The 272,500-nt window shown below is 37.3% G+C and overlaps 10 protein-coding genes across 30 annotated transcripts in view; 8 read left to right on the top strand and 2 right to left on the bottom strand.

Annotated features, from left to right (window-relative positions):
• nfatc2a (nuclear factor of activated T cells 2a) overlaps positions 1-31,482 on the top strand; it is a 32,039-nt gene extending 557 nt beyond the window's left edge. Inside the window, exons 1-10 of the mRNA XM_079588516.1 lie at positions 1-38; positions 1,935-2,862; positions 4,647-4,815; positions 9,886-10,088; positions 10,170-10,342; positions 14,350-14,490; positions 21,427-21,482; positions 21,599-21,731; positions 21,901-22,629; positions 29,242-31,482. The exon at positions 1-38 is cut by the window's left edge and continues 557 nt beyond it. Coding sequence (XP_079444642.1) covers positions 1-38; positions 1,935-2,862; positions 4,647-4,815; positions 9,886-10,088; positions 10,170-10,342; positions 14,350-14,490; positions 21,427-21,482; positions 21,599-21,731; positions 21,901-22,629; positions 29,242-29,297 — 2,626 coding nt within the window. The 3' untranslated portion in view covers positions 29,298-31,482. The remainder of the gene's footprint in view (positions 39-1,934; positions 2,863-4,646; positions 4,816-9,885; positions 10,089-10,169; positions 10,343-14,349; positions 14,491-21,426; positions 21,483-21,598; positions 21,732-21,900; positions 22,630-29,241) is intronic.
• A 3,805-nt stretch (positions 31,483-35,287) lies between these two features.
• On the top strand, positions 35,288-94,745 carry kcng1 (potassium voltage-gated channel, subfamily G, member 1). Of its 2 annotated transcripts, XM_079588263.1 has the most exons (5): positions 35,288-35,393; positions 50,122-50,171; positions 50,475-50,537; positions 87,651-88,495; positions 93,349-94,745. In XM_079588263.1, the coding sequence occupies exons 4-5, from the start codon at positions 87,722-87,724 to the stop codon at positions 94,126-94,128; spliced, it is 1,554 nt and encodes a 517-aa protein (XP_079444389.1). In that variant the 5' UTR covers positions 35,288-35,393; positions 50,122-50,171; positions 50,475-50,537; positions 87,651-87,721; the 3' UTR covers positions 94,129-94,745. The 2 variants fall into 2 exon arrangements, with proteins under 2 accessions (XP_079444389.1, XP_079444390.1); XM_079588264.1 differs by lacking the exons at positions 35,288-35,393; positions 50,122-50,171; positions 50,475-50,537 and adding an exon at positions 72,436-72,538.
• A 4,404-nt stretch (positions 94,746-99,149) lies between these two features.
• src (v-src avian sarcoma (Schmidt-Ruppin A-2) viral oncogene homolog) lies at positions 99,150-151,004 on the top strand. Of its 5 annotated transcripts, XM_079588257.1 has the most exons (14): positions 99,282-99,604; positions 131,039-131,282; positions 132,420-132,519; positions 134,461-134,478; positions 136,810-136,908; positions 138,617-138,643; positions 139,507-139,610; positions 143,310-143,459; positions 144,402-144,557; positions 144,722-144,901; positions 145,061-145,137; positions 146,133-146,286; positions 146,462-146,593; positions 148,110-151,004. In XM_079588257.1, the coding sequence occupies exons 2-14, from the start codon at positions 131,048-131,050 to the stop codon at positions 148,316-148,318; spliced, it is 1,641 nt and encodes a 546-aa protein (XP_079444383.1). In that variant the 5' UTR covers positions 99,282-99,604; positions 131,039-131,047; the 3' UTR covers positions 148,319-151,004. The 5 variants fall into 5 exon arrangements, with proteins under 5 accessions (XP_079444387.1, XP_079444386.1, XP_079444383.1 ...); XM_079588261.1 differs by lacking the exon at positions 134,461-134,478 and having other exon boundaries at positions 99,150-99,604; positions 132,420-132,532; XM_079588258.1 differs by lacking the exon at positions 134,461-134,478.
• A 1,620-nt stretch (positions 151,005-152,624) lies between these two features.
• Positions 152,625-184,741, top strand: mical1 (microtubule associated monooxygenase, calponin and LIM domain containing 1). Of its 2 annotated transcripts, none has more exons than XM_079588255.1 (24): positions 152,625-152,746; positions 164,799-165,093; positions 165,192-165,399; positions 166,069-166,176; positions 166,327-166,422; positions 166,940-167,095; positions 167,646-167,746; positions 168,444-168,701; positions 168,903-169,018; positions 169,186-169,312; positions 169,436-169,520; positions 169,880-170,027; positions 170,651-170,847; positions 172,536-172,642; positions 173,048-173,128; positions 173,729-173,921; positions 174,933-175,003; positions 177,479-178,256; positions 178,342-178,457; positions 179,095-179,202; positions 179,345-179,438; positions 180,870-180,960; positions 181,385-181,458; positions 182,432-184,741. In XM_079588255.1, the coding sequence occupies exons 2-24, from the start codon at positions 164,833-164,835 to the stop codon at positions 182,566-182,568; spliced, it is 3,711 nt and encodes a 1,236-aa protein (XP_079444381.1). In that variant the 5' UTR covers positions 152,625-152,746; positions 164,799-164,832; the 3' UTR covers positions 182,569-184,741. The 2 variants fall into 2 exon arrangements, with proteins under 2 accessions (XP_079444381.1, XP_079444382.1); XM_079588256.1 differs by lacking the exon at positions 152,625-152,746 and adding an exon at positions 157,111-157,341.
• A 10,764-nt stretch (positions 184,742-195,505) lies between these two features.
• Positions 195,506-199,081, bottom strand: LOC306986102 (uncharacterized protein). Its single transcript, XM_079588990.1, has 4 exons — positions 199,064-199,081; positions 198,554-198,838; positions 198,239-198,414; positions 195,506-196,468 (listed from the first exon to the last, which is right to left on the bottom strand). The coding sequence occupies exons 2-4, from the start codon at positions 198,828-198,830 to the stop codon at positions 196,370-196,372; spliced, it is 552 nt and encodes a 183-aa protein (XP_079445116.1). The 5' UTR covers positions 198,831-198,838; positions 199,064-199,081; the 3' UTR covers positions 195,506-196,369.
• A 4,022-nt stretch (positions 199,082-203,103) lies between these two features.
• camk1gb (calcium/calmodulin-dependent protein kinase IGb) lies at positions 203,104-226,357 on the top strand. 13 transcript variants are annotated; one of them, XM_079587306.1, is made up of 14 exons: positions 206,836-206,943; positions 207,318-207,361; positions 209,538-209,649; positions 218,218-218,343; positions 218,993-219,067; positions 219,147-219,285; positions 219,380-219,503; positions 220,410-220,485; positions 221,006-221,118; positions 221,252-221,330; positions 222,315-222,402; positions 224,056-224,393; positions 225,281-225,381; positions 225,470-226,357. In XM_079587306.1, the coding sequence occupies exons 3-13, from the start codon at positions 209,564-209,566 to the stop codon at positions 225,345-225,347; spliced, it is 1,311 nt and encodes a 436-aa protein (XP_079443432.1). In that variant the 5' UTR covers positions 206,836-206,943; positions 207,318-207,361; positions 209,538-209,563; the 3' UTR covers positions 225,348-225,381; positions 225,470-226,357. The 13 variants fall into 13 exon arrangements, with proteins under 13 accessions (XP_079443436.1, XP_079443440.1, XP_079443431.1 ...); XM_079587305.1 differs by lacking the exon at positions 207,318-207,361 and having other exon boundaries at positions 206,700-206,849; positions 225,514-226,357; XM_079587304.1 differs by lacking the exon at positions 207,318-207,361 and having other exon boundaries at positions 206,725-206,849.
• A 4,839-nt stretch (positions 226,358-231,196) lies between these two features.
• On the top strand, positions 231,197-233,841 carry g0s2 (G0/G1 switch 2). Its single transcript, XM_079587302.1, has 2 exons — positions 231,197-231,348; positions 232,675-233,841. Exon 2 carries the CDS (start codon positions 232,692-232,694, stop codon positions 233,028-233,030), a length of 339 nt encoding a protein of 112 aa, XP_079443428.1. The 5' UTR covers positions 231,197-231,348; positions 232,675-232,691; the 3' UTR covers positions 233,031-233,841.
• An 846-nt stretch (positions 233,842-234,687) lies between these two features.
• otud3 (OTU deubiquitinase 3) lies at positions 234,688-239,288 on the top strand. Of its 3 annotated transcripts, none has more exons than XM_079587571.1 (9): positions 234,700-234,825; positions 235,041-235,117; positions 235,564-235,833; positions 235,926-236,074; positions 237,265-237,377; positions 237,456-237,578; positions 238,172-238,289; positions 238,371-238,564; positions 238,648-239,288. In XM_079587571.1, exons 3-9 carry the CDS (start codon positions 235,628-235,630, stop codon positions 238,810-238,812), a joined length of 1,068 nt encoding a protein of 355 aa, XP_079443697.1. In that variant the 5' UTR covers positions 234,700-234,825; positions 235,041-235,117; positions 235,564-235,627; the 3' UTR covers positions 238,813-239,288. The 3 variants fall into 3 exon arrangements, with proteins under 3 accessions (XP_079443698.1, XP_079443697.1, XP_079443696.1); XM_079587570.1 differs by having other exon boundaries at positions 234,707-234,825; positions 234,993-235,117; XM_079587572.1 differs by lacking the exon at positions 235,041-235,117 and having other exon boundaries at positions 234,688-234,825.
• A 466-nt stretch (positions 239,289-239,754) lies between these two features.
• Positions 239,755-260,966, bottom strand: vwa1 (von Willebrand factor A domain containing 1). Its single transcript, XM_079587553.1, has 6 exons — positions 260,505-260,966; positions 254,216-254,773; positions 246,352-246,675; positions 245,145-245,438; positions 243,109-243,371; positions 239,755-241,198 (listed from the first exon to the last, which is right to left on the bottom strand). The coding sequence occupies exons 1-5, from the start codon at positions 260,587-260,589 to the stop codon at positions 243,118-243,120; spliced, it is 1,515 nt and encodes a 504-aa protein (XP_079443679.1). The 5' UTR covers positions 260,590-260,966; the 3' UTR covers positions 239,755-241,198; positions 243,109-243,117.
• An 8,780-nt stretch (positions 260,967-269,746) lies between these two features.
• tmco4 (transmembrane and coiled-coil domains 4) overlaps positions 269,747-272,500 on the top strand; it is a 19,973-nt gene continuing 17,219 nt past the window's right edge. The window contains exons 1-4 of the mRNA XM_079587552.1: positions 269,747-270,156; positions 271,788-271,923; positions 272,220-272,394; positions 272,492-272,500. The exon at positions 272,492-272,500 is cut by the window's right edge and continues 19 nt beyond it. Coding sequence (XP_079443678.1) covers positions 270,111-270,156; positions 271,788-271,923; positions 272,220-272,394; positions 272,492-272,500 — 366 coding nt within the window. The 5' untranslated portion in view covers positions 269,747-270,110. The remainder of the gene's footprint in view (positions 270,157-271,787; positions 271,924-272,219; positions 272,395-272,491) is intronic.

Here is a 272,500-nt window from a genome sequence, read left to right as displayed (position 1 = left end):
CTATCTTTTTGAGTATGGGACCTCCACGGGACTTCAAGGTTTGTTTCACTGAACTTCTGTATCATGCATAATGAGGTCTGGCTGTTTAAACTACTGCAAAAGAAGACATAAGCATGAAATACTGTTTGTATGTAGGCTATGTGTGAATTTGAGCTACCTTAAAAATATACATGGGGACAGAAACGCTCCCCTGTGATGATTTAAAAATAGTGTATAGGCCTATTTAGTAGGCTAATGTAAAGGATAAAATATTACAATGTAATATTTTAATATCTATTTTTTTATTAGGCTATGTATTATTCTAATTATTGTTAAATGTATTTATTTAATCTTTTTAAAATTCTTTTGGGATTTATATGAAATCAGTATTTTAATAACAAACAATCACTGTCCACAATACTGTCATTACCATCACACCAGACATTTTAGACAGCATTTCTAACAAAAACACTTCACATTTGGTTATGATGGAAATGACAGGAGTGCTCATCTCGTCCAGGACAGTTTGGAAATGTAATTCATTTCTTAGATTAACTTACTTTATTGGAAGTAGCAGTAGTTGACGGTGTCATCAATTTCTTAATGTTTTTTTTTATATAAGTTAATTGACAGCTAGCTAACTTGATGTGAAGTTTTGACGTTGTGTGTGATGGTAATGACACTTGAAATTGAACTTGGTAACACAACATCACAAGTTTTACCAAAAAAGGGCATGTGATAAATAACAGAATGCAAATTTTCTAAAATGAATGACTACATTTCTCAAAATGTGTATGCAACAAAGCACACAATGTAGAAAACCATATCTCACAATGTAATGCGACGAAATGAACCAGAACAAGGTTGCTAGTTTACTGGACTGCCAAAAGTGTAAAAATCAGGGTTGGAAGTAAAAATCCTATAAATTTTCTAATAGGGGAATTGATTTTTAACAATAACGTATAACCCTTTAAAGATAGGCCTACTATGAGCTACAAAGTGTGTTAATCGATGCTATATGTTTCAGCCAGCATTATTTCATGTTTAACGGCAGAATTCTTGGTGAAAAACAACCTGCATAAATTACAGAAATCCTCACCGATCAGAGAATTGCGACAAGTAAATTGCGTCAATTAGCACTTCCAATAAAGCAGTGTAAATTATTTATTTGTATGCATGATTTGCAATAAATTAAAAATATATAATTTCATAATCAACATCTTTAAATCAATAGTTTCATATTTATCTTTTGTTTTTAATTTGATTGTCATTCTCAATGCTTTATGGGATTGTAGTTATTCTATATGTCACATGGGTCCATTTTTTAAATTGAGATTTATACATCACATGTAAGCTATATTGGAAGGAACGAACATGTCGGAATATTCCCAATTTAAATAATTCCCGCCCAAAGCATACGTAAGTTAAGGGGAGGGGACGAGGCCTTGTTGAGTTGCATTAGTAGTGTGTTGAATCTCACGGTTATGGTAAGGGGTGGGACATATCCCAAACATGTTCGAAGCAGTTGACCAATCACAACACACTGATCCAGCCGACCAATCAGAGCACATTGTGCTTTTTGGGAAAAGGGTCTTTATAGAGACAGGAACTAAACAGGAGTGCGTTTCCCAAAGCCAACTATCGTCGCAAGTTCTGTCGTTACCAATAGAGTTCAATGGATATTGCGACCATAGTTGGCCAACGATACTTTTAGGAAACGCACCCCAGAGCGTTACTGACAAACTGCGGGAAGAGAGGAACTGCAACAATGTCAAATATGTGAAAAAGAATGTGTTTTTGAATATTCAAGCATGAAAACCTCTTCTAGCAGACCCCAAAAACAAAATCAAGACTTTGTAAAAGGGCATAATAGGTCCCCTTTAAATAGTAGACACAGACAGCAGTGTTTGAGATTTTGGACACTCTTAACAACTTTCTTTCTTTTGCCGTTATAGATGAGCAAAGCATCTCCTCCGAAAAAGATCTCATCTCTCCTCCCAGCCTGTCCTATCCTCTGGTGGAAGCTTCATCATACGGCATCAAGCCGTGTGCGTCTTCCTACGCGGAGGTCAGCACTGAAGGTCTCTCTGGCTACGAGCAACTGGAGGCAAAGAACTACCTGGAGTACGCCAGACCCAACAGCCAGGCACTCAGCCCCCGAATTGAGATTACTCCCTCCCGCGAGCACTATAGTCATGGTCGAGACTCCCTCCAGAACCATCTCGTGAACACCAGCGCCAGTCCTGGGCTCACCGTTCCCGGGCACGATCCTCTGGCCTACCGGGAGCCGCAGTGCCTGAGTCCGGCCAGCAGCAACTCATCCACCTCCTGGCACTCGGAAAACCTCTCGCCCTGGGCCTCGCCCTGCGTTTCGCCCAGCAACAGCCAGGCGACTGGAGATCTCTGCCCACGACTTCAGGGCGTCCACACGGGCTCCCCTCGAACCAGTCCGGGCACTTCTCCACAAACCAGCCTGGCCGAGGACGGCTGTGTTGGGCCGCGCTCTCCTTCCCCCCGGCCCGGCTCGCGCTCCACCTCCCCTCTATGCAAACGCACCTACGAGATGTACAGGAACCCCAACCTGGTGCCAGTGGCCCGATCACGCAGCCCGTCACCCCACGGCGGCCATGAAGAGCATCACGCCGGCCATTATGGCTCAAATAACCTCTCAGGGTCTATGAACGGGTTCGGCGTTGGCCAGGCTACTTCCATTCCAACCAAGATCGTGAAGCCTAACCAGCAGGCCTACCCACTCTACACAGACAACCACACTGAGAGTTACCTGGTGTCATGTGACCAGGATATGAAGACCAAACCTGGCCCAGAATCTTTCTTCGTAATCCCTCAAATCTGGCCTAAACAACTGGTGCCCGGCATATGCAGGTAACATTTTAAATTTTCTTTCTATGCAGGGTTTGCTTGTAGAGTGACACAACTTTGATAGGAATTTTGTCCTATCTACAAAAGATTTTGTCGCCACTACAGATTGGTAAATTATGTCTATATTAAAGTCTTTTCATTGTACTTTTAACCCTGTGTGTTGATACCAATACCAGTCTAGAAAGTTGGGTAAACTATGACAGATATGCATGTGTACATCCTCAAACAAAACATTATAGCTTGAAATTTTGTAATAAATCCTGCACACTACTCAAACATGCATCATTAAAAAAAAATATTTGCAACGTTTTGGTTAATCGACCTTCTTCAGGCTTATGCTTTCTAAAGACGATTTTAGAAAACCTATAAAATCATTACAAATCACACATGGATCTAATAAACTTGGGTACGATATGTATGTAGACTACATTGATGACACCTATTGAATCGTAGGCTACGACGCAAGTGTCTTCAGCGTGCGCTAGTGGTAAACAAATAGGGCAAGATAAAAGATTGCACTTTAGCAATTGTGGTTTTTATGTGCGCTGAAAAAAAGAGGAGGAATTGAAAGAGGAAAATATGGATGTGGTCTAGGAAAAAGAGGCCAACAATTTTGCAAATGAAGCTTGAGGTAAGTAGTTTTAAGTTTTAGCGGCATGTCGCTCTGATCAATACGCCATTTCATGTTGCGTTTTCATTGGCTAGTCAGTAGACGCAGGTCGTAGAAGCAAACACACTGTGAGATGATCATGCTGGATTTCTGACACTTAGAAAACTGTCTTAGGCTATCTGTGGTCGCCAGACCATGACAACAGCCGTCACTGAACCTTTCTCACTGTATGACGTAGGACCACGGTTTCGGAGCCTTGACCACAGATATCGCCACGATTGGTCATCTTTCGTCTGGGACAGCCCAAAATCCGGGCATTACTCAGTGTTCCTTAGTAGTGTGCAGAATTTATTCATGTTTATTTTGGACTTTTATCCGACGCACCTACAAATGATTTGTGTGCGAAAGGTACTATATTTTCTATTTAAAGTATTTATATTTATAAAATGTGTAATATTTTTGGTCCATTATCTGTTCAGCTGAGCAAGCATGGTTATTGGCCGGTGCAGATAATCTTAAAAAACATTAGAAAACTTCTTAAAATTGTACAGTACTGTTCAAAAGTCTCTTATGCTCACCAAAACTGTATTTATTTGATTAAAAATACAGTAAAAACAGTAATATTATTACAATTTAAATAACTATTTTCTATTTGAATATATTATAAAATGTAATTTATTCCTGTGAATTTTCAGCACTATTACTCCCGTCTTCAGTGTCACGCGATCACTAAAATCATTAAAATATTATGGTTTGCTGCAAGAAAAGTTTCTTCTTATTATTATTATTATCAGTGTTGAAAACAATTGTGCTGCTTCATATTTTTTTTAGCTTTCTTTGAAAGTCGAAAAGAACAATTGATTTGAAATGGAAATCTTCTGTTACGGTATAAATGCCAATTTTAATTAATTGAATGTGTCCTTGCAGGATCAAATTATTATTCTTATTTTATTAATTTTTTTTAAGAAAAGGAAATCTTACTGACTCCAAACTTGTTTTGAACTTAAATCCAAGTACAAAAACATGCATTAGTTGTTTGTAGTTTGATCTGCTATCAGTCACACACTCTTATAACATACACAATCCGTAAAACCCTCATGCACCTGCTGATCTATTCATGCAACAAATCGGATATGTGAAGCAAATGAGCATGACTATCATCTTTCATCTCTCCCAGCATCCCCGTGGCCTCCCTGCCCCCCCTGGAGTGGCCCCTACCGAGCCGCAGCGACCAGTTCGAGCTCCACGTGGAGGTGCAGCCCAAACCCCACCACAGAGCCCACTATGAGACCGAGGGCAGCCGAGGGGCGGTCAAAGCCCCCACTGGAGGTCACCCTGTGGTCCAGGTGGGTGTTCATTCTGTCTTCCAGACGTGCGTGTGAAGGTATTTCCTAGTCATTATGCAGCGTGAAGTGATTTTGCCCCAGGGTCAGGCCTATGAAAATGGCCCTCTGCTCTTCTGTGTTGTCCGATCGTTTATCCACCCTCACAAGTGAATGCACTCTTTCATTACTTGTGCATGCTATAAGATGAGCTTACAGTCGTGCTTACAGATAAATCTCGAATCCGAATAATTCAAACGTCAGCTCGTAACTCGTTCAGCACTGTTTATGCCTCAAATAATGTGGATTTTTAAGCCATGAGTATGGACTAGAATATCATTAGAGACTTGGTGATTCAATTACTAACTACCTAGCAAGCACCCAGAACAATAATTAATTTTATTTAAAAATATATTATTAAATTCAATTTTATTTTTATTAGTTAACAATAACTAGTTTAATTTTATTATTTTTATTTATGTTATATGTATTTTATTTTTTACAATTTTCTTTTATTAATAGCATTTTATTTTTTTATTTGCATTACTTTTACATTTTTATTTTAGTTATTGTAAATTGATTTATTTTATCATATATATATATATTTTTTTTTTTGTTACTTTTTTTTTGTTGTATTTTAATTAAATTTTTTGTTAATATTCATGGTGGTTATTTTTATTTTTAGATTTTTATCATAGAGACTTTGGGGTTTTAGAGCAGAATTTATTTGTATTTACTGTTGCTTGAAACTCTTCAGGAAGTTGTGTTTGTCCAGAGGTTTTACAGACGCAGTAATGGCAGCTGTATCCTGCAGACACATGATATTGCTCAGTTTGTTTACCACTTAAAGTTTGATGTTGCTCTGGCAACAGTTTATGTGAAAGCCCTCTTGTTGCTTTTTGCTCTCTCAGTGTAAACCATCTTTAATGGTCTTGTTAGCGGAGCGGCCAGCATCCTTCCGATGTCAGCGCTCTGGTAAAGATTGCAGACTGCCTTGGCAAAGCCAAAATGTTTAATGCTTTCCATTCCCTGGCGCTCGCTGTGGTCAGTGCAGCCCGTCGCTGGCCAATCACGTGGCGGGGAGTTACTCAGGACTGCTCCTTCCTCTACTTTACTTTTCCGACCTCACGACTGACTCACCGCTCGCCAGCTGCCATGGCAACCAGGTTCTCAGATGGCCCATGGAAACGGCCGTGTTTACCCACTTCATGAGGCCCAGCTCTCGTACCAGACCCACTCACCTGTGTCCTGAAGAGACACATTCAGACGTTTCGTGCAGAATGACAGACATTATTTATGGAATTCAGTCTTAATCAATTAAACATGTTATTACTAAAAAGTTTTTCTAAATTATTAATATTAGTTTAATATTCATAAATTGTTATTACTAAAACTATTAACATTATTAATAATATACTATTACAGTCATAGGTTGTTTAAAAATATATTATAAACTAATATTTTAAGAATTTTGTTTATTTGTTTTTATGCATGTTTTAATTATTGGTTTTATTTATTTATGTTTTATTTGTTTCTGTGTTAATTAATTAGCTTTTTATTTATTTTATTTATTTGTTTGTTTATGGTTTATGTATTTATTTAGGTTTTTGATTGTTTATTTATTTACGTTTTGTTTATGTACAATAATTTTATTTATTTAAATTGTATGTTATTATTTATTTAATGCTAGCTTTGTTTATTTGTTTATTGATTTATTTTATATTATTTTTATATATATTTATGTGTTTATTTTGAGATAAAATATGACTCAGATATGTTCAGTCTTAGAAAAAATATATAACATTTATTTGGATGGCATATTTTAAATAATTTTGATGTTAAATCTACTATTGTTTCATATATAATTGTTCTAGAGCCTCTACATATTTAATGAAATTACATCCGAAACTGCTATAACTAAAATTCCAGAAAAATTAAGAGTACGGTAATCCTTTACTTTACTTTTTCAAGGGACAAGTAATTCAATTACAGTAATTAATTACTTAGCAATGCATTCCACCAAACACTGGAAATGACGTTTGTCCTCCATTTAATCTCATTGCTGCCTAGAAGAAATAGAGATATTAGAGACATCTAATTTACGATTTGTCTTTCTCAGATGTTGCGTTTAATCTGGACTTGTAAAGAGCCAATTAGAGATCAGTTTACTGTACTGTTACTAGTACTGTCTGCAATGCTCCAAACACACACATTTCATCCCCCTTATCTGATGCAGCATTGTTTTTAGCCCACTTTTGTCCATCAAACATGCATTTGTAATGTTGACACATGCCCTGCTCACTGTGCTTTTGATATCCAGAGTAAATTTAGCTGCATCTTCATGCTCTGTGGTTTCTGCACACTTCCTTCCGATGTAGACGCGTTTTTTTAAAGAGTGCACATCAAATGTGTTACCTGCTTTTTTGTGTCATCTGCTTTCAGTATTCACATGACTCTGCTTGTGCAATGTTGTCATGGTGATTGAAATGTTTTCAGTAAATTGCTAAATGAGGCCGTAGTAACAAGTTACTCTACAATCAGTCACTTGCAGAGGAAGTGATGAAGAAGTGTATTTTTTGGATAGTGCTTGTGCTTTCATTTATCACACAATTGGTCATATGTGGTTTTGACATTAACTTAGTTAGCTTAGTTAGTTAGTTATTTATCAAAAGTGAGACATTCGATATGTCATGCTCTAAACTGTCTATTTCAGAAAGAAACATATCAACACAGAAAAGAAAACTGAGGTTGGGGTTTTCATATGAACTGCCATTTACAAGGGTTGCAGGTTCAATATCAAGTAAAAGTGGCTTCTGGCTTGAAAACTTCAGTGTTTGCAGTGATCATCATTGCTTTGTCATCAAAGTGCCCTCGAGCAATGCATTTATCTTTAATTGTAGGGATTGTGCCTACAATTAGTTAACCTCAAGTTGTTTCAATAGAAAAGTTAAGCTCAATAAATGATCAAGTAGCTTTTTCGCCCTCAAATTATATCAAAACTGGTCCTTTATCCTTAAATCCCCCCTTAAATTATGTCCTCTTTGTGAGATGCATGTAGTTAAAAGAGAAACCCTGTTTTGTTGTGCACATTATCTAACTCATCTACAACAAAATGACAAGGCCAGAGTTGTTTTTCTCATTGGACATGCCATGTTTTGCATATGAAAATGTGACCCATTTGCCTCTGTGTCGAACAGGATTTGAAAGCCCTTCTGAATTATTAACCTTCAGTGCAGGAATTCAGACACAAACTAAGATGCATCTGTGCAATTTCACATTCATCTGCATATGCATAAACCATTTTGGCACTCCGCCACTGTGGACATCCCTGAGGGTTTAATACTGTATGATTTCCAGAATGCCATACCAAGACTCATTCAGTTTTAGATTTGAATTTAAGAATTTATCTTCCACAATCAGTCAACTGACACTGGAAGGACCCAGGTCACAAACGTTGCCACAGTCAGAGCTTGCGATTGACTCACGGGTTTCCTGTAGAGTTTGAAGGAGATGAATCGGTGAAGGGAAGACGTTTGCAGACACACACACACACACACACACACCCTTCTGGCTTGTGTTCAAGGTTTCCGGAGATGCTAATGTTTCCAGCAGGCCTGTGCTTCCCATAACCAGGAGAGCAGACCTTCGCTAAAATAGTTGCTCCGGCTACACTATTATATATATATATATGTACAGGTGAAACCCGAAAAATTAGAATATGGTGCAAAAGTTCATTTATTTCAATAATTCAACTTAAAAGGTGAAACTAATATATTATATAGACTCATTACATGCACAGTGAGATATTTCAAGCCTTTATTTGTTATAATTTTGATGATTATGGCTTATGAAAACCCCAAATTCAAAATTAGAATTAGAAGCTGTAAGCCATAATCATCAAAATTATAACAAATAAAGGCTTGTAATATCTCACTGTGCATGTAATGAGTCTATATAATATATTAGTTTCACCTTTTAAGTTGAATTACTGAAATAAATGAACTTTTGCATGATATTCTAATTTCTCGAGTTTCACCTGTATATGTATGAGGCCTAAAACTAAATTTTTGCCATAAATATGTTTTACCAGGCATAGGCAGTAATGACACCAACATTTTCAATAGCAGTGAAAATTCACAATTTTCTATTCCAAATTCGATACTACAGCTAAAACTGCTAGCCAAACTAATATAAATGTAAACCATTAAAGACAAGCAAACAGTCAGTAGTACAATAAAGGGTTAGTACAAATAAATACAATACAACAAAGATAAAGTGAAATAAAGCACATGCAAAATAACACTGCATAGTATTCATTTTATAAATGAAACATCCTGATTTATTAATCCTTATCAAAGTTACAAATGTTATTCAATCAAAAGTAGTGAGTGATTAACATTAAAGCACAGACAGCAGGAATATTAGGCTACTATCACTTTAAGACCTGACACACAGATCTAATACACTGATACTGATACATGTGTTTACTTTCTCAACTGTTTACATTCACTTAAGACATAACCGACTATGTTTACTAGGATACTCGCTATTTTTTGACAATTTTGTGTGAATTTGTCCGCTCAAGTGAAAGGGAGCTCTGTTTATTATTTGCAACTTAGTAACGAAATGAGCTCCCTTTTGCGTCATCTTGAATATTGTCGAGGCTTAAACTTTGGTGACGATGCAGCGCTGGCCCGAGCATCGTTTACGTTTGTTCACGTTCATGTATTGTTAGAATTAATAAAAATGTTACCGGCCAACTGGCGAGTGACACCGTTTCATACACTCGCTAACGCCGATTTTTAGTCGCATTTGGTGCTAGGTGAGTGTTAATGTGTATGTGTTATTCATCAAAAATTTAAAAATCTTTCATGGTTTCCACAGAGATATAAAGCAGCACAACTGTTTTCAATAATAATAAGAAATGTTTCTTGAGCATCAAATCATCATATTAAAATGATTTCTGAAGGATCATGTGACACTGAAGACTGGAGTAAATAATGCTGAAAATTTAGCTTTGCGTCACAGGAATAAATTAAATTTTTAAATACATTCAAATCGGAAATGAGACTTTTTGCACTTTTCTGTGTGCAGTTACGTGGATACAGGGGCAAGGAGCCGCTTGGTTTGCAGATCTTTATTGGCACGGCGGACGAGCGAATCCTGAAGCCTCACGCTTTCTATCAGGTCCATCGCATTACCGGCAAAACCGTCACCACCACCAGCTACGAGAAGATCATCAACGGCACCAAAGTCTTGGAAATCCCTCTTGAGCCAAAGAATAATATGAAAGCAATGTGAGTACATGATGGTTTCCACTTTTTGGGTTTTAAATGTGCATAGTAACATGGTATAAATTGCTTTTTAATGCTTCTCAGAATTGATTGTGCCGGGATTCTCAAGCTCCGGAATGCAGACATCGAGCTGCGGAAAGGCGAGACGGACATTGGGCGTAAAAACACGCGTGTTCGACTGGTATTTCGTATTCATATTCCCCAGCAAGGAGGTCAACATATGTCTCTGCAAGTTGCTTCGCATCCCATTGAATGCTGTGAGTAAATGTGGACTTTAAGGAGTCCTATTATGCCCTTTTACAAAGAATAGGTTCTGCTAGAGTAGGTATCTACTAGAAGAGGTTTCCATGCTTGAATGTTAAAGAAACACATTTTTCCCCCATATTTGACATGGTTGCAGCACCTCTCTTCCCAGTCTGTCAGTAACGCTCTGGGGTGCGTTTCCCGTACAACTACGTAACTCGCTGCTTCACTACCATAGTATTATGCATTGTTGGAGAAATCAACTAGCTAGTCACGACTGTTTCCCGAAACCATGCTGTCGCAAAGTGGTCGTTCAACCACCTTGATTTATGACGTCACGCACGTGGTGCAGTAATAACTTCTTTAATGAAACTGTTTAGAGATCGAATTAACGCTAAATGTTTTGATATAAATTACAGGCATGGCATCTGAGGACTATTACTCATTTATCTCAGTTTATTTTGCTTTATTTCCAGATTCAATCATGGCTCGTTCTTACAGTAGAACACGTTTGCACATGCGCACTCTTCAAAAAACTATGCTTTTGGGAATCTCTTGACAAACTAAAAGACGTAAATTACATTTGTATGTATTCTAAATAAAAAAAACACGAGTTGTATTGAATGTCAGCTTGCTTATTTGGCTCAAGATAAGGATTTATTAAGTCCACATGTCATGTAAACTAGAAACTTGCTTTTAACCACAGGTCGAGTGCTGTGGTTTCGGGAAACACCGACTCGTTGAACTATTCTGATAACGATGGAACTTGTGAACATAGTTGGCTAACGATGCTTTTGGGAAACGCACCCCTGTTTAGTCTCAATGAAGCCACTCCTTCTGAAAAGCACAATGTTCTCTGATTGGTCGGCTGGATCAGTGTGTTGTGATTGGTCAACTGCTTTGAGCGTGTTTGGGAAAGGTCCCGCCCCTTACTATAAGCATGTGTTTCAACTCAATAGAGCATCACAGTCCCGTCCACAGCCGGTGCCGGAAGTAAGAATTCAATACAATTTCTCCATTGACAGTTGGGGTATAAGCCATAAAAACGTAACCATACATGGTAGACTTAAAACCAGCAACGGCTGTACTAAGCGATTGTATATGCTCATATAAACGCCAAAAGTTCATGGGGCACTAACCTTGTTTTGAGATAAATGCCTTTTATTCGCGATGTCTTCGATAAGTACTTCATTATCCACAATCCTAAACAATCCCACAATTCCACAGTGATGCATCTGATTGGTGGAAGTCGTGTAAACCCCGCGAAGGTCCGTGAAAAAACAGAGCGTTGCCATGGAAGCAGGATTCTAACCGTAGAGACGGAACGGACTGTTTTCTTTAGCGGAAGCCATATAAATAGTTTTTAAATCAATAAATTCCTTTTTAAATAAATATTTTGTGTCAAATTATTTATTTATTTGGTAAGGCTCTTTCGCAGTTATGGCTTCAGTCGACTTCAGTGAGGCGCGGTGGTTTATGGGATGAGTAGTTCCTTCGCTCGGAAATGAAAATATGTTTTTTAATTTTTTTAGTTTTTTCACTCGAAATGATATGTTGTATGCTTATGAGTTCAGCCATAGCTGGTTATCCTCAGACATGCTCTAAAACTCTTTAGATACGGATTTTTCCAAAAGTCAATGGGAGAAATGAATGGGAAATTTACTTCCGGCACCAAAGCTCTCTCGGGCTGTGGGCGGGACTGTGATGCTCTATAGAGCTGGTAAGTCCCGCCCCCTCCGTAAAACCCCGCTGGACCTCAAAGTTGAAAAACCGTCAATGCAAGTGAATGGGAGAAAATAATTATTTTCTGGTCCCGTTTGAATTGTGCCATGAATGTGAACATATGTTGTCTGTGAATTTTTTATATAATCTTTCATGTTACAAGTTTGACAGTATATGGTATGATTCGTCGGCTAGCAGTTGTGGAAAAGAAATAACGAGAAAGACTACATGTCGCCTATGTGACGTCACCGCATAAAGTTGACTTACCCGTGGTTTTCGCCAACCTCAGCGATTTTGTCCTCTCCCTGAAAGAAGGCGGTGAAGTGCACCAAAGACACAGCCATGTCTAGCGGGATCCGTGAGCTAGAGCCGTGAGCTAGTGGTGTTGACGTTTCAAACGCGTCGAAAGCAGCGAAGAGTTGTAGTCCACAAAGTGCTCTCACACAAAGTCTACCCGTATCAAACTTCTACCCGCTAAATTGTAGCATTCTTCACACGAAAGATTATATAAAAAATTCACAGACAACATATGTTCACATTCATGGCACAATTCAAACGGGACCAGAAAATAATTATTTTCTCCCATTCACTTGCATTGACGTTTTTTCAACTTTGAGGTCCAGCGGGGTTTTCGGAAGGGGCGGGACTTACCAGCTCTATACTAACTAACTCAACCAGGCCCCGCCCCTTTATTTGCATGTGCCTTGAGAGGGAATTATTTAAATGAGGAATATTGTGACGTGTTCGTTCCCGGAAGAAAACTAAAGGCTCGAGTCATTTCAGGGAGTTCAGAAACCGTTACTGATATAGAGAATAACTCCCGCTTGAGGGACTTTGTGCTTTGTAACTTTGCAGACCTTTTTCGTGCTCAAACAGCAACATTACACACTAAAGAAAGCTGAAAATATACAAAAGCATTATAGGTACATGTTAGGTAGTTGAGTGTACTTAATCAACATGAAATAAAAATGGGCCTTATTTACTTTCTTCTTTATTTTCTGGATGGCTTAAACCTGACGGGTTCAGCGACTGAATGTTGTAACATTGGTAACATTAGGTTGAAGTGTATCTGATATCTGAATATTTGTCATGCTCTTATCAGATATCAGGTGGCTTTGTCTGACATGTAATTCTGTCGCTGTCTGGTTGCTCTGCTTCCTCCTCGGCTAGGTTTCGTTTGATGCAAACCAAGTTGAACGGAGCAAAAGAGGAATGAATTTAAACTGATCCTGATAAACTCCCCAACCCCCTTTTTCTGTATTAGGAAGTTAAATCTTTTCTGTCAGGCACTGAGATATAGCATTGCTCTATTTGTAGACGTACCCCCGTCCTCAGGTAGCAAGCTGTCTCATTTAAGAGGAGAGCGTACGCTTCATTAATTCAGATTACGGCGCGCCACACACATCTGTCTAAAGGTCACTCGTATTTGTTTTAATCAAAGTTGCTGTAGCGGATATTATATCATAGATAAGTTTCATGAGTGCATGTCCTTAATATTGTGACAACAAACTTCATCATCTTGTAAAACAGGATTTAATAATCCTTCAGCCTAGAATAAATAAAGAGGGCATTTAATATGCTGGATCGTACTGCCTTTTTGTTTACATGGCTTAATGTCAATTTGGCTGAAGCAAATTTAGCTAATTGTCCTAGTTAAAAGCCTCTTAATTCCAATGCAAATAAAAAATGCATGACTTCCGGGAGATTTTGATATCTTGATGTGATATCTTCATAATCTGTTGTATGACTTGCATACTAACATCATAGTTTATTAATTATTATTGTTATTATTTATTATGGCTTGTATAATTTAGTAGGCAATTTAAATGTAGGGCATCCCAAGCAAAAATCACAGCATTATATATATATATATATATATATATATATATATATATATATATATATATATATATATATATATATATATATATTAAAACAGGGTTATTATATAACACGTTTGATTTTATATATATACTGGTATATATATATATATATATATTTTTTTTTTGTATTTAAAAAAAATATATTTTATTTGATCCTTTTATTAATAACCTGAGGTTAAGTGCCTTTTTGGGAAACATTTTATCGGTCATTTAGCTGACAGTTTTTCATCCAAAGCGACTTATTGATCGCAGAATCAATATTTCGTAGCCCAAGCAGGGGTTAAGTGACTCGCTCAAGGGGACAACTGTAATAGGGGTCTCAGTAACTCTTAGTTCGTGGGCCACTCTTACTAGGCTTCAAACCTGTTCAGTCCAGACATCTAAATGCTGTATGTTCTCCCTGTTTGACTCTATAGCACAGAGGTCTGCCCACGAGCTGCCCATGGTAGAGAAGCAGGACATGGATGGCTGTTCGGTTCATGGAGGCCAGCAGATGATTCTCACCGGCCAGAACTTCAGCGCAGATTCAAAGGTGATCTTCATGGAGAAGACTCATGGTAAGTGCTAAAAGATTGATGTTCTGCCTAGTATATTTGCAGGTACATGTTAATTTTTTTTATTTTTTTACATTTTCGGTGTAGATTATGAGGTATAATCTAGGATATTCCTTCCTTCTCAATTTCCTTCCTGTGTTAACATATTATGTTTTGAAACGGGAAGTTAGAGCTGAAGATACTGAATTTATTATAGACGGTGAAGAAACAAGGTCATTTTAACTATCTAATGGCTCTTTTATTAAGTACTGCTGTCATAGTACTTTTACAATTTCTATGATATAATATATACATTAGTGTGCAAAAGTCTAGGCCACCACCAGTTTTGTTGTTTTAGCAATGTTTTAATGATCATCCATATTTATTTTCCGGTCTATTTATTAAGATACAGACAGAAAACACAGGAAATATGTACACAAAATGTAAAAAAATTTAAATTCAGAACAAAATGGCTGTTTTTAAGCAAGAATCTGTATTAAGTGTGACGTCCAGGTTCTTCCAGCTTCTCAAAGAAGAAATTCTGAGAAACTTCTCATCATATTTAGAAAGTTTTCTTGGCCTTCCAGTCCTTTTCCATTCCATTTAGGTTTAAGTCACTAAATACCTTTTTTTTCTGTTTCTTTTTCTTCTTCTGTTTTTTAATACTGCATACAAATTTCCTGTATTTTCTGATTTTGTGTGCGTGTGCGTGTGCGTGTGCGTGTGTGTGTGTGTGTGTGTGTGTGTGTGTGTGTGTGTGTGTGTGTGTGTGTGTGTGTGTGTGTGTGTGTGTGTGTGTGTGTGTGTGTGTGTGTGTGTGTGTGTGTGTGTGTGTGTGTATAGCACTGTGCAAAAGTATATATGAATATATTAGCTCACAAGTCAGAAGTGAATTATGTGCTAATTTTATGTGCACTACTGTCATTACTAAAAGTGTTATCAAATCAGGCAATCATTTTCATTATCAGACAAGCTAAAATATGGCTAATAGTCTTTAGTTTACGTCACCGCCCAGTGAAATGACGCTTAATGCTTTGTACTTGGACTTTTAATTCCAGTCAATTTTGTTGCATCCTGTTAAATTATTTTTTTTGTCTTGCTGGTCTTATTATTTTTTATGGGGAGGGATTTTTTTTTATTATTGAACAAAAACTTGTATGTGATTCAATTGAAGTGAATTTTGTCAATGTTTGGGAATAAACTAGGATATACCGGCGGTAGACTACAGTACCTATAAAAGTCTGAAAGACAAGGTTTTTGATATCAGGCCTTAACATTTTCTTTTCATTCTACCCACATGTTGTTTTCATGTCTTCTATCGCTTTTATACGTCACCTGTTTTTGTGCTTATTGTTTGTTGACTCACACTGATAGGCAAACTAGGGCGACAATTTACCATCAACAAATTAGCATTATTTTGGAGATAAGAGGAAAAGCTTCACTGTCCTTTCTTTGTTATTTTTTCAGTGTGCGGGTGCGCTTTTGTTGACGAGTGTGTCGCCTTTTGTGTTCAAACATATGTAGATGCTCTTTTGTCTCGCATATTTGATCAAATATTATGCATACAGGAAAAAAAGTGTAACATGAAATGGCTGTTTTCTCATTCTATTTCCATATTCATGAGTCATTGTTTTATCTGAAATTAACATAATAAAGTAGTTGAACTAAACGGCTGATAAAACTATGTAATTGCAGACACACTCAAACTCATCAGTGAACTTTATGAATGACAGTGGTCTGCAAAAGACCTTTTCATTTGAATTGTGACCTTTTCTAATCTGTTTCACTCACATTTGCATGCAGTTTTAGATTTCGGATCTGAATACAGTGTCAGCTTTATGTACAAACACAGCAGCTCATCTACGTAGATTCTCCAGTTTCACTGTCATTATCAGCTTGATTCACCTGTCTTTCTCTATTTTCATTATTATTTTTACTTAACATCTACATTAAGGTACACATGAATTTAAAATGTGTTTCTTTTGGCTGTTAGTTCATGTCTTTAAGTTTTGAGGCCATTAATATACCAGTGTACTCCTAAAAGTTGACAAAACAAACATTTTGCAGATATAAGCATTTAAATACAAATATTTAAATATGTTTAAATATGAAGTCTTTCTCTTCCTGGGAAATGAACCAACAGTAACGAGTAGGGATGCACAATAGGATTTTTCTTTGGCCGATATCGATTTTAACAAACAATCACTGGCCGATTTCGATATGTGTCACTTGCTCTCTTATTTGAACTTTTGTCCAAAAATTAAATTTGTGTTTTCATCATGTTGTAAATGAGCAAATTTCAAAAACACATGCGTTAAGGTACACTAGTTAGTTTATTGCTGCATCGTAAAATAATTTCTATTGACCTTGTATTGGGTCCTTTTAACATTCAACAGGCCAACATAAATACAACAGAACAAAGATGCATATGAAATAACCAGTGCTTTTCAGGTCGATCGAACAGTAGTTTTTAGGTACGGAAATAAAGTAATCAAATAAGTGACCCTGGACCACAAAACCAGTCGCATACTGTAGGTTACAATTTATAAATTGAGATGTATACATCATATGAAAGCTGAATAAATAAGCTTTCCATTGATGTATGGTTTGTTAGGATAGGGCACTATTTGGCCGAGATACAACTATATGAACATCTGGAATCTGAAGGTGCCAAAAATTTAGAAAAATTGAGAAAGTTTTCCATTTATGTTTGTTCAAAATAAGTTTCGTACTACATTTTTTTCTTTCCCCAGTTTTTAGTGTTTCCTCACTGAATATCCTGTTGCGTTGGGAAATGCATCATATTATGGAAGTAAAATGGGTTGCAAAAGCCGTTCTATATTGATTTTTATCTATATTGATGTCTGTAAAGTCATCAGACTTACAAGAAGTGCGTTTAGTGAATCAAATGAGTCTTTAGAGGTTGCTGTGGTGTTGGTGGCAGAGGCTTTTGCCTACAGGTGTCATTGTTATGGCACTCCCACACACTGTGCTCTTTCATGCATGCTAAGCGGCAGATGGATTGTGTGTGTGTGTGTGTGTGCTATGACTACTTGCTCTTATTGATGCTGCTTTTTGCCTCGGACAGGTGGCACTCGGCAGTTTTGCTTGCAAATAAAATCCAGTCACAGCTGTGTGATTAGAAAGTGCTCCTTCAACCTTCAAAGTTCCTGTTGCTGCTTTTTTTTTTACTTTGTTTTTTTTCCCACCCATTGTGTCCTCTACTGCTGTTCACATTGTTTTATTGATGTACGCAATGTGTCGTCTAGGTTTTGTTCATTTTGGTAGAATGCAAAGTTCTGTTTATTGATCTATTGGTTGAGGCTAATGTGTTTAGTCTATCAGAAAAGAGCTGTGACTCATCAAGTCCTTTTTAGGCTTTTTTTATTTTTGTTGAAAATTCAGTGTTTGTTTCTGTCTAACCCCCTCGATATCTCTGTAACTAACACATTCCTTTTTTTCTAAATATACAGTGTGCTCTCAAGCAAAGTATTTAAACACTTAAAGGTAATATGTGACCCTGGACCACAAAACCAGTCACATGGGTCAATTTTTTGAAATTGAGATTTATACATAATCTGAAAGCTGAATAAATAAGCTTTACATTGTGAAAATGGTGAGCATTCACTCACAAAAATAAATATTTTATATATTTACGGTAGGAAATTGACTAAATATGTTCATGGAACATGATCTTTACTTAATATCCTAATGATTTTTGGCATAAAAGAAAAATCAATAATTTTGACCCACACAATGTAATGTTGGCTGTTGCCACAAATAAACGTGTGCAACTTGTGACTGGTTTTGTGATCCAGGGTCACATATGTAATTGTTTTAATGTTACAATCATACATGATTTAAACTATATGAGTGTAATTTAGTAAGATGAGTTACTAATATGAGTAATATGATGAGTAATTTATCACATATAATTTTCAATATTCCCCCTCTGTTTATTTTAATCTGTTTGACTAATGGTAGACAGAGGAGTGTTCAGTAAAACTCATTGGCAGTGTTCAAAATAGCATACTATCTTACTATTTTTTACACAAATAAAACATTATATAACACTTAATTGTAGCATTTACTCTTTTGAGTGTCATGGCAAAGCATGCTGGGAAATATAAATCCCAGCCCAGTTTAAGTTAAATTTAAGTTTGTCTAAATTAAAAGAAACAAGTTCATAGAACTTAAAACAATGAAACAATTCAACTTACTTAAAATGTGTCCGTTTTGTGAACTCAAAAGAAATAGAAAGTTCAAAATACTCATAAAAGTTAATTTGATGGAACTAACTTGTATAATTTAAGTTGGCCCTACTCAAACCAGTTAATTATTTTAGCATTAGGGTTTACAGTGTTTCCATTAGATCATTGCAATATTTAAGTGTAAAACCAAAAAGGTTGTGCAAGCACACTGACTTTTTCAATCAAAATATTTAATAAAAGGAAATGGCCTTGAATTATAACAATATTCAAAATGAAAAATATTCCCCATGAAGCCTTTGTTTTTTATATGCAATGCAATGCCATTCATATATTCATTTTAATTAATTGAATTAAATAATTTTTGCGGCCACTGTATGTAATAGCCTACTGCATTTTTACTCTAAAAGGAAGAAACAGAAGAACATAAACGAGCATTGATTTTGTTGTGGAGAGTTTTTTTACCCTGATGGAGCGTTCTGGAGCATTGTGACTGTGAAATCTTTGAAATGGGAGACAGCTGTCTTTGGTTGGAGTTTTGCTGGCTCTTGATTTTGCTCTGTATGCCTTGCTGGGCTTCCACTCTCAAAGCTTCTACGGCTAATTATAAGAAAAAGTAAAAAGCAAACCCATGGGATCCTGAACAAGGAGCTTTGGAACAAACTCCAAACAAGCGGAACGGCCAAGGAAGAAGCACTCCTCACCTGTCGTGGGTGAAACGTAGCAGTTTGATCATAAAGCAATATTAAGACATTATCCTGGCAGTGCATGTGGAATCCCCCTTGCTAGTGCTGACTCATTTGAGCCACACGTCTCTCATTTGCGGCCCAACGAGGGGTTTCCCACATTCTGCTGTGATACAGAGCAAAATCGTTCCTGGTTTAATGACTAATTCAGTAGGAATGCTATTTTCTGTTCTGGTTTAAAGATATGTTTTGCTATGTGTTGTTTACTTATATTACTATGGTTTTTGGATTTCTGTATAAAGTCAAGTCAAGCCAAGCCACCTTTATTTATATAGCGCTTTTTATAGTACAGATTGTTTCAAAGCAGCTTTAAAGTGATAACAGGAAATAATACAAAAAAGTTTGTTTCGGCTGTACAGCAGATCTAGAAGAAAATAGTGTCAAAGTTCAGTGATGGTTAATTTTTTGTTCAGCTCAGTTCAGTTCTCATATAATGGTGTCAATGCAGGCAGATCAATAGTATTACATTTTAAGTGTCTCCAACTAAGCAAGCCAAAAGCCGAAGGTGACAGTGGCAACGAACCGAAACTCCATCAGGTGACAGAACGGAGAAAAAAACCTTGGGAGAAACCAGGCTCAGTCGGGGGCCAGTTCTCCTCTGGCCAATGAACGAACAGTGTATGATTATTATTCAGGCAGCATTACAGGTCAGAAGTCAGATTGGATCGGACAATTCAGGATATTTATCCAGTTCCATCTTGATTGAAGATCGGAGGGGAGAGTCTCGTTGACACACTCTCTGCTGACACTTCAGGGATGCGCTGTGATCGTGTCTAGACAGGTCCTCCATCTGATCTGGATACGGCCCGGCTGACTCCCGCTAAAATCTCGGGATAAACAGAGAGACTAATATTAGTGTATGGCGTTCTTCTTATGATGTAACGTGTACATTGGGTGTTATAGGAAGTGTTTCCAGTTCCAGCTGACCTAGTTTATGCAGCCTAGCAAACATTTAACTGATTTAAATAATAGAAATGTATAATGTTCTCTGTGTATGCCAGGTTATAGGGATGTGTTTTTAGTCTATATTTAAACTGACAGGGTGTGTCTGCTTCTCGAAAAATGCTAGGAAGATTGTTCCAGAGTTTAGGTGCTAAATAGGAAAAGTTGATTTTGATATTCTAGGTATTATCAACTGGCCAGAATTTTGAGATCGCAATAGACGTGAAGGACTATAATACGTTAAGAGCTTGCTCAAGTACTGAGGAGCTAAACCATTTAGTGCTTTGTAAGTAATCAGCAAGACTTTTACATTTATACGATGTTGAATATGGAGCCAATGCAGTGTTGACAAATTCAAACGGAAGACAGAATGCAATGTAAACTGTTATGTAAAGATACTTGGGATTAGGAATGAACAATTCAGATCATTTGGCCGTAGATAAAGTTGATGAGAGAGAGGTTTGAGTTCATACTGACATCTCTGACTTTTTGCAGACTTAGTCAAAATACACTACATGCTTAGATTGGCAGTCATGAGGTCAGCAGTGTCTGAGGAAGCGTGTCTGATAGAACTGTGGGTAGAAATGTGATTGATTTGTGCCACATGCAATCTCTGCAGTATGGGAACCAGTCTGTAGGCGAGGAATTATGTCAGTACCCTATGACCTATAGATATGACAGATGAACCCAGAACTCATCACCCACTTTACCTCTCAAAACAAAGTTGAGTCATTATGAACAAGGGGAGGAAGCAGTGTGAGAACGGTTGGCCAATCCTGTATTTCCCCAAACAACCGAGGGAAGAACTTTGACTTTAAGCATGAGTGTGATGCAAGACGGTTTGTTTAATAAATAAAATTATATATATATATTAAGGAACAAAGATTACACTCTTCCAGTGGTCTTAAATTAGACATTAGGAAGCCTACATCAATTATTTACTGATAAATGAGAGCTTTGGCATGGGTATTACATAATGGTTGTGCAGTTAAACTTAACTAATCTCAACTTTACTTAGGCAACCCACATTTAATTAAACTTTTTTTTCATCTTTCTATTTCCAGATGGACAGCAGATTTGGGAATTGGAAGCCACAGTTGACAAAGACAAAAGTCAGGCAGTAAGTCCAGCGTCTGCATTACATAAATGACTGAACTTCCTGAAGGTCTATTTTCAGCCCTCTTCTTGTAAACTGTCTATATAGATACAGCAATAAAACTATTCTCTCATTCACAGAGCATGCTGTTCATTGAGGTGCCTCCATATAGAGACCCATCCATTTGCCATCCAGCCAAAGTCAACTTCTACGTAATCAATGGGAAACGAAAGCGCAGTCAGCCTCAACATTTCACCTACACACCTCTACCAGGTAGCTATATGCCTATTAGCGGTATTATTTGATACTGCACCATTAAGATTTTTATGTGTGCATGACCTCAGTTTGCATATAGTATATTGATTGAGTATTATTTATCTTTTCCATGATATGTGCACTTTGAATACTCCATCATAGATATTCTCTCATTTTACTTCCCCAGTTCCGTCTATTAAGACAGAGCCGGTGGATGAATATGAATCTGGTCGGATGGGTTATTCCATGTCGCAAATGCTGGGGGTGTCTCCCCAGCCGTACTATAACCATCGGGGGGTCATCAACCCAGACAGTGGCCTGATGCCTGGCCTCGTCCCCTGTCAGCAGGCTCGCCTGGGTGTCTCCCCTCCGGACCACCGATTTCAGCAGCAGAGCCAAGCCATATTGTACGCCCGTCCTGGAAAAAGCATGTCAAGCAGTCCTATTTACTCTCAGACGGGAGCCACTATGATGCCAGACTCCCATCGTTCAGTTCTGGTCCACACGGGTTCCCCAGCCCAGTCCCCTCACCTGGGTGGCCAACATCCCTCCAACCAGCATCCCTCAATTATCCAGTTCTCACCCACCAACCACCACCTGCTCAGAGGAGGAGATCCCCCTGCGCCACCACCCCCAGAACATCAGCACATCATTTATTGTGACGGCTATAACCAGCATAGTCCCCAAGCTACAGGGGCAAACCGTTCACCAGAACCAGCCCAGGCACCCCAGCACCCTCAGAATTACCCCACTGTCATCCAACAGCAGCCCTTCCTCCAGAGAGTGGCCAAAGACAGGTCACCTCCTGTCCAAGTAGAGGCCCAGAGATGTTCCTCTGCAGAAGAACCGAGAACCAGTGTTCCTGGACGAGTCACGGTCAAGGAGGAGAACTTGGATCAGGCCTACCTTGATGATGGTGAGTAGTTCGCTGTTGTAATGGTTAGGCATTCGTAATTAAGTAAAAATGTAGTTGAAGACTTTTTTGAAATCAGAAAGAGCCTTATTGCCAAGTATGCTTACACATACAGGGAATTTGTCTTGGTGACACAAGCTTCCACAGCACTGACAGAATAACAGGTTTTCTTCACTGTTTTAAGCATACTGATTGGGAAACATAAAAAAAAATGCTTCTTACACTGTGTGTCATCTACACTGTGGTTAAAAAGTATCTATCAATCCATATGCATGTGAAGTGACACATGCTTTCAAACTCCCCGTAAAAATATGTGGCCGTAGGAATGTACCAAATGTATTGAAGAGCCGTTCAGTCACATTCTTTGACTGACAATGTGTTAATGCACCATTAGAAATGTCCCCGAGCACATTTTCTCTGCTTTCAGACAATAGCAGGAAGAGTGCTTGTCAAGTCCGTCTCATTGTCTTATCTTCTTAACATTTTCGGGGGGGTTTCTCACACATACTGTATGACCCAAGGACAACGAGACACTAGAAATGTTGTATTATATAAAGTGGAATGAACTAAAAATCTATTTTGTACCCCTTGCTTTGAGTATATACTTTCCATTACTCAGGAAGAGTGAAACCATAATGAATTAGATGGATATGGCTACATGTTTCCTTACACACACCCTCTGTTTTGTTTTTCAATTGTGTCAAAAAACCAGTCAAGTTATAATGACTTTTTATAATGAAAATGGCCAAACCACGATGCAGCAGAATACTGGCAAGGGAAGGTGTAAGATTCCAGTGTCACTACTGTAAGGCAGTTTGGGAGTTCAGGGGGTCAGAGTTTCTCTTGTGGTTTATTATTTTGCGTGCAGGGGGTTCTCTATGCCCTGTATCTGACAAGGAAATGGGTGCTTTTTCGACCTTGCGAATAAAAAAAAGGAAAAGAAAACCAAACAGCTCCAAAACTTCTTGGACATGTTGACAGTGTTATGATTCACAAAACAAGTGCCATGGCAACCCATTGTCAAACAGTGGAATGGGCTGCCTGGGAGAGCTGGGGAAAGCCTCTTTGTTTGTTATACTTGGCCAGGGCTTCCCCTTGGCCTCGCGCCCCCCAATACTGTGGGGGGAACCTGCGAGAGGATTTGCTTTTTTTCCACAGGTCGCACTCTTGCCAATCTGGAGCACAGAACTCCTATTTGCAGCTGCTGCACTTATCCAGAAAGGCAGCCTGATCTGAACAAGATAGTGATGAGTGGGAGTCCGCAGGAAAGGGAAAGGGCCATGTTGGATGGAAAAACTGAAGCGAGTGGGACCGAGAGCCAAAGATGGATTTTCTTCTGCATACTCAAATAGGGTTTCCCTGAGTTAATAGCAACACCACAACTGTAGACCTGTTACTAGAGAGTTACTATGAGATTTCCGGGACCTAGAACCTTTGATGTTTTCGTAAAAATATGCTGGTTTATGATCTTTCTATGGAATCCCTGTAGCCCCCCCATTTTTATGTACAAGAATTTCTGGTAGCCCCATTAGAGTTTAACACCACTCTGGTAAACTCATAAAACTGCTAGTGAATTCCCTCATTAAGGCCCCTTAAAGTAAAACAGAAAATGCTGATATTTGTAAACACTGAAGGAAATAACTGTGACCACACACAACACACTTTGCTTGCAACAATTCAGGACTGGAGTGGTAAAGGGACTAAAGCTCAAGCTCGATAATGAGGAGGTTACTACTTTACCACTCTGACTCAAAATTGTTGCAAACACAGTCTGTTCTGTTGGGCCACAGTTATTCACTGAGGGGTTTTTGCCATTGTACCGCTGAGCAAGACACTTAACCTCAAGTTCCAGCTGTGGGATTGACCCTGCAACAAGTCGCTTTACCTTAGTGGATTCGTGATTGTTCTTTATAATGAAGCTGGATGACCTCATTGTAAATCAATCTTATTGGTTAATCTAGTTAAGAAGCATAGTGGCTCTAGTTTTACTTTTTAAGAAGTGATACCGGTAGTAACCCAAGAGCAGATGGGGTGCAAAGTCCAGGTAATTGAGAGCAGGAAGAAGGACGACCACAAAAAGTCCCAGTTGCTTTTGCTTGCAGAGGTGTCAATGTGTAGCGATCCACCCACTAACATCTCATCGTTTGATGTCCTCCAAGACCTTCACACACAACCAGTTGTAATATGACTCATGCAGATATGTCTATTTCACTCAGAATTTTGATGGTGGCGTTTTGAAGGGGGCATCAAGGTTTCTGTGGTTGGCTTTCTGTAAAGAAACTGTACCTTCATCTATTTCATTATGAACATGCATGTTTTGCATTTCTCAATAGCAAGAAAAGGAAGTTAAGTACATCTTTGTGTAAATACTAGACCTTTTGTAATCAACAGCTTCTTGAAAAGCTTAACCAGCTAGACTTGTTTGACCAGCTCCGTCAGCAAAGTTTTACCAATGGTGGTCTAACTAGATTGACCAACTAGATTGGTACGTACCAGTCTAGGATAACATGCAAATGAATACTAGTCCAAACTGGCGTTTTTTTACTTTTAAGACTAAGACTACTTTTAGAAAGATCACCTTTTGATTTTATGTCATCTCCGCATCGGCCCTTAACAAGTGTTACCCTGAGATAAACAGCCCAACTGGCTTTGTGTTTTGAGGGTACAACATTGGCCAATCTTCCAGTGCTCATCTGGCTCAACTTTGTTCGCCTTAGGCTTCGGTTCCAGCCTAGGAAGCCTGAGTTGAAGTTCTTCCAGCTGGAGAGAGCAGCAGGAATAATTTAGATAGAGCACGTAAGCCGTGCACATTAGTTTCAGATCACTTGCATCCAGTTTTGGACCGTGTGTGTGCCAAGCCATTGGGTATTTGGCTGTGAAAATGGTGTCCTGATAAGATGTAGCTTTGTTCTTTAAAACTGTGGTTCGAAATAAGAAGCATCTGTAGATTGTAGAGTTTAACATGATCTGAAGGCAGAGTAAAAAGGGAAGGAGGTCTCAATAGTTTATTTTTGGTTTGGCCTTTTTAAACTAGTCTGTTTTGGAGGGCAAACAGTCAGACCTGCGGTGTAGACTCTTCCTGTCCTTTACACTTGCTCTGTGGCTTTATTATCACTCAGTTCTAGCCGTTACCCAACACACACACACACACACACACACACACACACACACACACACACACACACACACACACACACACACACACACACACACACACACACACTAACCAGTAGGTCAAGTGCTGTATGAGTTTTCTTAATGTTTACACTATTTTACAGCATATATGATCCACATATACACGCTTGCTACCTTGCAATCTAAATGAGGACACACCATAGACTCATATTGTTTTTATATAAAGCTAATAATAATGATTACAGCCTAAAAGGCAACTTTTAACATTTTTGTACATTAAAGACATTGCTTATTCACCCAGACATATGTAAAAGTGGCTTTGACAGATTTTGCCATCTTTTTTTGTCTTGAAGTAAGTACATGCACAGTTCGCACACATAGTTGAGGTTCGGACTGAGTCATCTACTATGCTCTGTCTTGCTTTCCACCATTAGTTTGTAAACAAGCTTTCTGATTGGTCAAGGTCTCTCCAGCCAGACACTCATCTATTATACCGCCCAGTCTGTACACTTCCTTTACAGCTAAAACCAGCAGTGTGTGCCAGCCCTTCATTACTTTCCCTATAAGCTCTCTGTCCTGTACATTGCATGGTTTTCTATGTATAAGCAAGTTTTGCACAGCGAAGCACCACTCATATTTTCTTCAGAAGTTGTACAGAACTCGTTTCTACATGTCCAGTTTCCCTGCTGTTGAGTTTATTTTAAGCTGTTGGGTGTTGGAAGGAGCTCCATCAGTGGATCTAAAGTCTGCAGGGCCTCGTATTTCGTTTTTTTCTTCTTCTCGCTGATAAAGCACCTCAGAATCCCGCCACTACCAGTTTATTCCTCTCTCATCTGCTCTTCATTAGTCTCTGTGGGAAAAACAGATGTCATCCACATAGAGCTTCCATACTTAGTGTTGTATGATTAAAACCGCAAGGCTTTCTTGATTGCGCTATTATAGATTCTACTGGAAATACGTTTTTTTTTTTTTTTTGCCTTATCATAATCACAAATTTCTTGAATAATAAGGTATTTAGTATTATAGAACATTGTTTATACAAATATTTAATTTCAACAATATATTGTTTTACTTTTTGTTATTTTTTTAAAGATGAAAAAAATACAAGGGTTATTTATTTATTCAAGATGATTCGTTAACCTTCAATTATCGTATCTGAGCTGGTATAAACATTTCAGGCTATAAGATCCATCAAGCTTTTTGGTTTTGTGCCATTGTGCTCCTTACACTATCAAAGCTTCAAATAGGGAGGTCTTCTCCTCGAACGCAAGCTTTTACCACGACAAACACTGTTTGTGAAATACTTTCAGTGTGGTTAATCTAATTTTTGGTTGGCCAATTAGCACTGATGTTTACTTGTGCATACATTTTACCATGCTCTACTTCACTTTGCAAAACTTTTTTACCTTTTGACATTGTCATTGCGCTTTAAATACAATTGGTTGCAGCTGATTGGTTGCCTGTTTGCCAAACCATAAAATTGCATTTTCCTTAGCTAGTAGTTTAATGCAGGTTGGTTTTATAATTATTATTGTTATCTTAAATATTCAGACTGAACATCAATAATTCAGTCAGCACCGTGGCAGAGACATATGCCTCAAGCCCTTACGCCATCTGTACGCTACACCTGTTATTCCAGCTCATCCATCATAGCAAACAAACAGCATGGCACTGTGTATTGAGGTAGTGATGACTTGTGCTCTGGGTTTCCAGGTCGAAGGGTCTTGTCTTAATAGTAAATGGCACTGAGGATGCTGCCGATCAGGTCAGACCACATTATCTTTATGCCGTTTGAGTTTTCAAGCCAAAGTACAGTATGCGTAATGGCAGAGTGCAGTTCAGTGGCTGAAGAGATGCACACACACACAATGGTGGATATATAATAAATGGGATCTCTTGTCCTAAACCAACATGTTTTAATTATAGCATTACTTGTCTCTTTGGCTAATGATACTATGATAAAACTATATATCCTGTTCTTTGAAGTACCCTTGTCTACCATGTAACTGTACCATCAATCAGTGACTTTGTCAACATTTTGATCCATACTTATCTCAAACAGCATTGCAGGTGTTTTCCCACATTCAAATAATTTGATCTTACCTGTGACCTTTGTTCATCACGTGTGAGTCGTGGCTAGACGAGTGTGTGGCGGTGTTGTGATTGAGTGAACAGCCCCATGCGCCCTGCTGCTATTCTTAGAATGAAGAGGCAGTAAAAGTTTCCATTTATGCCCCCCTGTAAAACAACAGGAAGTGATGGCCAATACAAGGGCTGAGCCCGTTCTGTCAAATCATTCCCTTCCACCTAGTGGCCGGTCACTGTCACTGCAGCTTATGATACTTCAGCCAGTCAAAAACAGCAGGATTCTCAATATTATTACCCGGTTTCATAGTCAAGGCTGAAGCCTAGTCCCAGACAAAAATGCATGTTTGAGCTGTTTTAACTGAAAGTAACTATGATGTATCTTACAATATGTCAGAGACATTGTTTTGCCTCAAGATTTTCTAAGGCACGTTTATAAAAACTTAAATGTCCCAACTGAGCGAAGGCCTAATCCTGGCTTAATCTCTGAAATATGTATTAGTGCTGTCAAATCGCTTAATGGCGTAAATACGTGTGTACTGTGCGTGTGTGTGTGTGTGTATATACATATAAATAAAAAAACATTGATAATAATAATAAATGTTTCTTGAGTAGCAAATCATCATATTAGAATGATTTCTGAAGGATCATGTGACACTGAAGACTGAGATAATGATGCTCAAAATTCAGCTTTGTGTCACAGGAATAAATTACATTTTAAAATGTATTAAAATAGAAAACCGTTTTTTTGTATTTTTAATCAAATAAATGGAGCCTTGGTGAGCAGAAGAGACTTCTTTTTAAAATAATTTGTAAAACAATCGTACAGATCCTATATATATATATATATATATATATATATATATATATATATATATATATATAGAGAGAGAGAGAGAGAGAGAGAATGCATTTGTGTGATATATACAAAATAATTGTACACAGTACACTTCAATTTATAATGTAAACACAAACTTTTATTTTGGATGCGATTAGTCAATTATTTTTTGCTCAGCACTAGACACACACACACATTTACAAACTTTTTGTTACATGCGATTAATTGCGATTGTTCGATTTCACAGTACTAATAATTATATAAAAATGTTACAAAAAAGTGTATGTGTGTGTGTGTATACTGTATATATATATATATATATATATATATATATATATATAAAATCAGGAAATACATTTGTAAGTAAAATTATGATGCAGGATTGTGAAGAATTTTTTTAATTCCACACTATTTATTGCAACAACAAAAAAATCTAAAATATTATTCTTTTTTTACTTGTGGTTTCGACTTTTCAAAATTGCAGTTCTGAAGAGTTCTGAACAGATGTTCTTTCCTTTAATTTTTACGCACGTTCCTCTTTGCTGTCTTTTCTACAGTGAATGAGATCATAAGGAAGGATCTGACAGGAGTGCATGGCAGGGGTCAGACATAGAGGAAACCCCTGATCGGGAAGCGAGCAGGACCCCTGGGGTGTATCGGCGTCCCCCTGCCTTCAGCGGGACACGTGAGAGCAGCAGCGATGGCCCGGTCAAGTGTCACCTCTGACAAAAACTGGACCATGGACCTCATTTAACCAAACATCCATCTCAGTCAAGCCCAGGAACAGCAGCGTGTTGATGTGCAAGCGGTGTTGAATTTCCCTGCTATTATTTGACTTTTGAAAGTCGTCCAATGTTGATCTCATATGTCAAAGTTGTCAGAGACTTGAGCCTTCATAAACAGTTTGGATTTTCCTTTTTTTTATTTAATTTTTTTTATTCCATAGCCTTTTGACTAACTCACTTTAGATTAGTGTATTTCGAGCAATAACCTCATCATCGGTGAGACTAAACCATTACTGTCCGTCATATTCCCCAAAACAAGTGGTTTGCATATACTTCTGAAGGGAAAGTGGATGAATGCATCACACCACTGCAAATGTTTGATATATTTGTTTCAGAATAGTTGTTCTTTTTGTATTCGATGAACCGCATGTACATCCGTCCAAATAAAAAAAAAATTAAATGCCTTGTACTTAATATTTTAAGTAAATGCACTGGTCATGAAGGGAATTCTTAAAAACAGTATGCACTTCTTGTCAGTGAATTATATTTTATTTAAAGTTTTTCAGAAAGAAAAAAATGGATTTGTTTGTAATTATACAGCTAAGAAAACCAATGAAGTGCCATTTTCTTCTTTGTGATGTAAATATAAAACTGAATATTGTGCCTTTTCCTGCGGTGCTGTAATACCTCCAAAACATAGAACCAGCAAACCAAAAATGAATGGAAACACATGTACCTTGTGTCAAGTCAGAGCCCATGATGCCCTGCACTACTTTTAGGTTCTCAAAACATCTTCGTCCCATATCATAACTGAATGGTTATCATATTTTATTATTGCGTATTTATGTGCTCGTGACCTTACCAGTTCCATCTGTCCTACTTATGAATATACACTTGAACTGTTCAAGTTTTTTGTCTTGTGTTAAAATTTAGGATGCATCTTTACAGATCTTTTTAAACAATAACAGCTTTGCTTTTATGATATGCATATATATATGTTATGTGTGTGTGTTAATGTATAACATTCAAAACATGGAAATATGTTTCTGTATTTATACTTACAGTAGATTCCCTCTGCATATCTCTCAAATGTATTAAGAAGCATCAGCTTGTGTTCAAAGGCTTCTTTTTGAAAATATTGTTGAAAGCAATCCATCCCACTTTAAAAAAAAAACATAAGGATATTTGTATATGTCTTTACAATTTTGGCTGAATTATTATTGGGTATAAAGTAATCTGTGTTCCTTTGTAACACAATGTAAAAAAATAATAATGATGCTATGGTTTCAAATGAGCTGTTTTTTGCAGTGTACAGTGGGCAAAACAAAACAACTATATTCAGAATGTAAACCTTTTCTTTTTACTGTAAATAGACTGCTTCACAAGTGTATAGACTATTTCTATAATTGTTATTTTTTAGAATCAAATTTTCAGTCAGAATTGGAAGAGAAATATTTATATGAACTGAATCAGTTGTTCTCTTGCCATTTAATATCTTATAACCAAGGCTCTGGGAATATATGAACTGCCAAAGCTTTTGCTGCATATTGATGAATTGCATTTTTTATATATATATTAATATAAGATTGTCAATGCCTAAAGAGAATCCAATTATATTTTTTATTTCATTAGCTTGTCATAATCATATTCATGTTTTGGCTTATGTCTAACCTATATGTTAGACGTGTTCATGTTTGTCGAATAAAGGCTATAGCTGAGGACATGAGCAATAAAACGGGAAAGCTTTAAAGAGTTTCTTTTTGTTTTCGAGTCTTTCTAAAACCTGTTGCATTTACTCGCTGGGCTGCCTCATTTCCAAGACACTTCTTTCACCATATGTCTTTGTATATTCAAATAAAGTCTAAGGTTCTCTGATATTTCTGCCTTTTGAAGACAGTGAGTATCCCATCAAACACAGAACGTCCCCCTAAAGTTAGTGTTTGATTCCCTTTTTTACAGTCTAGAAACGTTCTTTTTTAGGTTTTATTTTTTGCAACTATAAAATAACGTTCCCAGAACTTTGCATCAAAAGTATCTTCATTTGTGTTTCGAAGTGTATTTCTGAAATGTAGTCAAGAGTGAATGAGGGGAGGAGTGAAAAAAGTGCAGGCAAGACGGACAGATCTCTCTTACATTGTGTGTGTATATATATATACACACACACACACAATGACATCACATAACCCGAGATCACACTGTCAGAAAGTATGGGAATATTCGCTCATAACACACAATAAAAAAAACATATCAGAGTTTTGAAACCAAACATTTTAAAAGAGAACAATACATCACGGTTGTTTAAACCAATGAGCATTATGCTGCGTCGTCAGCAAGTCGTTTCCCTATACCGTCTATGGTCGTTTCCCATCATGCTTTTGATCAGCGCAGTCAGTGGAGAGAGCAACTGCGCTCGACTGCAGAATCCGACACGTGCGCCTTGAGCTCGCGCGAGAGTTTTTTGACGTACGTCAGCATGACATCAGAGCCACCCGGACCGCAGTCGAACACATCTGATAATCTGATCAGATATTCCTGCCGTCAGTGCCGTGTGTGGTGTGTTAAGACTGCTCTCGTCTGCTCGGAAGGACGTCAGGACCGCTCCCGATCTCAAATCGGGGATATCCAACATGTTGGATTTTTTGGGCCCGATTTCTCCCATAGACCGTATATAAACTGGACACAGCGACCGCGACCCCATAGTTCCCTTTCAAGGCAGTCACTTCGACATTACGTCGTGTGACGTATATGGGAACTCCTCCCCTCCTCCTGAAATCTTGTGGGCTAATGCCAGCTGAATAATATCACGAGTGGGCGGGTACGAGTAATGAGTTGTCGTCGATAAAGATGGATAAAGTAAAAAAGCTGTCGGGGCTAAAAATAGAAAAAGAAAGAGAAAAAGGAGATGGCATGTCAATTGATGCGCCAGCAGCTAAACGAGTGGATGGTGAAAGGCAACAGGTAGGATTTAAAGTGTGACGTCCACACATAGCCTACTGGCCATCGGGGCTATCGGGGGATTCCCGGTGATTTTTGGGCCGATACATCTAATATATATATTTTTTTTATTTTTTTTGTCTTAATAGCCCATAAAACTCGTAAATCGTTGACCCGTTAGTTTTTTTTATTTGTATTAATTGGCGATGCTGGGTTAGTGCCGGTGTAATCCATTGGTCAAAAAAAAAGTCAGTGTTAGCAGAGCCCGTCTACGGAGAGCCTGTTCACTCCCTATTAAGTCCTATTGTACCGAATTTTGGTTGTAGTTCCACCAGAGTTCCACTGGGGGCGATCACCCCCGAGTGCAAAATGAATGGGAGTCTATGGGGCTAGACGGCTAAATTTGTCCCTTTCAGCTGATTGCCGTTGAGAAATCTCAGATTTGATTGTAGGTTTGGCAAGTTCAACATGGGTTATAGGTCGAAAATTGAATGAACGAGTACTTATGTCCTTTCGATTACTTACAGGTTGAGTTGTTGTTGCCCATAACACGCTAGCATTCTGCTAATGAACGCTGATTGGTCAGTGAAGGACTGGTTACGACCAGAGATACCGCTTGATGGCATCATGGCATCCGAAGCGGGAACAGAATGTATTCAAGCAGAAACTCTTCTAGCACGTGTGTTTACCTGTGTCAGCTGTGCTGGCGATGCCTCGAGAGAAAATAAAGTGCAGAGCGCGAAAGCACCACAGTGACTGAAGGATTGCCGTAAAGTAGTATCTCTGGTCGTACGATGTGTATGACGTCATTGACATTTTGAAAGACTTTTTAAAGCAAATAAGTGACTCTAAAAAATCTAACACCCAGCAATGTGCAATTTCTTTGCATCTCCTTTCGAATACAACATTCAAATTACTAGACAAAAAATTATATCTTGAGAAAAGTGGATTTTGAGGGGTATAGCTCCATAGACCTCGATTCATTCTGCACTCGTCCTGTGAGCGCCCTCATATGGAATCAGAGTGGAACTGCAACCAGTCAGAAGCCGGAAGTATAGCGAGAGTGAACCTTCTCCCCTTATTAGACATTCTCTGGTGTTAGTTATTTTTTCTGACATTTTTCGTGAAACACGTAGATCAGCGGCCCATTGGTTCTTTCCTTGATTGACACTGGGGTGGCCCAATCACATCTTTAATGTAAAGTATAGAAATTCCTACAAAAATAATTATGAAAGTTTCCTTTATTTTTCAGTGCATTTGTTTTACATTATATGGCTATTACTATCATGGGATTAATATTATAACTATTATTATGTAGTAGGCCTAGTGTAATGTAGACAGACACAACTAAAATAGGTTCGCATTTTTCTTTGTTTAATTTGCACACTGAATATGGGTTGGAGCTTTTAATTTTGAACTCTCAAAGTGCACCAGATTGATGAATTTAACATTAAAAAGCTCAAAAATTTCTTACGGGGGGGCATGCCCCCGAACCCCCCTAGAGGGACAGAGTTCAATTTTATTCAGAAATGCCAATTTTGTAGCCTACTTATTTCATCTGTTAACTCTCACTCGTTCCTCACTCATTATATTGGACACTTTTTTTTTTTGTTGTTGTTGTTGTTGTTTGTTTGGGGGTGGGGGGCGCCTAATTTGTTGCTGCATACCCCTCTGACACTGGGTAGTTGCGCCCCTGTAGCCAACTCTCAAATTTAGGATTAGATCTTTTAAACACAGCTCTTTGTTCCTCACGAGTCTGTCGGAAATGCTGCAACTTAATTTCAAGATTACAGCATGACATGTAAATATTTAAGGACTGGAAAAGAAAGGAGACACTGGCCTGTCAAAAGGTAGCCAGTTTGAGCTTGACCAATAAAAGAGACCGAGATACACCATCTAAAACTCCAAGGACCATAAAAAAGCAGAGGAAGTCCATGGAGTTGCGATCACGGAGCAGTGTCACCGAGGTGAGTTAATCACTACAACTACCTGTTTACAAATCTACATTTTGCATCCCGTGTCTCGTTTCCCATTTCCGCGGTCGTTTCGGTTTTCGATTTCTCTAGTAAAACTCGGCGCTTAGCGTCTACGTCACGGCTCTCAGCCCGCCCTCTGTTCGTTGATTGAACGTGAGATGACGTTTCACGGCCAAATCAAATAACCAATCGGAGGAGAGCCCTTCTAGCCAATCAGAGGCCAAAACGGCGGGACCTTCCCCTACCATCCTGGGGGAAAAAATATCGCGGCCCGCTATTTGGCTATTCTCATAGCTAGCTAGCACTTATTGTTTAATTACCATGTTGATTTCAGTTAGCTGTGGTATGTGTAGATAAGATCATGGACCGGTAAATCTCATCATCACCATGGAAGTTCGTAATAAAAAAATTCTAATTTATTCATACAGCAATGCATGATGGGAGCCATGGATGGCACTGCAACATGCTTTATTATTGTCACCATTGTTGAGATTCACAGGCAGATTATTGATGTCTGTGTTTCTAAATAAAATAATTTAAAAGTCTTTTGATCAGAACAAGTTTATTAAATATTTTGGATTATATAAAAAATACTGAAAATCATATGCTGTAGAATCACAGAGCTGCTGTGATTAACAAGGTAAAATAAACTATCCCAATAAGTTTTTTTTCAGACAGTTTCAGACAATTACATTTTCACAACATGATTATGTCAAACCCAACACCATCAGATCACATTTTTTCTTCGTTCATCTGACTGTCATAAATCAGTAACAGCAGACAGGCAAAATCTAAAGTAAACATAATGGTGACTTACAATTTGTGATTTTCTCCTTCAGTGATTCTGCTTGTTAACATCAGGTGTTCATCACACTAATGCTCAATCATCACTCAATTAATCACTTAATTATCTCATTAACTTTAACACTCTTCAGTGTTCATTTAACACTCATATTTTAACACTTTACACTCTTGAGTGTGGACTCATATAAACTCCTAGGAGTGTTAATTTAACACTGGAGTTTTTGCTGTGTACCGCTAGATCCGGAGATCGGCTGAATGGATTCGAAAATGGTAAAACTCAACTGTTTAATTCTGGGGAAGTTGTAAAATGAGCCTATTTCCAAAAATAGTGGAGTGTTCCTTTAAAGCAGTTAACCATCGATAGGCTTAGTGAGCTTGATACAGCAGATGCTTGCTGCCGTTATTTTGGTCATTAAATCTGAGCTGAAATGAACAGAACGTTGCGCTTTTGATGGCATCGGCCCTATGTGGCCCTTTGTGACTAAACAGCTCTTTGCCTCTCAGACAAATAAGCATCTTGTAGCGTTTCCTCGATTGCTAGGCAACGGCTTGTTTGGGCCCCAACTGGGGTGGTTGGCGTGAATGAACCCAGTGTTCAGGAAGTCGCTTGGTATGAAATCACTAGCTTTGAGCAAAATAAATAAATAAAGCAGCACGTGGGTCGCGACAGAACACAGACACATTTCCCCCCATTGCAGATATGCTGTGAGTCATATGCCCTTTATCTCGGATTAGATAATCAAATCACATCTCATGCACAATAACCACGAAGGGCCAGAAGACAAGAAACGTGCATGTTTTCACTGGTTGGGAATTTCATTCAACACTGTGTCACTGTAGAGTCTTTTCAAACCAGTTTTTCTTGTCATATTGGAGTAAGATTGTGTAAAACTGGAAAGGAGCCCAGCGAATGACTTAACCCGAGTGTTTGATCTACAGCACAGCATGTAGTTTGGTAGTAGTGACATCATACTGCAATAATAGGCGATGAAGGTCAATTTTAATAAGTTCCTCGTATAATGAAACATCGATGAACGTTGACAGCAAATTACTATGACCTCAGACTCAAACGTGACACGTACATTGTGCAGGATTGATCGGGTAATCTTGCTTTCAAGCGGATTTCATGAATTAGGCTTGTGGAGAAGGCCACCCGTTGTATTGCGTCCTGTGGGGCGACAGACTGCCTGCAGACCTACGGCTCGTGTTAAGAAGGCCTTATTCAAATAGAAATAACATGTCACACCCCTGACCAACAGTAAATACTTGTTTTGATTGAATAATGCTGCGTTTGTACACTAGCCGGGACTACTGCATCATAGAGCGGGAGATGTTAGTCACCTTCCCAGGGTTCATGTGGACTGCTTATTACCTCATCAAAAAGCTAAAAACATTTAGTAACTCAATCAAACTGAGTAACACTCATCAACGGACTTTTTCTGTTACCAAGATCCTAGTAAACAACACGCGTCTGAAATTTGTCTTCCAATGGATTATGCAGGCATAGTTTACTTTTACACTTAGTAGTTTATTCTGTCATAAATTGCGATAAAGGCCTAGAAAGTTAAAGCAATGTATGCGTTGAATAAACACTAACGTTCAAAAGTTTGGGGTCAGTAAGATTTTTTTTAAAGAAATGAATTCTTGTATTGTGGAAGGATGCATTTAGTTGATCTAAAGAGACAGTACATATTTTTATTTATCATTTTAAAAAAATTGTGTTCTTTTGAACTTTCTATTCTTCAAAGAATCCTGGAAAAAAATAATTTCCACAAAAATATCATGCATGTTAAAAATATCAACTCTTTTTAAATACAAAGTCCCATCATGAAACTCTAGATGGCGGAGGCTGATAGTCCTTAACTCATGCTTGCATTCACATCATTCTCTATAGGACAGCTGATTGGTTCCTGCTGTATCAGCAGCCAATGAACTCGCTGCTCAACCTTTAATACTGGTCAGCATTTGCTGTAGCAGTTGCAGTGTGCGTTCAGAAACCCTCCACCTTCCCCAGCTCCACCTGTACAGATCTGATACGGGTAATTCATGTATGCTGTATTGTACAGCAGCAGCGTGTCTGTGTTGGCAGTAGCAAGTCTGGTACTTTCTCTGCAGCAGCAGTGTAGCAGATCTACTCCCCCAAGACCAAATATATCAAAATGATCATATCCATTACACTGAGAGTTGTCATGACTCTCTGAATGCTGACAATTCAGCTTTGATCACAGGAATAAATAACAATTACAGTATATTAAAATAGAAAATCATAAAAGCCATTACGTCATTTTAAATTATTACTGTATTTTTGACCAAATAGCCTAAATGAAGCATTGGTGAGCAGAAGAGACAAAAACAAAAACATTTAAATCTTACTGACCCCAAATTTTGAATGGAAGTCTACTTCATTAATTAATATTTAATTGTTTGTTTGTTTATTGCTCTATAAGAGCATGAAGTGTAGGCTACACTTTTAGATTTCATAGAAGTTTTTCGCCATTTTTAATCAGCCTTTTCTTTCTGGTTCATGTAAATAGTCCGGGGGTGTGGCAAATGATTTTTAAAAAATATATTATTGTCTATCAGGTAATATGAGCTCATAAGAATGCATGTATTACATTTGATAAAACAATAAATACAATGTTTTAGAGTGTGCATAACTATTACATAGATTCAATTAAACAATTCAAGTGTTGTAAAGTACAAAAAAATCTAATATCTCTCTTGAGGTAATAGTCATTAATGATGAATGGAATTGTTTTGCGCTTTCGCCCTCTGGTGGCAAAAACTGCTGTGTTCATATTCTCGATTGAATCTTCAGATGTAATATTTGATATTAGCTGATATAAGCCTGCGGCTGTACTTGTTCTCTTCAGTATAATCTAACACTTCTCCTCCATGTGGTAAATGATTCACGAATTACAGCTGAGATGTACCTGTTGCTGTCATTAACAGAATAGTTCAATCAGAATGAAAAGTATGTAATTAGTTCCTCACTCTCATGTTGTTTCAAACCAGCATGCTGTTATTTCCCCCATTTGAACACAAAGTTTTAAATACTTGCATTTGGCAGATGCTTTTATCTAAAGTGACTTGCATTGCATTTCAAGGTACACAACACATTTTTACATTCTTATCAGTTTTTGCTTTCCCTGGGAATCGAACCCATGACCTTGACGTTGCAAGTGCCAACGCTACAGTTATGAAAAATAGTTATTTATCTGAACTATTAGGCCTACTTAATGCATTTATTTTCTCTGTTAGTTCTTGATTGTCTGTTTTTATAGGATTCATTCTGTTTTTCCTTTCCAAATATGAATAGTATGTTTAATAGTTGTACTTATACTCTCAAGACTGGAAACAGAATAACATTTAACATCTCTTGGTTAATTATAAATACAGAACGTATTTCATACTACAAGTGGTAGATGTTGAACAAAGGTGTGCATGTTCCTCTCACAGCCTGTAGAGGGATGTCTAGTCATAGAGAATATGAGACAAATAATATGGCATCATATAGGATCACTGGGAGTCTGGGACACTTGTTAAAAGTGACAGTTCACCCCCCCAAAAAATACAGTTCTCACCCTCACCTCGTTCCAAACCCGTCATACGTTCGTTCATCTTCGGGAACACAAATGAAGATCTTTTTGATGAAATCTGAGAGATTTCTGTCCCTCCATTGACAGCTACGCAACTACCACCACTTTCAAACCCGAGAAAGGTATAAAGACCGGAGTCACATGGATTACTTTTGTGATGTCTTGAAAGTGGTAGTTGAACTTTCATTTTTGAGCGAACTAACCCTTTAATGCAGGACATTAATTTGACCTAACATGTAAATAACTGGAAAATCCTGAGTGTTTCATCAAGATTGATTTTTGATGCGACTCCAGGACACAGTCCTGTAGATTCAGATCTGTCTGTAACCTGCGGGCCTGGTGAAGCAGACCATCAAGAAGCTCCTCAAATCAGGCTGATTGTACCAAAGGAGAGAGCAGCTTAAGGGAACGATGCACATTTCATTGGGAGGTGCTTCTCTGCCCTCTTCATGCCCTCTGCAGGTCATTATTTCCAACATTAAGCCTGTGAGGCTGTAGTTTTCATCAGCTTTGAAGTAGTTCTATAGCCGCGCTCATTATCGACAGGCCGAACTCCCACCGCACATGCGCCTCCACCCACCCGTGTGTGCGCTTTACTTCTCTCCTGCCTGTTTACTTTACATAATGTGTATCTCTACAGGCCACGAATGTGAATATCATATAAAATTACAGCATGCTCTTCTGGAGATTTTACAAACAGTGGTTTATATAACAAGTAACCTTGTTTAAATGACTTTTGTCAGTTTGTCATAATGAAGTAGAAAATGACATGTATACATAAGCATTGTTGTGAGATTTTTCCACCCATGCATCTAGAGACCAGTATTCAGATTAATCCCAGAATACAATTTTTTTGCAGGGCTTGTACTGTATTTCCACTTTTTTTTTTTTTGCAGTGAATATTGATTACTTTAAGGACTTGTAACATGCTTGTGATATTTTTTACATCTTCAGGACAGGTAAAACTGGGTTTGCAGGGATGTTTGGGGCTAGTTGAGACATTTTTATTCCAGTGAAGTTAATTGAACATTGAAAGAAAGAAAGCTATTAATCATTAAATTCATTATTTTTACTTGTAATAGTATATGGGGTTAGTTGTCACAATGGGAACCTGGTATTTAATGACACAGATATGAGAGGTACATTTTTGGCCATAGGAATGCCATCTAAAATTCAAAAAGTTTATATAGATTTGCTTGTAGCACAAATCTAAACAGTTGTAATACAAGTCAGGCAAGTTTGTAGAAAACCCAAGTGCAATTTATTTACAAATCGTGATCAAGACATGGACATTACAGGAAACAATACTTGACAAGGACACACACACACACACACACACACACACACACACACACACACACACACACACAGCAAAGTCGATTGCTTTTCTGTTATAAATAGTTAACCAACGTTCCAAAGTAATTATAAAACGTGCTAGAGATGTTCAAATGCTTTTTGCATAGTTCATTACACATTTTGTGGAATGAAGTTTATTTCTTGGCTTAAATAAATTGCATGTCACTCAGATACTGGCATGTTTGGCTTGTCAAAAATGTTACATTCTGCTGTCACAAATTTTATACAAACCTGTGAAAATGCAGATCCTGTTGTAAATAGTAGTGAAAAATCACTTGTTGTTCCATTATTATTCCATAGCAGATTTTGACTTTGATATTTTCAATTAAAATAGTTTTATTAAATAAGTAAACTGCTAAATATAAGCTCTTGCTCTTCCATTAGTGCTCTCAAACTTGTGGACCCCATTGAGTGTGACATATAGACTCTTTGACTTATAACAAGTATTGAGCTACAGTGCTAATCCAGTTCACTGTCTGCTAGTCAGATTCCCCCTCGCTGTCATTATGTAGACAGAGATGTCCAATTAGACCCTGTGTGAGAGAAAGCCGACAAAGACATGTAACCGCCTTCAGTTCAGCCCGTGATATCTGTAAGTCTCCAGCTCAGTGATTCATGGTCTTTTCATTGCCTTTGCCGCTGGTTTGTGATGGTGTGTGTTGTGCATTGATCTGAACATTTCCTGTGATTCGTCCACTCTCTGACTTAAACTGGTTTTGTATGCAGACCGCCTGCTTTTTGTTTCTGAAATATATTGATTTGTTTAGCACAGCGAAGGAAATTAAATAGGAAGGTTTGTCCTTGTATCCTTTCTGACAAGACCTACCAGCATGAATTTCCATGCTGGTTTGGTGAGGGTCTAGCATGGAGTTGTTCACCAACATTTTAGCTCTATGAAGAGTATTTGGAAATCCTTCTTTTCTTCTCTAGACAATTCAGTCTGTTAATTTAAGAGACTTGAAGCAGCGACGTATTTAAAAGACTCTGCGCTATATAAACTACAGTGCAAACATTTCCAACATTTGGAGGGAAAGACCGGATGATCTCTACACACTTATATGTTGTGCAGTGCCAGAGCCATCTGTGCTGCCATCCATCCATCCACCCTCAGAGTCTTACACATCTAACACAGATGATCGGATTGGTGTTCATCGATTATGATACCACAGCCCAAGGGTCTTATATACAAATTTATACGATAAACATGCTTTAAATGTGCCATCTGCTACATTTAGAAGTAAAATGTAAGTGTACGATGTACTCATATTCAAGTGTTTGAGGTGTTTCTAGCATCTAAATTAGATTTTAGTTTGTGTTTTCTCTATAAAAATATGAAAAATAAAGTTTGCTATAAGTCTATAGATTTGTTTCATTTGATGAACTGTATGCACATTTCGTTTTTCGCACATACGTTTTTATAGATTATAGGTCCAGTGTCGTTTTCATTATTTTGCAAATGTAAGTTTTCATAGATTTTCATCATAGTTGCAGTGTCATTTTTTTGTTTTTGCAAATGTAGGCCTAAGGTTTTATAGATTTGCATCATAATTGCAGTGCCATTTTTTTTTTTTTTTTTTTTTTTGCAAATGTAAGTTTTTATAGAATTTAGATTTTCATCATAGTTGCTGTCATTTTTCATTCTTTTGCAAATGTAAGTTTTTATATAATTTAGATTTTCATCATAGTTGCAATGCATTTTCCATTCTTTTGCAAATGTAAGTTTTTATAGATTTTTAAATTCTTTCACTAGTTTTACACAATAGTTTTCATTTGCGATAATGACTTTGCTTCCACCAACGTTGGCTTCAGTCTCTTGTTGTTCTGCTCTGGAGGCATCATCGCAAACATTCCTTCGAGATTCCTATCGCCACGTGCATCAACGGATCATACAGCTGCACACTGACGGATCTGCCAAGTCCAAATCACATGTTTTCCCACTGTTCAAAATGTCATCCATTGCATTCATGGGGTCTCTTGACACACACACACATACAGACATTAAAGTGAAGTGAGTGGGAAGCTTAATTATACAGGCTCTTATCTGTTTTTTTTTTTAACACGGCCTTTTAATGTGTGTAATTAGTGGCATCCCAAATCATTTCAAGCAATCAGCTGTCCCTCCAACAGCGTATAGTCATTATGCTCTAATAAGAAAAAAAGCATGGCTTTGAGAGAAGGGAAATTGATAAGAAGTTTGGGAAGTTCTGCCTTACTGTTTATAAAGAGTTAAATATGAATCACCATTATAATAAACAACTCATTATGAGCAAAGTGAATCCAACAAAGTAGCTTATTCATTTAATTCTCTTTATTACATGGTGCTTTATTATTATTATGGTTATTTTCAATCTTTTGCATGTTCCAGAGAAGAAAATTATTCAAATGAGTATTATAGCACATAGAAAATAGTCATAGTAATGGAGCATGATCATGAACAGCTTTTCTCTTTGAGGACACTACACATGAAGCCAGATTAATGGCACGTTGTCCAGTGCAGATTATTGTGAACTTTTCATGAAGATCTGCTTCTGTGAACAGTCACTGGATGTCCATCACAACTTCAATGCTCCTATGTAACGTGTCCTCCACGGCCGTGACCTTTTCTTCTCATTTTAATGAATCAGTCAGTCAGGCCTGACTCTTAGTGGCCTTGTTGTTTGTGATCCCGACTTTATTAGAACGAAGAGAGCATCTATCTGCCGTAGCAGGCGAGCCATCAATGGCCGACTTCTTTTCATGACTAAAAAACCTAGTAAGCTTAGTGTGTGTTGCATCATGTGTAAAGGTTACATGCAATGCTATAATATCTTTTTGCATTAGCCATTGCTTTGGGAGTGTGTTAAAGCGGTGGTAAAATTACATTTTCACAAGATGTAAAATAAATCTCTGATGTCCCCAGAGTGTGTGTGTGAAGTTTTAGCACAAAATACCCCACATATATTTTTTATATAGCATGTTAAAGTTGTCACTTTTTGAGGGTTTGCAAAAACGCACCGTTTTGTGCCTGGCCCTTTAAATGCAAATGAGCTGCTGCAGAGGGCGGGGTTTCATGAGCTCACGCACGTGTGTTAGCAGCTGCGATTACCTCAGGCAGACACACTAAAATGACAGAAACTGTTCCGCCTTTAATGTTAAAACGGAGTCAGACAAAGACGGAGAGACTCAAGAAGAAGTGACAACATGTAGAAGCAACAGGACGTCTGGTCAGGTTAGTTGATTAATTTATGTTGCGGATGTGGAGTTAACTATCTTCAATCTTAGGATATTCTGTCATGATAATCTATAAATCGCTCGTATAGGAACTGTTGTGAGTGAGATGCACTAGTGTTGGGTCCGAGTCCACCTTTGTCGAGTCCGAGTCGAGTCCAAGTCCTTAACAACCGAGTACAAGTCCAAGTCCGAGTCCAAAGAGGGTCGAGTCGGACTTGAGTCCGAGTCCTTAACATCCGAGTCCGAGTCGAGTCCGGCCGAGTCCACAAAGATTTAAATGACTTGAAATTGACCTTTCACAAAGACCCGCCCCTCTTGGTTACTGTTGCTACGTCCGACAAGCCATTCCTCTCTCACTCCACATGTTCTCGGTCGGAGCAAAGAGGACACTAACAATGTGCCAACAGACAGAGCAGGGTACTTTTGGTTTGAAATAAAGTCTCAGCTTTCAATTTTTTTAATTTTTATGAAATTCAAACGATAAATACTGTTTTGTGGTGCTTTAATGTGTAGGCCTCAGTTCAAGCAGCACGTGAACTGATAATCTCTCTTCTAGTTATAGCACAAATTTCTAAAAAAGAAATCAATACACACTATTTTTCAAGTTCAAGTCCACTGCCTTTAATCTACTAAATGATTTGGTTTGTTTGTCGAACAAAAATGGCGTGTATCTGCATTATAATTGGTCAGATCACCTGTCAATCAAATCCCGGCGAAAGGTCTCAACACTGAGCTCTTAAATTAATATTTTAAACCTTACAAAATGATTGCAATGTATAGTTACAGTCATACGTTTACCTATTGTACATCTTTTAGAATCTGCAAGGTAATGCTTAATAATGCAACACGATGCATTAAGAGCCAGGGGTAAACTTTTGAGCAAGATGATGATGTTTAAATTTTTCTTATTGTGTTGTACATGCTAATATCTTATTTAGCCTCTGAAGGGTTGGACTAAATTAATGAATGCATTTTTATACAAATAAGACCAATTTACACCAATGATCCAGTTCAAAAGTTTACACCTCTTGACTCTTAATGGATGCTTCCTTCTTGTGCATCACTAAATGTTTGCAGGGTTTGTAATAGTTGTGTATGAGTCCCTCAGTTGTCACCAGTGTGAAAGTATGGATCTTACAATCATAGTCACTGCTAGTAAGGAGTCAAATATGCAAAAGATTCTGGAAAAGCAAAGAATGTGCAGGAGCTGGATTTTTCCTCAACCATTAAAAAAAAAAAAAAAAAAAAAAAGTTCTGGATCATTCAGGTAATGACACAATATTAAAATCGAGCCTATGTAATTTGTCTTTATTTTGTGTTTGTATTTTATTTAGGCTATTAAACATCTGTTATGTGAAAAAGCTTTTTCAGGGCAGTACTAAATAGAAACAATGTGTATGATCCGTATTAAAAAACATATAAAAATAACATTTTGGAGATTCTGCAAGGAGTATGTAAACTTATGACTAAAGTATAAATGCAACAAAAATGATAACATTATTAGACGCCAAAATGTTGCTATGGGTATCACGTTCTTATGTTGCTATGTGTCAAATCATCGCAATTTCATGACTCAAAGGACAAAAATTAAGTGGATTCAATCCCACATTTAAATGCAGTTATCACTATTTATAATTTACAGTGTGAATGTAACCACTGGTCCTCTAGAAGTATGAAAAACAAAACTATTTAGATTGTCAATAGAGCATCACAGTCCCGCCCACAGCCCGAGAGAGCTCTGGTGCCGGAAGTAAATTTCCCATTCATTTCTCCCATTGACTTTTGGAAAAATCCGTATCTAAAGAGTTTTAGAGCATGTCTGAGGATAACCAGCTATGGCTGAACTCATAAGCATACAACATATCATTTCGAGTAAAAAAACGAAGAGAAAATCCAAAAAAAGGCAAAGGTACAAGACTGTGTACATATTTTCATTTCCGAGCGAAGGAACTACTCATCCCATAAACCACCGCGCCTCACTGAAGTCGACTGAAGCCAACCGCGAATGAGCCTTTTGAGTGAATTTTATATAGTAAATGTGTAGTTAATAGCAGTTCTTTCAGTAATAATCGTGTAAATAAAAATAATAATATATTGTGTGCGTGTGTGAAAGCGGTTAACGATAGCGTTAGCAACATGGTGCAGCTCAGTCATCAACACACGTGTGTTCAGTCAGTGTGTAACGTTAGTTTGTGTGTTTATTTCAAAGCCCTTTATGACACAGGACACTCTGCTGACAGGACAGGTTGAGGTCCATGCTCATTTTCATGATGTTATAGTTCATCCTTAATTGTAATAACATTTAATGTATTTTCTTAATATCCACAACAAGTGAAAATTAAAAAGTGATGGTCAGCAAACCAGAAAGTGCACAGCGCCGCCGGTCTGATGCATGGACCGGTGCATGGTCTGCTCTTGGACCGTCATATTCAGTTTATTAACTTGCCATGAATTATTACACAAATGTTCAGTAAATGCATGAAGAGGTTTGCCTAGGCTTAATATTGTTTTGACAGTGGCATCATAAAATGCTTGATTTGACTCATACCATATGAAGGCTACAGTAGCCTATCTAAAGTGAACGACTACTTTTTTATGTTTTCTAAACTATATTCTATGCAAAGAAAGGGATAATGTAACGTTAAAGGTTGTTATAGCGAATACAACTCGCGAAAGGCTGATTATGAGCCCGAAGCGGAGCCTGAAGGGAGTTGTATTCGCTATAACAACCAACTCGCTATACATTATCCCGCTTTTACATGGCTACCTACCAAATAAATAAATAATTTGACACAAAATATTAATTTAAAAAGGAATGTATTGATTTAAAAACTATTTATATGGCTTCCGCTAAAGAAAACAGTCCGTTCAAGTCTCTACCAGAGAATGTAGACGGGCTCTGGTCTCTACTGTTAGAATCCTGCTTCCATGGCAACGCTCTGACCTTCGCGGGGTTTACACGACATCCACCAATCAGATGCATCACTGTGGGATTGTGGGATTGTTTAGGATTGTGGGTAATGAAGTACTTATCCAAGACATCGCGAATAAAAGGCATTTATCTCAAATCAAGGTTAGTGCCCCATGAACTTTTGGCGTTTATATGAGCATATACAATCGCTTAGTACAGCCGTTGCTGGTTTTAAGTCTACCATGTATGGTTACGTTTTTATGGCTTATACCCCAAATGTCTATGGAGAAATTGTATTGAATTTTTACTTCCGGCACCGGCTGTGGGCGGGACTGTGATGCTCTATAGCGCTCCCTTTAAGCCATCACTTACCGCGTTCGGCACTCTCCCTAATACTCTCGTCATAAACACTGACTGAAGTTGTCCGCACTGCACAGTGAATATCTTATTTATATTGCGTCTAGAGAGACTTTGTTGTTTATGAGGGGATTTGCGAAAGGATAAAGCTCGTGCTGATTCTAAACATACATTTTGAGCGAATTATTCGCATGCGGACTCTAAAACGCCTCTGATTTGCCACTGATTTTATGCACTTAACTGTGATTGGCTACAATGCTCAACGCTGAAACAACGTTGTTTCGTTTCGTTTTTAAATAAAAAAAATTCACAAAATTTCGTTTTGTGTCATCCAGTGCCCGGACTCGACTGGACTCTGACATTTTTCCGAGTCTAAAATGTCCCGAGTCCGTGTCAAGTCCGAGTACAAATTCATTCGAGTGCGTGACAAGTCCGAGTCCATTCAAAATTGGACTCGAGACCGGACTCGAGTCCGAGTTCGAGTACCCCAACTCTAAGATGCACACAGAGTGACTTTCTATTGCATGTGAAAAGATTGATGCTAAAGTTTGAGCTGACTCACAAATGTACTCTTATACAACAACTCTTCCTCTTCTCAACATGGACTGCGTGTTCCCGGGGGCGGGGCTTATGTAGGACATTTTAGGGTTGGTGATGTCACTAACCCGGGAGGAATGTCGTGTAGTCCCTACCAGCCGTGTGTTGTAGTCCTTTTCTTTAAAAGCAAATATCTTCCTTTGCTTTGAACTTTGAGTGTTGTAACTTTGCAGATGTTGTTTATGCTCAAACAGTAACATTACACACTAACTAAAGTTAGAAAAGTCAAATCATAATCAACCACCCCTTTAAAAGGCTGTCTATAGGAAAGAAGCACACAAGATTTTGGAACAGATTCAGTATTTACTATTTAGATTCATACAGTCCGTTCAAGATGTGTATTTTTCCTGCAAAGCCTTGTTATTATTCATGTTAAAAAGTAAAAAAACAACAACACAAAAAACATCAACTTTTAATTACGAGCTCCAAGCTGTTCCCATTTGTTTGAAACATCTTTGGTAGTTTGGTCTCCATTGTAGAGCTGTCCATCACCACAAATAAATGGCCAAAGCCTGCTATTTCTACAGCAGGGATTGACATGGATTCTCTTAATGGCGTGGTGTTCTCTTCAGAGACGTGTGTTTGGCAGGGTTTCGTGACAGGTCACGTTGCGTCGTCTTTGTATGTGCTGTAATGATCATGTTAAATAGAGGAAAGTATGGATCACAAGACCCTAATCTAAAAGAGAAATCTGGATGCAGAAAATCGCCTTAAAAAGCCTATACTGTCACATATTGCCACGAAAAAAGAGATGTTTGCGTTCTCTCGAATGGAGAGCATGAGTGGATCTGAGCTACTTGGTATTCTGGATGGAGTTTGTGTCCAGACTGGCAGGGATGAGAGACTTTCTGCAGCAAATTATCAAAATAATTCCTCTCTGTCTCTCCATTTTGTTCTGTTTGTCTTGGAGTAATCCGTGCAGACTGCTTGTAAACCGCATGCACGGGCCCTGATTTACTTTTACATTCGTGCTTTTACCAGACGCTTTTATCCAAAGTGACTTTCTATAGAGGAATGATTGTGATAGTTATTTGGATGTGACCGTGAATATCTGAAAATGTAAGGGTTAATTTGTTTTTCTTAGACTTTATTATATAAACCTTCCATTACTTTCAGAATTGTGTATTCAACTTGGAAACGGTAAAAATACAGAGGCACTAGAAAAGATTCAGCGTTGCTCCATAAAAACAGCCGTATTTATGAATTAGTGTTATAGAGCTTCTTAACTGATTTATCTCCTATTTCAGGCTGATTTGATCTAATAGCCACTTATTAGAACTGTAATGATAAAACGTATTAATGTAACAGAATTTGTGCATGGTGTCATAATTGATACGCTGACTGCCATAGGCCTCTAGTGATTGTGATGATGACATAATTACTTTGTTCTTTATGATTTTAAAAATATACCAAAACATTCCTTAACAGCAGCTCATAATTTTGTATACTGTAATAAATATGTACACATTAGCAGTGAAATATTCTACAAATTAAAGCGATACAAATGAAATGCAATAAAATTACAAACATTACAACAAATAATAAACTAAATAAAATGGAACACAATAAAACATTTAAATAAATTACAAACATTACAATGAATAACAATAAAAAAATACAACACAATAAAATATTTAAACAACTTGCATTAAATAATAAATCAAATATAATACAATCAAATATTTTAATAAATTACAAACATTACAATAAAAAATACAATAAAATATTTAAATAAATTTAAACTTTACATTAAATAATAAATCAATAAAATATAATACAATCCAATTTTTTTTAAAATACAAATATTACATTAAATAATAAATAAATAAAAAATAAAAACAATATTATATTTAAATCAATTACAAACATTACATAATTAAAATATAATACAATAAAATATTTAAATAAATGGAAACTTTACATTCAATAATAAATAAAATTGCTTTTAACTGAATGTGTTGTCAAACATGGCGTATCATTTCAAGAATTGCTGTTTTACAATGAAAACATTTAATGCTTGCACCAAACTGGCTTATCTTTATTCATTACATGACTAGCAAAACAACATTTAAAATCTCTCAATGTCTCTAAAAAAATAGTTTTCTGTTGTTTTCTGTATTGTTTTGAGTTGATTGTTGATGCTGAGACACACATGTATCTGCTTATTGACAGGATGTTTTTATACAATCATGCAGAATACAGATTATAGTAGGCATGAGTACATGTTCTAATCTAGACTGAACCTTACGCATGCCACATGTTTTCTACTCTCACTGTCACATAGCAACGATGCTGTATCCATAGAAACAGCTTTAAACTTAAAACAAAATGTTTTTTTTTTCCTCAAAAGCCGAACAAGCATGGATAGACTTTGTGTCTCTGAATTGTCCCCCCATGTAACACAAACTTGCCTTTTAACAGCTGAAAATGTGTGAAAGACACTCAGAAAAAGCTAATTTGACATTTGCACAAATCTCAGAATCATACATAAAATTAATGAAAAAAAAATATTTGAAATGAATGATTTATTTGGCTAAAAGTTCTGTTTTTTTTTCAAGACCAAATACGATATTTAATACGATCAAATGAACCTGACTACATTGAGGTTGAGGACATATGAAGGACATTTACATTGAAGAAATCTTCTAAAATGTCACATTATGGCATGGAACAAAATCCTATATTGATCCTTTCTAAATGTTTTTGTTCCAGTTAGTGTTGGAGAGGACATTTAGTGTGTATTTTTCACAAAACCTTCCCAATGTGTAAAAATACAGTATATCTGAACATGATCATTACTTGTCTTCCTTAATTTGATAGTTATTTATCTTTCAAAGCCGCACAGCAAATTATGCAGGTGCCTCCACTGAAATTACAATCCTTTGTCATTGTAACTCCATTAATTGAAACTCAGGTGGTGAAATTTAATTTGCATTGCAAATCCTGTGTCTGTTTTTGCTCATTTCAGAGGGGGATTATATATTTGCCTTGGATTTCTTGGGAATCAATACGAACTCGGTGAGTCATAAGCCAATAACATTTATTCATTACAACTAGAGCATCAGTGGAATTACAATTCTAATTAATGATATTGTCTTGTTGTTAATTATATAGTAAATCATAATGGTTGTTTTGATCAATTCATTATTGTCCCTGAATACTTGCCCTTTAACGATGTTAATAAATGACTCGCACACTTGATTACTAGTCCATGACGGCTAATAAATCTTTGTTTTTCTGTATGCAATATTATTGCATGTACATTTGCACAGTAAGTGTGTCATTTTAATTAAAACTGTTAAACACTTTCAATGTTTCTAGGCTGTTGGGCGTCAGGGGTGTTCAACGATTTGAACAACAGAAACTTTTGGCGATGAACCAAAGGTGAGCGGAATTCAACTTTATGCAAATGAGCAGTGACATACTATGGCAACAACCAATTGGAGTGCAGATCACATGTACACATTAAGTACAGGTAAATTATTTATCTTTTAACTCAAGTTTTAAACTTGACACTCACAATGTGAAATGTAAAAATCATATAGCCTATGCCAACAGCCTTTTAAGTTTTTTTATATATTTTTTTTACATTTTCAACTTTTTTGTGTGTAATGTTGCTGTTTGAGCATGAAAAAGGTCTGCAAAGTTACAAAGCACAAAGTCCCTCCAGCTGGAGTCATTCTCTATATCAGTGTCACTGTTTCTGAACTCCCTGAAATGCCTCCATTGTAGTCTTGAGTTTTCTTTCGGGAATGAACACATCACAATATTCCTCATTTAAATAATTCCCGCTCAAGGCACATGCAAAATAAAGGGACGAGGCCTGGTTGAGGTAGTTAGTAATGTGTTGAAACTCACGGTTATGATAAGGGGCGGGACATTTCCAAAACTCGCTTGTAGTGGTTGACCAATCACAGCACACAGGTCCAGCTGACCAATCACAGCACACAGGTCCAGCTGACCAATCAGGGATTTGTCGTGTCGCGTTGCGTCGTACCGCATCCAGATACATGTATGTTTAACAGACTGGGAAGAAATAAAATATGTAAAATATGGTGCTGCAACAAAATATGTGACAAATAATGTTTTTGAACATTCAGGCATGAAAACCTAAAAGACCCCAAAAACAAAATCAATACTTTGTAAAAGTTCATAGTAGGTCCCTTTTAATAGGACCCCTATTGTGTACTGATCATGTGATACAAGATCACGATTGGCTTTTTTCCACTTTAATTGTATTATTATTTTTTGCATTAAAACCAGAGCACTGGCACATATCAAAACATGTTATTTCATGACATCAAATTTTGTCATTGCTTATAGTAAATTTCCTCACACTGCCGGAGTCCCTGTCACACACTCAATCAGAGCGCGTTCACTGCGGCGCAATCAGCCACACTGATGAGAGGCTCACACCAGGTACCAGAACCACAAGCGCTCTCTCGCATTGTCTCCTTCACCTTCACGTCACGGCGGCCTCTTCAGGGTTTTCTTTCACCTCAGCATCTTTCAAAGGCTGCTCTGTCGGTCAGAGCCCATTATCCCGCTTCACTGGAGAACAAAGTCTTTAATTCCCTCTGCGCCGTGTGAAAACAGCCCGCTTCAAAAGGTGAGGCGCTCCCCGCTGGTGGAAGGAAGGGGTCACGACCTTGGATCAACATCACCTGGATGAAAATGTTTAAAAGCCCCTCAGGGGCTATGAGCGATCTGGGAATGTTTTTCTACACCTGAGCCTGCCCTATGCCACTACAGAGGTCAAAACACATACAGTGTTCATCAAAAATATGATCTTGTGTGTTATTTAAGCTCTGAGCCTCCAGTAAACAGACCGCGCAATTGATTTATTGTCCTGCAGCACTTTTTTTTAATAAACTGCGCTTATCGATTCAAAAGTAAAGTTTTTATCTAATAGATGATAGGTGAAAAATGGTGGCTTATGGGTAACGACTGATAGAGAATACAAACTAAGAAAGTGTCTTCACAGATTCAGTTTGCACGCTGAGCGTGATAAGGATGCTTTTGTGATTTTCTTTGTCGGATGCAATTCTGCACCACACTTGCTCATCTGTATTATTTTGTCTGTAAAGGATGACATTAAAATGGCTGAAAGAAGACACCTCACAATTAAGAGATATTAATAGATATTTAATTGATAACATTTATTTTTATATAAATATATACATAATAGATATGTATGTTATATAATTGCATAATATTAAAAAGTGTGTGTGTGTATATGTATATATATTAATAAAGAATTTATAAATAAATTCTCATTACCAAAATGTGCATTGATCTCATTTTCATTACTGTGATACAGTAAAGAAAGTCGTCCTGTCTTTACACAGTGATCTTTGTATTTAAATCAGCATAAATTAAATTCAGTCCAACAAATACTACCTTAAAGGGTACATTTTTATGCAATATAAGTCTCAGGAGTCCCCAGGATGTGGTTGTGAATTTTCAGCTCAAAATATCTCACCGATCATTTATACACATTCTGTAATCACCCCCTTTTGGGTAGAAACAATGTACTTTTCGTGTGTGTGTGTGTGTGTGTGTGTATCTTTAAATGCAAATGAGGTTCTGCTCCCCACCCCGCTTTCCAGAAGAGGGCGGAGCCTTTGCAACTCGCGGTTACGCTCAAGTGACATTGCAGTTCTTCATCAATGTGAAAGTTTATTATCTGCATGTGTTTTAAAGCCATACCATTTTAAATCTTAAAATCATAGTAATTTTAAACTTCTGATATGTGGTTTTCTGAGCACACATATCCGAAGCGTATGCACGGAAAGCCGGTCCGGCTGTCGCACAGTGCCTGTCGTGTGAGCACTAAACAAATTTCTCTTTCACATCTTATTGCACTTAAGCTCTCAAATGCACAAAGTTCACATAAAGACAGTCGGTTATGTCTGTGAACGCAAACGACTGTGAAAGAAATCGCATGTGTATATTAGATCTGTGTATAAAAGTCACAGCAGACAAATGTACAGTACCTGCTTCTCTTTGCTAATGTGCATCAAACAACAAAAAACAGAAAATCACTCACTCTTGACTGAATAACTTTAGTAGCTTTAATAAAAAATTAACTTCTTGAATGTTTGTCATTGATGTCTGTTAAATGACAAACATGGCGGACGGTTGTACGGCACACTTAGGGGAGGAGCTAAGCTAATAGAGCTGTCAGTTGTGGGCGGGGTTGTCACAATATAGCATTTTTGGTCACCAAATTTTGGAGACATTTTAATATTCAACAATATTATTGATCTGCCTTACTTAAGGTGGACGATGACGCAATTTTCTTCTAGAAACAAACGTTGTTGTATTATTTTCATGTTATCACTGTGAAGCTGCTTTGATACAATCTGTCTTGTAAAAAGCGCTATATAAATAAAGGTGACTTGAGTTGACTTGACATTTTGAGACGCTGTTTGTGATTAATGAGGAAAATACAGAGTGGGTGGATTTTTAGGATAATAGAGTGGTTGTATTCTCATCTTTGCGGACACATGATTATGTTCAAAATCAATGTAAAAGTGAATTTTGTATACTAGGTCCCCTTTAATCTACTTACACTTGAACACAATGTTCAAATTTCAATAATGGATCTTTTAAATTACATTTGTCCCTGTAAAAGAACAAGACGGCTTCATCAGTGCTGGTATTCGATAACTTATAGTGGGCTTGTGTAAATGCTGCTTTGTGGGGGCAGGGTGCTATCAGCATAACAGTTTGCTAATATTAGTATACTAGCTGTGAGGAACAGAGTAGCGGGGTCAATTTGCAGTTATGTCTCCAGAGATGAAGAGGAAGACAGCGTCCACCCATCCACAGTAATAACACAATTAACAAGTCAGGGTGGAAAACAAGATTAGCTCTTCCTGTTTCTTCTGTGCAGTTCTGGTTATTCCTCCGCACGCCAGCTAGGATTAATAAAGCATTAAAAAAGGATTTGTCTTTCATTTTTTAGTTTAAAGGGGTCATCGGATGCAAAATTCACTTTTATATGGTGTTTGCATATAAATGTGTCTTTGCAGTGTGTGGACACAATCACCATACAATGAAGAAAAATCCATTCACTCCTTTTTTTTTTAATCATCAAAAAGCCTAAACACTCTCAATAATCAAGCCGTTTGGATTTTCTGAGCAATATAATGTCATATTGCTCATGCTCCGCCCACGACCACTGACGGACTGTCCCGTATTAGCATATTTCCCATATTAGCATATTTCCTCCATCAGCCATTTGTATACTTTCTGCGGCAGCGCTTCTTGTGTCGACACTCCCCATGGAAGAGAGGGGTTGGGTGAGCAGTTGCTCATTATCATTTAAAGAGACATGCGCGTCGCTGTGAAGCTGTTTTTGAGGAGGTAAAAATTGTGTTGTTTTACACAACCATTGAGGAATTTTAACCAAAGCATGTTACAAACTTTACACGAAGACCCTAAAGAATCATACCAACTTGTGGAAAATGGGTATCCAATGATAGCCTGGCTCCGCCCTCCTACGTATTTCCGCTCAATTTTCATTTTCCTTCAGTACTACGTACGTCTAGGATTGTGGTATATTCTTGGGTTTTCTCCGGTTCATTTTTTACCGGTCCAATCAGCGAACAGAGGGAGTGGCTGAGAACGATGACGTTGAGGTTGTGCGCTAGTTTGAGTCGTCATACGTCACGACCAAACTTTAGCGATTGGTTATGGCAGATCCAGAGTGGCTCTGGGCAGATCCAATAGTTTTAAACTTCAACAGAGTATCGCCTACAAGGAAGTTAACGCTTGTCAATGGAGAGAGGCCAGACTCTGTACAAATTAAATGTACGCTAGTCTGGTAGAACCAGACTAATCCGATGACCCCTTTAATGTACTATTTTTTTTAGATGTACTCTAATGCAAAACAATAATCCACCAAGCTGCAAAAACAGCCAGTTTTTTCAGAGGTAATTTCTTGCCTATTGTAGTCTTCAGAGATGTTTGCACTAAATTTTTTGTGATTTACAGTGACAAAGCAAAATGGAATCCATTCATTTTCAGTAAGAGTTGACGATTTTAGTAGACAGAGACCAGTGATGCAACAAAATTGATCAGAATTTAACTTTATGTAAATATGCATCAACGTGATGCAGCGATTTATTAAATTTTTGACAGGAATAACAACGAGGCTGTGAAATAGATGTAGAAGTACAGTGTGGTTGGATTATACTGTTGGTGACTCAAACTTTCAGTAGACAAAAACTCCTAAGTCTATCCATAACAGCCACTTTCATCCACGTTAAATTCAATGTGGCGTCTATCGGTTTACTGAGATTTTGCTGAAAAATCATTCGCATTAATAATGTACATCTTTACAGTAGTGTAGGTGCCACCGTGTTAGTGTGACTTCATACACCCACAAATCAGCAAAATTGGAGTTCTTGTTTTAGTTTTTTTTTGCACAGGTTACAAGTTGGAAATAAATAATTCCAATATTCCAAGTTGAATAATTTTAAGATTTTGAGAGAACGTGAACAGCTAAATAAAATAAATAAAAATAAAAATGTATTGGTCTAACATACTAACATAGGAGGGAAAATAAATAAAACATGGCCTCTTTAAGTAAAGTTCTAATAAAATGTGAGACTTTAATTAAAATGTGGTTCAATAGCAGTAAACTAAAACACAATGCTGCCAAGCTTTTCATATACCGTTTCATTTTAGTGAGTCATCTTGTCGTTTATAAATCCAGCTGTCTTTCGTGACTGTGTGAGGTGGGTTATCAAACCCGTCATTCACATCGTCAGATCCGTCAGACCAGAAATCCTGTAGCAGCCTTTTGTTTGTTTCTGAGAACCTCCAAAAAACATCCTGTCACACACACTGCCTCCTGACTTCTTTCTGCAATTATGCAGATCAATCTCGTTGAAAAGAAAAACTGCCAGCCAAGAGCAGGTTATAATTATGACCCTCCAATCTGTGATCTCTCAATCCTCCCAAGCGCTAATTGATTTTGACACACCATTTTGTTCTGTTAAAATCCGCTCTGAATATAACACTTTCTCTGCTTCAGAATTCAAACGGCAGTTTCTGTAACTTTGTCGACAGAAACTTTGAAGTATATTTGCTGGTATAGTGCTTGTGCTTCTGACACCAGACGAAACAAGACAGAAATAGTGAAACGCATGTGGAAGAAGGTCATTGGCATCTTCTGGAGATAATCTTCTGAATTATGAGGTTCTGAAAAAACGTAATGCGTTCGGTGTCCCTAGAGCCGTGAAATACAGCAAAATTACATTTCGGACACAATCATGACCTTTACAATCACATTTACAGGTACACAAGCTTTTGTCTTCATTCAGATGTTCCCTCTGCAGGAATGGAAACATATCATTCAAGCGTTCCTGCAGTAGATCAAATGTTAGAACATATGATGCACAAACTGATAAAATGCGTATCTCTTTGGATAAAAGTTATGCATTTGGCTTTTATCCAGTGCGGTGTAAATTGCATTTAGGTTTTGCATTTTATCATTTGCATTCCCTGCAAGTGTTTGATCTACAGGAACGCTATAGTATTAGGAGATTTTTCGCACATTTTCATGAAAACTAAGCAAATTTTCAAATCTTGAAATTCTCATTACCGCAATGAGCAGTGATCTCATTCTTATTACTGTGATACATTACGGTATTATTTATAATGTGTTTTTGTCTGGATAAATATGTGAAACCCGCTCAAAGACCTCTTTCTCATTTTGAAAAAAAAAAAAAAAATCAATCCAAGATCTACTTAATGCATTTTTTTTTTTTTATACACTCATGGAAATGGAAATTCAGAATACATGCATTATATGCAGAATAAATGCATTTTTCTTTCTCAGAAAGATTGATATACTACTAGGACTTACGGTACATTCTGATTGTTTATTATGAATATTTTACACATTTTAGAATAATAAAGCATTTAGAACTCTTAATAAAAACACATAATATGCAATTGATTCATTTAATTATCAATTGATTTATCAACCCTAGGTCCATTTAATGCAATTACATTATTTTATATGCTATAAATAAAATCAAAATACAAATGTATTGTAATGTATTGTGGCCAACATCATACTTTATTATGAATGTTTTACATATTTTTAAATAATAGTAAAGCAATTAGAACTTTTAATAAAAAAAATGTTTTAAATATAGCTGCAAGCAGCAATCACCGGGGCCAAGCGCAAGCAAGACGACAAGACATGCCAAAGTGGCTGGGAGTGTGAGACCCACTGCAGCAAGGAGCAATTGAAGACATTTAAAGATGAATTTTGGCACAATGGTTGATACATTAAATAAAAATATGATTATCACTTTCGACCAATAGGTGGCGCAGTTACGAAACTGATGTGATGTGGTCAGAGTGAAGTGACAATGACACATACAAAGTTTGGTGTCAATATGTCAAGGCATTGCAGATATAAAGCCTGAATAGTCATTTTGGCATCATGCCTCAACTTTGCCACTGCGGTATACGAAAACGGTTTTGTCTATCGACACGAAATCCATAACTTTTACTCGGCACAGTCTGGAGATGACACGATCCGATTTTGGTGAAAATCGGACGTTCGGTCTAGGAGGAGTTCGAAAAAGTAGGTTTTAAAAGAAAATAAAGATGGCGGACAGGAACTTTGATTGACTATGGCAAAATTGGTATCTATGTTTTCAGCATAACCCAAGGAATCTATTGAGATCAGTGTCATTACTATAGGCAAATTTATTCAAAAGTTATTAGCATTTTTGGAAATTTCATTATAACTTTTGACCAAAAGGTGGCGCTGTCTCATAAATTTTTGAGTACTTTTAGGGCGTTGTACTGATGACCCATACTGAGTTTCGTAACGATACGTTCATGCGTTCATAAAATACAGCATTTTAGCACATAATTCAAAATGGCCGACAGCCAAAATGGCCGATATGGGAAAATTGGATATCAGTCGACTCAGCACGATGCCCTGAATCTAACGAGACCACTTTTGTGATTTTTGGACAAACCGTTCAGAAGTTATAAGCAAAAATATAAATTCTTCATATCTCCGGACCAGTAGGTGGCGCTGCGCCGAAACGCAGCATGTAGCCTCAGGTCATGCTTGTGATGACATGTACCAAATTTGGTCTGAATCCGATAAAGCGTTGTGGAGATACGGCCTTACGTCTGTTTTTGCAAGCGCTACGTAAAATTTATTTGCGCGGTATTCGAGAACGGTAATTCGAATCAACTTGAATTCCATAACTTTTGGTCGTCAAGGTCTGGAGGTGATCTGGTTCATTTTTCGTGAAATTCGGAGCAACGGCCTAGGAGGAGTTTGAAAAAGTAGGTTTTTCGGAAAATTCAAAATGGCGGGAAAACTATTATGACGGAAAATGACGTCATATGGTGGAGTCGAATCGTCGTGAGCTCAGGAATCAGAGGAAAAAAGAATTTTGTTTCTAGCCCTTGTGGTTCAAAAGTTATTAGCATAAACATGAGTGCAACTTTGGACAGCTGGTGGCGCTAGAGGGAATGAGTTGGAGACTCCAAATTTGCTATGGTGATAGTTCAGGCTGTCCTCTATCACTGTGCCAATTTTTATAAGTTTCCCGCAAACGGTTCTATAGGCTGCCATAGACGCCCAGTCGGAAGAAAAAAAAGAAAAAGAAAAAGAAGCAGAATAAGAACCAGAACAGATACAATAGGTGCCCGCACCTTCAGTGCTTGGCCCCTAATAAGAACGGGAACAGATACAATAGGTGCCCGCACCTTCAGTGCTTGGCCCCTAACAAGCGCAAGCAAGACGACAAGACATGCCAAAGTGGCTGGGAGTGTGAGACCAACTGCAGCAAGGATCAATTGAAGACATTTAAAGATGAATTTTGGCAAAATGGTTGAAAAATCACATACAATAACTAAAAATATGATTATCACCTTCGACCAATAGGTGGCGCAGTTACGAAACTGATGTGATGTGGTCAGAGTGAAGTGACAATGACACATACAAAGTTTGGTGTCAATATGTCGAGGCATTGCATATATAAAGCCTGAATAGTCATTTTGGCATCATGCCTCAATTTTGCCACTGCGGTATACAAAAACGGTTTCGTCTATCGACACGAAATCCATAACTTTTACTCGGCACCGTCTGGAGATGACACGATCCGATTTTGGTGAAAATCGGACGTTCGGTCTAGGAGGAGTTCGAAAAAGTAGGTTTTAAAAGAAAATAAAGATGGCGGACAGGAAGTTTGACTGACTACACCAAAATTGGTATCTATGTTTTCAGCATAACCCAAGGAATCTATTGAGATCAGTGTCATTACTATAGGCAAATTTATTCAAAAGTTATTAGCATTTTTGGAAATTTCATTATAACTTTTGACCAAAAGGTGGCGCTGTCTCATAATCTTTTGAGTACCTTTAGGGCGTTGTACTGATGACCCATACTGAGTTTCGTAACGATACGTTCATGCATTCATAAAATACAGCATTTTAGCACATAATTCAAAATGGCCGACAGCCAAAATGGCCAATATGGACAAATTGGATATCAGTGCACTCAAAATGACGCCCTGAATCTATCGAGACCACTTTTATGATTTTTGGACAAACCGTTCAGAAGTTATAAGCAAAAATAGCTTTTTTTCATATCTCCGGACCAGTAGGTGGCGCTGCGCCGAAACGGAGCATGTAGCCTCAGGTCACGCTTATGATGACATGTAGGAAGTTTGGTTTGAATACGATTAAGCGTTGCGGAGATACAGCCTTACGTCTGTTTTCGCAAGCGCTACGTAAAATTTGTTTGTGGGTTTTTTCGAAAATTGCTAAGCGAATCAACTTGAATTCCATAACTTTTTGTCGGCATGGTCTGTAGATGATCTGATTCAATTTTCATGGAAATTGGAGCAACGGCCTAGGAGGAGTTCGAAAAAGTAGCTTTTTCGGAAAATTCAAAATGGCGGAAAACTTTTCATGGCGCAAAATGACGTCATTGGGTGCAATCGAATCGTCACGAGGTCAGGAATCAGAGGAAAAAAGAATTTTGTTTCTAGCCCTTGTGGTTCAAAAGTTATTAGAATAAACATGAGTGAAACTTTGGACAGTTGGTGGCGCTAGAGGGAATGACTTAGACACACCAAAATTGGTGTATTTAATGTTGGGACTGTCCTCTATCCGAATGTCAAACCATTACAACTTTCCCGCGATCGGTTCTATGGGCTGCCATAGACTCCCAGAGCGGAAGAAGAAGAAGAATTATTTTTGGTACGGGAACAGATACAATAGGTGCCCGCACCTTCAGTGCTTGGCCCCTAATTAAATTATTAATCGATTCATCAATTCAATATCCATTTAGTGCATATTATTCAATGAACTCATGGAAATAATTCACCTTTAAAAAAAAAATTATGTGCCAAATCATGAATTAAAACCTTACTTTTAGAAAGAATTTTCTCTACAAAACTATAATTTCAATCATTTAAGCAGAATCCTTTAGATCACAATGTGGTTCTTTTTAGGATCATAAGAAATATACATTTTGTCAAATGTGTCTTAGATTGTGTAGCAAGATGCTGTTAACTTGCATTCTGTTGAATACGCATATGTCAATATTATTAAAGACTGGCTGAAAACGCATTACAGGTTACGAAATGACCATATTGCTGGTTTGATTGTTTTAGCTAAAATGCAATATTGTTATTCGTCACGTACATCGACAAGCGGCCACACCATGCAGGGTTCACAAGGGCCAAAAGAGCTGATGTATCGGGCATGTGCTTTTAGAGGCCAGTCCGCAAATAGCTGCCGACTGCAGCATGCAATCATCCTGACGTGCAAATTGAGTTTTCTTCCATTCTGTGTGTTTCTGCCATTGAATACCATCGAGGCCGGGTTCATGCCGCTCTAAGCGGTCTGTCTGTTTGTGAGGGGGTCGAAGTGCAAAAAACGGTTCGCTCTTTACATGTTTGTAATAAGAGGTGAGGCATGGGGTTTATGGGTAGTGCTCTGGATGGATTGGCTCTTCAGCTGCCGGGGAAGTGGAGGGCCTCGTCCTCATATCTGAGCTGACATTCCCCAGCATGCTGAAATAAAGGCCAGCGGAGGGAACTTGACTCTAGTAATGACGCCATTAGTCCTTCCGTCACAGGCCTGGCCTTCATTAGGGTCTCGCAGGATGTGATCCGAGTCTATCATGAGTCTCTGAATTGAGAAAGGCCATTTACGAAGCCCCAGTGGCAGATATTGTTCTCATCTCACTGTGCTGAAGCTCAAATAACTGTAAACATGCAGAGATACCCACTTCTTATTGCTTTCTACGTGCATGCCGTCTGGATCATAAACCTCATCTCACACATTTCATTACTTAGACAGCGTTTTCAAGTAAACGCGGAATTTCTTTTAATGAGTTTTGGCCGTTCATTTCCACGAAATGAACAAAACGGTATTTTGTTGGCCTGAAAACGGATTTCAACGTTTTTGAAAACAATACCATTGTCGTCTCCAAACGTGAATTTATGAAAATCGGGACATCATGCGCATGCATAGTGCTACGTGTTCAGTCTATAGGCGTGTAGTGTTTCTTTACAAAGTTACATCGCCAACTACTGGCCTGGCAGCAGAATACAGCGTTTTTAGTCGTTTTTGCAGACCTATGTGAACTGGGATCGTTTTATAACGTTGTCGTCTAGGATAAACTTGTCAATTTTTTGTGTATTGCTGTCATTTAAACATAGCCTTAGAACGTTGATTGCCATAGTTTTTTTTATAAGCGTGAAATTGACGTAGGCTTTTCCCTAGATGCTGGTTTTCTTTTTGCAATTTTGCTCTGTCCGCTCTTTTAGTTTAGTTTTTTAGTGTACAGCTGAAAAAACTTGCATTTGCATGTTAGAATTTGCATGTATTAATTGGTATTTTGCCTATATTTAAACACAAAAGTATGCATGTGTAGTTACTGTAAGTTTAATCAACATTTTAATTTTATATAGTTTAGGTCCTAGTGCACCATTGTAATCACTTTTGGATTGTGGCAAATAAATATTGAAAGTTTTTTAAAAGGTCAAAAATTGCCCATGTACGGCCTTGTACAGCTGAAGTACTGTTCTACTGAAGTACATACTTAGTTGAGGTATGTGAATTGGGATGCAACCAGAAACTGTATCTCCAATCCACTGTACTTCTAAAGATAGGTCATTCTAATCTCCACCTTGACACAGCCAGGCTTGAATCTCTACTGCTAACATTAATATTTATACTAAGTCAACTCTCCCTCGAGTGCATTCAGAGGACACGTTTAAACTTGGCTTTCACTTTAAGCCATCACCAAGTAAATATTGAAATGGGTGCATTCTTTAAAGAGAGCCGTGACCTTGTGTTTAGTGCACATGTTTTAGGAATGGCAAATGTAAGAAATGCCTTTGCACTGCAAAAAAAAAAACACATTTTGTCTTGTTTTCTAATAAAAAAACTAAATCTTCGTAAAACTTTTTATGCGTTTTGGCCATTCATGTACACACAGCGAAGTTTTGGGGGTCTGCAAAATGTTTAAAAAGGGTTTCAAAGTGCAAATTTTTGAAAACGTTACTGTTATCGTCTGTGTGTAAACAACAAAAACGTGCATTTGTGAAAACAGTGACGTCATGCGTATTATTATGTGTTCAATCTATAGGCTGTTTCTTTATAAAGTGACATCGCCAACTGGTCTGGCAGCAGAATACAGCGTTTCAAGGCCAGATTTACTAAAATGAACAAAGTAGCGCGAGAGCGCAAATCCAAAAAAAGCTCTAATGGGAGTGGATAGTTCTGCGTGTGATCTACTGACGACGGGCAAATTTAAGAACACAAACGCAGCCAGATAATTTCGAACATAATGAACAACGCAAACTACCAAGAGCAGCGCAAATTAGCATCTGGTTTAAGACGTGCTTTTTTTGGGCAGTAATTAAAGGCGCAAATACCAGTTCATGAGTTCACATCTACATATAATTATTACGGTAAAGGTAATACTGATAAACTGTCAAGGAACAGAGGTGGGTTCTGCTGTTATTTATCTTGTCCTGAGTTGATTACTGATTGATCTCCACTTGTGCTAATTGGGTTAATTATCTGCACCTGCTCCTCCCGAACCTTGTTAATAAAACATCATTTAATTGATGAGCGCAAACCTTAATAAATCACCTTGCATTACCTGCATTATTGAAGGGCTTATTGAATTAAACCAGCCCAAGCTTGACCCCTTTGGGTTCTAGTATTCTCATACTGTTCTGAATTAGAGTTTGTGTCATAGATGCTGATGCATACCCCCCATTAGATTGAATTTATAATGATGAACAAAACAAAAATGAACATTGTGACATGCCCAATAGACCCTTGTTTCTGTTGACCAACATGCACACAGTCTGTGAGTTTTCCTGGCACGCTGTTACTTAAAGCTTTTAGCAGCTCAGGTCTCTCAGGGGTTAATGTGTGACCACACGGGAACCTTCAGCTGAATTACACAATCTGGCCTGAATATTATGATAATGTTATGGCCTCTGAAACAAGCAAAGTAATGGATAACATGCAGATTCACCTTAAAGTAACACTTCACAGTGGCTTTTTGCAACCACATCCATTAGCCCTGCTGGGAAATGACCCTGTAGAAAACACCAACTAATGCAGCTTGCTGTACTGAAGTTCCACTGAAGTATTTCATGATGATTGTAAATGATTTTAACGCAAGTATAATAGGCTTGTATATGATGAGTCAAAATGTCAGGCCCTGGAAATTGATACCGGCCATGGTTTTGGATTGCTAATGAAACACTCAAGAACTAGGGCCTGTTAAATACAGGATAGCATTAAATGGCAAACCAAACTTCTGACTGTTTTTAAGATAAACTATTAATATTTTGAGACCGCGAGCAAGTCTCTCTGGTTAAGGTTAATTATGCACTTGCTTTTTTTGCTTTTTCTTCTGACATTTCAAACATGCAAAGGCAGTCCTGAATGTAAAACAATTTTAACTTGCAAAGTAGACTATTTTCAGGATTCAAACTCTTATGCTGTGCAAATTTTGGTCATATGCTGGCAGCATGAATTGACTTCCCCAGGAATTAGGACTTCTGTAACGATAAATCTGGGGTGCCAGTTTATCTGAACCTCAAATTCAATTTTGATGAGTTTTGGTCTTTGGCTTCTCAACACCAATCTGTTCTGTTTGACTAGACATGGGATGCATTGTAGTATGCTTAATGCACATTTACAATTACAATGGACATACATGCTGGCAGACAGACAGTTTGATTGGGAATGAATTAAACTGCACAAGGTCTGTTTGAGATCCAGAGCACTATTAACATGTATTCATACAGCGTTCATACACCTTCTGGGATTGCAATCTCAACATAATAATCAAACACATGCCTCAATTTATATGCAGATGAGGACTTAAACAATGAAAGTGTTTGAATATTAGCACAGTCAGTGACAAGATTACTACTCGTCAGTTTAGCCCTTCTTGCAGTCATTTCACTGGGGGTTGATGATGATTATTTTGTAAGACTTCAAGACTATAGTTCTTCTGAAGCCAGACGATACCTTTATGTGAGGAACAAAAAGAAAAGCGATCAGTTATTCACTGAAATGTGATCATGTCTCCAGAAAGCAAGTCATTTATGACACTTTCATGATGCTTTTGAGTCATTTTTGAAGCTGAAGCTTGAAACTGCGTGCAAAAAAGCAACCAGCTACATTCTTTAAAACATCTTCTTTTGAGTTCCACAGAAGAAAGAAAGTCATACGGTTTTGTGGAAACATGAGAGTGAGTAAATATTGACAGAATGTTGATGTTATAGTGACCTATTCCTTTAAATCTTGGGATTTTCCCCCTGATCTACAACAGAAGGTGTGAAATGGGAGAGGTGGGGGGAGGAGGATATTGAGGTGTGATGCTATTTCCAGATTACAGGCTCTTCTGGCTTCCCGACACGATTTTGGTCGACAAAAGTCATTTGTGTAGACCGACTGTGGAAGAGGAATGCTAATGCTCAATATCATTGAGAGACGCTGCTCCTGTTCCTTTTGGAATTGGCAGATATATTTCATTCTGAGATGCCAATCTCATCTCCGCGGATGGAGACACTGCTGTTTACGTGGAACTACCATGAGCCTCCATATCGCCTGCTGATCATGTCATTAAAACTGTATTTAAGAGAGGAAACGGTGAGACTGTGATAAACAGATAAATCATGCACTCGATTTCAACGTGCATGTAATGACTTTGGCATTTTCGATCTCATTTTATGATTGGAGCACACGGTTCAAGGCTGCACAAGAGTTTGGCAAGTCTTTGCGATGCAAACCACTTGTGATGTGTTAGCGCATCATCATTTGTTAACCTTTTCCACATTTCAAACGCTCTTGACTTTTAGAATCAGCATGCAGTATCACAGTTGTTGTTGTTGAGTCAAACACTTGCCAATATCAATCAAAATTGCAGTGTTTTTTGTCCATGTCTATTCTATATGCTAATGCCCTCCTAAAAACTGACAATATGAACTTTATTCCTGAACGTACTCTGCGATTCACGATTTTCTGCATGCATATTCATCACCATGTCACTGTAATGATATGAATCTACAGCTTTTAGTGTGGCCAGACCGATCCTATAGTCCCTCATTAGCCATGTAAAACCACTTAACGTAATACAAGCTCTCCTAAACGCTGCAATAATGGCAAAGTGGATTTTTGTGGGTTGGTTCCCAAACAGTTACAGCTTTTCTAGATACTCAAAGCACTTTTACATATGGAAGGGGGAATGTCCTCAACCACCACCAATGTGCAGCATGATCAGCAGCCATATTGCGCCAAAATGCAGACCACACACTAGCTTATTGGTGGAGAGGAGACGGAGAGATGAAGTCAATCAGTATGGGGATGATTAGGAGTTCATGATGGGAAGAGGCCAATGGCAAATTTGGCCAGGATGCCGGGGTTAAACTCCTACTGTTTTTCCAAAGGACATCCTGGGATTTTTAATGACCACAGAGAGTCAGGACCTCGGTTTAACATCTCATCCGAAGGACAATGCTCTTTGACAGTATAGCGTCCTATTCACTTTACTTAGGACCCACACAGACCACAGGGTGAGCGCCCCCTGCTGGCCTCACTAACACCTCTTCCAGCAGAAACCTGGTTTTCCCAGGAGGTCTCCCACCCAGGTACTAACCAGGCTCAGCCCTGCTTAGCTTCAGTGGGAAACCAGTCTTGGGCTACAGGGTGATACGGCTGCTGTTTAACTAGTTCATTCAGGAACTAACACATTTACTACGTGCGACAATTCTGCTGATATTTTGTTTGGATCAATTTTCATTAGCAATCGAAGCAAAAAATAAAGTAACTTGTCTAAGTTACTTAATATTCTTTGTTTATTGATCTGTTGTTTAAAAACAGTCACAATTTCAATCGTATTATTGGGCTGAATATCAGTCAGTGTTGATTTGATATTGTTGATATTCTGAACTCTTTCTAGATCATGTTATTGCTTATAGCAATGTTCTCTGATAATAACTTAAAGTACAGAAACCTAGACTGACTCGATACAGTTGATAACTCTATTGTTGTTGAGGCAGCTGTGGGCTTCGAGGTCAGCTGGCATTTTTCTGTGTTTTATTCAGGTCACATGTCCTTGTTGAGATTGAGCAAGTCAGCATAGATTCCAACAATGCCAGTCTCAGTCCATGGTCAGATACGGTTGTTTGAATGTTATCTGGCTTTGACTTCAGCAGAGAGGTGCTGCTTTACGAGACTGTCTGATTACGGTGTTGTGCCTAATTTTGACTCCCTGCCAGATCATTACCCCCTCGCTGGGGCTGCTACCTGATTGCCTAATCATAACCTCACCCCCTTAATCTTAAGTCCACCCCCAGACCTTGTTGGGGAATTGTGGGTGAGTCTTTCTTCATTTGTTTGGCTGATTAAATTATTTAAATGCAATTTTGATTTGTGTTAAAATATAGATTTTGCAATTAATCACAATCTTCATTGGAACGATTTCAATGTTTTTACATGCGCCAGTTTGCATTATCCGAGTTTGCATTATAAATTGAATGTGATGACCTGTAAAGTCCAAATCAAGAACAAATTACTCTTATGAATAAAATTTGGAACAGTGCATCACATGAAGAAATGACTCTTGCCGTTTTAACGAATCATAGTGAATCAACATTACTTCGGTGATGGGACATTTTAATATATTACAAGATATGTTATTGATCCATTCAGAGGATTTTGATAGAAATTTGTAACTGAAATGTTCATAAATGTATAATTTTATAATCATTTTCCACATTGTTCAAAATTGTTTTTTTTTTACATAAAAGTTTACTTTTAAACTTTAGGTTTTGGTTGTGTTGTTAGATCTGATCAATTAGCCTAATAGCAATTTGACTGCATATTTTTCACCCTGTTGTTAATTTTTTTTAACGGTACAAACTGTACTAATGTTGAAAGTTGGAAAGTTTCCTGTATTATTGCTGAACGAGACATTTCTTTCATGTAAGCAAACAATGGACATTATAAATAAAATAAATAATTTGGAATCCATGGATAATTCACCTCAGATATTGAAAATAAATAATAGGAAACTAGAACGTTCAAACTGTGAACAAACAAGTGTATTCTGTGTCAAAGCATTATTCATGCTAAACTGGTGTAATAATTATGAATTTGATCATGTATCCATTTCATTGCGAGTGCAGTGCACTTACAGAGAGACTCCGCCCACACACTCTTCCAAAAAGCTGTGATTTTTCATTGATTTTGTCGCATCTCATAGTCGTTGCATCTGGTGTGGACAGACGAATTGCTTGTTGCTGGAATCTTATTGCATCACGTCTATAGTTAAGATGTTCAATATTGAGATCTGTGAGGATGCCCAAAAATTGTCTTCTCGTGATGAATTGAAACTTCTTGCGTTAGACTGAAAGCAAAACAGTAGCAATGATGCCAAATAGAGTTCAGCCCCAAATCAGCCCTAAGAGAGCGCTCAGCCTTGAGTTTTCCCCGAGTAGCAAAGCCAACATCATCTCTGCATATCAACTACCTTGGATGGATTAACTTCAGAGAGTCTGTCTCAAAGATTCTCCTCCTGATGAACAGTCCCTCACGCTGCACAGAATATCAAACATTGGGATTGATTGAAACATAATATATGTGCTATATTTAGGAGGCAGTCATGACCTAATGGTTAGAGAGTCAGACTTGTATCCCTGAAGGTTGTGGGTTCGATTCTTAATACCGGTAGGAAACAGAGGTGATCTATTTCAGATATGTTTTTAAACATATATATATTTTTAAATACAAAAATATTGCCAATATAGATTTTAAAATATCCTTACATACTTTTTCAAGCTAAATATATTTATATTGTTCAAAAATATAAAAATAAATGTTATATATAGACTTTAATGTCAATTTTTTACACATTTTGCATGTATGGGTTTGCCCTTACATGAATCTGCCTTATTTCTTGGTGACACAGATCAACAAGGTGCTGGAAACATTCCTCAGGGATTTTGGTCCATATTGTCACGAGAGCATCACAGTTACTGGAGATTTATCAGCTGCACATCCATGATGTGAATTTCCCGTTCCTCCACATCCCAAATCTGCTCTATTGGATTGAGATCTGGAGACTGTGGAGCTCGTTTAAGTTTAGTGAACTCACTGTCATGTTCAAGAAACCAGTTTGAGATGATTTGAGCTTTATGATATGTGTGTTATCCATCAGAAGATGATACACTGTGATCATAAAGGGATGGACATGATCAGCAACTTTACTCAGGACGGCTGTGGAGTTTAACCGATGATCAATTGGTACTAAGAGACCCAAAGTGTACAAGAAAATATCCCACCATCATTACACCAGCAGAACAAAGCCTGAACTGCTGACACAAGGCAGGATGATCATGCTTTCATGTTGTTTACGCCAAATTCTGACCCGACCATCTGAACACTGAAGCAGAAATTGAGACTCATCAGACCAGGCAACGTTCTTCTTCTTCCATTGTCCAGTTTTGTTGAGCCGTGTGAATTGTAGCCTCAGTTTCTGTTCTCATCTGACAGGAGTGTCACCGTTGTGTGTTTCTTCTGCTGCTGGAGCTCTTCTGCTTCAAGGTTTGGTGTGTTGTGTGTTCAGAGATGCTCTTCTTCTTCAAGGTTTGATGTGTTGTGTGTTCAGAGATGCTCTTCTTCTTCAAGGTTTGATGTGTTATGTGTTCAGAGATGCTCTTCTGCTTCAAGGTTTGATGTGTTATGTGTTCAGAGATGCTCTTCTGCTTCAAGGTTTGGTGTGTTGTGTGTTCAGAGATGCTCTTCTGCTTCAAGGTTTGATGTGTTATGTGTTCAGAGATGCTCTTCTGCTTCAAGGTTTGGTGTGTTGTGTGTTCAGAGATGCTCTTCTGCTTCAAGGTTTGATGTGTTATGTGTTCAGAGATGCTCTTCTGCTTCAAGGTTTGGTGTGTTGTGTGTTCAGAGATGCTCTTCTTCTTCAAGGTTTGATGTGTTATGTGTTCAGAGATGCTCTTCTGCTTCAAGGTTTGGTGTGTTGTGTGTTCAGAGATGCTCTTCTGCTTCAAGGTTTGATGTGTTGTGTGTTCAGAGATGCTCTTCTTCTTCAAGGTTTGGTGTGTTGTGTGTTCACAGATGCTCTTCTTCACGGTTTGGTGTGTTGTGTGTTCAGAGATGCTCTTCTGCTTCAAGATTTGATGTGTTGTGTGTTCAGAGATGCTCTTCTGCTTCAAGATTTGATGTGTTGTGTGTTCAGAGATGCTCTTCTTCTTCAAGGTTTGATGTGTTGTGTGTTCACAGATGCTCTTCTTCAAGGTTTGGTGTGTTGTGTGTTCAGAGATGCTCTTCTGCTTCAAGATTTGATGTGTTGTGTGTTCAGAGATGCTCTTCTGCAGACCTCGGTTGTAACAGGTTACAGTATTTGAGTTACTGTTGTCTTTCTATCTGCTGGAATCAGTCTGGTCATTCTCCTCTGACCTCTGACATCAACATGACATGTTTTCCCTCAGGACTGCCGCTCACTGAATATTTGATCATTCTCTATATTTTTTCTCTCAGATGGGACAGAAGAAAGTCATACGGGTTTGGAGCAACGTGATGTGGAGAAAATGACCAAGATTTCTTTTTCATCAGAGTTGCAGAAGTTGCTGTAGACTTTGACTGGATCTCTTTGATAAACCGTGATATCATTATTGTAAGGCTCACGTGACGCATTAGTAGCCCAGAGGTGTTCATCTCAATGATAGCTTGCAATGACTTGACCTGTCACCTCTTTTATTGCCTCTGTCTCTGCAATTTTCAGTTCCTTCACTCACCGGTGGCTCGAGGCGGCCGAACAAGTCTCTGATTATTTAGAACATGGATAATTCATCTTATGGTATTGATTCAATTCTCCCTGGTGCTGTGAGAAGAAATAATAATTTGTTTTTCTCCTTTCCCTCTTCAGGAGATGTTATTATTTATTAGTGGAGCTTGCCTTAGCAATTTTTTGAAAACTTTGGTGTACACACTTTGGTGTGTAACTTGTCCTCCACCATTTGTGCAACAGACATGAATAATACCTCAATTCAGGATCAATTTCTACGTGATCAGACTTATGAAAAGATTTTATTTTGTTTCTGTAGAAAAATCTAAAGAAATCCATAAAAAAATGTGCTGTAAAAGCTCCACTTACGCCGTTTGAACTGTCTCCATAAGACTTATTACCCATGATCTGAGAGTAATTGGTGGCTGCTGATTTTTAAAGTCCGGTGTCGGCTGCCACGCAGATGCTGTTCAACACAGGTGGATCAATAGGAAACGAGGGCCGCTAACACAGGCAGCGCTTCAGAGATAATGCCCTGTGGCTATTCGGCATGCGTGCCGAGCATACCGAACACTGTTCATCTCTAATAATTGTTCTGTTTTTTAAACTCTTTCCCTTCTTGGTCTTCTAAGAGGATTTGTCAGATGTTCTGTTTGCAGATGACAAACGCTTAATAACATGAATCATCTCATGACAGCTGGTTTGTGAGATACTGTACTCGTTGTAAATTAAATGGGTTCAAAGGAACCATTAGGGTTGCTTGTATATTAACATATTAATACTCTAAAGGGTAATTCTCCTAAAGCTGTGGGTTGTAAAACAAAATAGTTTTGCTTTTTTTTTTATTATTCTGCTTTTTTCACAGCGGCATTGGCAGCATAATCCCTAGTGAAAAAAAAAACTATTCCAAAATGTATTTCAAATACATTTATTTCATACTAAGTATACTACAAATCCATTAACATATTTACTGACATATCACTTGAGACTTACTGATATAAATATTACAATTAAACTTTATTTGGAGTACTAAAGTACTAAAAGCTGTTTAATTCATATAGCGACAAATATAGGGCTAGGCCTATAACTTTCCAGAGAAAAGGTTAGTATAAGGTAAAGGGACAAGTGTAAATTACAAATGTGGTCAACATTATGGCTTAAATGCTGTCGATTTGAGTTCAACTTGTCCTAAACCTGGAATATTTCTTTAAATAAGATGAGGTACATTTTTGGGCTGCCCCCAACTAAAGATTTTTCTAGCGGCCTCCATTGTTATGCAGTAAGCGTGCTAATATTTTAGCTTTACACACTCCACACAAACGCTTAGATATGCGTTCAATAATAGCACACATTTATCTAGGAGCATTAGAGCAAGCAGCAAAGTAAAGTTGCTAATATACTTTCAAATAATAAGCCAAATTTGAGGTCTATGAATGATGTTCTTTCCCCGACTATTCAAATTTTGGTCGGCTAACCCTCTACTCATCTACTAACGTTTAGTCGACTATTAGCCCTAGTCAATTTTGATTCCAATTGGGGGAGAAAAATCTCAACAACAGAAACTTCCAATTTTTGTTCTCCCATTGCCTGCTGTAATGTATGCAGTTCTCTAGCATATGTTGAGCTGATGTAGAGCCATCTAAATGATAATGACACAATGAAACCCTCTGAAAATCACTGCGCTGGAGGGGATGCATATGTGCCCGTCAGTTCAAAGACACTTGGCGATTCCTGCTCGGAAAGAAGGAATCCTTCCTTCGGTGGTTGGTTGCTATGGATATCTCTCAAAAGCTCTTAGAATAATGGCACATCCCACCTCTGATGTCAGAGCTGTTGATGTGTGTGTAAAGAGGGAGGGAGCTGAAGCCTGTTGCTCATATCATCAAATGTGCCGCCAGCACTCCAGAAGCTCCAGAGCCTGTTGAGGGATCAGATAGAGTTGGAACGCAGACTGCATTTTTCCTTTTTCCTTTTATAGTAAAAGAGAAAGAATCTTTCATTCCTAGACAGCATGAACACTCTCAAGTACAGATGAACTACGGTAAGTATTTCCAACTAATGTTGGTTTTCTTTTTCTTTGGTTTTTGCAGTTGTGTTTTGTTGTGGTGGAAGTTTCATCAGAGAATGCTGGCGAAAAGATGTTCTGAATGCAGATTTTTTAACCATTCAAAGATCAGCTTGAAAGGGATGTTGTGTTTGTGTAAACAGAAACACGCAGTGGACGTGTGTGTCCTGTGAGTCAGTGAAGTACTGCGCTAGTACGGGCTGCCCAAATCAGATCAGGGCTCGTAAGATCGCAGCTTGTGGACTGAACGCGGACGAGAGAAGATCAAATAATATCGGTGGAAATTTCAGCGCATAACCATCATCTACCTTTTTTTTCCTGCTGCATATTTCTGTTCATAATATTTTCTTGTATATTGTACAATATTATAGGGTTTATTTAAAAAAATGTATATGATATGCAGATTTAGTAATCAAAGCACTCACAATTAATTGAAAATCGTTGCTCAGGAAAGCCCTTAAATGCATCACAATTTAAAGGGACAGTTTGATTCCTAAAATGGTATGACTTTCTTTCTTCGGTGGAATGCAAAGAAGGTATTTTGAACAATGTCTCAGTGTGTTTTTGTCTTTACAATGAAAGTCAATGGGGTCCAATGTCGTTCGGCTCCCTGCGTTCTTCAGAATATCTTCTGTTGCAGAAGAAAGAAAGTCAGAAAGTCAGTTTGGAACAACATGAAGATGAGTAAACAATGGCAAAATGTTATTGTGGCAAAGCATTGAATGGATAAAAGTGGCTTTAGAAATCAATATATTGTTTATTTTTATCATTCTGCGGGCCTGCAGGAGACACAAATTTCCTTGAGGTGGATTTAGTCTGTTCACACACAACATGTTCTTTCCATGTGCTCAAATGTCTTTAAAGGTGTGTTTTTTGTTCTGTCCATAAAATGAAAGTTAATGGGGTCCAAGGTTGTTCTTGTTCTTAAAAATATCTTCTTCTGCGTTGTTTGGTGCAGTGTGTTCCCATCGAACATTCGTAAAACATGATGGTACAAATGAGCTTGAATTGTTTGGATGGTCAGACAAACCTCTACTATTGCATTTATCTAACATTTAATTTTTCTATATCATTTGTTTAATCGTAAAATAATTTGTATTCAAATAAATTGACAGCTCTTAGCCCTAAATAATCAATATATTGAACTTCTAAAATGTATTCACCTTACTGCATATTCATTTTCACAATTCTTTAATATATTTTAGTTTAGCGTGTAGATAAATAGTACTGTGGTGCTTGCTGTGCACCTTTTTATGTTTAATATGAGATATACGTATCTGTACTTCGCCAATAGCATTGCTTTTTCATCTTATGTTTTATTTTATGTCATGGCAATTGCAACAGTTTGTATCTAATTCCTGTGACTCATGTTCATTCTTATGCTTGCTTTGTCCTGAGAACTGACAAATCTTCATGAGCGGCATTCAATTTCAATCCCAAAGTCCATTTCGTTGCACATTATAGATGCACGCTTGTCCTGTGTTTGATGAGCACACAGTGTGACAGTCAATCCTTCTGATGGAAGACAAATACGATGCCATTACCAAATGACAGCAGTCAGGATGAGTCAAATTGGTTTAATTTAACAGCGCCATTTATCCAGAATTCACAAATGCATCGCATAATGCTCAAGCCCAGCGTTTGACTTTTTTAATTGCACCACTTGCTGTTAAATATTTTCTATTAGATTTGGTCGTGTGTAAAGCTAGTGCATCTTTCTGGCATTTACAGTACATTCAATCAACATCAGGATCTATTTGGGCATTTTAATTGTACATATGAAATGGGATAAGGTGAATACATGTACAATTGAGTCCAAAAGTCTGAAACCACATTAAGCAAATTTAAAACAAGAAAAGGTTATGATGTAAAAAAAGTCAAATTAAAGACTTGCTTTTTCGCGAAAGGTCAGGTTCTTGATTTCTGAAGCTCAAGATCTCAAATCAAGCTGGAGAACATGATTATAAGGTGAAGGTGTAGCCTGGGATTTTTTCTACTTACATTTTTATCCTGAGAAAATGATTTGCAATGGAAAAAAAGTCGCATTCAATCAGAAAAATCAGCAGTATTTTGGTCTCAGACTTTTGGACTTCTCTATATTCTGTTAGCACATATCAACACATCCAGGGTTATAAATCTCACTGTGGGTGGTTTGGGAAGAGTTGCTGACACTTAGTCATAATGAAGTACACTTATCTGAATGTGAAAGAGTTTCTTGGTGGTTGAGTGGCATCTAGGGCCATGAGTGGGTATGAGTGGTCATCATCTTCCCAAGGTGGGAACGTGTCCTCTCGTTGAATCATCATCGTGGTGTAGTGGTGACTCGGACGGGTAGCTTGATGTTTCATTTGCATTATTATGAATTTCAAGTCTGAAGATGACTGACATACAAATGAGTCTGTTTAGCTAAGACAGTGATTCACTGTGTGTCTGTGACAACTTCCTCTCCAGTTATTCTCATGAGAAATGGACTCGCACTCTGAGTTTATTGAGAAGAGATTAGATCTCTACAAACAAAGGTTTTGCATAAACCTGTAGGAGTTCGGATTGATTCGACTAGCAGCTTTTCCTCACCTTAACTGCATTTACATTTGTGCTTTTAACATGTTATTTTCTAGCGACTATTTAGCGTTCATGGGAATCAAACCCATGACCTTAGTGTTGCATTAGCATGTTATACTGTTGGAATTTTATGGAAAATCATTTTTCAAATGCCATATAATTGCTTAGAGCGTAGAAAGACATTAATATGACTGCTGTCTCTTAGGTTTAAACATCTAATGTTAATAGAACTAATTGGAGTTTAGTATTAAACAAGACCAGAAATACGTGTTCAATGTATTTTAACATTCGCATTGTAAAGGTAATGCTTTCATTTAGCAAGGATGCATTAAATGAATCAAAAGTGACAGTAAAGGCATTTATAATGTTACAAAAGATTTCTATTTCAAATAAATGCTGTTCTTTTGAACTTCCCATTCTATTCTTCAGATAATTAAAAAAAAAAAAAAATGCATCACATTATCCCCAAAAATATGAAGCAGCACAACTGTTTCAACACTGATACAGTAATATTATTCATAAATATTTACTGAGCAGCAAATCATAATATTAAAATGATTTCTGAAGAATTATGTGACGACTGGAGTAATGATGCTGAAAATTCAGCTTTATGACATTTCTGAGTGAAAGCATGAGTCTCTTTCTTCTGCTGAACACAAAAGAAGATATTGTCAAGTATAACAAATAGGCCCATTGACTTTCGTAGTAAGGAAGAAAAATACTATGGAAGTCATTTTGAAATAAATTTATACAGGTTTGGATGAAAGTAAATGACAGAATTTTCATTTTTGGATGAACTATCCCTTTAAGACCAGGAAAGTGTATTAAAAGATACAATCTGTGTAATTGTGACTTTAAAGCATAGTTGGTTTTGCTGGGATCTGCTCAGGGGCCAGTTTTATGTCCTTTCACTGCAATTTCAGGTTCAAAGAACACGTCCCCGAGAGCTTTAGTGATTTACAATGACAAAGGGCTTCATCAGCTTCATGTGAATTGAAAAAGGGCTGGTTTTAATGAGAAGGGTTAATGTCTTTTCATACCTTTATGTGCAGCGTAATTGTGAACCGTGGTCAGGATATTGCAATTATAATGGTCATTCCCTGTTTGCAGCGCTTATGATTAGGGGATTTCTCATATACCGTAAGGTAGTGATGATGGTGAGTCTGCAGATTTTCTAACGTTATTATTGAAGTGAGAAGCCGTTTATATTCTCAGACATTAGCCTTTAGTGTTTCTTAGTGATTTTGTTGTCAATTCATTGGCCGCAAGACTAGAATAAGTTTTGTAATCTGAATTCAGTTCCTCATCCTTTTTTTAGCCAATCACCCGAGGGATAAATGCCATGTGACTAGATGATTGGTTAAAACTGGAGGCTAAATTGTTTAATTCTACTGGGATTAAGTAAAATTAGAAATAGTTTAATTCAATGTTTTTACTTACTCATGTTGTTCCAACTGTATTCGGTGATGTTCGGATAAAAATGTGTGCTAAATGATTCAATGTAAATGTAAATTATGTTATTTATTTATATTTATATGCCAGTTTATAGTTAAAAGGATTTAAAAATCCATAAAACTAGTCCTGGCAAGTTATGCACTAATGATCTTGTGCAACAAAACTGAAAAATAAGTTATTTTCTGGAAATCTTGCTCTTCATCAAAGCTATTAAATCTAATTTGCAGTCAGATTCAAAAATGGAGCAGCATTAATCCCAAATATTGACAATTTATATATTGCATTTAGTAATGGACCACTTTTATGGCATTTGTTTTATTTGGTAACACCTTACAATAAGGTTTCATCTGTTACAATTAGTTAATTACAACAGTTAACATGAAAGCGATGAATAATTAATAACTGCATTTATTAATCTTAGTTAGTGTTAATAAATATTTTTTTCAAATCAATTTTTTTTTTTTTTTTTTATATTAGTTAATGCTTGGTGAACTAACATTAATAAATGATGTAAAAAAAAAAGGGTATTGTTAGTTCATTTATTTATTAATCTTAACAAATGAGACTTTGTTGTAAAGTGTTGCCGTTTATAATTTTTTTTTTTTTATGGTAACTGTTGTTGTGTGGAAAAGAGCTGAAATTCTTCTGTTTTCCACATAAAAACCCTCATATATAGGTTTGGAACAAAATGGGTAAATAATGACAGACTTATTTTGGGATTATCCTCATAAAGTGCAGCTGAGAGTTTGTTCTCCAGTAACGTCTTGCAGTGCTTTGTCATTCTCATCCTCTCCAAGTTGCTTTATTCCCAGTCGACAGCCTGTGAACGATGGTGAAGTAAATGTGGTTTGAAGCCCACTCTGCAGGACAGGAGTTTATCATTGACAATATCTAAAAGAATAAGTGAAGTGACACCAGGCGGCCTCGAATTCATCACCCTCGGCTCCCGTCTCAAAGCCTCTCGTTTGAAGTTTGGAGAGTCCGCGCATTTCAATCTATCTCATCAGATGAAGTGCTTTCCGCTGTGTTGACACCATCCAATAACACTGTTCTTGTTTTTCATACTCCTTCAAACACATTTTCTGTTCTACACTGGCTTTCTGACTCCTCGTTCCTCTTTAATATATGCCGTCCAGCTGCTGTCCAGCTAATGGAGATCCGCTCAAGCCGTGACACTGTTCACACTGACACCCGTTACGGGCCGCTGTGGTTTCCGGTCCTGGAAGTGCTTGGACATAATGGAGATGACTCACTGAGTTTGGCCTGTTGGTGTCACACAGGAGATGGATTATAACTGCATGAAACTGTGTGGTAATGCACATAACTGCTGGACAATACCTTATGTAATCATTACGTAATTTATGTTGATGTTTGTGCAGTCCCAGCTGAACACAAAACAATTAGAATATAGAAAAGAGCAACAGAAAGAAACAGAAAGTGATCAGACGACAGGTTTGTAGGTTTCAATGTTTGTGAGTCTTTTTTTCCTTTCAATTATAGTTAGTCATTTGTTAGGAATGCAAGAATTTCAAGGATGTTCATTTTGGATTAATATTTCAGGTTATTGCTTTCAAATATGTGCAACAAAAAGATATAGGCCTATATTTAATAAAAAAATAATTTTATACAGATTGAAACACAAATGCAGTATTAATTTAATTCCTAAGGTTAATTTATAAAAAAAAAAAAACATGCCTGGGTTACATTTCACATTAATGTATATAACTTATATAATATATATACCGGTATATATATAGGCTATATATAATGATAAGATATAATATATATACTTAATAAATACTTTACATTTAAAATATATTATACATATATCTTATATCTTACCATTTTAAATGTAAAGTGTTTATATATGATGGCTGTATTTGTTACACTGAAAATGATTTAGACTAATAAAACAATAAATTATTAACAAAAAAGTTATGTATATAATTTTACATAATAAATTAAGTATAATAGTTCTCCACCAATTATTTTCACTATGATGCACCTGGACATTTATATATATATATATATATATATATATATATATATATATATATATATATATATATATATATATATATATATATATATATATATATATCATATAATAAAATATATAATTTCTCAATTCTCATTACTGCAATGCAAATATATATATATATATATATATATATTTTTTTTAATGTAAAATATTTATATGTGATAGCAGTTGTGTTGCTCTAAATATGTTTTTGACTAATTAAAAAAATGCATTTTTACAGTTTTACAATATTAATGAGAATGTTAGAATCATCACTGAAAATTCTGAAAAAAAAAATATATATATATATATATATATATATATATATATATATATATATATTTGCATTGCAGTAATGAGAATTGAGAAATTAAATATTTTATTATATGATATATATATATATATATATATATATATATATATATATATATATATATATATATATATAGCCTATATATATATATATATAATATATATTGATTTGGATGACATTAATGCAACTTAGCATTGCATGATTTATTGTTACTTTTCACAATGTGAAAAATCAGATCCTAAAAAGCAAAAATGTAATTACATTTTATTTTGATTTTGAAGTGACATATACGACCTGAAGATGTTCCTGACAGTGTGATTTACCCAGTAGTGTGTGATGATAATCCGCATCGAGGAGGTTTGCATCGTGACCCTATTATACATTTTTGCCTGCAACAATGCATTAATAACCGGAGCCATTAGTGCACAAATAGAGATCAGGATGACCCAGCTGCTGGAATTTAAATAAAAACAGTGACTGCTATGCAATGCATCTCTGCCGGTGATGTGCTGAAAACCTGCCAGGAATAGAAGCAGTGCTGTGGCAAAGGTTAAGTACAGTGAGAAGATGGAGAGGTTTGCTGAACCACTGAAGCCGAGAGACTGTTTTATGTGTGGTGGACACATGAGAGGAAGGGAAAGCAATTATAGCCCGAAGATGTTTCTAGTTTCAATATATTCAGCGATTTATTAAATCCACCCACTAATATCTAAAAAAAAATCTCTCTCTCTCCGATTCCCGACCGATGTAAGCAGATGTCTTACGATGTGAGCATGGCTGCGGGCGCTGTTGGACCCGAACATCCCGATGTTGAACATGTGTTGTGTGTACATAGAGTCTGTGTACAAAGACGGTTCAAGAGATGCACTTCTGCGTCCCTGCCGATCTGTTGCGGGAATATTCTCTGCTGCGAGCTACAAGTGTCAGAGTTACAGATGAGGAGAGAACAGCGTTATGCAGTGTTCAGGATTGTGGAGAGAGAATGAATGTGCTTTCTTGTGTCGTTGGTAGAGGAAGATCATTCACGCTGAGAGCGATGGTTTTTCCAGATGGCGCACATAAGAATAACTCAAAAATCTGTTGTCTGACTTGGTGTGAGTCATTTAATGAACAAAAATAATGAGATATGATCTTTGAGATTAATACTCCTTCTATGCAACAATGAGTAATTGAAGGCATTTTTATATTATTTAGTCAAAATGGCGGAAAAATCACAAATACAATCACTTGTAATATGATTAAATTGCTTATCACTTTTTACCAATTAGGTCGCTGTTACCAAATTGATGTTGTGTGTTCAGTGGGAGTAGACAATGACACACATACCAAGTTTGGTGTCAATATGGGTTGATTTCACTTTCCCGCCGGAACGGTTGGATATAATTGGGGAAACTACGAAAACATGAGTAAAACAGACAATTACTAGTTTAAACTAAAGGTTTATTTAGTGTTCCTTACAACTTACCAAAGACCCAGTGATCCGTGGATATTGACATGCAGCCAGGAATCGTGTTTCCTGACATTTTGACCCCAGTGAAATAGATAAAGCAAATTTGCCTGTGAACGCTTTATATACAATATAGGTAGGTCAAATCCGGGTGATCACTTATAGGCTATCAATGTTATATCGTCATATAGTCCAGCCCTAAAACTTGTAGGCCTATAGTTTTTCAGCCTATAGTTAGGCCTATAGTCAGTATTTATTTTAAAAAAAGTCCAATTATGCAGAATATACAATGGTAAATATTGAATTGATTAGTTGTCAATACAATAAATAACAATACAAAAATAGGGTGATTTTTCCCCAATTCAGCATATTGGCACAAAATGACAACTGCAAATTCATGTTTCGCTGCCTGGAGTTGCAGCGATCCATTTGCTTTTCTTTTCTTTAGCTTTCGGCAGTCTGTAAAATATACCTCAGATTTCTTGTCAGAATCAGCTTGGCACCAAGCCATCAAATTTGTTGATGTTTTCGTTATTCGAGAACAGTTTTGGTTCAATTAAAAAGCTTTTAATAACTTTTTGTCTGCGTGGTCTTAAGATGATCTGAGATGATTTTTGTGAAACTTGGACCAGCGGTCTAGGAGGAGTTTGGAAAAGCAGGTTTTTAAAAAAAGAAAGATGTGTTGTATTTTTTTGTATAAAATTGGTATCATTGTTCTCGGTATGACTCAATGAACCTATAAAGAAAGTTTAATTAAAATAGGCAAAATTAATAAAAAAAAAAAAGCTGATGTGGGATAATTGGTATCATTCGACATGCTGCACTGAAATAAAAGTTGTATGATTTGTAGCAAAAATAGCCATTTTTCATATCTCCTGACCAGTAGGTGGCACTGTGCCAAGACACGTAGCCTCAGATCATGCTTGTGATGATATGTACCAAGATTTGTCTCAGTATTCGAACGCATTCTGGAAGTATAGCCTCACACCCAATTTGGCGTGCTATTTTTCAAATATGTTTGCACGTTATTCGATATTTGGTTTATCAAAATGCTTTTAATAACTTTTAGCCAGCATGATCAGAAGATGATCTGAGCCAATTATAGTGAAAATCTAATTTTCCCATCTAAATCCCATGATATTGGTATAAAATTAGAGAAAACAATTCCGTAATTGATCCTTTTAAAAACATTTAAAAAATGTATGTTCTGAGAATGTATGTTCTTAATTGGAACGTTAGCCAAACATATTTGTGTTAGCTGGGATGGTGTCACAGAGCTCCAGGATGCAGTCTGGACCCCATAGACGATGGGTGGGCGCACCAGAAGAGAGCATGAGATGCGTGGGAGGGGGTGGGGCGACGTTTGCCAAGTGTCTCTCCAGGCAACCGTGGAGGATGGGTCTATCATCACCCAAAAAATGAATCTTCCTGCTTAATCATAACAGGCGAGCAATGTGGATACAAAGTGTATGTACAAAAATAGGTGGTATAGTGACATATGATGAACATAATGGAAATTATGCACAAAATTGATATCAGAATGTTTACCAGCTGTTCATGGTTTGGGTGAACAGCTGGTAACTTTTTTTCTGGCAGATGATGAATTTGATATAAATATATATTTGTGTTTGTCTTAAGTTGTTTTTCCCCCCAAGTAGATTAAAAATATCTGATGTAAGAACTAAAACGCAATAAAAAAATTGTTAAAAATAATGAAGGCATTGGTTTTGGCGAAATTAGCACAAGGAAGCATGGTATTTCACAGTGCTATTTTAGTTTATTCATATTTTTAATTTGTTTTTTATTTTTATATTTTTCATTTTAGGTAACGTTTTAGTATTTTTGCTGTTTTTGCCATTTTATACGTTTTTATCATTATTTTATTGACTATATACTTTATATACATTTTTATTACAGTTTTAGTAGTACATCAAGTACTAAACTGCCTTGGCAACTTGCTGAAATAAAAGTTTAATTTTTATTTCAGTTAATATTTATTTAATTCCAAGCAACAACAACAATTAAATTTTTTTTTAATAACCCTGATATTTTATGATTTTCATTTAAATGCACCAATAAAATAATGCATAGTAACAAACAGCAATAATTGGCACACATACACTACCGTTTAAAAGTTTGGGGTCAGTACGATTATTTTATGTTTTTGAAAGAAACTCTCACCAAGGCTGGATTTATATGATCAAAAAGTTCTGAATCGATTTATTGAAATGTATTTGAACCGGCAATGACTCGAATTTCCCAACTCTAAAAACAGCCAGTCTATTGACACTGTCCTTAGACGAAAAGTGCATTCAAATAATTTCATTTCACCAGAAAAATCATCACAATACTCTATATCATCATGAATATTTAATATAATGGCCAGCCCATAATGTTCGGTTATGTGGATGATGTTTTGACGTGTTTAGCAGAACGGAGAGGATGTTTTATTGTGTGCAAAGTTGCACCAGAAGAAAAGCTTTGGCTTCTGTGTTTGACATGCAAATAAGTTTCAGCCATAGATAATTCAATAAACCTCATACAAATCAGCCAGGAGATATTTCCCATGTTATCCATCACTTTGACGAGATCCAGCACTGATATTCTAGTTATTGTTCTTCTGACCTTAACCTCGTGCACACTCACACACATATGCTTTAAAATAATCCCAAAAAAATTTGTACGTGAAAGTAAATGACTTTCTTTCTTGCTGATCAAGATTTTCCCTTTAAATATTTAAATCTAGATGGGATATATCAGAAGCAGCGTGGAGGCAGTTGCCCTTCAATTTAGCAAGACGGCTGAGTGTATTAAACACAAGCAATTTTCCAATTGAGTAATTTTGTCTGGCTGTCACGGGATGATTGTTCTTGCCTTTCAACAGTCACCAAATCTTGCTATGTAAATAAGCGACGCCTGTAATCTTCCTGTGCTCCGCATACTAAATATCACATTACCAGACCTCTTATTCTACTCAAGTAGCTCAGTCCTCTTGGGGAACAACTATTATTCAAATAGCACTTTAATATATTGTGTTGTGGTGTCAAGAGAATCTCACCATCTGCTCTAAATATCTCCTTTTGTGTTTTACAGATGAAAGATAAATCATTTCGTGATGTTCATTTTGGGGAACGCTGTTCTTTGAAAGCAGAGGACTGAGATGTTCAGAGCTCAGTTTTCTACATGATGAAGGTTATAGCGGTGTGTGAGGTTTGGAAAGTGTGCTCAGCATGTTACTGGCAGAATCACTGTCCTGTGACTCAGAGGCAATCTGGAGAAAAAGCCCTGGAGCAAAGCTGTGATCTCGCTGCGTCAGAGAGAAATCGACGCTTGAAAACGCACTGGTACCAACGCTGCGGTTCAAAGGGTCGCTCTTTTCTCGCACACTCTTTCATTCTGTCCTTCCGTACTGTGGTTCCTTAAAAGGGATGGTTCACCACAAAGAAAACTGTGTCATCATTTACTCATCCTCTTGTTGTTCTTTCTTTCGTAGAAGAGAAATCTTGAAGAACGTCTTGGAAAAAGCACTGTGAACAATGAAATGCTGAGACTCATATACTGTAATCCAAGGCTTCGGAAGTCATACAACAGTTGAAATGAGAAATAGACTGAAATTTAAGTAATAAGTCACCAAAAATCACAAATGTAGCACATTAAGGAGCATTGCACTAGATTTGATGTCTCATGACCAACAAAACTACTGTATGGCTTCTGAGTAATTCGAATGCAATGCAAAAGTCATGGTAATATTATGTCAGGGTTGTGCGCCATTCAGAATTGAATTGAGAAAACCTATCAAATCTGATTTCAGATGAATTTAAAATAAATTTGAATTGAGTTATAGCTACGGTGAAATTTGACTGCAAAAATGAATTCTTCCCGAGTCATTTTATCTGGCTTTCCAGTACAAATATCTAAACACTCTTAAATCAAGGTACAGTTACTTGAGCAGTACAATTACTTAAGGTACAAACTTGCTTTCTAAAGAATTTATCAAAATTGATAGTTCACCCAAAAATGAAAATTCTGTTATCATTTACTCACCCTCAAGTTGTTCCAAACCTGTATGAGTTTCTTTCTTCTGTTGAACATAAAAGAAGATATTTTGAAGGATGTTGGTAACCAGAGAGTTGACGGTAGCCATTGACTTCCATTGTATTTTCTTTTCCTACTGTAGAAGTCAATGGGGTCCATCAACTGTCTGGTTATCAGCATTCTTCAAAATATCTACTTTTATGTTCAACAGAAGAAAGAAACTCATACGGGTTTGGAACAACATGAGGGTAAGTAATGACAAAAAAGTGACTTTATGCTTAAAACAAGAAAAAAATATCTGCCAATGGTTTGAGAGAAAAAAACCAATGTAAAAAAATGTATCCATTGGCAAACATTTCTTCTTGTTTTAATTTTGATGCATTTCTAATTGCTTCTCAAGTTATTGCATTTTGATTTAAGAATGTTGAGATGTTTGTACTGGAAAACAAGTATAATTTACAAGTACAGAAATTCACATAAAACTGTCTTTTAACTACAAAGTGTTTGTTAGCTTAAAGCCTGGATGGATGGATGGATTTTACACAAAAAGTCATAGCCTATGTGTTCAGATGAATGACTTGAGGTGGAGTAAATTATGTGAATTTAAATTTTTAGGGGCACTATATGTTAATACCACGTTCAGATGTTTTCTTTGCAAACTGGTAAATCTGTCCACCAGTTGCTGGTTTCCAAAGACGTATGTTCCTCTTCCCAACCTCTTCTTCCTGTCACTGTGTGGGATTTGTTGACCACTTTCCTTTCATCCACTTATTCTCAACTTCTTTGACACTCAAGCCTCCTTAAGATAAGGCTGGCATGAGCGGAAGATAAAGGCAGTAAAGGCAGCGGACGCCCAGTGGTTGGCACACGCTTAATTTGACAGGTCGGAAACAAAAGGCCAAGCGTAATCATTATCTCGTGGCGACTGACAGTGCAGGTGCTTAATAAGCATGCAGTGACGCACTCGCTTCCTGAATTTAGCAATCCGAAGGCTCCCATCCTGGCCGATGATTGGTGCCTGAGCACACAGGGCCGCAGACACTAATTTGTAACTTGTGAACCCATTACAGCTTAATCATGGTAATTGATTTAATTAGTTTGGACACTGGCCATGGAGAGTATGCAGCATCTGGGAGCAGTGTTGTGCGCCTTTCGGAATTGAATTGAGAATGATTTTTAAATTCCAATTAAATTCCTGAATTTGACATTTGAATTGGGTAGCACTAGCAGACAGACTGCAAGAAAGCTTAAATTAAATTCATGTACTGTAGCTGAATTTGTATTGTAATTACGTAATTTCGTACACAATTAGAATGTATTGACATTTTATTATTGACTTCATGTAATTTTAACTAAGTGCAACATTTTTAAAGGCAGACTACGAATGTTGTTTGAAAGTTTTGAAAAAATGTAAGCACTGAAAAAGCTTTGAAGAGATAGATGGATGGATGGACGGATGGATGGATGGACGGATGGATATATGGATGGATGGATGGATGGATGGATGGACAAATAGACGGATAGATAGATAGATAGATAGATAGATAGATAGATAGATAGATGGTTCGACCGACGGATGGATGGATAGACAGATAGATGGATGGATAGACAGATAGATGGATGGATAGACAGATGGATGGATGGATGGATGGATGGATGGACGGACGGACAGACGGATGGATGATAGATAGATGGATGGACGGATGAATAGACGGATGGATGGATGGATGGATGGATGGATGGATAGATGGAAGGGCATTGTAAGAAAGTGTCTAAGGTTCAAAATACTCCACTTGTTGTGTAGGTGAACATTTGAGATGAGTTTGAAAAAGAGGTGTCATTTTCACACTGTTAGTTGGATGGAGAAGCTTCCTGTTGCGGGCTATCAGACTGTTGTGTGCCAAGACATTATGTTAACTTGTTTCACAAGGGTTCATTCATCAGCAGATCCCACGCAACAAGTCAGAACATAAAGCATCTTATCCGAAGGTTCCAGATGCTCCTAAAACAGCGGATGAAAGTGGTGCACGAAAAGGCCCTGTAGGGTGAAAATCAAGAAATGCAAATGATTGGTCAAAAGTTTGAAGGTAGTAGCATGAAACCGGCTGGAATCGCATCAGGTTTTCTAAAATATCTTGAACTCCTAGTCTTTCCAACTGTGTCCCTCGTTTCCAACTGTGTCCCTCAGTGTGTCCATTGGAGACACCCAATCAGATCAGGGGAATTGACTTCTGCACTCTTGAGTGTTCCCCAAAAAGTGAACAGCGGGATTATTGATCAGCAGAACCCGGGAGGCTTGTGTCCATTAGAAAGTACTGTTTAGTGCATTACAGAGGAAGAGGGACACGAGTGATGTCATCAGCGTAGCCGCGCGTCTCACGGGAAACCACTTATTGTAATAGCATTCTCTTTATCTCTTCCGGATAGGTTTTTCATTTTACTGACCGAGTTCATATATTTCTTCGAAAGTGGGCGTTCGGGCGGGGGGATTAGATGGATGGATGGATGAATAGATGGACGGATGGATGGATAGACAGACGGGCGGGCGGGCGGGTGGATTAGATGGATGGATGGATGGATGGATGAACTGATAGATAGACAGACAGACAGACAGACAGACAGACAGACAGACAGACAGACAGACAGACAGACAGACAGACAGACAGACGGATGATCAGACAGATGTTATTGGATGGATGAACTGATAGATAGATATATAGATGGATGGATGGATGGATGGATGGATGGATGAACTGATAGATAGACAGACAGACAGACAGACAGACAGACAGACAGACGGATGAACAGACGGATGTTATTGGATGGATGAACTGATAGATAGATAGATATATGGATGGATGGATGGATGGATGGATGGATGGATGGATGGATGGATGGATGGATGGACGGACGGATAGATAGATAGAGTGACAGACGGACGGACGGGCGGGCGGATGGATGGATGGATGGATGGATGGACAGATAGACGGATGGATGATAGATAAATAGATAGATAGATAGATAGACAGATAGATAGATAGATAGATAGATAGATAGATAGATAGATAGATAGATAGATAGATAGATAGATAGATAGATAGATAGATAGATAGATAGATAGATAGATAAGCTTAACGTGAATCAAGAATGAATGGGGAAGTTAATAATCGCTCAGATGTCTGTCAGTGTTTATAGTAAACATAAAATCATCAATGATAATATTCTGATCTCTAATCCTGTCCCTCTCACTGACCAGGGCAGTGTTTGAGAGGAAGCGCTGGACCACAGGCATGTGACGGCCGCTGAGGTGGAGGTGTCCGGTGAAAGATGACTTTACTGGCGGGCGATGGTTCGGATTACGACTACAGCGCTTTAAGCTGCACCTCGGACACCTCTCTGAACGCTCCACCCATCCAGGAGCGAGAGGCTCTAAAGGGGGTTTACTATAAACGAGCGCAACGACTGCCCCCGACTGACCCCAACACCCCCGACGCGCCCCGTCCCGACGACACCTGTGGCCAGCGCCTGCATGTCATCATTAACGTGGGCGGCCTCCGGTACCAGCTTCCCTGGACCACGCTGGAGGACTTCCCTCTCTCGCGTCTGGGACAGTTACGCCTGTGCAGCAGCTTCGACGAGATCATGCGCGTGTGCGACGACTACGACGTGGTCCACAACGAGTTCTTCTTCGACCGAAGTCCCTGCGCCTTCAGGACCATCCTCACGTTCCTGCGCGCCGGGAAGCTGCGCTCTCTGCGGGAGATGTGCGCCCTGTCCTTTCAGGAGGAGCTGCTCTACTGGGGCGTCCCGCAGGAAAGCCTGGAGTGGTGCTGCCGGCGACGCCTCCTGCAGCGCGTGGAGGAGTGCGATGAGCTGGAGCGGGACGAGGAGGACGACGACGACGAGGATGATAGTGGAAGCGGATTGGCCGGGGAGACTCGTCTCGAACACTGCATGGGGAAACTAAGAGACATGGTGGAGAAGCCTCACTCCGGCCTCCCCGGGAAGATCTTCGCCTGTCTGTCGGTCCTGTTCGTCACCATTACAGCCATCAACCTGTCCATAAGCACCATGCCTGCTATGAGAGAGGAGGAGGAGAGTGTGAGTGTCCTTTTCTCCTGCGATCTAACACCCTTTTAATAAAAAGTTTGGGTTTTATGTGAAAGAAATTGAATTTTTATTTGGCAAGTATGCATTAAATTTATCAAAACTAGCCGCATTTCCATTACCCTTCAAATTGTGCAAATTTAAATTATAAATACGCTTAATGGAAACACGCATATTTTAACTCTAATTTATCGCAAAAAAGTTTTAATGCTCGCATGAGGTGGTTTTTCAGCCAAGTCGAAAAATAAATATTTCGCAAAACTGCGATAGAAAATTTACAGTCACCTGACGTAATAATAAACGGCAAAGAGGGCACGGGTTGATCTTTGATCGACCAATCAGCGGAAAGGGGCGTTTCATGCCCGGCACTTGTGGAAATCGAATATTCAAGCCGTTTATCCATTTTCTACCCCTGAATCTAAAAATTCTCGTTTAAATTTTTTTTTTTTGAAAACACGAAAATCGAATAAATTAGTCATTTTAAATTTTTTCTACTTTCAATATTAAATCAAAAAATGAGTGATACACGGACCAAGTCATCATGATTTCTGAAAGATCATGTGACACTGAAGACGCAGTGATGATGCTGAAAATTCAGCTTTGATCACAGGAATAGATTAAATTTTACAATATGTTAAAATAGAAAACAGTTATTTTAAATTGTAATACTATTTCAAAATATTACAGTTTGTACTGTATTTTTGATCAAATAAATGCAGTCTTTTTGAGCATAAAATATGTCTTTCAAAAACATTCAAGACATCTAACCAACCCCCAACTTTTGAATAATACTGTAAATCAGATTTTAAACACTAGGGTTGCACCAGTATTACAATTTGGCTGATACAGCTAAGCTAAATAAAAATAAATAAAACACTAAAAACTTCATTATAAATATTACATGGGAATTTTAGCATCAAAACATGTGATGACATGTATGGTAATTAATTTAGAGATTTGCTAAAGATTACATTTAATGATGTTATAAATGTATTATTTTTTAAAGATTAACTTTAGTTGTCTAAAGTTACCATTAGTCGATGTCTAATACAAATGTAAAATTAAGGGAAATTAGCATGCATGCACAATTAATTATCCAATAAAAAAAAAATCATTAAAACAGCTCTACTATTGGCCAGTAACTGATGTGGTGCTGATATTATAGTGCATCCCTAAAAAATGCTTTTTCTAGCTTCATTCCTGTAGTTGGATCTCAAGAATCAAGCTCACTTACTTAAATTCATCAAGCTCCAAGACCAGGTCAGAGTGGTTCTGCTCAACCAGAGGAAATCTGCAGAAGACAGTTTTGCTGCAGGAGAGGTCATCTTTTTCCAGAAATGATTTGTGGCAATTAGACCGAGTCGCACGTTAAACCAGCTCCGTCACTAATTGAATTAAGGCCCCCATTGTCTCGGCTCACATCAGTCACTGGAATAATTCAAACGGCTGCCCCTGGTAAAGAGGAAAACAGAGCATAGAAGATTCAATTAAGCATTAGACCAACATAGCACTAGCATGTTAGTCTTCTTCCATTTTCACAGGCTATTTATGGCTATACTGTGAGGATTGAAACAAGACTGTTGTAGGAATTTTCCAAGTATACTGACAAATCCAATTAATATTGTTACAATTATTAGTAGCATATGGACCTAATTTTGCCATCTTGGTGACATTTAGTTGGTTTTAAATTTAAATTTTATGTTCATAGTAATAATAATAATCTCAAGACTGTTTATTGGTGGATGGTTTGTCTGGCATGGGCTTTATTTTTTAGGGGTGAAGTAGTTCTAACAAGTGCTGAAGCACTAAATATAAATGCACTAAATATTTATAAAAGGAGGTGTAATTTTCAATGCACTTAGTCATTGACACCATTTTCACAGGTGAGCTGAATTGATTTACTGCACCTCAATCAACACATTTTTTCTTACTTTGTTGCTGTTAGTCTTCAAGGTGCAATCCTATTTAATGAGAACGAATACACACTGAGGATGGAGGTGACACGAGGTGATATAAAACTATGCAGTGAAGTTCTGAAAGCACCTTTAGGAAGGATGTGTTTCCATTAACCTCCAGCTTCCTCTAGTGGTCTTCTCGCAGTATTGCAACTCAGAACCAGACATTGGCTGGGATCAGAGGATAGCTTTTTTTGAAGGGACTGTTCAGCAAAAATAATTCTGGCATTATATACTCACCTTCATTTTTTTCTAATGCAGAACTGAAAAGAAGTTATTTTATGATAAGATGTTGTATGCTGTTTTTGTCCATACAGTGAAAGTCAATGGGGTCCAAAAGTTTCAAGCTACAGAAAAGATGATACTAAGCAAGATATTATTCACAACAACTAAACAAATGAAGTCTTGCAAAAACACTTTACAGTATGAAACATAGCTCTTTAAACCTAGAAATGTTTTTGTTGTGAATAGCATACACTATTGCCAAAGGGTTTGGACGTCTGCTAGCCTGGTTGACACCAGACCCTTCTCAGTCGTAACTGAGAGTGGGTCTGTCTGGGGAAGGTTCATTGATTCACAGCCCATTTCCAAAGAGGCGTCACCAACGGACGTCACTCAAATGCCTCTGGACGCAATTGGATAGACCTAAAACCAATCAGGGGTGCGTTTCCCGTACAACTATATAGCTCACTGCTTAACTACCATAGTACGATGCATCGTTGAAGAAATCAACTAGCTAGTCACGAGTGTTTCCCGAAACCGAATGTCGTAAAGTATCGTTCAACCACGTTGGTTTATGACGTCTCGCACGTGGTGGACTAATAACTTTTTTTTATTAATCTGTTTGAGATCGAATTAACGCTAGATTTCGTCATATAAGTTACATATATGGCATCTGAAGACCATTTCAAATTTTTCTCAGTTACTTTGCTTTATTACCAGACTCAATATTTGGCTCGTTCTTACATAGTTGAGCACGTTCGCACATGCGCAGTCTTCAAAAACGGTGCTTTAAATCTCTTGACAAACTAAAAGACGTAAATTACATTTGTATGTATTCTAAATAAAACATACGGGTTGTACTGAATGTCAGCTTGCTTATTTTGCTAAAGATAAGGATTTATTCAGTCTACATCTCATGTAAACTAGAAACTATGCTTCTAACCACAGCTCCAGAGCTGTCGTTGCAACCACACAAGTTTGAGATGCTGTTTGCGAACGTTCGTTGGAACGATGGTTTCGGGAAACACCAAATCGTTGAACTATGCCGTTAACGACGGAACTTGCGATCATAGTTGGCTAACGATGCTTTCGGGAAACGCACCCCAGAGCGATCGTCATCGTGTAAAGCCCGCCTCAACGTTTGTGATTGGTGCCTTGATTTGGAAAAATTGGAAATGTGCTCGAATGGGCTCTTGGCCAGACTGACTTGCAGAGCAAATCTAAATTTTCCCAGGCTAGATGTCTGCCTTTACATGCACATGAACTTTAATGACATCCCATTTTTAATCCGTAGGGTTTAATATGGAGTTGGCCCACCCATTGCAGCTATAACTCTTCTGGGAAGGCTTTCCACAAGGGTTAGGAGTGTGTTTATGGACATTTTTGACTATTCTTCTAGAAGCGCATTTGTGAGGTCAGGCACTGATGTTGGACGAGAAGGCCTGGCTCGCAGTCTCATACCAAAGGTGTTTTATCGGGTTGAGGTCAGGACTCTGTGCAGGCCAGTCAAGTTCCTTTCCACACCAAACTCCCTCATCCATGTCTTTATGGACCTTGCTTTGTGGATGTCATGTCATGTTGGAACAGGACGGGGCCATCCCCAAACTGTTCCCACAAAATTGGGAGCATGAAATTGTCTGAAAATGTCTTGGCTGAAGCATTAAGAGTTCCTTTCAGTGGAACTAAGGGGACAAGCCCAACGCCTGAAAAACAACCCCACACCATAATCCCCCTCCACCAAACTTTACACTTGTCACAATGCAGTCAGGCAAGTACCGTTTTCCTGGCAACCGCCAAACCCAGACTCGTCCATTGGATTGCCAGCAGAGAAGCGTGTTTCGTCACTCCAGAGAACACGTCTCCACTGCTCTAGAGTCCAGTGGCGGCGTGCTTTACACCACAGCATTCTACGCTTTGCATTGCACTTGGTGATGTAAGGCTTGGATGCGCTGCTCGGCCATGGAAACCCATTCCATGAAGCTCTCTACGCACGGTTCTTGAGCTAATCTGAAGGCCACACGAAGTTTGGAGATCTGTAGTTATTGACTCTGCAGAAAGTTGGTGACTTCTGCGCAGTTCCCCTCAGCATGCGCTCACCCCGCTTGATTTTGTACAACTGTGGCCATGGAAGTGATTGGAACACCTGAATTCAATGATTTGGAGGGTTGTCTCAATACTTGGCAATATAACTTTTTATTATCACTGAGAATACAACATTAAGTGAATAAAAAGATTTTAGTATTTTTAAGAAGGATTTTTTTAGTGTTTTTAAGAAGTTTTTTATGCTCACCAACACTGCATTTTTGTGTGTGTCAAAATACAGTAAAAACACTAATATTGTGAAATATCTCTACAAATTCATCAATCATTACTCCAGTCTTCAGTGTCACATGATCCTTCAGAAATCATTCTATTATGATAATTTGCTCCTCAAGAAACCATGATGCAGCCTTTTCAGGATTCTTAGATGAATATGAAGTTGTAACAAATCTTTTGTAAATTACTTTACTGTGACTTCTGATTAATATAATGCATCCATGCTGAATAAAACTATTAATTTCTTCTTACTGACCCCACACTTTTGAACGGTAGGCCTAGTGTATATATAATGTACCTATATAGGCCTACATGCTATACATAGTTCTAAACTTTTCGATTGATCTCTTTCAGGGGAAATGCTCTCAGATGTGCTACAACATCTTCATAGTGGAGACGGTGTGTGTGGCCTGGTTCTCGCTGGAGTTCACGCTGCGCTTCATCCAAGACCGCAGCAAGTTGGCCTTCCTCCGGCGCCCGCTCAACCTGATCGACGTCATAGCCATCCTACCCTACTACATCACGCTGGTGGTGGACAGCACCTCCACGGGGGAGAAGCGCTTGGGCTCGGGCAGCAGTTACCTGGACAAAGTGGGCCTCGTGCTGCGGGTCCTGCGGGCGTTACGCATCCTCTATGTGATGCGCCTGGCGCGCCACTCGCTCGGACTGCAGACGCTCGGGCTGACGGCGCGCAGGTGCACGCGAGAGTTCGGCCTGCTCCTCCTCTTCCTCTGCGTGGCCATAGCGCTCTTCTCCCCGCTCCTCTACCTGATCGAGAACGAGGCGGCGGCCACGCGAGAGTTCAGTAGCATTCCCGCCACGTACTGGTGGGCCGTGATCACGATGACCACGGTGGGTTACGGCGACATGGTGCCGCGCAGCATCCCAGGACAGGTGGTGGCGCTCAGCAGCATCCTCAGCGGGATCCTGCTCATGGCGTTCCCCGTCACCTCCATCTTCCACACGTTCTCGCGCTCCTACGTGGAGCTCAAACAGGAGCAGCAGCGGCTGCTTCAGCGCAGGACTCACTTCCTTCTGCGCAGTCGCATCGCGGGACTCGGCAGCAACCTGTCGGTGGAGAGCGACGTGCTCTTCCCTAGCGTCTCGTCTAACCACAGAGACAAAGAGGAGTAAAAGTGCAGGACTTTAGTGGAATGAAAAGCTTTTTTTATATATCTTGAATGTTGTTTCACATATTGTCCATCAACAATCCAAGACTTTTAGGGAACGTTCCAGCAGAATTGACTTCCAAGTTAAACATATCTGAACCGTTCTGACCTAGCTACACTCTAAAGAATGCTGGGTTGTTTCAAATATGGACAAACCCAAACTTTGGATTAAAAATCCATTATAAAAATTTAACACAACGGCTGGGTTTGTCCATATTTGACCCAAAATTGGGTTAAAACAACCCAGCATTTTTTAGAGTGTAATCAAGGTCTTTGGGTTTATTTGAAAATGAATGACTTGATCACCCCAAAAACAAGAAAATTCTGTCATCATTTATTCACCTTCACGACATTCCAAAACTACTTCTCTGGAACACAAGAAGATAGTTGTCCCCCCACCCCATTCAATTACGATGCACTTTCATGTCTTTCACAATTTTATATCAAGTCACCTTTATCACTCTAAAAAATGCTGGGTTAAAAACAACCCAAATTGGGTTGAAAATGGACAAGCCCAGTGAATGGGTTGTTTTAACTCAGCGGTTGGGTTAAATGTTTGCCCAAGGTGCTGGGGTAGTTTTATTTAACTATTAAATAAACTATTTATTATTATTTTTATAATAAATAGTTTTTATTTTTTTATAAAAATAAAACAATTTTTTTATTTTTTATTACTACATGGCTGGCTTAAAATGAACACAAAATAGGTTGTAAATAAAAAAAATTGACTCATAATAACTAGAGGCAACAATGATAATCAAAAGGTGAACATTTAACAATAAGTAATTTAATAAATGCTTATTGTTTAATTATTTTTCTTTAAACATATTCATAAATGTTCATTTTCAACATACTTCGGGTTAATTTTAAACAAGAAATACAGTCATTATTAAACAATAGCTGAGTTAAATAAAACTACCCAGCAGGTTGGGCAAACATTTAACACAACCCATTCGCTGAGTATGTTCATTTTCAACCCAACTTGGGTTGTTTTTAACCCAGCATTTTTGTGTGCGCTTTATACAATACAGATTGTTTTAAATGGGCTTTACTATGATAAACAGGAAAATAATTATGCAAACAGAATTCAATTATGCTGTGAAGCAGCTCTAAAAAAGATAATAGTGTCATAATTCAGCTGAAGAGTGGATTCAGTTCAGTTTAATAACTGTGTAAAGTTGATAGAAATATGGAACAAGTTGAATTCAGCTAGAAAGCAATGATGTCATCGTCCAGATCTAAGATCCCAAACTCCATCGGTGAAACCAGTCGCATCACAAGTTGGATAGATCCAGCTCCTTGCTTGAAGATCGGAAATGTCCTTAATAAAACTATCTTAAAGTTTCATGAAATGATTCATAATGACTTTCGAAATGGTTTTATATTTATTTATTTATTTTCCCACAATTTCACACATTGCATATGTCGCTACATGTTGGAGGTATACCTACTTAACAAGGGTGACAAGTTACATATTCCTTTTCAGCAGCCAAGGACTACTACTATAGTACTCACCACGGTTCATGTAACCTAACCAACTGATCAGGAAAAACAATTGTGTTCTATTGTGAAAAAAAATGGACTCCCAAGAAGCAGTAACTGTTCGAAATTTGATTAAATGATTAAGTCACTGCTACTTCTCATGAACGCATTAGTGTTGTTATCGTTCACTATTAAAGATCATTTTCGGTGATTGAAAGAAAGCTAAAATAAATCAATTCAAATCAAATATGAATATTAGATGAAAATCCTAAACTTAAGCTTGATTGAAATACATTGAACTGATTGAAAGATTAGTAGGCCTATTAACATTACTAAAACTTAAAAAGTAATAAAATTTATTAAAACTGAAAAAAAAACTCAAACACTAATAAAAGTGACAAAAGCACTTAACAAAATTACTAAAACTTAAACTAAAATTAAAATGAAAGCTTCTATTTTTATATTTTCAGTTAATTCAACATATAATTAAATAGGCTACATATATATAAATAAATAAATAAATAAATAGTATAAGTAATACTAAACCACATCATGGTCAGCAAAGGCATTTGGTAAGGTTTTCAGTGAAATAAAATTAAAATTTCAGTCTTTTTCTAATCCAAAGCTATCATATGACTTGATATATAAGTCATATTATGATGCTTTTTGTCATTTTTCCAGCTTGACAGGTCCAGTTCCCATTCACTATTATATTAAAAAGAGTGGATAGGACAGGCCATGGAAGGGAAGAAAGTCATGCAGGGTTAAAGAAATAATGACAGAATTTGTATTATTATTTTTGGTCCGGGTGAACTATCCCTTTCAAAAAAACAAAACTGAACTTGTCTGTTTAAATTCATCACGCTCCAAGCCATTTCTTTTTCTTGTTGTTGTTGTTGTTGTTCTTGTTCAGGCTGCTTTTCAAAACCTTTCTGTCTAAAGATGTGGTCACTTCTTGATGAGGTCAGCATGGGATATTTATGTCCTCTATTGGTCAAACATGTTTTCACTATGAATTCACTCCAAATTTCAATACACAGCAAAAGACAAAACTTCCATATGCTTGTGATCCCGGTCTCCCACATTTGCATGCATTGCTTGCATAAGTGAATGCAAAAACAAGGTCTTGACTAATCGCACCTTAGGAACAGGAAATTATTTTGTAAGACGGCTTATTTTACGTATTGTCCATCAACACCCCACTCTCATGAATATCTTCCCTACGTTCATATTTAATTCTAACATATAAATCACATCAAACACTAACATATCATTTGAATGATATGTAAACACTAGATTTGTGTTTAGTTTCGAGCTGCCATATGTTTGATTCAGATTTCACTCCATATAATTCTTTACCACGATTTACAATCTGTAATGTTTATTACTAAGAGCTCATCTGCCAGGAACATCTCCCTATAGTTTCTGACATGTGCGTCATATACTGTTTTTTTTTAATAAAAATATGAATAATAAATAACACATACACATGAATAAACCTGATTTCATTTTTAATGCAATTAATATTTTATGGACTTATTTCTTACAATGAAACAACAGCCTTTCAGAGAGAAACCAGTCACCACCAGCAGGGGGCAGCATTGGCAAAACTTTGGAAATAAACTTTGGAAATAAACTAGGATTGTAAAACAAGCATATAATGTGCAAATGGAGGAAGACAGCAGGAATAAGCCTCAGGCTATAGTTTCTGGTATGTATGTGGCTTTCAAAATCTGATGAGACATGTCATGTTATAGAAAGTGGCAAGCGGAAGGCAAGCGCTCTTTAAAAAAGTGAAATTACTTAACGAGTCCCAAATCTAGTTCCTAATATCCAACGAGGAATGTGCATATGTCTGAATTCCTCTTCTGTATGAAGATGCTGCCTGAGAGTAAAAATAAATAAATCCTGACCTCTGTTGAGCTCTGAAAGTATATAGGCTAATAGTTTTTTTTAATGAATGTGTTGTTATTAAAAGCTTAGAACTAGTGTTTTATTAAAACTTAAGATAGGACATTAGAAGATTGTTAGAAAACAATCTACATTGTAAAAAACAAAAGGCTTTTCCAAAGCCACAGCACTACATGTAACTTATAAGAGGCTGATTCTGCCTAAATGTGATCATCGCTATGGAGTAATATATAGTAGACTACTTTCTCTCTCAAAATAAGACAGTTAGGGAAAGACTGGTTTTACCAGTGTCTTTACGCCATTGGTGGGATTTTTTGATTTAGCTCAGTGGCTTAAATCTTTCAAATCTGCTCCAAAAAGTTACATTTTGATGGTTCATTGACCCCTGTTGCATGTTGCACATTACGCCAGTAGGTGGAGACAAGTGAGTGTCTTCTTTGAACCATTCACTCAACCGATTTAAAACACTGAGTCGCTCACGTTTCGCATTCAGTCGGTCACTAGTCACTTTTAGATCAAAAAGTTGGTCATTTTTAGATCAAAACATTGACTCGTTCAGTTTGTTCATCAGTCTAATCAATGAAATACCGATGCTTAGCTTTGAAAGCGTAAGATCCCACCCTCCCTTCAAAGCATCTCCAAAGCCACGCCTCCTTCAAACGCATGCAAAGCATCATGATGAGAGATGGCCCTCATGTCTCAAATAACATAACATTACAATAATAATGAACATAAACAACTTAAAGACCTGTCCCACCTGACTGCTGCAGTTCATTTCGGCGTTAATAGTGTTGCCATTGAAATGCATACATTTTTGTCACTAACCGCTCCGAGTATAACATCGTGGGTTTTCCGTCGCTTCCAAATTACAGTAGTTATGGCGGGAATGCAGCATAAGCTCATTGTTTTGGTTCAGGAGAAACTGTAAAAGGTGACTTGGCTTGGTGACTGACGTCTGTCTAACTCTGCATAGCATGAAACGCACTGATGACGTGTGATGTCTGCGCGAACAGGTGCACGTAAGTATGAAAATACATATGTTGACAGACAGGTAGGACATCCTATCATTGCATTCGGCCCGAATGCAATGATTGGACGAACATGTTATGGTCCGACGCCTTCCACAGAGGATATAAATACATTTAGAGTCAAGACATTAGTGACTGATTGTTGGATGTGAAGAGACTTTCAACCAACAGAACAAAAAAAAATTTCTGGAACAAATCATAGGCTAGCCTACCGCTACCGTGCCTTTAACTTAACGCCTAAATTATTAATTCGAAAGACAGGTTTGTTCAAAAACAAAACCCACTTATATTTATATTTGTAAATAAAGCTTTTGCGTTCGCCATATTTATTTATTTACATGTATGACATACTAGACTATGTAAGCCATAGCTATACAATTTTTTCCTTTACTTGTTTCTTTCTTTCCTTTTGCACCGAGCAATCTCAAAATGTCTTTGCGGGTGCCCCAGATCCAGCAATAGGTGGCCCAGTTACCTTATATTCTCTACAGAGTCATGATAAACCCCATTCCAGGCCGTCTCTCTCTCTCTCTCTCTCTCTTGCAGTTGCAGACTTGTCTCTGCTAGTCAAGTGTAACGTAGTAAAACAGCGTCACGTCAAGCGCCCTGCCCTCCCTGCTGCCTTCAGTTTTCCCACCGTCTCGTATACGGGTGTCATGGGTTTGACTCCCCCTTCGGCCGTGTGCTGTTTGTTCTCAGGGACGCAATAAGCACTGCTTATCCAGGCAGGCGTCAGATCATTCCCGATCGCTTTTGATCGTGACGTTGGATATTAATTGTTACCGGCGTGAAGATGACTCGTGCAGCTGTGCGCGTTCCCAGGCAACCCCCGTCATGAACGCGCACTGAACGCGCTCACTCTCCGTTTCATTTCGTCTTGTTTAAAGCCGCAAAACATTATTGACTATGGAAAGCTGAGCCTCGTTCATTCATAGACCGAAAGCAGTAAATCAAAGGACACTCAGAGCAGCCAGAAAACAAAAGGATTTTATCCACACCACATTTGTGGTTCTCGACAAGGTGAGTAACGTTAGGCTACGAACGCCTTATTTTATATCAGATGTGTTTGTTAACCGTTGAGATCGAAAATAGACCTCAAGGTGATTTTAGCCAGATTTCCGGTTGATAAAATAAACAATAGGTGTGGTTTATTGATTACAATGAATGTGCGAGCTCAATATTTCTAATCGTGTTTATAAATCCGGGTATTTTTTTTTCTCCGATCCACCGGTTTATATGGATTGTTTGATTGTGTCTCAACAACAACAAATGATCGCGATGTTTTCCATTTTAATCAGATACAAATCTTATGATTATTGATTAATTTGTGTGAATATTGCACACAAACAATCACAATGTGTGTGAGCGGGTTGAGATGACTAACTACCTGAAGTCCTGTCAAGGACTGGCTACTGGCTAGTCTGGATTTGTCTTTTTTTTTTTTTTTTTTTTTTAAGCCCTACGTCACACCTGGATTGTGTGTCTACTATGTCAATTTCTTCTATGTCAGTATTGAGATTAAATGAAGAGCTTCTCAGATGTTTCTTGTCTCTCCTGAGGAGAAAGACTATCTATCTATCTATCTATCTATCTATCTATCTATCTATCTATCTATCTATCTATCTATCTATCTATCTATCTATCTATCTATCTATCTATCTGTCTATCTATCACCCGTCACTCAGTGGAAGTCTCCAGTGAACTAAAGAGAAGTTCTCGTCTGCTTTGTTGGCGGTACTTGAGATTATGGTTCTCCCACTTAAAATGACTCAAATCTCTAAATATTGAGTTTGCCATAAGGCATGAGTGCTTGATTCCTATTTTTGAACATCTTTAAAGTTAAGAAAAACATCATCTGATTTGGTCATAATCTGATTTGGCCATAATCACGAATTGGTGGCTAATTTTTATGAATTTGTACTCGCACATTTGTACATTTTTGTGCGATCTGGTTATGCATGAGGGTGAGGTTCAGGGGTGGACCTTCATGCATACTTTCCCCCCCCAAAAAAATCTTATGTTTCCATATGAATCACATTGTGCAAATGAATGTGAAATCTCCACCTCGTAAAATAGTTTTCTCATAAGATTAGGTTGGTCATTTTTAGCCTTTCTATGACATGTAGATGGCATTGTGAGATGGCAATTTTCCATACATTGTTACAGGCAGGGGCTTTACATTAACACATTTCTAAAGACATATTCCCTGTACAGAACTGTGCTACTGTAAATCATGGGTTTAGAGCCTGGGAAATCATATCAGGAGAGTTTGGGCATAGAACTAAGCTATAATTTGTTAGTTTACCACTTCTCATCTTGGTAGACAGACCTCGCCCACACTTACTGTCCTCAGAGTGTTTCGTTTTCCCATCCTTGGCGAAACGCACTTAGGTAAGTGAAAGTGAGAGTAAGGTTTGTTCTAACCAAATCGACCCTGGTTTGAATCTGTGAAGGGCTGGAAAGTATCATCAACCTCACTTGACCGTTTAGGTCTTTGGTTGGAGAAATAAAGCCTGAATGTCTGAATACACACCGAGGCACAGTAAAGCAGCCATATTTTGTGTTTATCTTTGGGTTTTGCCTTCTCTGTTGACTTTTGTTTAATTTTAAGTTCCAGTTCTGTTGTTGTACATGGTTATCGCTGGCGCTTTGCCAGAGTCTCAATGTCAACGTTAATTCTAGGGTTTAGCAGAGTGGATTCACAGTGCAATTTATTTATTTATTTTCTTTCATGTTATATTCCGACATGTTCATTTAAAAGTCCAGTCACTTTGAAAAGCAATAGCACGCCTTTACTCAACAATCTGTCCAGTTTAACTGCCACAAGTTGATCATCTTGTAATAAAGATCTCATCGAGGAAAAACACGCTGTATTTTTGCATTTTTTATTTATAAAAAGTTAAATAATGAATTTTAGTATAAAAATATTCATGATTAATCGATAGTTAATTCTCCCGACGATCGACTAAGAGAATGTAATCAAATGCCCATCCCTAGAGGAGACGTTATGTCTTCTTTACACAAACAGTGTTGGATACTTTAAATTAGGGTTTGTTCAAATCCACAACCCTAAGTATACTTGCCTTAGTATGCACACAATAAAGACATCTAAAGCTCTGCTGTGCACACTGACTGTATGAACGATTGTTGCTTCTCATACTATACAAATATGATCCTCGCTGTAAGCCGTTTTAGGATCTCAGTTGTGATTCATGTCAGACATGTTAAACACGGACACACGCAAGAAGACTGAGATTTACATCATCAATCCGTGGCACGCTCTGTTACTCTGAGCTTTGAAATACACGGGATTGAAATACGCCTGTGAAAGATTAATCACGATTAATAGCATCCAAAATAAAAGTTTGTGTTTGCATAATATAGGCTATGTGTGTACTGTGTATAATTATTTTGTTCACATATGCATCTATATCCTATAGAAACATTTATAGTTAAGAAACATTTTATTTATATATAAAATATTTATATACACTGCCGTTCAAAACTTTTGGATCGGTACGAATTTTAATGTTTTTAAAAGATTTCTGCATTTATTTAATTAAAAATACATAAAAACCTCCAGTAATAATGTAGCCTGGGAAAACCCAGACCACTTTCGGCAAATTTAGATTTGCTCTGCAAGTGGGTCTGGCAAAGAGCCCATTGAAACCCATTTCCAATCCGTCGAAATCGCGGCACCAATCAGAAACGTTGGGGCGGGCTTTACACGATGACGACAGAGCAGAGACGGTAACGCAGATTTTGTACATTACAAAGATGGATGCCGCCGTGGAACATCACAACATCACTCGTTCGAATCAGCTATCGCGTCTGTTTCAAGCGATTTAAAATGGTCATTTTCGTTAACACAAACAGAGAATTGCTGAGAGTCTCGAGATGTTTCTCCGTCGCTCTGCATACGTCATGACATTCATCGCTCTGATTGGTTTTAGATCTATCCGACGTCCGTTGGTGACGCCCCTGTGGAAATGAATTGTCTATGGAGCTTTGCCAGACCCTTACTCAGTTACAACTGAGAGTGGTCTGGGTTTTCCCAGGCTAGTAATAATGTTAAATATTATGACAATTTGAAATGACTGTTTTCTATTTTAATATATTTAAAAATGTAATTTATTCATGTGATCAAAGCTGCATCTTCAGCATCATTACTCCAGTCTTCAGTGTCACATGATCCTTCAGAAATCATTCTAATATCCGGATTTGATGCTCAAAAAACATTCATTTTTGTTATCAATGTTGAAAACGGTTGTATACACATTTTTTTCAGGATTCTTTGATGAATAGAAAGTTAAAGAACAGCATTTAAAAAAAAAAAAAATTGTAACATGCATGTGTGTGTATTTTTATATATATATATATATATATATATATATATATATAGGCCTACATATAATATAATATGTTTAGGGCTGTTAAACGATTAATCACGATTAAACGCATGCAAAATAAAAGTTTGTGTTTACATAATAAATGTGTGTGTACTGTGTATAATTATTTTGTATATATAAAAACCGATAAATACACACACGTTCATGTATATATTTAAGAAAAATGTGTTATTATATTATATTATATATAAATCTAAATACAGTATGCAAATGTTTCTTAAGCATGTGTGTGTATTTAAATATATAACATAATTATACCCAGTTCACACACATTTATTATGTAAACACAAACTTTTGATTTACTGGTTTCGGTCTATGACAAACAAACTTTTGGTATTCCCTAAATCTGTAGTCCGGGTGTTTACTCCGATGAGGTGTTTATCCCATAGTGATTTTGAGCAATTAGCTATTGCATCCCCGTCTTCAGTAGTGTTCATCTGTTGTTTCTCTGCATTGATGTGCTTTCACGAGGAGGGATTGATGCTCTTAATTAGACGTGCTCATGACACCACCGAGGGCTCTCGAAGAGGGGGCCCGGATCCCGGGAAGTGGCCTTAATGCTTTTCGGAATTCTGTGAATGCCTTTCAATGAAAGCAGTGAAAGTTTTAAGTCTGCTCCAAATGAGATCATTGGAAAAGCAGCTTTTTAAGGCAAAATTCCTGTTAATTGGTAACGTGCCGACGCAGTGGGGCCTTTGTCCTCTCTTCACTGGGACCCTCTGTCTGTGAGGAGTGATACACTCAGCTTTGGGCTGCGTTATGAATGACACACTTGTTTCTGTTGACTGGCTTTGAGAATTGGCATGCAATAAAAAGTGGCTTCATCTTTAGAAATGCTATTATGTGAACGAGTGATCGTAGGAGGCATGATTCGAGAGACGGAGAGGAATCAGAGGACAACATACACATTTTGGGAAGCTACTTGACCAAATTATATCGCTAAGTAAAACATTGCAAAAGAAATATCAAAGGAATACTTTCATACCTTACTATAATCTCCCATAAATGTTCTGTAATTCATATATATCCTAAAATTGCTTCTAAAACATAAGATAGTGATTCTATACATTTTGCATTTAATTCTACCAGTATCTTATTGAAAACCTATTTAATTTTAATAATTCAGTGCTTGCCAAACAAAAGTTTACTTGTAACAAAAAAGTTATTTCTTTATAGTATTGTTTGTCTCTTTTACAGACAAATGAGGCAGTGTATAAAAATAACAGTAACAGAGTTTGACAGTAACAGAATAGACTATTTTAAACTTTTTAGCCAAAAACTCTACTTGCTAGCATAAATGCTAAGAGCACATGATGGCACCAATGGAAACATGACTTTTAAAAGACTTTTAAACAACCCACTGTGTGATCAGTGGTAAATTCTGTTTTCCTGTTGATATCGTGGTAACAATTTTGACATTTCACAAAATAATTCTTGGTGTAATAACTTTTTAGATTAAAATATTTTCTCAGAGAGAGCACACATACCTTTTAGTGGGAAAGTGACATAATTCCCTGTATCTTACATTGTGAGAAATAATTCCACCAATTTAAAGGAAAAGTATGGTACGGTAACAGAATTGATGCACAATTTATGGACACGTTTTTATAAGAAACTAATTTGTTTTTAAACTATTTAATGTTGTAGAATATAAGACAATTACTATTAAAGGCTTTTATATATAAAATAAAATAAATATTACCAAAAGAAAAGTAAAATAAAATATTTTGATTACACAATGATACACTGACTAATTCATGATTTTCAGCTATGTAAGACACTTTTAACAGAAAATATTATATTTTATATATAATTATTATATAAATTGTATTATATTTTTCTTGTGATCCATGACAATGAGTAACAAATTATTAAAATAATTAAAAATATAACCATTTGAAAAAAGCAGAAAAATAATGACTTTGTACCTGCAATTATAGAATCACCTATATATTGTACATATAATAATATATATATATATATATATATATAATATATTCATTAAGATATTTTTCATTTAGAGTTGTGTAATGAAAAAATATTGTTTCATATGTCCTATGCATGATTGTAGTATTTGTTGCACTGCCGTGAATCTATTCTGATTTTAATTTAAATATTATTATTTGCTTATTTGTAAAACTGCTCTTTGTGTTTTGAATGTGCTTAATTTTCATTAAAAATATTGCATTGGAAAATAATCTCACAATGCATAAATCTATAATCGCTCTATGATGTATAAGTAAAATGTATATTTATAAAATAAATTTAATTAATTTTTTGTTTAGAAACGTGTGCTGATGCATGAGTGTAGATATCACAGGAAACTCTATCACCTTCTCTTTTGTGTGTGTAAACTCATGAGATACAATAGACCCTGATGCCGTTCACACGTGATTTAACAAGCGCCTCGTTTGTGTGATTGGCAGCGAAATTTGCATTTTTAATGGTCACGCTATCGGCCTCTGGAGAATACGGCTGAGATTTGCTGTGGCCACCCACAGATCTTGTTAAATTTTTAATGCAGCAGACGGCTAACTTCCGTTGTTGTGTGTAAGCTGCCTATCCACGTTCTGTTGCTCTGCCCCACTTATGCGTCTAATTGGACCACTTCTCAAGGATTGCACGAATCTGTAAAAATTTTTTTTTTTGCTTTTTCTGTTAGAATATTGGTTGTTTTTTTATTGTGTCCCTTGTGAGATGCCTTCAAACTTCATGTAGTGTTCAGAATATGAAGTCACAGCGACCATTGATGGAGTTAAAGCCACTTAAGATGTTCATTTGCATGTTTATATATGGACCAACGATTGAAATTATTTGCGCTCTGACAGTAAATGTCTTGAAATTTGTCACTGAAGGTATTGCATTTATTCCAAAGCTTTGACGGCTGCAATGACTCGTTTTAAGGAGATTAATTTGGAGCTTCTCTGAGACGCTTAACGTTGTTGGACTGCCATTGAGCTTGAAAGTAGTCGATTGTGGGATGACCCGTACTTTGTAAGCGTAAAAACATCCTCTTAATCAATTCATGAGAGTCAATAACTTTATTAATTATTGTCACTCAGTGTCAGAGAGCCGTTTTTGGTCACAGGAAAGAGTTTGAAGTGGATGACCCCTCCGAACTGTCCACATCTGATGTCATTTGAATGGTGGTCCGTTCAGGGGAACACAGCGTTACTGTGTCCACACGGCGTCCAGGGCCACTTCCTGTCAACCCTGCGAGCGAGGCCACAGATGCTTCACGTCTCGTTTCAATCCTCCCTCTGTTCTCTCCTTCCGTTTAGTGACAGGAAAACAAGAATGGATGGGATTTTTATTATTAACTAGGCCTGTATGATTATGAAGTGCCACTCAGCCATTGATATGGCCGTTTGAACAGGCTTTGTGCGCCCGTCCAAACAATATCTGAATGCTGTTTATTGAAAGCTGAAGAATTCAACTTTTTTTTCTCTCTCTCTCCAGTTAGCCGATTTTATCTATTAAGATTTATATCTCAAAAATAGCTTATCTAATGAGTCATGGCTTGACATTTTGGCTGTGTGTTAAGTGAAACCGATATTATAGACCTGGGTGAGGTTAAAAATATTTATTTATTTAATTTGATTTAAAAGATATAGATTTCCAGTCTTTGTAAGGTCAAAGGTTACGGCCAGACCCACATGCAATCTGCACATGCAGAAATGCTGGGTTGTTTCAACCCAATTTTGGGTAAAATATGGACAAACACAAACGTTGGGTTAAAAATGTAATGTAAAAATGTAACCCAACAGCTGGGTTTGTCCATATTTTACCCAAAATTGGGTTGAAATAGCCCAGCATTTTTTAGATTGTAAAGGGAATGGTGTTCACAAAGTTCTACACATACGTTTAACTATATCTATCAATATAAAACCATTGGTTTGCCATATTTAAATCTGCAGAATTTCCTTCTAGAACAGCAAATAAAACATTCGCAGATTCTAGTCTACGTCGTTTTGTCCAATGGAATTTTTTGTTTTGGATTGGCATAATTACGATGTTTTTTTTTTGGCTAAAACCATTGAAACCCTATTAAACACACTGCACTTCTATCCCTCACAGCTTAGTTTTCTAACCTGGCATTCATTGAGAAACTATTTTCTTTACTTGCTTGCTTTATTAAAACTTTAATTCAAATGTTTAGCCAGGAATCTGCAATTTATTTAATGTGCATTTACCGTAAGTGGTCTGTAATTGCAACAAGTGAAACTTCTTGTGAAAACAAAATTTATTTGACATAACATTCTCTCAAAGTTCACAAGAAAAACACTAGTTTGTCAAAATGTCCATTAACCATCGCAAAGCTGCTAAAATCTGTTAATTATTCACTTTGTATTTGAAATGAGTCTGTAACATCTTTGTGTCACACTGGCATCACATTAAAAAAGGATTTCATAAAAGTTGCACATAAATTTTTTTGACAGCAAACTTTGTGATATGTATTATGACAGGGATGCTAAAAATCATTGATTTATCCTGTGCAAGATTCCTCCGAGGTTGGCGAGGGCTGTTGTCTTGCGTTCATACGCCCACATCATTCAGCATGGAAAAATAGTGCATGTCTCAATTGTGCGTGTGAACAGCCGAGTACGCTCGGGGGATGTTTTATGTAGAGATGAAGTTGTTGTAGGTTTTTTGTTTCATCTGGGATTTCAGAAGACACGAGGGAAAATGCTAGTGCTAGGTTCACTCAGTTCACAGTCTACTTAATATTAATTTGTGCATGAATATTAAAGAGGTTTTCTCATTATCTCCCAGTCCTTAAGGGAAATTGCTTTTTGGCATCCTGATTTTAAAAGACAAACCTAAAACCTAAAAATCCCGAACCTCTCAGAATCATGTGCAGCGGCAGACCACTGTGGAATTCCCCTTTAAATGCGAAAGCATTTTCATTTCAAAGGAAGTTCTTTTTTTGGTGGTGACTGGCAGTGCCATTTGAATATTTAAACAGTAGTGTGAGCTGTAATGGAAATCACTTCGCCGTTTGGTCGCTCTTTTATGGAAATGTGGAGGGTCGGAGGCTGTTATGTTTGATGGCTGGATGAATCGCGGGTCATCTACAGGGCATTTGATTGGCGCTCTGATTCATCCTTGGCTGTTGTTTTATTGCACATGAAGGAAGCATCGCCACGCTTGTGGCTTCTTCCGCCCCTTCCCTGAACGAGAAGACGTTCTTTCTTTGGTCGTGTCTATTTCCTCTCCTAATTTCCAGAGGAAGTTCAAAAGTGACAATGTGGAACCCAGTCTTTTTTTTCCCAAGTGATGAGGAATCAGCTGATTCTGAGTGTTCGCTGTACCGTTGGGTCGTGCCCTGACTTGCATGCAGAATGTGACTATAGAGCTGCAAAATCATTGAAGACATGAAGAGGCAGATATAGACCCGACCACAGAAGTACAGTGCCGAAAGCATTTATATAGCGCTTTAATAAATACAGATTGTTTCAAAGCAGCTTCACATTAATACAAAATAACATTGTTAAAGTTGTAAAATTCATCATTTATGAAACAAATTACATTTCAGCAGCTTTAAGGCAGTTTTACAAAAGATAATAGTGTCATTATTTAGCTTAATTCAGTTCAAGGTTGTTGTTTTTTTCCTCCAATCTGTCACCAGTGGCGTTTGGGTTCTTGCCACTTTTGCCTCTTGCTTTGACTAGTTTGGGACACTTAATATTCAGCAATATTTTTTATTTTACTGCATTGACTCTATATGAGAACTGAACTGAGATGGACGATGACACCACTGTTTTGAACCTCTGTTGATTAACTTTTCAACTGAATTGAGACTGCTGTGGTGAATTATTTTAAAGTGCCTTGAAATGTGCAGCATTATTCAATGTATTGACGTAATTTCCACTGAAACAGTGAGACAGGGCGGGACATATCGAACAGCTCCTCCCCCTTTTTAAAATAGCCTATAGCGTTTAGTTTAGTTTCCTCCTAATCTCCTCCATATCGCTTTAACATACAGCATTCTGTGCAGAATTCAAATGGGTCTGATACCTTTTCTGTCTGCGCCGACTTGTATATGATCCGCTATGTGCTATCGTATTGGAAACGGATCTGCGGCGGTTCACGTGAAACCAGACTTCATTCTCACCAATGGAAAGCATATCTACATTGTCTGAATCGTTCCCTATCCCCTATATAGTGCACTATGTGCCATTCACCATGTAGAATATAGAAAAATATGAACAAGTGACTGATTTTAGACGCGGCTTCAGCGTCTGTTTATAATATAGGGGGCGGGACGCTTCAGATACTAGAGAGCATTTGATTGGACAGAAAATCTGATGAGAACTGAAGTGTAGTCCTCAAAATCACTGATCCATATTGGTGGAAGTGAGAGACTGTACGTTTTGAATGCTAATATCTTCTAAATGCGAATTTTGTCATTGTTTTGGAGCACACTAGCTTATAGATATATAACAGTAAGGCTAACATATTCATACTAAAAGCCAAAAACCTAAAATTTAGAAGTACTTTTTGCTACAAAGCAAATGTTATAATTCATCTAACATCTGGTTAGTTTGGTTCAAGGATCAGAACTCTTAGAAGTAATTTTCAAAACGGCAGTGAAAAACCAAAGTTGGACGTTTACTCTTTTTATCTATTAATTCGGAAGAGGACATGCACCTTATTTTTAAAGTAAGAGCGGGTGCGGCCATCTTTATCTTAAATGTGCGAGGCTTCAATTGAATTGAATCAGCTTAAGTCTAATCAACTTAAATTGTCAGCCAATTTCAGTCCGTTATGCTATACTTGATATTGCGATCTGGTACAGTATTTAAAGCAGGGCTATGCAGTTTCGGGAATTTCTTTGCTGTATTCTCGCTTTTTGCTCGCAGGTTTCTCTATAGAGCTCCCCCTACAGCTTCGGAATAGATATTTGACAACACTGTCGAAAAACTTGTTGTCGACTCTGATACCAGAGGCTAGATCAACGACATCAAAGCAGACGGGACATTATTTACAACGTCATCTTTATTCGGGTTCGAACAGCGTGAGGGAGCACAATAATGATTTTTGACAGATTTCTTTTTTCCGTAAAGCAATTATTTACATCGCGAGACCTGATATCACACGATACTTCCTGACACCGCGTCCGGCGGCTCAAAGTTGCAAGTGTGTTTTTTCCGCTCACAGGCGATAGGGGGGTGCGAGACGACCACCATTCAACCCAAAAAAAGTATTCCAACCATTCCAATGACTCCGAAGCTGTTCGGTTAAGGCAAAAAATCTGCATAGTTCACCTTTTAAAGCATTTTTATAGCGCAAATAGTTTTGCCTTTTACTTTGTTATTCTTCAAGTCATTTACCTACAGTATGGTGGCTATTGAATCTCGCACATTCACAGAAAATGGCTAACTTCCACGTTGTGAATAAGGTGGATTTCTGGTTCTTGAGACATTTGGTTTTACACACTCGTATTGTAAAGCACATTCTTGCAATAGAGAAGACATTCCTAACTCAAAGGAAGGCGTAGGCGACTGAGGCATGGAATGTGTGCCTTATGGGCTCATCTCTGTGACTTCAACCTGCCCTGGGTGTGTGAGAGATGTCAGGACTCGTTTCTTCACTCGGCCCTGCATTCCTGAACTACTACAGAGATGAGTGATCGGCCAATATGGTGAACATGCACTACAGTTTTTTTTAAAGAAGTCCCTTAAAGGAATAGTTCACTCAAAATTATTTTATTATTAATTACTCACCCTCACGTCTTTCCAAACCCATAAGACTTTTGTTTATCTTCTGAACACAAATGAAGATCTTTTCATGAAATCTGAGCGATTTCTGTTCCTCAATTGACAGCTACGCAACTACCACTTTGACGCTTCAAAAAGTTCATAAAGAGATCGTAAAACTAATTCATATGAATTGAATGGTTTAGTCCAAATTTTCTGAAGAGACACGATCGCTTTATATGATGAACGGATGTAATTAAGGCTTTTATTCACATATAAACATTGATCAGCTCAAACATCAGATATGATAAAAGGAAGCTTAAGCATGTTTGCTTGACGTGCGAGAACCAATGAGGTTCATTCTCATGTTACGCAGCACGTTTGAGCTTCAGCAAGAACCAATGAGGTTCATTCTTGTGTTACGCAGCACGTTTGAGCTTCAGCAAGAACCAATGAGATTAATTCTCGTGTTACGCAGCACGTTTGAGCTTCAGCAAGAACCAATGAGGTTCATTCTTGTGTTACGCAGCACGTTTGAGCTTTAGCAAGAACCAATGAGATTAATTCTCGTGTTACGCAGCACGTTTGAGCTTCAGCAAGAACCAATGAGGTTCATTCTCATGTTACAAAGCACGTTTGAGCTTCAGCAAGAACCAATGAGGTTCATTCTTGTGTTACGCAGCACGTTTGAGCTTCAGCAAGAACCAATGAGGTTCATTCTTGTGTTACGCAGCACGTTTGAGCTTCAGCAAGAACCAATGAGGTTCATTCTCGTGTTACGCATCACGTTTGAGCTTCAGCAAGAACCAATGAGGTTCATTCTTGTGTTACGCAGGACGTTTGAGCTTCAGCAAGAACCAATGAGGTTCATTCTTGTGTTACGCAGCACGTTTGAGCTTCAGCAAGAACCAATGAGGTTCATTCTCGTGTTACGCATCACGTTTGAGCTTCAGCAAGAACCAATGAGGTTCATTCTTGTGTTACGCAGCACGTTTGAACTTCAGCAAGAACCAATGAGGTTCATTCTTGTGTTACGCAGCACGTTTGAGCTTCAGCAAGAACCAATGAGGTTCATTATTGTGTTACGCAGCACGTTTGAGCTTCAGCAAGAACCAATGAGGTTCATTCTCGTGTTACGCAGCACGTTTGAGCTTCAGCAAGAACCAATGAGGTTCATTCTCGTGTTACGCAGCACGTTTGAGCTTCAGCAAGAACCAATGAGGTTCATTCTCGTGTTACGCATCACGTTTGAGCTTCAGCAAGAACCAATGAGGTTCATTCTCGTGTTACGCAGCACGTTTGAGCTTCAGCAAGAACCAATGAGGTTCATTCTCGTGTTACGCAGCACGTTTGAGCTTCAGCAAGAACCAATGAGGTTCATTCTTGTGTTACGCAGCACGTTTGAGCTTCAGCAAGAACCAATGAGGTTCATTATTGTGTTACGCAGGACGTTTGAGCTTCAGCAAGAACCAATGAGGTTCATTCTTGTGTTACGCAGCACGTTTGAGCTTCAGCAAGAACCAATGAGGTTCATTCTCGTGTTACGCATCACGTTTGAGCTTCAGCAAGAACCAATGAGGTTCATTCTTGTGTTACGCAGCACGTTTGAACTTCAGCAAGAACCAATGAGGTTCATTCTTGTGTTACGCAGCACGTTTGAGCTTCAGCAAGAACCAATGAGGTTCATTATTGTGTTACGCAGCACGTTTGAGCTTCAGCAAGAACCAATGAGGTTCATTCTCGTGTTACGCAGCACGTTTGAGCTTCAGCAAGAACCAATGAGGTTCATTCTCGTGTTACGCAGCACGTTTGAGCTTCAGCAAGAACCAATGAGGTTCATTCTCGTGTTACGCATCACGTTTGAGCTTCAGCAAGAACCAATGAGGTTCATTCTCGTGTTACGCAGCACGTTTGAGCTTCAGCAAGAACCAATGAGGTTCATTCTCGTGTTACGCAGCACGTTTGAGCTTCAGCAAGAACCAATGAGGTTCATTCTTGTGTTACGCAGCACGTTTGAGCTTCAGCAAGAACCAATGAGGTTCATTATTGTGTTACGCAGCACGTTTGAGCTTCAGCAAGAACCAATGAGGTTCATTCTCGTGTTACGCAGCACGTTTGAGCTTCAGCAAGAACCAATGAGGTTCATTCTTGTGTTACGCAGCACGTTTGAGCTTCAGCAAGAACCAATGAGGTTCATTCTCGTGTTACGCATCACGTTTGAGCTTCAGCAAGAACCAATGAGGTTCATTCTTGTGTTACGCAGCACGTTTGAGCTTCAGCAAGAACCAATGAGGTTCATTATTGTGTTACGCAGCACGTTTGAGCTTCAGCAAGAACCAATGAGGTTCATTCTCGTGTTACGCAGCACGTTTGAGCTTCAGCAAGAACCAATGAGGTTCATTCTCGTGTTACGCAGCACGTTTGAGCTTCAGCAAGAACCAATGAGGTTCATTCTTGTGTTACGCAGCACGTTTGAGCTTCAGCAAGAACCAATGAGGTTCATTCTTGTGTTACGCAGCACGTTTGAGCTTCAGCAAGAACCAATGAGGTTCATTCTCGTGTTACGCATCACGTTTGAGCTTCAGCAAGAACCAATGAGGTTCATTATTGTGTTACGCAGCACGTTTGAGCTTCAGCAAGAACCAATGAGGTTCATTCTTGTGTTACGCAGCACGTTTGAGCTTCAGCAAGAACCAATGAGGTTCATTCTCGTGTTACGCATCACGTTTGAGCTTCAGCAAGAACCAATGAGGTTCATTCTTGTGTTACGCAGCACGTTTGAGCTTCAGCAAGAACCAATGAGGTTCATTATTGTGTTACGCAGCACGTTTGAGCTTCAGCAAGAACCAATGAGGTTCATTCTTGTGTTACGCAGCACGTTTGAGCTTCAGCAAGAACCAATGAGGTTCATTATTGTGTTACGCAGCACGTTTGAGCTTCAGCAAGAACCAATGAGGTTCATTCTCGTGTTACGCAGCACGTTTGAGCTTCAGCAAGAACCAATGAGGTTCATTCTCGTGTTACGCAGCACGTTTGAGCTTCAGCAAGAACCAATGAGGTTCATTCTCGTGTTACGCATCACGTTTGAGCTTCAGCAAGAACCAATGAGGTTCATTCTTGTGTTACGCAGCACATTTGAGCTTCAGCAAGAACCAATGAGGTTCATTCTCGTGTTACGCATCACGTTTGAGCTTCAGCAAGAACCAATGAGGTTCATTCTCATGTTACACAGCACGTTTGAGCTTCAGCAAGAACCAATGAGGTTTGTTCTCACAGTTGAGATTCCGTTGAGCTTCTGTTTTTGTTTGCTGACCAATGTTTAGATGTAAATAAAAGCCTAAATTTAATCTGTTTATCGTTTTAGTTGTCGTCCTTGATGTGAATGGGCCTTTATTTTCACCAAGGCTCTATTTATTTGATAAAAAAACGCAGGAAAACAAATATATTTTGAAATAGTATTACAATTTAAAATATAATCTATTTGTGATGGACGCTGATTTGCTGCTCCAGAAACATTGGTTCTCGCATGCTACGTGAATGATCATGACACCAAGTCTGAATATTCAAAATTAGGAAGGAGATTTGTTTTTATGCATGTGGACTACTTTTATGAATCCATTCTGCAGAATTTCCTAAATTTCTCTCCACAATCTCTGCAGAAAATGTGCATATTTCGTATGGGATTTGTAAGTTGCATGCAAAATGACCCATTTTTTTTTAACGCTTTCGAACTCACATCTTGCAAAGGAAAATAGGAGCACTAAATCATTGGGAATTCAAGCAAATCAGAAGCTATTGACCATAAATCAATGACGATTTTCATGAAATGCTTCCTTCATGACAAAATTCCCTGAACAGAAAGATGCAAAGAGGGTCATCTACGAGTTCCACATCAAAGAGTCCCTCTTCCTTAGAAGGGCTTAGACTTAGAGGTAACGCTTATCTCTCATAATGTGCCGCCGGATAAATGTGATGCTCCATTTTTTTAATCTGCAAGCTCGTTCTCTTCGGCTGTGGTATCTTCTCCAGGGGGCTTCACCGCAGAAAAAGGGCGATAGAGCTGAAGAAATCTGTCATTTGTGAAAGTATAGCTTTGTCCACATGTTGGCTGTGAAAGAAATGGATGTCTTTTTTTTTTTAATGAAGGAAATCTTCAGGGTAAAGATAAACCCCAAAGGATCCTTGTATCTCTTCCACTCTCTCACAGTATCTCTCTCACACACATCCCCCCAGCCGCCCTTGTTTCTCTCTAATACTCCTGACCGCAGATCTCTGTTCCCTTGCAACACACACACCATGCCCATATTTAGATGCAGGAAAGAAGCGTGCTCGTATGATTGTTTACAGATGACAGCAGGAGACTGTAGGAGTGTGACTCACTGGCGTTGCGTTTGGATCAGGAACGCTGAATGCAAATGCAAAAACCCTGCTTTATTAATTACAGGAACTGGTAGGCTATATGTATTTCAGACAAATGACAGTGCTGATGAGTTCGGTGTCAATTCATATTTGTTGGTTTTCAGGGCTCACGTGTCATTTTAATTCATCAGTCTCCAGGTTTAACCTTGAAAATAAATTAATATTTTGCATAAAGAAAATAGGACCTGGTTTTACCTTTTTTTTTTTTTTGCATTATTTTCATGACAATTAAGCAATTTTTTTTGCATAAATTCTCACTGAAATGTGACTGTGCTTAATATTTATGAAAATGTCAGAAAATCTTTGAAAATTGTTATGAAATTTCTCAAGTCAAGAAAATATTATTTTGGTAAGTTGTCTTTCCTGTATTGACTGTTTAAACAGGAAGTTTGGGCGGGACAAATTGCTTATCCTTTATTTTTTTATTTTTTTTATAGTCAATAAGTTCTAGGTTTCTGCCTGATAGTTATTTTGCAGATTTCATTTTAGAGAGAATCTGATTTGAGAAAAATCTGTTGTCTGTTGTATGAGTTTCTTTCTTCTGTTGAACAGAAAATAAGATATTTTGAAGAATTTTGGTGACCTGACAGTTGACACTGACCAGCCATTATGCTACCGTCAACTGTGTGATTACAAACATTCTTTAAAATATCTACTTTTTGTGTTCAATAGAAGAAAGAAACTCATACAGGTTTGGAACAACTCGAGGGTGAGTAAATGACGACAGAATTTTCATTTTTGGGTGAACTATCCCTTCAGTTTTTGCTTCTTGACCGGTTTCGTGAGATTCCCTCAAGAGCTGAGCTTTATCATGAAGTTTAAGATGGCCTGCAGTTCTCCTCAAGATGTTTTGGCTCAGAGTTTAGAGAATGTGATATGTTTACACTGTGCACACATACTAACACCTCTTCGTGAGCTCTCTGTAGCCAAGAAAATGGTTTTGTTATGAAGCAGGTTTTATTTTTACACGGGCTTCTTACTTTCAGCATGAATTCCACTGCGCTTTCGTGTCATCTAGTAACAAGACAGCTGGACAGTGAATGATACGTTTGGTAGGCATGAATCATCTGCAAGCCTGTAGTTGTTAGCCTCATAGTTCATGTTTGCTGCTTGTTTTAAACTGAAACCTTGAAAATGCATGACCTATTGCGGCGCAGCAAATACAAACGCAGAGGAAAGCCCTGTTTATTCATGCAATCCTTTGTGATGTGTAATCCTGCCACACCTTTCATGCAAAGCAACAATAATGCTGCACAGATTTAGTAGATAAGCAGGACATTAATTAAAGGCAGGTACATGGTGTTTCTGAACATTTTCGAGTCAGCTCATCTGGACACGTTGTAATTTGCATGCCAGGTTAAATTCAGTGCAGTGAATGTCGCAGTTTAAAGTGGGTAATCTAATGTAGATTGCCCTTAGCTAAATCAAGATGAAGTTTTCTGATTTTGCCTGCAGCTTCTCCTGAGTTCCAGACTCCAGAGACGTGCACTTTTCACCCTCTATTGGAAAATATAAATGCAACTACTGTATTTACATTGCAGAATGGCAGCCCTGAGCAATGTCTTATCTAATACAAACATGTGCAATATGAGATATTCCATTTATTCAAGTTTCCGTGATCTGTTAAAATGTAGTTGCTGTTGTTAAAATGCTTTCTTTTTAATGTGCAAAAGATGAAAAAGTTGTAATTTATAATTCTGTAACTTTTTGTGGCATTTTCATTACAATTCAGCTTTTGCCTTAACCAATAGCGTGAGTTCAGGACAGGTCTGTTTGGGAAACCTGTTTGCAAAGATCAGCATTCGGGTTCCAGAAGTAAAAATCCTGTTCATTTTCTCCAGGGGAATTGATTTTTAACAAAAACTTGTCATTGGTTATTTATTTACTTATGTATGCATGTATATGTAGGCTATGTGTGTGTTTGTATGTATATATATATACAAACAAAGAGATAATAAGTTACTGAGATAATAAAATACAGGCTTTTCTATACAAAAATAACTTGTATTACTATAACTTATAGGATGTGTCCCACTGTAGTGTTTAATGTTCATTTTTTCACATTACTCAGTTTTTTCTTAATTCTCAGAAATGATGTAAAGCAGTCCTGCCCACCAATAGCAAATATCTATCTTTGTCCCACAGTATACTTTCATATTGCCCAATAATAATAATGCTTTGGCTAGTAATGCAGTGATTTATATCTAATGATCCTTTCTTTGGTCAGAGAGATTACAGCCTGTGGGCATTCTGGGAATTAACATGAAAATGTTTTTCCTGGATTATTGGATTTACCTCCGTGCAATGTTTTCCTTTTTAACCCTTAATTTGATCTGGGAAACATAGCTTTTAGCAGTTGAAATACATGTTATTAATCCAGATCAGTGAAATAACATAATTTTTTTTCTTCTTCAAATAAATGTTTTGTGAATGCAAAGGTTGCCAAGTTCAGCAGAAGAAAATAAGAGGCACTCCCAGTTTCTTTATTCCACTTATGCCATTTGAGATTTAAATAAACCAGTGGTAGCAGGTGACAAATGTTCGCATTGTAAACCAGAAACGTTTGCCTGCATCTTTATGTGCATAAAAAGATATTCACTGCCTGATGGCATTAAAAAATGGTATTACTTTGATTTTGGTCTGACGATGTATGGCTTCATTGCATCTGTTGTAGAAAATAAAATGACCATTACACACATGAATTTAGCTTTGCAAATTGTTTTGCTTTCTAATCTGTAATTTTTAAGATTGCACTTGCATGTAAAGCTGATTCAGAAGCAATGATGTGGTGTTAGAATACCGGACAACCTCCATCACATATGGATTTAATACCGGGTGATTCCTCTATGCGGAGAGTTGTTTCACGGCTTTAGGTTTAGGGAGGGACGTTAAGGAAATGAGCGACAGAAACTCTGATTCATTTACTTGCAAATGTATTAATGCATGCTGTCGGTGCGCTGGTAAAAAAATAAGCCTCATGCTTGATCTGACGCACGTGGCTGATTACACACACACACACACACACACACACACACACACACACACTCTTCCGCTCCTCACAGTGAGTGGCCCACATTTCTTCCGCTCAGCTTTAAATGATTTCATGTGTGTTGGCAGCCGATTAACGGGTGATAACAGGTTTTTAGAAATAGGTGCAAGCATGCTTTTGAAGCATGTCGTTTATTTCTTTGTTTAAATACTTTGCCATGTCCCAGTGTAATGTGGACAATGTGAACTATAATAAGTGTAAGATGATACAGGTTTAGGAAACCTGTATGGAAACAGTCATCACTATGGGGTATGGTGAGTAGCAGCAAGGTTTGCATAAGCAAGGACCACTTATGCTTTCTTTAGAAATGGAAGAAGAATTTGTTTTATTATATTTTAAGGCATTTTATTATGCAAGATATAAAACTTCTGTCCGATACTGCTAAGCACTAAGCAGATAATTATATTTTACAGTAACCGAACATGGCCACTGTTATTTTAGTATTATTTATCTACGATCATTTTATTCCGATTTTGAATAATTTTTTTAAATATATTTTACATTAAAAAAACACACGCTCTTTTACATTTCACTGAACAAGGATATTCATGGAGGTTTGTAATGGCATGTGAGTAAATTGATTACAGAATTTTCATTTTTGTACTGAATGATATATTCATCCGTACATTTAGGCTAATTGTGGTAATTAATAATTTGATCCCTCACTTCCCATACTTCACCATGTTTGTGGAGTGCATGGGCTTATTTTTTCCACTTATTTTTACACCGAGGTTATGCAATCTGTAGACAGGCCGATTAATTTGTGTTGTGATCATCACTCAAGGGAACGTTAATACCGACACAATATCATCCTGTTCTGAGAAGCGGCCCGACCAGACGGACGGTCTGAGTTCTTATCTGATCGCTGGCTGTTTGCCGTGATCCTTCCACCTCTCACAAAGACCCTGGTTTTCCCGTTCATCTGCTCAGACTCTTCTGGAATTGGAATAATCACTTCCATGGCAACCCTTGACCCAGTCCCTTCTGATGGAGTAAATATTGACTCGAGCGCCTCCCGCCTCAGTGTTTCTCGCTGACCGGACGAGTCTGGGAGTCAGATCTTGACAGTGTGTGGGGTGTGTTTACATTCACAGCTCGTCAAATGAAACTAGCTTTTTGACTTCCCGTCAATATATATTGCTTGATATGTCAGGATCAACCGTGACATAATGTCTTGTTTTTGAAGGTGCCGTAATAAGGTTTATGCAGGTAGTGCACATGTGTAATGATTTACTGAACTGTCAGTAACAGGGAAGCATGCATGAAGAAGAGGGGAGGTATGTAAACATGGAGCCTGAGATATATCCTCTTGGTGAATGCGATTTCACTATGAAGAACATGTTCCTGGATCAACATCCTTGTTGATCATGGAACAACATTCCAATCGTCCAATCAGATCTGAGGGTTAGGTTTACAGTTGATGCCAAGTTTAGGCTTTCGACAAGGGTTAGGGGCTTCTACGGTTCTTTTTCAGCTATAATTTTCCTCTGATTTTGGGGATAAGTTATGGGGTAGGGTTATGTTTAGGGGTAGGGATAGGGTTAGGGCTATATTTTTGCACAAGAATGTTCCAGGATCAACAAAAGATTTTGATCAAGGAGCACATCTTACTTGGCAAAATGATGGCGACCATCTATGCATACATGTATGAACATGTATAAAATCAATATCACATTTGTTATGCTGATATCTGGAGAAAAACTGCACTCTTATATAGACTAAATCATGGAGTATGTATGTATACATACATACATACATACATACATACATACATACATAGATACATGTGTGTGGAGGTTTTTCCTCATGTTCAGCCCCACTTATGTGTGGGATCCCTCAAGGCTCAATTATTGGCCCTATGTTATTCACTTTATATGCTTACCCTGGGCTCAATATTTGAAACATGGTGTGTCTTTTTACTGTTACATGGATGACCGATTTATTTACAGATTTATTTGGCCACAGTCCAAGAAATCTTTATAATCTCTTGTTGGTCTCGCTGACCTGAAAGCTTGGATGTCTGCTAATTTTCTCTATTTGAATGACAATGAAGTGGAAATGATAATGTTTGAGTAGGGGGTGCACGAAAAACATCTACAGCAACATTACATTTTTAAGCCCTGTGTTGAATCGAGTGTAAGTTCTAGTTGTTTTCTTTGACAGTGAGTTGAAACTTGATAAACAGGTTAAACTTATATACGTATACATATATGCATGTATGTTTTATTTTATTTCTTTTTTTAAAGAAGTGTCTTATGATCACCAAGGCTGCATTTATTTGATAAAAAATACAGTAAAATCAGTTATATTGTGAAATATTATTGCGATATTAAATAACTTGAATGTCTTTTTAAAATGTAATTTATTCCTGTGATAGTAAAGCTGCCATTACTCTAGCCTTCAGTGTCACTTGATCCTCAGAAATATTTACATTTAATGCTTTTGGCCATTTATAGGTTTGCTTAGCTTTGCAAGTGCACCGCCCTATTGTACATACTTAACATGTTTTACAGTGGCGGTAAGAAACATCTCCTGTACTGAAGTAAGAGATATAGTTACCTGATGTGTTGTTATTGACATATCTAGCAGTGAACTTGTCCACCTCAATGAATTTATTCAGAAGACTCCTCAAACTGACAGTAGATTACCCTATAAGAGAAAACTGACTTTTGACCGTTCATAGTAATGGCACCTCTATAATGGCAACACTAGAAATACATCACAATTGCTTGTCTTGTAATTCCTACAGTCCTGTCTTGGAATTTGTGTCTGAGTTGGATTCAAGTCCCAGATGTAATGTTATCATGGCATAGTGATTACAGAACGAATGTTGATAATCTCTCTCCAGAACAAGCGTTAGGATTAGAGCTTGATTGGTATGATGTATAAAGTTGTAAAGCGGCCAACTTCCCTTCAAGTAAATACAGGAAGCATAATAATATAAAACATACCCAAACTCCAAATCTTTATGTCTACATCTGTGAGGATTGTTATCCGAGCACAGTTAAAACATATTATATTTGTATTGGTGTAATATTATTTAATTGCTTAGCAAGACATCATTGTTATACAGTACCTTTTATTTTTTGAAAGAAATGAATACTTTTATTGAGCAAGGATGCATTAAATTGATTGGTAATGTATATATATTTTAATAGTTCATATTCTTTTGCCACTAAGATTTACAATAAGACTTTTCTGAATGAACAGCTAAATGAGTCACAATTAGGATGAGAGCAGGCAGCTGAAAAAAGTTAGTAGCATCATATTTAATGCAAGTGTGTTGAGAGAAACTATTTTATTTAATTTGGCTCTGGTTTGGCAAATACATTGGCCTTGGTATATAAAAGGTTGATCGTATGACGTGGCTGTGAGACTACAGAAAACCATGACAAAACCTCAGCTGCTGAACTGAAGGCTTTCCCCCTCTCACACCTCTCCTGCTCTGCCCTAGTGTGCTTTCAGGTGCTTTTCCAGTTCGACTTTTCTCGGCAAGTGAATTAAACACTTTCACCCACATGTTTTCTCTGGCTTAGACACTGCCGTACAACTCGTACCAAAGGAGCTTATCCACTGGTAATGAAACGTTTGATGTTGACCATGCAAATGCAGGAATAACAAGATGGATATCTTTGGCCGTCTGGCACCTGTTGGCCCGACAGTGATGGGAAAGGGGAGGAAAATACCGCTTGCGTTAAATGTTGTAAAGGTAAAAGAACAGCATTGTGGTGTAGAAGGTTGAGACCTCAATTTCCAACGATTCATTATTCACTATTCCATTGCTACAACTACATTTAGGATTTCAAATGATTTTATCTCTTACTTTTTTTTAAAAGTTTTTTTTAAAAGACTTTAACGTTTTTTAAAGTAAAAAAACACACTTTCTTCTAATATACTTTGAACATCACCTCATTTCTCAAAGAGTCTGAAACGATTTGTTTGAAGATTCAGTCTCTCTAAACCCCTCGTTTCCGAGAGCCTCCTTTGCTGTGATTGGTCAGATGGCTCAGTCTGTTGTGATTGGTTGACTGCTTACAGGTCGTGTCGGAAACAAAATGCCCATTACCATATCTGAATTTCAGATCCAGATCTTCCTCAGCACTTGATACACAGTGATATAAACAGTATAGATGGCGTCGGTTATACCATATCGATTTGAGAGTGAGTCCTCATGCTTTGGAATTGCAGCAAAGTGGATTTGCAGTGCTGAAAACAACGCTTTCTCGACATGTCGACACACAAACCAATATCTTCCGGTCTCAGCTACAACTACAGTGTTTGAGGGTCAAAGTAGACATTGTTCGCGAGCAGCCAATAAAACCATAGTTTTTTGGTAATTGAAATGAAGGATAAAATAGAAATATTAGATGGAAAAATAAACTTAAAGTTGGAATAAAACAGAAGTACTAAAATTACTCAAACTAAAACAGAAATAAAAACAAAGCTAAATAGAAATATAAAAAAGAAAAACAGCTAAATTAATAAAACTGAAAACATACCAATAAAAGCTAGTTCAAACTATTAATAATTGCTATAATAGTGTCTAAATAATACTAAACTAACACCGTAGGTAGGTAACAATACAGCCTTATGCTTCGCTCCATAGCATAATTGCATTGGAGAACCATGTGAAAGTCACTTTGGATAAAAGCCTTTAAGAAAACGTTGACTAATTATAGCCATTATGATTTGCATACACATTAGTTTACACTATAAATTAAATAACATGATGATGCTCAATAAATAGGAAATCCAGTGCTTTATTAATTTCGGGGGTTTATCATGCTTCACTGTTACACCACAAATCACAGCCTCTGCAGACGGATTAACAGTTCAAGCAAAAAAAAAAAAAAAAAAAAAACGTGACTTGAAAGAAAGGAGAATAAGATCTCATGAACAAGATGTGTCAACAGAAAAAACTGAGTTGTAATTCCTGTTTTGCTCAAACCCCTGGGAAGTATGTGGGATTCATGATCCTCTGGCTTTCCTCCTGCATAATTAAGCGAATCTGAAGCCTTTCATCGCGGGGTTGGACTCTTCCTCGCTCGCTGTCTGCTGGTGTTTTCCTCATCCTCGGGAGGTCCGGGCGAGAACGTTCACACGTTAGCTGACAGCTGACCCAGTCTGAATGATGGGAATGTTTGTGACGTTTCATGTTTCTGCTGGGGGTTTTGGAGGATAGTGATGCTTGAATGTTATTTAGCAGTGGTTTTGGTTCTGGTTTGTCAGAAAAGAGGAATTATCACTGGCTGCATAGCAACAGACAAGTGAATAGTTGCAGTATCGCACACTCCAGATTGCAAGGCTTGATGGGTTGAGAACAATGGACGCTTTTGTTTTATCCAATGAAGGAGCCCCAGCTGAGCTTTTTTTCACATGACTGAAAAATAATGGGTAACAGTAATCAGGAAGATAAAATATATAACGGTGTGTGTGTATCTACTTAACTATATTTTGGGGACAAAGTTGTACCCAGAAGTGACCAAAACCTGACAAAATTTCCAAAAACCTCCCTCATTTGTAAATTTACATTTGTATACCAAAAATAAATTAATTAAAGGGATAGTTCACTTCAAAATGAACTTGAGGGTGAGTAAATGATGACAGAATTTTCATTTTGAAGTGAACTATACCTTTAAAGGATTTTAAAAAATGTAAGAAGGCAGAAAGTTTTTTGTGTTGGGTAGGGTTAGGGGTAGGGTTAGTGTAAAGTGATATAATATACATTTGTACAGTATAAAAAAACATTACTTAGGCAAGTAAACGTGTGTGTGTGTGTGTGTGTGTGTGTGAGAGAGAGAGAGTGTCCACACGTCCAGGCATGTATACTTCTTTTGTATGCCTGAATCTGCTACCAGTCATGTCTCTGTAACTTCACGTGTGTGTGTGTGGTTGTGCATAACTGTACAGCATGTACGTGTACTAGCTAGCCCCGGTTGAAATGGGCTAGGCTAAGCACCCCAGCTGATCTTCGGTGCACAGACGAGTCCGGAGGGGGAATATCGACCCTCCACCCCCACACACTGACCCCTCCGCTATAGCTACTCCTCTCTGAGCCATCTGTCTCTCACACCGCTCAAGAATCAATCCTCTGCCTTCCCGCAGAAATCAGAGCCTGTCTCCGTAACGCTGAGGGGGATGGGGCGTCTCCGGTTCATCCGATCCGTCGGAATCTCCTCAGCTGTTAGATAACAGCCTCTCACCCCGTTTACACATGTGACACGAGCAGCCCCTCTCACAGCCGTGTGTGTGTGTGTGTGTGTGTGTGTGTGTGTGGGATTTCGCTTTTGTTCCCATGTTAGAGATTATTTTTAGTGCATGTTTTGTATTTGTACACCCACAAAAATATAGAGATACGCACACTTGGGAATGACAATTTCATTTAAGTGCGGTTAATAATTTTTTTAAAAATATGATTTTTTAATTTAACTTTAAAAAATATTTGTGTCAGTGTGTGGATCAATAGACAGACAGACAGATATGTACTATGCCCTTAATAATTAGCATTTTATCTAATATTGTAAGATATTTAATCCGGTGCTTATTCGAGGGTGAACATACATTTACATTTATGCATTTGGCAGACGCTTTCATCCAAAGCGACTCACATTGCATTTCAAGGTACACATTTACATTCTTATCAGTTCTTGCCTTGGCGTTGCAAGCGCTGACGCTCTACTGTTTGAGCTACAACTTTTCTATAAAATGTCATGGTGTTTTTTCTCTCTTCATTTTAGTCGATAGACCACCATAGTTAAGTTAACCAATTCAAGCACCAAAACCCAACGCTATGCTGTCACATACAGCTAACCAATTTATTTGAGATGTGGTTTAGGTTGCCTGAGGCCAAGTTAAATGCAAGTTTGTATTTATCCAGTCCTTTAATTTGTTGCGCCGCAGAAATCTAACATCCTGTCCTGTGCGCAGCGGGATAGAAATCAGGTCCTAATTTGTGTTTGGATTAAATTGGATGATTCCCTGGTCTAATCTCAGATTCACCAGTGCTCACGATATGTTTGAGGCTTAAGCAATATCCGGAATAAAGCCTGTCTGCTCATCTTTCAAATATGGAGAGATTTATCAAAAATGTTGATGCTGAATTTTGTAATTATGATGTTGCTGAGTCAAACATGAATGAATGAGGCACTTTACTACAGTATGTACTATGTACTACTGTCCACCTGATGTGCCTACAGTTATATCAGGGGTCTCTCCTCAACCACCACCAGTGATATCATATCATCATCGGTGGATCATATTTTTCACAACTGAAATTTTCCCGTGGTGATCACACTGTGTCTGTGGTGTTCTTTCGGCGCCTAAGCAATCTATTGGACGTCTCCGATGTACCCGATTTTCCCCTAAAATCGGACAGGAGGAGCTCTAGGACTGACTCACAGGGTAACCTCGGGTTCACTGCCCCATCAGTCTGCACCTTGAAAATCTAGGCATTTATGTCTTAATTAAACATAACGGCACGGTTCGCTTCGCTTTTCCACTGCGTGGTACGACTCGGCACAGCTCGATTCGCTTTAGCTTGGTTTGCGTTTCCACTGCAGTTAGTACCGCTTCAAAGTGGGTGGGATTACAGACTGATCGTTATAGTTTATCCGCTCCTCGGCAACCAAAGAGAGGAACATCTGCACTTCGTCCACTGACCACGATTTAGCCATTTCTTTTTGGGCGTTTTTTTTTTTTTTTTTTTTTTTTTTTTAAGCAAGTAGTTTAAAAACAGGTGCTACAGCGGTGGCTGTTACTGGCTATTTAAATCTAGCGGGTTTGTCTCGTGTCGCCAATACAATGACGCTGGACGATTCTTTCTGACCAATCAGTGATCTGCAGTGTTTTCATGTCACATTTTAGTATCGGTACGGTACGCTTGGAACAGAGGTGGTACCATTTAAAGCGAGCTGTACCGTACCGTACCATACAGTGGAAAAGCACCGAACCGTGCCGTACCTTGCAGTGGAAAAGCAGCAAACCGTGCTGTACCGTACCATGCAGTGGAAAAGCGCCGAACCGTGCTGTACCGTACCATGCAGTGGAAAAGCAGCAAACCGTGCCGTGCCGTACCATGCAGTGGAAAAGCGCCGTGCCGTACCGTACCATGCAGAGGTAAAGCGCCAAAGAATGAGGTACCAAACCGTGCCGTACCGTAACATGCAGTGGAAAAGCGCCACAAAGTGTGCCGTACCATGCAGTGTAAAAGCAGCAAAGCGTGCTGTACCGAACCATGCCGTGCCGTACCATGCAGTGTAAAAGCAGCAAAGCGTGCTGTACCGAACCATGCCGTGCCGTACCATGCAGTGTAAAAGCAGCAAAGCGTGCTGTACCGAACCATGCCGTGCCGTACCATGCAGTGGAAAAGCGCCAAAGCGTGCCGTACCGAACCGTGCCGGACCATGCAGTGGAAAAGCGCCAAAGCATGCCGTACTGAACCGTGCCGTACCGTACCATGCAGTGGAAAAGCGTCAAAGCATGCCGTACTGAACCGTGCCGTACCGTACCATGGAGTGGAAAAGCGCCAAAGCGTGCCGTACCGAACCGTGCCGTACCATGCAGTGGAAAAGCGGCACAAAGTGTGCCGTACCAAGCAGAGCCGTACCGTACCATGCAGTGGAAAAGCAGCAAAGCGTGCCGTACCGAACCGTGCCATACCATGCAGTGGAAAAACGGCAAAAGTGAGCCGTACCGAGCCGAGTCGTACCGTACCATGCAGTGGAAAAGCATCAAACGAACCGTGCCGTACCGTACCATGCAGTGGAAAAGCGCCACTAGTTTTCCCAGAAGGTCTCCCATCCATGTACTGACCAGGCCCAACCCTGCTTAGCTTGGACTAGGCAACCAGTCTTGGACTACAGGGTGATGTGGCTATGGCAAACATTACCAATATTGCTTTGTTTATGAATAATATTGCTGTCTTATTACTTTTCTAAGCATTCAGACTAATAGTTGGGCCAGCAAGTAGCCGCCCAGAACGCCCTTTAAAGCAATGCCTTGGCATTCACTAATCGTTTTTCAGAAAACTTACAAAATATACTTTTATTAACCTTTCTGTCATTTGGTAATTTTTTATGCAGAATCAGTTTTGTTGTTGTGGGGTTTTATTGTTCAAATAGCCTTTTCAATTCTGCATTTGTTCCGGTGACTTTATCCGTCAGCTAGACCTCATAAGCCATTGACACAACACCGCATGAAGTCCGTGAATGAACGTCCTGTTCCCAGTTGTTGTTTGCCATAGATCAATGATGCTTTACATAATGCCAGAATCCTTCTTCCGATGATCATTCGTCACATTCCGAACCTCAATAAGGTCGTTCCCGGACACGACTGTGTCCTTGGGCATGGAGACCGTGTTATCCAGAGCCAAACATTCACACCTCGCGTGGGAAATTAGATTAGCCTTTATTTGTAATGACTGGGCCTTTGCTTTTAATGACCGTTTTTATTGTGGCTGGACATTAGTGAGGCATGAGCTGCTCTTTGATTACCCAGAGTTCACCCTGATTCATCTCATTGTGGTTTAGCGTTATCAAACGTGTCAGTAAATTCATCCTGCTTCTTACAGTTGGAGGCATTAATTGGACATTAACAAGACATTGTTGTTGCAGGATGCTAGTTTTCCCTTGACACTGAATGGGATACACAGGGACAGTAGCACCCATAAATGAAACATTTATGTAATCTGGAGCCCATATGGTGGAGGACATAGCCTACATACTAATAAGCTGTTGTTTCTCTCTTTCAGTTTTCTTAAACAACTTTTCACAGGGACTCAATCATGCATTGCAGCCGCTTTCTAACACAGATTGCGTTTTTGGCAGGAATAGGGCCTGACTGGTTTATAAAAGAGGATTTTTGTAAAGCCAAACTATCAGATATGACGTATTTATGCCGGTTTATTGTTGACGAACAAATAATTGAATGAAATCTCTATGAATATTTACATTAAATCAGTCTGACCTAATGTGACAGACTTAAAATGTTATTATGTACTATTACTACTAGTTTTTGTTGTGTTTTTTTCTCTCTTTATTTTTGTAGCTTTTTCCGTTTATTATTTTTTGCTCTTTTGTACTTTTTTATGTTTGTTTGTTTTTTGTGGTTGTTTTTCCTCTTTTTTGTTTCTTTTTTATTTAGTTGTTTTGTTTTGTTTTTTCTTAAATATTTTTTGTTTTGTATTTATTTTGTTTGATGTTTTTTTGTCTTAGGTTTTGTTTTTATTTAGTTTCTTAGTTTTGTTTGTGTTTCGTTAGTTGGTTTAGTCTTTTGTTCTTATGTTATGTTGTTTTGCTTTTCTTTTGTTTTGTAATTTCAGTCTGTAATCTTATTTTTCTTTTTGCTCTGATTTGATGCTGAAAAATTCATTCCAATGCTTTTTTTCCTTTCTTTTTTTTTGACGAAAAAGCTGCAGGTTTGCATGAGAGTTTGTTTGTGAATCCTGTATACAATATGTAATCTAAGTTGCATTAGAATCGATGTGGACAGGCCTTCTGTCATGAAAAAATAGCATGAATTTCCTATAGTTTCAAGGTCAGTGCAGGTCTTTAGTGGTATATCTGCAGACTCTCCTCATAACTCCCGTCTTGTGACTGTACGGTTCATGGCACTGCCGGTGAACCTGAAGTGCGCGGGTCTCTAGTGAAAGCTCCTCTGCGACGGCTCCGCTCCTGCAGGGCTCCAGGGCCCTCGGCCGCTCCCTGACCCCTCATTCACACTGCTCTGCTGAGATTAGTTCCCCTTCACCGGGCCTGTAACAGCTCCTCTAAGAGACCCTTCGCCATGAGCTGCCAGTCCTCCGGGCTTTCTAGGAAAAGAGACTTTTGTTGTGGAGAATTTCTCATCCCGTGGGCAAGCGGGGGCTTGTTCTGCACGGGTGAGGAGCGTTTACAGAGAGCTAAGGGCTGGAAAGAAGTGTGTGCCGTGTGAGGTTTGTGTGGGTAGATGGGAAATCGTCTCTGTCTGTCCCTCGAAGAATGTGTGTGTCTGTGCTGGCAGACAGAGAGTATGACATGTGGAAGAATGTGTGTGTGTGTGTTGGGGGGTCCGGGAGGATCGTATTGCAGCGGCTGTCACTGGTATGTGAGAGGAAACAGCTGAGCGCTCCTGTACTCGGCTAAACTGAGGTTAAAGTGCACTAACACAACCTCAGGCTTCTGTGGGGCGCACAAACTGCGGCCACTCGGTTTCTGTAATGTTTCACTTTGGTCAAATATGTCTGTGATAAAATGACATTCACATGCCAGGCATTCTTTCAATTTTTTTTCTTTTTTTTTAACTCGCTTTTAGGAATCTCTGACTTTTTATTAGTGCCGCTTGCTTAGGCAGAACCCCTAATGGCAAGTATAGAAATGCATTTTGCTGCCCATTTTTAATATACATTCATGGTGTTATTGAGACTCATCAGGGCATGTTATTGCATTAACAATTAGTCTTCGTAATATTTAATCAAAATTATAATCGCTGAAACATCTCCATTTTCAATGTCCAATCACCAATCAAGGAAAAAAATCAAGGCCCACCCATTTTTATTTCTCATATATTCTTATTTCTTCTAAAAACACATTTTGAAACGATCCAGAACACCTTAGCATCATGGCAGTGAGTTTTGCATGCTCAGCAAACACATTTTTTAAGAAAATGTAAAAATCTAGTTAATTAAAATGGCCTGAATTTCAATATATGGTTGAAGAGTTCAGTAATGAGATTATGATTTAACACTGAATATCTCTCTAGATACAGATATTTTAGCGCACCAGTATCACTGTTTATTTGTGTTACTTAAGGAATAACAGAATATTGCTTGGATGCATAGTTGGTTAATAATTCATGGTTCATACATAAATCATGAAAACGGGCTGGTCTCTAGCGACAGCGCTGGAAAAAGAGGGGGTCAAATATTCGTTTGAAGTGTTTTAATGTTACAAATTAGATGAAAGTTATTTTTCTGAACAACATATTTTTATATATATATAAATATATATAAGAAAAAAGCTTATGTCAAAAGTCCAACATGAAACCCTGCAATTAATGAATGTAATAGTATGTTACAGGCAATGTGGGATGGTGGTTAAAAATCTAGACTGGTAGATGTAGGTTCAGATACTGAAAAAAAAAAAAAGATTCATGAACCATTTCATTTTTTATTGAGTAAGTAGGTACAGTATATCCCCAGGTTTCCCCAGTAAAATGATGTTCATTACCTAATCCTGTGCTAATATTCAGTCCCCAAACAGACAATATATGAATTTATATAATAAGGATTTAATATCTTTTGACTTATGACTATATATTCAGATTTACATTTATACTGTATATTCAGAGTTATAACTATATTTTCGTTTTTACACTTATATATATTCAGGCTTATAAGTCTGAATGTATAGATACAAGACTAAAATGTATAGAAAAATATATATATTGTGTGTAGATACATTAGAATATCATATTATATATAATGTGTGTGTGTATATATATATACATATATACATGTATGTAAATCATGACTATATAAATGTAAATCCAAATATGTAGTTATAACTCAGATTTACATACATTTATATATTCAAATTTGTGTATATATACAGGCTTTTGAATATATTCAAACTTGTATTTATAAATTCAGATCTACAGTTATGTTATAACTATATTTGGACTTACATTTATATATTTAGATATGTTGGGCCCTTACTAGGTAATTGTAATGGTGTTCTAGTTTATATATATATATATATATATTATATTATATTATATATATATATACAATTTTAATTTCCATTTTGAATTTTTAATAAACTAATTTTAATTACTCTAGAATTAAGTGTATAGCAAGGTGTTTGGGGTAAAATCATGATGTGAATGATCTGTCTGTTTTCAGGCCTAGGCCATGGGCGGAGCCAAGAGTAAACCCAAAGAGATCAGCCAGCGCTCCCGGAGTCTGGACGATGGCACCGGAGGACACCACTCTAGTCCCAACCCGTCATCCTTCACCCCCAACCGAAGTCCTCCGGTGGACGGCAGCAGACGCGGCACCCAGCCCATGATCAACGCAGAGCAGGCGCTGTTTGGAGGAGTGATCTCCACTACCATCACATCTCCTAACAGGGGCGGCATGCTAGCGGGTAACACACCTCTGTCTGATCCGGGATGCAATGTGTCATTATCACGGTTCTGCTTTTGGTGACTTTCAGTATTAAAGTGTTAAAGGAAATGGGCAAAGAAGTCTGAGGGTGAATTGACTCAACAGTTGCACTACTTTAGTGCAGGAAAAACATGCATCTTAATCACAATAGTGCTTTTCATCACGCCTATTGTCCATGTAAATCAGGCTCATCATGTATACAGTTATAGCTGGCGCAATCAATTTTTAATGAATTAACGGAGTTAAAATCTCATTAATGACAGTCACAGTTTTCCTGTAAGGCCACATCAGACCGTTAATGGACAGTTTGATGCATACTCGAAAGATTTTCTAACTCCCAAGCTCCGCTCTGTTTGGCTGGTGAGTCTCTTAAAGTCAAGATGCACAGGTTTTGTCAGTACAATTGTTGAAACAATGATACATTTCTGTGGAAAACTACTTGAATGGATTTCCTGCAGTTTGTCCATTAAATTACTAGTACTTTTTTACTTATTGGCCTTACTTATTTTACAAAATTTTGGCCACAAAGTTTGTGAACATTGTGCATTTTTCACAGTATTCATCTAAATTATTTAGTATTTTCTGTACAATAGTGGTATTGCATGAATTGGAAGTTTCCGCACCATCTTTCAAAGTTCAGCAAAACATTGGGTTGAGCCTTCGTCCTCTATTGAAAAGAGTCATGTGATCATGTTTGGCGTCATTCGCCACCGCCGCTTTTTCAGACGTACGACTCGCATTGACGGGAATGTCCGATCTGTCTGCTTACAAATGCACAATGCATGATTCATATCAGATTTATTTCCACATATGCATGAGACCTGAAACCTATCTGAGAATATCGGAATCCATGTGCTTTTTTTACTGCTTACACATTCGTGAGTCATATCCGATTTGTGCCACATGGAAGGAACATTTTTGATTTAGGTCACTTAAATGCATGCTGATAGTCACAAGTCTGACTCTGCAAGTCTAGGCTATTTTAGGACGCCCATTTCCATTAGCAACCCAACATTGCATTATTTACTTATGTTAATGAAATTTCCCTGCTGAAGTTTTTTTAAAATTGAATGCATCAAGATAACAGTCTATGTTTGTCTCTTGTATTTTTCCATAGGCGGCGTGACCACGTTTGTGGCTTTGTATGACTACGAGTCACGAACCGCCTCCGATTTGTCATTCAGGAAAGGAGAACGACTCCAGATTGTCAATAACACGTAAGAGGGAAACGCATGAACATACTCGCGCAAAAAATAACAGGGCTCCCGGGGGCTATAGACACACCCACTGAGGCAGACATCCACACACACACACACGCACACGCACGCACATGTCTCTCATCTGTCTGGGCTCTGGCTGTTCTGGCTGCTGAACCCCCCCCCAGCACATGTAGCCCCCGCTCCTCTTCCTCTCCGGTAACCATAGGAACTGGCTCCCTCTGAAGGCGCTGTATTTGTGGGAGATGACGGCTTTTTGTTCTCTGGATTCCTTTTTTGGTCTTCCTGTGCACAAGAAAAGCTCAGCTGCACGTCTTTACCTCCACTTCCCCTCCCGGACCAAAGGGAGCATTTTCCTTCCTTTCTACACCTGCGGTTCACTTCCTTATTTCAGTGTACAGCGCTACCGTTAGGAGAAGAAAGAAGAAGAAAAAACACTCTCAGTAACATCCTCTGGTTTCAGCACAAAGCAGACCTGGTGATTTTCTTTTTATGTCAGGCCGAACACAGTGTAGTATATGGGTGAATCCTTCAAAACAGACCTTGTCCGGGTCATATTTAAACCCCGAATCAATAAAATCGTTTTTTTTTTTTGCAGAGAGAAAATTAAGCATGTATTTAGTAACATTAAGTACATTTACATTGAGATGTTATTTTCATGACAAATAAGCAATTTTCCTTCCCAAATTGTCATCTTTATAAGGAAAACAAATAGTACTGCCTGTTATTTAATCAATTTATAATGAAATCGTTGAGAATAATGGGATTTACAAAAAAAAGATTTAGAAGTAAAACTGCTTGACCTTTTACAGTAAAGAGAATTTTGTGCTTTTTAAGCACAAACTATTTTAAAACTTGCATAGTAAGACGCACAGATTTTCTGCTTGAATCATTCTGATAAACCATTGACTGAATTAATCTAATGCAAATTAGCATATGATTCACTTAATGAACTGGGGTAATCACTTTCAGTCATATCAGACTCGATGATGCATTTGATGTGTTCTTACGGTTTGTGAAACTTAAATCAGCATCATGTAGTTTTTACAATCGTTTGTAATTTGTAATAAATCCGTTTTTTAAACATTAAGGGTGTGTTCACACTTGGCAGGTTTGGTTCGATTAAAATGAACTCTGGAGCGATTGCTCTGTTAGTGCGGTTTATTTGAATAAGTGTGAACGCTGCCATGTGAACCCTGGTGTGCACCAAACAGACCGATAAGATGGGTCTCTGTCCATTTTTTTAAACGAACTCTGGGTGCGGTTCGACTGAAATATGAATATGACCAAAGACAACTAAACGAACCAAAAACAGGACATCACAAATATTCTCATCACAAATATGTCATAAAAGCGTTTTTTTTTTTAATCTCTAGGTTCAGTGTTAAAAATGACAGTGTAAAGGCTAAGCAAATCAAGATTACATTTATTATTTTCTTTCAAAAGAACCAAGAGAACCGAACTACAAATGTGTGAACACACCCTACAACAGTTTACTAAAATAGTGTTGTAGTTGAGACCAATTATGGGGAGTTTGAACAGAAACCTAGGCACGTTTTTATGAGATTCACCCTTTAAACCGTAACCAATCCCCACTGCTGCCCATTACCCATCCCAGAAGCCACCGATAATAGAGTAATCAGCTTTTTTACCAAATCTCTAAGCTGCTCCGGCTTATGCTGGGACCTTCAGAGTCATGTGTCAGTTCACATTTTGAGATAATCAAATGCACATTACAGTAATTGTTTTCCATATTTTTAGTACTTCACAGACAAGTTGGATAAAAGCTTTGTTTTCAGTGCGTCATTGCTGCGATTTGACCTTCAATCAGTTTTTGAGGCTATGTGGGATGTTTGTAGCTTCTGCTGTTTGCTCTTAATGTCCAAACACTTCACGTCTCCTCTGTGTTTTTCCTCTACACGCTCTCAATCGTTTATGTAGGAGAAAGTTGAACCCCAGGTTGGTAAAGTTGCTATTGCTTTCAGCTTTCAATGTCCATTTTCTATGCGTGTGTTTGTGTGTGTGTGTCATTTCACCATTTGCTTGTCCACCTGACATTAGTCCTGACTTTCTAGAGATTGTGGAAGTGGTCCATAAATAGTGTCACATCTCCTCATAACTGGCTCCCTCACAACCATTTTACATTTGTCCTTCACACTGACTTTGTGGTTGGTCCTTTAGTGTATTGTCGATTTTTCCTTTACATTTGTTTAGGCTGCATGCCAATTTTCATGTTATCTGCATTGCTAGATTAGGTCAATTCATCATAAATCATTGAACGATGAAAATAATATGTCAAATATAAAATTTTCTATCCTGTGTTGACACATTTCCTGTTTAAACAGGAAGTTGTCACGGGAACATCTACATGACCCTTTTTTTTAAATAGTAAAATATAAATAAAAATATAAGGTTGAACAGATTGGCCCTAAAACCCACTAAATTCAGATTTGGATTTCATGGGGTCATTAAATGAATGAACCTAAAAGCAATAATGTTAAGATAGCATTAGCATTTAGTTAAATTAACAGTAAAAATATAGACTACTGGCTACGTTTTCAGTTTAGCTAACTTGTTAGTTTTCATTCTCATTCCAGAGATCATTTTATTGGACAGAAATCTGTATACGGCCCATAAATTAAAAGACTAAATGTGCATAGTGTGACTAAATGCGTATGTGTGTTAAGTTTTTTTTTTAGTGCGTATGCTATATGCTATGCTAAGAGTATGTTAACATATAAATGGCCTCAAAGCTAACAGACTTGGACCAAAATACACAAAAACTGTTGTCACAGTTTGATTTAATGTGGTCACTAAATTAATATCATTAAAAACAATCATGTTAAGATAGCAGTAGCATTTAGCTAAATGAACATAGCCAATAGCCTTTAGTTTAACTAACTTAATAGTTTTCATTATCATTCCATGGATGATTTTATTGGATAATAATTTGTAAGTGGTACTTTGAATTGAAAGACTTAATTCGTATATGTGCTAAAAGTTAATTTTTTTCGTGCATATATGCTATTCTAAGAGTACGCTAGCATAAAAATGGCCTCAAAGCTAACAGACTTGGACTAAAATGCACTAAAATTGTCACATTTTTATTTCATGTTTTTCATTTGTTTGCATTTCTACACTATTGAGGGTATTCAATGGATCTTTTTTGCATGCGAAATTTTGCCAATGTGGCCGGACTTTCAGAATTGGGATGCAGCCTTAGCCATCAGCTTTTTCAACTTAAATTATTGTCTCAAACGTACAGTAGCCTCGTCCAGTTCATTCTTCTCATAAACCCTGCTTATCAGAATCACTGTTTTATGCCCTTTTGTACATGAATAATTTATTAACATCTGAATTTTGAATGGTACCCTGCGTATGAATAATATATTTGCATTGTATGAATATGAATATGTGTCCATCTGTGTATACATGTCATTGTTTTCACTGGTGCGGTTATGTTTTAATTATGTTTAACGACAGCAAGCAGTAGCTCAGAGACCTGGAGAAGGTTTTGTGTCGGGTCAGCATGTCTTGGCGATGGATAAAGTCTTATTACTTTAGCTTAGGGAGTGAGTCACAGTCTAACACCCCACTGCTCACACTAAAACACACCATCTATTATTAAAAACACATCAAGACTCTAAGACAACCCAGACAGGTTTCTTTTTTTTTTCTTTTTCTTTTTTGCAGTAAGTAATTCACCCAAAAATGAAAAGAGTCAGTCATTCCAATCCCAGATGATTTTCTTTCTTTATATGAATCAAAAGGAGATGTTTTCATAAATGTTTGCATTGCCAATATATGCCCAAAAAAAGCCCCATAACTGTAGTTCATACAACTTGTGCATTATATGTAGCCGTGAATAATAATATAAATGTCTGTCATGTCTCAAAGCTATTATATGGCTTCAGAAAACTGATTTGTAAGAAAATTAATACAATTATTCAGTAAGAACGGATTAAAATGATTTAAAAAAATGACAGTAAAGTTGTTGAAAACCCTGAATGACATTTGACTTACTAAGAATAAACAACTTTTTTTTGTTGTTGGAGTAATTCATAAGGGTTTGGGACCACTTGAGGGTGAGTTAATGTCTTTAGAAGAGCTTCGTCTGCATTCTAATACATCGTTTCAGGGATGATAAAGCAGGCATAATACCACAGATGTAATCTCAGGGTGTGTGTTTTGGGCGGGTAAGAAATTCGTGAATGTGTCACCAGATATGCACCAAATATGTGAGTCAAACTGCAGGTGTATTATGCATGTGTGTTTGTTCTGCTGTCTTAGGGAGGGCGACTGGTGGCTGGCTCGCTCGCTGACGACAGGAGAGAGTGGATACATTCCCAGCAATTATGTGGCACCGTCTGATTCCATCCAGGCTGAAGAGTAAATCCTCTTCCTCCTCCTCCTCTTTCTCTTCTTTTCTTTGCTGTTCTCCTCCCCGTGCCTCCTCTGTTTTTTCCCCCTCGATGTGATGTCAGAAATGATTCTGGTTCCTTAACGATTCCATTTATGATTATATTACTAAACAAAACAATAGTTGGGCAAATCAGTTTAATTTCGGTTTATAATCAATTTATATAGGGCTTTATTCAATACAGAAGGTTTCAAAAGCAGCTTCACAGTGATGAATAGGAAAATAACAGAATCAGTTGCACAGGCTAGTCAACTTTAATTCTCTGCCATGACGTCGACTAGGCGCTGATCGTGGCCTATAGAGGGCGCAACTGGAAAATAAATATTTGATTATTATAATAAATATGCTTTTTTCAACAGTTATGGCAAGTAAATGCATACTCAGAAAGCGCTACACAAGATATGTTTGATTATATCATCTGGATGCTCAAAAATGACTGGGTTAATGCACTTTTTAAACGGCTTATTGTAGACGTAAGTAAAACTAATGCGCTGCGGCATTGTAAAGCACACACACACACACACACACACACACACACATACAGACAGTAGCTCGCACATTGTTGCGCAGAAATGTATTGTCAACACTGTTCTGTGATTTATCAATAAAATAACTTAGAAACTGAAAAGTTCTATAATATATCTAGACGCCAGGTCATGTTTGTAAATGAGAAGTGGTTCTCAAACAGTTTACCTGGATAAATAAAGGCTAAATAAAAATAAACGCTGCCAGGTAGTATTAATTCGCACGCAATCGCTCTCACTAATGCATTCATATAAATGTAATCTTTACCGTGCTACTTTATCTGTATCTGATTTAGAACGAGCAGAAATCTGTGAGAAAGAACGGATAAAAAGAAGCTGTTATGTAGGAGCGCTGTGTCAAAGTTGCTGTGCACAAGGAAACCCGCGTTCGAGTCTCGGCTCGAGGTTCAGGCTTATTGGTTCATTATTGACACCATGTCGACTCGACTTAAATCTGAGTCAGCTCAAGTCAGTTCAATGTTGATTCAATTCAGTTCAATAACAGTGTCAATAAAGCAGAATTCAGTTTTAAAGCAGCTCTACATGTGAGTGAATCACGCTACTTTTCGAACCTCCCCGACTGTGATCAGTGATTGATCTATGAGTCCTCGATCTGATTCATTAAAAAGAAGCAGCTCATGAGAGTCATTTGTTCCAAGTTGGAAACAATCTGACTCAACAGAACGATTTGTTCATGAATCATCAATTTGCAAACACTGAGTATTTTAGTACAGAAATATTTCCGTTCCAGTTTTTTTTTTTACTTGAAGCTCAACCTTTGTGATGTTACCAACAAACTGATTCACACTCGCCCCTCTCTCTCCTTCCGGTCTGACCTTTTGAGTCCTTCATTTTTCCCTTCATGGTTGCTCTCTTGTCCTCCATCATTATGAGTCTCTCCACCATCTCATCAGTTAGAAAGAAAAAACCTCATGCAGCCCAAAAGACCTTTTCCCTCTTGAACGTGTAAAAGTCGCCAACATGTGCCCCGTGCAGCTCATCTATTGTCTGTCCTGTTCATATGTAACTCGTAATATTTCCTGAGACACACACGCGTGCGCTGTTGCTCAGTCGACTGGCGCTTTTAAACATATACACACAGGCACTCCTTTGAAACCTATAATGACTAATTTTTCCACCCTTGCCTTGCCAGTCATCTCAGATTGACTCTGGAGAAAAGGTAAGACTGAGAGAGAGCCTGCCATGAGCGGCGAACAACATGCCTGATTTATAGACACTAAATGTCACTGGGTCAGTCATGAATCCCAAACACCATTGTTTTTTTGTTGCTGGAACCAGAAATGGGAATATTACAACCTGAATCAATGTTCAATATGTCATGCAGTACAATTCAGATGAGAACTGTTATCATTTTAGGCCCAAAACGTACTCTACAAAAAAAAATTCAGAACAGTGTTGCCATGATTAAGCGTACACTACCGTTCAAAGGTTTAGTAAACAAATGTATACTTTTATTCAGCAAGGATGCATTAAATTGATCAAAAAGTGACAGTGAAGACATTTATAATGTTAGACATTATTTTTATTTAAAATATATGCTGATTATATGCTGATATGCTGAAGTAAACTGAAATGTATGATTGTTTCCACAAAAATATGAAGCAGCACAACTGTTTTCAACATTGATGATTAGAAATTAGAAATTAGATTAGAAAATTCAGCTTTGATCACAAAAATAAATTAGGCTACATTTTAAAATATATTCAAATAGAAAAGCTATTTGAAATCGTAATAATATTTCACAATATTACTGTTTTGTGTTTTTACTATATAAATAAATGCAGCCTTGATGAGCATAAGATACTTTTTTTTCAAATATTTGAAAAAATCCAAACTTTTGAATGGTAGTAGTGTACATAAATGCACAATAGAATTGCATTTCTGTCTGCCTACTAGCATAAATAATATCATAATAATATATTTCTGGCCAGCTGTACGTCTCTGATATAATGCTACATGTGATTACTCCCTCTAAATACCATCTCTCTCTCTCTTTTTCTCTTTCTCCGTCTCTCTGTCCAGATGGTACTTTGGAAAAATCACACGCAGGGACTCGGAGCGACTCCTCTTGAGTCTGGAGAACAGGAGAGGAACTTTCCTGGTCAGAGAGAGTGAGACAACCAAAGGTGATAAGCTATTTTTTTTTTTTATGTATTATTTAAAATAAAATGCATTTATTGTTACTTATTGTCACTATAGAAGATATTATTATTATTAAGTTATTTATAACATACATTTAGTTTATTAATAAAATAAAAATGTATAATTTTATTATAAATAAAATAAAATAAAAACAATATATTTAATGAAAACATTTTAGTTTACTTAAATTGTAATTTTTTATTATGTTTACAGTTGAATATATAGTAGAATATATTCTTCTTCTTTTTTAACCATACGCCTGGTCACACACACAGTACTGATTCATAGGTCAAACTGTAAGTATAAGTAAAGAATGGTGTCAGAATAAAAACAAGGGAATCAAGGTCATGAGTTCGACATCACAGGGCCAGGGAATGGAGGAACTGATAAAAAGTAGCTGTTTTTTATGCCCGGTTCAGACTACACGATTTTGGCACGATCCGTTTGACGTATGGTGTCGCGGGGATTTGTAAACGACAATGTGTGTCGGGATGCAAGAATCGATCGTTTTATCTCGTATAGTAGTGTGTCATTGACGACAACCGACGCCACGACTGCGATGCTTCACGACAGAAAGACTGGCATGTTTAATGGCATGTTAACGGCTTCCGAAGCCACGACGGCTTCCGTCACATCTGGGACATTGACCAATAGGAGCACTCCGGCTCTTCTATACACCACACGGCTTTCAAACATACCTTAAAGCTACACTGTGTAGAAATTACTCCTATCTAGCGGTGAAATTGTATATGACTATACCAACTGAATATTACTTTCTAGCCCCTCCCGTTCCGAGGCGTTTTAACTCCTACGGTGGCCGTATTATTTCAAATCTGCCGGCAGTCACGAGTAATCTCCCCCTCGCTTTCGTCACGGTGCCACTGAGTGTAAAAACGCGAAAGGCGAAGCTTGAATTGCCAGGTATGTCCCTCGTTGGCTAATGTATTTTCAAGATGGAGACGCAACATGGCCGCCGCCGTTCGAGCAGCTCGCCCGTATGTATTATAAATGGCAGATTTACGCTTACGAGAATACTTGATGAGTTGGTAGAAGTAATTATACATTAATGAGCACATATAATTTTGAAAGAACAAAGTGATTTTTGCTAAGAATCAACTTAAAAAAATACACAGTGTAGCTTTAATGAAAGCGAGACGATAGTATTGTTGTAGTGGAGGAAAGATTCGTGGAGCTATGGCAGTACTCCAGCCTTTATGATGTTTCCTCGAGGGACTACAATGACAAAAAGTGAAAAACGATAGTGCAGGCTCTTCAGCAATCCGGTGAGTAGGCTAAATGTATTTTTACTACTGGCTAAAAATAAAAAACAATACTTTACCTCAAGTTCTCTTTGTGCAATCTAGGAACATGTCCACTGTCAGGTTTTCTTTCGTTCGGGGGATTTTCTGATGACAAGGCATCCAGTGCAAAACACACCGCTTCGCTAGCCATCGTTTACGCTCACAACAAGCGATAATTTGTCGGGAAGCAACGCGTATCGATGACACAACAAGAATTTATGAGTCAAAATCGTATACCCGGCATTAATAAAAGCATCTCCCAAACTAAAAATGTCCCAGTGCTGTTTGAACGCCACTCGGCCAATCACATTCAGAGACTGGAGCTGACTATTGCATAATAAGGAAATTGCTCATGCGTGTGTCTACAGTGATAACAAGTGCGTTTCAGTATTTGGTAGTGCAGATCAGAACAACGTGCTTGCTCAGTTGAATTCCCCTTTTCTGTTGTCAGTTTGTCAGACGTAGTCATGCTCATATTCCTCATCTCCTCCCTCGGCCAACCATCTTTTCTCTCTCTCTCTAAACATAGTAAAGATCTACGCTCCATATATGGCCCTTTACCTTCACTTCTACACCAACAATGTTCATTTGAGATGATAGAGTGCTTGCGTGTGCATGTTTGAGCCTGATGAAGAAGGGAATGTGAAGGTCAGAGAAGTGCTTGCAGGGATGAAGAGCAAGAAGTAGGTCAACCCATAGCTGTGCCTATAACCGTGAGCCATATCTCACAGCGTCAGCGAGGGGCACGGAGAGACCGAGATTACCCGGAGAGAGAGAAAACAAGGACGAGAGAGGCTGAAGGATGAGTCAAACCCCAAAGAGAGACCGCAGAGGGAACGAGGGAGCAAGTGACAGAGAGAGTGAATGAATAAATGAGCCATGTGTGCAATGATGACAGCGCCCCCTACAGATCATTTTACACACACACAAAAAAAAACAGTTCACCCAAAAAAGAAAATTCACTCACCCTCAATTTGTTCCAAACCTGTACGAGTTTCTGTCTTATGTTGAGCACGAGAGAAGATATTGTTAAGAATATGGGTAACCAAACAGTTGATGGACCCCATTGACTTACACAGTAGTTTTTTGGTCCAATTCTCACTATTAACTAGTTTCTTATTAGCATGCATATTACTATGATATTGGCTGTTTATTAGTACGTATAAAGCACAAATGTATGCCTTATTCTACATCCCTTAATTCTACCCAATACCTAAACTTAACCCTAACCACCTTACTATCTATTAATAAGCAATAATTAGGAGATTAAGCAAAGTCAATGTTAATAGTTTGTGAGAATTGGACACTAATTTAAAGTCAATGGGGTCCATCAACTGTTTGGTTAAAGTAAAAAACATCCCCTTCAGGTCGTGACTTTTATGTTGTTATTAATATTTTAAGATGAACACTTACTGGACTGAACCATATTAGGGTGATTTGATTATCCATAATTCCTTTTTGTAGAAACAAATCATGTTAAATGTATCAAATATAATATTGGGAGGTATAGAGTGACAGCTGATATTTATATGCATTTTATGTAAGATCTCATTTATTTACATTACAAGCTATAAGAATTTCAGTTTGGTCCTCTGAATAAAACTGATGTTTTTTTTTTCTTTATATTCTCACTATATTATACTATATGAGCCAAAAAACAACAATGATGTATTATATATGATACTAAACAAAAAACATTTGCATTATTTTAAAAATATTTAAAAACAAAATAGATTTTTCGGACTATTATTTCATATTTCAGACATTACTACATGCACTGTAAAAACATTATACAATTAGTACGTCATGGCAACTTATGTTTTTAACTTATTTTGATGGGTTTAAGTAATTTCAACTTTTTTAAAATAAGTTATACTAGATTCAACTCAACTTTAAGTCAGTTTAATATAATTTAAGTTGAAATAACAAGTTTATTATACTTAAAAATGTAAGGCAGCAACTGAATTTAAGTTGAAACGGGTGGATTTATTTTTATATATATACAGTGTTTCAATAATGGAAAATGGGAAATTCCTTAAATTTTTGCAACAAAATTATGTATATACCATGTAGGGAAACTCTTGCTATTTCAAACTCTAGTAAACTGGAACCAAAAATAAGTCTTAAAGGTACAGTCACACACACAAAAAAAGCCTGTTTAACAGGATTAAAAAAATGGATTAAAGCATCTGCCAAGTGTAAACTAACTTAGTTGTTTTTGATGCTAGAAACTAAAGTCGCCTTTAAGTAAAGAAAGTAGACTTCAGAGAAAAATAAAATGCTACAAAAGTGTTGAATCTGACAGTTTCGAATCTGAAACGTGGGTCAAAGATCTCATGTCATCGAGAGCACTTCACGACTTCTATTCTTTGTGTTTTTTAGGTGCCTACTGTCTTTCCGTCCTGGATTACGACAATGTCAAGGGCCTAAATGTCAAACATTACAAGATCAGGAAGCTGGACAGCGGGGGATTTTACATCACGTCACGCACTCAGTTCAGTACTTTACAGCAGCTGGTCAACCACTACCGCCGTGAGTCTCTTTCACAGACACCTGCTTGTTTCTGAATGTCTGTGAGGGGAAGTGATACAGACTCTTATTTCTGGAAGTGGGAACTCAGGTTGTTGCAAAATAAGGATTTGTTAACGCCTATAAATAGAGAAATGGCATAAAGCAATTACATAATGAATTATCCTTCACTTCTAATGATTGTGATTAAAGCAGTATAAGCCACGGGAGACCCTGAACTGCTCTACGGGTGTTAAAAACCCTAAAAGGAGTGTTAAAATGGGCCTAAAATTAAATATGAAGATTCATAGTTAAGTTATTCATAACTTAATAAATTTAACAATATTTATTTTATTTTGATGATTATTATTAAAAATAAAACACAATTTTATTGTTATTATCAACAATAATCCTAATAATAATGTATGTTTTTTTTCAAGTGATTGAAAATAATAATAATAAATGCATTTATGTTTTGTTTTAGTTGTTTTATTATTCAGTTATTATTAAAATAATGTATTATATTCATATTAATATTATTAATATTAATTAACATTTTAGTTATTTATTTTATTATTATTACTATCGAATTAATAATTTATATATATATTATATTATATATAATATATTATATTATGGTTATATTATATATATATATATATATATATATATATATATATATATATATAATGTATGAACAATTATGGTTATATTAATTAAGAATTATATATAATAGTATTACTGAAAATATTAATTATACTTTTTTATTTATATATTTATTATTGCTTTAGACTGGTTATATATATTATTATTATTTATATAATTATTATAATTATTTTATTATTACTATAGAAAATAATATAATATAATAATTATAGTATTATAGTAATTACAGTAATATATATATATAAGTTATTTCTAGGTGAGAAACACTAACACACTTCCTCCTGTCGGCGTGTGTCACAGAGCACGCAGACGGCCTGTGTCACTGTCTGACTGACGTGTGTCCAGTGCTGAAGCCTCAGACTCAGGGTCTGGCACGGGACGCCTGGGAGATCCCACGTGACTCTCTGAGACTGGACATCAAACTGGGCCAGGGCTGTTTCGGGGAGGTCTGGATGGGTAAGACTTCTTCTTTCAACTTTCTTCCATCAAAAAATGAAGCTTTGTGAGTTAAATAAGTAGTTCACCACCGGTGTATAATACCCAGAGTGCCTGTGTAATGATGCATTCACATAACAGACAGAGCTTGTTTCATGATTTCAGTGTCCTTTCCCCCTCATCAGGAACTTGGAACGGCACGACAGGCGTGGCCATCAAGACTCTGAAGCCTGGCACTATGTCTCCTGAGGCCTTCCTGCAGGAAGCGCAGGTGATGAAGAAACTCCGGCACGAGAAGCTGGTGCAGCTTTACGCTGTCGTCTCCGAGGAGCCCATTTACATCGTCACGGAGTACATGGGACAAGGTCAGTGCGGACATTCAGTGAACTACATTGGGATGAAGAAGCCTAAGAAATAAGAACTGACAGTATAGAGCATCAAATCTGGATATTAGCAGCTTTCTTGTGACGTCTCCCAATAAAAGTGTGAATGAAGATGTCAAGGTGTGATTTCTGCTTTCACAGGAAGCCTGTTAGATTTCCTGAAGGGTGACATGGGGAAAATGCTGCGGTTGCCTCAGCTTGTGGATATGGCCTCTCAGGTACTTTTACACTGGCATTATCATATGATGTCTAGTAATGAAATCAAAAACAAAAACTGTTTTGATACTAAAAACATTATATTAGAAAATAATAGAAGTCTCTTCTCACGAAGGCTGCATTTATTTGATCAAAAATACAGTCGAAATTGTGAAATATTGTTACAATTTAAAAGAACTGTTTTCTATTTTAATATATGTTAAAATGTAATTTATTTCTGTGATGCAAAGCTGAATTTTCAGCATCATTCCTCCAGTCTTCAGTGTCACATGATCCTTCAGAAATCATTCTAATATGATGATTTGCTGCTCAAGAAACATTTCCGATTATTATCAATGTTGAAAACAGTTGTGCTGCTTAATATTTGTGTGAAATATTAAGACTATGATATATATATTTTTAAGATTTGTTGATTAACAGAAAGTTTAAAAGAACTGTATAATTTAATTCACAAACGTATTAATTAGTTTAAAAAAAACTAATATAGTATATATTAAAAATCGAATAGAATTAAATTATATTGGAGCTGTAGCTAAACTTAAACACATTTTCATGATTGCAAAACTAACTACAATAAAACCGTAATAGTCACAAATTAATTTTAGTTTTGATGCAGAATTTATTGTAAAGGTTTCCAATCTTACAACCTGCGTTAATTAAACTATAACACTAGCAATAACACTAGATGGTCCTGAAAAACTACATTTGTACAAAAAAGAAAGAACAATGAATAAATAAAACCATAATGGAACAAGGACCAAAAAAAAAAAAACTATATTTAGAGTACTATATTAAACTATAAAAAAAAAACATATTTAGAGACCTGAATGTCGTAAAGAGCATCTCACTAAAAAAAACTCCATTGTTGTGCAGTTTTTGCATGGGTAAGCGCCACTGTCATTGTCTTCATTGTGTATATAAATCTATTTATATTCTGTGGATACTCTGGAGGGCGGCACTGAGCCCGGCGGTGTTATAATATACGTGTTGTCCTCAGATCGCCTCTGGAATGGCGTACGTGGAAAGAATGAACTATGTGCACAGGGACCTCAGGGCTGCCAACATCCTGGTGGGTGATAACCTGGTGTGTAAAGTCGCTGACTTCGGCCTCGCTCGACTCATCGAGGACAACGAGTACACAGCCAGACAGGGTGAGGAGGAACACAACGGCTCTTTTCCATTTTCTTCACGTCTTCAGTTTTCCTGAGGCCATAACGTCATTGTCTCATTTTCCAGAGTTAATACTGTTGCCTTTTATACAGTTCGACCTTAATTGAATGGGTTTAATCATGGTGACAGACCTCTCTTAAATCATTATTACAACAGGAGCAAAGTTTCCCATCAAGTGGACTGCGCCAGAGGCGGCTCTGTACGGGCGCTTCACCATTAAATCTGACGTGTGGTCGTTTGGCGTCTTACTGACGGAGCTGACGACCAAAGGCAGGGTGCCTTATCCAGGTACTGCCGCTCTCCATGTGTACAGTCATTCCAGTATTACTCAAAAACTCACTGGTTCACATGTAATTTTTTTTACTTATAAATTACTTTTCAAAATTGTATAAATGTTTTAAAGTATTGAGTCCGATGCAGGGTTTCATCATCTACAAAAAACTAGAAGATGGATGGATGGATGGATGGATGGATGGATGGATGGATGGATGGATGGATGGATAAATAGAAAGATGGATAGATAGATAGATAGATAGATAGATGGATAGATGGATTAATAGAAAGATGGATGGATGGATGGATGGATGGATGGATGGATGGATGGATGGATGGACGGATGGATGGATGGATGGATGGATGGATGGATGGATGGATGGATGGATGGATGGATAAGATTGATGGATGGATAAGATTGATGGATGGATAAGATTGATGGATGGATAAGATTGATGGATGGATAAGATTGATGGATGGATAAGATGGATAGATAGATAGATAGATAGATAGATAGATAGATAGATAGATAGATAGATAGATAGATAGATAGATAGATAGATAGATAGATAGATAGATAGATAGATAGATAGATACCATTTTAACGCCTGACACCATTTTAATTATTAATATTTTCACTCAAAATTATTCTCATTGTGTCCAATGCAGAATATTTGTCATTCTCTAAAAAAAAAGATGGAATACTTTATTAGTTATTCGGCATCCAAACAAATCTTAATTCTAAAAAATATAATTCTAAAAATTATATTATATCTAAAATTCTAAAGCTTAGATCTGGGATGTCCAATCCTGCACGTTTCTCAGAAGCATCGTAAGCCTAAGGGGCTGTTTACACGACATCGTTTTCAACTAAAAACGTAAAACTTTGTATGCGTTTTGGCCGTTCGTTTACACGACAACAGCGATTGCCTGAAAACGCGAAGTTTTGAAAACGGGTTTCAAAGTGCAAGTTTTTGAAAATGGTCTCCATGTAAACAACAAAAACGCGAATCTCTGAAGACGATGACGTCATGCACATGCATATTACATGTTCAATATATAGAGTTTCATCGCCATCTAATGGCCTGGCAGCAGAATACAGGGTTTCCGTGGATCGTTTTGACAATGGTGTCTGTACGTGGAAAACTCAAAGGAAAAACGTTTAAGTTTTAAGTATATCGTTGTTGTGTAACCAATGGTCTCTACGATCAACTTTGGTTCAGTTTTATTGGGGTTGGAGCTAAACTGCGTTTCCCAAAAGCATCGTGAGCCTGTTAATTAAGCTCTTACTAGGCATACTAGAAACTTCTAGGCAGGTTTATTGAGGCAAAGTTGGAGCCAAACGTTGTAGGACAGTGGCCGAGTTTGGACACACATTAAATGTCATATTTGAAGAGCCCCTTTCCGTGCGCATGACATAATTTCCGTTTGTTCCCCCCCTGATGACGACCCACATCCTTTGCCTGGTTTCAAAGCCCCATTCTGACACCTGACCCACATCCACCCTGTCTCACATCTGTCTTCTGCTCAGGTATGGTGAACCGGGAGGTGCTGGACCAGGTGGAGCGCGGGTACCGGATGCCCTGTCCCGCCGAGTGCCCGGACTCCCTTCACGAGCTCATGCTGACCTGCTGGCGCAAGGAGCCCGAAGAGAGGCCGACCTTCGAGTACCTCCAGAGCTTCCTGGAAGACTACTTCACCTCCACTGAACCCCAGTACCAGCCCGGCGAGAACCTCTAGATACCCATCCAGCCCAAGTGTGCAAGCAGTGAACGAGATATCATTTCCCCAACCAGGAAACCAATGCGGTTTATGCCTCGGGTAATCTGTAGCATAACCCAAACAATATTGATCCACATTGGGATGACAACAGAGCATCCAGCTGTCCGATTCATCCTGTTTAAAGCAACGTATTGGGTTTTTGAAATGGTCTCCGTGTCACAGCATCGCCCCCTGTAATTACCACCGCATGTTTTCCACTGCTTTCATCGCAGATGATCTAAAAACAGGAAGTCGCGATGCATCTTTTCAGCATCAGCTCACTACTTCAGCCGATCATTATGTCCAGCCTTTTTATTTCCGAAGCTGTGCGGATTGATCTGTTTTTCTTGACCTCGATGTACCACCGTCTTTCTCCTAAAGCTTTTAGCAGATGCTCCAGATCTGTCATTCATCCTCCTCCTCCTCCTCCTCCCACAATCCATCATTTCTCTCCTCTCCCATCCCCCTTCAAACCCCCCAAAGCATCAAGCTCCATCAGCTCCGGTGTTCTTCATGAACCCTGCGACCCCGTCCACAAGCTCAGATTGTCCAGTAGGAGGCGTCTGTGTTCGCAGCTGTTTTCCTGCCCTCCTCTGATGAACGGACGTTCCGGTTAAATGTCTTCCAATAGATATCCAGGGTCTGTATCTGAACGTGGTATTTTATGCCTTTTACTGCTAGGAAATAGCTTTTTGTCCCACTTTGCTTGTTTATTTCTTTTTGTATCAACCTGGATCAACTGGAATAAGAATGTGATTGGCTGAACACTAGTCACATGACCGATTGGGCGAGGGGGAAAAAACGTTCGGACTGAAATAATTGAAACGAAACATTCTTCCTTTTGATATGAACTCGTACACAATTGGAGAATCGTACAGAATGTTGATTTCGTTTGATACAGTTATTCTACTCTTCTAGTATTCAAAACTACTACTGATATATATATATATATATAGCATTGTTTTTGTTTAAAGCAGAGATGACTGTATAGTCCAACTTTGTGTGCCAATACAAAGGAGAAAAAAATGAATTTTGTACTGTTTTATTATGTATAAAATGTATTTTTATTAATGTCATTTTTTTTTGTATCAAAGAGGATGAGCAGGCTTTGTACCTATAGAATTTAAAGGGATAGTTTGCTGAAAAAATAACCATCGTGTCTTTCCAAACACAACTGAGACGTTTAGCTGAATGTTCATGCTGCTCTTTTCCATATACGATACTTTTACTTTTATTGCATGGGGAAAATGTCCGCTAAACGTCTCTTTTTGTATCCTATGGCAAAAAATAACAGCATAAAGGTTTGGAAAGACTCGACAATGAGTGAATTGTGACATTTTACGTGAACTATTCCTTTTAACGCTCATGAATATTGTTCGAGAGATGTCTCCTCAAAGCTTTTTAAATGCTTGAATTTCAAACATTTGATCTTTTTCAGTTGTTTTAGCTTTTCCGAGACGAATTCTGACACACACACAAAGTTGCCAATACGTTATATGCAAAATAGCCATTGTTATATATTGAGATGAGAGGAGGGAGCTCAATTCTGTCTCTATACTTTACCATCATGAGATGCACAGAAAGCCATGAACCTTGACTGTGAGGTGTTACACATTAGAAACCGATCTTAGGTCAGTTACTGTGATGGTTTGAGATACCGAATAAATATTATAATCACTGCTGAGACCACGTAGAACTAACTAGATTTGAATTGTAGGGTTGTTGTGCTGATATGATGATGGTTGCGTTGAGCATAAGGGTTTGGAGCTGTGAATAGTGTAGCGTGGGGTTGTTTAGAAAGGCATGCAGCTGTAATGGCGGTACTTTAGCTGGTAGAAGAGTGACACCTGTCCATATACTGTAAATACTTCCGTATGGTTACTGTAAATATTCTTTTCATATTTATTCATTTATGATCAGCAGATCTTTGCTTGTTTCTCCCCTCAAGATAAAGGCAAGGAACATTCTTGTTACAACGCAAATCTGGTTTTTCTAAGATATGCAACTGAAATGTAATTGCTTTTTAATGCTGAATAGAGAAGCGGCCAATCACAAATCGACAAGCCACCATGTTTTAGTTGCTGTGTATTTATTTAAAATCTCTTTTTTTTTTTCTCGCCTTTTGCGTTACACTAAGTAAATCACCTTTAAGAATAATTTCTTTACGTGTGATTCGCAGCTCACTGAAGTACTGTTTTATTATTTCTTTTTAGTTATTTCACCTCGCAATAAATCTGCTGTTGATTCTGACAGGTAGTTACAAAGTTAAACTGCACTGTATGCGTCGCTCTGACTTAATGAGGATATTTGACAGGTTCATGGACAATGGCATGTTCTTGGTCCTGGGTGAAATGACGGCATATGCGTTGTAGAACTGGAAATTAATACAATCACAGAGAAAACTAATCAGATCTACAAGTAACCAGAATATTAGTGCAACCCCATGTAACGCATTCAAACTATGCAGTTGTTTTCTATCTGTATTTTAACTGCAGTTGCTCACAATCAAATCCCAGGTACTTTCTCCTATAGTGTACAATTCTGCAATGACCGGTTTTAAAGTAAGAAATTACACTGAAATGAGATTTGTACTTAAAAAAATGTATGACATGGTGTTATCCTTTTTTTTTTTTTTAAGTGCAATAAACTGTGTTTCTAAAGCTTGGATTTCAGCTCGAGTTTTTTTCAGCAGCTTGTTTTAAGGAATGATTTTGTTTCCTTGACAAAATAGCTCTGATTATTAACTTTTGCCATTTCTTGTTACTGTTTTACAGCTGATGCTAAAAGGAAATGCAGTAAAAAAATCTGCCCTCAAGCGATTGCTACGATGTTACTAAGCTGAGGGTTTAAGGGAAATTATTACAATATGGAGTGATGCTTATCAACTCATGAATGGATATGTACAGAGAAATGAACCTGCAACCTTTGTGTTAGCAGCACAGATCTTTAACTGCAGGGTGAATGCATAATGTACCTGCTGCTGCTGTGATATATATGCATTATTATTATTATCCTTGAATTATGCATGCTGATAATTATTAGTATGATGATGATAAACATTTCATGGCATGAAAAAAAGTATAACTAGGCCTATACAATTTCAAGTATGGCAAACACATTCATGTAGAATACAAACTCTAATATTGCAGGAATAGCAATTGTAATGTTTAAAGCTAACAGCATGATATAATCAGAGAAGCTCTTGTTTTGCCTACCGGAAGCCAGTTTATTATCCTTTAGCGACACCTACTGTTCTGTTAACGGAAACTGCACTGTTTACATTCAGATTAACCATAAACTGTAGGTGAAAATTATCAAAGTTATCTTGCTTATTATTATTTTTAAACTTGAGTTAGATATTACGTCTAACAGGATTAAAGAAATGAATCCCATATTTTTATTTACATTGAAATAATTGTGATATAGGCTACTTTTGATATTTTACGAGCTTTGATAAACTTCTCTTTTTTGAAAGAATAACTTGTTAGACTGTGAATAAAGATTTGAGCAAACTGTGAAAGTAAGTGTTTGCATGTGCTAGAAACCACAACCATGTGTTGCAAACACCTTCTGCAAAAAAACACACCTCCTGTTTCTAACTTTCAGTGCCTGAGAATCATTTCGAAACGCCTGATTTCAGAGAGTCACCAAAAAGTTGAAGATGAATACTTATTAATACAATTCGAAAAGTAAACCCAAAATAGTAGGCTACTTTGCAATAACAACTCCAAAACAAATAAATAATTGTTTCCTCAAACTGTTGACAGAAGGCGCACATGTGGAAAATACATAGGCTACTACTATTATTTAAATTTAGCAAGTTTATAATTTTCTGGTATAGTAAATGTTTAACAATCTCTGGTTTAAACCATGAATATTAATTAGGCCTACGTCATGTTGACGTAGTTAAAACCCCTTCAGGTCCAGAAGCAGCGTCCAATCACACACATACAGATATTTTATTCAAAACTTAGGTAAACCGTTTTTATCGTTTTTTATTATTATTATTAGGTAATATGAAAATAAATATACATTACAGCTTCCTTAACAAATTTTGAACACAATAAACAAGAATGCAGTTAATAAACTTTGATTTATGAATATAAAAGTAAACGACAAAATTGCATTTATAAAATATAATGTATTTAGATCAGTCACAGTATAAAAAAAATTATTCACCAACTAACTAACACATTGACAAAAATATGTTTACATGTTTACACTTCGTTGACCAATCAACTAGCCGAACGCGGCCGAACGTCACGTAGTTAATATTCATGAGTCTTCCTTCTTCCTAGTAGCGTTTCGTAAATTCCCGGGCGAGTCACTGCAGGTGAGCCGGAGTCAGAGATAAACAAGGAGGTACAACTTACAACTGGGGTCAAGGAACCAAAGTTGCCTTGGAAGGTACTGTGCTAATTCATTTAGTTTCGCTTTAATTGTCAGTCGAGAACTTCTAAACTCTTAACAGCAAAACTATTGAACTTCAGTCAGTGTTGCACTGCTTGAATGACACGGTTGTGTTTTCACGGTTAGTTTTCAAAAGTCGTTACTGTGAATGTGATGACATGGTTTCTGCAATAATGAATCTTGAGCTTTACAGAAGATCACAAACCGGAATCTTGAAAATATAACGTTATACATTAAATAAGTGTATTACATAGCCTAGCCTACTGTATGTGTAGAATCCCATAGACTATTAAAACAAAAGTATATAGGCTAACTTACCTGTATCCGTAGGTAACGTTACTGTATTTTGCCATCAAATATGCGTCACGTTTTCTAATATCTGTGTTTCTAAAATGTTTTTTCTTCTTCAGGTCGTTGATTATTGAGCGCATAGTATTAACATTACAATCTTACATCTAAAAAGTGGTACAACAATGTAAATTTAGTCCAACATTTCTCGCCACATTTTTTCTGGCATATCAGAATACCTTGTAAATAACATGGTATGTAAAGATGTTAATCATCATGGTAACAATATCAACGTAGCCTTCCATCTGGCAAAATCACTGTACTATGGTAACGCCAACGTTTTTGGCATCAACGAACCATGATAGTGCAGTTATTGGATATAATTTGGAGAATCATATCAATAATTAGGCTACCACTGTACATGGAATTCAGTATCACTACTACAGCAATTTTTACTAAGTGAGATGTTTTTCTCTTTGTGTTTCACTTATTCTCACTACAAAGCTATTAACTTACATGCCACTAATATGAACTTCTTGTTCAGTTTGGTGTCTTTTTGTGTTGCATTAGTGTTGCACTTTTTTATGCCTTTTGGCAGTTCTGTTTGTCTCTATTGCAAACTGAGGCTGTTTCCTGAGATAAACCCTTTCGGGATGTTGCTGAAACTTGTTGCCGGTGATGTGTGTGTAGTGTTGGGTAACTCCACTTATTATGTAGCTGAAACCGATGACTAATCATCTTGTGAGTTCAGTGGGAAATTCTGTCCCCCTTCTTTATTACCCAAAAGGCTACTGTACGAAAAGAGACTTTAATCTTTACTCTGGTCTGGTGTATTGCTGTCAGTTAACAATGACTGTTATCAAGATTGCATCATAGACTTGCTCTAAGTGCGTTCTTTGTGTTGTGATTATGAATATATAGCTCATATCCGTGTGGTACGTGCTCGTCCCATGTGATTTTGAAACTGAAATAGCTCCTTTTATAGTTGTGAATGGATGAATGTCACAACCTGTCAAGAACATGTTCGGTTCACATTTCTCCCAACATCGAAACAAAGTTATCAAAGGAGGTCATATCCACGTGAACATATTTTATCAGGGGGGTGCTGGGGGCGGGGCTTAATATTGTGGGGCGGTGCTATGGTAGAGTATTTTAAACAAAATCCTATTAAACAGCCCAAACAAAAAGTTGAACACACAAATGAATGAGAACAGAGTTATGAGAGAACACTCTGAACTCATGCTAAATTTTAAAAAGCACAGCACACAAATCTGCGATCACTCAGGAGTGCCGGACTTGTGCCGAATTTCGACCCCCTGCCAAATTATTACCCGCCTCGTTGAAGTCAGTACCTGATTGCCTAATCCTAACCCCACCCCTAATCCGAACCCCTCCCCCACAACTAATCCTAAATTTACCAATGCTAGGAGGGTAATAATTTGGCTGGGGTCGAAATTCAGCCCAACACCTGTTCACACAGAAAGCATAATCTTTCAAAGCGAAAACGCAAGACGCCAAACGGGCAGTGGAACGGGGAATTTCGTTTTTTCACATGCATTAACTGACTGTCAAATCAGTTCTGAGATGCTGGTCCTTAACCAGTGTCACGTCACTCACTCCATGCGAAATTGGCTTTTGCCTTATGACATATTAATTTATTTTAAAGTCATAAAACCATATTCGACAACATATCAAAATGAAATAATCTCTAGAGTAATTTTATAAAGGTAGGTGTTCTTAAAAAACATGAAAAACAAAAAGTTACCCAGACAGCAACATAGTGTCGACCCAGAACCGGGCCACATGTGGGCCGTGTGGAATCAGTGTACCGAATGTGGGCCGGATCTGGGCAGACACTATGTTGCTGTCTGGGTATTTAAAGTCATATATGTAGCCTATATGTAGTGAAACAGCTGTCGTCAGGGTTCCCACCACGGCCATGAAGGAGGTTGATGACTTTAACAATGTATCTAAAAAAGTTTCTTAAGGTGTACCGAACTGGTCAAGTTTGGAAACATGACTATTTTTAATGTTTTTGTAGAAGTCTCTTCTGCTCATCAAGACTGCATTTGTTTGATAAAAATAAAAAAAACAGAAAAATGTTTAATATTGTGAAATATTATTACAATTTAAAAGTAGGCTAATGGTTTTCTATTTTAATATACTTTAAAATATAATTTATTTCTGTGATGAATTTTCAGCATCATTACTCCAGTCTTCAGTGTCACATGATCCTATGCTGACTTGATACTCGGTATTATCAATGCTAGAAACAGTTGTGCTTTATATTTTTTTGGAATCTGTGATACTTTTTTCAGAAGTTATTGATGAAGAAAAAGTTAAAAAGCATTTTTTCTAAATAGAAACCTTTTCAAACAATAAGTCTTTACAATCGCTTTTTTTTAATAAATTTAACATATCCTTGCTGAATAAAAGTTATAATTTCTTTCAAAAAGAAGAAAGAAAGAAAATGACTGACACCAAACTTTTGAATGGTAGTATATTGTTAGAAAATATTTCTATAAAAATATTAACGGGCACAACTGTTTCCAAAATTGATAATAAAGCATCATATTATACTGATTTCTGAAGGATCATGTGACACTGAAGACTGGAGTAAAGATGCTGAAAATTCAGCTTTGATCACAGGAAAATTATTATTTTAAATCGTTATAATATTTCACAATATTACTGTTTTTCTGTATTTTTGATCAAATAAATGCAGGCTTGAAAAGATGTCAATGATGGGCAAGATTAGTTTTATTTGACAGAATCTATGTAATAACTTATAAGATAAGCAATTTTCATGTGCATGTTTCACTTTCCATGCTGAATATACCTTAAATCAATAAACCTTATCAAGCTGTTAATGAGCATGTGACTGAATTTAACTGCACTCAACCTGTAGATTAGAAGCACAAACCAAATAGTTTTAAAAGCCACGGAAATATGTCCTGGCATAAACTGCTTATAGTGCATAGACTTGTCCTACAAGTTTGTCAACCTTTTTTTTAAGTATAAGTTATTTAAACAAGATTGGGCTAATATGATTCCATAAAGTAAGAATGGTTATCTGGCTAACTGCTAGTTGGTCAGACTAGCCTAGTTCTTAAGACTCAGTCTTACCAGAACTGTGTTTATGCAACTCAGGTCACATTTCATGTAAAAAAAACTCAGAAAGGAAATTAAGCCTTTAACACATTTACCCCAAAAATTCCAAATATCACGATGCGTCTGCACATTTTTACCGTTTACACATTTTTAAAATACCAAGCGTTATTCTTCTGACATTTGAAAATCAAACATGAAGGAAAATTGGCAACTCATTCAGTCAAACTAGACGGATAAGGGTTAGTGAAACTCGCAAAAATAGAAAGCAAAAGTTAATTTATTTCAGTAATTCAACTTAAAAGGTGAAACTAATATATTATATAGACTCATTACATGCAAAGTGAGATATTTCAAGCCTTTATTTGTTATAATTTTGATGATTATGGCTTACAGCTTATGAAAACCCCAAATGCAAAATTAGAATATTGTGAAAAGGTTTTCATAGCTGTAAGCCATAATCATCAAAATTATAACAAATAAAGGCTTGAAATATCTCACTTTGCATGTAATGAGTCTATATAATATATTAGTTTCACCTTTTAAGTTGAATTACTGAAATAACTGAACTTTTGCACCATATTCAAATTTTGCGAGTTTCACCTGTGTAGCGCATTGTACGTGTTTGTTTGTACGAGGCTTTGTGAGATCCACCCACTACTAGATGAAGTGTTGAATTGATAATGTGTCATGATAATGGCAAAATGTACCTGAAAAGATATGTTGAAAGTCTGACATCTGTTCCACACATCACAGGCCTTTATAGTGCAAACAACAGCAAGCCCGACATGATGTCAGATGATTTGTCTAAACCCTTCCAGGCAGTAGCCCTAGCATTTGCTTAGCGTTAATGTGAACAAGACATGACTGTTTGTTTCCAGGAAGTGATCATGTGTGAGAGAGCGACTCTTCTCTGCGTTTCATGCTGTGAGACCATAAAACATCCAGGAAGTGCTGCAACATTTGTTTGAAGCGATTTGTTGGCACACACGGGGCTGATTATGGGTTTTGAACACGGAGGCACCAAACCCCCTGAAGACGTGTGCTGTTTTTTCCTCACGCAGCAAAAGTACAAGACATCACCTTCAGTCTGAATGTCATGTGGCATCATTAGAGATGAGGCACAACAGGGACATCAGTCATTAAAACAGGGATGTCACATGAGTACAACATCATGCTTGTTCTCTCAGTATTGAGTGAGTCTGTCCTCTTTATTATACACATGTGCTTTAATACAAGCCTCTGTTTTAAAGGAAGTGCTTATAGTTGCTCAGCACCCTGAGACAAGATCTGAGATGCTATGAAGATTGGATAATTTTTGCCTTATCCTTTTAATTCAAGTTTAAACTGGGTTTAAAATATTTAAGCACATTGTAGAGTTTATGCTTCTAGAGACTCTAATGTGGTTCTTGATCGGTTATTGAAATAAAATGCTTTCACTTTTCAGATGTGATAAATTGAAAATGACCTTTCTCGTTTAACTTGCCTGGTGTTTTGCATTCATCCTTCCACAAGTGAAGTGTGTGTATTGCATGTAATTGAATCAAAGTGAAAGAATGTCAAAAATGATCGTAGGCCTCTTCTTGTGCTTTGTAAGAACCTCCATGTGATCTGGAGAGTTTTTAATAACACGGACGCTTTTGCATTTATGAAACTCACAAGTCTGGAGATGCAGGTGACACTGAGTGTTGTCTTAAAATAGTATGAGTAAATGTGTGTTGCTAAATCTATATTTGCACGTATAGTCACATGAAACGCTTAGCAATGTATTCCAGCCTGTTTTTGTGTTCAGCCTGCGGCCCAGTGACTTGCAATGCAATATTGCTGGTGTGGTGACAAATCAGATCTCTGGATCCCAAGCAATAGTATTGACTCAAATTACTTTTAATAGGTACTCTCTTTAGTGCCTGATTACAATTCCTACAAAATCATGTTATGATAAATGCTGTTTTAACTATGTTCAAATGACCATTAATATCTGAATTATAGTTCTATCAGGGTACCCGCGGGGTCTTAAAAGCATTGAAAAAGTCTTAAATTTGATCATCTCAAATTAAGGCCTTAAAAGCCTTGAATTTGGTAAACAAAGTCTTGGATTTCGTTACAAAGGTCTTATATTTTTTGCTTTTCCTACGATTAAGTTCATACCGTAACAAAATGAACTGTTACTAATGTAGGCTAATTAAAAATTCATGCAGCGTTGAGTGCACCTTCATCCGCGCTTCTTCAGCAGTGTAGAGCGCGCGCGCATGGTTGCCAGATACTATTCATTCAAACCCCAAATCAGAGCTTTTCTGTTAAAAGAACATATTTTCTACACGGTCTTTTCAATAGTATCTGGCAACCATGGGCGCGCACGCGCTCTACTGCTGAAGAAGCGCGGATTATCTGAAAACACAGACAAGCTGGAGTTCAGCGATCTTTATTTGAGATTTTCTACTTAAATTAAAGTGTCACTCAGTCGGTCTGTGTTCTGTCACGAGCCGCTTGCGCTGTTTGTGCGACTAAATCTGCGATCAAAAGTGTTTTTAATGTAGATCATATTATACGAGCAAGAATGCAATGTTTCCCGAATATCCACACGATTTCAAATGTGACTTGATTTTATACAACAGTTAAAAAACAACAAAAGGGTAACATTAAGTGATTTACTGCATAAAACAGTATAGTCAGGCTTATTGCTCTATTTTGCAACGAAATCTGTGGCTTTGAACGAATCGTGAGATTCAATGAATGAACGACTCGATGACTCGCTCATAAAGACAGTGAGTTACCGCCACCTACTGGCTATTTAAATATAATATTTTTATTAATATTAAACGTTTTTTAACATTGCATATTTATTGAACATTGTTTTATTTAAAGCATTATTTATGTTTAAAAGGTATTATAAAGGTTAAAAATTTAATGGAAAAATGTATTAAAGGGGGCAAATATTGTCCCTTAATGGAAAAGGTGTGACTGCAGTCTAAGTGGAAGAGAGGGGGTACTAGGGGGTACGGCACTCAAAAACATAGGAGAACCACGGAATTTAGGAAAAGGGATGTGTAGAATTGCACAAGTGCTACTGCTAAAGAGTGCAGTGTCAATTTCTCATAAGCTTAATTGAATGGCCTAGAGAGAATAATTATGACATTTTCTGTCTAAAGACTACATATAAAATAGCTACCTAAAGTAACTGCAGTTTGACTAAAACTAATGACTAAAAGTTTGCATTAATAAGCAGTTTCGTCTGAAGATGAAGACTAAGACTGAATCAAGAATGGCTGCCAAAATTAACACTGGCCTACACACACGTGCTCACTACAACGGTGTTGCGTATGTATTAAATATGACTGATCATTTAAATAAAATGTTTTATTTAATTCAAGTAGCCTACATGTACATAATTATTTTCTAGGGTTTAAAATTTATACAGATTTGACATTTTCCCCTCATACTTATGTTGGAATCGGTACGAAGTTGGCATTGAATTTCATTTGAAATGGTATTAAAAAGGTCTTAAAAAGCCTTGAATTTAAGCTGGAGGATCCTGGGGGTACCCTGTCTATGTACTAGCATAGATAGCCGATTAGCCTGATCGCTTGGTCTATACACGCATTTGCACTTAAATGTACACTATTCAAAATTATCTTTAATGTAATTACTTTTTAAAATAAATAAGTCAGTTATAAAAAAAAGAATGAATTAATAATAATGAATTAACAGTTTATCAGGTGAAAGAAATTACGTTCAATTTATTTTATTATGCAATATATTGTAAGCTATATATTATTTAATATCATTCCTATGTATTTAGAGGGAGGAGAGCTGTAAAAATGGCAGAAAAACTAAATGCAAATTATTTATTTCAATTGTTTTAACTAATTTCAGTTAGGGGGAAAAAGGCTTTTGGCTTTTATCAATACACTGCATTAAACTGTTTATTCAAAGCAATGAAATAACTGTTAAAAAAAGTGCATAACGTTTAAACTAAAGTTTATAAATCAAATATAATTTTGAAAATTGCATAAACAATTATGAGCAAAACAGCATCATGTATTTATGCATAGTTTAATACAAAGAGTCCAAGTGCCGATCACACGGAGTACGTTAGCGTTTAAAAACATGATGCAATGGAAAAAAAGTCTCAAGACGTGTTTTTTAAAAGTTTAACTTCTTTTAACTTTACGTGTCTTTCTGAACGCGCTGCTCTCTTGTGCGAATGGTCAAAGATGTCCGTCTAGCGCTTGTGTACATAGAAAACAATGGAAAAGCAGCACAGGAAATGCATTCTGTGTGATCGGCTTGGTTTCGGTTTTAACGTAACCAAGATCTTCACTGCATTGAGCTTCTCTGTTTCAAATGTTTTGAAAGAACAACTCAGCAGTGCTGCATCTAGTGGGTTATACTGAATAGGCTAACAAAAACATTAAAACGCAACAACTCGTCTCTTACCCTACATTATCATCATCATCGCATCTTGTGCGTGGCGCGCCACTGATAAAGCTGATGCACGCCTAAAATTCAGATGCACTGTTTTTGCATTCGCATGTGGATTTTTATTTTCATTTCGACCAATATACGAAATTTATCATTTTTTTTTGACAGCCCTAAGTGCCAGTGTGCATTTGCTTAGTTTGTTTGTTGTTTGTGTGGCCTAACCTAAAATAGTTTTGTGACATTAGGTAACACATTAGGTCATTTGTAACAGTTAGGGGCTGTTACTGCTATCTCTTTACGTGGACTCTGGGTTAACCGAGGTTAACTTTACAATTCTTTGTTTCCTGTTGAATGTTGTGGAACTTGATTCCATAAATGCATTCAGAGTCAAACCATAAAATATGTAGGCTAATGTTATTGTTCAGGCTCTCATCCCTAGAATTGAATCTTTCGTTTTGTTGTAAGTGTATTTTGTTCATAATAGGGGTGTAACAGTAAAAAGTGGCCTACATTATTGTAAATATATCTAGTCGGTGACAGAGTTCAAGCATATTCGTCTGAAATAATTCTGTATTTTCAGCTCCAGAATCGTGAATACTTTTATTCCGGTGTCCTGTGTATTGGGTTTCCAGCAGCAAGCCTATTCATTTCCACCACAATGTAATACCAAATTTAACATTTTAATAAACAGAGCATTTTGTTGTTAACCTTTATCGTATGTCTTACTTGGACAGAATATTGCAATAATATTGTATCGTGAGTTCAGTTCAGTAATCGAATCGTGACATGAGGGTATCGTTACACCCCTAGTTCATAATGTTTGTTATTTTGGGCTTTATACTTGAATGTATGACATTTTATTTATTATGTAATAATAATATTTATAATGTTATATAACATTATACATATTATTATCACATTATAAATATTATTATTAGGCCTACATTATAAAAACATTTTTTATATCACACAGCCTATATATACAAGATTAGTTTAAATTTCATAAACGTCCAGAAGCATAGTTGTGCCAGGAACACTAGGCTATCTATTTAAGCTTTTCTTGCTTTTTAATTTGTTTACAAAGTTTGATGTTGGAATTCATTCGTTTTCCATGAACTTATCAGTACTAGGCCTAGTTCCTCTTATACTGCAATTATATATATATATATATATATATAATATACCAGAACAAGACTTTTAGCATTTCTAAAGAAAAAAGGAGGCGTTAATTGCCCAAGTGGGTTTTGTTGTTGCCAAGGTGTTGTGTGTGGTTGCTAATGTGTTTTTAGGAGTTGTTAAGAGGTAATATCTGAAAATGCATAATTGGCACTCAGAATAATAAAAATAAAACCCTATAAGTTTACATTGAAGTAGGGCCCTATCATATCTAGAAACCACAATATCATAGACATTTGAGAATGGGTTAATGTAAAAAGTCTGCAAAGATCCAAGTCCACAATAAATGGAGTTATTGTTTCCCAAAAGAAAGAACTGCGCTGAAACAAGTTGTCAATAAGTCAAGTCTTCCCTTTTGTAACAGATTTTCACATGCCACCTATATTCCATCTAAACAAACCAAGTTAAGTCAACCAACCTTTATCATGTTATTTGAATTTTGAACACAAAATAGATGTGTTGGTTAAACATGATATTAACATTTCCCATTAAACTCATTTGCATCTTTTTTGGGTTACATGTTCATTCTTAGTTAATTTTAATTTAGTGAGATTACTTTGAGTGTATAGTCTTTATTGGCCACAAACAACGTTTACTTTGACCCTCAAACACTGTAGTAGCTGAGAACTGGAAGAGTTTGGTTAATGTTGTTCATGTCAAGAAGCCATGCGACAGCAAATACATATTCCATGCACTTCCAAAGGATGAGGACTCGTGCTTAAATTGTTAAAATCGACGCCATCAGTGTATCAAGTGCTGAGGAAGATCCGGAGCTGAAATTCAGATATGGTAATGAGCGTTTCGTTTCCGACAGGAGCTGTAAGTGGTCGACCAATCACAACAGACTGGGCTGTCTGACTAATCAGAGCAGAGTACACCAATCACAACAGACTGGGCCGTCTGACCAATCAGAGCAGGTTAAGCTCTCGGAAAGGAGTTTAGAGAGACTGAATCTTCTACTGAACAGTTTCAGACACTGTAGGCCTGTTTACACCTGGTCACTTCATGCGTTTTTACTGATCGGATAGCTATCTGATGTATCAAAACGATTCCATTTACACATGCCCACATATATATGTGTCGCCCCAAAACAGATATAAATCCGATCTTTAATTCCCACGCTATATCCAGATTTAATCGAGTTCATGTCACCGAAAGCAAAAAATATGAGCTGCATTTTATTGATCATCAGCTAATTTCAAAATCAAAGAGCGCAATAGGAGAGAGTGTGGCAACAGCACTGATAAGATCATTTACTTTTCATGATGATTGTGCGTCTGCGACTTACTACACTTTCAATTTAGGCAGTTTGCTGAAGAGATACTCAGCTTCTCATCTGCGCTGATGATTAAAATAAATATCTGGCTATGACATGACATATAGCATAAAACACGCTCTCACACGCTCTATTTCTTAGCATTGTAGGGAGTAAAGTTTACATGTGGTTTTCAACAAGACCAGTTTCGTCTGTAATGTGACCCAGACCACCTCCTGATGTGGTTTGAGGCTATCGTATTTAAATCCGTCTCGAATGCGTCTCAAAGACTAGTCTTACAAGCTTTTCTTTAAGACTGTTCATAGCTTTTTTAGTGGGTCATAGAGCTTAAGAGACTGTCAACCAGCAACCGGCCCCTGTGTCTTTTTATGATTGGATAGCTATCCGATCAGAGAAAACGCATGAAGTCAAGTAGGGCTGGGCAAAAAAATCTTTTTTTCGATTAATAGTTTTTTTAAAATGTTCTCGATTCAAAATCGATTCTCAAAGGCTACGAATTGATTTTTTTTCCATATTTATTTATCAAAAGCCAGTATTAGTTTTCCTACACTGTTCATAGGCTTGCAGCCTCCATGTTACAGGAAATGCTGTGAAAGTTTGTTTGTTTTATCTTAAACATAAAATAACCTGATCCTGTTTGATTAAGGCATGCGACTAACTTGTCCACGTTTCAGCATCAATTTTCATCTTGCATCAAAATCCTGTCTATTCATTGTATGCATTTATTTTGAAATATAGAGTTGAGTTCTGTTTTAAATGTTCCCAAGTGTACCTAAAATAAAAAGTTTAATATACAGGTTTGTGGCTCATAATTTGTATGTATTTATTAATTAACTACTTGTAAACGTATGTTAACTGTTCTTTTTTATAAATATAGAATTTGTATTAAATCTATATTCATTGAGTCAAATCGGGAAGCGAAACCGAAAATCAAATTTAGAATTGAAATCGAATCGAGAATCGAATTGAGAGCTTGTGAATCGAAATCGAGTCGAATTGGAAAATCTGAAGCGATACCCAGCCCTACTGTCAAGTCAAGTCACCTTTATTTATATAGCGCTTTTTACAATACAGATTGTATCAAAGCAGCTTCACAGTGATAACATGAAAATAATACAACAAAGTTGTTTCTAGAAGAAAATTGCGTCATCGTTGAGTAAGGCAATATTGTTGAATATTAAATGTCTCCAACTAAAGCAATGGCAGCATGAGAACTGTGAGAAAAAAGGTGATACTGCATATTATGAGAAAATGAAAGTGTTTATTTGACTTTGGATGCATGCAAGCTTATTATTGTAAGAGATTTCAAAATAAAATTAGGAAACTTTAAAATGCAGCAATCGCAAGAAACTGCTGAAGACGTATCTTTTTCGGCAGCTCTTGATCCAGTAATACTAACACTTTCTTCTCTATTCTAACTTTTTAAAAAAAGTGCGTTAGATTGAACTGTGAAGGGTCATAGCACTTACATACTGTTGTCCTACTGCTAGTTTAATTGCTTCTATTGTTTCTCATTTGTAAGTCGCTTTGGATAAAAGTGTCTGCTAAATGAATAAATGTCAAATAGCTTAATAGGGGCACATTAAAAAGGTAATTGGACACGAGCGGCCTGATCTTTCAGGCTTGTAGCACAAATGGTGCTAGATGAGTTACGCACCAAAATTAATGTTCATAGTTGGTTTAAATACCCTTTTAGTCAGCCTGTGCATAGTTGACTTTTGTCTCTCTTTCTGTTTGGAATCCTTCTGTAAACTCTCTCGCTCTCTCTTGTCTCTGCAGGTCATCTAGCAGGCTCCAGGCCTCTCCCATCACAATGACCAACCAAACAGACTCGGTCAATCCCAGCCACACTCTGTTTGACCGCTTTGTCCAGGCGCAGACGTGTAAAGACACACAGCAGAACTTCATCGAGCTCTGTCGCCACCTAGAGGTCGACCCCAGGGACTACAAGTACTTCTACAGTAAACTGAAGGACAAACTCAACTACTGGAAGGCCAAAGAACTCTGGCAGAAGATCGACAAGAGAGCCGCCCATCCGGACTATGAACAGGGCAAGGCATGTCACCAAAACAAGGTACCATAAATAACCTGAGTAATGTCAGATGTTTCCATCTATGAAGTGGTTTAACACTGGGAAAAGAAACCCAATCACTCTCTCTTTGTCTGTGTCAGTGTTTAGTGTTGGGTGCGGGTCCCTGTGGTCTCAGGACGGCGGTCGAGCTGGTCCTACTGGGCGCTCAGGTGGTTGTGCTGGAAAAAAGAACCTCTTTCACTAGAAATAACGTCCTGCATCTGTGGCCCTACACCATTAAAGACCTGCTAAACCTCGGTGCAAAGAAATTCTATGGAAGATTCTGCAGCGGATCCATTCATCACATAAGTGAGAATCTATATAAGCTACAGTATTATAGTTTTGTTAAATCGTTAAAAAAATTTTTTTAATTAATTACATTCAACATGACATGTGCTTCCATAATGTAACGTATATCAAATGGGGTCGGTATGATTTTTTAAAAATGTTTTTGAAAGAAGTCTCTTCTGCTCAACAAGCCTGCATTTTTTTTATTTGATTAAAAATGTTGTGCAATGTTATTACAATTTTAAAATAACTATTTTCTATTTGAATATATTTTAAAATGTAATGTATTCCTGTGATCAAAGCTGAATTTTTAGCATCATTACTTCAGAGTCACATGATCCTTCAGAAATCATTCTTATATGATTTGCTGCTCAAGAAACATTACTTATAATTTATTATTATTATCAATGTTGAAAATGCTTGTGCTGCTTAATAGTTTTGTGGAAATTGTGATACATTTTAGGGTTCTTTGATAAATAGAAAGCTTTTATTTGATATAGAAATCTTTTGTAACATTATAAATGTCTTTACTGTAATTTTTGATCAATTGTATGCGCCCTTGCTGAATAAAATGAAATTTTGTTACATTAGGATCAAGGTGAAACTTTGAAAGTTCTTGTGTTATTGCTGAAAATGCACATGTATTCACTTTAATTCAGGAATAGTAATGAGGTCTGTGCTTCTCTATAGGTATCCGTCAGCTGCAGTTGATTCTGCTGAAGTTGGCCCTGATTTTGGGGGTCGAGGTGCACACAGGCGTGTCCTTCGAAGGTCTGCTTGAACCATCAGGATCCACAGGTACAAACCAGCTCTAGTTGTTGACACAGGAAGTGGAAAGGTCTGCAGTCATGTAGTTGAAAAATAATGTTTGTCCTTTAACTTTTTGCTTTTCTATCTCTCTCTCTCTCTCTCTCTCTCTCTCTCTCTCTCTCTCTCTCTCTCTCTCAGGATGGAGGGCTGAGGTGTCTCCTAAGTCTCACACAGCTGCAGCTTTTCAGTTTGATGTTTTTATTTCAGCTGGAGGGGGAAGATATGTGCCAGATGGTAACATTGTGCCAAATATAACATTTACACGGATGAGTGGATTTTATAAAATCCACTTTCCCATTGAAATTAATTTAAATGTCGAATTAAATTAAAATTAAATATTGAATAAAATATAAAAAATTGTGTTGTAAAAGCTCTGCTTATTCAAGTCACTTTTTTCTAAATACTTGGAATATATTTCATTTAAATTTCATTTGATAATGTAATAAATAATTTTATTTTGTTTGTTTTAATTTTTATTTAGTTGTAAAACCCCTAATGATCCTAATCACGTTGTACTAATATGGTACAATATGGAATATGGTATTAAATTAAATTAATTTAAATTACATTTTTATTTAATTAAATTTTTTATTATTTTTTATTATCATTTTATTTTCATTGTTTTATTTTGTTGTAGAAACCCTCATTACCCAAATCAGTTTTTACTAAATTCTTGAAATATTTAATTTTATTATTATTATTATATATATATATTTTTTTTTTAACTCTGTTGTTTTTCCCATGTCTTAAGGTTTTAAGATAAAGGAGCTCAGGGGAAGGTTGGCCATCGGTATCACTGCAAACTTTGTAAACCGCCATTCTAAACAAGAGGCTCAGGTGCAGGAGATCAGCGGCGTGGCCCGAATATACAACCAGAAATTCTTTCAAGCACTTCAGTCTGAGATCGGTACACACACACACACACACACTTTTACCTTATCTCACTGAGAATATACCATAGACTGTGTTTCATTTAAACAAATTTTTACCTTGTGTCATATTTAGCTATCTATTGAGGACACGTTTGTTTAGGGCTGTAAACGATTAATCGCGATTAATCGAATCCAAAATAAAAGTTTGTGTTTGCATAATATATGTGTGTGTGTTGTGTATAATTATTTTGTATATATAAATACACACACTTGCATGTATATATTTAGGAAAAATTTGTTATTTATATATGAAATAGTTCTATTTATATATAATATAAATCATATAAAAATATATATGCAGTATATAAATACAAATATTTATCAAATATATACATGCATGTGTGTATTTATATATACAAAATAATTATACACAACACACACACATATATTATGCAAACACAAACTTTTATTTTGGATTCGATTAATCGCGATTAATCGTTTACAGCCCTACGTTTGTTTCCAAAATACAGTTAAGTAAACCCACACGCCCCTTCATCTGTCCTGTTGTTTTGTTGTGTTTTTCAGGCGTTGATCTAGAGAACATAGTCTACTACAAAGATGATACCCACTATTTTGTGATGACTGCAAAAAAGGCGAGCTTGATAAAAAAAGGAGTTATAAAGCAGGTATGATACACAGTGTGACACATGCAATGACTTTGAGAATACTTCATAGAAAAGCTAAACAGAGCCTAGAAAAGAGGCCTTGATTTCATCAGCAGAGGTGTATGGTGATGTTTCAACTTGTTTCCAGCTCACATCTAAACTTACAAACACATTTATCAATCCTCACACTGTTGTCCAGCTATTCTTGTCCTCTGTATTCTCACAGGAATAGCTGCAGTCAGTTGCTATTTGTGTTTGATAGAAATGCAGCCTGTATATTGAAGTGCAAATAGAGTACAAATGAAATAATGAAAGACTAAATGCTCGTTCACACCAAGGACGATAACTATGTATAAAGATAACTATAAAGATATATTTCTAAAAATCATTCTCAACATTAAAGAATAGCAGAGTTCACACCAAAGCTATAACTACTGTTTAATTGCACAGAGAAATTATATCATTGGAATCACTTTCAGAATGATTTTATCCAGCTGATGAACGCTTAAAACATTGACAGCCAATCAGAATCCATCCTGCTGTAACGAGCTCAAGCTTTTAAAGTGACATACAAGCACACGCTTAGAATAAACAGAACGATATTGTCCATTGGTGTTGTTGACGCTAATATAGTTATCTTTATAGTTAACCTTCTCAATGTGAACGTGCCTTAACATTAAACCCTCCTTGTCTTGATCAAAAGCGTTCTCGTTCTCAGGACTTCTCTGATGTCGAGCAGCTGCTCGCGTATGCAAACATTAACCAGGAGGCTCTGCAGAAGTACGCATACGAAGCCGCCGACTTCTCCACAGATCACATGTTGCCGAACATGGAGTTTGCGACGAACCACGCGGGCCGCCCTGACGTGGCCATGTTTGACTTCACCTCCATGCACAGGGCAGAGAACGCCTCTCTGGTGAAGGAGAGGAAAGGGAAGAAACTACTCATCGGATTAGTGGGAGACTCTCTGGTAGAGGTGTGTTATTAGCATAGTGTATAACATGATCAGTGTTATTTCAAAACTTTGTTTCGTTGACTTTGGTTTAATGTAAGCACTGTTTAAACAATACAAGCAAAACAGTTTGGATTACATAATATTGTCTGTCATATTGGCATTGGCCATCAAATCTAATTATAGCTATCATAATAGATAGACTAAAATATATTTTTATTGCAGCCATTTTGGCCTCTTGGCACTGGCATTGCTCGTGGTTTCCTGGCTGCGCTTGACACGGCGTGGATGGTCAGGAAATGGGGAAAAGGTTTGCCACCCCTGGAGGTGATCGCGGAGAGGTACAGAGTTTTAACGCCGTTTATAATCTTATAAAAGATTTCTATTTCAATTAAATCTTCTGTTAAAAACAGTAGTGTATGTGTACTATGTATGTATTTATCAATATAAAATGCACAAATGATTCAAATAGTGCAGTAGTGCATTATGCTGTGTATGTCTTCTATAGGGAGAGTGTGTATCAGTTGCTCTCGCAAACGACTCCAGAGAACACCAGCAAGAACCACATTGCCTACAGCATCGATCCATCCACGCGTTACCCAAACGTCAACCTGTCCTCTATACAACCCAGACAGGTCCTATACACAAACTTACACACTGCAAAAGCTGCTTGAAGTACCTAGCAATGATTAGTAATTAATTAAAGGGTTTTTATCATCAGAGAGTTTTATTTAAGTCTGTTTGTGTTCAATTTAAAGGTCAAGCGTCTGTATGAAGTAGAGGATGATGAGAGTAAACCCAACAAACAGAGGAAACCCAACGTAAAACATAAACCTAAAAAAGGTAAATGCCATACGACACATACTTTAACTTATATATTACTTTATCTTATATACACAAAACCCTCAAATGTATATACATTTGTACATACTGCATGTACAGTATAATGTAACTTGTATCACTTTAACTTATAGCACACTGAAGGTGTATTTAATATTTTAATTGAAAAAAAGCGACAACAAAAAAAAGTTTTTCAACAATTTAAAATAACGTAGGATATCATTGGTTTTAATAATATGCATCTGGTGATCTATGTTAAACGTTATGCATCTGATTACATGTCAAAAATGTGTTTTAGGGTTTCATAACCCGATGAAAATGCACAGACCTTACAGTGAATTATTCTAAATGTGTGTGTTTAGACTCTTTCAGACGTCTGGAGGAACTGCTGTCCTGGTGTCAGAAGAACACAGCGGGGTACGAACACGTGAAGGTGAAAGATCTGAGTGAGTCCTGGAGGTCCGGCCTGGCTCTCTGCGCTCTCATCCACAACTTCAGACCTGAACTCATGTAAGACCACCTGACCATCAAGACACAAGAGTATTCGCATAATTGATCTAAGATGCAGAGCCCAATTATGTTATGATAAACTGTTGCTTGATACACTATCGTTCAACAGTTTGGGTGCTGTAAGATTTTTTTCTTTTTTTTTGTTGAAAGAAATTAGTACCTTTTCTTTTTTCATTTTATATATATAATTTATATTTCAAATAAATGCTGTTCTTTTGAATTTTCTATTAATTAAAATAATTCTGGAAAAAGATATCACGGTTTCCACATATATATTAAGCAGCACAACTATTTCATCATTGATAATTACAAGAAATGTTTCTTGAGCAGCAAATCAACATCAGAATGATTTCTGAAGGATCATGTGACACTGAAGACTGGAGTAATGATGCTGAAAATTCAGCTTTGACCACAGGAACAAATAACACTTTAAAATATATTAACATAGAAAGCAGTTATTTTAAACAGTTATTTTAAATTGCCTTGGTGAGCATTTGAGACTTCTTTCAAAAATATTAAATAATCTTACCGACCCCAAACTTTTGAACGATAGTGTAAAGATAGATGTAAATACACATACAATAAGTGCATACAAATAATATGCATGCTGTCCTCTCTTTCAGTGACATGTCTCATCTAGATGAATATAATATCACTGCGAACAATAAGCTGGCCTTTGACATCACGGAGAAAGAGTTTGGCATCGCTCCCATCATGCGTGCAGCTGATATGACCACTTGCGGTAAAATCGACCAGCTCTCAATGGTGGTCTACCTCACACAGATACGCAACGCTCTCACCGAGAAAGATACACCAGCAGGTAATGATGGGCCGTCTTTGAAGGTATTCATAATTATGAAAGGCACTTTGTCCGAATGGTTGTCCAAAATATATAATAAAACAATTTGTTGCCTTCATGTACGATCCTTATACTTGTACATTTTCAGCTTGGTTTTGTTACGACCTCCCTTTTAGTGAAATCATTAATGGGGAAGGAAAGGTAACGTAACAAACACAAATAAGTGAGCAACGCCACTGCTCAGAACTATTTTATTAATTCACTCAAGACCATGTATAAGCAAAATCTAACAACATGCCAACCAAGAAAGTATTTAAAAGAGCGGACAACAGCTAACAAAGAGTAATATGAAACGCAAAGCATAACAAAACACAAATAACATAAAACATAAAGAGGCTGCTGTGCTGGCTGGCCCGTAAGTCTTTCATCTCTCCCCTTTATCCTCCTTATTGATATCTTTCATCTGCCGATTTCAATCAGCTACCTTTCAAATGATGAGCAGGTGCGTCAACCTAACAGAAAGAGAGCACGCGCGCGCTTATAGAGATAGAACGACGCCAAAGTAAACAAGGGAGGGACAACAAAAAAATAAGCATAAGACAGACTAAACCACAGACCGTAACAGATTTCAATACATGATCTGTATGGACTATAGAGGCAAACTCTTATAATAGCAGCGCTACTGTCTCTTTAAGATGCCTTCCCAGCATGCACTGCTGTAAACGGGCAGTTTTCTGCTGTAGTCTGTAGTCTGACAGTCTGCAGCAGCAAATGCACTCAGCTGGGGAGAAATCAGCTGCTTACGGGGGATTCGGTGGGAGTGGATCTGATCCAGCCTCCACACGCACCGCTCTATGAGACGGTTTTGAGGAGTCACAGCCGTTAGAGGGGCTTTAGGGAGCTGGATTCGGCGTTTAGTTGTTGGATGCTGTGTTCGGGAGGGGATCTCACACAGATGTGCTCCAGGTTGAGCTGTCACTCACGCAGGCTCTGGATGTGTGTATTCAGGGGAAGGGGGTGGGATCCAATACAGCTCATCTCTAACACGCCACTGCAAAGCGCATATTGAATGTGACGACTTGTATTTGTTGCAGTTTAAAGGGTAGGAGGATATTAATGGTTCTTTTTTATTTCAGTTTGCTTCCGGTTTTAATGTATTTTATGTATCTAAATTGCATCTAAAATGCACATTTTATATAAGGTTGTTCTGGATGAAATAATATATTGCATTTAAGAGATTATAAATGATGCTTTTCTTGTTCACTCGTGTGTGTATGTGTGGAATATGTTTGATGTTTAAAAATAATTTTATGATATATCATATTTAATATAATTTTTTCACAGTGTTTTCAGTGTTTCATATTATTATTTTTAATAATTTTTATTTTTATTTTTTTTATTTTACATTTAATTTAAATGTATTATTTATTGAAGTTGTAGGACTACAATTAAAGTACAATGCTCTTAAGGTTTTGCTGCAATATGAAAAGCTTAAATAATAAATCATGTCATGAGACAGATAAAACATTTTTTGTTTATTATCTGGAATTTGTTTTTATGGCTTTATAAGCATTTTTACTTTACATAAAAAAATTATATTTCTTTCTTTGCCGCAAAAACTTATTTTAATGTATGCATTTTACTTTACTTTTAGCACTGCGTGCCATTTATTTTCTTCTCACCATTTCCATTCTTCTTGTCTTCCTCAGAACGCTGCAACAGCCTCTCGCCCACAAATACCCTCTCGCTGTCCAGAACCCGCTCGGCCGTCTCCTTCCTCAACACGCTCAAGCGCGACTCCCTCCAGAGACGCAGGGTACGCAAACACCTGCGTGTTATCATGTAAAACAAACCCCCATTTTGTTTACAGTGTAGCAGTGGTGCCTGTCAAAGGTCATCTTTGGTGTTTTTGGTGAAATAGAGCATGAAATCACGTGCAATCTCTGTCGTAATGAACCACAACATTAGGAAAACACTAAACGCCCCCATTACACACAGCTGTTGCCAAAGCCAAATGCTCCCATGCTGCGGCCACAATGAGGAGGTTACATGAGAGAAAGCGAATAATAAAAGGACAAGAGAAAGGGGGATGCTAGTGTTTGCTTGCTGTCTGTTTGCAGTGCACGATAACGGTGAAATCATTGTTTATTTCTGTCGATCTGCTGTCGCCACATTACGTAACCTGAGCTGTAAATGAGATCATGTGACCCGTGTCTCTCAGGACCGACTGGCATCGGAGAAAGGACCAAGAAAGCAAAAGATGAAGGAGAAAGAGGAGGAGAAGGATGTGAAAGAGGAAAAAGTAAGGGTTGAAATCTAGTTCTTCAATTAAATGGTGACTGCAGTGTTATTGTGACGTGTTAAGACGTTTTTGGCATTAAACGCAACAAATGATAGATGGAACTGTAGATACAATATCGGTGGCTTGATTACATATCAGCCTTTTTAATTAAAAAATATTCTCTCAGGTCAGGATCAAAAATGAAACCGTACTTTGGACAAAAATACAACAGGAAGTGGGGGGAAAATGTGGCTAAAAGTGTCCACTGTAGTGAATTCCTTTTTTTAATTAATGTTAATTTAGAATTTTTATATATATTTAATTAAAGATATTCAAATATTATTTCATATACGTATATATATCTACTTATATGTAATAATTAGATTTAAAACTTGAAACCTCAATTACTAGTAAACAGTAGAGAGCTTAGAACTGTAAAATATGGAGTGTGTATCGTATCTTTTGTGGATTATTTATATATAATTTAGATTTGATTTTAAATGAAATAACAAAGTATTTGTACACTCACACACACAACTTTGGTTCAATTTGTCAAGTCTTTTAATTCATTGCTCTATATTCATTATAAGTGCAGTATCTTAAAGCGTTGTTTATCTCCAGTGTGCGGCGCCTGTGGCACCGATGTCCTCATCAGAGACGTGTGGCAGTGAGCTCTGTTATTTCTGCAAGAAGCATCTGTACGTGCTGGAGAGAGGAAGCGCCGAGGGGAAGTTCTTCCATCGCAGTTGTTTCAGCTGTTATCACTGCGGCTCCACCCTGCGGCAGGGCGGATACACTTTCCAATCCGACACGGGTAAGCCCAAAAGACCCTCAATATGACGTAAAGCTTCATATTTTATTTAGTTTTTTATATACACTGAACAAAATTATAAACGCAACACTTGTTTTTGCCCCCATTTTTCATGAGCTGAACTTTTAGAGTGGCCTTTTATTGTGGCCAACCTGAGGCACACCTGTGCAATAATCAGCATCTTGATATGCCACACCTGTGAGGTGGATGGATTATCTCGGCAAAGGAGAAGTGCTCACTAACACAGATTTAGACAGATTTGTGAACAATATTTGAGAGAAATAGGCCTTTTGTGTACATAGAAAAAGTCTTCGATCTTTGAGTTCAGCTCATGAAAAATGGGGGCAAAAACAAAAGTGTTGCGTTTATAATTTTGTTCAGTGTATATTTTATTAATTTATTTGTTGTACTAATTTAATTTAACTAAAACAAGGTAACTAATTGTTATATCATGACGAGGGAACAAATTATTATATTGTGTCCACGATTTACTTCAAACGAGGGAACGAATTAGTAAAACATGCTGACATATGAGCAAGTCGTGGCTTGGGAACGATTTGTTAATCCGTGATAGTTGCGTAGATCAAGGGCTAATAGTAGGTCAAATGTAGGCCTTACTAAGTTCTGTAAAAGAATAAATATTTCAGCATTGTTTTTAGTTTTTTACATTACGTAATACATTTTATTTTATTATTTATCATGCACTTGTCTCTCATCTGCTGTCATAAGGACTGAAACATCTTGATGTTAAATCAAATATTACATAACCTTTTAAAGCTATTCATATCTCGTACAGTGTGGAACACTGTCTTATTAGATTACGGCTATTACAACACCTCCTGTGCACCCCTTCTGTGCAAATCTCAGTTTCACCCGTGGTCCATGATTCTTACATGATCCTGCTTTCCCTACAAGAAAAGTGGGGCTTGTTCAATTATTCACTGCTCGTTTGAAAAAACTGCATGTGCATCCATGTTACAGCCCTTCATGTTGTTGAATTTGATTTGTCTTCAGGGAGATTCTACTGTGAGCAGCACTCAGTGGCTGAGGAAGAGGAGGGTGATGAAGGTCACAGAGGCTCACAGGTATGAAACACATCAGAGCTAATGAGACGCTTGATTGCTTCCTATTTACCGTCGGATCTCTTGTGTGAGGATACTGGGAACGATAATTATTTTTAGTGTTGATATATTGCACTGAGATGTGTGGGAAGCGTAATAACATGCATTAGCAAGTCATTGTTCTGTAGTTCATGTTCACAGAAATATATATGAAATATGATTTATTTGGACATTATACCATCGGAAGACCATGGGAATATAGGATTGTAACACTATTTTCACATTTTCTGAGGACCATGGCAAAGCTCTAGGTGATTATGGAGCTAGAGTGCTTTCTGTGGTTGTAGGTTGTTAGTTTTTTTTACTGCCTCTTGCAATAGTTTTGTACACATTTCATTATCTGTCGGATGAAAATCACAAGTACCTTCACTTTGAGAAGTAATTGCACACCCCTCTTAAATGAGACATGATTTGAGTCGTCATTCATGACCATAGTGCAAACTTACAGGGTTAGGTTGAGTTCTTATTTGTATGAGTTTTATTATATTTAGATATATAAGACCGATGGTCTTTTCTTCACTGAGATATATTCAGCCATTTTGTTATGACGAGAACTAATGTGGGTCAGCAGCTGCGTCAGGGAAAACATTTCCTTTCCTCTCGTGTAAAAGTGTGTGTGTGTGTGTGTGTGTGTGTGTGTGTGTGTGTGTGTGTGTGTGTGTGTGTGTGTGTGTGTGTGTGTGTGTGTGTGTGTGTGTGTGTGTGTGTGTGTGTGTGTGTGTGTGTGTGTGTGTGTGTGTGTGTGTGTCTGTGTCTGTGTCTGTGTCTGTGTCTGTGTCTGTGTGTGTGTGTGTGTGTGTGTGTAAATTCTGCTTTTGTGATATTGGATTCCTAGTGGTTGTTCATAAGACTCCTCAGAGCTGATGCAGTTTTCTGTGAGCTGCTGATATTTTTTTTGCAGTCACTTTTGTGTTGGCAACTTGTTCAGTTACCTAATCTGATAATACAACCGGTACTTCTTATTTTAAACAATCATAATACAAGTACCTAAATGAGAGTGCTTAGCCAACATGTGCAACCATGCATCCTTGTATTGAGGTCCCATTTAGTGTTGTTTGGGGAATTTTTTGTAGTCAAGAAATAGAGTATTTTCAATAGGATCTGTGATCAGGAGTTTAGCCTGAGGGCGAAAGATTTCCCCACACCGATTTTGCACCGGGTTCAACTTGTGTGTGAATTGTGCTTCATATATCATTACACTATTGACCATAGACAATGGACATTTATGCCTGTGAAGTTTTGCAATTATGACTGTACCTTGACTGTGATGGTTACAAACTTCAGTATTCAATGAGGTGAAGTTATCTTAAAATGTTATTATTTAGGCAGTTGGCTTATTAATCATGTTGGCTGTTTAACTATAGGGAATAGGGATTGGACAGTTTAACACAATTTCTGAAACCGTAACAGTTTCATGAACAAATCGATTATTTTAGTATTTGTAAGTAATGCATATTTTGAAAAGGAAATTTAGTTTACGGCAATTTGCAAATAATGTGATAGTTACCAAGTAAATTTAACTGAACTGATTCAACTCTACAGTTAGCTGGTTGTGTTTGATTCGTTCAGAATCGCACTACACTGATCACGCTGTTATTTTTGATTCACTTAAAAGAACTTGCTCAGCAAGATGCTCTTCAATATGTTGCTCAACCATGACCATGCTTGACCTGAAATCTAAAATTAACCATAGAAAAAGACACTGATGCAAAAATTTGAAGCAGCGCAGCTGTTTTCAACATTCGTAATGCAAAATGTTTCTTTAGCAGCAAATAAGCATATTCGAATGATTTCTGAGAGTCATGTGACACTGAAGACTGGAGTAATGATGCTGAAAATTCAGCTTTGCATCACAGGAATAAATTACATTTTACAATATATTAAAATAGAAAAGTTATTTTAAATTGTAATAATATTTCACAATATTACTGTTTTAACTATTTTTGATTAAATAAATGCAGCATTGGTAAGCAGAGGAGACTTCTTTCAAAAAGTAGTAGGGATGGATGGATGGATGGATTGGTGGATGGATTGGTGGATGGATTGATGGATGGATTGGTGGATGGATGGATGGATGGATTGGTGGATGGATGGGTGGATGGATTGGTGGATGGATTGGTGGATGGATTGGTGGATGGATTGGTGGATGGATGGATGGATGGATGGATGGATGGATGGATGGATGGATGGATGGATGGATGGATGGATGGATGGATGGATGGATGGATGGATGGATGGATGGATGGATGGATGGATGGATTGGTGGATGGATTGGTGGATGGATGGATGGATTGATGGATGGATGGAGGGATGGATGGAGGGATAAGATGGTAGATGGTAGTCTACATGAATTGAACAATCTAACATTTGTGTTCACGAACACAGAATATATCTCAGGCCCAAAATATCACAATAATGTCATGTTTTTCTGTTTTCTAGAATCATGTTGAGAATAGTCATAATGAAGAGGATGATAAAGAAAAGACACAAAATGGTGAAACTGTAGAGATGGCATCTCCTCCTCCACATGTCTCTGTAAAACGGAAGGGCTCATATAAGATATCTGTTGACCCTGACTTCGAAGAATCAAACGAGTGCCCTACTCCCACAGAGCAAGATGACTATCTGTCACCTGACCTTAAGGAATCTCATGAACCACACAAACCCTCAGAGCTCAATCCAGAGAGCACAGGCACTGAGAGCCAACAAAATAACAGCAGCCCGTCAGTTCCAGTGCCGGCCCCGCGAAGTTCAAGATCTCTGCCGCACCCTCCGCTCCCAAAACCTCGCACTGTCCATAACGTGATGCCCGAACCCTCAAATATCCCAGAGGAACCTGAGGAAACTCATCACAGCCTCACGCCTGACTCCAAACCCAAGCCGTCCCTGCGCAAACTTCAGCTGAGCGAAGAGGAAAAAGCTGACCTTCTCAGCCAGGATTCGGACTCTGAGACGCCCGCCTCGTCTTCTGCTGCCTCCACTTCCTCTTCCTCCAAGCAGCATGAAGGAGTCGAGGAGGAGGGATACTGGAGCGGAGGCATCGCTACACGGAAGAGCTTGCAGAACCAGCCTAACCGTCGCTGCGTGAGAAGGAAGAGCGAACCTCCGCCCACCACCCAATCGCAGCACGGAAAGACGCGCTCCAAGTTTTCCCCGTGGAATCTGTCTTCACCGCGGCTAATCCAGCGCTTCAGCGTCCTCCGAGTCGGACCTTCAGGTTGGAAGCCACATTTTCGGTACGTCTTTCTTAACGGCTTTAGGTTTAACTTAGTGGCTGATTTTGGTGTGAATTCCCTCATCAGAACAAACTCAACCAGACCATTATGTATCAGAAGATGATAATGAAGAAGGTGTTGACGATGATGAAGAAGAGGACGAAGAGGATCTTCAAGAAGAAGAGCATTTTTTGGATTGCAAGGTGGGAATATGTTCAAATTAGTTTCATTCTGAGACTTAGTCTATAACTTATTTAGTCAGAAGACCAAATTTCCATCCATACCAACCAGATTTTACAAACATAATAATAATTTACAAACAGGTAGGAATATACAGTTATTTTTGGGATGTCCCAAAATGAGGGACTATTGGGACTATATATTTATTTATTTATTATATATTTTTTAATTTGCTGTGTGTGTGAATTTTAAAATGCAACTAGCTTGTTTGTGAAGCTGCACAATTTGGCCAAAAATGTGATTATATTAACATGACTATAATAATTATTATTATTATTATTACATTTAAGTATTAAAAATAAGTATTCTATATTAATATGACTATGAAACTAATAATTATTAATAATTACAAATATTTCATTGTAAAATAAAAACTGAGTATTTGATAAAAGATCATATAATAAATAAAAAAATATATATACTGTACAGCTGTAAAATTACTAATATTTATGGCTGTCTTAATTTCTTAATTTTCATACAATTAAGCTTTTATTTTGACTGAAAAGCACTGAATCATGATCATGAGATCATGTTTTCTGCAAGAATGATTAAATTCTCCCAAGAAGTTGTTGACCGTATGCTTGTGTTGTATGTGTTCAGGGGGGCGACTATGAGATTTCTAAATCAGACAAACAGGACCTAAAGAGGATGAAAACTCTGGAGCGGAAAGCTAAAATGAGCGAAATCCAGCGCTTCCACAAAGCTCAGGTGAGCAAGATCAATCTATACTGAGTATATTGTTTCCCATAATGGTAAAAAAAAAAAACATGCACAAAATCAGCATCAATTCATATCAAGATATTTCATTCTCATTTGGTCTGATACTGTTCTGGTTCTGACGCCCACACAGACGATTCAGAGACGGCTGGAAGAGATAGAAGTGACCTTTAAAGACCTGGAAGAGAAAGGAGTGGAGCTGGAGAGAGTTTTGAGAGGAGAGGCTGGTATGACATCTCATCCATCTACATGCACCATTAATGATTTCACTTCATCATATTATACAGCGGTCAGAATGTGTGTGTGCGAAAACTCACTGAAACCCAGTGAACTTGTTAACCCTTGTACGTCACCAAGACATTTTCAGAGTTACAATAAGAGTTACATTTACTGTCTAATACGGACGGGCATATCGATTCACAAGCTTTCGATTTAAATTTTGATTCAATATCACTTCATTTGGATATGTATTTCAGATAAAGAGCAGTCCATTTTTATCAAGGAAAAACATTTTTATCAAGGAAAAACTAATGTTGTAAACTTCACAGGGAACATGTTCAGTTGGTACAATTAAGGCAGTTTTTATAATAATTACATTAGGACAATAATATTAACTCTTTAATGACATTAATATGTTTCTGCTCCACTGTTGTTATTTATTTATTTTATTTTTTTAAAGTTGGCTCAGGTTGTCATAAAATAGTTTTCATGCTGAATTTATTCAAACGTATATTAAAAATTGAAGAACAGATTAAGTAAAAATATAATTAATCTAATTTATTGAATATATATATTTAACAAAATGATCCGCTCTTCATTTTTCTAGCTAACTATTGAGTTGTGGTAATTGAAAGGCAAATTTTTTTGAGGCAAATGTAACGTTACGTGACATTGTTTGTTATAAAATTGACAGAATTTGAAAACTAAGACTTTGTTTCATATAAAAAATCATTCCGATTTATTGGCTCTACAAAATAATGTTTAGTGAAATTTTGGGTCACGCTTTAGATTAGGGTCCAATTCTCACTATCTATTAACTATGACTTTTGCCTCCATAATCTCCTAATTACTGCTTATTAATAGTGAGTAGGGTAGTTGTTGAATTTAATTAATATGTGCTTCATAAGTAGTAATAAACAGCCAATATCCTAGTAACATGCATGCAAATAAGCAAATAGTTATTAGTGAGAATTGGACCCTAAACTAAACCAAATTTTGTTCATGCATCATCTGAAAAGAGCATAGACTAAAATATCGATTATTTGGATTTAAGAATCTATATCGGCTCATCAAAAGGATTATGGATTCAAATTGAGAAATCCACCCAGCACTACTTTACTAGAGTTTCAATGAACGTGAATATTTTTTTTATCAGATGTGTATATGCAAATACGTAACTTAAAGCTTTAATTTATTTTCAAGTTTCTCATTATACAAATGATAAAATGCTTGAAATTAGTTTTTTTGCATATACATTTCTTTAAATGATATTACTTTGAACTTTTTGTGCCCTGCATACAACTCCTTCAATACTGTTTTACTGAAAGCATCCCAGGATGCACTGTAAGCTGATTAAGAGAAGCAAATGGGTGACATAGTGTGGCGACGACTGAGGATAAGCAGATCTCGTAGGTGTCGTAACCTCCTGTGTGTTTTAGTTTCAGGTGACCCTGAAACCATTGACCAGTGGATTGATCTGGTCCAGGAGAAGAACAATCTACTCTCAGAGGAGTCTGATCTCATGGTGGCGTAAGTCTGATCACTGTTACCCTCAAAAATAGCCACAAGTTGGGTTGAATTAATAAACATCTTGGTTGTTTAACCAAGTGGTAATGTCAGCATTAATACAATGCACATTTAAGGATCTCAATAGCAGTTATTGGTCAAAGTGCATCATTTATTTTTGCATGTGTAAAGGAAAACCTCAAACCTCACTGAAAGCCAGCTCACAGTCTCGTTGCCCTTGGAAACCTCTCTTCTGCATGTCTTTGATGAGCACTAATGCTTAAGATGAATGCTTAGAGTGGCCTCATTTATTTAACCCACCGCTTTGCATGTATTTATCATGTATTGGCTCTGTGCATAATTGGATCCTCTGTGTTAGAAACTAAATTACAGGCTGTGCTAACAGCAGCATCGTATATTCGTGTGATTCTGGTTTTGTGATTCAAAGGTCTCGACAGCTGGAGCTGGAAGACAAACAGAGCATGTTAGAGATGGAGCTACGGCGATACATGGAAATGGATGGTGGGAAATTAAAGATTATATTATATCATTATATTCTCTTTATGATATATTAATTTAAATAGTCCTGTGTTCTTCTGACAAATGAATTTGGATTTTAATTACAAAAAGTCCATCAGTTAATATGAAGTCATAAAAGCTTCATGTGTAATAAAAAAGATATATATATTATTATTATTATTATAATCTTGCTGGTAGTGCACATGGTCTAATGCAGAGCAAATGCAAGGCAAAAATATTTTATTTAATTATTTAATATTAAATAATTATTATTAATTTAATAATAAATTCGAATTAAATGATATTCATATTGAAATAGTGTTATTTGTCATTATATTCTCTTTATATAATAGGCACTTTAAAAGTCCTCTGGAATGAATTACAAATAGTCCATCTGTCAATAATTTTTAAGTCATAAAAGCTTAATGTATTAAAAATATGTTTTTAATTAGAATTTAATGTATATGCAATACTAAATATTTAAATTATTATAATATTTCTAAATATTTAAATAATTTGAATTATTATTAATATTATTGAAATGCTAACATTTCTAAGTTAGTATTAATTTGGTTTTAATTTTTAATTCTAAAGGTCTATTCAGACCAAGGACGATAACTATAACGATAAAGATATAGTTCTAAAAATAAATTAATAGCAGACTCCACACCTCAAGTTTAACGATAACGGCACAGAGGAACAATATTGTTGGAATCAGAATTTTTTTTCCAGCTTGAACGATAAAAATGTTGACAGCCAATCAGAATCCATCCGGCTTCAAAGAGCATTTAAAGCGGCAGATGACAAAACTGCAGCGAGCGCTTGGATTAATCAGAATGATATTGTCCGCTGGTGCGGTCACTAATATAGTTACAGTTATCGTTCTTGGTGTGAACGGGCCTTGATTTGTTTTTATTGATGTAAACGTATGCACACACATGCATTAAGATGTTGCTACTGTATGTTGTGTGTGTAGAAACTGAGAAGACCCCTGAGCAGCGAGCACAGGAGGAGCGGATCCTGCAGGAGATGCTGGACGTGGTGGACATGAGGGATTCACTGGTGGCCTTCCTGGAGGAGAAGAGGTTGAAGGAAGTCAATGACGACCTGTAGTACTGTAGGCAGACCAGGTGCTCTGGGACTAAAGCACCACAAATACCCACATTTAACACATGCCACAACACCCTAAGGGAGTAGTTCACCATTACGTTCATCATTTACTCATCCTCATGCTGTTCTAAACCTTCTAGACTTTCTGCCTTCTGTGGAAAACAAATTTTGCACAATCTTCTTTTTTCCATACAATGAAATTAAATGGTACTTAAAGGGTTTGTTCACCCAAAAATGAAAATTGTGTTATTTATTACTCACCATTAATTAGTTCCAAACCCGTAAGACGTTCGCTCATCTTCTGAACACAAATGAAAATCTGAGAGCTGTCTGTCTCTCCATTGACAGCTAACAACAACTTTACGCTTCAAAAAGCTCATAAATAGGTCGTAAAACTAATCCATATGAATTAAACGGTTAAGTTTATCAAATTTCTCAAACGAGACGTGAATTCATATGGATTAGTTTTACGATCACTTTATGAACTTTTTGTAGCGTCAAAGTGGTAGTCGTGTAGCCGTCTATGGAGAGACAGAAAGCTCTCAGATTGAGATGAACGAAAGTCTTACGTGTTTGGAACGACATGAGGGAGTAAATTATGACAGAATTTTAATTTTTAGGTGAGCTATCCCTTTAAATCCAGTTTTATTAAGTTTTTAAGAGAAAGGCAGTCGTTAAATTTCAGCTTTCAGATTTTGTATGTTCAATGTCATTGTTGCCAAACATTGATGCGTCTCATGTGCCTCGTAACCAGTTTTTCAGCGCTCAAAATTTGAATATGCATATCTTCAGATTGCACATATGAGATTTGAGCGTTACAGTGGAGAGGAAGATTTTCAGTAAACGACGACTTTCATTTCAGTGTGTTTCCACACAAAGCTACTCATTTAGACAACAGTATGGTGCTTTTCGTCATTCTTCAGGCCTTTACAGCCGTGTGAACATCCTGCACCCGCATCTCTTGTGTGCGCAACGAAAGAAAGAAAGAAATCATACAGGATTGCATCGACATGAGGGTGAATAGATGATGCCAGAATATTTACTTTTGTGTGAACTGCCTCTATTGGTTCACTGATATCGCATATTTTAAAGAAACCCAATGACTTACTGGCACAAACGCCGACATTGCACCACAAAAACTCTGCTCTTGAAAACCAAAGAGTTAAACACATCTGTGCACACAGTCACTATGGTCTTGCTCCAAAATAAATGTGCTATCTAACAGACAAACTCTGAAGAATGTGCCAAATGTTGTGAAACTGCACACCCGTCCCAGACTTCACAGCCCGGACACGGCCTTTCCCGAGACCAACCAATGGCGGTCACCACACAAACGCAAATACACGGACTATAGAATTTGCTGGGTCAGATGTGTGCGCACACGTGCAATTATATTGCATCTCGCACTTTTATAAAAGTCTATCAAGGTCATGTATGTTCTAAATATCAAGAGATATTATATAAAAGGTATTTACACATTTATGGTGTCGTATTTTGGCAGAACCTGATGCCAATATCATGTCTTAAACAGCACTTGCATTGTATTATTATGAAAATATTATGGCTTTGCAACATTAAGAGATTCGATATCACAATTGGCTTTTGTGCAGTGTATTGTTTTGTTTTTTCTTGCAAGTGATTGTATTTCTCTTCACACATTATTATTATTATTATTATTATTATAATGATTCATTGATTTTGATATTTTCTGCATGATCATGGTTTTGACTCTCAGGGGAACATCTGCCTGGCCCGGTTTCCATTTATATATTTCTACTTGTGTATATTTGCGTTTCATTATCTGGAAGTGTTTACACAGTATATCACACTCGTTCATGAATTCATTTTAGGGAGGCACAAAGGAAGTTGAGTGAAATTTAACAGATCTGTTTGATCCTTTGCTGTATGAAATTCCCACGGAGAATTATTACTTGGAACATTTATGTGTTTGATAAATTGCTTTTCGTTTTTGCGGCTCTGAGAATAATTAGTGGCATTAATTCTTGTCAGAGAGGACTTTTGTGGTAGTGTGTTGGGAACAGTGGTGTAATTTTTGCTGTTTGCTTTTGTTCCCTGTATTTCTTTTCTTTAAACATGTTCACATACACAGCAGTGGTTTTTCTTTTCCATGGGGACAGTAATTCACTTAATATGCTAATAAAATATCTAGCACTTTATGTTTTTCCTCTCGGTTGGGTTTCAGTGCTGTGAAAACGGCCTTGATTTCTTCATGTACGTCAGAAACCGATTTTGAGCATTGACGTCATAGACGTGTTATTCGACAGGCTTTTTTAATTAGTGTGTGAAACGGTATGTACTTACTTGCATGTATCATGTTTAAAACAGAAGTATTCTGAATTGTTTTCACATGACCTTAACATACGTATGCTATGCTGTACTGCAGAAATAGTTAGGGATGGTAGTGTGCTGTTCTCCACATATACTTTGTCTGTTAATAAGTCCTCATGAAATCTTTGCAGAAATGAGAAGTCATCACATTCCTGTCACATAAAATTACATTTCCTCTCTATTGCTTTTTTGCTCTGAACTTTTAAGTGTTGCGTTTTTTTAAAGGTCCATCATCACCACTAGAGGGCATCCTTCATCAGTTTTACAAGAAGCAACAGGATGCACAAGGATCAGTGACAACAAGGTTTGATCTATACTAGATTACTGATGCGAGTACTGAGTACACAATATATTGTATTATATAGTATTGTTTATGAAGTCAGTGTACGTGTCAATCAAAAAATTCCCTTTTTATACAGTAAATATTTAACTAGACCTATTTATTTATTTTGTATAATTAATGTTCTGTGTATTATTTTATCATTTGTATTTATATTTTATTTATTTACTATGTTATATTTTAATTTATTTATATGTTATCAATATATTATTTATACTCATTTGTGTATTTATTAATTATTTATACTCATTTATGAACAACCCAAACATTATTTTTATTTCTCACATTAAGATAAAAATAAAGACAGCCCCAGTCCTCCAGTTTTATGGTATGGAAAATGATTTTGTGTTCCACAGATGAAAGAAAGTCACTGGAATAACATGAATGTGTGTGTGTGTGTGTGTGTGTGTGTGTGTGTGTGTGTGTGTGTGTGTGTGTGTGTGTGTGTGTGTGTGTGTGTGTGTGTGTGTGTGTGTGTGTGTGTGTAAATGGTTTAAGATGTCTTGCAATAAATGTAAGATATCTTCTTGCATGCAGGACACTTTCAGGACCTAAAAAATGGCCTTCTCACAGAAAGACCATCCACCTCTGCGGCAGATCTAGGATCAGTTGACTTCAGATATTTGATGGTCACTGGATCAGGACACGGGTCTCAGAGCTGCACACACTGCAGGTTAATCTAAACTCAATTTGCTTAGCATCAATTTGACGAGTTCCTCACATGATGGGTCACAGAGGGTGATGTGGGTGTTGTCCTAGAGCAGTAAACATACTGAATTATGCTTAGGTCAGGTGCAGATGCAGAAACCTGTAATGAAATGCCATCATGCTGTACATCAGTGCAGAGCCATCTGTGCGCTCCTCCATAAGAGCTCTGCTGCAGCACAACAGATGCTCATCTGATTTGATGAGTGTGTGCCTGCTCCTCAGTCATGGCCTTTTTAATCACTGATACTTTTTAAATTACATTTGCCGTTCCTCCTCTAGAGAATCAATTTGATTTGAGGGGGACAGAGAGAGAGAAAATTGTTAATAAAATAGTCCATTTTGGATCCTTTGTACACAAGCTAGCATTTAACAATGAGGGTTTTTTTCTCCCTCAATAGTTCATAATTGGTTTTAGCATATTTCTATTGCCAGCTATATTTTTGCTAGCCCTATAACTATTATAATTGATGATGATAATGCAAATACAACGAGAAATTTCTTTTGTAAAATGGTAAAATGATTATAGATGTCAGTGAAACCAGGTGATAATGTATTATAATTATACACATTTATAAGACATTTAGAATGCATTAATCACAAAATAAGCAATCATATGACTTGCAAATATAGTTAAAGTCATTATTGTCTCCTTTTTTCTGCTTTTGTTGTATGGAAAAGAACATAAAAATCCCTCCTAATACCGTCTTTTGTTTTCCAAAGAAAGTCATACTGGTTTGGAATGATATATGACAGTAAATGATGACAGAATTTTTTTATTTTTCTCTCCCTTTTTATCCTGTTACTTTATCATCATCATTGTCATGTGTCCTGTTACTTTCTCTCTTCCTCTATTACTCTCTGACACCTTTCATTTCACCAAACACAATCTGAGTTACATAAGACATCATTGGTCATGAACGCTTTCCAGTGACATCACTGTCAGATTATCACTGGCTTTAGATTAGAGCTGCTTTTTACTGTCCGGCCGAAGCACAGTAGAGGTTTGTCTGCAATAATCAGCTTTGATTTAGACTTGTGTAAACTTGCTTTAAGGATATTACATTTTACCATAGAAAAAAAGTGTCAGAAGATTGATGGTAACACTTTAGGTCCCATTCATTAACATGAAATGATAATGAGAAATATATATTTTTACAGCATTTATTAATCGTATTAATCTGTTAATGTTAGATAATAAAAATACAATTCATTTTTAATGGTTCACAGTGCATTAATTAATAATAACTTTTTATTTTAAAATGTATTAATAAATGTTGAAATTAAAGCTGCAGTCCGTAAAAATTTTTGTTCAAAATTAACAAACTGTATATAATAAGCGAGTATATCATGAATCCATTTTCCAAACCGTGTTTTTGTCTTATCCTAAATCACTATGGTACACCTATAATGAGTAATGTTTATATTCAGACTATTTTAGACTATTTTTAGACTGGTTCGTACCACTGCAGAGTAGCCCAGTACCTTGCGTGAGTCGTCATAGACATAAACAGAGAAAGTACCTGTTCTGTTTAGTGAGCGCTAAAAGTTACGGACTGCAGCTTTAACATTAAAGGTGCAGTAAGTGATTTCTGAGAAAAGCTGTTGAAAGTGGATAGGACCGAGCTGCGCAACACACTTGTAGCCAATCAGCAGTAGGGGGCGTTTCCACTCATGATGTAGGAGGAGAGAGAGTGAGCCAATGAGCAGTAGGGGGCGTTTCCACTCATGATGTAGGAGGAGAGAGAGTGAGCCAATGAGCAGTAGGGGGCGTTTCCACTCATGATGTGGGAGGGGAGAGAGGGCCAATCAGCAGTAGGGGGCGTGTCCACTCATGATGTGGGAGGAGAGAGAGTGAGCAAGAGGGAGATTTGAAGAAAGACTGTAGAAAGAGAGATGGCTGAGAGACATTACAAAAGAGAAAAGTTTACAGGAATCTCACTGGAAAAAGAAGGGTTATGATCAGGCAAGAGCTTTAGGCATTAATATTGGAAAAGCTTTCCAGCACTGGAGAGACCTGAGCGGGAAGGCCTGAAAGTGAATGCAGAGGTTGCGTTGTTTTTGCTCCATACGCGAGTTAACATTGGTTTTGCTAGTACCAACATGTGTTGTTATAATGTTAGTAACAGGACGGTTGTGAGTCTCATTGTCTGTCTGTAGCTGCTGTGCTACTGGCTACTAACAACCAACTCTTGCTTATATTTACTCGTGTACTGTATGTTGATTTTTTGTTCTTCCTTGTCATTCATTTGTTCTCTTCGCTTCATTATTTTGCTTCGGTTCAGATATGATAAAGAGATGTTTACTCTTGCATTGCGTGTTTGTGCATTTTGGGGGTGGAGCAAGTAAGGGAGGCGTGTGTTTGTTTGGATGTCGATTTCAAATATCAAGAGTGTTTCTCAGAAATCGTTTACTGCACCATTAACCAAGATTAACAAATACTGCAGAAGAAATAATTGTCCGTTCGAATTTAATAGAGAAGCTAACTAATCGTAGCAAATTAAAAAATATAGATTGTAAGTGTTACAGAATTGTTTTATTAAAAGTGAAAAGCTTAACTGTTTAAAATTTTAGTTTTTGGCTTTCTCTGTCTCATGTAAGGAGTTCTAATATAGAGTGATTAGTCACATGGCATTTATGGCCCAGATTATTGCAGAGATGGACATGTATAATATATATATATATATGACAACCCATCATGGATAATCCCCCATTAGCATCACACATAATAGAATTTAGAACTGTTCGGTTTTAATTAAGGACTCTTTTGATGGCATCTTGTAAACCTGATTTCATGGTCAGTGTCATTTCCTGATAAAAGCAATTGAGGCACAGACGATCTTCACTAAGTGCTCACCCTGAGTTGAGCTCCAGGTGCATCACAGAGAGAACAGGCAAACTTACAATAATATCTGATATGATGCCTCTTAAAACATTCTCCAGCATGTGGGCTTACACTGTGTTTTTCCTCAGCATGAAAGGTAAGCTACAGTATTTAAAATCTGATGTTGTTTTCTGATTGTTTTCAAGCAGTTACTGTTTTAGTGGTTGTGGTCATTGGTTGGGCTGCATGCTGTCAATTTGAAACGCTAGTTCGGTCATGCAAACTAAATTTGTACTATAAAATGCATCCCGTTAAATGTCTGACACACTTGATAGAACGATAGCTTAATAGTTATTTAAAAATTGCTGTACCAGCTCTTGTCTCATTGTCATTGATGTCTGTTTGTTTTTAGTTGTTTTTTCAAGCTTTTTATGTAACACGTTTTTATTTTGTTTTAGATCTAGTGAATGGTAAGTGGGATGAGCTAAAGATTGTGATAAAGGGAAAAGTCACTCTGCAAACAGGAGCTACTCAGCTATCGAGAGATGCTGAAGTAATGTGGCTGTTTGAAGGTGGCAACCAGACGACCCGTATAGCGCAGCTGTTTCAAGGAACAGTTTTCACTCATTATGAACCGAGACTCATCAACAGACTTCAGCTGGACAGAGAAACCGGATCACTGACTATCTGGAACATCAGTACCAGTGAATCTGGATTCTATGACGTCACCATCCCCAATTTAAAGTCCTGGAAGATGTTCAAGGTTGATGTTTACGGTAAGATTTAGTTGCAGCCAATACAATTATTTTTTGTGATACTATTTATAATGTGTGTGTGTGTGTGTGTGTGTGTGTGTGTGTGTGTGTGTGTGTGTGTGTGTGTGTGTGTGTGTGTGTGTGTGTGTGTGTGTGTGTGTGTGTGTGTGTGTGTGTGTGTGTGTGTGTGTGTGTGTGTGTGTGTGTGCTTTTGTTTATATTACATTGTGGGAACCAAATGTCCCCACAAGGATAGTAAAACCTGAAATCACCTCCATTGTGGGGACCAGCCAGCGGTCCCCATGAGGGGAACGGGTTAATAAACATACTAAATTATATTTTTTCGAAAATGTAAAAATGCAGAATGTCTCCTGTGATGGGTAGGTTTAGGGATAGGGGCAGTGTAAGGGGATAGAATATACAGTTTGTACAGTATAAAAACCATTACGCCTATGGAATGTCCTCACAAGGATAGCAAAACACCCTTGAGTGTGTGTGTGTGTGTGTGTGTGTGTGTGTGTGTGCGTGTGCGTGCGCGCGTGCGTGCGTGTGCGTGTGTGTGTGTGCGTGTAAAGAATCAGTTTCTGTTCCTGCCATCAGGATTGGCTCACTGACGAGTATAAACCAAACACAAGGTAAGTCTTTTTCTCTTACCCAGTAACTTTCAAGATTATTGTAAAGCACTTTTGGGTACAGTTCGGAAGTTCATTCCCCCATTCAGTGATGATAAGTCTGCACATAGCCTACTATGTCCTATTATTCTAAGCTATTTTGTAGGCTAGTACTAGGCCATGTTCACACAGCAGCGGAATATGGTTGTCAAGTCCAACTACGTTCACACAGTTCAGTTATTTACGGGAGTGACAACCGCATTCTATAATCGAACTCAACCGCATTCTATAATCGAACTCAACCGCATTCTATAATCGAACTCAACCGCATTCTATAATCGAACTCAACCGCATTCTATAATCGAACTCAACCGCATTCTATAATCGAACTCAACCGCATTCTATAATCGAACTCAACCGCATTCTATAATCGAACTCAACCGCATTCTATAATCGAACTCAACCGCATTCTATAATCGAACTCAACCGCATTCTATAATCGAACTCAACCGCATTCTATAATCGAACTCAACCGCATTCTATAATCGAACTCAACCGCATTCTATAATCGAACTCAACCGCATTCTATAATCGAACTCAACCGCATTCTATAATCGAACTCAACCCCATTGTATAATCGAACTCAACCGCATTCTATAATCGAACTCAACCGCATTCTATAATCGAACTCAACCCCATTGTATAATCGAACTCAACCGCATTCTATAATCGAACTCAACCGCATTCTATAATCGAACTCAACCCCATTGTATAATCGAACTCAACCGCATTCTATAATCGAACTCAACCGCATTCTATAATCGAACTCAACCGCATTCTATAATCGAACTCAACCGCATTCTATAATCGAACTCAACCGCATTCTATAATCGAACTCAACCGCATTCTATAATCGAACTCAACCGCATTCTATAATCGAACTCAACCGCATTCTATAATCGAACTCAACCGCATTCTATAATCGAACTCAACCGCATTCTATAATCGAACTCAACCGCATTCTATAATCGAACTCAACCGCATTCTATAATCGAACTCAACCGCATTCTATAATCGAACTCAACCCCATTGTATAATCGAACTCAACCGCATTCTATAATCGAACTCAACCGCATTCTATAATCGAACTCAACCCCATTGTATAATCGAACTCAACCGCATTCTATAATCGAACTCAACCCCATTGTATAATCGAACTCAACCGCATTCTATAATCGAAGGAAAAGGCTTTAAAGATAGTAGGGGATGTTTCTCATCCTCTACATAGCAAGTTTCAATTGCTGCCATCTGGAAGACGTTATAGGCAACCACGAGTAATTAGGAAGGTTTACCAATTATCCTTTGTGCCAAATGCTGTCAAGATTTTAAATGGTAATGATTGATGTGTGCTTTGTTTATTTTATGTGTAATGTATTGTTGTACTGATGTATGTGAAGACAGAGACAAATTTCCACTACGTGGACAATAAAGTAAAGTAAAGTAAAAGTAAAGTAAAAGTAAGTCAACCACATTCTATAATCGAACTCAACCACATTCTATAATCGAACTTAACCACATTCTATAATCGAACTCAACCGCATTGTATAATCGAACTCAACCACATTCTATAATCGAACTCAACCGCATTCTATAATCGAACTCAACCGCATTCTATAATCGAACTCAACCGCATTCTATAATCGAACTCAACCGCATTCTATAATCGAACTCAACCGCATTCTATAATCGAACTCAACCGCATTCTATAATCGTCACGTCATGTGTTTGTGTAGCGCATAGCGACTCTCTCGCACTGTCTACCGCGTTTTGCGGGTTTTCATGTGTGGATTCGGTAACTTACTGCTACGGAGCTATGAGATGCCATCATGTTGGTTTTCAAGTCACTGGCTGAATCCGAAATCGACCCCTATACAGCGAAAAGGACGTTGAGTGCACTCATTCAATCCCACAATGCGATAACGAGTGTACAACCGATGTACGCTCAACGGCTGTCCGAATTCGCTCACTCGTTTTTATTCACTCCTTCAAGTGAACTGTATGGGGTAAATTAGGGAATAGTGATTGAGGGTTTAGGGTGTGATTGCGGAGATGCTCTCGACAGTTTTGTTCATCAAGAAAAAGTGCACTGACAAATGGCAAAATCTTTTAAACCTTATAGAAACTAGATGGTTTAGTATAGTACGTAATTTAGGACTCCAATGATGTGAAAGTGATTGGCAAGGACCATTTGGGTCATTCTGCCATAATGTTTTGAACTCACTTCAGATTTCTTCTGTAAAAGCTGTTACAGCTGTGTATATTGCATATGCTTTTATCCAAATGTATCCAAATCCACATATTTTTGCACTGAATTTTTTTAATATAATTAATATTTATTTATTTTGTTTGTTTCTACAGTATTTCTTTAAACCTTACACAAATGCTTAACCAGTGAAAACAAAAACTAGTAAAAAAAACAAACAACTAAATTGCATTGAAAAAGTAAATGAGATCAAGGTGCAAATATGAGAGGACCAAGCAATGTTTTTTTTCTTACTGGCAAGATGTTTGAATGCATTACCTTTATAGTTACAAGCAAATACAGAATACATTGCAACCCAATGATTGACAATTTAACTTTTTTACATCTGTCACACAAGAAAGCTCTGCATGAAGCAACATTATGATTTTAAAAGCAAGTCAAAAAGGCTTAAACTCTCTTGACAGTAACCTTATGATCTGATGCAGGTGCATTGACGCAATCACGGGTGATGGAAGACCCAAACCAAGAAATCTGTTCTGTGCTCTGTTCTGTAAAAAATGAACGAGACGTGTCCATCTCCTGGTATAAAGGGGGTGAAATGGTGAACCAGACCAGCAATCCTGATCTCAGCATTAACCTGAGTTTACCATTAGATCTCCATTATAATGATCCAGAGACCTACAGCTGCACGGCTGCCAATCCAGTGAGCAATAAAACCGTTCATCTTCACATGAAAAAGATCTGCCCACAACATGAAGGTGCAAAATGTCACGTCTCTTCCTGCCACAATGACCTCTGTGTAGCTTATATGTCTTTTAACGGATGAGGACAGTTGTTGACTTCACGCCTGTCACTTTCTCTCTTTCTTCTCTATCAGATTGTCCGGAGCGTTGTGGTATCGCTGAGGTTCTGATCCGACTGGTTCTGTCTGGTTTGGTGGGAATCATCACTGTTTTCTTTCTGGTTGAGCATGTGATGTTCTGCTCAGCTCGGGGAAGATCTCCATCTGTGTGCTAAAGATACTGCCATGATAGTTTCTAAGGTTAGACAGCGCCAAACGAAGTTACTAAAATTCAGATGGTTTTCAAAAACTCCAAACTATACTGTAAATCTAGAGTGCTGCCGGGATGATATATTTTTGTTGGCCAAAACCCAGAAACAAGTTTGTGTTTCCTGTTCAGTACATGTGTAATATTTGGGGAAAAAAATGATAATTTTGTTCTGCCTTTCTGCAAACCCACATTCATAGAGCTCAGATGCTCCAGAACGCATCTTCTGAGTTTTCAGTGAAGTGTTGTTGATTCACATTCAGTGGAACAGGAAGCGGTCTAGTGGCATGTTTTCTGCAGTGAGGTATGAGCTTTATGAAACCACTTTGTGTGAAAAGATGTTGCCATCTAAATGGCCAGCAACCTTGCCATTGTCTGTTTTTTTTGTAAAGGGGACATATCATGAACATTTTTCCATTTTAAGTGCTATAATCAGTTTCCCGGTGCATCTACCGACCCAGATAACATGAAAAGTGACAACCCAGTAACTTTGTTTTGGTAAGCCTTTCTCTGTAAGCATGTCAAAAAATAAGCAGATCAGATTTCGCTCCCCTTCTGACGAAGGAATGGGATCTTATTATAATATAACGGCGCCGCCATTTGGTTTTCGCAAGCGACCACAGTGTAACCAGTTCTAACGCAATGGCAAAAGTTCGAGCAAAGCATGCAAACTGTTCTGTCGACGTGACACAAAATAGTGTTTGACCATTTTTTTGGTCAAACACTATTTGACCAAAAAAATGGCACAGCTGTCTTATAAAGAGCCCAGGGAACTTAGTCGACTTGTCTAAAAGTTAAACATGATGGTACGATGAGATGAATCAATGTAACTCCACAACAACTACATAAATGCATCCACTAACCATTCAGAAACGTCCTAAACGTTGCAACCTCTTCCTGAGTCTCTCCGTAAGGCTGCACTCCGCTACAGGTTATTTCTGAGATTTTGGATGAGTACGATTATTTGCGTGTTTTGTTATTATATCTGAAGATCGTGTAAGGGATCGGCCATCTTCTGATTGGAGGCTGAGGAGCAGCAGCTCATTTGCATTTAAAGGGACACGCACAAAAACGGAGCTGAAATTTCGAGAAGGGTATTCCTGCACAACGGGAGTGGCTGCAGTTTCAGGACCCCAGTTCTAGGACCGCAGTTCCAGGACCGCAGTTCCAGGACCCTAGTTTAATGTGACAGCGCCACCTACAGAACTGGATCACCAAAAACACAAATTTAACCCCTTTCGCGGCAAAGATCAGATTGTTGATCACAACAGATTGTTGTTCAACATTCATTACTCGTTAAAACATCACACTCTTAATTTTGTTATCTGGACAAACTGAGCATCATTAGAAAGATTTAAGACTCGATAGTGTTTATGATAAAACTCAAACAGCGAACACAGAGATCTGGGTCTCCTCTTCCTGATTTGCGTCAGTAATGTACGCAATTCTCATTTGCTGTACAGCTGTCAATCATCTCACGTGGTTCAACGTGTCGTGACAGTAGGCTAATCTTGCCCTTCTGCATGACGCGGTCCGGTTATCCGTGATAACAAAGCTAAGACACATCTCTTCTCCTGAAACAAGAAGCTAATAAATGCACGATTTCGAGTATATGTGGTTTGTGTGTGATTTTCGTGCGATTTTGGGTATTTTCATATGAATTAAGAATGTTTACAGTATTGCCAAGCAAGGTGTAGCCATTAGCTGCATATAAATTGCTTTATTATACCATATTTCAACATCTTTTTTTGACTTAAGACCATTTTAAACCGCGACCGGAATATGGTACAAATACTCGATGGTGGTTTAAAGTGAGCTTTAAGTAACGTTAAAAGTTTAATATTAATCTTTTAAATTGTGTCGTGTAGCTTGATGCTACTTGCTCTAACTTTAATCCACCTGCTGCAGGAGCTTTTCTATTCCATAATCTTATTTGTTAAATATATATATTTTATTCTAATGAGACTTAGGATCAAGGTGGATCTTGATACTCTGTACTAAACTAAACCACCTGGATCCTAGAACTGCGGTCCTGAAACAGCAGCCGCCGCTATATCATCCAGTTTGGTAGGTGGCGCTGTCACAAAAAAACTAGGGTCCTAAAACTGCGGTCCTAAAACTGGGGTCCTGAAACTGCAGCCTCCAGTTGTGCAGGAACATACTACTGGAAATTTCACAGACACATTCTGGGGACACCATAGATTTATATTACATCTTGTGAAAAGGGGCATAATATGTCACCTTTAAATAAAATAAAGTGCATTTTAAATATTGCTCTCAAAGCAAAAAGCAACAAGTTCATCAAAACAGAACTATATGGGCTATCATCCGGTCATCCACACCAGTTTGCTTGTTTACTCCTTAAAGAGAGGGGGCTGAATTCAGAATAACATACCAATTAGCCTACCTTCTGTGCATATTGTAAATTAAGCCAGAGACAGTCAATTATTATTGAGTGTTTATTATTATTATTATTATAATTAAAGGGTTATCTCTCAATAATCTTGAGACAAAACATTGGTGTGATTAGAACGTTCAGTGCATCATGTGATCAACTCCTTCAAATGTGCTTTCACCCATTGGCTGGCACTGAGCGCCTCATATATCACAGCTATTCTGTGTTTTCAACCACATCATTTTTTATTTCAGGTTTCAGACATTTACATACACATAAGTACTAGCAAAACAATACATTTATAGTTTGTAAAATACACACTATGGAATCTTACAGTTTTCATATCAGATAGGCCAGATAGTAACTATAAAGGTAAATCCGACATGATCTGAAAACTTTAATGGTATTGACCTTCATCTCAATCCTTCAAGGTAGACATGATATATGTCAATAAAGTGGCTAGTTGGATTTCATTGGAGGTAGTGCACAGTGCAGCAACAGTTGAGTTTTGAGTTAAAGTTGAGTTTCATTCACAGTTGTAAGAAGTGAGTTGGCTGCTTCCGGTTGGCATTCTTGAACCTTCTTTTTCTTTGCAACACAGGTGTATTTAACCTAAAACAATTAGAACAATTTCTTATCGATTTGCATAAATATATGTGTGTATTTGAATTGACTGTATATTTCTAATTATTAAACTATTGTAACTATACAAGCACTCCAGATCATATTACAACTGAACTGGGTTAAAGCATGAATGGTCCCAACCAAAAAGTGTTTTTCCTGATGAGAATTTCTGTATGGCACATTTTTACACTGAATGTCATCAGATCTTTGACCCTAAAGAAAACACAGAAACAAGATAGGCTACTTCTTCCATATAATTATTAAACCCCACTTAAAGGGATAGTTCACCCTAAAGTGAAAATTAAGTCTTCATTTACTCACCCTGCTGTTGTTCTAATGCTGTATGCCCTTCTTTTTTTGAATAAAAAAAAAGTAATGTTTGCACTCGTCCATAATGGTAGTGAATAGCGGCATGGTCAAGCTTTTAAAAAAGGGTTTAAAAAAATACGTGTGTGCTTTTTCTGGCTGAATAGAGTCTCACGAACGCGCAGCCATGCACAGTACGGCCAAGGTATTTTATAAATAATACATTACATTTCAGTTTATTCTTTTACCAAACCCTATCATATACCACTAGGACATATGGAATATACAACACGTTGCATGGGATCATTCTGTGATTTTTACGTCTTTTTAAAAAAACTTAATGATGGTTGCTATTCACTGCCATTATATGGACGAGAGTGAGCAAGATTTTTTTTTTTTTTTCTTATTTTTGTTACATATGTCCGAACACATAGTATTCATAAAACAGTAGGCGAAAAGTACCCGGATGACCCACTACTAACGGCGAGATTCTGAAGTGTTCGTATGGATGGGCGATATCACCTTTTTTAATTTTACATCCGATATGATACTTTCAAGGCCAGTATCGATACCAATACCGATATATATCTAAATTAAACTGAATAAAATGGGTAATTAATACTCACTCAACATTATATTTGAAAGTAAAGTTTTTTTACATTCAATAGTCCTTAACTGAATTATTAGAATGTTTTTGTTTACACTGTCAGAAATAAAATGTGCTAAAATTGTACTTTTAGCTTCTCACTGGGGTAGTAACCTCAAAGGTGCACCTTCTCTAACCCTAAGGGTGCATATTACCAGCATATAAACAAGTTTGCACCCTTTAAGGGTAGATAACCTTTGAGTGTAACTTAAAAATAACCATGGAGTTGCATAAGTAAAATTGTAGTAACCATGACCCTGATTTTAATATCTGAAACTAATATCAGATGAGTGTCTGAAATGGGCCACAATTAAAAGGGTCATAAATAGCCTCAGTTTAGTAGAAAATCAGATTAGGGATACTTTTAACTGCAGTGTGAATGTTGCCCTTGTGAACAAATTTATGCTATGAAAAATGTATTTATGTTTGTTTGTTTTTAATACTGTTTTGAAAATGCTGCATGTTATTAAACCTTTTTATTATAAGTTACATTTCATATTCATAGGTGCAAATATGTGAAACCTTTTTGTTGTTCTCAAATAAATTGGGAAGTAGCTATTTAATCTACTTAACAACAGAGCTACTAAAACTGTGAATTTGGACACTCTTCTTTTAAGCTATGTTTTGTATGATGATATTAAACATTGTTAAATTGACTTTTTGTCAAATGTCTCAAAGAACTTCTCTAGTCTGGGATTGTGAAGTTCAAGAACAAAACTGCCCTGAATAATGCGCAATAATGCACATGGTCTTTACCGTATCAGAGCTATTAATAAAAACAGTTAAATTATTGTGATAATACTTACATAGTATTTGTAACAGCCACAACCAACAAGACCAAGAACACCAACAAGACCAAGAACACCACCAACGACTCCAGCAATATAGTAGGATGCGCCGGAAGTGTCTGAAGTTGAGTTATTGAAGGGTGTTGCATTACTGAACTGGGATATTTCTGTGCTGCTGGTTGAGTGTAGTGGTTCTGTAAGGGTCACAAGAACAATACATTTTATAAAACTGTAGGCTAACTTCTCTACCGCCCTCATGAACCCCAAAACAAACATAAATTGGAAAGTGTCAAATGTTATTTAAAAAGTTTAGTCATACAGTAACATACTCACTCTTTACAGTAACATTATAACATTTCTTCTTTCCTGGTATGGGTTCTGCGCTGTAGCATTTGCTAGAGTTGACACCACTTATAATTAGATGGTCAGCCTCTATTGAATCTTTAGGTAAGCTGGTGGTGGTGCAGTTATCATTAGGGCCACAGTACTGCGCGATCTTATTTTTCTTCCCTGTTTTGCAATCGATTTCATAGAAATTAGTCAATCCAGAAGTTGCGTAGCGTAGTGTAGCTTTTCCACCCTCGATTACATCCACCTTCTCACATTCCATGCAAGAACCTGACAAAATAAATATTTGAACTGTAAGATTGATTAATTATGATTAATTATGTGATTCACATTCTGATTTTACAATAATTTGCTGTAAATGCTCAAAACACAGATTTGCAGTAAAACATTTAGGAGAACTGTGCCCAAGGATTCAATAAAATAAATATTTACTCCATGTAAATATTCTGAATAAAATTCCACTCAGAACTCCAAATGTTATTCTAAAGTACTTACTGTAGGCAGAAACAAGACCGTTAGCAGAAATTAGACAAAAAATCTGTTCGTTTGCCAGCAAGGCGCAGATATCGGCCGATTTGGATCACCTCAAAACGGCAAATATCGTTCCAAAAATCAGCCATTATTCAACCAGCAGCTTTTTCAGATATTAGTAATATATTAATTTCCTCAGATTATATTAAAATAGTATTTTTCTCATAAAAAATATCTCATGAAATGTTCAGAGCATGCTTAAATGTGCTAAGTATTATCTACATTGTAGCATAGCTGCACGCTTGCCGGTTATTTTTATGTGGGCAAAGATGGCCGCCATTAACACAGTATGTGTTTTAGCGGCAGAATCAACCTGTCTCTTCACTTTGTTTAGCACTTCTGTTAACAAAATAGCTGGGAGCGTATCACATCAGTCACTTACAGTATGATGTTTTGAAAGGTTTTACTTGTCTAGACATGGTGTTTGTTTTTCTCAGTCGCTGAAATGAGCCAGGCAAGATTCAACTTGAAAATCAAAACAATGAAAACAATATAAATCATGTCTTACCTACGGCAAGTATAGTCATCGTCGACATCAACAACACACACGTCATGATCAAAGGAATTTTCATTAAAACCCTTCAGTGTTATGCTTGGATTCGCTTCAACGCACCAACTCTACGTTTCCCGCCAAGAAGCTCAATTCAAATCAATTCCGCCACTTCTTTGGCATCCGGATTGTTGCATTGCATTACTGCATTACTGCCACCTGCGGTTCTACACTTAACTACTCACCATTTAAAAAAGTCTCTTGTCCAGTCCAGTCCTGTCTTTTTGAGAAAATAAAAACACCCTCACTGCCTGCTCATTCTAAAATACTTTTAATATTGTTCTCTAGCTGTCCTTTTTCCTGTAATTGAATCGTCATTCTTGTCTTTCTAGAGTGAAGTTGAACTGTCTGATGTTCCTGACACTGAGTGCACAGACTTGCTGGATGTTTTCCCATGATGTGAAGCGTTCCCTTTAGATTGTTATGTCCATTCTTAGCTTGCTCATTATTACTTTCTCTCTACGATTCCTATTTTTATTTCTTAAAATACCTACTCTGCTTTGTATTGAGGATAAATGTCTCCGTATTATCACTGTTGTGGACTTTTTTTTTTTTCATTTAGAAAATCCATTATCTAATTATTTATTTTGATTAGAAGTCCCTCTTTCCATAGCACATCATAGGCCTTATCAACATAAAAAAAAATATCGGTTTCTTTACTTGCTTGGGCTTTTCGTACTTCATCCTCAAGTCATATTATTGGATTCTGTAGTGCAGTACTTCCCCCTTCTCTAAATCTGTGTTCATATGTTGCTATCAAATTTCTGCTCTTCAGAAAGTACGTTAATCTCTCATTTATCCTACATTTTATTCATTTACAAATGTGTGATGTCAGGGCAATAGGTCTGTAATTTCCTGGCCTGCTGTTATCCTTTCCAGTCATTTCTCAAGACTTTCAACGCTTAGGTGTTTTTTTGGATTGATTTGAGAAGTGATCACTTCCAGAAGTTGAGAGAATTGGGAAGTGAGATGTTGAGTTTATGCACGCATTCAGACGTGAGGTCCTTGGATGCAGGCTGGTGTCTTACCGAAGTTTGTAAAAGGTTTCATTATAAATGTTTGGGCTGATATAATTGAACTGTTTGGGAAGCTCAATGTTTTTGATAGTGCTGAGACAGTATAACAAGAAATATTTGTGATTTTATCCTGGGATAGGAGAAATTATTATTTTTATGCTGTGCCTAAATACGTAATAAAATGACTAATGCTTAGTGTAGCTCTACAGGAATATACTTGTGTACTGCATATTCCATATTTAGTTTCCTCATCTCCATTATGTAACTTCAAAATCAAATTGAGGACGTCATTATCTTTTGCTCGTACATGCAGAGTTTGTAAATCAGTTGTTCTGTCCGTGTAATTACATTAATAACAGGCCTTTTTAAGACTGTCACTGTGAGTCCTGCTGCGAACACATTCAGGGGCTGTTTGACTTGGCTGAGTGACAGGCGAGATTTGCAGCAAATACGACTGAACTACTGCCAAAGGAAAACAGGAAGAAATCCAGGAACTACACGATCATTCCAAGACAGATGCAAAGCTAGATGTGGTCACGTATGGGAGTAGTTGAATAATATCCCCTGATAAGAGACCCAGAGAGTTCCAGCAGAACCATTTAAAGAGCTCAGAACGAGAAGACTGTTGGGTTTGCACAAGTCACCATCTTATGTGACTGACTGACAGTAGATTGCCTTCTGGACCAGAACACCAGTTTCTCTGGGATGAATCTTCACACAATCGGGACCAAAAGTCTGACAGTACACATGTGGGTCTATATAGCTACCGTTTGAAAGTTTTTTTATTTTATAATCGTAGTATGTGACTAAGTCCACTGAAGGCAAGCTTGATGAACCCATGTGCAGTTTTATTGTGAACAAATACAAAAGAACCAAAGACTTGATATGAACATAAACCTGGACTAGACATGGACTCATCAAACGATGGTTACAGAGACAAAGCTAGACAAGAGACGATGGAAACATGAGGGCTATTGCAACGCTAGAATTCCTACGAGTGATCAAAAGGTGGCTAATTCATACAAATGAAAGTTCCCACATGATGGTTAGGTCTAGGGGCGGGGTCAGGGGTAGGTCATTCGTACGAATTGAGCAACTCGTAAAATATGTACGATTTAGCCAAAATCTTACTAATTCATGTGAATTGCCATGAGATCGGGTTGGCTATATATACACAGAAACTAAAGACTGACCGAGGGACACCTGTGCGTAAACAAACAATGATCCAATGAAAACAAGACACATGACAAAACCAGGAACATCATAATGAGACAACTTCAAAATAAGAGACATGAAAACATGGACATGAATACAAAACCAAACTCGACATAGTAAAACTTGGTGAAACCAAAGTTTCTATTCAAACAATAATTGTATTTTTTATATATATTTTATTTAAAGGGGCTATATGTAATAATGTTCATGTATTAATCACGTTTTTGTTGGCAATGTGTGAACAGCTTTTAACGAAATATGAGACCTCTCCCGACTTCTGTCAATGAAAGCCTGTAGACTGATTTTTTTATGAAGGACTCGGGACGTTTTTCCCGCCGGGAAAATCAAAAGATGTGATGTTTAAACAATTTTCCCGAGAGCCTCTCTTCTGTTCAATGACACAAGAAATTAAACAATGTTCAGGATAATGCCAAAAGAGCCATTCTGGACTGTAATGTCAATGTGTCATGCAAAGAAAGGGGATTAATTCAAACTATAGTCTCACATAGTCAGATCTAGTCCATAGTCTCAAATATACTTTATAATCAAACTATAATAACGGTGTAATTTTGATTTAGTAATTTTTCGTTTTTACTTCTAAGCGAAGAGCGACAAAGAAACAAAAAAAAGTGTAACGGGGCCTTGAATCACGTTCAGTCTCTTGTGTGTTACTTGTGCACGAGCACGAGCAAACCGTTACTGGTTGCAGTTCACTTAACAGCCACTGGTGTCGCTAATAACAAGGGGTTTTGAATTCAGTATTATAAGTGTTGCATTGATATAATTCACAAAAAAAAAAAAAAAAAAAAAATCATGACTAAGCAGACAGGGAGGATATATTAACTTTCCAATGATGCGGAAACAATTCTGGCTGTGTGTATGGTTAGTCAATGTGTGAAATTACTTCTGCAGATGTTTGTGTACATATCTAGAGCAAATGTTCTTTGTAATATCTATTCATGGCACTGGGTGTTGGATATTTTCTGAAAGTGATAGCGTCCTCTATGAAACCTCTTAGGTGGAAACAGGTTCCTCGTCTCCACATTCGTATTCCCATTTACGCAAATCATCCTTCCTGAAACAGAACTATCTAGAGATCTTCATGTCCGGTTATCTCCCATGTTTCCTTTCCCCGCCATGGCAACACCGTAGACACAGTGTTTTAATGAGAGAACGGTCTCACCCAGGTTCATCATCCCTCCCAGGATACACACGACAACATCTCGCAAAAACAAGTCAGACTTCCAGCGGTCCTGACAGCGTAACGTTTGCCACAGGACACACTTCTGCCCGCGATGCCATCATACTTCATCAAGCAACACAAAGCGCTGCTCAGCAAAAAACAGCATCACAAAGGTAAGCTGGAAGAAACCTCGGATTTATCTTCTGTGCCAGGAGGAAGTTTGGACACACTTGACTGAATTTGTTTCACACATTTTGATATATAAAAGGTTTTTGCTTAAATGCTTGAAATTGTGTTCGACAAATAGTTTTGTAGACAAATAATTGTGCATACATATGAATTTGCTTATAAAACAAAAAAATTTACAATTAAATTTCATGTTCAATTTTACAATTAAAATATTAAAACCTTTAATAGTTTTGATTACATTTCAAATAAATAATCAGTAAGTATTAGATCTAGATTCAAAATGTAGATTTTTAATAATCATATAAATGTTACTGTTTTATTTTTACACATTGCTATATTTTGATATTAACTAAATGTATATTTGTTTTATTTAATAAATAATCAGTAAGTATTAAATCTACATTCAAAACATAGATTTTTTTTATAATAATATAAATGTTATTCTATTTTGATATATTGCTATTTTGATAATAATAAAATTTATATTTTTTTATATATAATGCATTAAAGTTCAAAACACATATTACATAATATAATTTTTTTTGCATTAATAAGATCTGTTTTTATTTATTTTTGCATAAAGATCATGAGAATTTGTCAAGAAAACATGCATAATTGTCACGAGAAATATTTTTCTTCTAAAATAAAAAATCAGGTATGTGCTTGACTGCCAGTGAATTATTAAATGTATATATTCTTGTATGTATTTTAACTTTAATATATATTAGCCTATATATATATATATATATATATATATATATATATATATATATATATATTCATTCAAAATGTAAAAACAAAAAGTAAACAAATTATATTTATATTAGGCCTATATAAAATTCTATACTTTTTTGTTTTATTGTAGACAGTGGTCTTTAATGTTGTTGCATGTCCAGTAATAAGAGAAGTAAAATTCGCGTTTGAGATTTCCTCAAGCCTATTAAAGGAGGAAGTGTCACACTGTGTTTTATGGGATTATCCTGACTGGCCCAACAGGTCGCATGCAATAATCTCTCCTTGAGCTCACCGTACGCTCTGATGCGGCCCTTACAGTGACCTAGGGAAAACTAGAGAAAACTTAAACACTTGAATGCTCCTTTTTCTTTTGATTTTGGTGTGAAATGTGACCTGGACATGTTTTTTTGTGACATTCACATGCATTCTGGTTAGCACTAAAGTCACCGTACCATTGCTATCACTCAGACATGTGTAATATGTCTGTGTAAATGGATGTTTTTTTGCCAAGTTGTAGGTTGGTAAAACCTTGACTGAACCTACAATAAGAAATAGGCCTAAGTGTCCTGCACTTGTATTGTGCATCTTATTGAGGAGAATCATGCAGTGCACATTCTTTTAAGTGATTGGACTTGAATTTCATGTGGTGGAGGTGAACAAATGTCACAGTCCTGAGCCATATAGACCAGATTTGTTCCATTTAAGCAGCGGTATGGCAATGTGCGGAATACCACTCAGAACACCTTCGCAACCATATAGCAATGCAATGGCATTGTGGCGTGGGAGATTTACACATGCAAACACCACTCTCCTTTTCAGAAACTACAAAAATCAAGTTTGGTTGATTGTCAGATAATGTTTTTAGTGCCATTTCCACCATGTTTTCATGAATGACAAAGTCCCTTTAAGTAAAGTCATCTCACTCGGCGGCCATCTTTGAAACGTCTCTCGGCAGATATTTCACTCATGTAAGTGCAGCTCTTATCTCTTTGAATGGGGAAACATCAAGTTCTCTAAAACTGTTGTCCAAGCTTACGACTAAATTTCATATTTGAATGAAATCTGACGATAACAGTCTCAAAAATGGTGTTTCTAAACGCTCAAATCATGTTTAAATAATATGCATTTTTAGCTGCAGCAGAACACCGACGGCAGCTGCGGTGACGCGATGACTTTACCAATTGGCAATTGGCTCTTTTATTTATAAAGCGATACTTATCCCGCCATATTGCGCATTGCACTTTCTCCCTAGTAACAGAGATTGACATTAAAGGGATAGTTCACTTTGAAATTAAATGTTGGTATGTTTTAGCTTACCTGAAGTGCATCCAAGATGTAGGTGTCTTTGTCTCCGCAGTAGTTTCAATTTTGATATTTTTAGGTCAAACCGTTCTTGTCTGTCAGTCATATAATGCAGGTGCACAGTCTCCAAAAGCATGCAGAGATGTCTCTAATAGCATGCAGAGAAAAGTCTAAATTTAAAGATTCCCCATCGTAAGTCACTCATTGTTTACACCAGAACCTATGCACAGAACAGAGATTGTAGGTAGGACGGCTAATAGAAATGGTACTAGTTTGCGCTTATCCGGGATGTTTAAACCGATGTAAAAAAATACATTTACGTAAGCTCGCTCGAACTCATCCGTCAGACCACTTCCGGAGCATTCCGGCGCTTACGCAGCCTAAGTAAACAGATCAGCTGGACGTGGTTGTGTAAAAGAGATAAAAACGATATAAACTGTTTTATCACACAAACCGCTTGTTTCGTGTCTTAGGCCATCAATGTGCACTTACGACGGGGAATTTTTTAGTTTGGACTTTTCTCTGCATGCTTTTGGAGACAGTGCCTACCTGCATTATTATGACTGACAGACAAGAATGGTTTGACCTAAAAATATCAAAATTGAAACTACTGCGGAGACAAAGACACCTACATCTTGGATGCCCTTCAGGTAAGCTAAAACATACCAACATTTTATTTCAAAGTGAACTATCCCTTTAATATATACATTTTACAATTGTAGTCTTTTAAAAGGGCAACTGAAATAATAAACTAGTGCAATGTTGTCTTGTCAAAAATATTGATTTTTTTTTTACACATACTGATGTAAATACTGAAATATCTGAAACGCTTAGATTAATTTTCCACAGAACACACACCCGATACCTGCTGTGCTTTCTCTCTCTCTCATCTCTCAGACAGCGAGTGACACACAAACCCGCCTCTCCTCACTCATTTAATTTACTCTGGATGAATATTGTGGTGTTACAGGGCTTGAATTTCTGCATGGGAATGCTCACATTGCGCATAATTTGACTCATTCCCGCAGATTTAGTACTCAGACCCAAAGTGCGGCACATAAAGCCACCTCTGAGTTCTGAGTTTGTCAAGTACCGTCTTTACAGGCTATCTAAAGTGTTTGTTAATGGTCATTCACCAGTGGTCAGTTTTTAAATCTACCAACAGCCTTGTCAAGTAAAGTTGAATTTCTATTTCAAAATGCTTTGTTTTAGTTAAAGTTAGTCTAATTTAAAATAAGAAATTTTGTCTACATGTGGTTCTGTCATAAAATGTTAAAGATTCATATGCCCATTGACCACCTGTGCTCCCATGATACTGTTGAAAGGGCCATTGAAAACCCATATTGGCAAGTGTGTGCGTGTGTGTGCGTGATATCACATGTACAGTCGTTATTGAGACCTTGAGAATCTCGCTGTCCGCTCCTCCTTCATTGACAGCTCATGTAATCTCCACCTGTTGGTTATTTGTGCTCCTCCTGACGGGTTTAATCTGTCCAGACTGCAGCGGGCTTTTGGCAGGAGAGTCAGAGCAAGGCATCTTTTGCGCACTTGCCTCTCTAGGTAAGTCAAAGGACGGGACGCTGTCCCGAGTAAACCCGATTCCTGCTGTCCTATATTAACAGAGAAGACGAGACCGAGGATGCTGCAAAAACAGGTCACACTTTAAATTACAGTGTTCATGTTAATGTGCAATTATTTATTGTAATCCATTATATTTGTATGCAATACATGGACATTGTAATGTAAAGTGTTAATTTTTAATAGACGATTTTATCTGACAGTTTTATTGCTTGAGTGCGCGCAACAATTGCTTAAGAAATTAACTTCTGACTGAGTGGTTTGCAAAAATTAAATGCTCTTTTTTCATATGAGGATTGTGCATATGAAATATTTTTGCAAACTGTACTAATTGCACATAAATGTACATCATTGTAGCATTTCGGACGCGTTGCAAATGTCCGTTTCGCATCAACCTCTGTCCTCGCCTCTCTTTCTTTGTCAATGCTGTCCTTGCTTGAGCTTCGATAGTTTCTGCAAGAGACAAAAATCCTGCTGGAGTTACAGACCTGAAGGTAAGGTCAAAAACTGGCTCTTTGTAAAACAATCACCTCTGCTTATGCATGCAGGCAGCATCAGAATGCACATTGTGAAAGATGATTAATGGATCGCATTATTATTCCTGTGGCTTAAATGTGCACGTGAGTACACGATCTGTAGATTAAGACTTTGAATTATGCGATATGATCAGTCATTGTATGGGACACCTTGCACCAGGACACGCGCCCCGTGCATGCTATTTAATGACCCGTGCTGAGCTGCATGTTTATGCTGGTCTCGTGCGCTCAGCAGTGAAATATTAATCCACACAGACTCGCTGAACATTAAAGAGGCTGCAGAGGAAAGACAAAGCCAGACACGTGCAGAAATCGATGTTCTTCTTAGTTTGCAATGTTGTGCATTGCAAGATGCATTTGAATTTATGTTAGCCTATAGGCTACTAAAAAAATAATTGCGATATACTGTGATTGGTTCTGTTTGTGTTGAACCTTTTGAAAAAATTAAGAAATATTTTTAAAAAAAGTTTTATTTTACACATTTTTTAAATATTGTATTTATTTGTTTTTCTAAGTGAATGTGCATTTCATTACATTTAATTGTATTATTATTAATTTATTAGTTATATGAATTTAATATTTTAAATATGTATCTTAATTTACATGTTTGTAATTTTAATTATTAATATATGTGCCATTTATGTTATAAATGAATAATGTATTTTTATGAATCTGTACTTTAACATGGCGATGGTCCTATTCCTATTGTTCGTTATGACATTGACGGTAATGACTGCATGCAACCGTGGTGTTTTTGTTTTTTTTAGACCTGCAGTTCATTCTTGCCTCTTAATTGGATGTTCGTTTTTTTCTCTTTGTTATCTAATTTATCTATTACTGGTCCTCCTACTGGTCTGTTTTTTTTTCACCTCATTGTTCTTAATGACACTCTTAGTGGCAAATGACTGATATTTTTGGCTGTTGGAGTTATAAATGGCAAGTGACCTCATGAACTCATCAGGGAGGTAATTGTTTTAAGGTCGACTCAGAAGATCAGAGCCTTTAACCCGTTATATAACTGGAATGAGAGCAAAGCTTCCCAGAATTTACCAGAACTCAGTAGGCCTACTGCTAATCCCAGGGAAGTCTTTGTATGTTAGAAACGACAAATGTATTGGATTGCATATGTTTGAACCAACATGATCTCATGAAAGTGCGTATCTATACCACGAATGTTATTTCTCGTATAATTTATACGCCAAAAAATATTTTTTGCGTGCATATGCTACGCACTGAAACCCCCTTGGGTAGGATTAGTGGGGAGTGCGTGCGTATTACACGCCATAAAGTGCGTATCATATGCACGCAAAAACTATTTTTGCCGTATAAATGGCACAAGAAATAACATTCGTCGTATAGATACGCACTTTCATGAGATCGGGCTGGTTTGAACACCTATTATGAAGAAATAAGAAAATAGACATGGTGTAATGAGCTATTTCTGCTGTCTTTATGTGCAGTTGATGGGCTTGAGTTCGTTGTACATGCTTTTTTGTTGAAGATGATGACTTTATCAAATACATCCAATCATTTAGAGGCATGTGGACACCTTTGAGTTGGGTTTGCACAAAATCCACCTTCTCCAAATATATAAACCAGATAAAACAACCAGATTTATTCATAGATATTTCATAGAAATTGCCAAAAGACTCAACTAAACTCAAATTCAAAAAAAAAAAAAACACAAGTATTAAGACGTACATCTACCTGTCTGTATACACTTACCAGCCAAGACCAGATTAGTGTTTTCTGGGACAGCCCATGAAGAGCTGTGGAGTTTTTAAAGAGTTCGCCGCAGGTCAGTGACACACTAAAAGCTGTTAGATGAACACACTTCCAGTCAAGAGTCAAGCCATCGCCTGTCCGTCAGTAGCTGGAAAATGAGCTGACTTGCACTGGTTTCTGCTCTGCACCTTAAACGATGCAAAGGAGTTTTTGATGTTTCATCTTTGATTTGGAATTCTAATTGGATTTATATTAGGAATCAGGCCTCATGGCTCCTGGACTGTTAGGGATTATTAGGGATTTGGCTGCGAATAAAGGTACATTAAAAACAAATTGTCACAGATCACTGACGTAGGTCTTTGTTGGTCACTTTATAAAGAGGTTTCTTCTTCTTTTTTATCCTCTTCAGAAATCCCTGTCGAAGCTCACACAGAAATGGGGCGTAAGGAGGGCGACTATGATTGGAAAAAGAGCACGGATAACATCCAGGATGTGTTTGAGTTCATGGAGGTGCTCGGATCGTAAGTGCAACTTTAGTTCCTCTTATCAAAGTTGTGAATGGTTTTTTATTTTGGTCTTTTATTTTTTTTATTTTGGTGGTAAATTTATATTGACAGTATTTATGTCTAAGTGGCATTTTAATGAAGTATAGTTTACATTTACTTCCTATGCAGCTGATTTTTAGTTTTTAAAAAGTGTAAATAATTATTTATTTATTTATTTTAATAAGAAATTTAGTAGTGTGTAAGTAGTGTGTAGTGTGTAAACAAATTCTGTGGTAACAATATGGAGCTTATATTATGACAAAATGATTTGAATTTGAATTGTGTAAATCTGAATTATTTGCAAGTGTAATCTAACAAAATTGAATTTTAGGTGGTAGTTTAAATAGTTCTGAATTTGAATTTTTTTAAACGAATATTGAACATTTGAAATTTAACAAATTGAAATGTTTTTATGGCTGAATTTTATAGACATGTATTTTCAAACAGTAATATTCAGTTTTAAAAAATTCAGATTCAAGTTTTCAAGATGAAGAAATTCAGAACTTCAAATTCAGTTTTCTAAAATTCAATGTCAAAAATTCAAGTTCAAAAATTCAGATCTGACAGAAAGTAGGTCACAGGTCATCCACAGGGAAGAGTAGATGATCTCAGAAAAGTCGAACAGAGCATTTTGGCCAATTGGGGACTGCGGAAGTTTTCCAGCGCGAACGTGGTGGTGGTTCAAGAGGTTGCCACTCTCTGACTCTTGTCATGAATCGCCCGGAGGTCTATTACATGTACGACGCAGTCTAGACCGGACGCGAACGGTGCGACGCGACCCGTGAAATCCCCAACAGCACACGGATTCCCCATCCTATTTCTGACCTAGTCCCAGCTCTTTGCAACAGTCGCTTCAAGCTGTGTTGCGTCGCGCCGCTCGCGTCTTGTCTGTGTAACTGAGGTCTAGACAAGCTGGCGTTCTAATCAATTTTACACAAAATGTAGGCTACTTTAAAACAAACACCAGAGACCGCTTAGACAAATGTCCCACGTGCTGAGAACGCTAACCTAACATATAAACACAAAATCATTCATGTTTAAGAATCTTAACGTTACCTCCGGGCGATTCATGACAAGAGTGGACATTAAAACGCTTACGTGAAAACCGCTTAACGTGGCTTACTGTACGAAGATAGTGATATTAAAGGACCAAACTCAGTACAAATCATATTAATAAACCATACTTTGTATAAAAAAATCAGATGAGCCCAGAATACCTACGCAACGCGTTTAATTGTGCGTTAAGCATTTCCTTACCATAGAAAACCGTTATAAGAAAACGCTTAACGTGGCTTACTGTACAAAGACAGTGATATAAGGACCGTACACATCATATTAATAAACCATACATGTATAAAAAATCAGATGAGCCCAGAATATGAACGCAATGCGTTTAATTACGCGTTAAGCATGTTCTTACCATAGAAAACCGTTATAAGAAAACACTTAACGTGGCTTAATAAACCTTAAACCTGATTTGTTATACATAGTAGGCAGGCCTATGGTTTATTAAGGACCATTTAAGGTTTATTAAGCCACGTTAAGCGTTTTCTTATAACGGTTTTCTATGATTAGAACATGCTTAATTAAATGCGTTGCGTTCATATTCTGGGCTCATCTGATTTTTTATACAAAGTGGTTTATTAATATGATTTGTACTGGTCCTTTAATATCACTGTCTTCGTACAGTAAGCCACGTTAAGCGTTTTCATATCGGTTTTCTATTAAGGAATTTGCTTAACGCGTAATGAAACGCGTTGCGTTCATATTCTGGGCTCATCTGATTTTTTATAGGCCTACATGGTTTATTATTATGATGCGTAGGCTACTGAGTTTGGTCCTTGTCTTTGTACAGTAAGCCACGTTAAGCGTTTTCTTATAGGTTTTCTATGGTAAGGAAATGCTTAACGCGTTGCGTTCATATTCTGGGCTCATCTGATTTTTTATACATAGTATGGTTTATTAATATGATGTGTACGGTCCTTATATCACTGTCTTTGTACAGTGAGCCACGTTAAGCGTTTTCTTATAACGGTTTTCTATGGTAAGGAAAATTAAACGCGTTGCGTAGGTATTCTGGGCTCATCTGATTTTTTTATACAAAGTATGGTTTATTAATATGATTTGTACTGAGTTTGGTCCTTTAATATCACTATCTTCGTACAGTAAGCCACGTTAAGCGGTTTTCACGTAAGCGTTTTAATGTCCACTCTTGTCATGAATCGCCCGGAGGTAACGTTAAGATTCTTAAACATGAATGATTTTGTGTTTATATGTTAGGTTAGCGTTCTCAGCACGTGGGACATTTGTCTAAGCGGTCTCTGGTGTTTGTTTTAAAGTAGCCTACATTTTGTGTAAAATTGATTAGAACGCCAGCTTGTCTAGACCTCAGTTACACAGACAGGACGCGAGCGGCGCGACGCAACACAGCTTGAAGCGACTGTTGCAAAGAGCTGGGACTAGGTCAGAAATAGGATGGGGAATCCGTGTGCTGTTGGGGATTTCACGGGTCGCGTCGCACCGTTCGCGTCCGGTCTAGACTGCGTCGTACATGTAATAGACCTCCGGGCGATTCATGACAAGAGTCAGAGAGTGGCAACCTCTTGAACCACCACCACGTTCGCGCTGGAAAACTTCCGCAGTCCCCAATTGGCCAAAATGCTCTGTTCGACTTTTCTGAGATCATCTACTCTTCCCTGTGGATGACCTGTGACCTACTTTCTGTCAGATCTGAATTTTTGAACTTGAATTTTTGACATTGAATTTTAGAAAACTGAATTTGAAGTTCTGAATTTCTTCATCTTGAAAACTTGAATCTGAATTTTTTAAAACTGAATATTACTGTTTGAAAATACATGTCTATAAAATTCAGCCATAAAAAACATTTCAATTTGTTAAATTTCAAATGTTCAATATTCGTTTAAAAAAATTCAAATTCAGAACTATTTAAACTACCACCTAAAATTCAATTTTGTTAGATTACACTTGCAAATAATTCAGATTTACACAATTCAAATTCAAATCATTTTGTCATAATATAAGCTCCATATAACAAGTAGTTTATCGTGCTCATTAAATCTTTAAATATATATATATATTTAAAAAAACTTAAAGTTTGTATATTTTCCTGAGTATTTTAAATATGTTAGAGACTTTTTTGGGAAAGCTGAAAAATGCTGCAAGCTGAAAAAAGCTGAATTTCCCTCACCAAAGTGTCCGGTAAAGGATTGACCCAGATTGTTTACCCAACTTCACCGTGTAATTCAAGACTCGGCATTTGTGAGATTAGTGATTCCCTCAGAGAAACCTCAGGAGCTTCAGTTTTATCTGTGTCTTTACGTTTTAAGCCTTTTGTTTGGATTTTCTTTGATTAAAGGAAATTGACTTAAAGACCCCCTGTGGTAAAAAAAAAATCTAATTGTTTATGTCTTACATTATTAATATGCTTTAAGACAAATGTGCTAGTTCTTAAGTCAACACCATTGCTGAGTATTTTCTCCTTAAAACTGCAGTGAACAAAGACAGTCTCAAAAATGTGGTTTGAAATCGCAGTTGTTACATCACAAACATGTAACCAATCACGTCAACGTGTGGGCGGGGCTTCGGCATATCATTAACTGCTCTGAAACAGGGAGTCTCAAGAGAATCCAGGTTATCCCACTAAATGTTTCTGTTGATATGGAAAATCAGGTACATTTTGCAATATAGTGGGTGAATTATATATAGGATGTATATTACGATGTTATGATGAACTATGCACTGACGTTCTGTGATGGTCAATACGTTTCTAATAACGCTGATTGTTAAAGACAGTTGTTTGATTCTGAGATACGAACGGTAACATGGTTTGTGTAGCAATACATTATTAGCTGTTTGAAAAAAAGGCTAATCATATTAATTACCGTTATGTGTCTGATGCTGTAGAGAGCGATACATAAATCATTACCGTTCTGAATCATTATAATTCACTCTTCCACTTCTTCTTCTCAATCAGTTTCTGGTTCAAATATATATGGCTGAATTAAACCAGTATTTCCACTTGCCATTGTGTAGCGTTTACCATAGTAAAGTTGAGCGAGTGGATCAGGTATTCTGAGCTGGTGTGAGTAAGTGGAGGCGGGGCTCATTTGCATATTAATCTCCGTCATTGTCTGACTCCGGTTTGAACATAAAAGGCTAAAACTTTTTAAAATGTTCAGTGCATGTCTGTGTGAGGTAAAAGGACACGAGCTGTTGAAGCTCCGCCCCCTGTGCCGGGAGCAGCAGCTCATTTGCATTTAAAGGGACAGACACAGAAACGGTGCGTTTTTGCTCACCCTCAAAAAGTGACAATTTTAACATGCTATATAAAAATATCTGTGGGGTATTTTGAGCTAAAACTTCACACACACACTCTGGGGACATCAGACACTTTACATCTTGTGAAAAGGGCATTTTACCACCGCTTTAACAAACCGAACCTTATTGTAAAGTGTTACATATTATGGTGATTATAACATTGGTCTGTTTGTTTAATCATTTCACTCAACCAATTGCGTGAGTTTGGGGGCGGGACTCTGTTTTTGACCAGCCAATAGCAGATAGGAGAAATATTCATGAATCCTCACTTGATGATGACACTTGATAATTAATCTCGAGAGAATTTTTTTTTTATTATTTAGATTGTGAATAACCTTTAAATCTGTAAGCTTATATCCATTATCCCATCTGAGCCACTTAATGGGTCTCAGCCTGTAAAGCAGACGGCAATGATCCGGCCCTGTTGTCCTGAGGCAGTTGTGTCATTGCGGGCGCAGAAAGCTGACTATACCGTGAGCTCAGCAGACACGAGCAGCTGTACATCGCCTTTGCTGACTGTCCAGCGATCACTAAGCAAAATAACGTTTCGTCCCTGAAGACATGAAGACACTGAGATCAGTGTTCAGGACGTTCGTTTCCATGTTTCACGGGAAGTCTGTAACTAAATCATTAGTGTGCGTTTGATTGGCTGATGTTGAAGGTGTGACTGAGATTTCTTCACTGGAGTCTGTAGCATTCAGGTCGCCCTGCATCTGTAGGATTCAAGGGTAAAGCGCAGGTTAAGACACTTCTAGACCGGAGTGTGTTAATCGCTTTGGCAGACAGGGAATAACAGGGATCACAGGCACCAGGGAACAGCTAACGGGATGGAAACAGCTTTGCGATAATCTACCGGGCATGGCCTGCAATGTGCTGTCTATTACGCAGATGATGATTTACATTTCAATTATTATGATGGATTATTGTCATTGATTAAGGCCAAACAATAGGGTAAAACATTTATCTGATACATATCAATGCAATTACATTAAGAATTTTGATTAAATATGCTCTAATTTGCTTACATTTCCAGATCAGAATCATCAAAATAATCGACCGATGACTCGATTACCAAAATAATCTTGTCACAGCGCTAGATCAGTTAAAATATTTTAAAATGCACCTGCATTGTTTTGCATTTTGTGACTTTCAGACGAATAAAAGGCAATTCATATATTTTGTCATTAAGGATTTTTAAAGAGTTAAAATATTGTCTCGTGAACTCGATATCGTGTTTTGTCTCGTCTCATGAGCCAAGTATCGGCACATCCCTAATCTACAGATGCAAATAGATCAAGTGCAATAAAATAAACATATTTTTTTCAGACTAGTGGAAAGAAAACATGCAATGAAAAGCCAAATAGCCCAAAATCTTTTTATTTAATTTTTTTTTATTAATACATTTTTTCCACTTTTTAATATTGTTGTTACTGTTTTCTTTTAATATGGAGAATTTTAACTCTGTGTTTTGAGACCACAGTGTTATTTTAGTATCAAAATAGTATTATACATTTTGTATTCGATTTTCCCTTTTTTTTTTTTTTTCAGGGATTTTGTTTACTTTAAAAAAAATTCTATATAGCTTTTATTAATTGTTTCCTTGGCAATTAAATAAGTTTACATTCATATATATATATATATATATATATATATATATAATATATATTACTTCAGTTCATGTTTGTTTTATTTCAAGTAAGGAAAATATTTTTTACGTTTTTTAGTAACCCAGTTTGAGACCACATTCAATTCCTTCTCATTTTTTTTCTTATTTTTTATTTACAAGTTTACAGTCCATCCAGATCATAAAGTGAGATAATAATCTAGTTTCAACAATACTTTCAAGCATAAACTGCTGTGTCTAGAGAGCTCTGTCACGACCTGCCCTTGCCTGTGGGTGTTACTGGCACCACTGGGGCATTATGGGCCGTGGGGAGCTGAGCGCAGTGGCTTCCTCTGACAAAAACAACCCGAATTAAACTCCCACAATCCCTCAGCAGGTTTCCGCTGGAGTTAACACCCATCAGGATGAAGTACGACATCTAAAATTTACTTAATCCAGAGATTCTATGATGAAAAATCATATTTCTATGTATTTCATTGGCAGTTTTCTCTGCATTTGGGCACATTCTGTGCACTGACCTTCAGTTTGAGCTGTATTTAGTTTTTATTTATTTATTTATTCATGCATTTCATTGAAACCCTCAGTATTTAATGAATTCAGGACTTTCTAAAGGATTATTCACTCCTGACCGTAGGTGAAGGCAAACGCACATCTCTGAGCTCTTGCATTCAATGCAGGAAAAAGGTGTTGTGGGAATATGTGATAGACGCTGGCAGTGTCAGGAGACGCTTGTTTGGTGACGCTGTGTGTGTGTGTGCGTGCGTGCGTGCGTGCGTGGGAAGACGAGATTGTGTGATGTAGCAGGCGTGTAGTCAGGCGTGATTTAAGTATTACGAATTCAGTGCTATATCAAAAATAAATACCTACATTTAAAAACAATATTTATATTAAACATTTAAAAATATCTGTTTATGGAGTTTCAAACTTTAAACTTTTTATTTTAAGTAGTACATTTTATTAAAATATTGTAATAATAATACATTTAGTGAGATTTACACTCAAATTACGCAGTACATTTATTTTCGAGATATATATTCTCTTAATGTTTTTTAAATATTCTCTGAGAAATCTTAAAGTCGATCATAAATCGGAAGCTGTGATCGTCTTTTCTTCTCTATTGAGACGTACAGTATATATCCAAATGAAACGGCTTCTTGAACAAGAACAAATGTGGGGCGGGGCTTGATTTGTTCATGGGGAAGTGATTGGATGGTTGTGGTTTGCTATTGGTGGATCTCATATGAGTGACAGGTTGCCCCGCCCTCGTCATCAGAGAAGAGAAGAGATGTCACTGAAAGAGGGAGGACAAGTTATTTTGATTAAAGATGACAAGGCACATGAATTAAATAAAATAAAATAATGATGTGCACGGATAAATCGTTTATGATAAATACTGCAATATTCCATAAAATTTTACATTTCTTGGTGACTTTAATATCTTATAGGCTACAGTTTTACTTCTCTGGTAAACAATTTAAATGAATAAACACAAAAATGCTGATTAACTCTTTCCCCGCCATTGACTGAAGTTTCATGTTTTCAATGTTATATGGTATTACATCCAGGCGAAGAAGAAGCAGAAACAACTGATGACAAAACACGATTTTCTCAGCTTTTAGCTCAAAATGTTGCTTTTTTTTAAATTAAATTTACCCATATTCAAGTGTTGATAAAAAAGGAAAGCATGAAGCTAGAATAAAACAATTAGGCTATGTTCTTTCTTTTGATATATTGCATGTTTAGATACAACAACATTTTCTGGGGGCCATGAAAGTTTGTGAAAATGATCAAAAATGCTTTTTCAAAAACGCTGGCAGGGAAAGAGTTAAACAGTGATGACATGAACAATATGAAGATTTGCTGCAGATAAAGCAGTGATGCGTAATCTCAGCAGCTGTTTATAGCCTGTCTTATTCAACCAATCTCATGCTAATTGTCAGCTATCCTCTTTCCGTGGGAGGCAGTGCCAGGCGCCCGGGTCGCAGGCCTGTGTTTGTCGAGGCACCTGATACCAGGCCATTAGCGTTTCCGTTGCGTAAGGGATTGCACATGTAATCCTCGTCCCAGGGCAGCTATTCCAGGTTACCTCTGAGGAGGGCACGGAGAAAAGAAAATTAAGTGCTTTAGGGGATCTTCCAAAGCTCCCACAACCAGCCAAACATATTTTTCTGATTGTTTGTCAGTAAATATCTGCACTATGTCTGAGTCTGTGCTCTGATTAGTTTCTCAGATGTTGCTAAGATGTTCAGAAAGGTTTCTAGGGTGTTGCTAGGCATTTTTTCACTTGTTTAGCAAATATGTGTTTGCCTACAGTTATAAAATGAATTGCACTAATAGTTATTGCTCCATAACAGATCTGGCCATGCAGAGCCTCTTTCACATGTCTAGCTGTTATTAAATGGATGGTTTGCCGTGTGGCGCGGAGGTCTCGGCAGGGGCTTTAAAAAGTCACATCCTTGCCTTCATTAAAACCTGCTTTACTCTCACATAAACCAAGAGCATGCTCTCGCTCAGAAAAACATCATCCCAGGCAATTGCACATTTGACCTTACCCCCCATCTTTCTCTCTTTGCTTTCTCTAGGGGAGCGTTCTCTGAGGTCTTCATGGTGAAGGAGAGAAAAACAGGCAAGCTTTTTGCTATGAAGTGTGTGAAGAAGAAAAACAAAAGGGACATCAACCTGGAGAATGAGATCGCCGTGTTGCGGATGTAAGAATGAATCCAGCTCTATATGCAATGAAATTGAAATTACATTAGAAATTCAAACCCAATTTAGGACATTGAAATTATGGAAGCCCGTTTCCGCCATGGAATAAAAAAAAATTCAATTATGAGTTTATGTCTCGCAATTTAGTAAATTTTTTCCACAGAATTTTGAGATAAAAACTCGCAATTGCAAGTTATATTGCGATGTAACAACATAATTGCGAGATCACAATTCTAACTTTTTTCATTTGAGAGATATGAACTCGCATTTCTGAGAAAAAAAGTCTGAATTGCGATATAAACTCGCTTATATCTTATAATTTGGGTTTTATAATTTGCATTTGTGGGATTCTGAGAATAAAAGGCAAAAAAAAAGTGCAATTGTGACTTTTATTCTTGCAATTGCGAATTTATATATTTTCTGACTTTTTGTGAAATATAAACTCGTAAATTGTGAGAAAAAAAGTTAGAATTCTGAAAAAAACCCGTAGAAATTTGAGATAAAAAGTTAAAATTACCTTTTTTATCGTTTTATTCCATGCTTTGTAAATAAGCTTATATATTTTAAATGCATTTAAAACAACATTTATCTGAATTTAAAACTGCATACATGTATTTCTTCATACTAACTTCTTCATTGTTTTGTCTATAGGATCAAACACGACAATGTGGTTTGCTTGGAGGATTTCTATGAAAGTCAGACGCACTACTACCTGCTCATGCAGCTGTAAGTATTATCAAACTGAAGCGATTTAAAGCTCTCTGTGTCTTCACAGCATGTTGTTAAATGTCTCGTATCCCGTCAGAGTTTCAGGCGGCGAGCTGTTTGACCGGATCCTGGACCGGGGCATGTACTCAGAGCTGGACGCTAGTCTGGTTATCAAGCAGGTGCTGGAGGCAGTCGGCTACCTGCACAAAAGCGGCGTAGTACACCGCGATCTCAAGGTACATTCACACAAGCAGATCTGCACAGAAATACATGTGCATTACATATGCAGATACAGACTTTGAGCTGTCTGGATCTGTGTTCTCTCTTTAGCCGGAGAATCTGCTCTACTACAGCTCTGATGAAAACTCCAAGATCATGATCAGTGATTTCGGCCTCTCTAAGATGGAAGAGCATGGCGTCATGTCCACGGCCTGTGGGACTCCGGGATATGTCGGTGAGAATGATAGTCATTGACAGCCTGTGAATGTCAAAGCACAAAAGGCAGCTGGTTTTGATTCATTGTCTCTAAAGGCATCGTGAAACTGCATCCGCAACATATTTAACTTCTGTAATGTGATGTTTGCACAGCATGATGCACAGCATTCAGTGCTAAATACTTTTTTTTGTACACAACCATTTAGCTTTTTTAAACGATTTTTTTTGTAGTCACATAGTGAATGCCGCAAAAGTCACAGTTTCGTACCATTCCGATTAAGTAGCGATGACCAAACAACACCAGAGGGTTAATATTATTATTTAATGGCAGTATAAAATGGACCTGAGCTAATATGAACAGTTTAACTAGTTGAATATGTGACCACAAAACCAGTCATAAGGGTCATTTTTGTGACATTGAGATGTATATATCGGATGAAAGCTGAATAAATAAGCTTTCCATTGATGTATGGTTTGTTAGGACAGGACAATATTTGGCCGAGATACAACTATTGAAAATCTGGAATCTGAGGGTGCAAAAAAAACGAAACATTGAGAAAATGGGCTTTAAAGTTGTTCATTTATGTTCACGGTTGTGCTGCATTCACTCACAATTTTTTTAAATATATATATTCACGGTAGGAAATTTACAAAATATCTTCATGGAACATGATCTTTACTTAATATCCTAATGATTATTGGCATAAAAGAAAAATCTATAATTTTGACCCATACAATGTATTGTTGGCTATTGCCACAAATATACCCGTGCGACTTGTGACTGGTTTTGTGATCCAGGGTCACATACAACAAATGTATTACTCTTTTTATTTTATTTTATAAATAACGTGGACTGATGAATCTTGCACTATAAATCCAGAGACATTTAAGAAAATAAACCAGATGTATTTGTATTTCCTCGCAGCCCCTGAAGTGTTGGCTCAGAAACCCTACAGTAAAGCCGTGGACTGCTGGTCTATTGGAGTCATCACCTATATCCTGTAAGTCCCGCCCTAGCACAAATGTCATTTCTAAGAAAACTGAGTTTGTACCAAATGCACTCTACCAACTCTGTTTACAGTGAGTTGGACTGTACACAGCACTGTTATTTACCGAGAGTGATAAACAGATGCCAGGTTCTTAATTTGGAAACCTAAAGCTTACTGTTTGTCAAAACTGACAGATTAGCGGTTTGATTCAGAACGAGGTCATTTATCTGTGCAGTTTAAGGTCACACAGAATACACGGTACGATGTAGGGCTCTCAGATACACAGCGCCCCCTGGTGGAAGTCAAAATGTTCATGCATTTATTTGGTTACACTTTATTGCAATATGTAGACATTCTGCGCAACTGTAAGTGTCTTTGCAACTACATGTCAAATAACTCTCATTCATTTGCAACTACATCAACTAACTCATTTGCAACTTACATGTCAACTAACTCATTCATTTGCAACTACATGTCAACTAACTCTTTTCAGAGTATTAGTGTTACCATTTATTTTGCTTTATCTTCCCAGTCTCTGTGGATATCCTCCTTTCTACGAAGAAACCGAGACTCGTCTGTTTTCTAAAATCATGAAGGCGCAGTACGAGTTCGACTCGCCCTTCTGGGATGATATCTCTGACTCTGGTGAGCATCCAATAATACAACCATTTATTACTTTCCTACTGCTGTCAGATTGATCTAAACCTCTCTTATGATTCTGTAAAACACACCTGTGACTATGAGCCCTTAACCTCACGTATAATTATTATCTTTCTAGCAAAGGACTTCATCCGCAACATGATGCAGAAGAATCCTAAGATGCGTTACGACACAGAACAGGCTCTCAGACACCCCTGGTGAGTGACCGCAGGACACTTTTAATGCTCAGACGTTGCTCTTTCAAAGCCTTAAAGCGATAGTTCACCCCAAAATGAAAATTTTGTCATCAATTACTCACCCTTGTGTCGTAGCGTACTTACTTGACGCGTGAGAATGAATCTCATTGGTTCTCATGCTCGAGCTTCAATGTACCAAATGTGAATGCACTGCATTATGTACGTTTGATGATCAATGTTTATGTAAATTAAAGCCTAAATTAAATCTGTTTATAATATAAAGCAATTATGTCTCTTCAGAAGTCTTGGATTAAACCACTTAATTCATATGGATTTATTTTATGATCTCTTTATGAAGAGATTTCATTGAAAATATCTTCATTTGTGTTTCAAAGTTGAATGAAAGTCAATGACAGTATTTTCATTTCTGAGTGAACTATCCCTTTAACAAATATCTGCTGTTTAATCCATGTATCAATTTTGTCAGATGTCTCAGAAAAAGAAAAAAAAGTGTTTGTTTTTTAAAAACTGTTGACACAGAGTATAAAGCTATAAAATATGAGTATGGCGCAGGTCAGTGTTGTTTGTAAACTAAAACTAAAAAAAATCAGTAATTGAAATTAAGTAGAAATAAAGTTCAAGTTGAAGTACTAAAACATTTTTTTTTTAAATTAAACCAAAGCTTAGTTATTAAAAATAAAGCTAAATAGAAATATTATAAAACACAAAAACTAATAAAAATGACAAAACACAGCAAAATTGCTAAAACATGAACTGAAATTCAAATAAAAACTGAGAATATGAAAAAAAAAAATACTGAGAATTCTTGATTTGCTCTCTGTATAATCTCATGGAGAAACAAAACCCACAAATCACAGATGAGATCGACAGTTGTTAGATTAAACTCGACTAAACTTCTTCCTGTCTTAAAGTCTGGTTAAAAGAGGAAAGAAAATCCTCCTGTTTTCCACTAGCTCTGCTTTTAAATCCAGCTTTGACCTGCAGGATTATAGGAAAGACGGCCCGGAGTCAGGACATCTACCACTCCGTCAGTGAGCAGATCCAGAAAAACTTTGCCAAGTCCAAGTGGAAGGTAAAGTCATGTTTCATAACTCGGGTTGGAGTGTGTCTCCTGTGGTTTAGTCTCAGTTGGGCTTCTCAGATGATCTCTGGTCTGATTACACAATTGATTTGGTCATCGTCTTGCCTATAATTGCTCCATCTGTGTGAATATCTGGAATAGACCAGTTTCAGAAGCTGGGTTGTTTCAACCCAATTTTGGGTCAAATATGGACAAACCCAGCCATTGGGTTAAATTTTTTAATTAAATTTTTAACCCAACAATTGGGTTTGTCCATATTTGACCCAAAATTGGGTTGAAACAACCCAGCATTTTTTAGAGTGTAGTTTTAGCAATCTGATTTATGCTTGGAGACATCTAAAGGTGTACTTGGCTTTTTGTGTGTGTGTGTGATCAAATCAGTGGCCTAGAAACATCTATTTTTGGAAACACTTCAAGCCTTTATACACTGCCCGGCCAAAAACAAATTCACCGTTTGGATTTAAACAGACGAATGCTTAAGAGTCTGTGATTGGGTCATTATTGCAGTGATTATGTTTCTAGCATGTTATTGGCAACAGAAATTGATGCACCTCTTGATGGAAATAACATTGCAACATGTATTTCTATCTAGAGGTGCATCAATATTTGCTCAAATTCTTGTGTTGACAATGCAAGAGTCCAGCACTCTGTAAAGTCTCCTCCAGCAAATCCCAAACTGACTCAGAGTCGTCAGTTCATGTGTGAAAATTATTCTTCATGCTCCTCCTAACTATTCTTTCACAATCTGAGCCTGATGAATCTTGACATTGTCATCCTGGAATATGGCCATGATGTGTCTTCCTACATGGCCGTTTAAGTAATGAAAAGCTACACACACTATAATAAGAAGTGTTGCCAAACATATAACATGCTAGAAATATAATAATCCCTGCAATAATGATCCTTAAGCATGTGCCTGTTTAAATCCAAACAGCAACTTTTTTTAAGGGTGAGCAGTGTGTATAATTCATTCTAATATTATTGTAATGCCTTAATTATGCATGGTCTCATGAATAACTGTACAGTTATAATATTTAGTTAGTAAACCAGTGTCCAATTCCGAACATAAACATTGTATTTGCATATTTACATTTACCGGTATGCATTTGGCAGACGCTTTTATCCAAAGCGACTTACATTGCATTTCAAACTAAAGTACACATTTTACATTATTATCAGTTCTTGCTTTCCCTGGGGATCGAACCCATGACCTTGGTGTTGCAAGCGCCAACGCTCTACCGCTTGAGATACAGGAAAGCCAGCACACTGCTAAATGCATACTGTGCTGTAAACTGGTATACTGGTATGGTTTTTCATATGGTTTCAAATGAAAAAGTCGTTACATATTTTACTGTAATTTAAATGTGACGCTGGTACTGGAAGTACACTGCATTATGGGACACAGTACTCATTTTGTATACTGCATGTGTATATAGTAGATCGCACATGTCTATTGTTTATACAGATTTTTTTTGTGCATCATTAAAATGCATTGATTGCTTTTTCATTTTATTTCATGTTTCAAGATACAATCCAAAGTGAGATTTGGTACAAAAAAATAAATAAATGTGGTACTGAATCTATTAGCTTTTGTCCTTTCCTGCACTATACTGACTATCTGAAACCCTATTCTCGTCCCTCCAGCAAGCCTTCAACGCTACAGTGGCCATCCGCCAGATGAAGAAGCTGCAGCTGGCCCACTCGGAGGCCTGTCTGAAACACAACCCTCCAACTGTGCCTGAGATCAACGTCATCGCAACATCCACACCTGACTCCGTCCGCAAGAAGCAGTTCGCTGAGACCCCACAGCTAAACGGCCACGTGCCCAGTCACCAGATGAACGTGCCGTCCGCCTCCACCGAGGCCAAGAGTCAGTACCACCCGATGCGGGTCAGTCACAGCGAGACCACTCATGTCGGGACCCTAACCATTGCTGAGAAGGGCAAACATGTGTATCACTCGGAGCCAGCTGATCTAAATGGGTATGTGTTTGTGTTTAAAGGTCATGTCAGATCTTTGTTTGATCATTGTACTAAAACTCTTAACTCTCTAAAATTGAAACTAAGCTGTGAAAATGTTCAGAAACCACCTTGTCAACCGTGAGCATATTAACATATGATCTCCTATGTTTACACACTGTACCTGATGAAGAACAAAATGCTTAAACCAGCCTAAGCTAGTTCTCTGGTCTGGTTTAAGCTAGCCTGACCAGTCTGGGAGACGAACATGGTTTTTTCTCCCTGCAACTTTGGGCATGTTTACTCAACAACAATGTAGTAAAGTGTCTCCTTTGCCGTTGTCAAAACGATCCCCGTTTACTCAGATCTGCAAAAATAACGGTTACACTTTATTTTAAGGTGTCATTGTTACAGTGTAATTATATATTTAAGTAATATTAAGCACTACATGTACTTACTATAGGGTTAGGGTTGGATTAGGATTTGGTTGAGGGTTAATTGCATGTTATTATGCATAATTTACTGTTATTACTATGGTAAGTACATGTCACATAAGTAACAAGGACACTGTAAAATAAAGTGTTACAATAACTAAAAACGCTGGGTTACACTTTATTTTAAGGTGACGTATAGTTACATTGTACTTGTGCAATTAAGTACTGAGTAATATTAAAGTAATAATAAACTTAACAAAAATGTCTAAAACTTAAAACAAATTGATTATAAAATTCATGTTTTTAGTTTAATTTTAATAAATACTATAATTGCATACAAATAGTTCAAAAGCAACGTTGCCTTTTCCGCTCTGTAATCTGAAATATATTTTTTGAGTGAAACAGGATATTAAAGGAGAAAAATATGTTTTTATCCATTGATTGATTTACTCTAATTATGTACTTTAAATTCTTCAGGTACGCAAAAAGAAGTTCCAACCGAAGCGGGCCGAACCTGCAGACTGGCGTTTGCTCTGTCATGTGATGTGGCTGCATTGGAATTATGTGATTTTTGACAGGTAAAGCTGACAGCTTGATTGTTTAATAACACATACAGTATACGCATATATATATGCTACATGCCTCACGTTCTCGTGCTGGCTACAGGTCTGTGACCTTTCACCCAGCCACTGGCTGCTTTCTGTGGGCAGGTCCTGCTGCTCTGCTCTGGTCAAGAGTGTCTGCAAGACAGATGGCCACCGGCCCGCACCACTGAAATACTGAAGTTTAGAGGAGTGCCTCTATATCTGCACACACACACACACACACACACACACACGCTCACAGAGCACAAATACAGCCTGTCACACACTCATGATGACACAGTATCCCTGTAAAAGCAGATATGCAGTTACACTTTAAGTGCTGAACCTCAAATTTTGTATTTTCCCTTGAGGAAACAGTTTTACAATATCAAGGACAATTAATATCTCTGTATTAAAACATTTGGAGCAGGGGTCCGTGTTGGACACTTGTGTGAGGAGTATTAATATAATTCTGTGCTTTTGTACATATACTCTCTGTAATGCATGGCTAGTTTGTAATGTGCAATAATGTGTAAAACTGTAAACTATTAGATTGTACATCGCTGGAATAAGAAACTACCCAACTGAAGTCCTAGCCTTTCTATTTATTTGTTAAATAGTTTTTTTTTTTTTTTTGTGGTAATTTATCTAGAGTGGTTTATTTTTCTAATGCAGACATTATTATTGTATCCATTATATATTTTTGTAGCAGATTAAAATTATTTAACGCCTTTTCCCAGCACCATTGTAAGACTATTGTTTTGTGTTTTGTGCACTATATTGCAATACTACAGTATATGTGACACATGAACTTCAATGTTAGAAATACTGTACTGTGACTAATTATCTTGTAAGAGATTATAATAAAGTGTCCTCTGAACTACAGAAAGGGTCTATGCTTGTGTAGGCTGCTATACTGTCAATGCTTTGTGCAATATTTTTACCAATAAACCCTCAGATTTATCACTTACATTTTTCTTACTGGTCTAATGTGTGTACTTTTTTGCATGCTTAGATCTAATTAAAGAGGCCATATATGCCCTTTCACAACGTCTTGATTTCGTTTTTGGTGTCTACTACAGTAGATTAGATTTTGGGCAATGGGTTCTCTTTAAAGCCTGTTATTTTCAGACTGACATGCATTTTGTTTTTTACTGACATTACATTCAAATATTGTGACAATTGAAACTTTTAGATGGTCCCAGTAAACATATAATGACTGCCCTCAATACAGCGTCTGACCTGGACTCCTGACTGACCTGTAGACGTTATGCAGGTCACTCACCTGAGCTCAGATTAGCATGAGACTTTAGTCATCATCACTGTCATCTTACTGCTGAGTGTGTACTAATGCATGAGGACACACTGACACCGCAGGCATTACGCTGGCAATTGGCACATGTCAACATTGTTCTGAGTTGTTCATTCAAACCTATCGACGTTGTCATATCCATTACCATGGCAAACACTCAGAGAGTTGTCGTGACAGAAAGTTTCTTCCCATGTTACAGTGTGAACTGTCACGTCTGCTGCTCCAGCACGAGCTGCGCGCGTTGAACGTGCTTTCCCAACACTGTCTGCGCATCTAGGGAAGAGAGCATGGCACATATCACAGCCAAACGGGTCAAAAGCGTCAGCATGTCTACAGTGAGTCCATTACCCAACATTCATCTGCCTTCTCACCTCATGCACACAGCCTCATGAGAGCCGCAGCGCTGGTGATTCTTACTCCATTTTAAGGATGTGCTTGAGTTGGGACGTCACTGAAAGTGAAAGGTCAGCATGTTTGCTGTTTAAAAACTCCACATTCATGCAAAATCATTGATTATATCCTGTTATTGAAGAAAAGATATTGCAGTAGCTTAAATTATTATTGGCATTAATGGCATATTGTGTTCTGCTTTTGAACTATCGATATACAGCACAAAAAGTCCTAACATAAAGCTCATAATTTTTTTTAAAGCAATTCCCCTTTAAATTTCATAAACAGCATCATACCATTGCAACGCCTTAATGTTAATTAAAAAAATAAAATAAAATAAATAAAGAGAATACAAAAATAAAAAGATTAAAACAAATATATCTTATATAAAATATTAGGTTACACTTTATTTTAATGTGTCATTGTTACAATGTAATTTTACATTTAAGTACTGAGTAATATCAAATTACATGTACTTAGGGTTTAAGTAAGATTAGGATTTGTGTGAGGGTTAATTGCATGTAATTATGCGTAATTAGGGCCCGAGCACCGATGGTGCGAGGACACTATTGGAATTGCTCTGTTTATTATTATTATTATTATTATTATTATTATTATTATTATTATTATTTTCCGCATTTGATCGCATTTTTGAGGGCCTAAACATGCACGAAAACTCACGAAAATTTGCACACGCGTCAGAACTGGCGAAAATTGACATCTGATATGCGTTTCAGAATTGGGCGGGGTAAAATGGCTCGATAGCGCCACCTATAAAGGTTCAACGGAGTGCGCCTCCCGCTACGTTTCACGTACGTGTACGAAATTCGGTACATACATGTAATGACCCAATACCTACAAAAAAGTCTCTTGGAGCATAGCCTTAAACACAACAGGAAGTCAGCCATTTTGAACTTCCTCTCTGATTTTTGTGCAGTTTTTGGCATTTTCAGGCCTCGTACTTTAACGAACTCCTCCTACAGTTTTAATCTGATCATCTTCAAATTTGGTGAGTGTAATCTTAAGGCCTTTGCGACGTTAAATTGCGAAGATCTAGAGTTTTCGTCGAAGGGCGTGTCCTCGGCGGCCTGACAAATTTTGATGTTTCGCCATGAAACAGGAAGTTGCTGTAACTAAGGCAAACAATGTCCAATCTGCCCCAAACTTCACACGTTTGATAAGCGTTCTGTCCTGAACACATGACCATGCTCAAATTCAGTTACAGTCATAGCGCCACCTGCTGGCAACAGGAAGTGACATGTTTAACACCGTTTTGGACTCCTAATTAACATATACAAAATTGCCAGCAAGTGCTAAACATGTTAACACCATACTAGAAACATGCTAAAACATGCTAGCAAACATTAGCTAAGTGCTAAAGCATGCTATTACTGCAATTAAATAGGAATTTGCTGTAACTCAGGCATTGAATGCCCAATCTGCCCCAAACTTCACACGTTTGATAAGAGTTCTGTCCTGAACACATTTACATGAGAATATTCAGTTATAGTAATAGCGCCACCTATTGGCAACAGGAAGTGACATGTTTAACACTGTGATGCTGTACTAGCAACATATTAAATAAACCATTGAGTTATAAACATGTTAGAAACATGTTAAAACATGCTAGCAATTCTTAGCTAAGTGCTAAAGCATGCTAATGCAATGAAACAGGAAGTTGTTGTTACTCAAGTAGGCAATGTCCAATCTGCCCCAAACTTCACAGGTTTGATAAGAGTCCTGCCCTGAACACATCTACATGAGAATAATCAGTTAGAGTAATAGCGCCACCTGCTGGCAACAGGAAGTGTCATGTTTAACACCATTTTGGACTCCTAATAACATATAAAAAATTGCCAGCAAGTGCTGAACATGTTAACAACACACGGGAACCATGCTAAAACATGCTAACAAACATTAGCTAAGTGCTAAAGCATGCTATTCCTGCAATTAAATAGGAATTTGCTGTCAGGCATTGAATGTTCAATTTGCCCCAATTTCACACGTTTGATAAGAGTTCTGCCCTGAACACATCTACATGACACTTTTCAGTTATAATAATAGCGCCACCTACTGGCAACAGGAAGTGACATGGTTAACACTGTGATGCAGTACTAGCAACATATTAAATATGCCATTGAGTAATAAACATGTTAGAAACCTGTTAAAACATGCTAGCAATTCTTAGCTAAGTGCTAAAGCATGCTAATGCAATGAAACGGGAAGTTATTGTTACTGAAGAAGACAATGTCCAATCTGCCCCAAACTTCACATGTTTGATAAGAGTCCTGCCCTGAACACATCTACATGACAATTTTAAGTTAAAGTAATAGCGCCACCTACTGTCGACAGGAAGTGACACGTTTTAAACTGTGATGCATTGCTAGCGACATATTTAATATGCCATTGAGTTCTAAACATGCTAGAAACATGCTAAAACATGCTAGCAATTCTTAGCTAAGTGCTAAAGCACGCTAATGCAATGAAACGGGAAGTTGTTGTTACTGAAGAAGGCAATGTCAAATCTGCCCCAAACTTCACACGTTTGATAAGAGTCCTGCCCTGAACACATCTACATGACAATTTTAAGTTAAAGTAATTGCGCCACCTACTGTCGACAGGAAGTGACACGTTTTAAACTGTGATGCATTGCTAGCGACATATTTAATATGCCATTGAGTTCTAAACATGCTAGAAACATGCTAAAACATGCTAGCAACACTTATCTGAGTGATAACGCATGCTATTATCCCCATAATAAAGGACATTTTTGTAACTGACTTTGACATACTCCTATATTTACCTACTTAAATGCACAATGCCCACCGTGCTCTGTCTTCCTAAATCCACCGGGTGGCGGTTGGCACGGGTGCGAGGGCCCTTTCATCGCTGCTTGCAGCTTTAATTTACTGTTATTACTATGGTAAGTACATATAACATGTAACATGGACACTGTAAAATAAAGTGTTACCAAATATTATTATATTTAAATTGAACAGCTCATTTTTTATTTGAAAGAAAATTTGTTTTTTTTAAAGCATTTAAGAACCATATTAGCTTGCATTATATTATTGTTTCTCTAATTCATCAGTTTTGTTAATATAAGAGCGTGAACAGAGGGCAGTGGAGTAAAGGCCATCACAGCCAATGATGTGGTCTCTTATCAGTCTAATTTCCTGTCTTAAAACAACAAACAGTATTTACCTTTCCATTATACAGTAGTTTTCTGAGAGAACATTTCTGATTTATGTTTTTTTTTTTTTTTACTAATGTAGCACTTTACAGTAGGTACACTATTAAGTGTACAATTTAAAGTGTTCTATTAAAAAAAAAAAATTTACTATTTAAATTTGCACATTGTATGATGGAAATACTGTTCTTTTTGGACATATACCATGGTGATACCATTATTCTGTTAAGTATCCTGAATTCATTACCTTAGCCTTCAGGTTCACATAAAAAAAAAAAAATTCTTGAGCAGCAAATCGGCCTATTAGAAGGATTTCTGAAGGATCATGTGAAGCTGAAAATTCTACTGAAAATTCTACATGAATTAAAATATTTTACATAGAAAACAATTATTTCAAATAATGTAATAGTTCTCAATATTACTGTTTAACTGTATTTTTCCATTAAATAAACTCAGTATTGGTGAGCATGGAGACTTTTTTCAACAATTTCTTTAGCTTTTACCATGGTACCACTACAGTACAGTACAGACCTTTTGCTTATGTTTTTGCTTATAGATATTCCTCACATATCTGTGTTTACGTCTCATATCATCTGCCTTCATCTGGATAATCCAGGCCTATTTGTTGTTAAACATCACACTGTAATGTGTTTTACCGCTCCTCATAATACTATAAAAAATCTGTGAACTCTGAATCAGTGGCTGAATCCCCAAGTTCTCCGTACTAATAAACCTCTTCAGTTTGTTTACACACACTCCTCCTCCTCACGTAGTGCGTTTTATGGCGTTTTCACGTGAGCACCAGCACACAGGTTTCCTCCACTGTCTTTGTGTAACTTGGCAGACAGGGTTCATCATCTGGCCAGAAGACCCGGAGTCACTCACCGCTCACATGAAGCAACTTGGACAAAAGTTGCATCTGCTCTCCAGCCTCATGAATATTCATGTTTTGTGGGCGTCGACCTTTGCCCACTGGCTTTAAATAGGCAGAGCATCTGTTCCTGCAGCACTCACTGAAACTCTGAGCATAAGGAGTTATCACCTGAGCGGGTTCTTCTACGTCTTGCAAGTGAGTATTTTTTATATTTTATAAATGAATATCTACCCTTATCAGTTTTTACAGTGCACTCTATCGAGTGAAAAGCTTTTTATAGTTAAAATAGGCCTACAGTTTTTAGAAAGCTCACATTTGATGGTTTTCATTGAAATAATTGTTTCTTCTTAATTTTTTCTAATCAGTAACGTACGTTTTATATCTCATCTCAAAGAGTTTATTGGATTATTTTAGTGTCGTGTTACCATGATGGGGTTTGTATCTGACACCACCGCGCACCTTCTTTATTTTGTTATTTACCTTAGTTAATGGTAAATTTACTTGATAATTTCATTTGATTAATGATGTTGCCTATAGGCGTTATTGGCAGCTTGTATAATAAAAGTAATAATAAAAATTTTAAAAGATTTTGTTAATTTGGTATAGCCCAGTTCATGAAATATACATATTTTTATTGTTAATTTATAATCAAGATTCAAAACTTAAACCATTGGGTAACACTTGTACAGGTTTAATTTGTTAACATTAGTTAATTATAACTTGAACAATGAAATATATTTCTAAAGCATTTATTAATCTCAGTTCAGGTTAATATCAACATGCATGATTAAAATAAAAAGTTGTATCTTTTACATTAGTTAATGAACCTGAACTAACATGAATGAACAGTTGTATTATTATTAATTGTTAACCAAGATTAATAAGTAGCCTACTGCTCATTGTTAGTTAATAGTTAAGGCATTAACTAACCTTAACTAATGGAACCTTATTGTAAAGTGTTACCAAATGTTGCTTTCAGGCCTTAAAAACAAGCTTTGCATCCCTGAGGTTTATTTTCTTAAAGTGATAGTTCACCCAAAAAATAAAATTCTGTCATCATTTACTCACCCTTATGTTGTTCCAAACCGGAATGAATTTCTTTCTTCTGCTGAACACAAAAGAAGATATTTTGAAGAATGTCGGTTACCACAGTTGATGGGCCCCATTGACTTCTATTGTATGGAGAAAAAAATACAATGGAAGTCAATGGGATCCATTCCGACATTCCTTAAAATATCTTCTCTTGTGTTCAACAGAGGAAAGAAAATCATACAGGTGAGGTTTGGAGAGTGAGTAAATGATGACAGAATTTTCCTTTTTGGGTGAACTAATGCATATTCCTGGGCACCATATTAAAAAACAACATTATAAATATCATGAGATATGAAAATAAACTTGCGAACAACATTTAATGATAAGCCTTCATACCAGCAGGCTAGCTAGCCTACTTATTAATGCGATTCAGTTGATTTTGTTATATTTTCATTTCATGACCTTTGACGCTCTTGTTTCCTTTCACAGAAGTAACACAACTGAAAATGGACATTCATGAGATCATCCCTTTCGCTAAGGAGATGCTGAGGTCCGGTCCCTCCAAGGGCTGCCTGAAGGTCTACCTAGTGGGCGGCACGTTCGCCGTCCTGGGAATGGTGAGCGGCGTGGTGCAAGTCGCCGCGTCCCTCTTCCCTGACCACGAGGAGCCGGATTTCGGGATGCTAAAGGTGCAGGAGATCATAACAGAAAAAGAGCAGGTCCAGGAGCCACAAACCATCATCCCTGAAGAAGATGATGAAATGGACGCGGCGATGGAGGCCAAGGCTAAGGAAATGCCCATGACCAGACAGAGGCGGATGAGTTTCAGAGCTCATGCTTCATAATGCTCGTGTCCTGCTGCTGTTTATGCCTACATGACAAAAGCTGAGCCAAAAATGAAGTTCTGCTTGTGCACTGACCCGTCATGAGGAACCGTATGGACCCAGTTATTGTACTGAGCGCTGCAGAGCAGCACGGAGAGGGAAACGACTTGATAGTTTACGACTGTTACGTATGTCTGTTCAGATGGTGTAATGATTTTTTTATTAGATGATAACTATTTATAAAGGATGTATAAAAGTCATGTGTAGAGTGTGCTAACTTCTACTGCCATAAAATAAATTCACATTTGCTCAATCTCTGCATCACTCTGTTGTACTGTAAGATGATACGTTGATTCTGCAATCAAATAAGGGTGTTTTGTTGTTAATGTCATAATAAGAGTCTTTTCTCAGGTGTGCTTTTTTGTGGAATTAATTCATTTATTATTGCATAAACATGCTTGCATATGCCTAAGGAGGGAAATCGGATAAAGGAATCTTCTCTGTCAAAAAAAAAAAAAAAAAAGTGATGGTGATTAAAATATGCTACAAATATAGCCTACTAAAAAAATTAACAAAGTTTGTCTATGTAGGGAATGACACCTTTTCAACCTTTTTATTAATATTATTATTATGGATGCACTGATAACACTTTTTCCAGAACGAGTCTGATACCGATAATTTCATTTTTGGTACTTGCCGATACCGCGGAGTTACCTTTTCACTGCATTTGTAATTTTGAAATGTATTGGGTATGAAACCAAAAGAATATGAATCAGTTGACTTAATTTGTTCAGCAAATATATATTTTCTTATTTATTTTCATGCTTAATTATTAAGCCTTAATTAGTTTCTGTTACTTTCACTGTTCATTCTATTGCTCTATCATATTTTATGTATCATTTAATTGCACACCGCATATTTAGAGCAGCTCCAGCAGGGCTCATTGCTAAGGATTGTGTGAGTGGTTCAAATGTTTAGATACTAGTAAAATATCACAATTCTCTATTCGTATAGGCCTATACTACAGCAAAAACTACTAGCGTAATTAATGTGATTTTAAAACATTATTAAAGACAAGCAGTCAGTAATAAAATAAGATGAACAAATAATCAGGTTATAAATAGCACAAATAAATAGGCTACAATAGAACAAAGTAATCAAATGTGAAATATCATTGCATATTAATCACTGTATCATTTTGGTGTTGTTTTTCTCTTATCAGCTTGCGCACCACTATAAAGATGTTACTAAACTTCGTTTAATATTCCACTAATTAGATCAATTTACTTCATAGACAGCTTTCTTTTTTTATCCCCATACTCTCTGTTGTGTGTCTTTGACTGGACACAAACACTCTACACATGCTGCGTTGTTGGAGCATTTTTATGAATACGAGAGCGCTATATTATTATTAATAATATTATTATTATATTATGGCTAGACTACGATTTAGAATTCATAATCCAAGAATTCATAATCCAAAACATTAATTGTGTGAGATTTTTTTTTAAATGATTCTCTCACTCAAATAATATACTCAAACAACACTACCAATAATAATAGCTGTCAAGAAAGGAGACGACCACATCTATTATAATTCTTGTAATCTTTAAGAGAAATAATCTAATTTAAAACATGTATTTTTTTTAATGACTTGCCTCGGCCGTGCTTTTATTTTGAAAGCAAAACCGGAACCGGAAGTGAGGCCCGGGCTTCTTTAGGAAGTAAACAAACCCTGGACAGCTCAGACTCAGAGTTAGACTTACCGGACAAATTGTCGTGCTGTCATCGTGTTTCTTATTGTCAAGCAAATAATGTGAGTACAGATGTATGACACACTTTACCTGTCTGTTCTCTTCAACAAATATGCTCACTCTGTCGTTGAATCACTGCAAATCTGAGAGAAACTGTTTATTAACTTACGCGACATTTCTGACACATCACGTTGCTGTTCTCTTATCACTCTCTGTCTGATATTTTCAGTACATGACTCTGAACTTGTTCTTGTTGGATTCATTACTCAATTTTAAGTACTTCATAGAGACAGACAGACAGCAAACAAACATTTCACATCTGCAAACATGATTCATTGGCTTCAGTGTGTTTAGGTGAGTAAATCCATAAGCACAACACTAAGTTACACATATCCACTGTTAATGACATTACCATGATACAAAAAATATACAGTTTTATCTATCTATCTATCTATCTATCTATCTATCTATCTATCTATCTATCTATCTATCTATCTTCAATATGGTCTCAGATCATACAATTTTATTCATTTAAAAACATAATAATTAATCAAATAAGCAAATTACTATTGTTACTGTGTGATTTGACAGCACTATTGTTATTTTGGTTTGAGCCACCACACATTTAAACCATTTGAATGTAATCTTATTTTAATTATTATTCATTATTATTAAAGGATGTTATTTGCGGAAAAACTAATGCTGTGTTTATTTTGATTGTCATATTGAGTGTTCACTTTAAGCACTTCCCTGTGTCATAACTGATTCTGTGATGTTGTGAATTTTATGATGTGTTTTAGGTCTTGCGTATGTGATAGATAAACGTCTGCATCATCACTGAGTGTTATACAGCGCTTCATCATCATGTCAAGGAAACAGTCAGGAAAGCCCATAAAGGGAAACAGGAAGTATGAATTAGAGAGGAAGAGAGACGAGCGGGCGGCCCGTCGGGCTCTGGCCAAAGACAAGAAGAACAGACCTCCAGGAGGAGAAGATGGAGAGGAGTTTGTCAGCTTCTCCAACCAGCTTCAGGCTCTGGGGCTCAAACTGCGAGAGGTGCCTGGAGACGGGTATGTGTGTGGGCTTTTGTCATAGGACGATTGTGATGACCATATACGGTTCTTTAAGGAGTCCGGCTTCTGTTTCTCATGTCGTCCCGCAGTAACTGTTTGTTCCGGGCTCTTGGAGATCAGCTGGAGGGACATTCGCGGGGTCACCTGAATCTGCGGCAGGAGACGGTGCAGTACATGACGACACACAGGCAGGACTTTGAGCCCTTCGTTGAAGATGAAGTGCCGTTCACACAGCATTGTAAGAGAAGTGTGTGTGTGTTGCTATAAATCCTCTTCTGGTCTAAATAAACTGGCCTAAAATAACCAGATTGCATTGCAACTCACACTAGAAATGACTGTTAATCGATAATTAATTAGTGGTGTTTGCTTAGTCAAGCATCACTATCAATATTGCTCATGGTTCAAACTTTGAAAAAAATAACTTGTCCCACATTATTTGTACTACAGACATTTGACTAAAGCCACTATAACATAAGAAATATTTACGTTAATTGAATAAAAAGAAACGTTAAAGGGATAGTTACTCAAAAACTCACTCTCGTGTCGTTCCAAACCTGTTGATCTTTGTAACACAAATGAAGATCTTTTCAATGAAATCTGAGAGTTTCTGTTCCTTTTTTACACTTTTATGCTTCAAAAAGTTCATAAAGAGATCTTAACTTTTTCAACTGAAAAAAAAAAAATTCTGAAAGTGATTCCAATGATATCATTCCTCTGTGCCGTTATCATTATAGTTGTGATATGGACTATTCTTTTACATTTAGAGCGAATTAAAACAAATAAAACTGACAAAAATAAACAGTAAAATTCCAAAAATGGAAATTGAAAATATCAAAATAAAAACTCAAAATTGTAACACTGTATTGATACAAAAATGTTTAAAAGAAACTGTTAAAATACAAAATAAATCAAGTTATAACTTTATATATACTAAATATGAGTGATACAAAAATGTAAAAAAAACAAAGTTAAAATAATAAATAAATCAAGTTATAACTTTATATATACTAAATATGAGTGATAAAAAAACAATGTTACAATAAAAAATAAATCAAGTTATAACTTTATATATATACTAAATATGAGTGATACAAAAATGTAAAAAAAACAATGTTAAAATAAATCAAGTTATAACTTTATATATATATACTAAATATAAGTGATACAAAAATGTAAAAAAAAACAATGTTAAAATAAATAATAAATCAAGTTATAACTTTATATATACTAAATATAAGTGATACAAAAATGTAAAAAAAAAAAAACAATGTTAAAATAAATCAAGTTATAACTATATATATATATATATATATATATATATATATATATACTAAATATGAGTGCTGTTACCCAGCTATTCCAGTGAATTCCTGCAGGAAAGCTCAGTTATGTCATTGATGAAATCCTTGTCATTTTTTCCCCTCTCAGTGTCAAACCTCTCCCAGCCAGGCATGTTTGCCGGTAACGACGCCATCGTGGCCTTCGCTCGCAGCCAACAGTTGAAAGTGGTCATTCATCAGCTGAACGCTCCATTGTGGGAGGTGATGGAGCATTAATGGATTTGATTCATGTTATTCTAAAGTGTGTTGTTATTAATGTTTTTTTTCCTTGCCATTTAGATAAATGGTACAGAGAAGCCGTCATGCCGTGAGCTACACATCGCATATCGCTATGGAGACCATTATGACAGCGTCCGAAAGATTGGAGACAACTCGGAGAGTCCGGCACATCTACGTATAGAGGTCTGTCTGCTGAACAAACATCAGACACATGCATGAATATTTTGTTGTTACCATTCAGAAATGTAGGGTCATGTTTTTTTGGAACGATATAGATATTTTTGTTCAGCAAGGACATACTAAATTGATCAAAAGTGACAGGAAGATTTCTATCTCAGATAAATGCTGTTCCTTTTAACTTTCTATTCATCAAATTATCCTTAAAAAATGATCAAAGGGGTGATGAACTGAGAAATAAAAAAAATTATGAGCTTTTGATATAAAAGATATCATCAAGAGGTCATCATATTATAAGAATATCCTGTAAGTTTCAGAACTGAAAACTTCCTTGTTCGTCCGATAAAAACTTGTATTGACACCAGGCACAGCGGTTAAAAACAGATATTTTATATTGTAATAATATTTCACAACATTACTGTTTTTACTGTATTGTTTTAATCAAAGAAATGCAGAAGAGTGAAAATGTGAGCAGAAGAGACTTCTTTAAAAATAAATCTTACCAACCACAAACTTTTGATCCTAAGTTTTTGTAGGTGACCCTCCTTATGATTTGCTAAGCTCTTATCATGTGACTTTCTCATCTTTTGTTTCGATAGAGTCTGAATAATTCCAGACGCTTTGGAGAGGGTCAGAAGGACAAGTCGAGAGGTGCCTCTCCCTCGCGCTCTCTCTCTGAAGATGAAGAGCTGATCTTGAGCGACCTCTGTGCCGACAGTCGGTCCATTTTTAATTCGCTGTTTTAATTCTGTTTCCCTTTACTCCCAACATGCTCTCACCGCTATTTTGTGTCCGCAGGTCAATCAGACAATCTGAGTCAATCAAATGACACATCACAGATGTGCCTCAGTGATTGGCTGGAGTCTGAACAGAACAACCAATCATCACAGAGAGATTCGGCTTCAGGGACACACCCTTTATGTCAAGGCATGCAGGCTGAATGTAGTGAAATCATATCGCCAACAGAGGGCAGCAACTCACATAAACCCAAGGTAACTCAGATTGTTTTGAATAATACAAATTTAACATTTGAGACTCTCAGATGAAAATAATGAAGTATTTCTATCCTTTTTAGCTCTCTAATAAACAAAAGAAAGAGCAACAACGTCTAGAAAAGAAGAAACGGCAAGAGGAGAGACATAAACAGAAGGTTTTACAGGGCAAAGGGTCACATGACCAGAACCAGAACACACCTGAAGCGGTCACTCTTGTCCCAGCGCTCAACACCCTGAGCATCTAGAGCAAATATGAACCCTGATCAGTGCTGCTCAGTTTTGGGTGGTCCGTACACTGTGTAATGAACCAGAAACTTTATTAGTTTAAATGTACAGGAAACTGTGGAGTGTGATTGAGCGCGTGTTTCTTTAGCATGAAGATGGCATTGAGATACGTGGAGCTGTACGCTGTTTTTGTACCGAACATAGATTAATTAACCCTCATTAATGTCAGCTGACCCATCTGATGAGCTCAGCCAAAGAACACTTGGAAAGGGATCCGAAATATTGAGAGAAAGAGTATAAGATTAATGATGGACCACTATTTAAACCTGTTGGGGTATTTTTGATTCATTTGTTTAAAAAACTTTCGGTTCTGCCCCTACTTTCAGTTTTGAAAGCTACAAATAATCATGGTTTAAAATCTAGCGTTTCATTTTCAGACAGTTGGGTGACTTCATGTTCTGCAGTGAAATCCTATAAATAAACTTTTCAAATGGGATTTAAATTGTGTAGTATTACAATTTTATATGTATTTCAGGATCTCACATTTCACCTCAAAATAGAATTTATATTTAGCTTGAACATATGTCGCACTATTTTTTGCATATTATGACAAGTACTTTTATCATTCTTTTAACGTAAAATTATCTAATTATTATATTTTTTTAACTGTAACATCATAAATGAAAGCATTACAGGAATGAGTATCTAATGGGGGAAAAAAACTTTTAAAATATTGCATTAATTTAGGTGGAAATGTGCTTTATTGTAATGCAAATAAGAGCAAAGCATGGGAGGAAATGTTAATGTCTAACAACAGGCTTACAGTAATTTTCTTTATGCAGAAATATTTTTATTTCTAATGGGGTGAAATGTGACTGTCATGTCAGGGAAAGGTGCTCTATAAAAAAAAGATATATATTAGATATATTTCTTATTTTTAGGAAGTAAAATATAACTTTCTTAAGGTATAAATAATGACTTTATTACACAGAGGTTTAGAAACAAAAGCAGACATGGATTGAAATCGATTCTTTTTTTATTTAATAACTGAAAACATTTTAAAAACAGTGATGTGTAAGACGTGCAGCCAAGCTGGGAATGAACAAGCACCTTTTCATAATACATAAAGCTTGACCTGCCGTTATGATGCATCAAACAAAGACACAAAATGTCATATGCTGAATTGTTTGAATAGCTGTAGAAATTGACGACAAATTCTTGCAGAACGACCCTGAAATGGTTTTCCTTTTTATGTCTTGGTGACCGATGTGATGTAGAAAATGATTCGCATCATTAAAAGTCAGAACAAGATATCTGTAAACACTATTTTAAGACCTTGATCCAGCCTGCGAACTTATGTTTGCCTGTTAAGAGAAAATAATTCATGAATGATAAATCTAATCTACAGTATGCATGCACAGGGAAAAGCTTGACCCACTGAAAAGAGTCACTATTCTTCAAACAAACCAATCGTGGCCCTCATGAACCACAAAACATCTGCGACCGACATCTGCAAAGTCTTAATACTTTAGCCACAGTGATTAAGATCCATGCCAGATTTTCAGTGTTTCACCGCTGAGAGAATCTGCAGCTATGGTAACGTGTAAGTTAAGCAGGGTTTCAATATTAGCGTTGACCTTAAAGAAAAACCAGTGATGATGGAGGTCATTCAGATTCCCCCCTAATAATGTCTTATTGTTCCCATTTTTTAAACTGTATGGAGGAATCTAAAAACAAAAAATACAGTAACCAACTATGTCTCTGATCAATATAACTCAAAAAGCATTAGTAGGATATTTACAAAATATTGCTTCGGAGATATAACTTGAATTTCTAATGCATAAACATTCTAGCAACTTAAAGGAATATCATGGGTTCAAAACACAGCACATAAATGTTAAAACACACAGTTTGGAAAGTATAGCCACATGATAAAATGGTTAATTTTGCCTCAAAGTTATAATCAGTGATCATATAAAGCCGCTTAACCCTGTCACTTTCACTCAATATGCGTGAGGATACTACAAACTACTATAAGTGCATTACTGTAAATGTGAATTTTGCTTGTTTGCAAACTGAGGGATGAGTCAAAATCATCTGTGGAAATGTGCAGCGAGCCAATAGTGCTGAACTCGTATTGAACCCGAAACATTCCTTTAAAAGTCACTTTTGAGCTCCGAGTCATTTAGCCTCTGTATTATAAGTGTCGTTTGGGGTTTGTGTGTCAGTGCATCATGTTGTGTTGCTGTGTTTAAAGATCACCATCTATGGGTGATGAGTTTTCCAACAGAGTCCTGGACTCCCCTGTCCTCCCATCTGTCCATTTGTGGAAAGCTTTCGGTGTTGTTCATCCCTCCATCTTTCGTGTTTGGCAGAGCGGTGCTCCACGGTTCCAGGTCAGCGCAGCTGTGTAGGAAAACAATCAAAAGGTGCCGTTGTTATTATAATAAATGTGTGTTTAAAAGTGTATGCGGTGTAAAGAGCGTAACATTTTGCCTTTTGTTTGTCCAACCAATGTAATTATGTAATATTACGCCGTACGATTCTGTTTGGTGAAATTACTTCACTTTTAACCCTTTAAATCCTACTGTATAATATTTGATACGCAAATTTCTAAGGCCTCTAAATTATCAACATGATCCAAACTTTGCTGAAAAAACCTGTTGCACACAATCTACTACATGCAATATGTTTTATAAAGTAAACATAAGAATACCTTGAACACTTACTGGACTTACTGTATGGTTATATTAATATATCGTTTTAAAATTATGTTAAAATGAGAGTATCAAATATGATTCATCGGGCTTTTGAGGAGGGTGTATTTGTTCATCTCTCAATCATTATTGTATTGCATTGCATTGTATGTTTTGCCCCAAAATAAAAACTACAGAGCTTTAGTCAAAGAACTAAGCATTTAAGTCTTCCCCCGCCAGCGTGTCCCCCCCCCCCCCTCCAAGTTGCTAGCCACTGACAGCATTTTTGATCATTTTCATAAAAATTTCATTACCCCAAGAATATTTTGCTGTATGAATATCTGTACATGTAGTATATCAAAAGAAAGAACAGCCTCTGCTTTTAAACAAATGCGTTTTATTCTAGCTTTATTCATTCTTTTAATTGAATCAACACTTGAATATGGGTAAGTTTTATTTTTTAAAAAGCAACATATTGAACAAAAAGCTGAGAAAATTGTGTGTTTTTCTGCTTCTTCTTCGCTAGTGTTTTGATCTGGAGATTCAGTACTCTTTCATAAGATGTGTAATAGCGCCCCCTACCATGTAACAGTGAAAACACTGGTGGGGAAAGAGTTACACATCATCTTACTAAGACATATTATTATAGGGTGACAGCTGATATTTATGTGCACTTTATGAAAGTAGTCTGCTATACTGGTATAAAGATATCATTGATTTACATTACAAGCTATAGGAATGTCCGGTAGCACTTTGTTTTATAGTCCTGCTCTCCATGTACTACTTATACAGTAATTACAACAACTGGGTAATAACTAGGTACTAACCCTGAACCTAGCCCATATATTTACCTTTATATTACCCAGTATTTTCTTAGGTAAGTAAACTGTAAGTACACATAGAAACTGTAAAAAATAAAGTGCTACTGATTTTTTATTTTTTTTTAACTTACTTTTTGCCCATATAAATAGCAGCAACTGCACCAAATTGCATATTTTGCTCAGTCTGGGCCTCTGTTCTGAGTGAGAGCTCTATGTTATATCATATTATGAACCACCAAATCCGGATGTTTTCAAATATGGTACTCGCACATGAAAATTTTTTATATATATTTTTTATATTTTCTCTAGGTTCAACAAACTGTTCCTTTTCAAATAAAATATATATTTTTTTTTAGGGCTGTCAAAAGATTAATCGCGATTAATCGCATCCAAAATAAAAGTTTGTGTTTACATAATATATGTGTGTATACTGTGTAGAATTATTATGTATAAATACACACACATTCATGTATATATTTAAGGAATAATTGAATTTATATACTGTATATATACATTTATATAATTTATATTATGTATAAATATTTTATATATAAATATAACCAATTTTTCTTAAATATATACATGATTGTGTGTGTTTTTATATATATAAATAATTATACACAGTACACACACATATATTATGTAAACACAAACTTTTATTTTGGATGCGATTAATCGCGATTAATCTTTTGACAGCCCTAATTTTTTTACTATATTATGACATATGCCAGGCTTTACAGACTTTTTTCATATAATAAAATAACCCATAGTCCCCATGTTTCCCAGAGAGGCGTCTCACCGGAGCCCTTCACGCAGTGCAGCAGAGCCCCTCCCCACGGGCCGTCCGGTACACCGGGGAGACGCAGACGCGGGCTCTGGAGGGCACGTGGTTGAGGGTGGTGGACAGCCGGTTGGGTGGTAAATACAGGGTGGAGCGCTGGCTCTGACCTCGCTCCCATGTGACCCAGTAACCGCGCAGGCCGTCGAAACTCCCCTTCCACCGGAGCTGCACTGACTCATTGCCCACTGTGGTCAGCTGCAGATCCGAGAGAGCCGGCAACACTGACAGAAACAGGGAGAAAGGTCAAGCTTCCCGTTTCTTGCTGGGAATCAGAGCGAGGTGAGGGGATGTGGGAAGGATAAAAGCAGGAAAGAGGAATTCCAACACTATTCCAGATGCTCCTAATGAATTTAATTAAGGAATAAACTTAATTAACTTATAACTCCAATAAGGGTGTGTTCACACTTGTAGTTCGGTTCTCTTGGTTCGTTTTAGTCCGGATTAAAAAAAGAAAAGGATACATTTAGTCCTGGTTTGCTTAGCGTTCATACTGTCAGTATATACTGTATATTTTGCGATGGAACTTGTCGAACATCCAAAACATTGGTGTGTACCGGGCTAAATGCGACCCTGGATCACAAAACTAGTCATAAGTCGCACGGGTTTATTTGTGGCAATAGCTAACAATACATTGTATGGGTCAAAATTATAGATTTTTCTTTTATGCCAAAAATCATTCGGATTTTAAGTAAAGATCATGTTCCATGAAGATATTTTGTAAATTTCCTACCAACAATATATAAAACATTTATTTTTGTGAGTGAATGCAGCACAATCGTGAACATACATGGACAATGGACAACGATTTTCTTAAAGTATCGATTTTTTTTTCAGCTTTCAGGTGATGTATCAATCTCAATTTAAAAAAATTGACCCATGTGAATGTTTTTGTGGTCTAGGGTCACAAATGCACTCACTGTATGTGCGTAGCAACATCCAATATGATGGAGGTGAGAAGTTTTGAAGAGCTTATAAAATGTGTAAAGGAGTCAAAACGGCTGCAGATATCGCTCCGTCACACACACAAACGAAGATCTGCTGCGAGGAGACCAGTTCCTACGCCTGTACTGAACTGTAAATGGGCAACATTGCAACTATGAAAAGAAAACAACGGTGTGCTTAAGCATTCTGTCCTTTTTAGGGTCGTATCTCGTGACATTATGTCTGTTTTTGGTTTGTTTCTATGTCTTTGGTCTGTGTTGCGTTCATATTTCAGTCGAACCGCACCAGAGTTTGTTTGGAAGTGGACCGAGACCCATCTTTTCAGCGTTCTTGGTCCGCTTGTTTGGTGCACACCAGGGTTCAGATGGCAGCGTTCACACTTATTCAAATGAACCGCACTAAGGGTGTGTTCACACTTGTTTGCCATCTGAACCCTGGTGTGCACCAAACAAGCGGACCAAGAGCGCTGAAAAGATGGGTCTCAGTCCACTTCCAAATGAAATATGAACGCAACACGGACCAAAGACATGCAAACGAACCAAAAACAGGATGTGATGTCACGAGATTATTTATTTATTTATAATAAATGCTCAAGCACACTTGGTTTTTCTCAGGCGCTGCGAGCAAATCACTCCGCAGAAGTAGCAGTGCTTCGCCTTCTGAGAATATAGTTCCCAGTATGTATACGGTTAGAAGATGGCTGTGTCTCATGTGACCTTGTTATTTGTACACACTGTGACTACAAATCACAACATGTAAATAGGAAAATGTTGGCGTTATTTTGTCACTTATTGGGAGCAGTATGCTAGCTGGAGCCGTTTACCTCCAGTCTTTGTGCTAAGCTAGGCTAGCGGTGTGTGCGTCAGAGTTACGTCACGCACGGAGATGAAAAAGGTATGTATGGACTTATCTAACTCTGGGGGATACGGTGAATAACTAAAGTCCCAAAAAGTCAGCGTGTTCCTTTAAGCGAATCAAAAGTGTGAACACAGCTAAAGTGTCATTGCACTGGAAAAGGAAAGTACGTGCATAAGAGATGGGTTGGTCCTTACCCTCCTGTGTACAGGCTTTAACCGACATGGCTCTCTCTCTGCCGTTGGACTGTCTCGCGCTCACGGTGAGCAGGTACTGTGTGTCGGGCTGGAGGTCGGTCAGGACGGTGGAGTTCTGCCTGTTACTGACGCTGGTGACCCGGAGCGGGCCTGAAGGAAGAGCCCAATACTCCACCTGATAGTCCTGTATGAGGTGAGGGAGCAGTGGAGCCCAGCTCACACGCACACTCCTGCTGCTCGACTCCGACACACTCACCGTGGAGAGCGTCTGCACCTCGGGCTGAGGAGGATTCACTGCAGGAGAACACATGGCAGAGGTTTCAACAAAGATGGAGACGCTTTTCAAAGATCAAGTTCACTTTTTGTCTCTTAACCTGTTTTTTTTTTTTGTCCCTTAAAAACACGTTAAGACATAGTTAAGCTCTATCTCTTCACGTGTAACTTCAACAAAAAACTGTTCACATCCCATTTTACTACCATGATTTAATGTTTTTAAAAGTAAAAATTTTTTTATGAAGACGGGGGACAATATGCACTCATTTTTATTTCATGTTGACTTTAACAGTGAATATGCATGATTTTTTTCAGTATTTCTCAGTGATTCTCAATATTTTAATACTTTATTAATGATATCTAATTAATGCTATTATAAATATTACTAATAACAACACTAATAATATATTTAATGTTCATATTTAATTAATGCTTATTATTATTATTATAAGCATGAGTTAAAGACACAACGACCAAAAAGTAATGGTCATAAAAATCATTCTCAGTATTCTAAGTATAATTTCTTATTTTTTAATATTTACCATTATCGTTGTTGTTATTATTTAATATTAAGTTAATGGTATTTAATGCTAATCATTATTATATATAATCATTATTATTATTATCAATGCATTTAATATTCATATTTAATGAATGATATCTAATTAATGTTATTAATAATATTATGAATAGCAATAAATAATAATAATGCATTTCATGTTCATATTTAATTAATGCTAATCAATATTATTATTATTAAAAGCATCAATAAAACATTAAAGGCACAACGACCAAAAAGTAATGGTCATAAAAATAATGCTTCTAAAGTATAGTTTCTTTTTTTCCTTCTCCTTTTGAACTTGATGAAATATGATCTGGATATATATTTTCGAGATTCACACTTTGAATGATGACTAATCTGCATATTGAGCACCTGTCTGTGTAGTAAAGGTGGCTTGAAGCGAGTTCAGGAACTCCAGGTTGGCCTTCGGCGTGAGTGTGACTGTGTATGTCGTGTCAGGACGCAGGCCGATCAGCTGCGCCGAGCTGGCATCTCCAGGCCGGGTGATCCTCTGAAACGGACCCGAACCAGTGCCAGGACTGGTGCCCGGACCTCCCGTTCCTCCGGTCTGCCCGGTTCGGATGGGACCGAACTGGATATCATAGTAGCCGGTCCCAGCCAACACAGGCCTCCACTCCAGCTGAGCAGAAGTAGCAGTGACCGACTTCACCTGTAGCCTCTCGGCCCGGATGATCTCTGCGTTTGATCAGAGACAAAGAGAAATCAAACATGTGTTGGGGGAAATGCATTACAAGTAACTTGAGTTACGTAATCCGATTACTTTTTCAAGTAACTAGTAAAGTAATGCATTACTTTTAAAATTTACAACAAAATATCTGAGTTACTTTTTCAAATAATGAAATTTTTCCTCATGTTGAGACAAATCAAAGTGCAGATGTGTGTGTGTGTGTGTGTGTGTGTGTGTGTGAACATGATGTTTATTGTAGTTCTAGACTTCTAGAAAAGTGAGCATTTACTCATCTCACTTGCACAAAAAAATATTCAATATTCCTCAAAATGAATAAAAACAGTGAAATGCAGAATCAGAATACTATGCAAACCTCAAAATAACTAAATATGTTAAATAAAACAATGTTTTTATGCATTTAATCTCACTTTATTGACCAATACTTGCTTCTGACCTTCGATGATTCGGTTTAATAAGCAGAAATTACTATAGATAGAAAGGTTTGCTTGTCTGCTTTCCTCTACTGTAGCCTACACATTTCCTTCAGCCTGAGGATTATTATTTCACTTTTGCTGTGAAAGGGTCTTACATTTGCCCCAAAATATAACTTTTGTTTTTAAAAAAACAAGCCCAGCCCAGGTGGGGGAAAAGTAACGCAAAAGTAACGTAGTAATGCAATTAGTTACTTTTTAAGGGAGTAACGCAATATTGTAATGCATTACTTTTAAAAGTAACTTTCCCCAACACTGAACACTGCATACGTTAAATGATGTACTCGAGTCACTAAATCCATGCCTAGGGCAATTTCTAGCAGGATACAACCCCACCTGGTCTGAATTATAGCGTGCAATCAATACGCTTGTTTATGTAAGTGTCTGGAAGATGTAACGCCTTATATATGTGCGTAGGAATGCCCACTAATAATAGCCGTGTCTAGCGCTCCGGCCCGGGGGACTTTGCCGGTGGGGGGCAAAAAGGACAAAATCATTTCTGTATAAATAGCCCTCATCTCTCATTACAGTGTCTGCCGGTTTCTGTCCCCGTTTCCTCCTGGCACTTCTTATCTGTGAGCCGTCTCAAGCTATTTGTGTCGGAGTTGACTGGCATTCGAGATTCCTTCGGCACGCCGGGGCGGAGGTGCGGAGAGATTCACACCCACATCAGATCACTCTCCCTATTTAGAGAACGCTCTCATAAGATTTACTGTTAGTCTGGGTGACATATGTAATCATGGTCTACAGAGTTTCAGAAAGTGTCAAGAATTTTGTGTTTTTTATTTGAATAATTCTCTTTAACTCTTTCCTCGTCGTTGACAGAATTTTCCAGCAATCCATGTTTTCACTGTTATACGGTAGGGGGCGCTATTACGCATCTTCTGAAAGAGTACTGACTCTCCTGATCAAAACACAGGCGAAGAAGAAGGGGAAACAAGCGATAGCATATCGTTAGCCTCATAGCATAATTGCCTAAGTCATTTTTTGGCCAAATTGTGATATCTGCGTATTTTTACTGTCCTTCCACTGCTGCATCATCCTGCCTTTCTGCCTATGTCCTTAGCCAATCACAACACTTATTAGGATCCAAAAACACTATCTGCCTTAGTCATCTCTTTGACTTAGGCAGTTTTGATACAAACAAAATGGCAAAAAACATGGAAAGACATGTCCAGAAGTGATGTATTAGCTCTTCTGTTTGATTCGTTTTCATCTGGTAAGAGTTCATATTTCTTAAATTTTCTAGACACTAAATGTAATTTCAGTCAATCAAAGGGATTATAAACTGTATTTAAACTTGAAATCACATTTTTTGCTACAAGATAAGTAGCTAGCAAACACTAGCTAAATATTACCTCATTTCTGGTCAGAACATCACCATAAAAAGACATTTAGGTAATTTTAGGCAAGTGAAGTCATTTTTCTTTTTTTTTTTTTCCAACTTTTTTTATTGAGTAGATTTTATTTTAAAGGTGACAATTGTATAATTAACAATAAACATAACAAAATGGGACCGAGATGACACCTGTACTGTACCCGATCCCCTCCCCACCCAACCCATGAACTAACCCACCACAGGCCCATAAACGAAGACAGACATACAGACCCATGCATACCAACAGACATTCACCAATACAGGCACGTACAAAAAAAATAAATAAAAAAATAATAATAATAAATTATATATATATATATGTACATACATACACATACTAAAATAATAAACAAGAATAAGTAGAAAAAGAGAGAGAATATATATATATATATACACACACATAATAATAAAAAATAAATTAAAAAAATAATGAAAATATAAATGAAATAAAATAAATAATAATAATATTAATAATAATACTTAGAGCATTAAGTCATTAAGAAGTTAAAAAATAAAATGTAGGGATTCAGACCTCCAAATCAGGGGACAGGTTGAGGGAGTTAACATGCCTCAGGAACGGGTTCCACGTGCTCATAAATGCTGAGGTAGAGCCTTTCAAAGAGGATCTGAGCTTTTCCAATTTCAGATTGTCAAGCACTTCTTTAATCCAACGATCATGTGTGGGGGGGTAGGGAAGCTTCCAGTTGAGCAAAATCAGCCTTCGGGCTAGCAATGATGTAAATGCCAGGACCCGCTCCAGCGCAACAGGGAGGTCAATGTCGTGGGAAATGCCAAAAATGACTAACAAAGGGCTGGGAGGGATAGTGTGTTCGTAAGCTTTACTCAAGGTGTCAAAAAAATTAATCCAAAAAGTTATCAGTTTAGGGCAGGACCAGAACATATGCGTATGATTGGCAGGGGACTGGTTACACCTGTTACAGGCGTCTCGGACATTAGGGTATATTTTGGACAATTTTGCATTTGTGTAATGAACTCTATGAAGGATCTTACACTGAATTAGACCATGACGGGCGCAAATGGAAGAAGAATGAACCATAACCTGAGCATGGTCCCATTGTTCGTCCGTAATAGCCATGTTCAATTCGCCCTCCCACGCAGCTTTTGAAAGGGCACCAGGGTATGCAGAGGTCGATCCTAGTGACTCGTACAATACAGAAATGCATTTTCTACGATTGGGGTCTGTTGCTAAGAGGGAGTCAGTCAGGGTTTCGGGGGGGCAGTTTGGAAATTGGGGAAATGTCTTCTTAACAAAGTCTCTAATCTGAAAAAAGCGGAAGAGGTGTGATTTTGGCAAGTTGTAAAGAGAGGAGAGCTCTGTGAATGATGCAAATATGCCATTCTTGTATAGGTCCTTAACGCTAATGATACCATTACTATGCCAGGCCCTGAATGCCAAGTCTGATTTTGAGGGGGTAAAGACATGATTTTGGAGCAGCGGTGTCAGGATGGAGGGGCCCTGTAAACCTAGGCACTTCCTAATCTGACTCCAGATCTTCAGCGAGAGGGATACAATCGGGCACAAGCCTGCAGGTCCTGAAGGCAAAGGAAGTTGGGAGCATAGGACCGACCGCAACGGAAAGCGTGCGCTTGATCGCTCCAAGTGTACCCAAGCAGGAGGTGAGGCATCCCCACCCATCCAGTATAAAAGTTTTTGTATGTTAGCTGCCCAATAGTATCGTCTAAAGTTGGGGAGGGCCAGGCCCCCCTCGGACTTAGGGGACTGTAAGATCGTTTTGCGGATCCTGGCAGGTTTGCCGCCCCACAGAAATTTGGATATTGCTGTATCCAGCTTGTCGAAAAAAGATTTGGGAATAAGTACCGGGATGTGCTGGAACAGATAGAGGAATTTGGGGAGGATAACCATCTTAATCAAATTTGCCCGGCCTACGAGGGAGAGTGGTAGGACCGCCCATCGGTCGAAATCACTTACAGTTTTTGCGACCAGAGGCACAAAATTTTTGCGGAACAAGTCAGACACGGCCGTTGTAATATGAACCCCCAAGTAGTTAAATCCGTCGTTACTCCACCTAAATGCCGATAGTGAGTGTGGGAGCTGCTTAGCCAATGAATTTATCGCCAAAAGCTGTGAAGTCATTTTTCAAGCATTTACTTTTAATTTTAAGGCGAGACACGGCAGGCAAAAACATCGTTTTTTTTTCACTGGTCAATTTTGAGATTTTGGGCTATTTGTCTTCAATAACATGTCTTCTTTCAGACTTGTGGTGAAAAAAAGTCCAAAATACACATTATTTTACTACACTTTGTCTATTTGCGTCCGTAGATTTCTCAGAAATTCAACAAAAGTTGGCGTTCTAAATCAACGCGCTGCTCCGCGATCTCTGTCTGCTTCCTTTTAATCACGCACATCTGGAAGGCTCCCTTAGCAGTGAGGTTTTTGCCCATCTGCAGTCCAAACACTTCGAATCAGTCGTAGAGGCCAACGGAAAAACATTGAGAAAGTCATTGTCTGGAGTGATGGCTGTGGGTATCAAAATCGGTGTGGTGCCATCAGCAACACCTACCTTCATCTGGCCATGAAGCATGGTGTCAGAAGTTTCTGGTTGCTGGGCACACACAAATGGAGTGTGACTCCATGCATAGCCTCATTGAGCGGCGCATCGTCAAAGAAATTCACACGTGATTACATTATTATCTTTGAGACTGCACGAATGCATCCATCCCCATACAAGGTGACTCAGCTATACCACAATGACTTCATGAAGTTATCTGGGGCCTATGTCACCAATATTCAACCAGGTAAAAAGGTTGGTGACCCCACAGTCCATGGCCTCCGGCTCTCCAGTACTTGGCTGATGGTCAAATCCGGTACAAGTTGGAATTTGAGTCTGAATGGAAAGACCTGCCTCAGCGAATCAACATCCCCAAAGAACCACTGGGTCCCACTCTTTCCTGCCCAATTTCCAATTACTCTCAGGAAATTCAATGACTTGCAGGCAATGAAACCAGTACTACCAAGAGTGGCCCACCAGTACTATGACAACCTCCCTCATCAATAGACAGTGTGAAAATGAGTGTGCACAGCACCTGAGTAGAACTTGGTGGGAAAGGAAAAGTGGTTAAGGTTAGACATTAAGAAACAACTTGGTTAGGGTTAAGTTACACATCTTGGTTATATTTAGGAGAATAAAAAAACTATGGTTATGTTATGTTTGCACAGCACCTGAGTGGAACTTCAATTAAGGGTGGAAAAGGAAAACAGTAGTTAAGATTAGACATTAAGAAACAACTTGGTTATAGTTGGCAAGTTTATACATCTTGGTTATATTTAGGAGAGAAAAACAACTTTTGTTATGTTATGTTTGCATTTATATGTAAGAGAAAAAATGCCTAAGTCATGGCATGTTCTGCCTAAGTCACTTTTATTTGTTAGGCAATTGGTGATGGATATTTTTCTTTTTGCATACTTGTTCACACATCTGGTTGAATGTACTGTTATAATATCAACAAAAAATCACAATGTGATTTCTAAATATTGTGTTTTTTCATGTTTTCCAAAAACGTTGAAATATGACTTAGGCAATTATGCTATGAGGCTAACGATATGTAAGCAGATGCATAATTAATATAATGCGATTATCAACATTAAACAGCATATAAATCAAAACTGTCTAATGTTACTGATTGATAAAACGGATAAAAAACTAATGTATGAAACTATAGAGTAAAATGTGTTTTTTTTCTTCTGTTCTTTCTTTTGATATATTGCATGTTCAGATATTTATTCAACAAAATATTGTCTGGAAACTTTTTTTTTAAAGATGATGGTGGGGAAAGAATTAAAAGTAGAATTTACTCAACCTAATTTTGTTCCAAACTTGTATGAATTTTATGAAAGTAAGATTTTTTTATGGTTTTAAATGAAATTTGAGAACTACTGCAAAAAAAAAAAAGGGAATATTTATATTGTGGTCTGTTCCTCACATAAATAATCTCAAAAGACTTTATACAAGCAGTCACATGGACTACTTATATGGTATTTCAGTAGTTTGTATTATTATTATTATTTTAGGTTTGGGGGGATCGTATGCATACATTTTTATGTTATGTTCAATTTAAAGGGCACCTATTATGGAATTTTGAAATGTACCTTTCATGTAGTGTGTAACATAGATCTAAGTGAACAAAAACATCCTGCAAAGTTTGAAATATGAAAGTGCACCGTATATAAAGTTATTGTCTTTCAAAAGTAAGAGTCGACTCGGAGTCATTTTTATGAATCGTTAGAAGACCGAAGCTTTTTCTCTGAATAGATGACGTCAACTTGTCAAGTTATTTGGATACGATACGCCCACTTATTGCGCTCCAAGGCCAGGGAAAACATCATGGCGACGAGACGCTGTGTTCTGAAGTGCGGCTCAAAAGCAAACTTTTTCATCTGCTCAAGGAGGAGCATTTAAAGAGTGGCTACAATTCATATATACAACTATACCACAGAAGTATAGTCCGAGCCTTGTGCTTTGTTCATGCCATTTTGAAGACGATTGCTTTTTAAATGCAATCAAACTTGGATTCGCGAGCCGGCTGATATTGAAGGAAGGTTCAGTTCCAAGTGTATTTGCATCAGCTTCCTCCTCCGTATCACAACCTGTAAGTGTTATTAATAATTGTTGCTTTTATGTTTTATGTAGCATGCTTAATAATTATTTTGTTTGTTGTGTAAGCACCGTTTAGCTTCTAGGTCTTCAATGGCAATTGTATTGAGATATGTGAAGTGTTTGTCGTTGTTTTCGGAGTTGTCTAAAGAATAGAGTAATACCTCGTAGTAACGTAACTGCATTTTTTTTTTTTTTTGTAAAAACATTATGTTTATGCATCGGGCTAACGCAAACAAAGACTGATTGTGCTTTTACAATATGAACTCTGGGCTATGCTCGCTAACGTAACATTAAATTCTTTATCTTATTTTTAGTTTTTTACTACAAACTACAAAGCAGTGGACTATAATAATTATTATAACACGATTTAATTGATAATAGCATCATTGTACTCCGTGTTAAACAATAAGTATTATCTCTGTAAACACTGCTGGGTCATCTGACCAATCAACGCAGATTAGCGTCGCGCAAAGGAGGGGTTTGGAAAAACGAGTCGTTGAACGAATCATTTGGGAGTCGGTGAGCAAATCAGGTAAAAATAAATGCATATTATACGACAACAAAAGTGTTTTTTGACATTGCATGCACATAAAACTGTTGTTGGGGACTCCCTAAACAACATTAGGAACATTTTAAATGTCATAATAGGTGCCCTTTAACAATGAGCATCTAAAGCGTCCCATCACTTCACTTTTGAGGTTGAAATTTTTATGATATCATTTTTTTTTTTTTTTTTTTTATTCTTCCATTAAATCAAAATTTTCATAGTTCTCATTAGATTTTTGTTATTGTAATATAGTTAAAATATATATTACATATTGAATGTATAATAATAATAATTATTAATATTATTAATAATTCGTTTTTCCCCCCTTTTTGGAGCTTGACAGTCCATGTGTGGTCAATATTTGCTTTTGTAATATGGAATAGATGTATTCAACAGAAGTCAGGTTTGCAATGAAATGAGGGTGAGTATGTGATACAATGTATGTATTTGCCATGGACTAAAATGCAGTTTTTAAGATATTTAGATGAAACACACCAATAATTGCATTCCTCAAGTCTTCACTGATGATGTTAATATCGTCAATGTCCACAAAGAACAGATGCTCCTCTGTGGGTGGACTAGCGACCTCTCTCAGCACCTGGTAGTTCCCGTGACCAGTGGAAACCACCAGTACAGCCACCCCTTCTTCTCGCAGCCTCGTCATTGGTTCCCGTACCTCGCCGGGATCCACTCCATCCGTGAGCCAAACCAGAACCCTGGGCAGATCCGGTCTGGCACCTCCCGGGACGCCCTGTTTCAAAACCTGGTCCCTAGCCACCAGTAGAGCATCCACCGTGTTGGTGTCACCCTTCAGCTGTTTAGTCCTCTCCAGGGCCGCCTGCAGGCCTTGCTGGGAGCTGTAGGCGTCAAAGCCGAACTCCAGATGGGGATCTGTCCCGACCTGCAGCAGTCCCACCCTCACCTGGTCCGCCCCCAGCGAGAAGGGCAGCAGGAGCTCTGCCAGAAAGTCCACCATACGGGAGAACTCGTAGGAGGACACGCTTCCAGAGGAGTCCAGGAGAAACAGGACATCGCCCTCGCAGCAGTTCAAAACTGGAGGTGAAAAACAACAGTAGACATTTAAGAAAATGATTCATGGTTTAACATCTCAAGAGGGGGGGTGATGAGTGTTTATATAGTACATAGCACTGAAACACTCCAGACTTTTCAAAGCATGAGGAGAAGGATACTATGGTCGTATATTATTTGCCCATGGGATTTTTCTGCTCATTTTATTGTCCGCCAGCTGTAAATCGTCCAGTTGGTTAAAAACACAAGTAAAAGCACATTTCTCTTCAACAAGCCACATGATTTTAGATATCATTTACCACAAACAAGCCCCAAAATGTAATATTTAAAGGGATAGTTCACCCAAAAATTCATTTTCTGTAATCATTTAAACATCCTCATGTTGTTCCAAACCTGTACGAATGAACACAAAAGAAGATTTTGGAAAGAATGATATAAGCTGTCTTAGGGTTTTTGGACCGCATTGACTTTCATGGGGAATAAAGGATGACAAAAGTTTTTTGGGTGAACTATACCTTTAGGTTTAGGGGTTATAGTCTTGTAGGGAAGCACAATTAATTTGATGAATTTAAATTAATTTATTTGTTTACAAATAATAATAAAAATCAGCAATAAATTCATAGTTTTCATTAAATTCTTATTATTGTAATAGATAAAAATATATATATATATTTAATATATTTTTTTCATTATTATTATAAAAAAATATTAATACTTTTTGGAGCTTGACAGCCCATGGTCAATATTTGCTTTTGTATTATGGAAAAGATCATCATCAACTTCTAAACAACAGAAGAAAAAGTCATAAGGTTTGTAAGGAAATGTGGGTTAGTATGATGACAAAAATCCGTTTTTAAAATATTTCTGTAAATATTGCATTAAAACAGTAATATTTCTTATTTGTTAGTAATATTTACTAAATAAAAATATCTTAAATAGTAAGATTTTGTAGTAGTAGTAGTAGAAATAAATAATAATATTAATAAAGTTAATAATAATATTGTATTATTATTATTTTATAGTTATATTGATATAAATAATAAAAAAGCCCTACAAACACAGCATTTTACTCGCAAATTTGATTATTTTCCTAAATCATGCAGCTCTCTGTAGTATTCAATTGCACAGCTTCAGATGTTTAGTTGACAAAAGATTTACCAAGTTTGGCTGCACAACATTTAAACTCGTTAAGTGTTTATAGTGAACACAATAAAATGTGGAGAAACTCTGAGAAAGAGCGGCCAAACGAAGATAAGTGTGAAACCGAGTGAGGAAATTAGTCATTTGCGAAAGGAAGTAGGCTGGAACGGTATATTCTAAAAATAAGGATAAGAAAACAGTAGTATTTATTAGGATAAGGATGAACTGGGGGCTTCACAATATTTCAAGAGATGGAACATTTGATTTGGCCATTACAGGAATTTCCTGGCAGAGGAGCCCTCTAACCTGGAGCAGCGTGATAAACATAAACAGATGGGGGAAGGAACGGCCCTGCTACTGGATGTTACAACCGGACTGACGGGCACGCATGGAGAAAAAGGGGGAGGTGAGAATGGGCTGTTCCATATGAAGTAAAAGAAGGAATGTAGAAGCGATTCCCTGAAGAGGAAGAAAGAGTGTGTGCAGAAGAGAGCGAGTGGGCGAGAGGGTTCAGATGAATGCTGCCAAGCGCTCGCCACCTATAAGACAATCCAAAGTCGCCCACCCAAGTCCTGTGAGGAGATCTGGAGGCGTAATTTGAATCAAATGATAAAAAGAGAATCTTGCAAAATCGCTTTCTTTGTAGCCCATTTTTTATGATAAAGAAGGTCAGTTTCACAAGTGGAACCAATGAATTCAACTCAAATCTAGTTCTCATAAGAACTGACACACTCTGTCAGTTCAAATCTAGACTAAAAACACATCTCTTTGGCCTTAGCATACACATAACACATTATAGACTTCCATAACTCAAATGTTAGACTGCATAGTTTAGATCAACCAGAACCGGGAACACTTCCCATAAACCCTGATGTACTCGTTACATAATAAGAAGGATGGCGTCTACGCTAATATTAGTCTTTCTGTTTATCCCGAGGTATACCGCAGTCCGCCGGATCCAGGCCGTATCCGGATCTGATGAAGGACCTGCGCCTGGACATGACGACAACGCAGACCTGAAGTGTCAACTAGTCTCTCCCCTGTGAAGGCCTCCCTCCCTTCCCTTTACCTCTGTACAGATAAAACGTGGTCGCGATGATTATGGTTCACGTGGCTATGTGGAAGCGATAAAAAATCTATTATACTATCTCTATTATACATTTTTCAAGGCTTGTACCTTGGAACATATTTCATGGTTTGCATTCTCGAGACACCAGGCACTGTTTTGTGCAAATGAGCGGCCGGATCGCATTAAAGCAGGGCTATGCAGTTTCGGGAATTTCTTCGCTGTATTCTCGCTTTTTGCTAACAGGTTTCTCTATAGAGCTCCCCCTACAGCTTCGGAATAGATATTTGACAACACTGTCGAAAAACTTGTTGGCGACTCTCAGACACCAGAGGCTAGTAGATCAACGACATCAAAGCAGACGGGACATTCTTTACAACGTCTTCTTCATTCGGGTTTGAACAGTGTGAGGGAGCGCAATAATGACATCATTTTAGCCGATTTTTTTTTCCGTAAAGCAATTCGTTACATCGCGAGACCTGATATCACGCGATACTGCGGCCGGCGGCGGCCCAAAGTCGCAAGGGTGTTTTTCCGCTAACAGGCAGTAGGGGGGTGCGAGACGACCACCATTCAACCCGAAAAAAGTAATATAACCATTCCAATGACTCTGTTCAGTTAAGGTAAAAAACCTGCATAGTTCACCTTTAAGGATTTTCTGTTAGAACTGTTGTAGCGGCCCCTAAGTTAATAACTAGTGATCGTTGCAACGGAAGTGAATCAATCAAATCTAACTTTAGCTGGACAATAACTTTATTCTAGAGCTGCTGTAAAGCCAAAACAATCGATGTTACTTTAATTTCCTATTATCACTGTAAAGCTGCTTTGAAACGATCTGTATTGTTAAAAGCGCTATATAAATGAAAGTGACTTGACTTGACTTGACTGACTCATAAAAACTTCCGCTTTGCTAAGAGAAAAGAGCCCATCGGGTCACTTGAACCTGTGACTGCTAAATAAGTGTCCATTGCCAGACGGCTTGGATCCAGGGTGCGGTGGCATACAGAAACGTCTGGAGTCAAAGCCAAAATGCTCTAAGGCTCTTCCAAAATTACTCTCTGTGAGTCACTGTTGGTGTGTCTATGGTTTTGTTCAGGCAGGCATCGAAATAATTGTTTTATTTTTGTGGCAATTTTTTGTGGCAGTCAGATTCATATGAGTAGTTCAGCCTTGAAACTATTCGTGTTCTGATTGGTTGTTTCAATGTAACTTCCACAGTTACATTGAATCGATTACACGTATGCATTATTACCTCGACTAGGGGTGTAACAATATATCGTGTCATATCGCAATACAAAAATGCAACAATGTGTATCGTGGATAGTGACAATATGTATTGCGTGAGAAAAAAATTCAAATTAACAGTGTTTTAGTGTCAGTACTACATTAAACTGTTCAAATAATGTTGAATATAATATATAATAATGTAATGGGGGAATATTTGTGGGTCCTGATGATGCCAAATGACTGATGTTACCAGTAAAAAGTGGTATTTAATTACATTATATTTAAATATGTCTGGTCAGTGACAGAGTTCAAGCATATTCTTCTAAAATAATTCTGTATTTTCAGCGTCAGAATCATGAATATTTTTATTCTAGTGTCACCGTTGTCCTGTGCATTGGGTTACCAGCACCCAGTCCAAGCATTTTACTTTCCACCCCCAATGTCATACATTTTTTGTTAACGTTTTACCATATGTCTTGGAGTATCGCAATAATCTCGTATCGTGAGTTCAGTATCGTGATATATATAATCGTGACTTGTGGGTATCATTACACTCCTAAAATCGACTCACCCAAACAAACACACTAAGGGTGCTTTCACAGTAGGTTCGATTGCCTGGTCTGAACCCGAGATCGATTGCTCCCCTGCCCCGGCTGGACTGTGTTCAGATTATATTATTTGGGTCCGAACCGCGGTGCGTTTGCGTCATCAAAGCAGCAGCTGTTTACCCCATTACTTGGTAACGACGGCACAGGAGAAGATGGCAAAATGCATCGATGTATAACAATGCCTCACTTTTATATTTTTACACTGCTAGTGTAAAAGCACCCGAACTCTGTGCCCTCCACCTCCCCAGCACCACCTGCCTAGATCTGCTACGGGGTCTAAACCACATATGCTGTTTGAAATCTGATTAAAGGCACATACAAAAGGCATCTTTGAGTCAGCTGTTCGAATTGAGCTGTGTTTGAACACGATAGTTTTTATGTGAACAATGTGACATTCACTAATGAGTCAGCGAGTTGGATGCAGTACATGTATGAATTCCTCTGTTGCTTATCTTTCATCATGCGTTTCATGAGTGCAGTGGGATGTCATGATAGACATCAACAGAGGCAAAGTGTACACAATACCTCTATTTTCTGCCATTTCATTGGTTTCGTGAAAGCGGTCGATACCCTAACGTTAGTGACTGACAGGAAGAATCCTTTAATTCGCACGCCTCACTCAATGTGCATGTCAGTGATGTGCTGACAAGAAGTTATTTCTGCTCTATTCATACAGCAAATACTCCCTGTCAGTTATAAGTCCTGAAAATGTAAGGCAGTGACATCAATTATAGATTTTTTTTTGTTAACCAAAATCGTGAATGAATATAACTGTATTTAACACAGCAAAATATAAGATGATAACCAGAGCACAGTCCAGGGAGAAAATGTTTTAATTCAACATAAAATGTTTAAGAACTTATATAAAAATGTTCTTTTGCGTGAATCACTTAAACTTGGACCATATGCGTTGAAAGAAAATAATCCCCTGACACGATGTGTGAAGGAAAATGCTTTTAACACACATGTTTCTCTTCTAGCTCACATGTTTGTAATGTATGTCTGCTGGTGCTCCATCAGTCATGTTTAACAGAAAGTAATCCTCTGTAATGAAATGAAAGTATCTCCAGATTTCTTCTTTCAGTTGCATTATTGTTTAAAAGGCTTTGAGATCTTGATGAATTAACCATGTGGATACACTTTATTTTAAGGTGTCCTTGTTACAGTGTAATTATACATTTAAGTACTGAGTAAGATTAATTAACAATGTGTAATTACTATAGGGGTATGGTTATGACTAAGTTTGTTGTAGGGTTAGTTGCATGTAATCCTGCATAATTTATAGTTATTACTATAGTAACTACATGTAATAATGTAAAAAGGACACTGCAAAATAAAGTGTTGCCTAGAATACTAAGGTTAACGTTAACTCTGAGCAGTGGTCAGTGATTAACATAATAAATGATTATTATAGCACTCAAACTCAATGCATGTTTGTTCTGGAGAATGGGACTTTTAAAGAAATTGTAAGGTTGTGTTAACAGTAGTTAATGCAATAATAACTAACATGAACTTTCTTTTTATATCATTCTGGTTTTGATCCGAATGAAATGCTTGACTCAAATGACTCGGCTGAATCAGTCGCCGAGTTTAGAATTAGCACATATGACTCAAATAAATTGTGTAGCCTACGGTGTCCTGTGGATTAAAGAATACGAAATCACCAAAATCTCATACTTGAGCTCCGAATTAAAACATGACTAAAACGACTCACCTGAATCAGGTACCGAGTCCTGAGCGTCACCAGCCCATAGAAACACGCTGATCAAAACACACGTGAGTGCTTTTCTGACCTCCATAATGGACTTTATGTCAAAATTATAGTAAATTCTGCTCGTTTTAACGCGTCTACATTGCCTAGCACACTTTCTATTCGATTTCTATTTCTAAAATCACTTTAAAAGTCTCATTCAATGCAGGCAGTCACCAGAAGAACTGCTATATAATGTGCTCTGCAGCACCTGCGCTATATTCTACATTCTACGCGTCGAGATCGAAATAAACACGAAACTTTTAGCGCTGCCATAAACTGCTCAGTGTGGATCAAAAGCAGTTTCGGATTAAAAGCCTCTCTCTCATGGCTACTGAATGCAGCAGGTTCCTCCCGCCCACGGTGAACTGCGCACTCCTCCTCCAGTACTTTAGACGGGTACCAGCGTCACCATCTTGAACCTGTGCCCGGTTTCTGGTCCTTCTGATCTTTATGTTACAGTTATTTTCTTGCTAGGGAATGAATGGGCATATAATATGTATCATTATGGGTAACTAGAACTGGCCACTTGAGAGTTCAGTTGTTCATTAGTTCAGTAGTAGAGCCTTTTAGTTGACACTAATGCACATGGTCCCATGACACAATTTTTTCTTTACACATGATGATATGTGTTTTGGTCATGCATTTGGTTCAATGCATACTTCAAAAGTATACTTATATAATTAAATGTAGGCCTTATAATGCATCATAATATAATATAATTTGCAATAAATAAATATGTTTATTTGATTAAAAAAATACTGTCAAAACGGTAATATTGTGAAATATCTTTACAATTTAAAATAATTGTTTTCTATTTCAATATATTGTAAAAATGTAATTTATTCCTGCGATCAAAGCTTCATTACTCCAGTCGTCAGTGTCACATGATGCTTCAGAAATCATTCTAATATGATGATTTGCTGCTCATGAAAAAAATCTGATTATTATCAATGTTGAAAACGTACATTTTCGATAAAAGAAAGTCCATAAGAGCCGCATTTATTTGAAATATAAATCTTTTGTTACATTTTAAGTCTTTACTGGCACAGTAAAGTAAAATAATTAATGCATCTTTGTCGAATAAAAATATTGAAGGAAAAAATAGCTGAAAATTCATCTTTGCATCAGAGGAATAAGTTATATTTGAGAGAAAACACTTGTTTTAAATTGTAATAATATTTTACAATATTGTTTTTACAGTATTTTTCAAAGAAATTCAGCCTTCTAGAGGATAGTACATTTAAATAACTAAAAATATATTTAACAATGCATGCTTCAACTGATATTTTCAGTTTCTTTCTGGAAGATATGCAGATGGTGTAGTGTTTGTTATCTTGATAATAATGTACTTGTGAACTGGTTTCATTTTATTGTGTTTGCCTTACAGGTACACACTTCCAGACGCACCTAATAATAGACACACACGTGAGTCACTTCAATGACGTGAGGGGATGAGATAAAGTCTTATATAGAGTCTAAGTATATAAGGAAGTAGTAAAGACACCTTTCGACTAAACATTATATTGGACCACATGCAGCAAATTTCGTATACAGTGTAAAAAGATCCCTAAAGCCGTGTTCACCATTACACACCTACTGAGCAAACAGATATGATATGACGTTTGCGGCGCTGAATTTACATTCAGTAACTTAACCGCAATTCTTCCTTTGAACTATCCCTGGGCAAACCCTGTGGAGATTGTAAAATGAATGACTGGATATTGCAATTCATATATAAACGTGATCGTGCAACACAGTGTCGGGACAGTGTTGTGCATTGCTGTACCCAACCAGTCTAGACACGCACCCTCATAAGACTGTCATCAATTGTACACTGTCCAGTCTTTGAATGGTTCATCCAATAAATCAGGTGCATCTGTGCACCTGGAAAAATGTTGCTCTGGAATGTGTGCGTACAGCTTTTTTGTATTGACTTGACAAGTTGTCCAGCGATACTCTGTTATTCTCATCGAAGGTGAGGTAATATCATTCCAGAGAGTGTTGAGAGTGGAAATAAAGTGGGAGGAGAGTGATTTGAATATCAAATAGCACTGCAGAGCAGATTTGAATCAAGGGCCGAGTCAAAAAGCATGGACTTTCCACTTGAGGTGTGTTGAATTTCAAGAGCGCTTCATGAAAACACAAATAGGTGTCTGAGTTCTCAGCCAAAATGGCTAATAGATGTTCAAGTGAGTATTGTCCTGGGAACTGCATGGTCACATGATCTCACTGTAGGGCTTATATTAACTGGATTGAGTCATTGGATGTGAGTTGGGTATGAGGGAAGGGTACAGGCATGGCACTCAGAGCTCCTCGGAGACGGCTCAGTTTTCTTGATGTGGACCAAAATATGTTGCATTGAATGCCGGTTTGCTGGTGTCTCTATCGGGCTTTACTAACAAGAATTTAATGATTAAGAAGACCAAGCTTGGTTGGTTGAGTAGATACTGTTAGTTTCAGCGTCACCAGCTGGAAGAGTTGGAGTCTTGCAGAGATGTCGCTGCAAGAAGGAGGGGAAGTTATTTAGATGAAAGATTAAGAGGCACATGCATTTAAAATAAATAATCATGATGTGCACGGATAGATCAGTTATAATAAATACTGCAATATTCCATTAAAAAAAATAAGAATGGTGCATTTTGATTTCATGGTGACTTTAAGACCGGAACGCTTCAATAAACTCAAATTTTCTTTATTTAAAATGAAAATTGACAAGCTGGTTCTGAATCTGGGTCTGGAGGGTTTGTTATTGACTTGCATAAATCAGGCACAATCAAATTCTCTCTGGTTTAAGCCGGCCTCTTCAGCGGTGAAGTGTACTATAACCGTAAAGAGGCTCTTAAACACCCTCGGAAAGAGTACGTAATTGTGGATAATACTCGTTTTTTGGTGAATCAAAAACTGCCTTTTCAGTTCAGTGCACAATATACGCTCTCAGCTGTCAGACTCAGGGCCCTATTCTAAGGATCTAAGCACTTGGTCTAAAGCGCACGGCGCAAGTGCACTTAGGACGTGTCCGAATCACCTTTTGCTAGTTTAACGACGGGAAAAATGGTCGATGCACCCGGCGCATGGTCTAAAAAGAGTGTCCCTATTCTCTTAATGAGTAATGGGTGTTTTGGGCGTAATGTGCAATAAACCAATCAGAGTCCCATCTCCCATTCCCTAAAGCCAGTTGCGCTCGCGCCATGGCGGATTCGCTCTTTACATGCCGGAATTTGTGAGCGGAAAAACTGAACGCTTCTCCAGAGAGGAAACGGATCTACGGGATAAAGTGTACGCGTGTTGTGGACCCGCCTATAGTCGCATATTACTAATGTGCTCTTTAAAAAACAAAAAAATTACTGCACCATTGACTTTAGACCAGGTTTCAGTTGGTCAATGGCTCAGTCTATTTCAGTTCCTCAAAATAGCAACGCTCCAACAATGCGCCTGAAGGCACCTCGTTTTCAGACCAGCAGCCCATGCATTTGCTATTTAAACATCGTGGCGCAGGACATGAAAATGATAACTGCGTCAGGCTGAAACTTGCAAAGAACACATGCGTCGCGCCTGGTGTCTATGATAGGGCCCAAAGTCTTCAAGTTGAAAGCAGCACTGTTATCGCAGGCATGAGCTTAAACAAAGCTGTTATCTGATTTCTGTTATCTGTGCGCAGAAATGCAGGCAAGAGATCCGATAATCAGAAGCACTCTGTACAAGGAGCCCGTGAGGCTCACTAATGAGGACCAGAAAGAAGACATAAATGATCACCTTTCACGCAAACACTAAAAATACTGTGAGAACGCAGAGGGGTTTCCCATGCATCCCGTATTTGTAAAGAGCTGCCTTCCTGACTCTAAGTGTGAGTCTCCAGTACCTGCGTCACTTTAACTTCTCTCTTTGTGGTCTGCATGACCTGACTTCCATTCCTTCCCATGCTCAAGGTTTGTCACGAGGGTTTGTTTGTGCACTACACATTTTTATGGCTTCCCATATGGGCCCCATGTGTAGGTATGCGCCTCCGCCTGTACAGGGCTGGTAATCTGTGTTTGTTTCCCACCATGTACATGTCATTGCATGTTTTGTATCTATAGTAATCCATAGGCAATCATGGGCGTTATAGAGGTAATGCTGTTTTTCCATCCGTATAAGTTTCAGGAAAAAAGCAGCGGTTTCATCACAATTTCAGCACTCAGAGTTTCCCAATTTTATAGCGCCAACACCCACTTTACAACTTTTCCATGGTGCGCTCCCACACCGCGTCTCTCTGCCAGCTGTAGTGCTGCATCTTAAGAAATCAAGCCATCACATCCATCGCAAACAGTCGTGAGACTGCAGCTACTAACCGGGAACGAGAGTCCCTCATGTATTTACAGCATTCCTAAAAGCTTGGAAAGAATTCCTCAGTGGAAGAGGAATTTCCAACAAAAAAACAGCTATTATATCCATGACAAATACAATGAGGCCCTTGTGTCCTCGTCTGGTGTCCGCTAAAGGATCCTTTATTAGAGCGTGTTTGTGCTAGGACTGATCGTTTTGAATGGAAACCGCATAATGTCTTGGGTTAAACCTAGTGAAGCACATGGGATCTTTTTCATTCAGCTCGGATTTAGTCATCCGTCGTGTCTGTGAGTAAGTGTGGATAAAGGGCACTGCATGGGCGGACTGACTGACTTAATGTCAATGGGTGACAGCTTATTTTCCCATGAGAAGCAGCAGTAGAGATTGCATGCGTTGAAGTCAAAGGAGAGTCTCAATCCGGGATGTTTGTAAATGCGCGCACATGCAGAAGGATTATGGTGTCGTTTTCTGTTATAGTGTATTTAATTTAAAATACTAGTCTTGGTTCAGTATCATTTAAGCTTTGTCGATAGTATTTGAGGGAATAATGTTGGTTAGCACAAACAAATCTAAAAATAAAAAATAATCATTTAAATAACAAATAATAATAAAAACAATTTAAAAAACAATCACTAATTTAACCTTCACACTCTGCTTTTGTGATTTATGTTTTGTTTGTTTGTTTAGTGTAGTGTTTTATTTTATTAGTTTATTGTTTATTTTATTTTATTAGTGTATTTGAGTTATTTTATTTTATTTTTATTTGTCTAGTTTAGTTGTTCAGTTATTTTATTTTGGTTTCTTTGTTTATTTATTATTTTGGTTTATTATTTTACCTTATTTAATTTAAGTTATTTTAGTTATTTTAGCAGCATTTTTGTCTTGTTTTACAAATATCTATACATTCTTAAATCAAGATACTTACCAGAGAAGCAAAATGACTTAAAATATTAAGTCTTGTATGCTGAGAAATGTATCAAACAAGAACAAATATCTGTCAAAGGAGTCAGAAAAATAACTTTCAGATTATTTTTCTTACCTCAATGGCAGATATTTTTTCTGGTTTTAAGCATAAACTCACTTAACACATATATTTTTCAGCATACATGACTTAATATAAGTCATGTTGCTTGATTTAAGAATGTTTCGATATTTGTACTAACAAGACAAAATCACTGAGGCAGATTTTTAAAAAAAAAAATTGCAGTGTAACTTTGTGAACTTTGAATATTCCTTTTTCTCCAATAATCTTTTAGTATAGACGTAAAGTCAGAGTATTTGACATATAGCTATAAAACTAATGTGGATAGCAGGCAGCTCAAATCATTTGGTCTTGGAAGAATTTGATGAGAAATATTTGAGATCTCTGCATGTTTTATTGCAGACTGAAATCTTTGCACATTCGAGCAGAGTTTGAGACAAAGATGAGACAAACAATGAAGTCTTTTTACCCAAAGAAGCAAAAGTCTCCTCTTATGTCTAGCAGAAACATTAAAGAAACCTGTGTTTGCACTGCTTTGCATTCCTCCCATTCCCCCAAGTCATGGTTAGTTCCTCACAAGTTCTCATGCGTTTCAATGCATTTAAGCATTTTCCCTTGTTGGCCGCAGTCTTATACAGCTGCGGTTTTCTTTTATATCTCTCTTTAGGCATATCCTGACCTACTCTTCCACTCACTCCCACCCCCATCATTCCCAAAAGACTGTCCAGCTGCCCTTCTTTCCATAGAAACACACACAATCACACACAAAAGTCTCTTTCTACACGTGCGTATAAGGACAGACAGGCCTTGCTACATGTTGCTTTGACGTTTGGTGGTTGTTTGGAGAGCATGTTTGTGTGCTGCGAATTATCTTTTTGAGTTTGTTTACCGTATCTGACTGAGCGGATGTCAAGAGGGTGTATTCAGTTTATATTGCCTTTGATTGGGCGCCAAATTCCCCGAGAATCCCCCTGTTCTGTGAGGCCTGTCTCGACAGATTCGGCCGCGGATGTACTGAAAACACACACTTAATGTAGAACAATGCTTGCTAAGACAGATCTTTATAAGTGTGTGTGCGTGTTATCTCTCAGCAGATGTGCGGAGATCTTGATGACAGTAAACCCGCTGCACTTTTAGCTCTGAACAAACACCTTCTGTTCGCCTCTGCGTTCCAGCTCTGGGCTAAACGAGGCTCTCGTCGGGATGATGGAGAAGATGAGGAGCAGTGAATCGCTAAACCACAGTCTGTCTAAACTGATATATTTGAATATCTGAGAAAATAATCTCAGTCGACTAACATAAGCTCAACTAAACACTAAGCTAAAACAAACACTGCTAAAGTGAGCCGATAAGATCAGATGCTACAGATAATAGATGCATAACAAATAACTATAGACATTTGACAAGAAACCAGAAAGGGTTTCACTATTCACTATTTTACTGTGAATACTCTTTATTTATTTTTGTTAACGTCATAAAACAATACGCTTGTATTTATTTATAATGTGTTCAGTTTGACATAAAACAATATAAATATTTTTTGTTAAATAAAAAATAAAGGATCTATTATAGATATAATACTTATTATTATTATTTAAAAGTAATATAATATATTTTTTTTACAATATTTACAATTTTATAATATATGTATTAATAATAATAATGTATCATTATTATTATTATTATGTAGTAATAGTGGTATACCGGTAATAATAACATTGTAGTAATAATAATTTATTATAATATAAAGTATAATAATTATTATTATTGTTTTTAAATATATTTAATAGATAATAATTAAAAATATTGCATTGTAAAATGGAATATGTCATTATAATTGTATTATTAAATAAATAATAATAATAATTATCATTCAAATGTAATAAAATAAATATATTTAATAGATGGTAATACTATTTATCCTAATAATAATGTATTATAATTTTTTTCAATTGTGGTATACTAATAATATAAATAATTGAATTTTGTATTGTTATATTAAATTATGATTAATAATAATAATTTAGTATAGTATTAAGTGTAATAATAATAATAAAATGAGTAATTATTATTGTTGTTAATTCTATTATTATTTAAAAGTACTATAATATATTTAATAGATAATAATAATAATATTATTGTATTGTATTGTGATATAAAATATATAATTATAACAATAATAAGTATTATTGTTATTATTATTATTACTATTATTATTATTCTGTAATTTATTCAAATTAACATCTATATTTTGTCCACGGCTCATGTTTTTAATTAAGGGATCTTTGTGAATCTCTGTGTGGATCTTCTGTTTCTGTTTTTACATTTTACATTAAAGGAAAATGTGCTCTGTTCTCTGTATCTCTCTCAGGCAGGTTGTATACAAACTTCTCAAGTGGAAATGGAGAAAGAAGTACAAATAAAGACGTCTGTAACACTGATGTATAAACAGGAAGTGGCCTCAAACACAAAGGTAAGATTCTTCACTGGCATTTGTTTACATGAATGAAGGAGTCGGGCTTGTGTTACTGTAACTCTGACGGCTACTTCTTCCTCTCTCTTCAAGTCTTGACCTCATAACCTCTGTAAAGAGACGGTACCAGGCAGAGAGAGAGAGAGAGAGACAGCAGAGAAATATTACAGACGTGACATAGATGTGCACAAATGCACACACATTCTCTTGTTACGAATGTCAATTACATGTTGTGAAAAGAATGAGAATAGACATGTCCATGAGCCTGTGTACTGACACGTGAAGCTGTAAAGACATACATGGAGATTGTTCATCACATACTAGATTTGCTTTTTTCTTTTTTTTTTCTTTTTTTGGAAAATGATGTAATCAGGCTTTTCACACACTGTTCTCCTGGATCATCTCAAGTATGGGCTTTTAGTGGAAATATAGCAACAAGACACAGCAGCTCATAGACATTATATAACAACAGGAGCCATCAAGATTATAATGAATCTTGTCAAAAAGTGAGCTATTGCTTGCAATGCGAATTATGTTGTAACTCAGACAAATTGCTATAATCAATCAAAGACTGGCAATTAGGCTACTGATAAAATTATATATTCAGGGATGATTATGTAATTTTATACATATATACAACAACTATACAGCTGCTTAGTGTTCAGTTACGGGCTTTAATCACAGATGCAGGATACAATCAAGGAAAAATTATACATTTTTTGTTTTTTTACATTACAATAAACAAGCTTACAAATACATACAGTAAAGTTTTGTGTGTCTGTGAGGTTGTTTAAACTGTAGGATTCAACATAACTGGGTTTTATATGAATGCAGTTTTATATGGACCTCTAGTGATCTCTGCTGGCCACAAAATGCACTTCAACAATATTTCTGAAGGGTATATGTTTATGTATTTACTATATGCATTCTCCTATAACACAAAGAGAAGGCCTGCTTACTTTTATGAGGCACAACATCAACAATTAAAAACATAAATCTTCCTCAAAACATAAAATCATGTTTAAATGATAGATTCTAAGAAGAGGACTCCGCTTATGAATATTAATTAATTATTAAGGTTATGCAGCTTTTACTTTCTAACCTCCCGTCGTCACGGAAACCAATTAATAATTAATATTCGACGATATTTCTATTTTTCATTCAATATCAAGTCAGCTAATACACAAAGATCTTATATTTGTCAGGCAAAACGTCGACATTAATAGCATTCATTATTAATTGCCATCCTCAGAACGTTTAAAAAAATCTACATCTTCATGAGGCAATTTTGAGTTTGATCAGTGATCTATATAAATAATTGTATATGATTTATAGACCAGTGGTTTTAATCCGGTCATTATGATAACATTCCGAAACTCCAGTCACGTTACCTCATTAATATTCATAAGCCAATCTTACTCATTTGCCAGCTGACGACGCCAAAATGACTCTTCTGTGTGAGCAACGTCTGGCAACCAGAGCCTGCTGCCAACGTGCCGTTTCTTGTTAATATTCATAAGCCAATCCTTCGCTTTTAGGATTCGCTTATTTGCCAGCTGAATAGCGGAAACCTCACCAACTTTTGCCGTTCAGCCAATCGGTTAGGCCAACTGGACGAACGTAACGTTGCGTAATGAATATTCATAAGCGAGTGCTTCATTGACCAATAGGGGGCGTTGCTGAATACAAGACAACTTTGTGCTGAACTTTCATCTGTCACGACAACAAACTAACAACTTTTCAACATGGAGTGAACAAATCTGCTGTAATTTACTGTAAGGATATACCAATGGAACCAACAAATAACAACAACGAGGACCCGAAATTAACTCCAGGTATTCATAAACTTCACTAAAAGTGCAGTTTGATTTTTTTTGAAGGACTTTGAAAAGATTTGAGTTTTGCCCAACAGCGTACTACAAAATAAGAGTCTTTGGTTTTCTTATTCTTAACTCTTATTAGTTATTGTTCGATATCATGTATTGTATTTCATTTTATTTTATAAGGAGGCTTTTATGTATTATTTTGATGTTGTTTTCTATTGATCGTATAAACAGCTGCTTAGTGTTCAGTTCAGCTTTAAGATGCAGGATAAGATCAAGGCCTAACATATGTTTTGGTTAAACCATAGACAGTATATAAACTGGACACAGCGACCCCATAGGTTTCAACGGAGAGAAATGAAGTCAATTAGAAGCACTCACTTCCTGATCGTCAGGCGAACTGCGCAGGCTCAAACTGAGCTTGACGACGTAGATGTGACGTGAGCAACCTGTAGGTCTTCTAGTAGCTGTGCAGAGAGAAATCTGAATCATTTCCTTCCGAATCCCGCAGAGACGGAGAGCGTGAGCATTAGCTGTCCATGAGCTAGCAGCGGGAGCAACTTTATCACTCTCTATGGGCTTCTCCCTTGACTTTATGCCTCCACGTCCTCCCGATTGCTTGCGAGCTTCTCTGCCTGTCCATACGGTAATTTTTCGACTTGTGCGACAGAGTCGCGCGGGTATGACGTAATCGTTAGCCTATTTTTACAAAAACTGCTTCTACGGGGCCATAACGTAAGATACAAGGTAATGGAGCCTTTTATACATTTTCGTGTTTCTTTAGAAATAAACAATGGACAAACGGTGTCTTTAAACGCCTCAGATGTAAAGTTATTCGCTCTCAAAGTGACGCCAAAATGAATGGGAGTCAATGGAATGCTAACAGCAGGTGGGGGTCCGCTAGCCAATGGCGGCGCCCGGGGATGCTTCAGTGTCTTCCGAAACACTGCCCCCCTGGGTTAAACAAGGGACATTTTAAGTTACGTAACGTTAAGTTAATAATAACACACGCAGATCTGTATGATGCAGATGTATTTCCCGGGGCTTTTAACTGATGAAAGCTCGAGACCATTGACAATTACATATTATACAAATACATTTTTAGAGTCATAGATTGCCACACATGTTTGTGCAAATTCTCTATGCAAAGTAATAATGTTTTAATATAAGAGTTTTGTGTGGTCTCCACCAGTGTCATAAAACATGCAAATGCAAAAGTTTTTTCTAGAAGCTACACCCCTTTACCACAAATATTAAGCATTGCACGGTATCAAAAGCACAAAAACAGACTATCAAATGCACAGTTCTTCATGAGAAGAGGAACGTGTGTAATATTTTTTTTGTGGCTCAAAAGGGTCAACGGGGCTAAGTGTTTATATTTTAAAATGATGTACTGGTTGCTATGCAATCACAACATTAATGCATACCATAATTATAATTAAGTTTAAAAAAGAAAGAAAGTGATCATAAAATGTGTAATGTTTTTAAAAAAAAATAACAAAGATTTCTGCTTGGACCTCTATAATAAGCATGTCATGAAAAAGTGGAGAACTGGATTTGTTCTGACACAAATTCACAATCTGTATCTATGCGCGCACATTCTTCACAGGCACTTTTTGTGTTTTGTCTTTTCATTGTGACAGACCCAGGAGGACAGAAGAAAAAGCAGTCACCGGTAGAGAACGTGTTTGGCCGACAGCTGAGTGAACCAGGGAGGTTTGCGTACGCTGGGTTGTGTGGTGTGTCCCTGGGACAGCTCTTTCATGGACACGAGCAAAAGTAAAACATTTAACAACACTTTAATGTACCGTGAAGAAAAGGTTTGGGGTCATTATGTTCTTTTATGATTTTTTATTTTTATTCTTGTATGTCTCAGTTTAGTTTAGTTTAGTTTAGTTCACTGGGTTTTGGGCACCATGGAAGTGACTGACTTTTAGCTGCATTCATTGCGATAGTAACTTGCGCTTCGCGGCTGACCTTTTTCTTACTGACCCCAAACTTTTGAACGGTAATGTACTTCCGGCATACTGAGGTTTGGGGTTGTGACTCTTCACTGTGATGTGTTCCCAATGCAGGCGTTTTCGTGAGGCGTATCTGGAGGGTCTGGTTCAGTGGCTGGATCTCGATGAGTCGGTCATGCCGGTCATGCAAGCTTTCCTGACAGGACTCGGGTTCGAAGGAACTGACACCTTCCTGTCCATCCTGCACGCAGAGCCACTGCTCCGAGCCGAAGCTTTACCCATCACTCATGTACGCGTGTGACATGAACATAGCTGGATGATTGCATTGACATATAGATGCTCGTGCAACTGTTGGTGACGTTCTCTTTTGTAACTCTGTTTTTCAGGATCTCGTG

This window comes from Phoxinus phoxinus, assembly GCF_949152265.1.
Source record: "Phoxinus phoxinus genome assembly, chromosome: 18".
NCBI classification, from domain to species: Eukaryota; Metazoa; Chordata; class Actinopteri; order Cypriniformes; family Leuciscidae; genus Phoxinus; species Phoxinus phoxinus.
The sequence above is the reverse complement of the archived record's forward strand: the minus strand, read 5'-3'. Positions and strand labels throughout refer to the sequence as shown.

Excerpts from the sequence above, each read along its gene's own strand:
- g0s2 (XM_079587302.1), top strand. The coding sequence starts at position 232,692 with ATGGACATTCATGAGATCATCCCTTTCGCTAAGGAGATGCTGAGGTCC.
- kcng1 (XM_079588263.1), top strand. The coding sequence starts at position 87,722 with ATGACTTTACTGGCGGGCGATGGTTCGGATTACGACTACAGCGCTTTA. Across the intron at positions 88,496-93,348 it reads TGAGAGAGGAGGAGGAGAGT|GGGAAATGCTCTCAGATGTG; the intron begins GTGAGTGTCCTT and ends GATCTCTTTCAG.
- otud3 (XM_079587572.1), top strand. The coding sequence starts at position 235,628 with ATGTCAAGGAAACAGTCAGGAAAGCCCATAAAGGGAAACAGGAAGTAT. Across the intron at positions 238,290-238,370 it reads GAGCGACCTCTGTGCCGACA|GTCAATCAGACAATCTGAGT; the intron begins GTCGGTCCATTT and ends TTGTGTCCGCAG. Across the intron at positions 238,565-238,647 it reads GCAACTCACATAAACCCAAG|CTCTCTAATAAACAAAAGAA; the intron begins GTAACTCAGATT and ends TATCCTTTTTAG.
- LOC306986102 (XM_079588990.1), bottom strand. The coding sequence starts at position 198,830 with ATGGAATGTGAGAAGGTGGATGTAATCGAGGGTGGAAAAGCTACACTA. Across the intron at positions 198,415-198,553 it reads TTATAATGTTACTGTAAAGA|AACCACTACACTCAACCAGC; the intron begins GTGAGTATGTTA and ends TGACCCTTACAG. Across the intron at positions 196,469-198,238 it reads GTGGCTGTTACAAATACTAT|GTTAAATACACCTGTGTTGC; the intron begins GTAAGTATTATC and ends TAATTGTTTTAG.
- vwa1 (XM_079587553.1), bottom strand. The coding sequence starts at position 260,589 with ATGGAGGTCAGAAAAGCACTCACGTGTGTTTTGATCAGCGTGTTTCTA. Across the intron at positions 246,676-254,215 it reads CTTGAGGAATGCAATTATTG|AGATCATCCGGGCCGAGAGG; the intron begins GTGTGTTTCATC and ends GATCAAACGCAG. Across the intron at positions 243,372-245,144 it reads TAAAGCCTGTACACAGGAGG|TGTTGCCGGCTCTCTCGGAT; the intron begins GTAAGGACCAAC and ends TGTTTCTGTCAG.
- mical1 (XM_079588255.1), top strand. The coding sequence starts at position 164,833 with ATGACCAACCAAACAGACTCGGTCAATCCCAGCCACACTCTGTTTGAC. Across the intron at positions 169,019-169,185 it reads CTGGAGGTGATCGCGGAGAG|GGAGAGTGTGTATCAGTTGC; the intron begins GTACAGAGTTTT and ends TGTCTTCTATAG. Across the intron at positions 179,439-180,869 it reads AGTTTTGAGAGGAGAGGCTG|TTTCAGGTGACCCTGAAACC; the intron begins GTATGACATCTC and ends TGTGTGTTTTAG.
- src (XM_079588257.1), top strand. The coding sequence starts at position 131,048 with ATGGGCGGAGCCAAGAGTAAACCCAAAGAGATCAGCCAGCGCTCCCGG. Across the intron at positions 131,283-132,419 it reads CAGGGGCGGCATGCTAGCGG|GCGGCGTGACCACGTTTGTG; the intron begins GTAACACACCTC and ends ATTTTTCCATAG. Across the intron at positions 144,558-144,721 it reads TTTCGGGGAGGTCTGGATGG|GAACTTGGAACGGCACGACA; the intron begins GTAAGACTTCTT and ends CCCCCTCATCAG.
- camk1gb (XM_079587309.1), top strand. The coding sequence starts at position 207,244 with ATGTCCGTTTCGCATCAACCTCTGTCCTCGCCTCTCTTTCTTTGTCAA. Across the intron at positions 219,504-220,409 it reads TGGGACTCCGGGATATGTCG|CCCCTGAAGTGTTGGCTCAG; the intron begins GTGAGAATGATA and ends ATTTCCTCGCAG. Across the intron at positions 222,403-224,055 it reads TTGCCAAGTCCAAGTGGAAG|CAAGCCTTCAACGCTACAGT; the intron begins GTAAAGTCATGT and ends TCGTCCCTCCAG.